At 50.7% G+C, this 235493-nt stretch overlaps 1 protein-coding gene and 1 pseudogene across 2 annotated transcripts; both read right to left on the reverse strand.

Moving 5' to 3' along the window:
* Nucleotides 1-3694: 3694 nt before the first annotated feature.
* LOC308618796 (phosphoethanolamine/phosphocholine phosphatase-like) lies at nt 3695-4721 on the reverse strand (annotated as a pseudogene). Its single transcript has 2 exons — nt 4475-4721; nt 3695-4429 (listed from the first exon to the last, which is right to left on the reverse strand). The product of its transcript is annotated as a phosphoethanolamine/phosphocholine phosphatase-like (transcript).
* A 13760-nt stretch (nt 4722-18481) lies between these two features.
* Nucleotides 18482-215636, reverse strand: CACNA1B (calcium voltage-gated channel subunit alpha1 B). Its single transcript, XM_081237354.1, has 46 exons — nt 215198-215636; nt 214134-214255; nt 210513-210652; nt 167480-167571; nt 165880-166032; nt 163379-163569; nt 149561-149664; nt 146537-146652; nt 146155-146211; nt 144996-145085; nt 135424-135633; nt 131207-131319; nt 125994-126106; nt 123762-123893; nt 123507-123579; nt 113201-113318; nt 111144-111211; nt 108153-108259; nt 100259-101077; nt 99083-99300; nt 74069-74195; nt 71226-71355; nt 70922-70981; nt 69671-69777; nt 65182-65278; nt 63807-63967; nt 62350-62487; nt 61417-61618; nt 61047-61211; nt 60620-60730; nt 60175-60258; nt 49887-50003; nt 49427-49492; nt 47778-47869; nt 45530-45674; nt 40026-40153; nt 34004-34100; nt 31048-31156; nt 26539-26646; nt 25935-26047; nt 25030-25157; nt 22451-22586; nt 22185-22301; nt 20753-20954; nt 20292-20536; nt 18482-19904 (listed from the first exon to the last, which is right to left on the reverse strand). The coding sequence occupies exons 1-46, from the start codon at nt 215481-215483 to the stop codon at nt 19368-19370; spliced, it is 7044 nt and encodes a 2347-aa protein (XP_081093480.1). The 5' UTR covers nt 215484-215636; the 3' UTR covers nt 18482-19367.
* Nucleotides 215637-235493: the final 19857 nt, after the last annotated feature.

The raw sequence follows: 235493 nt of genomic DNA on the forward strand, positions 1-235493 counted from the left end.
CTCCCCTTTCGACGCCCCCATTCAGCATGAAGTAGTCAGAGATCAGAACGCCGCCCCATTACACCAAAGATGTCGGGATGTAAGGCCAACTGGCCCGAGGCAGGGGAACGCAATCAGATTCACAGGTTGCATCAGACCAAAACTCTCCGGACCACCCACTTCCAGAAACTGACCTGGAGACATTCCGGACCACCCAGTTCCAGGAACTGACCTGGGGGCTTTCCACCCGTCCCAGCCTTCCCGCCTTTCGAGGGGCGGGACTAGCGGTCCCAAGACTGATGTAACGGGCACCAGATAGTGCCACGACACCCGAAGAGACCACCAGATAAGGAATACCCTGCGCCCTCCCAGATTCACCACACCCCTTTCACTTCTTCCCCTATAAAATCTTGCCCAGCCCTCGCCCGGGTGCGACTTCTCTGGCCCCTTTCTCTCGGACCAGTGAACCTCGCCCGGGAGCGCCCCCTAATAAAGCTCACTTGAAGCTTTCCTCTGTTTCGCGATGCCGTTTGTTAAGATCCGACCTTACACTTACACATCAAGGATGGCTCTGAGCTGAATTTCTGCAAAACAAGACTATCCCGTGCAAAGAACAACCCAGTAGAGCTTTGTATCCCATCAGCTACAGGAAGAGAATGGCTGCCGGCTACTGAAAGCCAGCAGCATTTACAACTTAACTCCCATGGCCTCTGCAGTGGTACGTCTGAGTTTTCTGTTTCTGCGACTGTACCAAACACCTCTGGTGTAATTCGTCGTTCCTTCCTCCACCCACCCCCACCAACCCCTGTCCCCTTACCTGCGGTCCGCAGCCCTCCGCTCCGCGCTCGGATGCCGCTGGGGTGCCAGGGACCCACGGGACGGGTCGTTCCCAGCCGCCGGGCGCTGGCTCCCTAGACTCCCCGCCGGCTCGCGTGGCGCCGACGGCTAGGAGCCCCGAGGATGCCCCGCGCCATGTGCGCTCTGGTCGGGACGCCCACTTCCGGGACACTCTCTTCCGGGAGAGGCGCGCAGACCGCCGCCGCGCTCAGGTAAGCCGCAGCCAATGCCGAGCAAGACCCGCCCCGGCGGCGCCGCGTCCGCGCGGCACAGCACGATCTCGGCGCTCCAGGCACGGGCGCCGGGGGGCTGGGCGTCTCCTCTCCTGAGAGGCCGCTAGCGATGCCCCGGGGCGTGGGCCCCTGCGGCGCGGAGACCGCTCCAGGCTGGACTCACCGACACCAACGCCGCCAGGAGGAGCGCTTGGCGGGACTCGGCAAACAACCCAATGTTTTAAATGGAAAAAGGACCTGAAAAGACCCTTCTCCAGATAAGACATACAAATGGTCAGCAAGCACATGAAGAGATGTTAATCGTCATCAGTCGTGATGAAATGCAAGTTAACACCACAACGCCGACCCCCTCCACACACTAGAAGGCCTACAATCAAGAAAGCTAAAAATAACAAATGTTGGCAAAAACTTAGAGAAACTGATACAGAATTTCCCATAGGGAAAATGAATAAGTTCCAGAGGTGCATGCTGAGAATATTTGTACAACAACGTGAATGTAGTTAATGCCATAGAACGGTATCCTCAAAATGATTTAAATGGTAAATGTTATATTATGTGGGGGTTTTTAACATAATTTAGCCCCTGCTCTATACCAGACCCCAGAGTCAAAGCTTCTCATCCATTTTCTCACTTTTACTTCACCTCCTAGGATCTTCACACTCCCATTTAACAGACGAAGCTGAGCCTGAGAGGTTAAACTAAGTGACTTGCCCAAGGCTCACTCGGCAAAGTCTACACTGTTCAATGTTGCTGTATTTACTGAGCACCTACTACAGCACCTACTGAGCAATACCTCCAGCACCTGCCAGAGACATTGTGGGAAGACCAGGATGAACGGGGCCTGAAAGCAGATTACAAAACATGGGTAGATCCTGGGGCCCTGCTCTCAAACACTGAAGTTTCTTGGAGTGGAGGGGATGGCCTGTGTCACCCTTGTGGAGCCTTTTATTCCACCCCACCGCACCCCCACAGAGGAGGGAAGCAGCTGGCCTGATACTGAATATTAGCTCAGCTGGGGAGGAGTCCTGGGGCTTTGAAGAAGGCATCTCCTGCCCCACTCCCCACATTGCCCCCTAGAGTCCAGTATGTGGGCACAAGCATCCCTGTGGCAGGGCAGGAGGTACATCTCATAGCACCCCTCTCCTCCCGCCCTGCAGTAATGACACTGTACCCATACACCCGCCAGAAGGACAACAAACTCTCCTTCTCTGAGGGCACCATTATCTGCATCACCCACCACTACTCCGATGGCTGCTGTGAGGGCATCGGCTCAGAGGGGTCTGGATTCTTCCCCGGGAACTATGTGCAGCCCAGCTGCTGACAGCCTGGGATCTCTGGGATGCTGACCCAAGCACCGCCTTGAGTGACCCTCTTGAGTCCCACACCAAAGCCTGCTTCAGTCAAGACTGGACCAGTCCGGCATGCCTCCTGGGCTGTGAGCTGTGTCTGTTCCTTCCCGCCATTTCAGTGGGAAGGGGTCCTGGTAAAGACAGAGGAGGTACCCAGATGCCTGCTGGAGACAGGAAAGAACTGGAAGCCAAGGAGTTTGGTGACCTTATCCACAGGGGACCCTTACGCCATGCAAGACAGGGTCTCCAGCTGCAAGTGCCAACTTTGAATAAAATTCTGATGACCTCCTGATGATTGCCCTGCAGGGCTAGCGGGCCGAGGGACTGAAAGGCAACCCACCTGTAAGGCTCCCGCTCATTGAGCCTCCTCTGCCTGCCCTAAGCAGCAGTATCTCCCATCTCCTCGGTGCTCACTGAGCCCTCCACACTAGACCCCTGTGCCCCTCTGCGAAGGTGGGCCGCACCCTGCTCTTCTGCCTGTTGCCTGCTTTGTTATGTATTCAGTCTTGGTTCCCCAGGCTGGGCACTCCTCCCAGAGTGGGGACCAGCTCCCTCACTTAGGTGGGGCTCTCTGAGAGCAGAGCTCACTTCGCCCTCATCCCCCAGACGGCAGCGTGAGACATCTCGCTCACCTCCGCCCCTTCACCTCCTTTACAGCTCTGAAACTCCAGAAGAGGGAGGTGGGCCTTGGGTTTCCACTGGCTCTGCTTTACAGCATCATGGCTTTCTGTTCCATACGGGAGGAGGGGGGCTCAAAAGGCCCAGTCAGTGGGGCGACTTTGGTTAAGTCCCTGGTTTCTTGCTGCATAGACGAGGCTGGGGTGCAAGGAGACATCTTCGGGCTCTGTGAGGTCCCTGGCTGGCCAGACCCGAGCCCCGGAACAGTGTGCTACCTCTTTCCACCAACAGGAGGTGACTGTTCCCTCTAGCTTTTTATCCTGTGGGGATGCTGAGAGGGGTGGGGGTGGGGGCAAGGAGTGTAGAGTCACAGTAGGTAAAGCAAGATCTAGGCCTGGGACCGTCGGCAGGGAGCACCACCTCTCTCCGTGGGGAGTCCGGTGCGGGGGAGGTTGGGGGGGGACATTTCAGGGCCTCGGTCCCCTGGACAGAACACTGGAGGAGGGAGGCCACGCAGCCCAAGGCAACAGTTAACCGCAACGTGGCGGGACATGTTCCTTCTCTACCGTGACAGGGAACCCCGTCCTCCCAACTGAGAGGACAAGGTTTGTGGAAACACTGCTGCCTGCTGAGATATGTGTGCCACGCTGCTGCGGCCAGACTCCAGAATTCGCTTGCAGTGGAACTGGGGGAGGCAGCTGAGCTGGGTTAACTGCACAGATGGGGACAGCTCCCAACTCCCTCCTCCAGTCCCCAAATGGACCAACCTGGGATTCCGGGAAATCCTGGAGGGATATACCAAAACGAAAGGGAAAGGGAGTAATAAAACTAGCTTTCTCTTTCCCGACCCCCACCGCCCCACCCCCTCCCCGCCCGGGTGCCCCCTGCAGGCCACGTCCTCAGCACCTGATGCAGGTGTAGGCGCACTTCGGTGGAGGTTTCCCAGGGCACCACCCTGGCGCGGAAGGAGCTGGGCTCGGCCTTCTGCGCCTCCTGCATAAGGCGGTGCATGGGGTAGCGGCGGCGCAGGAAGGCCACGTCGCCGCCTGCCAGCAGCCCCATGGGGCAGAAGTCGTTGTTGCCATCGCTCACGTAGAAAAGGCGCTCGAAGGGCACGCCGTCGTGGGCCCGCTCGCGCAGGTAGTCGCTGAGCACCTTGTGCTGGCACATGTTGGCGGGGCAGCGAGCGCAGCTGTGCGCGTGGAAGGGCCGCAGCGCCAGCAGCCCCCAAGGGTCGGGCCCCGACGGGTTGCTGAAGATGCGGCAGAACAGGCCGTGGTGGCCGGCGGCGCACAGCGCACTCTCCACGCCAAAGGTGTTGGCATCTGAGATGAGAATAACCTCAAAGCAGGCGCCCTGCTTGGCCACAAACTGCAGCAGCTCGCCCGTGCCCGGCTGCCGCCACCAAGAAGCCTGTGTGCGAGCACAGGCCACTGTCCACACCTCCCCTCCCAGGAGCCTGTGCAGCGACAGGCCTCGTAGATGGCGTGCAGGTCCCGCGGCTGCACGCCCTGCTCGCCCAGGTACTGGAAGACGCGCTGCATGTACTCGTCGTAGAAGCCCTCGCGCTAGGTGGCACGCAGGCTCTCAGGCAGCCACTGGCCCGCCGCGGCGCGCGCACGATGGAGTCTTCGCTGTTTTCGTCCACGATAGTCTCGTCAAAGTCGAAGGTCAGGAGGAAGCGCGGCCCGCCGGGCGCAGCCATCCCGCTGTCCCCTACCAGCTTTGTCCTGAGCGATCAAATCCTTTTGTGGTCACCAAAAAGAGTCCCTCAGAGGAAAGGGAGACAGTACCTCTGAGCTTCTCCTGCAGGGTGGGGAGCGGCAGCTGCGGAGGTCTGTCCCGGCTGAGTCTGGAGTGTAAAGAGTGGGGAGAGGGCCTAGCTGAGGTATTTGGGCACAGGATGGAACAAGGGGTGCTCACGGGAATTGGAGGGGATGCTGCATCTTATCCATCCCCGGATTTCTGGGCTCCGGCTCTCACGAGTCCCTCCAGTCCAGAGGGTCCGTGAATGGTGTGCATCTGGGCCGTTCCCTCCACTTGCCCCCCATCCCCATGTTATGTATTTTTAACCACAATAAAAAAAAATGAATGAAGCACTGATAATACATGTTACAACATGGATAAACATTGAAAACATTCTAAGTCAAAGAAGTCATACTGAAAAGCCCACTCATATCACAACCATCTTGTGTGCTTTAAATCCATAGCAGTTTTGAAAATGAGGGGATGGGACTTCCCTGGTGGTCCAGTGGTTAAGATTCTGCGCTCCCAATGTAGGGGGCACAGGTTCGATCCTTGGTCGGGGAACTAAAATCCCACGTGCACAGCACGGCCAAAAAATTAAATAAAATAAGCGTCATTGGCCTGGTTTGGGGTCATAGCATCGTCCTTGAACCCGTCAGAGCACCCATAGGATGGAACATGGGATTGGCTAAATGTGGATCATATGCCCATCTTCAAGGTGGGTGGAACGTAGCATCAGCCCTCTGGAATTGTTTGGACTGGAAACAGGTAAGAAGTTCCCAAAGGAAAGCTGAGGTTCTGGACTTTGGCATGAGAACAGATGCTGGCTTGGGGAAAGCGGCAGATTCCACATCACTCACGGCCCACTGCACAGCTGTGGGATCTGAAGGCCAAGGAAGGAAGGGGCTGAGTTAGGGTCAGGGGCTGCAGCCACCCATCCAGTGCTCTTGCTGTCCGCCCACAACAGCAAGAACCTCTTCCTCTTGCAAAAGGCACAGCCCTCCTTGATGTCTCTGGTGGTGGGAGCCCAGGAGTCACACCTGCCCCCTGGCCACATGACTCACCCATCCCTCAGGAACAATATTGCTCATTTATCCAGTCTCCTCGCTCCTTTACAAAGAGCAGAGACTAAATGCTATGGTGGTTAGGAAATTCTTGCTCAATGAAGCAGTGGGAGGCTCAAGGATTATGCCGTATCATGGAATCCATCATTGGCAGCTTTCAGAGACCACATGGGTGCACGCAGCTCTCCAAGACCATGCAGCCTCAGTGTGAAACTGTCCATTGGGTGGCCCGGTTGCCCCTGTATCTTTCACTCTTAATGAGTATGAATATCAAAAGTTTGGGACGAGGGGAAGATGGCGGAAGAGTAAGACGCGGAGATCACCTTCCTCCCCACAGATACACCAGAAATACATCTACACGTGGAACAACTCCTACAGAACACCCACTGAATGCTGGCAGAAGACCTCAGACCTCCCAAAAGGCAAGAAACTCCCCACGTACCTGGGTAGGGCAAAAGAAAAAAGAATAAACAGAGACAAAAGAATAGGGACGGGACCTGCACCAGTGGGAGGGAGCCGTGTAGGAGGAAAGGTTTCCACACACTAGGAAGCCCCTTCGCGGGCAGAGACTGCGGGTGGCGGAGGGAGGGAGCTTTGGAGCCGCGGAGGAGAGCGCAGCAACAGGGCTGCGGAGGGCAAAGCAGAGAGATTCCCGCACAGAGGATCGGGGCCGACCGCCACTCACCAGCCCGAGAGGCTTGTCTCCTCACCCGCCGGGGCGGGCGGGGCTGGGAGCTGAGGCTCGGGCTTCAGTCAGGGCGCGCTGGCGGCGTGAACACAGCCTGAAGGGGGTTAGTGCGCCAAGGCCGGCCGGGAGGCAGTCCGGCAAAAAGTCTGGACCTGCCGAAGAGGCAAGAGACTTTTTCTTACCTCTTTGTTTCCTGTTGGGCGAGGAGAGGGGATTCAGAGCGCTGCTTAAAGGAGCTCCAGAGACGGGCGCGAGCCAACGCAGACCCCAGAGACGGGCGTGGGACGCTGGGGCTGCTGCTGCCGCCACCAAGAAGCCCGTGTGCGAGCGCAGGTCACTCTCCACACCTCCCCTCCCGGGAGCCTGTGCTGCCCGCCACTGCCACGGTCCCGGGCTCCACAGACAACATCCCCGGGAGAACGCACGGGCGCGCCTCGTGCTGACGCAACGTCACGCCGGCCTCCGCCGACTCACGCTCGCCCCGCCTCCATGCCCCTCCCTCCCCCGCGGCCTGAGGGAGCCAGAGCCCCCGAATCAGCGGCTCCTTTAACCCCGTCCTTTCTGAGCGAAGAACAGATGCCCTCCGGCGACCTACATGCAGAGGCGAGGCCAAATCCAAAGCTGAGCCCCGGGAGCTGTGCGAACGAAGAGAAAGGGGAATCTCTCCCAGCAGCCTCAGAAGCAGCAAATTAAAGCTCCACAATCAACTTGATGTACCCTGCATCTGTAGAATACATGAATAGACAACAAATCATCCCAAATTGAGGAGGTGGGCTTTGAGAGCAAGATTTATTATTTTTTCCCCTTTTCCTCTTTTTGTGTGTGTATGTGTATGCTTCTGTGTGAGATTTTGTCTGTATAGCTTTGCTTCCACCATTTGTCCTAGGGTTCTCTCCGTCTGTTTTTGGTTTTTTGTTTTTGTTTTTCTTTTAAAAAAATTTCTTGGGCCTCCCTGGTGGCGCAGTGGTTGAGAGTCCGCCTGCCGATGCAGGGGATACGGGTTCGTGCCCCGGTCTGGGAGGATCCCATATGCCGCGGAGCGGCTGGGCCCGTGAGCCATGGCCGCTGGGCCTGCGCGTCCGGAGCCTGTGCTCCGCAACGGGAGAGGCCACAACAGTGAGAGGCCCGCATACCACAAAAAAAAAAAAAGAAAAAAAAAAATTTCTTTCTTAATAATTATTTTTTATTTTAATAACTTTATTTTCTCTTACTTTATTTATTTTATTCTATCTTCTTTCTTTCTTTCCTTCCTTCCCTCCTTCCTTCCTCCCTCCCTCCCTCCTTTCTTACTTACTTTCTTTCTTTCTTTCTACCTTTTCTCCCTTTTATTCTGAGCCGTGTGGATGAAAGTCTCTTGGTGCTGCAGCCAGGAGTCAGTGCTGTGCCTCTGAGGTGGGAGAGCCAACTTCAGGACACTGGTCTACAAGAGACCTACCAACCTCACATAATATCAAACGGCGAAAATCTCACAGAAATCTCCATCTCAACACCAGCACCCAGCTTCACTCAACGACCAGCAAGCTACAGTGCTGGACATCCTATGGCAAACAACTAACAAGACAGGAACACAACCCCACCCATTAGCAGAGAGGCGGCCTAAAATCATAATAAGTCCACAGACACCCCAAAACACACCACCAGACATGGACCTGCCCACCAGAAAGACAAGATCCAGCCTCATCCACCAGAACACAAGCACTAGTCCCCTCCACCAGGAAGCCTACACAACCCACTGAACCAACCTTAGCCACTGGGAACAGACACCAAAAACAATGGGAAATACGAACCTGCCGCCTGCAAAAAGGAGACCCCAAACACAGTAAGATAAGCAAAATGAGAAGACAGAAAAACACAGAGCAGATGAAAGAGCAAGATAAAAACCCACCAGACCTAACAAATGAAGAGGAAATAGGCAGTCTACCTGAAAAAGAATTCAGAGTAATGATAGTAAAGATGATCCAAAATCTTGGAAATACAATAGACAAAATGCAAGAACCATTTAACAAGGACCTAGAAGAACTAAAAATGAAACAAGCAACGATGAACAACACAATAAATGAAATTAAAAACACTCTAGATGGGATCAATAGCAGAATAACTGAGGCAGAAGAACGGGTAAGTGACCTGGAAGATAAAATAGTGGAAATAACTACTGCAGAGCAGAATAGAGAAAAAAGAATGAAAAGAACTGAGGACAGTCTCAGAGACCTCTGGGACAACATTAAACGCACCAACATTCGAATTATAGGGGTTCCAGAAGAAGAAGAGAAAAAGAAAGGGACTGAGAAAATATTTGAAGAGATTATAGTTGAACACTTCCCTAATATGGGAAAGGAAATAGTTAATCAAGTCCAGGAAGCACAGAGAGTACCATACAGGATAAAGCCAAGGAGAAACATGCCAAGACACATATTAATCAAACTGTCAAAAATTAAATACAAAGAAAACATATTAAAAGCAGCAAAGGAAAAACAACAAATAACACACAAGGGAATCCCCATAAGGTTAACAGTTGATCTCTCAGCAGAAACTCTACAAACCAGAAGGGAGTGGCAGGACATATTAAAAGTGATGAAGGAGAACAACCTACAGCCAAGATTACTCTACCCAGCAAGGATCTCATTCAGATTGGATGGAGAAATTAAAACGTTTACAGACAAGCAAAATCTAAGAGAGTTCAGCACCACCAAACCAGCTTTACAACAAATGCTAAAGGAACTTCTCTAGGCAAGAAACACAAGAGAAGGAAAACACCTACAATAACGAACCCAAAACAATTAAGAAAATGGGAATAGGGGCTTCCCTGGTGGCGCAGTGGTTGAGAGTCTGCCTGCCAATGCAGGGGACACGGGTTCAAGCCCTGGTCTGGGAGAATCCCACGTGCCGTGGAGCGACTGGGCCTGTGAGCCACAGCTGCTGAGCCTGCGCTTCTGGAGCCTGTGCTCCGACAATAGAGGCCGCGATAGTGAGAGGCCCGCACACCACGATGAAGAGCGGCCCCAACTTGCTGCAGCTGGAGAAAGCCCTTGCACAGAAATGAAGCCCCAACACAGCCAAAAAGAAAATAATTTAAAAAAAAAAGAAAAAAAAGAAAATGGGAATAGGAACATACATATCGATAATTACCTTAAATATAAATGGATTAAATGCTCCCACCAAAAGACACAGATTGGCTGAATGGATACAAAAACAAGACCCATATATATGCTGTCTACAAGAGACCCACTTCAGACCTAGAGACACATACAGACTGAAAGTAAGGGGATGGAAAAGGATGTTCCATGCAAATGGAAACCAAAAGAAAGCTGGAGTAGCAATTCTCATATCAGACAAAACAGACTTTAAAATAAAGACTATTAGAAGAGACAAAGAAGGACACTACATAATGATCAAGGGATCGATCCAAGAAGAAGATATAACAATTGTAAACATTTATGCACTCAACATAGGAGCACCTCAATACATAAGGCAAATACTAACAGCCATAAAAGGGGAAATCAACAGTAACACATTCATAGTAGGGGACTTTAACACCCCACTTTCACCAATGGACAGATCATCCAAAATGAAAATAAATAAGGAAACACAAGCTTTAAATGATACATTAAACAAGATGGACTTAATTGATATTTATAGGACATTCCATCCAAAAACAACAGAATACACATTTTTCTCAAGTGCTCATGGAACATTCTCCAGGATAGATCATATCTTGGGTCACAAATCAAGCCTTGGTAAATTTAAGAAAATTGAAATTGTATCAAGTGTCTTTTCTGACCACAACGCTATGAGACTAGATATTAATTACAGGAAAAGATCTGTAAAAAATACAAACACATGGAGGCTAAACAATACACTACTTAATAACGAAGTGATCACTGAAGAAATCAAAGAGGAAATCAAAAAATACTTAGAAACAAATGACAATGGAGACACAACGACCCAAAACCTATGGGATGCAGCAAAAGCAGTTCTAAGAGGGAAGTTTATAGCAATACAATCCTACCTTAAGAAACAGGAAACATCTCGAATAAACAACCTAACCTTGCACCTAAAGCAATTAGAGAAAGAAGAACAAAAACACCCCAAAGTTAGCAGAAGGAAAGAAATCATAAAAATCAGATCAGAAATAAATGAAAAAGAAATGAAGGAAACAATAGCAAAGATCAATAAAACTAAAAGCTGGTTCTTTGAGAAGATAAACAAAATTGATAAACCATTAGCCAGACTCATCAAGAAAAAAAGGGAGAGGACTCAAATCAATAGAATTAGAAATGAAAAAGGAGAAGTAACAACTGGCACTGCAGAAATACAAAAGATCATGAGAGATTACTACAAGCAGCTCTATGCCAATAAAATGGACAACCTGGAAGAAATGGACAAATTCTTAGAAATGCACAACCTGCCAAGACTGAATCAGGAAGAAATAGAAAATATGAAAAGACCAATCACAAGCACTGAAATTGAAACTGTGATTAAAAATCTTCCAACAAACAAAAGCCCAGGACCAGATGGCTTCACAGGCGAATTCTATCAAACATTTAGAGAAGAGCTAACACCTATCCTTCTCAAACTCTTCCAAAATATAGCAGAGGGAGGAACACTCCCAAACTCATTCCTCGAGGCCACCATCACCTTGATACCAAAACCAGACAAGGATATCACAAAGAAAGAAAACTACAGGCCAATATCACTGATGAACATAGATGCAAAAATCCTCAACAAAATACTAGCAAACAGAATCCAACAGCACATTAAAAGGATCACACACCATGATCAAGTGAAGTTTATTCCAGGAATGCAAAGATTCTTCAATATATGCAAATCAATCAACGTGATACACCATATTAACAAATTGAAGGAGAAAAACCATATGATCATCTCAATAGATGGAGAGAAAGCTTTTGACAAAATTCAACACCCATTTATGATAAAAACCCTGCAGGAAGTAGGCATAGAGGGAACTTTCCTCAACATAATAAAGGCCATATATGACAAACCCACAGCCAACATCGTCCTCAATGGTGAAAAACTGAAACCATTTCCACTAAGATCAGGAACAAGACAAGGTTGCCCACTCTCACCACTCTTATTCAAAATAGTTTTGGAAGTTTTAGCCACAGCAATCAGAGAAGAAAAGGAAATAAAAGGAATCCAAATCGGAAAAGAAGAAGTAAAGCTGTCACTGTTTGCAGATGACATGATACTATACATAGAGAATCCTAAAGATGCTACCAGAAAACTACTAGAGCTAATCAATGAATTTGGTAAAGTAGCAGGATACAAAATTAATGCACAGAAATCTCTGGCATTCCTACACACTAATGATGAAAAATCTGAAAGTGAAATCAAGAAAACACTCCCATTTACCATTGCAACAAAAAGAATAAAATATCTAGGAATAAACCTACCTAAGGAGACAAAAGACCTGTAAGCAGAAAATTATAAGACACTAATGAGAGAAATTAAAGATGATACAAATAGATGGAGAGATATACCATGTTCTTGGATTGGAAGAATCAACATTGTGAAAATGACTCTACTACCCAAAGCAATCTACAGATTCAATGTAATCCCTATCAAACTACCACTGGCATTTTTCACAGAACTAGAACAAAAAAATTAACAATTTGTATGGAAACAGAAAAGACCCCGAATGGCCAAAGCAATCTTGAGAACGAAAAACGGAGCTGGAGGAATCAGGCTCCCTGACTTCAGACTATACTACAAAGGTACAGTAATCAAGACAGTATGGAGCTTCCCTGGTGGCTCAGTGGTTGAGAATCCGCCTGCCGATGCAGGGGATACGGGTTCGTGCCCCGTTCCGGGAGGATCCCACATGCCGCGGAGAGGCTGGGCCCATGAGCCATGGCCACTGGGCCTGCGCATCCAGAGCCTGTGCTCCACAATGGGAGAGGCCACAGCAGTGAGAGGCCCGCATACCTCAAAAAAAAAAAAAAAAAAAGACTGTATGGTACTGGCACAAAAACAGAAAGATAGATCAATGGAACAGGATAGAAAGCCCAGAGATAAACCCACGCACATATGGTCACCTTCTCTTTGATAAAGGAGGCAGGAAGGTACAGTGGAGAAAGGACAGCCTCTTCAATAAGTGGTGCTGGGAAAACTGGACAGGTACATGTAAAAGTATGAGATTAGATCACTCCCTAACACCATACACAAAATAAGCACAAAATGGATTAAAGACCTAAATGTAAGGCCAGACACTATCAAACTCTTAGAGGAAAACATAGGCAGAACACTCTATGACATAAATCACAGCAAGATCCTTTTTGACCCCCCTCCTAGAGAAATGGAAATAAAGACAAAAATAAACACATGGGACCTAATGAAACTTCAAAGCTTTTGCACAGCAAAGGAAACCATAAACAAGACCAAAAGAAAACCCTCAGAATGGGAGAAAATATTTGCCAATGAAGCAACTGACAAAAGATTAATCTCCAAAATTTATAAGCAGCTCATGCAGCTCAATAACAAAAAAACAAACAACCCAATACAAAAATGGGCAGAAGACCTAAATAGACATTTCTCCAAAGAAGATATACAGACTGCCAACAAACACATGAAAGGATGCTCAACATCACTAATCATTAGAGAAATGCAAATCAAAACTACAATGAGATATCATCTCACACCAGGCAGAATGGCCATTATCAAAAAATCTAGAAACAATAAATGCTGCAGAGGGTGTGGAAAAAAGGGAACACTCTTGCACTGCTGGTGGGAATGTGAATTGGTACAGCCACTATGGAGAACAGTATGGAGGTTCCTTAAAAAACTACAAATAGAACTACCATATGACCCAGCAATCCAACTACTGGGCATATACCCTGAGAAAACCATAATTCAAAAGGAGTCATGTACCAAAATGTTCATTGCAGCCCTATTTACAATAGCCTGGAGATGGAAACAACCTAAGTGTCCATCATCGGATGAATGGATAAAGAAGATGTGTCACATATATACAATGGAATACTACTCAGCCATAAAAAGAAACGAAATTGAGTTATTTGTAGTGAGGTGGATGGACCTAGAGTCTGTCATACAGAGTGAAGTAAGTCAGAAAGAGAAAGACAAATACCATATGCTAACACATATATATGGAATTTAAGGGGAAAAAATGTCATGAAGAACCTAGGGGTAGGGCTTCCCTGGTGGCGCAGTGGTTGAGAGTCCGCCTGTCGATGCAGGGGACACGGGTTCGTGCCCCGGTCCGGGAAGATCCCGGAAGATCCCACATGCCACAGAGCGGCTGGGCCCGTGAGCCATGGCCGCTGAGCCTGCATGTCCGGAGCCTGTGCTCTGCAACGGGAGAGGCCACAACAGTGAGAGGCCCGCGTACCGCAAAAACAGAAACAAAAAACAAAAAGAAAACCCCAAAAGAACCTGGGGGTAAGACAGGACTAAAGACACAGACCTACTAGAGAATGGACTTGAGGATATGGGGAGGGGGAAGGGTAAGCTGTGACAAAGTGAGAGAGGGGCATGGACATATATACACTACCAAACGTAAAATAGATAGCTAGTGGGGAACAGCCGCATAGCACAGGGAGATCAGCTCGGTGCTTTGTGACCACCTGGAGGGGTGGGATAGGGAGGGTGGGAGGGAGGGAGATGCAAGAGGGAAGAGATATGGGAACATATGTATATGTATAACTGATTCACTTTGTTGTAGGGCAGAAACTGACACACCATTGTGAAGCAATTATACTCCAATAAAGATGTTAGGGCTTCCCTGGTGGTGCAGTGGTTGAGAGTCCGCCTGCCGATGCAGGGGATACGGGTTCGTGCCCCGGTCTGGGAGGATCCCACATGCCGCGGAGCGGCTGGGCCCGTGAGCCATGGCCGCTGAGCCTGCGCGTCCGGAGCCTGTGCTCCGCAACGGGAGGGGCCACAACAGTGGGAGGCCCGGGTACCATAAAAAAAAAAAAAAAAAAAAAAAAAAAAAGATGTTAAAAAAAAAAAAGGTAAACTCTATGAACCCCAAGGAATAATAACACAAGTGTTGAACAACAAATAGGACTTGTGCAAAGATATCAATTTCCCCCAGATATGTTTAACCTATGTTTTTTCTTTAATATCAAATCTTAAGAAAAGGAATTTCATAAATTAATTACTTAATACTCAAAAATATATATATATCAAAAGTTTGTTACAGCTGGAAGCCCAAAGGATTGCAAGGCCATGGTCTGCTGTATGTTTGTTGTGTCAGGGACACACTCAGATGTTTAGACGGTTATTACCTTGCTTGGCAGGCTATGAGCCTGTGAGGGGGAGGCCCTTTTCTCAACCACAAGGATGTTAGTAACTGAAACATCCCAAAGGGCTGTCTGTGCTGCCCAGGTAGCTGTTCAATTGCCCAGCAGCAAGGTCAGCTCAGTAATTGGCCACAGAGGCTTGACAGGGGCCAGACTGGCCTGAGCTGGAGGACCACAGATGACTGCCTGGATGGTCAGAGATCAAGGGCTGTCCTGAGACTTGATGTCTATTGATGCCCACTCAGATGGGACAAAGGATGCCTGCAGTCCCAGGAGGGCCCCAGCAGCCCTCAGGAGGCAGCACCTGGGGGCTGGTAGGTCGCTGCACCAAGTTCTGTGTAAATTCATAACATGACCATGGAGTGAGCTCAGTCAGGCCTCTGCTGGACCCGGGCTGTCCAGGCCAAGTGAGGCCAGCACTACTCTTTCCAGTTCAGATGGTAGGAGGAAACCCTGTGGGCTTCTGAGGCCCTAACAGCCGTTGACTGAGGTTGAGGTGGATTTGAAACAGTCAGTGACCAGAGCAGACGTTTCGTTCTTCTGCTCTCAGGTTCCAGGATGGGGGTAGATAACCAGCGGCCCAGGTGAACCCCCACTCGTGAGTGACCCCGGGCAAGTCCTGTCCATCCTACAGGACTCAGAGGTGTGGGGTTACGGGGGCCGTGGGCCAGTTGTGCTTAACACTAACCCACTAACCCTAACGCCCAAATCTCTACTGTTCACTCCCTAACCCTAACCTCCTAATCTCTAATCCTAAACCCTAAGGCTCCTAACCCCTAGCCCCTAGATACTCGACCTTGACCTGTAAACTCCTAACCCTTACCCTGACCCTGACTCAGACCATCTAACCTGACCCTCTAACCCTGACCCTCTAGCCTGCATCCTTTAACTCTAGTCCCTCAAAACCTCATCCTCTTTTTTTTGTTGTTGTTGGCTGCACCTGGTCTTCGTTGCAGCAGGCAGGCTCCTAAGTTGTGGCTCCAGGGCTCCTAAGTCGTGGCTCATGGGCTCCTTAGTTGCAACTTGCCAACTCCTCAGTTGTGGCATGCGGGCTCCCTAGTTGTGGCATGCGAACTCTTAGTTGCAGCACGAATGTGGGATCCAGGGCCCTGACCAGGGGTCGGACCCAGGCCCCCTGCATTGGAAGCACGGAGTCCTATCCACTGCGCCACCAGGGAAGCCCCTCATCCTCTTAATGTAGCCTCTAATTCTGTCCCTGAGCCTCTAACCCTGACCCTGACCCTGACCCTACGTTCTAACCCTGAGCGCTGAGCCTGAATTTCCATCCTCACTCCTGACCCTCGAGCTCTGAACCTTACTCTGCTCCCTGACCCTAACCTCTGAGCCTGACCATGATCCTACACCACCCTTAACCCTAATCCGAATATAGGCCCAGATCAGAACAGACGAAAAACTTGAACCCTACTCCAATCCCTTTTCCCAGTGTAATCAGAACCACAGTTTTCATTTTTGTCTGAAACCTAAGCCTGCCTGTTCAATTATGCCTTTTCTAAATGAGCTCTAATGTACAGTAGACTGAACAAAACCTTAATTCTTATACCCACATAACCCTACACTGTTAGTGGTTATATAGACAAACCCTTTGCCTATAACCTAACCCTAACCTCTAATTCCTAACCCCAACTCTAACTTACACCCCAACCTCAACCCCAAACCTAACTCTAACCTCTAACCACTAACCCACCCAACACAGCCACCCCAAACCTCAGCCAATGCCTGCTCAACTCCCAAACTGTATTCCTAACCCTAAAACACAACCACATCCCCCGTGAGTCATCCTGGCTCCTCCAGCCACAAGCCTACCCTGATCCTCACCGTGAAGCTGGGCGTAATCCACCCTTGCATCCTATCAGGCCCAGAGCAAGTTGAAGAGGTTCTCACCTTCTTCTGAGCCCTGTGCACTCCGCCCCCGAGCCCCGTACCCACGGAGATGGCTCATCCACCTGGCTCCGCACCCCTTGCATATATCACCCAGCAGCATGGTGGGGTTTTGTTTTTGATTTTTTGCTAAGTTTTATTTTAATCCAAGGACTTTGCTTCATACAAAATGTCATTGTAGAAACAATAGCAGAATCCAAAGTTTGGCTGATAAATATTACTCAGGCAGCAAACTAGTCAATCACAGAATTTTTTTTAAAGCAAGTCCCAGTTGTGTTGCATGGTTGGGACTTCTCTTTTTGTTTTTGTTTTTTTTAAACACTGTTCTTAAATATAAAGTTTTGCAACAAACCCTTGATTTATATCAAATATAATTAAAAATTAACAAATGAATACATTTTATCAAAAAGTATGAAGATATACATGTCATGCACATACTTGAATATATGTATATATGTATATATTTTACATGCACACATAACTTATTCAAACTACAGCCACTGCTTGACTGGTTCCAGATGCAGACAACTGGTTGATGCACTTCAAATTTGGCAACTCACTATGAGATTTTGGGGGAAACGTGACAGCTGAGAAGAGACAGTACAGAAACAAAACGCAGAGTCAAGAAAACAAGACAGTGTATCCCCCCCTCTCTGTAATTTTCACCAATTCCAGTGTCTAGAAGAATCCAGACAAGCCAGCATGGCTGTGTGGGTCTGGAAAAGTGGATTCTCTGCCCAACATGGCCTGGGGAAGCAGCTGTGGTTCTGCACAGAAGAATACACTCAAAATAATATGGGCTGGGGGACCAGAGACAAAACATCAGTCCCAAAATACTCATCCTTCTGCTTTGCAACAGGAGCCAGTGAGGACATGCACAGTCCGAGATTCCGATTTTAATTATATCCTATTCGAGTAAAATACTCTGTTATTTTAAAGTTTCAGAGTGTTGTGCCTTCAAGTAAGGAAACTCTATAAAATGGTTTGGTCACAATCATGCTCAAACCGTAGAACAGGTGGCGGTCTTGTGTGTTTTATTTCTAATATTAAACGTGTATCTTTTGTTGCATAGCCCTATGGGTTAACGGCATCCACTCACGGGGACACACAGACACGCACACACACACATCACACTCCAAGTTTCTTTAGGAGAATCATGGGGTAAAAGCCAATGGGAACACTCAAATGATCCAGCAAAGAGATCATCTCACATTTCAAAGTATGGAGGACACACCAGAATCTACTCATCTAAATGCTCCTTTTGTTCACAAAACAAAGGGTCTCCCAGTGTTTTATGCACCACGTCCTAACAGTGGTCTTTCTCCTTTGAATGTGGCCCTGAAGCGGGACTTCGTTTGGCTGCCTGCTTTCCCACCTCTTGTGCCAGAAAGAGTGTGGGCTCAGATGCCCAGCTCAGCAGCTGCAGCTGAGCTGCTCCTTCCTCCGAGCTCCGGCCTCATTTCCGTTTGGTTCCCAGCTGCCCTCATCTGCTCAGACGCGGGCGCTCTGCCTGTCCCCACCTCATCCCCAATCTCCCCCGCTTCCCACCAGCCTCTCCCCGATGAGCCTTCTGTGAAAAGAAATTTGCACAACTACAGAGATTGCGCCCTGCCTGTCAGGCACCCCGTCCCTGAGAATCGCGTGTAGAAAGACTGAGCGGCCCACGCGGGCCGTGCTACACGTGCCCTGCAGCCTCTACTGCTTCGAGGAAAAAGGGCAAACGGCCGCTTCATTCCAACTACGACGGACCTACTGGATGTTTGCTGCACGTTCTCCATTACATCCGCTTTCTACTCAGTTGCTGTTTGGAGTAGTTTCCACAACGCCCACTCGCAGTTCACACAGGCCTCCCGTCCCGGCCCCGGGAGCCTGCGCGAGGGGCTAGGAGGTCAGGCACTTGGTCGAGAGCCGCGGGAGCCGGGGTGGTCTGGTTGGCCGCCTGGACTGGACACAGAGCATGTCCTCGAGCAAGCCGAGAACACACTTCTTGAGAGGCTGAGATCCTCCTATAGATTTGATGTTTCACAGTCATGTTAACATTCCCTTCCCCGTTATTCTGGTTTTTTATTTTTATTTTCTGATCAAGTATATAGAGTCAATAAACGAGTGAAGGGTGTCGTGACTAAAAATCAAAACCAACAGCAAGAACGTGGTCCAGATTTGGTCCCCGTCAGGGCTGACCGTGTCTGGGAGGACAGAGCATCTGCGTGTTTCTAGCGCCTATTTGCCATTCTAGGTGCGAAGGGCGCCACCGGACTGCCGGTGCGCGGGGGCTGACGAGACCTGCTCGGTTTACCACCGACTCTGGCCTGAGGTCTCGCCCGCTCCTCTGCACCGCACGTTTGGATGAAGGATGATCCGCACAAGATCCAGCCCTCCTGCAAAACGTCCCCAGCACACACCTCGGATGCTGGGCCCTTCACCCAGTGCGGCTCAGCACACACAGCCGCGTCCTGGGTAGGCTCTGAGCTCTGAGACCCAGGGAGGCAGCGCGGGAGGGGTAGAGAGGGAGCCACAGCCCTCTACAGACCGCTCCGCCCAGCGCGAGGGAGGAGACACAGGGGCGAGGCTCTCCTCCCAGGGCTGCTGCCCCCGCCTCAGCGCCCGAGCGCCCCGGAGCCCAGCGCGGATGATAAAACTCATCACCTGGGACGCGCCCGCCGGTCGCGGTGCGGCTAGCACCAGTGGTCTTGGTCGGGGTGGTGGTAGCTGTGCCTCCCGCGGCCGCCCCCGCCGGAGCTGAGCCCCAGAGTGCAGTGGTAGCCGTTGGGCACCCGGCGGAGGGGGTGCGACTGGGAGGTCAGGGAGGACACGTAGGAAGTCCGAGACGAGCGGCCCGAGTTGGTGGCCACGGCCTCCTCGAAGGTGAGCGTGTCCTCAGGCTGCGTGCGGGCAGCAGCCTCGCTGTCCAGACGCTGCCCCAGGTACGGGTCGGAGCCGATCCGAGAGCTAGGGGCCAGGGGCTGGCTGAGGGGGTCTCTCTGGAGCAGGGCGTTGTGTTCTGAAAGGCCACGGCTAAGCCGGCCGGGGGAGAAGGCAGGGAGGCTGGTCTGAGCCCCAGCAAAGTGGACGGGCGAGGAGTTGGCCGTCTTATAGGTGATGCTGGGACGGGGGGTCAGCGGGGTCTGGGGCAGCTGCCTCCGCCCGCCGCGGCCAGGGGTGCTAGCACCAGATGTTGGCAGCAGGGGGCTCCCGTTCGCTGAAGCACTGCCCTGCAGGAAACGGGAACACAGCAAATCCCAGTCAAAGGACACGGCGAACAGGGCACGGCACAGGGGAGAGCCACGGCGGGGGGCGGGGGCGGGCAGCTGCGATGGACCCGGGGCGGCCCCAGGAGGGTGGGATGGCAGTCTGGGGATGGTGGTGACAGCAAGGGATAGGCACAGGGTCAGGGACCAGGAGACCACAGCCCAGCCCACCTCTGTCAGAAGGAAAGCAAAGAAGGGACCGGACAGCGGGAGGGCCAGGGCTCCGCCCGGCGGGACGGACGGGCCCGAGAAGCAAGGAGCGCAGGCTGGGTCCTAGGAACCAGGAAAGGAAGGGGCTCCCTCCCGGACCCCAGGGAGCGCGGGCGAGGCGGGGTCCTCAGGCCCTCGTACCTGTCTCGGGGGTCCTGGCTCCTGCCCAGCGGTTGGCGACGCGGGGTGACTGCTGAGGGGGGGCTGGGGCTGTGGCGGCTCACGGCCCCCAAAGCGGTCGCAGGAGTAGAAGCGCTGCTTCTCGGAGGAGGAGGAGGAGGGCTGCCTTCGCTCCTGGGACCGGCCCCGCTCCTGCCTGCGCTCCCGCCGGCAGCCTGCTGGCCCGTCCCCCGGGGGCGGCCCTGGCCCCGCGGCGCTGTTGGGTGCTGGCGGGGGGAGAGGAGAAGTCAGCACAGCCAAGCCGGCGGCGAGACAGACCCCACCCCGGCCTGACCCCCCAGGGCCAGCAGAGGGTCCAGGGCAGAGCTGGGGGCTGCTCCTGCCTGGTCTCAGGCTCAGGGCTGGCTGTGCGGTTGTGAGGTGCTCCTGAACCCCCAACTCGAGCCCCCGCCCCTCGAGAGACCCCTCGCACACTCCGCCACCTGTGTCTGCGGACAGGCTGGGCCCCTTCTCCAGGGACCTCGGCTTCCTGTCCCTGCGGCGATGGCAGCGGTGGTGATGGTGGGGGGCGGCCTGGCTGGCTGGAGCGCGGTCCAGGGCGGCGTTGCAGAGACGAGCCACGGGGGGGCGCTGGGGCGCCAGAGTGGAGACGGAGCGCTTCATGGGGCTGGCGTCTGGGGCCGGCTGCGGGCGGGGACACGGGTGGGCGCACGGCCTGAGAGTGGGGTCCAGGGAGGCCCAGGGCGGGGGGAAGCCGCCATGACACGGGGGCTGGGCGGACCACAGGACACGTCCCATCGGGAGGAATGGGCCTGGGACCCTATCCCTGAAGTTGGGGCATATCCCCAGACAAGGGAGGCTGTGCCGCAGGGGGCTGGGGGGGGGAGGGGGGAGCATGGCGCCACGGAGGACCTGGCCTGTGGTCTGGCAGGGTCCCTGGGGAGGCCCACTGAGGGGCTGGGGCTCAGGGACCACCAAGCCCCTTCCTCTCCCTGGACTGCTCTTGCCCACCCGAGACCCACCGCTTCTTCAGAAGCACTCTGCACAAAATGCTGTTTGTGTGCCTGTTTCTCCCAGGCCGGGCGGGGCCCAGGAGGCCTCTTGGCCTCAGCGTCCCTACAGGACAGGGAGGGTGCCAGGAAGAGGGAGGCCATTGGCCTGGCTGGAAGGATCCCCGGTGGGGCCCAGAGCTGCCTCGGCGGCCACGGTGAGACCACTGTGCCATCCGAGACCACTGTGCCATTCCGTCCATCCAGCACCGTGAGGCTGCTCCCCCAGGGCTGAAAGCACAACCCACGGAAATGGGCTCACCCAGAGCCACTGCTCGGGCTCAAGCATCAAGGAGGGAGAAGAGGCACCAGCATGGCACCGAAGGGAGGTGGCCAGGCCAGGAGGGCACCAGGCGCAGTGGGCAGAGACGGGGGAGTGAGGGGTTGGAAGAGGAATGCTCAACCCAAGGGCTCAGCCCGGGAAACAGTGCTGCAGCCCCCAGGCCAGGGGCTTCCTGCCAGGTGGTCAAGCGAGTCCCAGAGAAAGAACCTCCAGTGTCCAGAGAGAGAGCAGGGTCACCCCCAGGGCCTCCGAGAGGACATGAGGGAAAAGGGTGGCTTGAGGAGGCCCTGTGTGTGATTTCTGGGGGAGTGAAGAGCTGGAGCGGGAGAGGCGTGTCCCAGAGACAGGGAAGGGCTGGGTCAGTGACACGGGGCAGTGGGGACTCTTGCTGGCCTGGCCACACCTCTCGAGGCCAGCATCGTGTTCTGAGGGCTCCAAACAGGGCCGGTGGTGTCCCAGGCTACAGTGCATTTGGGGAGGCTCCACCCCAGCAAAGCCCGCGTGTGGGACACAAGCTCCTCCATGCCAAGTCTCCTCACCCCCACCCCCCTCCCATGACCGCAACCCTCCCAGACCACCCACCTGAGTCTCCGCTGCCAGGCGGGGCATGGAGGCCGCTCGGCCCTGGCTCTCCAGCCCGGGTTGGGGCTCCCTGTCAGGGCCTCTCAGGGCCATGCTCTGCATCTGGACAGCCACAGCCTGGGGGGACAGCAGGTCCCCAGTCACACCCACCCCCATCCCACTCTCACCTTCTTCCCCATGCCAGCCTCCCCCCATCCTGCTCTCGCCCTCACCCTCCCACTCTCACCCCACCCCCAACGCGGACCCCCAGCCCTGGGAGCCCTCACCGGTTTTCCTGTCTGCACCACTGGGATCTCCGTGGAGTGGCCACGCTCCAGGGGCGTCGCCACCTCGCAGGGCACCTCCTGGGTCCTCTGAGTGCCCCAGGAGACCGACTCCTTGATGCCACCCTCTTGGGTATGTCTGTGGAGGAGAGAGGATTGTCCTGTGGGCCTGGAGGTCCATGGGCCACAGAACGTGGCTCCCACCCACCAGAAACCTCCACCCCGACCCAGTTCTGGGCTAGAAGGAGCCCAAAGGAAGGAGGCCCCTTGAGTGTGGCCACTCTCCAGTGGAGGTACAGCAATGGTCGTGCCCGCTCAGAGTTGATGGGCAGAGAGGGGACCCTAGTCTGGGGACATCTGGCCTAGACAGGGGCTCACATGTGTGGTGGGACAAGGCCACACACATGCTCACGGGTGAGGCATCCAGCCTGCGCAGCTGCTCCGTCAGCCCTGATGGTCCACGGCTACTCACGACTCCCCTGACCCCAGCCACGGAGGCCTTCCTGCCCTGAGGTCTAGGCACAAGTGTCACCTTTGGTGAGACCACTTTTGGAGGCCTTCCTTCCCCACCACAGGCAACCTAACCACCTGCCCTCTCCTTGTCAGTGTCTGTCTTTCTTATCGTGTCTCCCAAGTGGCACCAAAACAGCCCAGCATTTGTCTGGGTTTCTGCTCATTCTCGTGTGCAATGAGGCGTCACATACATTCTCCGTCACCCAGGCTGAGCGGCAACAGTCACGCTCTGAGCTCAGAGGTGAAGCCTGACGGCCTGCGCTGGCCACGCAGATGACCAGACCCACCATCACTGGGGTTTCTGAGAACATCCTTCATCTTCTCAAGTTGCAAGCATCTCCCCTGCACTGTGCTGTCTGGAGCTGCTCTAGCCTCAGGAAAGGCTGACCCTGAGAGGAAGCACGGCCAGGAGGACGGACGCTGGCCCCAAGGCCTGGTCACCTCTGAGGTCACACCATGTTGAGGCCGTGTGGGCACTTACACCAGCCATCAGAAGGCTCAGTAAATGCCCCCACTGCCTGGCCCCGGTAGATTGGGCCCTCTCTCACATGCAACAGAAAGGGGTGGTAACTGATTTGTGTAGAAATTATAACCCTGGAAATAAGCGATGTTCATTTTCCTGAACCGAAAGCCCGGCTCAGATCAGTCCACAAAGACACCTCCCCGCCCCATCCCCTCTGACACACACATGGACACTCAGAATCCACTGTTTAACTTTAAATGCACAAAAGGGATCATAATCAGCATGGAGAAAGGAGAGTGTGGGAGCACGGGGGCTCCCGGGGGCCGGGAGGCCACCCTCAGGGCCTGCACGCCCTCAAGAGTGCGGTTTTCACACACGAGCGTTACCAGCTGTGCTTAGGTTCTCCCAGTGTCCTGTGGCCTCTCCACCTCTGGACTTGTGCCGCCGCAGTGTCAACCCCTGTCCCGTGAGCTCGGGCTAGGGAGGTGACTTGCTTTGGCTAATGGGCCACAAGGAGAGGCCTGAACACCTGCACCCTAACCCTTCCCCTCGGGCTGTTCTCCGGCCTCCCCACACCGATGAGCCCAGACACAGGAGGTGAGAATATGCTGTCCTGGGCCCACCGGCCCCACAGGAGCTGGCCCGGGCCCAGGCCCAAAGCACTGCCAAAGAACTTAGGGCCGGCTCCCTAAGTATGGCAGTTTGTTACTCAGCAAAAGCTACCTGATCCACAGTCCATGACCCCAAATCAGGCTTCAAAAAGGGTGTCCCAAACATGCACAGGAGAGGAAGAAACCGGGAGCCCTAGCCATGCTTGCTGCCTGGCCTCGTGGTTCTCCAGGACGGCAAGTGGGTGTGCGGCCCACCCTCAGCCCCTGCCGGTGAGACAGAGTGCACGTTCCTGCTTTGGGCTCAACCAATGAGTGGCTTTGGCCAACGGGATGTTAGCAGATGTGGGACACCCCCTCTGACTGGGGACGGTGGCTGAGAGGGTCCTGCCCTCCGGTGCGGCCCAGCCTGGCACCCCTCAGAGTGCCACAGGGATGGCTATTCTGGATCACTTGGTTCTTGGGTCGTTACCAAGAGTTACGTGATAGGGAAGGACCTTGCCCATTTGTCTACAAAACAGACATCCATATCAAAATGGAGATCTGGGAGGGAAAGTGTCTTAAAGGAAGATGGGAACACTAACAGGCCATTAACAAAAAGCGGTGAGAAGCTGAGGTGGAAACAGATACCTTCTTAATGGTCTGCAGGCACCGAAGGCCAGCGAGGAAGCAGAGGGGAGCCCTCACCTGAGAGAGGAACAGGCTCCCACAGTGGGAGGCGTGGGCTGGAATAACAGACTGTCTGAAGCAGGTGGCCCCGGTGCCGTCAGAGCACCTGTCTACTGTTACAGGAATTAGCCTCAGATGCACCACAGAACCGGCTCCGCCGGCAGACTGGACCAGCTGGACCCACCGCGAAGCATCTGGGTGGAGGTGGGTGTGGCTGGGTGGCGGTGAGACCCGAAGGCTCCCTGCCCTGGGGCACTGCCCACGGGAGCCCCGGGGGGACCCCTGCCCTCCTCCCGCCAAGGCCCCACACCCTGCCCGGTGGTACTCACACTGCCCCGCCATTGCTGAGGGAGGCCGAGCTCTTCTGCCGAAGGAAAACCCGGGCTCCGCGGAGCACGGCTGGCTGCGTCTGCTCCAGCGTGGCCTTCAGAGGGTGGAACAGGGACACGGGGCCCATCTGCAGAAGGGGCGCCAGGAGGAGGGTCTCTGAGACCGGGGACGCCCCATGGACCCCGGGCCCCGAGGTGCTCAGCCACCTGTCCGGACCCCCCAGGGCAGGATGGGGATCCCTGGGCCTGCCCCTTGCCCATCAGAAGCCCATTCCCAGTCTGGCCTGTAAGTGACTTCAGGACAGTCATTTCCTTTCTTGGAGCCTCAGTTTCCCTTCCTACACAATTTGGGGACTGGATCTGATTACAAATGGCAGAAAGATTTCATCTCATCATCAACTTGGATGGACTGGTAGAGGCTGCCAGAGTCCCAGGTTGAGCAGAATTCGGAGCAGATTTCAGGGCTGGGGCGTGGGCACCAGACACTTCGCACCCTGGGGGTGAGTGTCCTGAGTGCTGGACACAGGACAACTTTATAGATGAGAGTCTACACACGGACACCAAAGGTTTTGGCTGTGTGGTGAAGTCGTCATCTTTGAAGGATGACCTCTGGAAGAAAGTCCTCCAAACTATCCCAGCCAGAGGCATGAGTGGGACACATCATGACCCTGGGCAGTCGGTTTGAACCTCTTTGGGCCCCGCCTGTGTGCACCTCCCACTAACGGAAGCACAGGCTATATGGGGTTTCTGACTCTGTGGGCCAGAGAGGCGGCCGCAAGAACCTCTCATCTTCGTTTTTTTCCCGCTGCACTTTCTTCCAGAAGGGGCCGGGTCCCCTCTGCTGCCAAACAGTGGAAGGTGGCAGAGGCTCGGGGTTACTTCCTGGAACTCCTGGAACCGGGTACCTGGGACAGGCCTCCGGGAGCTTGGTGAATCTGGTCTCTGGTGGTTTTGTTCTGTTTGTAGAAGTCGAATATCATCAGAGCTGCGTACACTTTCCCCACTGTCATCTCATCGGCTGGAGAGCACGGCAGGCAAGGGAGGGAATACAAGAGGAAGGGGACATGTGGGGTGGGCTGCGGTGAGGAGCCAGCGCCCACCACGAGGACTCCTGGACCCGTGGGCGGGACCGTGGGACCACCTGGAGCTGCACTGACTCTTCCCCAGGCCCCGCTGGGCTCCACCCAACACAGCACAGCTCAGTTTAACCCCAGACACCTCATCCTTCTACCAGCTCCAACTGTAGGCGTCCCCCTACCTTTTCTCTGGATTTTCTGAAGGGAATTCCCCACACTAGGAGTGTGGGTGACTCTGCCCAACGGAATACGGCCCAGGCATCTCCTCCCACAGCCCCTGGCTCCCACCTTGGGGACGAGTGCTCTGGGCTACCAAGGACGTAAGCCCTCCTCTCCAAGGTGACCCAACAATTGCCCTCACCCAGGACTCCCTGCTCTGCCTCTGGGTGCGACAGAAGAGGGGTGGGCAGGGGGAGTTTCTCACCCTACTCACGTTTATGGGGTGGCACCAGTAAATCCAGGGTCTTCTGGGGCAGATTGGCCCACACAGAGGAAATCTCCTTCCTCAACTCTGCGTCACACTGATGCTGCTTTGTGCCAGCTGGGGCAGGATAAGGGTGGGAAGGGAGGAGAGATGTTAGGAGCCATCCCGCAGCCCCCTTGGGGGAACAGGCAGAGCTGGGGTGGGCTGGGAGAGACCCCATGCTGGAGGAAAGGTGCAGGGGGGAGAAACACTGCCTCGGAGGCTGGTCAGAGAGCTCCCCGCCAGAACCTGTCTGAAGAGGTGTGGGAGCTGAGCCACCCAGTGGCGAGGGTGCAAGGGCGTGTAGGCGTGGGTGGCGATGGGATTGGGAAGGGGCACCGCAGTGTTCCAGCCATTCATCAATCATTCCATAAAAGTTACTGAGCGCCCACCGAACACCAGGTGTTGTTCTAGGTGATGGAACAAAATCAAAGGAAACTGCTCTTGTGGAGTTACATGATTTTAATCTACCATAAAGGAGCAGTAAGTTAAAAATCCAGTATGTTGGATACAGGAAAAACCAAGAGGGGAGGGACAGGAACTTTCAGGAGGGCTGCAGTTTGGACAGAACGGTCAGGAAAGGGCTCACGGGACCCTGAAGGGGGCCAGGGAGCCAGGAGGGCGAGGCTGGAGCAGAGGGAGAGGACGTGCAGGTGGGGGCCGCTGAGACAGGAAGCAGCAGAGGGTCCAAGCAGAGGAATGAAGCACTCTGATCCATCTTTTTTTAAACATCGTGTTTATTAAAGTGTGAGTTACGTACATAAACATTCACCTTGTTAGTTCTCCCACTCTGTGAACTTTGGTAACTGCATATGACCGTGGATCCACCATCACAATCCAGGCAGGAGCTCGGCACCCCTGCCAAGCTCCCTCCGTACCCTTTGTGGTCCACCCCTCCGCCCTCTCCCAGGGCCCTGGCATCAACGATGTGTTTTCTGTCTCAACTGTTTCAACTTCTCAGAATGTCATACAAGTGGCTTCATACAACATGCTGTCGAGTCTGACTTTTCACCCAGCACGATGCATCTGAGCCCCACCCACGCCAAGCACATCGGCAGCCTGTTTCTCTGTTGCTGAGTGAGAACCGTCTCATCGCACAGACACACCACAGTTTGATTATCCGTCACGCGATCATGAATAAAGCCACAAACTTTAGCGTCTAGGTTTTTGTGTGCGTGTATACTTTCATGTCATCTCCCTTAGGAGTGGGATGCCTGGGCCACTCGATAAAGAACGGTGAAACTGTTTTCCAAAGCGGCGGTACCACTGTACCCACACTAGGAACATGAGAATTTGAGTTTCCTGCATTCTCATCAGTACTTAATATTGTCAGTCTTTAAATGGCTAAAATACTTTATTCTTTTTGCAAAATTGTTTTTGTTACTCAAGTTTGTGTGCTTTTCTGTGTATATTTTAGAATCAGTTTATAAATTTCAACCCAGAAAGCCTGTTGGGATTTTGATTGGCATAACACTGAGTCTATTGATCAATATGAGGAGAACTAACAATACTGAGTCTTCCAAGGCATGAACGTGATATAGTGCTTGGTTGATTTATTAAAGAAGATTCCTTTGGTCAATATTCTGAAATTTGCAGCATACACTCTAGCATATATATTTTTAGAGTTAGCCAGTTATTTGATGTTTTTGGTGCAATTTTAATGGAACTTTTTCAATTTCAGTTGTTAATTGCTCATCTATAGAAATACATTTGCTTTTCATATACTGACCCTGCTATACTTAGGTGTTAGTTTTAGTAACTTCTTCTTACAGCTTTAAACAACAGAAATATATTGCCTCAGTTGTGGAGGCCAGAAGCTCACGATCAAGGTATCGACAATGCTGTGATCCCTTGAAAGGCTCTAATGAAGAACGTTTCTTGCCTCTTCCTAGCTTCTGGTGGTTCCCAGCAATCCTTGGTATTCCTAGGCTTGTAGATGCTTTGGTTTTATTAACTTTTTATTTGATTCTTTAAGATTCTCTGTATAGATAATCATGTCAATCATGAATAGAGACAATTTTATTTCTTTCTTTCCAATTGGTACACCTCTTATTTCTTTTTCTTGACTTGTTACAATGGCTAGAACCTCAAGTATGATATTGAACAAAAATGGTGACAGGAGACATCCTTGCCTTGTTACTGATCTTAGGGGGAAAGGAGCCAGGCTTCCTTTGTTAAGCATGTCATTAGCTGTAGGTTTATCATAGATATCCTTGATCAGATTGAGAAAGTTTGCTTTAATTTCTAGTTTATATAGAATTTATGTATCACAAATGGATGTTGAATTTTGTCAAAGCTTTTTCTGCATCTATTGAGATAATCATATAGTTTTTCCCCCTTGATATATTAAGTTATATTGATTGATTTTTAAACTTGAACCCACCTTGCATTTTGCATTCCTGGGATAAACCCTACTTTAATCACCATGTTCAGTTTGCTAAAGTTGTGTTGAAAATTTTATTGTTTGTATTCATGAGGAATGTTGGTCTGTAATTTTTTTGCTTGTAATGTCTCATCAGAGTAATGCTGGCCTCGTAAAATAAGTTGGGAAATACTTTCCCTTTTTCTACTGTCTAGAGGACTTTGTATAGAATTATTTCCTCCTTAAACGTTTGGTTGACTTCATCAATGAAACAAATTGGGCCCATGATTTTCTTTGTTGGAAGATTTTTAACTATGAATTTAATTTATTTAATATATACAGCATTACTAAGGTTATCTATTTCCTTTTTTTTTCAGGTTATCTATTTTTGAATGAGCCTCATAGTTTGTGTCAAGGAATTTTTCCATTTCATTTAAGTTACTGAAGTTATCGACATAAAGTTGTTTACAAAATTTCCTTGTTATCCATTTAATGTCAGCAGGATCTACAGTGATATTCCCTCTTTCGTTCCTTATACTGGTTATTTTTATCTATTTTTCGTGACCCGGCTAGCTAGAGGTTTAATAATTTTACTGGTTTGATTTTTAACATGATCATTCTGGCTGTTGTGTTGAAGGTAGACTGAAAGAGGCAAGGGCAGAAGCAGCCCAGTTAGAAGGTTACTGCAACAATCCAGGCACGAAGAACAAGAGTGACTTGGTCCAGGAGCTGGCAGTAGGAAAGGTTAGACAAGTGATCATATTCTGAGTGTAGTTTGAAGGTGGAGTCAGAAGATATTATAAGGGTTCAGATATGGATCAGAAGTAGGGTAAGAAAAAAAAGTAGGACATAAAAATGACTGCAAAAGTTTTGGCCTGAGCAACTCTAACAGCAGTTTCCACTGATGGAGACAGGGAGGAATCTGGGGAGTATCTGGAACTCAAGGGTCAGAACGTGAACTCTGGATGCTCACTGGGCCTCCAAGTACAGACGGTGAATAATTTGTGGGGTATATAAGCCTCGGGTGTAGGAGCAGGCCTGGACCAAAAATACAAAATTGGAATTCGCAACATTGAAAGCCATGGGAAAAGGTGAGAATGTATGCCTGAGGCACACAGTGACCTTCAGAAGTTGGGAGAAGCCAGAAAAAGAGGCACAAAGGGGTTTCACACAGAAGGGAGTGACACCTGCGGAAAGGCTGTGGACAGGTCCTTAAGGCAAGGGCTGAGAAGGGGAGGTCCCTGCGGAGCTTGACAAGAGCAGTTCCAGCAAAACTTTGCACTGTGAAAGATGGACTGCAGACTAGGAAAGGAGAAATCAGAGACAGTGCAGACCTGTGTCTCCTGTTGCTAAGAAGGAAAGAAGAAAAAGAGAGAAGTCGATGGAGGGGGAAGAGAAAAACCTTTTAAAAATAGGAAAAATAACAGCACATTTACATATTGATAGAAATAATGCAGCAGAGAGAGAAAGTTGACAAGGCAAGAAATAGAATACACAATTTCTGTCATGACATCCTTGGGTAGATGATGAAAACAGGGCAGAGTGTGCAAGCGGGAGGACTGGCCTCTGCTCATCCGTTACACAAGAGAGGGCGGAGCTCAAGGGCCCGGATGCAGGGAGGAAGGCCATGTGGGGGGAGGGCCTCTCTGGTGACTTATTTATTTTCTCTGCGAAGGGGAAGCTGTCATCACATGCGGTGGGGAGGGGAGGTTCATTTCCTCCTTGGTTTGGCTCAGGCTGTGTCGTTCTATCAGTAACTCCGGAGAGGGCCTGATGGGGGAACTGGGCTCACTACGGGCAAGGGGCAGACCATTCACCCCACAAGGGGTACTGGCTCCTGTGACGCTGGCTCCAACACTGCAGAACTCTGGGAAATCTGGAGTCATTCAATTTCACTCCAGCTCAGCTTCCTCACGTGACAATGGGATCACTGCAGCACTAGTGTGCAGCATGGGTTCGGGGGACAAGGTCCGTCTGACAGAGGCACCAGGGGCAGTCGTTCTCCATCCAGTCCAGACAGGCCCCTCCTCCCGCCCCTGCACAGCTGCCTTGGGGGGCTCTCGGGGGCGGTCATACAGCCCTGGCTTTGTGCCCTCCCTCAAGGCTGGCTTGCTCACCTGGAGCCAGCTTGATCTCCAGTGCGGTCCGGATGAGGGCCATCAGCGTGGACGTGAAGTGGACCGTCATGTCCTCATTGGAGATGGGCATGTTCATACGAACCAGGCGCTGGGGACAAGGGGGGTAGGTCAGGGCCAGGCCTCTCAGGGTCCCCCCGCCACAGGGCTACACGGTGCTCGAGGGCCCTGGAGCCTGGTCTTGGCCTCCCAGAGGTGGCCCCTGTAGGTGCCCAGGACCAAGAGAGGTTGGATGCATGGGCGTTTTGCCAGCATTCACACTACCCCTGGACCCCCACCCTCATCTGAGATGAGGGTTCCCTTGGCTGCAGAAAAGTAGAAGTCCAGGTACATCTTGTACAACGGGGCCAGGCCATAAGCCTGGATCCCTCTGAAAAAACAGGCATGTCTCAGACAGAGGGGCCCTTGCCCACTGCCCATGACAGAACAAGGGTGTGGCCTAGGCTGAAGAGGGGTCTGGGCTGGCTGCAGGACCCCTGAGGCAGCCCACAGACAGGAGCATTGGACGAGGGCTGGGGCAGCCAAGACCACAGCCTCAGAGGTCAGTTCCCAGTGAGGAGACCCGCAGCCCCGGGAAGGCCTCTGCCTCTCACCACCCAGCTAGGGGGCCAGGAACAGATGCTTGATGCCACCAGCCCAAGGCAGCAAGGGAAGCTTTAGAGACCAGCTCCTCCTTCCAGGGGGAGGGACCCAAACAGATGTGGCTGCACAGGGCCTCGGGCTCAGCCACTGCCTGGGGACCCAGGGCCACATCCCACAGGAACACAAGTGCTCGGACCAGACTGGGGGCCCTGCAAGCTTGCTCCCTGTTTCCCCATCAGGTGAACAGCCCCCTTTCCTCTCTTCCATTTTCCAGGACAGAACAGCTGGAGACAGGTGTGTCCCTGAGGCTCTGAGAACTTATGCGATCTCCAGGAGGAAAAGGGTCTCAGGTGTGTCTGGAACGGCCTGAGCATCAGAGGGCCACCTCGCCTGCCAAGTAGAGCCCTCAGGGCACCGTGAGCCCCCTGTCCTCTCCCATCCAGGATGGGAGCTAGAGGTGGGGGTACAGGGCCCCTCCCTGGGGTCTGCCTGCCCTCTGCCAAGCCTGCATCCTGTGACAGGGCAGCCTCTCTGTCCCTTCTCTGGGTAGGGACACTCTGCCCCCAGGCCTGCCCCCAGTATCCTGGCACCAAATCCAGTCTTCAGCCTGATGGAGGGCAGGTGGCTAGAGACACGAGCCCAGACTCCGTCCCCTAATGCTGGCAAAACCCCACTTGGCACCTCCAATCATGGTCCTAGGACCTTGCTGGTCACCTGTGTGACACACACGGCTTCCCAGAGCACCGTGTCCCTGCAGACCAGCACCGATGGCGGTGGGAGAGGCAGAGGGGTTCCACGCCAGGGGAGAGTCAGGGAGTCAGGAGCCAGCGGGAAGGAGGGGCAAGCAGGTGTTTTGCAAGAGAGGAGAGCTCCGTCCGGGGCACCTTTACCAGAGCCCCTTCTGCCTGCCCAGGCCCTGGAGCGCCAGGAATCTCAGGGAGCAGCAGAGGGGCAAGACCAGGGCAAACAGACAGGAGTCTCTGCCTGGGCCTAGACCCTCTTGGACATGGCACTCTGTGCATCTCCTGGACCCTCCCCAGCTCACCAAGCCCATCCACTTCCACCCACCATGAGGCCTCACCTGGTCTCTTCACTGCCAGAACCTTGGAGTTTGCCAGCACACAAAGGCTACCCCGTCACGGCCCTGGCTGCCCACCCTGGCCCCAGGTGTCAGTGTGGACACAGCTCTCCTTCTTGGGGACAAAGCTACAGCCTTTCATGCAGGGCCTCCAGGCAGGCTCGACTCACATGCCAGGCAGGGGAGGACCAAGGAAGACACTAGAGGAGTCTGCATATGGCCTGGAGGAGCCACTTAGCTCCCAGAGGCTGTGCTGAGCCAGGGGATAGATGCAAGCCCAGAATCGGAGCACAGAGACAGACAGCGTGGACCGAATCAGAAAGATGAAAGCTCTGGTGGGAAGCCTGCTCAGAGAGGGAGACCGCCGTTGGGCCCCAGACACATGCTGGCTGAGTCTCGGGAGCACTGAGGGCTGCAGGAGGGCTATTGAGAGGGTGGAGTGCTGAGGGATGGAAGGTGCTTACGCACCAAGGGGGTGACGGAGGGCGCAGGGGCAGGTGGGAGCAGGCTCGGGGATGGGGCCATGTGGCCTGCTCGCCCACCCGGGAGGGAGGCCTGGCGGTGTCCTCAGTTTACCCCCCTCCTTGCAGCTCAGCCCGCTGGGCCCTCAGCAGCAGGGTGGGAGGGACATGGGACCACCCAGGCCCCAGAGGCTGTTCTCACCCCGCAGGGCCCTCTGGAGCCCCAGGAAGGAAGGCAGGATGCCTCTCTCCAGCACCCTTCCTTCTTAAGGCTCCATGAACCCAGGAAGCCCCAGAGACAACACTCCCTCCCCATCCCGGGAAGCTCCGCACATGCGGGGCTGGGGGCGGGCTCCTCAGGTGCACCCTGCAGAGGCCTTGCAGGCCGCTGCTCCCCCAGGGTCAGACCCTCATGGCTAGACAACTCCACCCACATCAGGGGCTTCGGGGACAGAGGAGCAGAGTGTGGTCCGAGCTCAGAACAAACACAGGCTCTGTCCCAACAGCTGGGCCGCCCCCTCCTGTCTAGGGAAGAGAAGGGCAGGAGGAGAGGAGATGGCGGGCTCCAGCTGCATCTTCCCGAGCCTCCCCGGGGGCTCGCAGAGGGGCAGCCCTGCGGGACAAGGGGCCAGTGCAGAGACACCTCGTGGTGTCTGCTTCCCTCTGTTTGGGAAGGAAGCAGAGATGGTTGGGGCAGAGAAAAGAAAGAAACAGTGAGACAGCACAGCAGCAAGCAAACAGGTGCACAAGCCCCAGGAGAGACACGGGAGCCCGGCCCCAGCACAGACAGCCCGCGGGGTGTGGGCGTGGGGTCTACCTTGTACGCAACTCGAGCAGGGCATTTCTTCCCCAGCCCCAGGGGCGGGGACATGTGTTTCAGCATCTCAAACATATCATTGTAACTGATGCGCCCACTGGAGGCCCGGCCCACAGGACAGAGGCAGAGTGGGGTCCACGGGAGGGGCGCGGCAGGAGGGAAGGGAGAGGAAGCAGACAAACAAACAGAGCCAGTTAACCAGCGTCGGATTAAACGGCAAAAGTCAAAACAGGTAAAATGAGGGATTTCTCTGCTGGGCTCGATCCCCTCCTTGCCCCCAGCCTCACCTCCGCACTCTGGTCCCACGCAGGGAGCGGGAAGGGGGGCATCTGAGCTCATGAGCATGGAGGGAATGACAGGCTGCATCGGGGCGGCTTTGGGTTGTCAACTCTGATTTTACACTTTCAGAAGCCACGGATCATGCCAAATTGGAAAAGAGCTGTTTCACCACGCCAGGGCAGCTGGTAGAGTTAAGTGACCAACAAGGCTGGCTGGAGATCCACAGCAGAAACATCAGCTTGCCTGATGAGCAAATTCATGCTCAATTTGCTTCCAAGTTAGCCGAAAGGCTTAAAAAGTGGAGAAAAGTCTAAAGCAGGCCAGAAAACTAGAGCGAGAGCTACGCTGTTCTGCAGGGAGCCCCGAGGTTCTAGAGACGAAGTCCACGGGGGCAAGGCAAGCTCCAGGCCCAGAGACACCCGAGGCCGGCCCGGGGCAGGGCTGCTGCTGGGTCAGGGCTGGGTGGGAAACGGGAGACTGCAGAGGGGGTGGGCGGGGGGGCAGCTGGGGTGAGTGGCTTGGTGCCACTCTTGTACCCTCCTGACAGCACGCCAGGAAAGGCTGGGACCAACATAAGGGATAAGGCTCCAGACTCAGGGAGGTGTCCAGGGGTTGCTGACTGTGTCTCCTCCGAGGCAGACGGGCCACCAGTCCTGAAGCCTCACCTCCACCCCTGGGATGGCTGCCTACGGGACCTGCTTGGGCCCCAGAGACACAGGCGGGTTCAGGCCACCGAAGAGAGAAGGGGGACAGCCTTCTGGCAGGTGGATCCACCCCAGGGTCTGGCCCTCCTCCCAGGTCTCCTGGGCTCAGCTGAGTGGCTCCATCCAGAGGTGAAGCAAGACCTGTCTTTGGGCCCCCACTGCCTCTGCCCTCTCCTCCCCGCAGGAACCAGAAAGCCCTGGGTTGTTGGACTCTCCTGACCAGAGGGGCAGCTGCTCCTGGTCTACCTGCGCCCACACCCCCCTCCTCTGGGGCCCTTGGCCTCTGGACTGTCTGACCTTCAGTCCACCTTCAAGAGCCCAGAGGCAAATCCGGATGAGATGCCTGCTTCCTTGGCACAGGTGGGACCTGGTCCGCATCCTCACGGCCCGGCCAGAAAGCTTTGTGCGCACTGTCTCATGAGGCTGCCTGTCCCCAGCCAGCTGGAGGGGTCAGGAGTCAGATGTGGAACCGAAGTGCCCTTGAGGTTGGAGTGTGGGCAGGACAGGGCAGGAGGGGCGAGAGGTGAGGTGTCATCATTCCCAAACCAGGCAGGGAGTGTGTGCTGTGTTTGCATTTCGGGCAGGGAAAAGTATGTCAGATGGAGGCTCTTAAGTAGCACACCTTGCAGGCCAACCTACTAGGGCAGTTCTTCCCTAAGCCAACGGGTGGCGCAAGACAACGCAACAAACTGTACATGTATCCTTATAATGAATCTGGCAACTGGAAAGGAAACGTCACAGGTCATGGCAACCCAGGCAAGAGGAGCCCGTCCCGCCCGCCCAGCCTTGCGCAGTCTGGAGGTGGAGCCGGGGTAGGCTGGACAGGCAGTTCCCGGCTGGGGCCTGGGCCGGAGAGCCCCAGGAGGCGTGGCAACCCACAGACAATTTCTAGCCGGGAGATGTTCCCTACAGAACAGCCTCAGGCCCTGTGTGTCCACCCTGCACACAGCACGGCCATTGGTCCATCGACCCCTGGGCCTCATTCACGGCTGTCTGGCCACCCCTCCCCTCACTCCCTGAGTGCCTGAGCCCCCAGGGCCCCCTTGGCCGAGCCTTCTCTGCACACCTGGCTCTCCTGACTATCCCTGCCTCTCTGAGCACACTGTGTCCTTCCCTGGGGTCTGCGGGTCTGGCTAAGGGTCCCCCCTTGACCCCGGGTAGGCACCCCAGCCAACGCTGACGCTTGCCTTTCCTGAAAGATGACCCCCTCAGTCTCACCAACTCCAAACTGTGTTGCGGTTACTTCTGGGAAAGAGGGAATGAAGAGGAAGCCCCATTCCGGCCTCACACAAGGTGTGTGCTAACCTTGTGGACCCAAGGGACCACCACAAAGAGGCTGGAAGCCTGGCAGAGGCACAGCCCCTACCGTCACCCCTGTTCCTCGGCCCAGCTTCTCTCTTCTACCATCAAACCCCTCAGCCGCCACCAGAGGAAAAATGTGGGCCTGATCCTGTCACTCTGGTTCCAAAACTGTTCTCTCTGTCTATAAAACGAAGTCAAAGCTAGCTGTCTGGCCACCCTTGCAGCCCCTCTGCGATGCGTCCTCCCCGCGAGCCAGGCACCCAGCCCCTTCCCCTGCCCCCACCCTCCTCTAGAGCGAGCTCCGTCCATCCCGCTCCTTCAGTTCAGCTCAGCTGCCACCTCCGCTGACCCACCAGCCAGAGATAACCTCTCCCTCCACAGACACACCTGGCCTGCAGCTTCTGTGTCCCGCGCCCGGCTGGGCTGAGCAAAGCTGAGAGCACGCGCCTGCTTCACTGTGGACCCCAGGCCCCAGCACATGGCACAGGCTCAGGGATGTTTACTGGACAGATGGATGACCGTGAGGATGAGCAGGCAGATCACTCACGGTAGCGGGTAGTGGTCCTCCTTTTGAGTCTCTACACTTCACCACAAAGTGCTGAGGCCACAGCAAAAGGGAGGGTGGGGGAAGGCGGCACCAGAAAGCTACAACTCCGTGCCTTCCTCATCCCCCCACAGCACGCATGTGTACACACACATGTGCACGTACATGCCCAAGCATACCGGCATTCACACACATGTACACACACACATGAAAAGATGGACTGCAGTCACACACAGGCACACAATCACACGTGCTGCGCATGCAAAAACACGTGCATACACACATGTGCCTGCCTGCACATAAACACTCACATGCACTCGGATGTACACAGACCTGTGCACAGACAGCACACACATGCACATGCTTGTGCACACTCACGTAATACACACACATACACACAAAAGCTCAGGAAATTTCACAAAGTTTGTTTTTGTTACAGCCTCCCCAAGAACGAGGAGACACCAGATGGTCCCTGGGAAATAAAGATGGTCACAGCCCTGTACCTGTCACAGAGGCTAGTTGAAGGCTCAAGCACGCTCTGCCCGCCCAGTCGTGGGGTCCAGACCCAGCCTGCTCAGCTGCCTCAGCCGAGCCTTCCGCTGCCCCAGCCGCTCGTGGGAGAAGCAAGTCTCAGTGTCAGTTGCAGGTCATGTCTGTGCTACTTCCTGACAGGAGGTCTTGTGTTATCTTGCATGGTATCTTGCTCTGGGCTGAGGCTTACATTTTGCTAACTACTCTTCCATAAGCACTTCACCATATTCCTGAATGCCTATGCCCTCCAGAGGCCCCAGTTCTAGAACCCTGGAGTTGGGAAATAGTCAGCCGTCTCTGTGCACAATCACAAAGCTGCAGTCTGACCCAAGTCCACTTCTTCTATGTCTTAATGCTGCTCCACCTGGGGCTGATTGGGGAGGTGCTGGGTCTACAGTCCATGAAGATCTGGGAGACATGATCCCCCTCTCGCAGTCCTGAACGGACCTGCCTTTTCCTGTTAGTCCAAATCATGCTCTATACAACATCTCTGCTTTTCTCCTCTAGAAAAATATATGCTCAGAAGCAGCAGCATCTCTTTAGACCACAGTCAGGATGACCCTCCTGGAATGAGTCTCAATCCTGCCTCAACTGGACTCTCTCCCGCCCTCTGCCTGACAAGGACCAGGCCTTGGGTGTGGTCAGTCTCCCCTCCAGTCTGACTGGGCCTTCCTGACCAGAGAACCCAGGAATACCCCCTGAACCTGTGGACTCAAGCACGTGCTGTGGGCAAATGTGCTGATGCATCAAAAAAATGACAAGAATCTCCAAGACCATGAAAAATCACATACAACACAAACCGTAAATAACAGCCAGGCTTGTTCTACACTGCGTGAAAACTGTCAATTTTTCACTACATTGGGACACACTCAGAGACGCTCTGGGCCTGGAAGAGCCCCAGGGCCCTGGTGCTGCCCAGACTGGAAAGGGCCTCACATAGCACCTTCTGGATCCTCACTGTGATGGGATAGGGGATCCAGGGAGACTGCATAAGAAGTGGGTACAGGAGCCCAGCCAAGCTCCCAGGCTTTTGGGGCCTGGAGGGTCAGAAAGCTCCAGAGTATTCCCCTTTCTGAACTTGGATTCAGAGTTCCAGGTGCTCTGTGGGCAGCAGGATCCTCCCATGAGGACACTGACCATCTCCTCCAGGCCTCTACCACACAAAGGGTGACCAAACACAGAGCTGCGCCACAGGGACGCAGGCAGGCCAGGGAGCCTGAGGGAGAGGAGGCGGGAAGCAGCGGCACCCCAGTTCCATGGTCTTCTCGTCCCCCTGGAGCCCCTGCCCTGGTGCACAGTTCACTCCCGGGCTCACCGTGAGTGACGCGCTGAGCAGGCCTGGGTCTTACCGACGGCCAGCTCTCTCGGGCCCTCTGCGTCCTGTGTTTTGCTGCAGACAGTACACCCTTAGTAACTGCTCAAGTCACGGATGGAGAGGGTCAATGAGTGAATGAGCAAGGGAATGAGTGAGTGATGAAGGAACAGAGAGAAATGGGCAGATGGTGGATCCGTGCTGCCGTGCTGACCCCGAGAACGAAATGTCACAGGTGTGCAAGACTCTCCCACGAAACACAGTCTCCACCGCTTCCTGATCCCAAGCCACTCCCTTCAGGACACCCCTGCTCCGTCTGGAAGCGAATCGCCCCTCACTTACGCAACAGCAGCGCAGTAACCCTCTTTTACCAAGACCAAAGGGCCTCAATCACACTAGACCCTTCCTGGCAGCTCATCTGATTTCAATAAAACTTTACCAAGAACCCTCTATTCGCAGCTTGGGCTGGTGACACAGAGGTGCATTTGGCTCTTGACGTCAAGGAGATGGCAGGGAGGGAGAGCCCTGAGTCCACAGAGGAGAATGTCCTAAGGCCCCACATTATTTCTGCCCACAGAGGCCTCAGAGCTTCACAAGAACGGTGAGGCCCTGAGAGAAGGTCCTTCTCCTTTTCCACACGCTCTCCACGACCCCAGACGTGAGAAGACAGTGAGTCCCTGGTTCAGTAGGAGCCCTGAGTCTCACAACCCCCTGAAAACCTTCCATGACCCCCATGTAACCTCCGACGGGCTGGACTGAGGGTCTGAGAAGAGGATTTCTCAGCCCAGGGAGCTGTATACTAGAACACCGAGAGTGAGAATGAGCGCGCCCCCTGGGAGGGGGGAGCAGGATGGAACCCTAACCCCAACCAAAACCCAAAGGGGGAACGCTCACTTGAAACATGTCTGCAGCCACCAGCCCTGTGCTGAGATCCACGGGTGGCAGGGACCACCCCTGAGGACCACGCAGCGTGGGGCTCACTCACCACGCAGCCCCGTGCTGAGGTCCGTGGGTGGCAGGGACCACCCGAGGACCACGCAGCGTGGGGCTCACTCACCACGCAGCCCCGTGCTGAGATCCGTGGGTGGCAGGGACCACCCCTGAGGACCACGCAGCATGGGGCTCACTCACCACGCAGCCCCATGCTGAGGCCCGTGGGCGGCAGGGACCACCCCGAGGACCACGCAGCATGGGGCTCACTCACCACACAGCCCCGTGCTGAGGCCCGTGGGTGGCAGGGACCACCCCGAGGACCACACAGCATGGGGCTCACTCACCACACAGCCCTGTGCTGAGATCTGCGGGTGGCAGGGACCACCCCGAGGACCACGCAGCGTGGGGCTCACTCACCACGCAGCCGGGTCGTACTCAGCCCAGACCCGGATGAACTCGTCCAGGTGGTGAGGCCCCAGGATGGAAGAGTCCCGCGTAAGGTACTCAAAATTGTCCATGATCACCGCCACGAAGAGGTTCAACATCTGCAGGACAGGAAGGAAGAGAGGTGACATCCGGAGACCTCAGCCCGCCCCCTCCCCCACCTCTCCACCTGCAGCCAAAGTCTCCGTGTGAGGCGGATGGGGCAGCAGACGTCACTGACTCAGGCAGAGCCCGCCCGACCTGCGCTCTCCACAGCCTTGCAGAGGGCTTCCCAGGCCCCTGTACACTGCCACCAGCAGCAGCAGCAGCCTTCCCCAGGTTCTAGGTCCCACAGGCTAACCCCAACCCAGTATTTGTCCTCTGAAGGCTTCTGTTCTCTACTTCTCCCACCCCATCCTCATTCAGGCCCAGCATCTCCTGTCCATGATGTGTCCTGCCGTCTAGGTTAATCTTCTCCACTGTGCGGTCCCCACCCTCTCCCCTTCTCAGGTAAACCTTCAAGGAAAGTAGCAACTTTGGACTTAATAGTTTGGGCTCTAAAGAACTACAGCTCAGGTATTTGGTTTTGTTTTTTTTAACTGAGTTGAAGTTCACTTAACAGACAATTAAGTCTACGATTCAGTGGCATTTAGTGTACGCACAATACTGTGCGACCACCACTTCCCTGGTTTCAGAATGTTTTCATCACTCCTAAAGAATACCGTGCACTCCTGAGTAATCACTCCCTATTCCTCCATCCTCCCATTCCCTAGAAACCACCAATCTCCTTTCTGTACCTGTAGATTTGCCTATTTTGGATATTTCGAATAAAAAGATCCATACAATGTATGACCTTTTGTGTCTGGCTTCCTTCACTTAGTGTGATGTTTTCAAAGTTCATCCATGTTGAAGTGTTTGTCAGAACTTCCTTCCTGTTTATGGCTGAATAATATTCCTTTGTAGGTATGTACTACAATTTGTTTATCCCGTCATCCACTGATGGACATTTGGGTTGTTTCCACCTTTGGCTGTTAATAGTTAATGCTGCTATAAATATTCATGGACAAATTTCTGTGTAGACATATAATTTCATTTCTCTTGTGTACATACCTAGGAATGGGATTTCTGGGTCATATGGTAATTTTATGATTAATTTTTTGAGGAACTTCCAAACTGTTTTCCACAGAAGCTATTGTTTTTTACATTTCCGTCAGCAATGTACAAAAGTTCCTATTTCTCCATGTCCTCACCAACACCTAGTATCTTCTGTTTAAAAGAAAAAAAAATTATTCTAGCCATCCTCGTGAGTGCGAAATGGTATCTCATTGTGGTTTTTATTTGCATTTCCTTAATGACCAAGGATGTTGAATGTCTTTATGTGCTTGTTGGCTGGCCAGTTGAATATCTTCTTTGGAAAAATGACTATTCTGATTCTTTGTCCATTTTTATATGGTTGTTTCTCTTTTTCTTGTTGAGTTGTAGGAGTTCTTTATATATTTTGCATATTAACCCCTTATAAAATATTTTCTCCCATTCCTTCTATTGTATTTTCATATTTTTATAATATCCTTTAATGCACAAAAGTATTAAATTCTGAATAATTCAATTTATCTATTCTTTTTTCTTTTCTTGCTTGTGACTATGATGTCGAATCTAAGAATCCTTTGCCAAATCTGAAGTCAGGAAGATTGGTTCCCTATGTTTTCTTCTAAAAGTTTTACAGTTTTAGATCTCACACTTAGGCCTCCGATCAATTCTGAGTTAATATTTTCACATGAAGTGACGTAAGGGTCCAACTTCATTTGTTTGCATGTGGATAACCTGTTAACTCCTCCCCATTTGTTAGAGAAACTGTTCTTTCCCTATGGAATGGTCTTGGCACCCTTGTCAAAAATCAGCTGGCCATAGATGTTTGGGTTTACTTCTAGACTCTCAATCCTATTCCATTGCTCTCTCTAGTTATCCTTATGCCAGCACCACATTGTCCCCCACCCCCCGGCTTTATTAAGGTGGAATTAGCAAAACTGTAAGAGGCTTCAAGTGTACACTGTGGTGATTTGATACACACACACACACACACACATTGTGAAAGGGTTCCCGCCATCTAGTAACTAACACATCTATCATCTCACGTGTTTATCGTTCAGCGACAGAACATTTACGGTCTACTTTCTTAGCAAAGTTCCATTATAGAATACAGTCTTAAAAACTATACTCATCATGTTTTACGTCAGATACTCAGACTTTGTTAATACAGCTGAAAGTTTGTACCCTTTTATCAACCTCTCCTTATTTCCCCAATCCCCAGGCCCTGGCAACAACTTTTCTACTCTGTTTCTATGATTTTGCCTTCTTTAAAGAAAGATGCCACATATAAGTGATACTACGCACTACTTGTCTTTCTCTGTATGGCTGATTTCATTTAGCATAATGCCCTCAAGGTCCATCCATGTTGTCACAAATTGCAGGATTTCCTTCTCATGGCTGAATACTACTATTCAATTGTGTGTGTGTGTGTGTGTGTGTGTGTGTGTGTGTGTGTGTATCACATCCTCTATATACATTCATCTGTTGATGGTCACTTAGGTTGTTTCCTATCTTTGCTATTGAGAATAATGCTGCAATGAATATGGGAGTGTAGATACTGCTTCAATATCCTGTTTTCATTTCTTTTGGATATATACTCAGAAGTGGAGTTGCTGGATGAATGGAATCAACAGAATAATGTCATGCCTCGGCTCACCCTTGACATGTCCAGGGAGTGTTGGTCCTGTGGATGGTGTGGCATCATGAATGTGGCTTTCTATGGAACCGTATTTCTGCAGCCAGAGCACAGTGAAGCCAACCTGGTAGGCTCAACCTTGCACCCATGGATTGGCTGGCTCTTGCAGCACCAGATGTCTTTGAACTTCATAGAGACCAGTGTCCCCACTACCTACAAGACGGGTGACTCTCCAGAAAGCTTTCCTTCCCCACTGCCCACAGTGGGTCTTCTGAGGTATCAGGGAATGACCTCAACATGCAAATCCTCTCCTTGGTTTCTGGCAACTAGAGAAACACTAGTTTCATAGATTTTTCTGTATTTTTCTATCAATATGCAAGCTCATCTGTCTCAAATGCACACCTTTTCCAACTACCCCGACCTTCTACTGTACCTTCCAAAACTCACAGTTCACCATCAACAGAAATTCTTTTATCTTCATCTTACCTGAACATTCTTCATTTCCCATTGCTCTAGGTGAAACACTGATAGCCCCCTCCATCCTCTTAAGAAAAAAGCCTGCCGTTTAAGGCTCGTGGTGTACCAACCTCCCCCTGCTTCCTGGGAAATGTGCACCTGACTTGCTTTATTTGTCCCCACATCTACTCTTAACTCTCTCTTTTTTTTTTTTTTCCTTTTTCTTTTTGCGGGACGTGGGCCTCTCACTGCTGTGGCCTCTCCCGTCGCAGAGCACAGGCTCCGGACGCGCAGGCCCAGCGGCCACGGCTCACGGGCCCAGCCGCTCCGCAGCATGTGGGATCCTCCCTGACCGGGGCACGAACCCACGTCCCCTGCATCGGCAGGCGGACTCCCAACCACTGCGCCACCAGGGAAGCCCTACTCTTAACTCTTGTTGCTGTTAATATCCACAGAGATGGGTCAACTATTGCCTGGCCTCTCTGATCCTTGACCTCCCCCCAGCCTCCCGCCATCATCTCAGCCCCTTACTCGTATGACTGTGCAAAACAACTCATTACCAGTGACCACCAATGAACATTACCATTACCACCTCCAAAGTCTTAACCACAGATGTCTCACTCTCTGCCCACAGTTCCTATCCTTCTGGCTCACTTCATCTAATACTTGTGTCCCATGGGGACCTCTGATCCAGTGGTCCTGCCCCTCCCCTCCCTCCTGTCCCCAAGCCTGATCCCACATCCAGCACTAAAATGATACTTTTACACACATCGTTTTCTCCCTCCTTACACTTGTCTGGTAAATTCCAAATCTGAATAATGCACTTTGCTACCCATGGTGCCAAGTAGAGAATATGGCCCGAGAAAAGCACAAACTGTGCTGGCTGGCCCTGCATGAAAGTTATGACTGTAAATCTGAAGTGTCTGCTCAGCACGGCCCACTGTGGAAAGGAGCTGTCCACTCTTGTTATGCTCGTTGCTTCTTATTATCTCTTGAACCTGCTGCAGTAAGGCTTTGATCCTAACACTCCAAAGAAATTGTTCCTGTGAAGGGCGCCCATGGCCTCTACCTTTCCACACCACAGTCATCATTTTACTTTACCTCCCAACAATATTTCACATGGTTGATGATTCCCTCCCACTAGGGACACTTTCTTCCCTTGGTTTTTAGGGGACTGCCCTCTCCTGGCTCTCACCTGCCTCACTGTTCCGAATCAACTTCTGGACCCCATGCTCCTTTCTGTCTCCTAAATGCCCCCAGGGCTGAGTCTTCAGCCCTCTTCTCAAACCACACTCTCCATAGGTCAGTGCTCCTCGAATTTAGCACACACAGAATCACCCGGGGAGCTTGTTAAAACTGATTCCTGGGTCCCTCTCCCAGAGATCCTGATACAGCAAGTCTTGGAAGGGACCCAGGAACCTGCATTTCTACCCAGTGCTCAGGCAATGTTTAAGCCGTGGGTCTGTGGACCACACAGGGACCTAGAGGGTATCATCAAGCCTGATGGATACACCAAATACTAACGACGACGAATTGACATCTCCAGCCCAGAGGCCCCCACGTGTCTCTAACCCCTCCCTCCTTACCCCCATGCCCACGGCTCCCCGACCTTTCCATCTCGGGGGAAGAACCACTCACTCCATCACCCCAGCAAACCCCAGAAGGCAGCATTTTTCCCTCTTTTACTCTCATGCCCATGTTCAATCATCAGTCGTGTCAGCTCTACCTTGACAAGGCAGCCCAAGTCCACACAACTTCTTGCACACCCACCCTCTCCGACTGTCTCCTCCGATTATCTCCTGCTCACTTACAGCCTCTCCTGACCAGGAGCCAGAAGCCAGAAGAGTGAGGTTTTAAGATGTCAAGCAGATGATGCCACTGCTCACAGTGTCCCAGAGCCTTCTGCTGACTTGTAATAAAATCCACACCCTGGGACCCAGCCCGCTGACACCTCCAACCTGACCCCGTGAGCTTCCGTAGCTCATGGGCCACAGGCAGGCTGGCTGGAATTCTGCTGCTTCGTATCTTATCACCACGGTGCAAGTCCTTCTAGAAGCTGAGAACTGAGGGACAATTGCCCTACAGAAACTTAAAACCCCTTCCACAGAAGTAAAGGCAGGCCCACAGGAGCTCATTACCCAGTGGGTCCTGTCAGGATTAATGAGGTCCTCATCTCTGGGGAAACGAGGACCATCGACATAGAATCAGCTTTCATGTGACATGGATCAACATCAGGGACCAGCAAGAGACTAGGGGGGCCCAAGGTGGTCTGAGACCGGCAGACGCAGGCGACGGGATGGGTACAGCGTCCGGGACTCACCAGAAAGGAGCAGAGGAAGATGAAGGAGACGAAGTAGAAGTACGCGAAGTCGCTCCCACACTCGGCAGCATTGGCGAGCGCGTCGCAGGCCCGGCTGCCGAGGCAGGACAGCATGATCTCGTGCCAGGCCTCCCCGGTGGCGCTCCTGAGAAGAGGGCAGAGCATGAGGCCCAGGAAGGAAGGCCCAGGACCGGCCCTGGGAGGGAGCCTGGGAATTCAGGAGAGCTGGGTTCCTTCCCACAGGGATCCTGCACATGTGTGAGGTCTGGGTATCAGATGTTGCTTCTTAAAAAGAAACCTCAGGCATTAGCTTTTCAAGCTGATCATAACTGGGGAAGCACTAGTTACGGGAAAGATCCACCGCACCAGAAGTCAGCACCATGGCGACCTCCCCTCTGTGGATTCTGATCTCCTTCCCAGCACGCCACCGCCCAGTCTTCCTGGATTCGGGACACAGTGACTCCACCCTTCCCTCCGCGCAGGCCAAACACGCGGGCGTCACCCTCGCCTCCTCTCCCACCGTGTCCTGATCATCAGCTCATAGGCCTTCACACCAGCCAGACACGTACTACCCCCCACTCCCTGGGCTGCTGCAGCAGCTTCTTAACTGGATGCTCGCTCCCCTGCCAGCAGCCCAGGGATAAGATCAATGAACCCTCAATGACCCCCTCACTCCCTGCAAAAGTTAAAATCCACATGACTGCCCACAGCCTGCCCTTTCCCTGACCTCACCCCCTGCCGCGGTCCCCACTCACCCCACACCAGCCACCCCAGCTTCTACTGCTTCTCGAACACATCAAGAACACCCCCACCCTGAGCAGCTACTACAGAGGCCCCTCCTGCGTGGACTTCTGCTTCTGCACCAGGGGCCAGATGTGCACCAGACCTGCAGGTGGGCCAGAGGCCTGGGCCCCCCCTGTGCCCCTATGTGGTCAGCCCTGGGCAGAAGCTGGGCCCACTCCCTACGGACAATGGCTGGGTCAGCCCGTGCCAGGCCTGAATGACGAGGGTGCCCACATGTGACACCAAGATGAGGAAGGAAGAGAGATCTTTGAGATCAAAGGCTTAAGACCAAGGCTTACTTCATGTCTTTTGTGGCACAAGGCACGCTATTAATAAACAAAGAGATAAAGTTAATGTAATAGCTAAAGTCCAGAGAAACGACACTATTTGGGGAAAGTGTAAAAAGCCTAAGGATGCTTGTTCATCTGCTGCAAAGAACAAGTCAAAAACTCTCTCCAGGCTGCTCAGTGAAGCAGGCCTGATCTGAGCTCACCCTCCATATAAAGAAAAACTCCCACGGTGCCCAGAACGCATCTGCATAGGGCGAGATGTGCTGGGGGTCCCCAAGGGTGGGCCTGGCAGCAGCCCGCCCGATGCATTTACGTAAGTGAACACAGATGGTGAAATCTCAGGAAAGGGCCCAAGGCAGGGTGTGCTGTCAGGACCCCTCCACCATAAGTCACAATAAAGAGCTCTTTTCTCCCCTCCTAGGGTCAAGGGGAATGAGGGAGACACGTTCCACTCTCTGGCCTCCGCCCACAAGTACATTCTCAAGCCATGGGGGTGGACAGCCCCAGCCCACGGGTGTCCACGCCTGACACCCATGGCTGGGGAGCCGTCCCACACACATCCGCGCAGGGAGGCCTCTGAGCTGACACCAGCCTATGCTCCTCCAGGCCCCGCCCTGGTGTTCCCCTTGGCTGCACCCCCTGGCTGCACCCCCGAGCCTCAGGAACAGCTGAGGCTGTTGGGCAGCCTGTTGGGAGCCTCAGCCTCCCATCAGAACGGCACTTCTGGCCGGTTGGGTTCCCTGGGCCACTGAGTGGGTACAGGCTGCTGACAGCAGCTCTCCACTGCCCTGCTTCTCCTGATGGCACAGGTCCCCGGAATCACTCAGGGGAGCAGACGGGAAGCTTGGGGCCGGCACACCAAGAAAAGTCCTTCGGACATCTTCTGTCCTCCCAGACCTCTCGGGCTGCAGCCCCACTGGAGGCCTTGCAGCTGCCGCCGGGGAGCAGAGACAAGGTGGAGGAGGCGAACCCGGCGCAGTGCTCTCAGGCTGACCTCCTCAGGGCCTCCCCTTCAGGCTGTCTTGAGGCCCAGGAGCCCTTAGGAAAGAACAAGCAGGAAAAGAGGAGAAACTGGAAAGGTCCACTGCGGAGAAGCCAGTGTGACCAGGGCTGGGGGGTGGTCCCATCCTGAGTGAAGAAGCCACTGAGCCTGGACCCACCTCCCCACAACGCACCTGAACAGCAGCATCAAGGCTTGTAGAAACGTCCGAAAATTGTTGTGCCGGTTGATGCTGGTGTCGTCGTCCAGGGCGATGTTTCCAAATACCTGAAGTGGAGAAGAAGGCTGCAGACCACTGCTGCTGGGTCTTCAGGAGCTGCAGCCGGGCAGGAGATGGTGTGCGTGCACGTGTGCACCCACATGGGACAGGACACTGCCCTTAGCCAGAGAACCCCAGCAGCAGCCGCCACCACTGCTGCTGGGGCTGGTGGCTTCCAGCTCCAGCAGCATCTGTGCATTTCCAGGGTAGAGAAAACCTCTGGAGAGGCAACCGTATCCCTGTCCCATGGCCCAGCGTGCTCTGGCTCTGGCTCCGAGCCTGTCCAGGGATCTGCCAGCGTGACTGGTAAGAGGAGGACCCAGAGCTGGGCTCTGCCCGACGGAAGAAGGGCAGCGTGGTAAAAGTCACCGCCTCATCAGTGACTCCAAACCAGTGACTATGCTGGTAGTACGAGACGTCACTGGAACCTTTCTCTTTACACTGCTGTGCAAACATCACAATGGGCTTTCTATGCATTTCAATTTCTTTCTTTCAAGGTTAGAAATGCAAATGAGTCCCTAACTCCAAGTAGCTTAAAATCTGGAATCCAGATGAAAATTTATGAATCATCATATATCCATCAAAAATAAAGACCAGGGGCTTCCCTGGTGGCGCAGTGGTTGGGGGTCCGCCTGCCGATGCAGGGGGCGCGGGTTCGTGCCCCGGTCCGGGAGGGTCCCGCGTGCCGTGAGGCGGCTGGGCCCGTGAGCCATGGCCGCTGGGCCTGCACGTCCGGGGCCTGTGCTCCGCAGGGGGAGAGGCCGCGGTGGTGAGGGGCCCGTGTATTGCAAAACAAAAATAAAAAAATAAAAAGAAAGATCAGTGACACATGTCTTTGTATGCCCACAGACCAAAGCAAGAAAAAATATATATTTGTTTTAAACAGCATCAGATCTCAGAAAATTTTAAGCAAGACAACTTTTCAACCCCTGGAAATAAAGTTGAAAAATCACTTTTCAGCTAACCTTTAGACACTGTCTCTTTCCACTACAAACTAACATTTGAGTCCATCTCCCATCCCTACTATTGGAAAGTGGCCAGATTACCAAAGGTATCAACTGGGACACTGCTTTGTGTATTTTAAACATTTCCCCAAATAGCTGACAAAGCATTCTTTGACAAAATAAAGATAAAATACGCAAGCTAATTTTGACCAGGACAGTGACCTGGTATGATCCTCTTGACTTTTTCCTTCAACAGTATCATCTCCTGTACAGGATCAGGACGCTTGTCCTTCAGAAGTGCTGCTGGGCCAAAAGAATGACCAGCTGCTGCGCTGCAGGCCGCTCGGCGTCCTGCATACGTGCTCAAACACTCCACCACCGTGGGGGCCCAGCACCCAAGCAATGGTGCCCACCGGCGCCCTGGCACAGCCCAGCAGGATTCCACTAGAAAGCAGGGCCGGGCATCTGCCCACAAAGGGTGGCACTGCCTGGCCTCAGCCACAGAAGAGTCTCTCTGAGGATTAAGTTCATACAGCACTTAGGACAGCACCTGGCTCATAGAAACGATGCCAAAGTGCGAACCTGCCGTCGTTATTGTGCGACGGCCCTGTGCACACCCACCTGCATGCCGATGATGGCATAGATGAAGAACAGCATGGCGATGAGCAGGCACACGTAGGGCAGGGCCTGTAGAGACAAAGGGAGGACAGGTCAGCTCCAGGACAGAGGCCTGCCCCCTTGCCTGAGCCTCATCTGGAGAGCGGATGGTGGCCGGGTCTCTGGGGCCACACTGGCCTCAGCTGACTGCAGACCCACCCCACTGACCACCAAGCTACCGTCAACTTCTTCATCTAAAAATCAAGTCATAAAAGCCACCTCCGCCCTTTGTGAGCATAAACAAGATACTCTCCGTAAAACTGAAAGTGTCCTTACAAACCATCACGGGACCACGGGGACCACGGGAGGTGTGGGCACCTGCCCCGGCCTTCCCGAGGAGGGCGCTCGGGCGGTGGCGGCAGAAGCCCCCCAGCCTGCACGACAAGGGAGGGGTCAGGCCGCGCCTGGCCATGCCCAGCCTCACCTTGAAGGACTGGACGAAGGTCCAGAGCAGGATGCGGATGGTGTAGCCTTGGCGGAGCAGCTTGATGAGTCGGGCAGCGCGGAAGAGGCGGAGGAAGCTGAGGTTGATGAAGTTGTTCTGCAGGGAAGAGAGGTTATGCTCTGACCTTCGGAGACCAGCCTCCCGCGGGCGCAGGGCGGCCACTCCCCTCCCCACCCCACCTCCCCAAGTCACTGTGCCCCAAAGAAAAGCGGGTGAAGAGAGAGAACGGAACAAAAAGTCACCGCTTCACAGTCTAAGCAGCAATCAGCCACCAGGAAACCTTCCAAGAGTGAAGCTTGTCTTTGCAAACCGCTTCTCATGCAGCAAATCAGAGAAACGCCCTCCACAGGGAGGGGTAGAGAAAAGTCCCATGAAGCAGCCCCCGCTGCCAGGTGGAAGGGGAGGGTGCCTGAGGCCAGGCCTCCAACACTGACGGCCTCTCACAGGGCACGGCCCAGCCGCCCAGGGGCAGGGCTACCACACAGCCAGCAAGGCCCCGGCCTGCCTGGGGCCCAGCCAAGAGGCAGGCCCTTCCTCCGGGCCTGGGCAGGTGCCCGCAGGCAGGTCACCACAGGAGGCGTAGGTGGTGTCGGTCCTGCTGCCCACGCCAGGGAAGACACCTCCGTAGCCCACTACCCGGTGTCTGCCCTAGAGAGCCCGAGCCATCTCGCACGGCCCCCTCATCCAAAGGGTCGAAGTCAGGCACAAACGGACCCAACCGTCTCTGGACTGCACGGATGACCTGGGAGCGAGGCTTCCACCCTGGCCCAGGGGCACCTGAATTCCTGGCCATCCCTTTTGGAGGCACGGCCCTGCTCGGCGTCCGTGAGTAGGCAGGGGTGCTCGCGGGCCCAGGCGGCTTCCTGCCCTGTCTGCTTGGAGACCAGGTGCCCACGCGCAGCCTGAGGGCAGCTTCCCCACAACTGGCTGCTTTGAAATATGCAAGCAGCTCAGGCTAGACGCATTGTGCTGCCAGATGCAGTGGTCGAATACAGAGAAAAGAGAGCGCAGGTGCAGCGGCAGAGCTCACGCAGGAGGCGGCGGGGCCTGGGCAGCGCCGCGTCCTCTCTCCAGGGCTGCCCATCTGGCCTTGGCTGGGACGAGGCGACGGTGGAGAGACAGGCCTCACTCCGCCCCTCCACTGCCTGTCTCAGGGGCTGGCTTCTTTGCTTCCCACCAAGGACTCTGGACTGTCTCTGCTGGCGACTGTCTACAGCTACCCTGGGGGACGGCTCCCGGGTTCTGGACAGTGCCACAGGGAGAGGGGGCAGTCGGCAGGCACGAGGAGGGACGGCTGAGGTCCAGGTCAGCAAGCAGGCAGACGTGAACCTCGGGCTGTGACCCTGGAGGGTGTACTCGTTTCCCTGCAGCTCCCTCACTGGCTCGTGCTGGGGCAAGAGAACCTCAGGGGCAGACAGGACGGATGAGACACATCCACACTCTCTATCTGAGCCCCGCGGGCCTGAGGACTCTCAGGTGAGCCAGTCGCCTCAGGAGGACGGGCACAGGGACGCAAGGGGGGACTGCCTACGGTGCCAGGGGACCCTTTGTACAAGACGGTAAAGCACAGCAAGGGGGTAGCTGCCACCTCAGGGGTGTCTGCTTTCAAACCACCTGCGCAGGTGGGTCTGGAGGGGCCCAGACCAAAGCAATTTGCTCAGACGGTTGGGACAGACAAGATTTCCTGAAAATACTGGGGGGAAATATAAGCGTCTGGGTAAGAAGGAAGAGACGGAGGCCACAGATGGCAGCGGAAGGCGCTGTTCGTTCCAGTTACTGGATGCGTGAACGCAGCCCCTTCCTACTTTCTGTTGAGACCCAGGTCCCACCCCTCCTCCCCGGCTTCTCTCTCGGGGCTCCACGGGCAAGTAGGAGAGGGTGCAGGTGCCAACAGACAGACAGCCCTAGAGAGCCGTGAGGGCGGAGGTGACAGCGGCCACAGATGCCGCAAGCACAGTGTGACAGGCTGAGCGCACCATGGCTGCCCCCGGGCACGAGCCGCCAGACACCACCACGCAGACTGCATGCGGGACGGCAGGGGCAGCAAGCACACAGCGGCCTCCCCCTGGCTGAGCACCGTCACCCCTGGCCTCAGCCAGCCCCCTGGAGGTGGATGCAACCTGCCCCGACCCCCCAGAGTCCACGGTTTCCGCTGCACCCACGAGCAACCCCATCTACTTCCAAACCAGGCCCCTCCTTAGGGCCCCTGCCGCTGAGCCAGGAAAGGTCAGCATCACAGCCCTCAACACGGAGCTGATTTACGCTGAGGGGACACTGGGCCCCAGCTCCACTGAGTGCCAGCTTCCACCTCCACACGATGCAGGTGTTAGGACATCATGCCCGGGGGCGAGGAACCCCCGAGAAAAGGAACTTACGGTGGACTGAGCACTGAAACGCCGCCACAGAGGCAAACGGAGCCCAGGCCGAGGCCCACGTCTCCTGCATCCAAGCGCATCACTGCCTCTGGCCAGAGTCACAGCACAGTGAGGTGCCCCCCCTCACACCGTGCACGTGTCGGGGGACCACACACGTGCCAGGGATGAGGTGCTCTCCTACTCAGCTTCGTTCTCAAGGGGACCAATGATGGGGGAGAGACAGAGAGAAGGAGAGAGAGCCCACACACGCACAGTATCCTGGACACTGGCGTGAAGGCAGAGGAGGGCACAGAGCAGGCGGACGGGAAGGGCCGAGCAGAGACCTGGTGCCATGAGCAGAGCCTGTGCGAAAGACGTGGCCTGGTATTTCGGCAGCATCAAACAGCTTTTTCTCAAAACTCAAGCTTTTTTGCTCTGATTGTGAAACCCTTTATCACAAGCATTCACTTTCTGTAGCAGCAATCTCAGAATCTGCTACTTTGCACGAACTTGCAGTCATGGCCTCAGCTCACTCTGCTCCCAGCATCTTCTCTCTCCCCTCACCCGGAAGGAGGCTCCGTCCACACCACCTGCACGGGCTCCACACAGGCTCGCTGACCAGGGCACACAAGAACCAGCACCGCTGGATGAAGGCCCAGACCTCTGCTCCCTCCTGGGGCAGAGCCCCTCTTTCTACTCAGGCCAACCCCCCCGCCTGGTGCCCCCCCCAGCCAGGCCCCCACGGAAGATACGTCCAGCAAGGACCCTACAGGAGACCTGGTCAGAGGCCACTGTGCAGAGCCAAGTCTACTTAGCATGCCAGTGGAGACAGCAGAAGGGAGATGACTGTGCAGCAGAAACCATGGACTTTTCGGGGACCAGGTCCAAACTCACATCCTACAAAACCTCCCCAATTCTGAGCCAGCCTCATCACTTACCTGCCTCTCACTCAGAAGCCCCTACCTCCTCTCTCAGCCCAAGGCCCGTTCCTGTGATCAGGTGGTCCCTGGGGGGCCCTCAGAAGCCCCGGCTAGACCCCAGGAGCCAGGACAGTGCGTGAGAGGCCAGAGGGGCAGGTGCAGCTGGGCTCTGAGCACAGGAGGTGACAGGAAGCAGGAGAGCGGAGGACCAGAGCAAGCAAAGCGAGGAGTTTTAAGAACTGTTTAAAGTCATGAAACCAACCGTTTCCTATATGTGATGTTTTCATGGATGGATATTTGCGTATTATTTACAAATTGGGATGTTTGAGCAGCAGGCGCACAACATACAGACGGAGACATGGTTTTCGCATTGTATGTTGGTTGGGTGACGTGAGTCAGCAGGTAGGTGTGGGTAAATCAAGAACAGAAACAGAAAACAAAAGAGAAAATGAGTCACCGACACAAGCAAAACTCAAACTCTGAATACTTCACTGGAAATTTTTAGGATTTTGGTAAACTTTGCATATTTTGCTTAAAATGTACCAAATCAAAACACATTTTTGAAATCTGTAGGTTATGCAGACAGGGGCATCATTTGCATTTCGTTTGTAATGCAAATCCAAAGATGACTCGCAAACACTGATTTTTTTATTTCCAGGCAAAGAAATCAATGTCAGTTTTATGCTTGCTTAGAGTGCGTTCTCTACGCGAACCTGGTTAAGACTGTTGCTCTATGGTGATTTTTAAGTCGGGGGTGGGAACTGACACTCATATTTTTGCCTAAGGAAAAAAAAGTGCATCCACAAAGTAACATATGAAGTGACTACAATGGAGAAAGAAAAAAAGACACCGAAATCCACAAGACGGCTTCCTTTCACCTTTCCTCCTCCAGGCAGGACAGGGTGAAGACTGCCCTCTGAAATCACTAGTGGCCGGGGCAGCTGAGCTTTCAGACCAAGCAGCTTCTCAGCCCTCCCGCCAGCCCTGCTGGGCGTCCAGGATTGGTGGTGGCTACCCTGGAGGTCTTGCTGGGATTAAGTTCTCGAACATCTGCAAGCCGCCCTCCCTCGAGTTTCCAGCAGCTGAGGGGCCTCTCTGCGGGGAGGTGCCCCTGGGAGACAGTGCCTCTGCGACATGAGCCGGGCACCCCTGCCTGCCCCTCCTGTGGGTGCCCTCCCAGCCGTCACCCCTCTGCTGAGGGGGCACACATACGCCCAAACCCCCAGGGCTGTGTCCTTGCAGTTGGGAGCCCAGTGTCTGGATGCCTTTATCTGGGGCATAAAGACTCCTGTGCCCAAGGAGGCGGAGAGCCTAGGCAGAAACCACGCTGGGGAACTACTTCTGGGTGAGAAGAGGTGCACAACGAAGGGGCGGCGCCCGGGCAGTGCTGCAAGGCCAGCAGCCGGGGGAACAAATAACCGTGTTTTGTTGTTAAGATGGCAGCTTTCAGCTTTTTGCCTGGATCATTCAGATTACTGACTTTTCAAAACCATGAAACATCTCACGTAAACAAAAGAATACGTGCAAGTATATGTACACGCATGTATTTTAAATAAAGGTAATAAAATATCCATGTATTCATCACCCAGCTTAAAAAACGGAATGTCACCATTACTTTGGAAGCCCTTCCTGTCTCTCTCTTCCCCAGATGTAGTAACTATCCTTCATTCTTGTTAATAATCGCTTTTCTTCACTGTTTTACCTCAAACTCTTAAAACACGTTTATACCTGCCTGTTCTTAACTCTGCGACGGGATTAGACTGTACGTGGCCCTCTTGGGCTCAGGCACACCTGTGCTCTGACTCTGAGCAAACACCGCTTTGGGAAAGTATCCTCTTGATAAGGGGGCCATTCACCGTGTCAATAAACCACTTCTGCCGCCGCTACTGCGAACAACGCTGCCATGAACATCAAACGTCTCCAGGTTCCTTTGCCAGGCACCCTGGGCAGGCACACACGCCCACCCCTCCAGAGAGACGGAGCCGACCGACACCCAGCAGCAGTGTCCACATCCTCGCCTACAGCCGGCAACCTCAGGGTTTCTGTTTGACAAATGCTGGGTGTGGAATGGCATCTCAGTGCCGTTTCACTGTGCATTTCTTTGATTACAAGTAAGGTTGAGTATCTCTCTGTGGCCATTTGTGTTTTCTGTCTTGTAAGACGCCCCACCGTACCTCCTGCTCCCAGAAGAGCCTTGCACCTTCTGGACACTAACCTCCACTGCGAGCCTGGAAGGCCTCCGCCCTCCAGCCTTGCTCACTACATGTTGGCCTCACACTCTTCTCCCCCATGGATCTCAGCCCATCGCATCTTACAGGCTCACGATCCCTAGCCTTACGTCACTGGCCTGAGTCCCCTCCGGCTGCCCGCTGGACGACTCCTGGGAGGACAGCAGGACTGAACTCTAACATGGACCAAGTGCAGCCGGGCCGCCCTCAGCAAACCTGTTCCTCACAATTCCCTCTCTTTTCAGTGAATGACAATCCACTTCTCCAGGCACTCAGATGACAAAGTATGAGGCCATCCTTGCCTCATCTTTCACACCCACGTCTGCAGCTCTAACTGGAAATTACACCCAGAACTTGACAATGTCTGACCGCATCCCAGCTCCCAGATCCTCTCCTGGCTCACAGCAGTAACGCTCGGCCGCACACACATCCTCCAAGGCCCACTACCCAGTTGTCAGCACTTACATCTTTGTTTCTGAGAGCTTTCCCAGGCCAGGACACAATACCCAGGCCCTAACATTAATGAAGGGTGAACTGCTGAAAAGATCATTCTCTGGCCCCCTCCCCTCAGCAGCCTTCAACCCGCGGCGGACAGCGGCGGCTGGGAGAGCCCCGGGGTGGTGACGGGAGCTGACTTGACAGTGCCTTGCCCGGGCTGCCTGCCTCTCTGCTGGCTTCCAGATGAACGACTTGCACCACATTCTTGCCTCAGGGCCTGTCTCTGGGGGAACCCGGCTACGACAGCCCTGACTGGGCTCGCTGGCTCTGCCTGTGCCCTGCACAATATTCTCAATAAAGCTGCCAGGGCTGTGGTCTTACACGCCAGATCGTGTCACTCCTCTTCACAAAACCCTCCAAATCCTCCCATCTCACTCAAAAGAAAAGCCAAGGTTTACCGACTGCAAGGTCTTCGCTGTGCAGCCACAGCGCCCACCCTTCCTTCACCCCTGGGGCGGGGGTCTCTGCACTCGCTGCCCCCCAGCTGTCACCTGCTCGGGTTCCTTGCGAGCCCAGACTTCCTGACCCGGGGTCGCCATCTCAGTGGCACACAATCACGGCTCCCCAGTGTCTCACACCCTCTCTGCTTTGTCTTCTCCCTGGTCCCTGTCTGACACCACGTGTCTCTCCCATTAGAACGAGTGGGGAGTTTCATCTTTTGTCACAGCACTTAGAATGGTGCTTGGCACATGATAGGCGCTGCATAAATATTTTAACATGTATACGTGAAGGAATGTGATGCAAATATCCTTCCCCTGTTCATGGATTGACCTTCCTCCTTTTGATACACAGAAACTGTATATTAGCCATTTTTTTCCAGTTATGGCTGGTGCTTTATATATATTTTGCTTAACAAATCAGTCCTTATCTCAAGGTCTTAAAAATAATCTCTTGTATTTTCTTCTAAGAGTTTTAACGTTTTTGTCTCTTATATTTAAGTCTTTTCATCCATTTGCAGTATTTCTGTGAATGGTGCAAACTAAGATCCAGTTCCTCTTTTTCCCTGTACTGATCATCAGTTACGCCCACAGACGGTCACACACCAGAGTTTCCACACGCGAGTGGGTTTGATTCCAGGCTCTTGGGCTACTCCACACGGTCTAAACTGCTACAGCTTTGCAGGAAGTCGCCTCCCTGGCACGGCACCCCAGGAGCACCTTCTTTCTATTAAGTATCTTGGCTATTGGGGAGCCTTTGCCCTTCCTTATAAATTTTAGAAGCAGCTTGTCAAATTCCAAAACAAACAGACAAACAAACAAAAAGAAAAACAAAATCATTGGTGCTTTTATTGAAATTGCATCGAATCTACAGATCAATTGGGAGAAACTGTCTTCTCTATGACACTGACACTACTTATTAATTAACATAATGTATAACTCCATCTATTCAAGTCTTGTTTAGCATCTTCCAATAAAGTTTAGTAATTTTCCACAAAGAGGTCCTGCACACGTACCTTGTTAGGTCCATTGTCAGGACCGCTGGCGCCGTAATGAAACGCAGCAAACTTACTTGAGCCATCTCACATTTAATCCGTTTTAGATTATTCTGGATTTCATCCACAGACAGCTCGTCTTCATGGGCCATGTGCCACCAGCCCAGCAACAACCCAGTGCACCGTGGAAGTGCTACATCCGGGGTCACACCTGGGCAAGCCTAGAGGGCACCGTCACACGACGGCTGGCCTGGCCCCCACACCGCTCACCTCTGTGGCACCACTGTCTCTCCCTCAGCTCACCCCTCCCCAGCGCATCATGGGATGATCACTAAAGGTCGAGGAAACACTCCAACCTGGTTATGGAGGGACTGGCTTAATACATTGGTGCAGGCCTCACCAGAGCCCCAGGCAGCGTCGGCCTGAAAGACAGTGGTGAGGCCGAGCTCTGGTGATGTGCCCGACCCGCCAGAGTACGTGTGTGTGCGCGTGTGTGTGTGCGTGAAGTTGCTGGTGGTAAGGACCACAGGGTCCTAGGCAAAGGCTACAGCTTGGTCAGGCCTCTGGAGGGAACAAAGTTTGTGGCAGAGGCCACCTCTGGATGTGGGAATGGGCACCATGTGCAGGTCTAGGCATCATATGTTAACGTCCACCCCGGACACCTACAGCCGTAGGGACACGAAAACCCCATGCGCCTTAGGCTGTGTGGACAACAGATGTCAGCAAGCCTCTGTCCTCCCAGCCCCCGCTCACACGGCAGACCCACAAAGGCAGTGACTGTGATGGCTGGGATGAAGGCTGTGCCTGGCAAGGCTGACCCAGCCATGGCCACTACTGAACACCAGCTCGCTGTGAGCAGAGACCACCTTTAGGCCTCTACAGGGAACCACGCCTGGAGCTGTCACTCAGCCACTTGGTGGTAAGTTGCCTACCTGAGAACCTTTCACCCGGAAGCAACAGTGATTTGTCTCAACAAGGATCACTCATATCCTGGGTGCGGGCCTGCCTCTGCTGATGCACTAGCGTCAGAGATTTACCAACAGGGGATGCCACATGCCATCAACTCAGAGCAAGCGGAGGCGGGGCAAAGGAGCAGGAGACCCAGGACACACCGGCATGTCACACTCCACATCACTCAGGAGGTGTCACTCTGATAAAATGCTGAGATGGCCTCTTACAGGCACAGAAAAGAGCTGGCCTGGTGGGGCACCTCAGGGGGTTTGGGGTGCTGCACTTCAAGATGAACTAACGGCCAACAGACATACTGGGTGCCTGACCCGTAAACCGCATGGATCCAGGAAGCAAGGGGCCGAAGTGGAGGTGGCCCCTGTCACCATGACTCCAGCAGCCCATTGGGACTTTGTGTCACCATCCCCACAAACTCAGGCTAGGCGCATCTTGGGGTCCTGACTCAAATGGGCTGGAGACCACTTCCACTGTGGTACCCAGGAAGGCCGTGGCGGCTCCTGTCGCTCTGGGTTCCCCAGAGTTTCCATGCTGGCCCTGCACAGGGGCAGGGAGAAGTCCGTCTGGAAATCAGGGGCTCCCAGGGCCTTTCTAGAGGTTCCTGGGACCAGTCTGAACTGTGTCTGGACCATCACAGCAGCCAGAGCCACACAGGGTATGGCAAGCAGGGCCCAGGCCGCACAGCACAGAGGGCTGGGTCACCTGGCAAGACCAGCAACCAGAGCAGCAGAGGGCTGGCCACAGGTGAGGGGACCCCAGCGATGACGCAAACCCCCAGTCCGGCAGCAGGCGCCCTGCTATCAACCCCGTCCTCCCAGAAGTCGTGACTAGCACCACCCTGAAGACAGCAACGCGACCCGACGTGAGGTGTGGGCAGAGCCAGGGTGAGCCAGGGCTGTGAGCAGATGCCCCCACCCTGCACGTGGCCCTTCACCCGCAGCAGTGTAGGCGGCCAGAGCTTGCTTCGCCTGCCCTCGGGGCGCTCGGGTGTCTGGGAAGCGACATTCCGGGCACAGCCTTTAGCCGAGGACTGGTGGGCACAGAGGTAAGAACTCTGCAGCTCTGAGGTGTGACCCACGCCGTCTCCAGGGCCCCTGGGGGACCCGATTCACCGGCACCTCTGGTCCTTCTCTCCCCATCCACCTCCCCAAACCTCTCTCCACGGGTTCTGCCTCGGAACACATCCTAAGACATAACTTTTACAAGAACCCTCACCTTGGTGTCTGTTCCTAGAGAATTCAACCTAAGAAAAATAAATGTGGTTTTTGCCATTTAATTCTAACTTAACGTGTTGTGCTTAAAGAATACTGCTTTATGACTCAGATTCTTTCAAATCTGTTGAGACAAGTTCATGTTCTAGCCCTCAGTCAGTTTTTAGATAAAATTCATGTATTTTAGTAAGAATAAGAATCTCCAGCATGTGCACACACACACACACACACACACCACGTATATGTAAAACAAACCTAATACTTTAAAATATTCTAAATTCTTACTGGTTTTAGTTTGTATCTTTTTGGCACCAGTTGTTAGATGTGTATGTATTAGATACACACAAATTTAGGAGATCCTTATCTTCCTGGTCACTTGTTACCATGGAGCTCCCAGGTGATTCTCAGGCCACCGGCCCAGAAGACCTCCTGGGAACCAATTTCTTATCCAAGAAAAAGCATTTGCCGAGAGGACCCCCCCCCCCCCCCGCCAAACTCATCCCCACACTTGCCTCTGGAGAGGAGCTTCCATCTCCAGAGCTCATGGGGATCTGCTCTGGGGGAGGCGCTAATGCCATCAGGGCCTGGAGGCTCAGTGAGGGAACACCTCTGGAAGGAAACCACTTGGGGCCCTGCGGGGCCAGGAGATGCTACTTACCGCAATTTCTGTTACTAAAATATCAGTAATACTTCCCAACACAGTGACAAAGTCAAAGACGTTCCAGGCGTCTCTGAAATAGTTCTGGAGAGAAAGAAGGGCAGTTAGTGCTGGGGCCGGTGAGGCTCTGCCAGACAAGGAGCTGCGGGAGGTGGCCTCTAGTCAAGAAGGCGGTGAGTGCACAGATGCACCGCCGCCGCAGGTGAGAGAGCACAAGGCCACGCATCCAGAGGCAAGGAGCCCGGCCCCACCGCTTCCAGGAGCAGGGCGGGGGCAGAGGTGCGGGCAGACCCCGGCAGCCCCCTCCCTGGGGCCCCTCCAGGGTCACGTGTGTTCTGGGGGTTCTGGGAATCCCCAGCTCCAAACGGTGGGCCCCCGAAGGTCCCCTGAAGAGGGGGAGCCAGAATGCAGAAACCTAAAGGCCAGGAGGGGCCAAGGCACGTACCAGCACCCCGAAGGCGATGATCTTGAGCACGCACTCCATGGAGAACATGGACGTGAACACGATGTTCAGACACTTCAACATCAGCTCGTACTCGTAGGGTGCGTCATAGAACTGCCCGGGGAATGGCTACCGTTGGCCCCAGGCCTGGCTGCCCTGAGACACCCCACGGGGCCCACGATGACATCCCCTCACACTTGCCTGCTGCACGGGGACCCCCTCCCGGTCCCCCTTGTCTCCCAGAACCTTCTCACGATCTCAGCCCACAGACGACTGGGGGCCCAGGGCTGTGCAGGCACCCTGAGCTGACCAGCACCCGGGGCGACGCCCACTCCCGCGCATACCCCACAGGAGGAGGCCAGCCCTCCACCAGGCTGGAGTCGGGTTCCCACCCACGGGCGCCGGGGTCCACCACGCAGGCCCCACGCACCTTCATCATCAGCACCACAGTGTTCAGGGCTATCAGAGCCATGATGAAATACTCGAAGGGCGGCGAGACCACGAACGTCCACGTCTTGTACTGGAACGACTGCTTGTTCTGGGGCATGTAGCGCGTCAGGGGTCTGGCGCTGATGGCGAAGTCGATGCAAGCCCTCTGCACAGGAAGGGAGGGGCGGGGGAGCTGGGACCCTGCGGAGCCCCTGCACACCCCCCGCCCTCATCCAGAAGGCCTCCTCTGGGCAGCCCTCCCTGCCCTGTGCTGGCCAGTGGTTCCCACACAGAAGGGGCGCCCAGGGGCCCTGCCTACACTGCCCACTGGAGGGCCCGCGAGGAGATGGAGTGGGAGGGGAGCCGCCTACCTCGTTCTTCTCCAGGCTGCATTCAGACATGACCTTGTCCCCCTGCTCCTGGAAGGTGATGATGATCAAGGCCACAAAGATGTTGACGAAGAAGAAGGGGAAGACCACGAAGTAGACCACGTAGAAGATGGACAGCTCCATGCGGTACCCAGGGCTCGGGCCCTGCTCCTCGTAGGTGGCGTCCACCGAGTGTTTCAGCACCCTGGGCCAAGAACCAGCGCCAAGCGTCAGGGGAGCCCAGGAGGGCACGGCCCCGGGAAAGACGAGACCGTGTCACAGGTGAGGCTTCTGCGGCTGAGCCCCGAGACGGTGCCACGTGCGGGCCAGGCCTGCTCCTCAGGAGGGCCATGGCTCCGGGCGGGGGCCTGTCTCGCCAGTAGGGCTGATACTCAGGGCTACTGGGGGACCTCCTAGAGGATGTCTCAGTGTGCCTGAGGTCCCACCCCCTGGAGGAGAGGTGGGAGAGGTCCAGCAGTCCTGCGCTGCCCGGCTCTCTCTCACCTCACACCTGGTAACCTGCCCACACCCAGCTTCACCTGTCGCCAGAAAGCCTTGGGCTAAGCGGGGTCTCCTGGCAGAGCATCGATCCTGCCTTCTGAAGGGTGGTCTCCTCAGCCCCAAAGGAAGCCCCCGGAACCCACGCATCCCTTGGGCTCCCCTTAACTGCGGCCACAGGCTAGCACAGGGAGACGCCAAGGGGCCCATCTTCCCTCCGGCCCCCAGCCACTAAACAAGGGTTTTCAGGAGGTCACGGTGCTGTGCTCTTGGCTAATCTCCTGCTCCCCAGGCTGCCCACCCTCGAAGGGCAGGCCCATGTCTCAGCCGGTAAGTACAAGAGCCCGGGGGGTATTTGCTTAGTGACGGACACAGAGTCTGAGCTCCCCGCTCTGGCTGCCCCTCTGCTCTAGCCTGACCAACCAGGGGGGCACTCACATGGGCCACCCTTCCCCCGTGGACACCGTGAACAGAGTCAGCAGGGCCCAGAGCACGTTGTCGTAGTGGAAGTCGTATTTCTTCCACTGCCGCGGCTGAGCTTCCACCTCCTCCTTCTCATAATCCAAATACTGGCCCCTGGGAGTGGGAACACAGAGGAAGTCAGAGGTTAAAGACAAAGGATCCAAATAAACCCGTGTCTGCGGTCATCTGAATTTTGAAAAGGGTCATCCATTCAGTGGAGAAAGAATGGTCTTTTCAACAGATGGTGCTGAAACCACTGGGTATCTACAGGTAAGAAAATAAATGTGGACCCCACCTCACTCCATGTATACAAATTAGCTCAAAATGGATCAAAGACCTAAATGTAAGAGCTAACACTATAAGACTCTTAGAAGAAAACACAGGGGGCCTCAGAAAAGAACAAATAAATTGGACTACATCAAAACTGAAAGCTTTTTTTGTGCTTCAAAGGACATCATCCACACACAGAATGGAACAAAATACTGAAAATCATCTATCTGATAAGGGACTTGTATCAGGGCTATATTAAGAACAATAACAATCGGTTATAAAAAGGACGAACAACCTAATTTAAAAAATGGGTAAAAGATCTGAATAGACATTTTTGCAAAGAAGACCTACAAATGGTCAATATGCACATGAAAAGAGGCTCCACATCGTGAATCATCTGGGAAATGCAAATCAAAGCACAATGAGACACCACTTTATACCCACTAGCACGGCTATAATTACATTTTTAAAAAGGAAAATAACAAGTATTGGCAAGGATGTGGAGAAATCGCAGACATGCTGGTGGGAACTCAAAATGGTCCAGCCACTTTGGAAAACTGTCTGGCAGTTCCTGAAACTGATAAAGAGAATCACCACGTGACCCTGCAATCTCACTTCTACGTTCATACTCGAGAGAAATGAAAACACCTATCCACAGAAAAAGTTGTACACATGTTCAAAGCAGCAGTAATCACAACGGCCAACATGTCCACCAACAGATAACTGGATCAGTACAATGAGGTGTAACTGAAGAAGGAATAAACATCTGGCCGTTAAAGGGGACGAAGTACTGCACAGGCCACAGCAGGAGGCACCTCCACAGCACTAGTGGTAGAAGCTGGACACACAGGACCCCAGATCACAGGATTCCGTTTATGTGAAGTGTCCAGGACGGCATCCACACGGTGCCACCCTCCCCCTCACTCCTCCTCCTGAGGGCGCCTCTCCTGTCTGCTCTGCTGGGGCCCAAGGCCCCAGGGGGACGGGGAAGTGGCTCCAACCCCGGGGCGGCCCTCTGACCTTAGGGCCCAGCCTGGATCTCGAGGGCCGACGGGACGCCCGGCAGTGGCCACGCGGAGCTCCCTGAGGTGTGCGGGCAGGAAGGGCCCGTCCTGCCAGGGAGGCGCGGCGCTAGGGACAGAGGAGCCGCCCTGCCCGGTTACCTGCAGTCCCGCTCCAGCTCCTTGGACTCGTCGGTGCAGTAGAAAAACTTCCCCTTGAAGAGCTGCACCGCGATGACGGCAAATATGAACATGAAGAGCATGTAGACAATCAGGATGTTGAGGACGTTCTTCAGGGAGTTCACCACACAGTCAAACACAGCCTGCGGGGGGTGGAGCCATGAGGGGCGGGGCCAGGCCCGTGACCCCCGCAAGGGTTTGCACCGGGACCGGCTGCCTTGTGTGGGAAGCTGCCTGCGCTGTCCTCCTCTAGAAGGGTGATCCTGGACTGGATGGGGTGGGCAGGAGGTGCTAGAAAAGGTGCTGCAGGCAGGGGGGCCAGATGCCGAGGGGAAGCTGGTGCTGGGGCCGGGGTCAGGCCACTCTGCCAGGCCACGGGCTGACGCGGAGGGAAGGGGCCAGGCCGGGCCAAGGACCGTGCCTGGCCCCTGCCCATTGGTGGGAAGCGGGATGGGGAAGCGGTGATGCGGAGGCCAGCTCAGGACAGGGACCTGGGGCACGTCCATGAACCAGAGGAGACTCCCGTCTGTTACCACCGCCCGGGCCTCCTGTCAGGGGCTATCACTGTTCTCCAGTGAGCCTTTCCCTGCTGCCCTGGCCCTGGTTCCGGCTGGCCGTGCACAAAGGCAGATCCACGACCATCTCCCGAGACCCCACCTGGCACAATCCAGACACAAGCAGCTGTCTTGGCAGCGCAGACCCTGCCCACCCACCCCTGGAGCCTCCATCACCCCTGGAGCCGCCCCTTCACTCGCGGCTCTAAGCAAACTGCCTGCCGTAACCCCACATCGCTTAGGGTCTCCATGGCCCACGTGTCCAAGCTGCTCCGAACGCTACTGCACACAGTCTTGGAGGATTAAGTGAGTTTAAGTACAAGCTCAGCAACTGTTAGATTGCAGCACAATTCTAAAGCCACACCACGCTTCAGGGAACCCCTGCCCTCCCCGCATCTCCCTGTGAGCCCACCTCCGTCTCTCCACAGCCCTTCCCCCTGCACTACAGCTACTGATGAAACCCGCTGTCCCATCGGGCGCCCCTGGGTTGAGGAAGAGGAGCCTTACAGGACACTGCGGAGAATGAGCCCCCTCGGGGAGGGTCACAGAGCTGAGAGTCCGCCCCACGCATGCGACACAGGGCCTCCCTAGTGCGGGGCCTCCCCTCAGCCCTGCTCATCCTCACCCCATGCGGGAAGCTGCAGGGGACCAGGCCAGTTACACATGTGCACCCCACAATGCACACCTACATGTACGCGTATGCACACGCATGCACACACACGCACAATCTACATGTACATGTGTGCCCACACGTACACATGAGCGTGCACACACACACCCACGGCCCCACTCCAGACTCGCACCTTGAGCTTGGGCAGCCGCTTGATGGTCTTGAGCGGCCGCAGCACACGCAGGACCCTCAGGGACTTGATGGTGTTGATGTCTTTCCCTTTGGAGCCTCTAGAAGGGAGAAGCCACCCATGTAGACAGGCAGGGTGCACACCTGTGCCCAGAGGACCTGGGGACAGGGCAGCCTTGGCCCTACAGGCACCACAGGCCAGTGCCCCTCCCACTACGGGCTGCCTGCCAAGGCGTCCGCAGAGTGGACAAGGGCCGGGGCCAGGTCAGCAGCTGGTGTCCAGGGAGAGCTGAGCTTCTGGATGGGAAGAGCCCCTCCCCGCCGGGCCATGTCATTCGGCACTCCCACCCACAGTGGGGACACCGGCTTCCTCCAGACACCATGCTGAGACCCCCAGTGGGAATGAAGCAGGGAGGCCGCGCCAGGACTGCAGCTCCAGCCGGGGCTGGGCTGTGACTGAAAAGGTATTGCAGGTCAAATCTGATGGCCATGTCCTTGGTTTGGTTTCCTGGCTTTGAAGGCTTTTGAGAGTTCAGTCTGAGACTCCTTATGAAAATTTGTAACAAAGCAGCCCTAAAAAGGACTTAAATGATCAGTCACTCTTCTTGCTGCACTTATACAAATAATCAGGCCAAGTTTAATACAAATTAGTTTTACTGTGATTATCCTTGGTAAAAAAGTGGGGGTATTGTAAAGAGAAAAAAATATGTTTGTCCCTTTAGAGATAGTAGATTCTAATCCTAATAATTATCTTTAAGGTTTTGTTATGTACCTGTAAACTGGGCTGGGTCCTGAATTCCTCCAGTTTCCTCAAATATCTGGCTATGACTTACCAAGCTAACGTTTCCGATTTTCTCCCACCTCTCTGATTTGAAATCAGTCAGAACAAAGACTGCCCTGAAATCCCCTTGGAAGGGACTGCGCCAGGTCCCCCTCACTACCCAGATGGCAGTAGACTTCAGGGACTGGAACTTTGGATAAACATTTCACAGCTGAAGAAGCCCCAGCATTCCCTTCTCTGGTCTGATCCCCTACACTGGTCTCTCAAGCCCTAGAGCAGAGAGGGGCAGCGGGCCACAGAGGGCCCCTGGCAGAGCCTCCTGCGGGCCAAGCCCCTGCTGGTTCCAGCAGGCTCCATGCTGGACAGCTCCCAGGTCCCCAGCACGGTGAAGCTGGGGCTGCCTCAGTCCTGCTGCCCTGCCCCAGGCTCTGCACGCCAGGCTGGCTGAGGTGAGGACCAGCTCCCTCCGTGCTGCCCCCCACCACTCACCTCACCTCACCTGCCACCCACATGTCACAGAGAAAATCAATTTCCAAGCCTCCCTCAGGGATGAGGCCACCTCCCCGCCTGCCTTTCCCCTCCCCCTCCCTCTGTGGGAACCCAGAGCCTCAGCCATCCTTCAAAACAAAACCAAAACACCCCATCTCATCCTGTACAAATGCTGGAGACCTCCGAATCGAACTGAGAGGAAGAGAAGCAGCTGACGTGGACACAGACGCTTCGGCCCAAGATGACAGGTCATGACTTCACACTTCCCTGTCCGTTCCTCCCGTGCTGGCACGGAAACATCACACCCTCGTCTTTATCTCCCAGACCAGCACCAATGGGGTCAGCCTTTCAGACTGCTGGATTTGGCACCAAAGACTCGCACCTATCCCGACTATGTAGATCAGATCAGTCTCCACTCACGAGGAGACCCCACCAGCAGCACCCATCTTTGCAAGGCATTTAGGAAGGCTCCTTATTTCAGGGGAGGAGATTCTAGTCCCACATACACTAAAAACCTGACTGACCCCTGGCTTAAATGGGTAAACGTAGCAAACGCTGCGAATAAATCCATCACTTGGTTTCAAGTAAATATGCACAAGGAGTTAGGTTAGGAGTAAACATACACAAGGTGTGATCAGAAACCTCTCCGTAACTCTTGAAGACACTGCAGATTCCCCTGCAAATACCCTTAGACTCTCTGGCCAAAGTTGGTCCTAATAATAGGATAGCCCTTGGTTATCTTTAACTGAGCAAGAAGCTGTCTATGCTGTGGCCAACACTACCGACAGTACCTGGACTGGCACTTCCAGGGAAGTTGAAAATCAGTTACATAAGATCATGGAGCCAGCTACTTGGCTCAAATGTGTGACTTCTTCATGGGGTTTTTCTTTGATTGGTTTGGGTCTTGGGGACCATGGCTCCAAAGTACACTTCAAACATTAGGAATTATCCTGCTTATAATGCCCTTGATGTGTTTGTGTTTGTCGTATTCTCTCAAAAACTTTAAATACACGTTTGTAGCTGATAACCACTAAGTAAATGGTCTCCATTCTGACTGGAATGTCAGAAAAGCAGCAAAGGAAATGACCACCATAAGGATTATGACCTGGAACTATGGTCTGTGAATGTCACAGGGATTAAGCAAACACATCATGATCTATGGATACCACATCAAAGATCAAAACTGCAAAAAACTACACAGTAGGAGCTAAGAGTGGTGCTAATGCCCGTGAATAAAAAATATTGCCTGCCATAGCAGTAAACAAAGGATGTTGCAGCCATCAAGCCACCACATTACAGCCACTGGATGGCGAGCCCTGAGGGAGCTCAGGATGGAGGCAGAAAGCCCCCCTATCTAGAGGTCAGCCACCCCCTCCCCACAGGGCACCTCGGGAGACTCAGGATGAGAAGCCCAGGATACTGGCCCAGATAGCTCAGGTACATATCAAAGGAATGATTCAATGAGCCCAGACTCTTGCATTTCCCATATAAAGAAAAGCACTAAATCCCTTAACTTGAGATGCCTGGTTTTCTTTAGTTAACAGTGATCTTCTGACATTACGACTACCTGGGCTGTGTTGCAAAAGCTCCTGTGGATCCCGGCTCCCCACCTGCCTCTTTGGAGCCAACCCTCAGAGTTGTCTGAGACGCTGTGTCCCAGGCTTAAGTCCTCAGTTTTGTCCGCCAAATAAAACGTAACTCTCAACTTCTAGGTTGTGTATGTTTTTTTTAGCCGACACACCGAAAATTTTGATCACATCTCTCAGTTGGGCTGACAGTTTGATCAGAAGGCGAGAATTGTTTAAAAAAAAAAAAAAAAAAAGAGGAGGGGGAGAGGGAGGGAGAGGAGAAAGAGGAAAAGGAAGAAAAAGGAGAAGGAAAAATAAAAAGAAACAACAGGCCCAAAGTGGAGCCACTTGCCCCCAGGACAGCGAACCAGGAATGAACTGCAGTTTCAGCCTTTCCCAGGAATGGAATTTCTGGACTTTCCTGGTCAGCACCGGTGAGGTAACCTTGCCTGAAACAATTCTTTCTTTTCTTTTGTTAATAACCTTGTCTGGCTCCCTTTCTATAAAGGCCTTCAATTTTGTACAGCCTCCATCCCGTACAGCCTTTCTACTTACTAGACGGGATACTGCCTGTTTCTTGAATCACTGAATAAACCCAATTAGACCTTCAGATTCACTCAGTTGAATTTTGTTTTATAACAATAGAGGGTCAGAGATGCTGGGCGTTTCAGGGAGGCGCTGTGGAAAAAGGAAAGAGCAAGAAAGCCCTGTCTCCAGGGGAGACACGTGGGAAAGTGTCTCAGGATCGCCAAGATCCTGGCAGCCAAGGTCACACAGCTCCCACCCAGAGCACGCACTGCCCTCCGGGCCCAGGCGCCCAGCCTCCAGCACTCGGTCAGGATTCCCTGCTCGCCAAAGGGGGGGCCACGCCCAGCTCCAGCCCCCAACCCGGCCCCCAGAGGTGAGGCGGGGACGTGTGGCCCTGGGGACATGGCTCCGGGCAGCATGCAGCCCAGACGGTGGCGGGAAGTGAGCGGAGGTGCGGCATGGTGATGAAACGGCCCACGAGGGGGGGCTGCAGCGTGCTGTGACGTGCGACAGTGAGGCGACAGGGGGGAGGCATTACCCCATGAAGCTCCTGCCGAGAGTCCAGCAGCAGGAGACAAAGAGAAGAGAGTCAGTGAGGAGGCCTCCCCGGGGGCTCAGGGATGAGCCCGTCCCTCCGTATCTGCGTCCATCTCTCTGGATCCCCCCCCACCTCCGCCAAGTCTCCCCACCCCGCCCCCCGCTCCACCCGAGCACCCAGCGCCCGCCTCACGCCCGCCACTGTGTAGGGTCTGAGGGAGCCCGGCCACAACAGGGCTGAGTGTCGCTCACTAGGGAGCCACAGAACATGGCGGAGACCCCCGGCTGCACCCACCCACACTGGGTGACCGAGCAGGGCAGCCGCGTCCGGGCACGGGAAGTTTTCTGAAGGACCCAAGAGGCAGACACCATAAGCAGAGGCCTGCCTATCCAATTTCAGAGCCACGCGGTGGGTCAGGGACAAACGAGCCTTGAGGTCCTCCCAGCCCCACAGCCCAGCCCCAGGCATAGGGGGACTGACTAGAGACAGCCATGGAGGCCAATGGACCCCTCCCTCCTTCACCCCCCACACTCATCACGGCTCTGGGGACTGCAGTCCAGCAAGAGTCAGAGCAGACCTGGGTACTTACGAGAAGGCAAACGCCACCAGGGCCCCACTGACCACAATGAAGTCCAGAATATTCCAGAGGTCCCGGAAGTACGCGCCAGGGTGCAGCAGCAGTCCCAAATCGATCATCTTTAGGGCAACAACACACTTCAATGAACAGAGTATTTCAGAAGAGGAAGGCAGAGCCAGAGCCCAGCGACGTGGGTAGGGGGAGGGTGCCGCTTCATGTCACATCCCATCAGGGGAGGGGACACAGCCCTGATCATGCCTATCATGAAAGGGGACACGGCTCAGGTCACGCCTGTCAGGAAAAGGGGTCACGCCTGTCAGGAAAAGGGGTCACGCCTGTCAGGGGAGCGGACACAGCTCAGGTAATGGCCTCTTAGAGCCTCAGTGGGTGTTTGGATCTCCATGCCTTTGACCCAATGACCCTGCATGGTCATGACTGGCTGAGATCCTTCCCGGGCCCCCTGCTCCTGTGGAGCCTGAGTGAGTCTCTCCTCCATCGCTGGGCTGCAGGCACACGCTGCCCGGAGCACGCTGCCCGCCAGACCCAGGAGTGCCAGCCCCGTGTGGCAAGAGGAAGAGCTGCCGGATTCTGCCCCTCCTGCAGCGGCACCTTAACGCCTCTGGGCCTCCGTGTCCTCGTTTGTAAAATGAACCGATAACGCCTCCCCCAGGAATTTGGGAGAGAACTGAAGCGCGTGCTCGCGTACACAGAAGCCGCCCTGAGTCAGCCCGTAGGCACCCAGCGCACCCGTGTGGAAAGCACAGGCCACTTGGCAACACCTAAAGGAGGGACGAAGTCGCAACAGCGACACGGTCACCCTCCATCTAGGATCAAACACTGGCGAGTCCTCAACACCCACCTGCCGTGATCTCTGGGCCTTGAGGCCACCGCCCTGTCCCTGCTCGCCTTCCTCCGGCCGAGGTCCCGGCCTCCCCCTCTGCTGAGACAACCCTGCACGGGCTGCGCTCACGCCGCACCGTAAGGAAAGCCTGTCCCCCTCCGCGAGAAGGGTCTCCATTAGCAGGTAGCGGAGACCAGGGCCAGCGCTTGCGAGCTCTCCTAAGGCTGACGTGATGCTGTGGCGAATCCTTAAGAAATGTGGCCTTGTGTCTCCACAAGACACAACCTCTACCTGAGGGCTCAGGTGCCCTCATGTCATCACACATGTGTGCATGCCCAGGGCACACTTGCCACGTGCCTCCATCTTAGTCACGAGGGGGATGAGCAGAGTCCCGGGGTCACCAGGGCAACCACACATCTCACCTTTATCACCATCTCAAAGGTGAAGACACCTGTGAAGATGTAGTCCATGTACTTCAGCACCTGGAACCAAAAGGAAAGGCTTTTCTCAAAGGCGAGGCCAGAAGCTCGAGCAGGGGCCGGAGCCTGAACGACAACCCATCAGCCTGGGGCCTGCGGCCAAGGGTCTGGGAGGGGAGGAGGGGAGGGGAGGCCAGCGTCCCTGTGGGAGCGCACCCCTGAAGCGGCAGCCCGCCCTCCCTCCCATCCCGGGCACGCCCCGCTCTCTGTGTCCCCAGACCCCCCGCGGCCCGACGGCAGCGCTCACGTTGTTCCTGGGTGAGTCTGTCTGCACAGGGTCCTCGGCAGCCAGGGCGATGCTGCTCAGGGCGATGACCACGAGGATGCCCATCTCAAAGTACCGCATGGTCACGATGTAATGGCAGAAGCGGCGGAGCCTGGAAGGCAAAGCACGGGTCACCTAAGGCCCATGGAGGGCTGGGCTGGCCCCTCCCCGTAGGAAGAGCTGAGCTCTGGGACGTGTCCCTGTGGTCGGGAGATAGCGGCCAGGTGACTGATGGGGACCAGATTCCTGGGAAGGTAGGTGGCGGGAAGGCTGCAGAAACCCTGGGCAGGGCCAGCCCACCACAGCTTGCAGGCCAAGTCGGTCTGGCGCGTTCACTACATGAAGTTCCACTGGGGCCCAGCCAGGCCTGCTCGTCTACCTGCTGTGGGGCTGCCGTGCCCTGGACGGGCTTCCAGCTCTGCTGCGGGTGGGGGAAGAGGCCGAGTACCAACAGTCCCGTGGAGAGCAGGTGCCTCTCGAGCCCCAGTGCTGGGCGTGGTGCCCCCGTCGGAGCCGCCAGAGCTGCATGTGTGCACCTGCCCGCCTCCACCCACCACTATTCTGCTCTGTTCAGGCACATTCTGGGCTGGGACACAGTGGTGAACAAGACACCGGTAAACATAAAGCAACAGGAGATGCTCAGGTGTTGACACACACCACGACTCAGCAGGAGACAGTGCCCAGGAGGCCGGCAAAGGCCTCGCAGGGGACAGTGAAGCCGATCCCGGAGGACGTGCTCACGGGGGCCGCCCTCCTGCCTCTGCTGGCTCCACCACTGCCCACCAGCCCGTCCAACCTGCTCCTCTCGCCAACGCGGAGCGTTCCCAAGGACACCCACGTCTCTCTGTCCCTGGAAGGGACTGGACTTTATGCCTGTGTCCTCCTCACCCTGACCACCGTGTCCAGCTCCAGCCCACACGCTCCCCGAGCTGCCCTTCCCAGGCCCCCGAGTGACCTGCCGGCACTTCTCCCTCCTAATGGAGACCCTTTTCCTTCCACTTCCACGACGCTCCATCTCGGGCCCTCTTCCATCCCAGCCCCCTTCCTTCTAATCAACAGCTGCCGGTCCATCTTGTGGCTGAGTTTCCACCCTCGCTCAGACCCCCAAGTCCCCCGGCTGTGTGCCACCTGCCAGCTTCCCCGGGCTCCACAGGGTCTGTGCTCACCACCCCCAGCCTGGCCGGGCCCCCAGCTGTCAAGCAGAAACCCTGGCTGCCATCCCTCACATCTCCACCCCCTTCCACATCTAATTTGCCATCAAATCCTGCAGATTCTGCCTCCAAAATTTCTCCCCAAGCATTTCGCTCCCAAACCCCTCCACTCTGGCTACCCTCACCAAATCACCACCATCTCTTCCTGAAAACCACGGCCACCTACTACACGGTCTCCCTGTCTCGTCTCCAGTCTTCCCACCAAAGGGCTCTGCTGAAGTGCAGTCTAACCAAGTGACCACTCACCCCCAACTGTTTACAGCCTCTCAAGCTTCTGAGGGCTCTCGGTGTCACCTCTACTTCTCCACAGAACACACAACAGCGCTGTCTACCTCTGTGCTTTTCCATGCAACTGTCGCTAGCTGTTCTGAGCCTGATGTCTTTCACTTCTGGACCACTCTAAGTTCTCTCCGCCCTCCAAGAATACTGGTTCCTCCCTCTTCATCTTAACTCTTCACCCTTCAGGTTTCACCTGAGATCTCTCACCTCCTCCAGGAAGACTCCCCTGACTCGCCCCACCTGCTCCAAGACACCAGACCTCCCTGCTTTACCGTCCGCATTGTACTCATTTGACGGACACCACCCGGTCGGTGCTGGAGGCCGAGGCCTTACCTGTCTCTACCGCCATCTTACTCCAAGCCCCTAGCAGAGCAAGCTACCCACAGACGTATGCTGAAAGGAGGAACGTGGGGGGATGGACGACGGGGGCTGGTGGAAAGACTGCTGGATGCCCGGGGCAGGAGGGCTGGCTGGACACATGGGTAAAGCACGGAGCACGAGTTCCTCAGACCCTGCTGCGCTGCCCGCCCTGGGTGGTGTGGTTCCGCCTTTGCTCTGCCTGCGTCTCTGCCTGGTGGGCTCTCACGACCCCCCGCCACGTCTCTGTTCCAATCCACTTCGTATCAGCAGCCCCCACCGTCTGCATCTCCAGTCCCCGCTTTGCGCTTCCTCTTAGCCCTTCCCTCCATGAACCATCTCACACCCCCTCCCTAACGTCCTGTCTGCTGTCTGCCTCTCCACTCGCTTGTAAGCTTAAGAACGGACGGGGCCCTTGTCCGCTCTGCTCATGACCACGTATTCCCAGCACCTAGAACGCTGTCTGGCACGTGAATATTGGTTGAGCTAATGAAGGCAGGTGGACTGATGAGTGGATGAGACTCATGGTGGTGTAAACAGAGGGGAGAAAATGTGCACAGACACATGACTGACTGTGACGCACACCTGCTGGCTCTGATGGAAGGTGGGCGGAGGGCAGCACATATGCACGACGGATGTAAACTGGGCGTGTGTGTGCAGAGGTAAACTAAGGCTGCAGTGGGGGTTAAGAACAAGGCCCTGGGACCAACCGTCTGGGTTCAAATCCCAGCTCCACCACTGAGATGGACGGGCTGTGTGTCTGGACGCCGGCCTTCCCTGTGGCTTCGTGTCCTCACCTGCAGAGTGAGGTGTTATAGTACTGTGTGCTTTGTGGGATGCTGTGGTGATCAACCACGATATTGATGCACGGAAAGGAGCAGGTCACAGCTAGCACTCGCTGGTAGCGTGTACACATGGATCGTGGGCCATGGACAAGAGGACGGCACAGGCAGGACACGGGCTGGTGACAAGACTCACAGGTTGGTGGGGCTGAAGCAGAACATGGAGCTGTAAGGGACGATGGGTCGGGGGCCGCTCCTCATCACATCGTCAGCTTCCACCTCCTTCTTCCCTTCTGCTTGGCTTTCCAGGTCCACGTTACCCCCTGCAAGGACACGAAGCCACCAAGTTAGGGGTGTGGCTCATAAACCCACATCACGCAGGTCTCGCCCCGGGGCGACAGACACTCTCCCAGCTCCAACCCCACAGGTCTTCGTGGACCCACCCAGGGAAGGGCGTGCGGCTAAGAACACAGCTTCACATGAGGCCCCTGCGATCCCAGCCAGGCCGCCACTGAGGCAGACGACGGCAGGGGCCGTGCCAGCGCCGAGGACCTGGGCCATCTGCCGCAGAGACCCAGAGGCCCTGCCTCACCTCTCCCTTCACCAGGGTCACTAGGGGAGCAGCACCAAGCCCAGCGGGCGTCCCTGGCTGTGGACTTCTCTGCTTCCCTAGGGGTCATAAATCTAGATGTTCTAAGAACATCAAAGCCGCCTTCAGCCCCAGAGACCAGGGCCAGTAGGTTCCCCCATCCCAGTTCAGGGCTCACCCCTCGAGAGAAGGCATCCCGGGCTGCCTGGTGAGAGCTCCTGCTGTCGCTGCAGGGGTTTGGGGCGGGGCCAACAGGGCAGCGAGGAGAGGGGCCGGCCTGGCCTGAGGCCGCTCTCCTGAACCTGCCGGTCAGGCCTGACCCGCCGCACAGGGCCCGCAGAGGACACTGACTCAGGGAGGACACGGGCACTGCCGTCGCCCACACACCCACTTGGCCCTTCCTCCTCGCTCTTCATCCCCCCTCTTCCCTAAGGCCCATCCTCTGCGCTATCAGCACCCCCTCCTCCACTTGGCACCCACAAATCAAAGTCCCCAGGGCTAAAATGGCTGTGACCACTGTTTTTAAGTAGATTTTGCTGTTCTGCATAGTATGTTTCTCACAACACTGTTTCATTTTTAACTATCCTAATGTATGTTTCCATTCTTGCCGGTAACAGTTCCTGAGACCCCAGGGACGCCAGGGAGGACAGCGCAGTGACTTGGAGCCAATGCCCACTGTCCACCTCACTTTTACTTCTTGGAAGAAGCACAAAGGCAGAAATGAGGGAGGTTCCCTCCAGCATGTGTGAAGACGAAGGCTCTAAGCTTCTCCCCTGGCTGCTGGCCACTCTGAAGTCCTGCAGAGAACGGCCGGGCCAGAGAAAACAGTCTTGACCCGAACGTGAAACCAGCTTCAGCTACAGCAGCTACGATGCTTCCTAGAATGTCAGCTGTCACCACCCAGCACCATTCAATTCCTGGCTGAAGGCATAAATTATAGCATCTTCTAAGAAAGCAACTGGGCAATACTTATTTAAAGTAAAAAATTCTGTCTATTGATTTAATTTGTACAAAATTATCTCCTAAGGAAATCAAGCATGCACACAAACATCTGTATTCACAAAGGTGCTTGTTATAAGTTCTTTTACAATAACAAAAACTATGAAAAGTATAACCATAGGAGATCAACTAAGTGTGCAATACTTACAGGAAGCATCATACTATGAATATTAAAAATGCATACAAATAGTTTAAATGACTTATCATAAACTTTAAAGAAGAAGCTTATGATAAGGTAAGTTAAAAAAAAAAAAAAAAAAGACAGGCTACACACTTGTATATCCCAGATGGGCTCAACTATGAAAAATAACATATACAGGGAGAGGAAATAACACCAAAATAACAGTAACTGTGGTGATCTCCGCAAGGCTTTCTGATAACAATCTCAATTCTCTTCACTATACTTTTAACACTAAAATTTTTTTTCTGTGATTAGCATGTGTAACTTTTAAATTAAGAAACATTTATTATTTTAAAACCACAGCTTTTCAGACTCTTCCACAATAACAATTAAGCAAACCCAAGGACAAGTAAACTGGGAAAAAGGAACCAATATACACTGAATGAAGAATTTTTCTGCTCAAAAAAAGTGGAACAAAGATGCCAGAGCCTGGATGAAAATATTTCCCCTGAAATAGATTTACTACTACAACAACAGCAGAAATCATCAATTAAGTCAAAACAGACCAGGAATAAAGGGAGAGGATCAAAAGGAGAACTACAACAGACTAAGGAAATATCCTGTTGGAAGCTGTTAAAAAAAAAAAAAAAAAAGACTAAGTCACAAAAATTAATTCATTGAAACAGAAGACAATCAAGCCAGATGGCCAGATATGGGGGAGGGGGGTGGATAAAGAAAGGAACAGAATGTTCACTGAAAACAACATGTGCCGGGCTGGTCCAGGTGCTTTATTCTCACAACGGCACTTACTGGCACATATTATTACCTCCAGTTTGCAGATTAAGAAACTGAGGCTGAACGGAGGAATTACATTGTGGGGACACGATCGACCAAAGCTGGGGTGAGGCACCACATTAAACCACCCCCTCCAGAGGACTGAAGGGAGACCAGGCGGGTGGTGCGCTGGGCTTCCAGGAAAGCACAGGTAAGTCCTCTCTGACAAGAACATCCTCACCTGGCCCACAGAATCCCCACCGACCAAGGCAATCATTTCCAACTTGAAGAGAACTTAAGCCTAATGTCCCCAGGCATCCAACATGTCCAAAGAATTTCTCTCCTATAGCTATGTACCATCCCTGGGAGAACTGAAAAAGCAACCAAACAGTTCTTTTTCTGTAGGGCTTGATTATCAAACAAAGCCCACTTCAGAAAGGGTGGATTGAGGTCAGTCATATATGAACCCGAAACAAAAAACATCAGCAAACATACAAGGACCAGAAAACAAACATCACCCCCATACAAGGTGGGCGAAAGACAACAGAAACAAGTAATATATATATAACCCCCAATGGACTTCAGATATAAGTACCTTTAAATGAGGACTATAAAAGAACTAAACATAAATATGTAAAGAAATTTTAAAAAATGAGTCTTTAAAAAGTGAACAAGCAAGAGAAGTCTATAAAATTGACCCAGCATTTCCATGGCCTATGACAGAGAGGCTTAAAAAGGACTCATCCTCCTACTAAAAACAACTATAAAAGCTGAAAAAAATACGTAACTGTTTAAAGGCACAGGAACCAGCTGACACGGACAGAACCTGGGAGAAAAGGAGGCACGAGGCGAGCCCTGTGCACGTGGGGCCGTTTCCCCATTGTCAGAAGCAGAAAGCAACATGCCTACTGGGAGGAGGAGTAAAAGACCGGGGTTTGAGGGCGACAAAGTGTCTGGGAATGAGGGGCAAAATCCCAGAGAGGAGAGCAGGGCAGAGAAGGGAGCCCCTCTGTCGGTCCCGATTCATTCCCCTCCAGTCACTGCTGCACAGAGCAAGACAAGGCTGGTCTCTGCCAGAAGCAAAGGGCCCTGAGGAGGATGCAGGGCTGAAGACTTGATACTGGGTGCATATGCAAACAGAGATTTAACTTCGCTATCATTTTGCACTCGGATTGTTCTTGTTTATGTTAGTGTTCTGTTTAAAGAGTTGCATATCTTGAATAATTTGCTCTTAACCTTACTTTTTCTACAAGGCCTAATATTTTCAATGCATGGCATTTTCAGAAATGCATGCATAATGTTAGAGGAGGAAGGTCTGTACTTCAGAAAGACAGAAAATGATATTAAAGGAAGGTCTGCAATGTAAGAAATTGGTAAATCTATCAATAAATAAACACAATCTCTATAAAGTTGTTGGGAAGGAAGAAAATTTTCCTCTACATTCCTACGTTCTTCTGACTGGTCTAAGAATTAAACTGACGTGAGATTAACAGGAGAAAATCAAATTTAACTTCGTACATACGGGAACCACACATACGTGAGAGGGTCAGACAGAAGGGTAAATGAAGTATATACACCACCTTAAGCTAAGGAATGGGACAGGAGCCTGGGGCTTCCAAGGACAGGAGGGTCATTCATAGGTCAATATAAAAAAGGGCAGGGTTTTGGTAATTAGATGCTTGCCCTGCCATACAGATGGGGCCACTCAGATAACATTTATCTCTGGTAATAACTCTTTCCTGGGAAAAATCCCCAATTTAAATTCTTCTAGGTAGTTAAGGGAGGGGCAGTTGCTTCTCTTGAACCCACAGGGACTCGACTGCCCTTAGCTCAAAATAACCCTCCTGCAAAAGTGACACGTTCTGGGGAGGGTTCATCCTGAATGCCTACGAAGTCAGAACAATAACAATATCTATTTTGTGGGGGAGAAAAGGACCAAAACGCTGGATGCTAACAAGGAAGCTGGGGGAAATGTGATTGCAGCTGCTGCTCTAAGGTCTTAGAACTTAATAAAATAACTATAGATTTTGTTATGCATGCATGATAGAATTATAAGATAACCACTTAAAAAATAATTCATAGTTTATAAGCTAATATATAGAGAAAAATGTGACATGAAAGCAAATAAACAACCAATTATTCAATACTAAAAAGCAAGGAAAGGAGGAAAAAACATAGGAAAAATGGAACAAATGTCACAAGTCCAAGTAAACTAATAATCACAATACATACAAGCAGACGGAACCTGGTTACTGACTGACACAGATCATCCAGATGGAATTTTAAAAAATACAGTTATATGTAGTTTCCAAGAGACAAGCCTAAAATCGAGGCCACATAAAGGCTGGAAGTCATAAGATGGGAAAACGTACACTTGGCAAACGTTCATTAAAAAAACAAAATAAAACAAAACTCAGGTATATATTCACATCAGAAAAATACAATATAAGAAAAAATCATTATTAGAGTTAAAGTGGGTCAGCAGAAGATGACAAAAAGTTCAGCTCCAGTAAGACACAGCAATTTTAAATATACATAAAGTGGCTTAAAATATAGAAAGCAAACACATATATTTTAACATAAGCTTTTTTTTGAAAAAAAGAATAAATAAAAGAAAAAGCCTAACAAAAGAGATTCAGAAACACATAGTTACTATTTTAGAAACATACACAACAGTACTTGGTCATCTGTTAGCATGTTTCCTATACTGAACTGTGTGTTTCAAACTATTCAAAATAACTGCATTAAATATAGAAACTTAAAAAAATACACACACACACACACACACACACAAAGCAAGAGCTATCTACAGAAAGAGATTTCGATGCACCTCTCTTAATTATCGAGGGGTCAGTGTGGCAAAATATTAGTGAATATATAGAATATTTAGCAACACAACTAACAAACTTGATCTAGCAGACAAATAGAAGAAGCCAAGTGTTCCCCAAATTAAGAGAAAACATATTCCTCTTAAGCATACATAAAACATTTACAAAAGTCGACCATATGCTAAGCCATAAAGCGGTCGTAAATCTCTCGTCTCAAAGAAGACCATCATGCCGGTCATGTCCTCTAATCACAGTACAATTAAGTTGCAATTTAAGGCAATAATCAGAAACCAAAAGGTTAATTAAGATTCAAATTTTACAACTGGAAATTGAAAAATAGATGTTAAATAGTTCATGGCTCAAAAATTATATATCATAGGCAGTATAAGTGTGTCTACATAGAAAACAGCAGAAAAATTATTTAGAATAAGAGAGTCTGTTTGGCAACTCTGGCTGGACACAAAACTGAAGGACAAAAATTGCTTGCATTTCTACATGGTAGGGACAAAAAATTTTTAAATACAATTTTTTTAAACAATACTATTTAAAAAAACAGAATAAGTAAAAGGACAAAAGAAGGAATTTGGGGCAGTGAAACTACTCTGTATGATACTACAATGACACAGGTCATTATACATTTGCCCAAACCTTTAAAAGGTACAGCACCAAGAGTGAGCCCTACTGTAAACCTTGGACTTTGGGTGACAACGGTGCTTCATGGAGGCTCACTGACCGTAACAAATGTACCACTGGGTGGGGGAGGCTGACGGGGCAGGGGCAGGGAGTGTACAGCAAGTCTCTGTGCTTTCCATTTAATTTTACTTGGAAACTAAAACTGCTCTAAAAAAAAAGAGACAAAAATACAAATTTTTCAGGGTAACAGAAAAGAGATACAAATATAAAATCTAAGTAGTTAGGTAAAAATCCTATAATCTTACATTTGAATTACAAATGCCAAAAGAATACATGGTATATTCTTCTTTTTAAAAAAGAAAAAAAAAAGTCCTAAAAAGCCTGAAAGCAGTAAATATCTAGTAGCAATGACCACATTGGTAAATAATACCATTTCTCACCAAAGGAACCACAGCATCTCAGATCAGGTTCTACAGAAGCAGACCATGAGATGAGGGTCCACGTGCAAGGGACTGACTAAGGACGGACTCCCAGAAGGAACTGGAAGGGAGCAAGAAGGCAGACCAGGGCGGAGAAGGAGGCCAGAAGAGGGGCAGAGCTCCAGATAAAGTCCTGCAACAGCGTCAGCTGCTCCTTCGGGGGACCCTGGGGTCTGAACTAAGCCTCATAGTTGTCAGACCTGAAGCCAGAGGGCTGGGCTTTCACCTGCCGCATTCCTTTGCCTGGTGAGGGCCACCTGGGGGAGTCAACCCTCAGGGACTTCCATCTTCCATCCCCCACGTGTTGGGAAGCACCTCTAGTGGTCAAGGGCAGCCCTCCAAAGAGGAGCTGAAGGTGAGGCCACTGGAGGCAAAAGGACCCTGAAGGACGGAAAGGGAGATCTGGAAAAACAGCAGGTGTCCAGGACACAGGTCTCCTTGGAGAAATGGCCTATTCCAGGTCTGGGCAGGAAAGGTACACAATGATCCTGGAATGTTTTGTCACAGATGAAAGCAGAAAGCTGTCAAAGACAACAGGCTGTGAGAAGGTAAAAAAGCCAACTTTAAGGGGCTCCCACTACCCAGAGACAGGACAATTTGAGCATCAGAACAGTGAGTCCAAAGGACTGAAACACACCAAACACGTTAAAATCCAAAGATTCAGAACAATAATTTTGTTAAAGCTCTCGATGACTGTATTTGGAGTTCCTAGTGTACCAACTCGCTACTTTGAAAACTCATATGTAAAGGGACGGAATTAAGCATGTGTCTTGCTAATACAAATACAAACTGCATTTCAGGGTAACCAAAGAGTTGATGAGGGAAGTTCTTCCTTATAGAAAATGTCAGAATAATTAATGCAGAGGGAATGATAGAATTATAAATTCACAACTGAAAATGCCAAATAAAATCACAGATCTGGGTGACAATCATCAGTGCCCACTAGATCATTAGGGGAAAGGTTGGTGGAGAACCTTACAGTGGATGGATCGGGCTCTGCCCAAAGGAAAACACTAGATGGTATGTGGCTCCGGATGGCACGTGAGATGAAGCACGCAGCCAGCCACCTATGAAGCTTCCCCAAAGAGTTTAACCTGATCACAGTCAAGATCTGCGGTTCACAAACAAGGGTGATTTTGCCTCCTAGGGATACCTGGCAATGTCTGGAGACTTTTTTTTTTGGTTGTCATAACTACAGGGTACTTACTGGCATCTAGAGGGGAAAGGTCAGGGAAGCTGCTAAACATCTTAAAACGCACAAGACAGCCACCACCAACAAAATTTCAATAGTGCCAAGGTTCAGACGGCCTGTTTTAGGATCTAAATATCAGTTAACAGGAGATACGGAGGACAGAGAAATGTGCTAAATGACACCAGGATGCAGTCAACCCAATCCAGGATGGTTTACAGTTTCTTCAGCAAATAAATGGCAAGCAGAAAACAGTCACAGAGTAAAACAGACGCAAACAGATTAAGCTAAGTCAAATGAGCAAAGCTTGTTTGGATCCTGATTCAAACAGATCAATAATAAAAAGTTATTTTTCTAAAAATAGAACTACCATATGACCCAGCAATCCCACTACTAGGCATATACCCTGAGAAAACCATAATTCAAAAAGAGACATGTACCAAAATGTTCATTGCAGCTCTATTCACAATAGCCCGGAGCTGGAAACAACCTAAGTGTCCATCATCGGATGAATGGATAAAGAAGACGTGGCACATATATACAATGGAATATTACTCAGCCATAAAAAGAAACGAAACTGAGCTATTTGTAATGAGGTGGATAGACCTAGAGTCTGTCATACAGAGTGAAGTTAGTCAGAAAGAGAAAGACAAATACCGTATGCTAACACATATATACGGAATTAAAAAAAAAAAAATGTCATGAAGAACCTAGGGGCAAAACGGGAATAAAGACACAGACCTACTTGAGAATGGACTTGAGGATATGGGGAGGGGGAAGGGTAAGCTGTGACAAAGCGAAAGAGAGGCATGGACATATATACACTACCAAACGTAAGGTAGATAGATAGTGGGAAACAGCCGCAGAGCACAGGGAGATCAGCTCGGTGCTTTGTGACCGCCTGGAGGGGTGGGATGGGGAGGGTGGGAGGGAGGGAGATGCATGAGGGAAGGGATGGGGGAAACAGATGTATATGTATGACTGATTCACTGTGTTATAAAGCAGAAACTAATAATAAAAAAAAAAGTTATTTTTGAGATAATTGGTAAAATTTGAACTTGGGATAGGTATTAGATAACACTAAGAAATTATTATAAACTTTGCTAGGTGTAATAATGCTATTGTAGTTGTTAAATCCTTAACTGTTAGAGATGCTTACATACGCAGTTATACCTAAAGTGATTAAAAGGGAGAAAAAAAGTGAAACATGATTGGCAAAATGTGGATAATTGCTTTGAGGGTGAGTGGCAGCAAATAGGGGTTCATTATATTTGTGTCTCTACTTAACACTGTTTCGATTTTCCATAATAAAAAGGTTTTTATGTAAGCAGCCATAGAGAGAAGAGAGAGCCACACAATGGAAGCATTTGGACTAATGATTAGCTTCTCTACAGAAACAGCAGGAGGCAGAAGATAGTGGAATAGTCTCAAAACACAGAGAGGAAATAACTAACCAACTAGAATTCCATACAAATTGAAACTGCTTTCAAAAACAATGGCAAAAAGATTTTTCAGGCAGATTGAGAGAATTTACCACCATCAAACCTCACTAAAAGAAATTAGAAAAGATGTTCTTCATGCAGAAGGGACAAAAAGCCAAATGGATGATCTGAAATACAAGGGGTGATAAAATACAAGAAAAAAAAATGGAATCAACAGGAAAAATATTTTTAAACCAATAAAGAAATCTTTGCCAGTTGGAAATTCAAAATTGTACTTATGAATAACTAATGGATCAAATTAGAAATCATAATGAAACCTGGAAAAAGATTTAGAACTATAAAATATGACATTTCATAACTTGTAATATAAAACTAAAATAATTCTTAGAGTCAAAGTTAAAGCCTTAAACACCCTAGCAAAGTAGAAAGGCTTGTGTCAGAGCTGAGTATTCAACTAATAAATGGGGAAAGAGATTACAATAAGAAAGCAGAAGAAAAGAAACAATAAATAAGAACATAAGGACTTCCCTGGTGGCACAGTGGTTAAGAATCTGCCTGCCAACGCAGGGGACATGGGTTTGATCCCTGGTCTGGGAAGACCCCATATGCCATGGAGCAACTAAGCCTGTGCGCCACAACTACTGAGCCTGCACTCTAGAGCCCTTGAGCCACAACTACTGCGCCTGCGTGCCACAACTACTGAAGCCCACCCGCCCTAGAGCCCACGTGCCACAACTACTGAACCCACGTGCTGCAACTACTGAGCCAGTGTGCTGCAACTACTGAAGCCCGTGCACCCAGAGCCCATGCTCCGCAACAAGAGAAGCCACTGCAATGGGAAGCCCACGCACCGCAACAAAGAGTAGCCCGCACTTGCCGCAACTAGAGAAAGCCCATCTGCAGTATCGAAGACCCAACGCAGCCAAAGAAAAAAAGAACTAATGAAACAGAAAAAGATATGATAGAGAAGCTCAAGAAGGCCAAAGTTGAGACTTTAGTAGCCTATTAAAATGGACAGAACTTTAGGGGGAAAAAAAGGGTTTATCAAGGGAAGGAAGAAGGGAGGGAGGGAGGGAGGGAAGGACGGAAAGAAGAAAAGAAGGAAAGAAGGAAATTAAAAATGCAATGTGGGCACAACTACAAATCCAGCAGAAACTAAAAAGATAAGAGGCTGGCTCCCATAGACAACAGCAGTCACCCATACTTAGATTTCTCCCTACGTGCTCCATAACCCATGTGGTCGATAAGGAGAGGTGACAAAATCATCCACAGTCCATGCCTACAGCATATGGGAAATAAGAAAACTACAAACTTGAATTTACATGTAAGTGGGAAAACAAACCTCACACCTGCAGAATCAGGCAGGGATTGTACGTAGAAGGGAGAGTGAGGAGGGTCCTAGTAATGCTGGAACACAGACAACATCAACTCATTCATCCACAGGAGAGAAGCCCCCCCCCCCGCCACCCCCCGCCAAGCAGGGAAATACTGAGAACAGGTTTGAGACCTGCTAGGTCAGGGTGTTGCTTCTGGGGACTTGAAAGGAGAGGCCTGGAAAGTACAAGGCACTGGAGATGGTAACCTGGAGAAGCCAGTGAGAGACGCGACTTCAGGGGCTCAGTGATGTAGGGAAAGAAGAAACAAGTGTCTGAGGTTCAGGGTCCTCCAGAGATAGGATTTTATCACAGAATTAGAACTAGACAAACACTCCCCACTAGGCACCACTGAAAAAGAAACTGGGTTTCACTGTACTAAATAAGAAGGTGTTCTTGAACTAGAAATCAAGTAAGCTGCCCAAACCCCTCCCCTACTCTTCACAAAATCACATGTAATTTTTGGTCCAGGAGACTGTAACATATTTCCTCATTATCAGAAAAATGAACCCAACAACCATACAAAGCTTCTACATAAGAACATAGAAAGTAAGGATGAAAACCTTTCAGGTAATAAAAATACTCCACAAAAAAACAACTGCAAAGCAGAGGAAAACTGTTACACAACTTTCCAACATGAATTAAATATAATTAAACAAACAGTTGTTGATAAGGACAAAACACCACAAATCAGATTCAAAAGTTCAAAATAAAAATGTATGGATAACTAGGCAATGTGAGATGAGAGCTGACCAAACTTAGGAGAGAAATTGAAGAAAAAGACAAACATATCTGAGAAATAAAGTTAAGTAGAAAAAATTGTCTTGGAAATCACAAGGAGACAACAGATAAGTCCAAGGGAAAATAGATATGACAGAAATTATAGCAAGGGAAAAAGAATTTAGGAGTGAAATGAAGAATGAGTTTTCAGAAGGGTAAGAGAGAAATCCATACAGAAGATAGGCAAAGGAGATTTAACACCTGTATAACTGGAATGTCTGAAAAACAAAAATAAAACAATGTAATAGAACTAACATTTAAAACTGTAATCCCAGAAATTTTTCCTGAAATGAAATAACACCTATCAATTGATTTTTGACAAAAGTACCAAAGTAATTCCATGGAAAAAGACAGCGTTTTCAACAAACAGTAATGGAACAAATGGACATCAATGGTAGTGGGGGAGTGGATAATGAGAACCTCAACCCTTACCTCATGCCATATATAAAAATTAACTCAAGACTTCAGCTTCTGAAAAGATGGAATAGAGGTACTTTCTTCCATTCATCCTTCTAAGCACAACTAAAAACCCTGGACACCATATGTAAGGCCAACCTAGGAGGATTCTGAAAGGTGGAGAAAAGAAGGCAGATTTGCTGGTATCTTGGAAACTGAGGAACAACACAACAACAGGTTTTGTTTCTGGGTTTTTTTTTTTTTTTTTTATGCCTCATATATCCTTGGTGCTGGAGAAGCCAGCAACCCAGAATGCCAACAGGAAAGATTTTTAAAGGCCAGCTCTCCCTAGTGACAGGACCAGGAAAGGTAGAGCCTAACCAGGTGGGAAATTTATAGCCAGTAACCACTCTACTAACACCACAGAAAAAAACCGCAGCCCTACTTCCACTCATATGAGCAGAGGCCAGGTGGGGAGCCTAGACCTCCACCCTCACCAGTCTGTAATGAGGTACCCAAAGTCCCTACTGAGGTGGTATCAGAGAGAGCCAAGTGAGTACAAGAACTTTCATACCCACACTGTGGTAATAGTAAGACTCCCAACCCACACAATATCAGAAAAGATTACATGGGTAGCCTGGACTTCGATTCTTACCCAGAGGTAAGGAGGCATCCCCTTCCCTTTATCTGCTAGAGTGAGTCTTAGTGGCAAGTCGGGACTTTTACCACCACCCAGAGGTAATGAGGTCAACCCTTACTGTGTCAATGCAGGCCACGTAGGGAACAGTAACAAGGCTTCCTCTCTCTCCCAGACAAGACGGTGTCAGTGGAGGCCCAGTGGGGAGCTAGAATTCCCAGCTCAGACCAGCTGGGACAAGGAACCCACTACCACTGGGTGTCAATGGAGGGCAAGTGAGGAACCTGTATTTCACCCCAATTTGTCAATAATGAGGCAGCTCCCCAACCCTCCCACTGTTGGTGTGTTGTCACAGCAGACCAGCAAAAACAGAAGACTTAAATAAGACTCAGAGGCTCATAACATAATATCAAAATGTTTAGGTTTCAATCAAAAATCACTTGTCATACCAAGAACCAGGAAAAACTCAATTTAAATGAAAAAGACACCAAGATAATACAGATGTTAGAATTATCTGACAATGATTTTAAAGCACCCATCATAAAAATGCTTCAACAGATGATTAAAAACACGTTTGAAACAAATGAGAAAAAAAATCTCAGCAAAGAAAAAGAAGATATAAAGAACCAAACATAAATTTTAGAAGTGAAAAATACAATAACTGAAATTAAAAACTTAATACATGGGCTCAACAGCAGAATGGAGGGCACAGAGGAAAGAATTAGTGAACTGGAAGACAGAACAATAGAAATTACTCGATCTGAACAACAGAGAGAAAATAGACTGAAAAAAGTAAACAGAGCCTCAGGGACCTTCGGGACTAAAACAAAAGATCTACCATTCATGTCAACAGAGTCCTGGAAAGAAAAGAGAAAGAGGGGAGAGCTGAAGACGCAGTCAAAGACATAATGGATGAAAATTTTCCAAAATTGGCAAAAAGACATAAACCTACAAATTCAAGAAGCTGAGTGAACCCCAAACAGGATAAACCTAAAGAAACTCATGCCAAAATACATCATAATCAAACTTCTGAAATATAAAGACAAAGAAAAAATCTTGAAAGCAGCGAGAGAGAAACAACATCTTACCTATAGGAAGAAAACAATTCGAATGACAGTGGATTTCTCATCAGAAACCATGGAGGTCAGAAGGATGAGGCACACGTTTTTTTCAAGTGCTGAAAAAAAAAGAACTGTCAACCCAGAATTCTATACCCAGTGAAAATATCCTTCAGGAATGAAAGGAAAATCAAGACATTCTCAGATGAAGGAAAACTAAGAGAATTTGTCACCTTCAGACCTACCCTAAAAGAATGGCTAAGGAAGGTCCTCCAAACAGAAAGTTATGAAAGAAGAAATATTAGAATATCAGGAAAGAAGAAACAAAGAACAATAGAAAGAGTAAAAATACAACACACTTTCCTTCTCCTCTTGAGTTTTCTGAATTATGTTTTACAGTTGAAGCAAAAATTATAACACACAATGATGTGCTTCTAAATACATGTAGAGGAAACATTTAATTATTTCATACATGCGGAGGAAAAAGAGAGGTAAAGTTTCTATACTTTACTCCAACTGGTAAAATGACAACCCTAGTAGACTGAGACAAGTTATATATATGTAACACCTAGAGGAGCCATTAAAAAACCAATACAAAGAGATACACTCAAAAATACTATAGATAGGGCTTCCCTGGTGGCGCAGTAGTTGAGAGTCTGCCTGCAGATGCAGGGGACACGGGTTCGTGCCTCGGTCCGGGAAGATCCCACATGCTGTGGAGTGGCTGGGCCTGTGAGCCATGGCCGCTGAGCCTGTGCGTCCGGAGCCTGTGCTCCGCAACGGGAGAGGCCACAACAGTGAGAGGCCCGCATACCGCAAAAAACAACAACAAAAAAAATACTATAGATAAATCAAAGTGGAATTCTAAAATATAAACAAGTAACCCACAGGAATGCAGGAAAAAGAAACCAGAAAAATAAAAAATAGAAAGAATAGGGGGACTTCCCTGGCAGTCCAGTGGTTAAGACTCCACGCTTCCAACACAGGGGGCGTGGGTCTGATCCCTGGCTGGGAACTAAGATCCCATATGCTGTGCGGTGCAGCCAAAAAATAAAAAATAAAAAATAGAAAAAATAAACAATAGGAAAAATAGAACAGCAGATGTAAGCCATAATATATAATTAAACATAAATTATCTAAATATGCAAAAAAAAGAAAAAAAAAAGAACTGACAGAGTGGATGGAAAACACGACCCAACGATATGCTGTCTGCAAGAAACTAACTTAAAATACACCTATATAGCTAGTTTAAAAGTAAAAAGGTGAAAAAAGATATACATCTTATAGGCAAATATTAATTTAAAAAAACAAGGGTGGGTATATTTATATCTGATAAAGTAAACATCAAAGCAAAGAAATTTATCAGATATAAGGGACACATTACACAATGATAAAAGGGTCAATCTTTCAAGAAGACAGAATTCTAAATGTGTATGTACTCAGCAACAGAGCTGAAAAATATGTAAAGCAAAAACAGATAAGACTGAAAGGAATAGACATTTGATCTGGATAGGGGTTTAAGAAGCACAGTTATAGTTGGATACTGGAACATCTCTTTCTCGACAATTGACAGATCTAGACAGAAAATCAGCATGCACACAGAACTCCACAGGATCCAACAGGATCTAACTTATACTTACAGAATACTCCACCCAGCAACAGCAGTATACATATTCCTTTCAAGCACACCCAGAACACATACCAAGAAATGCCATCTCCTGGGCTAGTAAACAAACCTTAACAAATTTGAAAGAACTGAAATCATACAGAGTGTGTTCACTGACCACAAAATAATCAAACTAGACACCAAACAGAAAGATAACAGGAAAATCTCCAAACACTTGGAAACTAAATAACACATTTCTAAATAACCATGAGTCAAAGAGCAAGTCTCCAGGGAAATTTTTAAAACAAAACTGAATGAAAATGAAAAGACAACATATCAAAATCTGTGGAACACAGCTAAAGCAGTACTAAGAAGAAAATTTATAGCACTAAATGTTTACATTAGAAAAGAGGAAAAGACTTAATCTAAGCTCCCATCTCAGGACACCAAAAAAGAGCAAAATAAACCCGAAGCAAACAGAGAGAAGAAAATAATAAAGAGCAGAAATCAAACGCAATTGGAAACAGAAAAACAATAGAGAAAATCAATGAAACAAGAATGCGTTTCTTTGAAAAGATCAATGAGAGTAACAAATTTCTAGTAAGACTGACAAAAAAGAGACAAGACACAAAGCACCAATATCAAGAACGAGACAGGGGCAGTCACTACAGATCATGAAGACATCAAAAGGTCATAAGGGAATACTACAAACAACTATACACACATAAATTTGACAACTTAAAGGAAATGGGCCAATTCCTTCAAAAGCACAAACTAATGCAACTCACCCAGTTTACGATTACATAACATAGCCCTATTAAGGATAATTTTTAAATTCCAAAAAAGAAATGTTTCATTGGCAAATTCTATCCAACATTTAAAGAATTAACACCAATTCTACACAGTCTCCTCCAAAAAACATAATAAGAAACACTATCCAATTCATTTTATGAATTTAGTATTATTCTGATACCAAAACCAGACAATGAGTACAAAAAAGAAAACTGTAGCGCAATATCCCTCATGAATACAGAGGCAAAATTCTCTAACAAAATATTATCAAACAGAGTTCAGCAATATATAAAGATAATTATACACAATGACCAGCAGAGTTTATCCCAGGGATGCAAGGCAGGTCAATATTTGAAAATCAATCAATGTGTAAACTACCATGTTACAGAAGAAAATCCACATGATCGTATCAATTGAGGCAGAAAATCTGATAAAATTCAACACTCATTTAATATAAAAACTTAGAAAAAAAAGCGACAGAGGGGAATTTCCTCAACTTGATAAAGAGCATCTTAAAAAAAAACAAACAAACCCCAAAACAACAGCTAACATCATACTTAATGGTGAAAGACTGATTGCTCCCTCCTCCCACAAGACGGGGACAAGGGAAGAATGTCAGTTCTCACCACTGCTATCCGACACTGTACTGGAAGTCACGGCGCCAAAAGGGAAGAAGGGAAATAGAAGGCATACATATCAGAAAGTAAAAAATAAAACTGTTCACTTGCAGAGTACTTGATTCTCTATATACTAAATCCCAAGGAATGTACAAACACTGAGGGAAAATACAAACCGAAATTGCATAATTCCTCTAAAATCTGGTAAAAATGAAAACACCAATTATCAGAATCTATACGCTACAATTAAATTAGTAATCAGAGGAAAATTCAGAGCCTTAAATAATCATGTAATAAAAACTAAAGACTAAAATAAACTTAAGTCTCCAGCTAAAGAAGCTAGAAAAGGAATGACAAAGTAAAACAAAAAAAGGCAGAAGGAGGGAAATGAAAATAAAATTGGAAAAAAAATGATTTTTAAAGAAAACCACAGTAGAACTAACAAAGATGCTGGTTCTTTTTATAAAAATCCACAAAATGTATAAACTTCTAACTAATTTAATCAAGAACATAAGGGGGAAACACAAAATATACGGGATAAAAAATAAGAAGGGGGAAAAAAACAGTGAGCCAGAGCAAATTGTTTTAAAAACTTAAGCCACCTCTTTGCATAGCTCTTATGTACATAAATTGAAAAACCTAGATCAAATGGATCATTACAGTTTACCAAACTGATCTTAGGAGATAAGGAAGTTTAAACAGACCAATATCCATACAGAAACAGATAAATTATCAAAGAATTATCCTAACAACAACAACAAAACCCAAACCCAGATGATTTCACAAAGGAACTGTACCAAATCTTTAAAGACCAAGTAATCCTAATGCTACTTAAACTACCCCAGAAAAGGAAAAGAAGCAAACGTTCTAATTCTTTTTATGGATCAATAATAGGTACATCCTACAGAACATCTCCTCAGGTGAGATTTCTCAACAGAGCACCTCTTAGTTTTAGAATACTCACACTTCAGGAGAAAATATGTATCTCTCATTACAACGTTGTTGAGGCTTTCTTGACTGTTGTTTATGCAGGAAAAATGTATACATCCCCAAAACTCAAAACACTGAAAACTGTCAGGCAAGATTCCAAAGTCAGTTGGTTAGCTATCAGAATCATGTGTCGATGTTTTTGAAAAGTGCAAGTTTCACTGAAGGAGGTGTCCAAAGCAACTGCTTGTTAACAGCTATTTTAACCGTGGTGATCAGGAAACAATGTATTATTGAGTGTTTTCTGTGCCTAACTGTGCTTTAGTTCTGTTTTAAGAAATTGGTTGGGGATTTTGAGCACAACTAATTATAATGCATTATAATTTGTATAGTACATTACAATTTTTCCCATCTAAAATAATGGGAAATGGGACTCCCACTACAACACGTGATTTTCAGAAATGGATTAATGAAGTTAAGCAAGAGATAACTATATACCATTAATACCTAAACCTTATGACACTTGAACATAATATAGGAAAGCTACAGAACACATCTCAATATCCTAAAATCATCTCAATCCAAAAATCCTCCATAAAGTATCAATATTATCAAACAGAATCCAGCATTACATTAAAAAATAAATATGGTAACCTAGTGGGGTTTATTCTAAGATTGCAAAGAGAGTTCAAGATCTGAAAACTTATTAGTATAAATCCCCATATTAAAGGGGAAAATATATGATCTCTATGGATGCCGAAAAGACCTTCAACAAAATCCAACATCTATTCCAGATAAAAAAATACTTACTGAAAAAGAAATTAATGAACACTATAACATGATCTTATACACACACAGACACACAGATGTAGACACACCCAGACACACACCTCTCAAGCCCAAAACCAGAATCTTACTTAGTGTAGGCAGAAGCAAGGTAAGGGTACCTAGTAACTCCAATGTTAGTATATTAGCTGGTGAAATCAGGCAAAAGAAAGAAAGAAAGGAAGAAAGGAGGAAAGAAGGAAGGAAGGAGGGAGGGAAGGTAGGAAGGAGAGAGAGAGGAAGGAAGGAGGGAAGGAAGACCTAATATTTGGAAAGGAATAGTTACAACTATATTTGCAAAATTTTGCATAATGTGCTTGGGAGAAAACAAAGAGAATCAATGCTAAAACTAATGAACAATTTGAAGATACAGAAAAGTAGTAGGATACAAAATTAACATATAAAAGTCAAGAGCCTAGATTTCTGCTCCTAGCAGAAGTCATACCAGGGACCAAATTAACCCTCCCACCAGTAACAATCAAAAACACCAGACATTAAGAAAATGAAAAGACAAGCCATCAACTGGGAGAAAATATTTGCAAATCACATATCTGATAAAAGTCTTTATCAAAATTATACAAAGGACTCTAAAAATTCAACAATTAGAAAACAACCACCCAATTTAAAAGTGGGCAAAATGTCTGTTTTCAGACCACAATGAAATAAACTAGAAATCAATAACAGAAAGATAAATCTCAAAATATGTAAAGATCAAACCACACACTTCTAGATAACATACGGGTCAAAGAAGAAATTTCAAGAGAAATTTTAAAATATTTTTAACGAAATGAAAATGAAAACACAATTTATCAAAGTTTGTTGGATGCAGCAAAAGCAACGCTTAGAAGGAAATTTAAAGCACTGAATGCATAAATTAGAAAAGAAGAAAGACCCAAAATCAATAATCTAAGCTTCCACCTTAGGAAGAGAAAAAAGAGCAACTTAAATCCAAAGTAAGTCTCACACCAGTCAGAATGGCCATCATCAAAAAATCTAGAAACAATAAATGCCGGAGAGGGTGTGGAAAAAAGGGAACACTCTTGCACTGCTGGTGGGAATGTGAATTGGTACAGCCACTATGGAGAACAGTATGGAGGTTCCTTAAAAAACTACAAATAGAACTACCATATGACCCAGCAATCCCACTACTAGGCATATACCCTGAGAAAACCATAATTCAAAAAGAGATATGTACCAAAATGTTCATTGCAGCTCTATTTACAACAGCCCGGAGATGGAAACAACCTAAGTGTCCATCATCGGATGAATGGATAAAGAAGATGTGGCACATATATACAATGGAATATTACTCAGCCATAAAAAGAAACGAAACTGAGCTATTTGTAATGAGGTGGATAGACCTGGAGTCTGTCATACAGAGTGAAGTAAGTCAGAAAGAGAAAGACAAATACCGTATGCTAACACATATATATGGAATTTAAGAAAAAAAAAAAAAAGTCATGAAGAACCTAGGGGTAAAACAGGAATAAAGACACAGACCTACTTGAGAATGGACTTGAGGATAAGGGGAGGGGGAAGGGTAAGCTGTGACAAAGCGAGAGAGAGGCATGGACATATATACACTACCAAACGTAAGGTAGATAGCTAGTGGGGAGCAGCCGCATAGCACAGGGAGATCAGCTCGGTGCTTTGTGACCGCCTGGAGGGGTGGGATAGAGAGGGTGGGAGGGAGGGAGACGCAAGAGGAAAGGGATATGGGAACAGATGTATAGGTATAACTGATTCACTTTGTTATAAAGCAGAAACTAATAATAAATAAATAAATAAATAAAAATTAAAAAAAAAAAAAACCCAAAGCAAGCAGAAGAAAAGAAATCGTGAAAATTAAAGCAGAAATCAATGAAACTGAAAACAGCAAATCAACAGAGAAGATCAATGAAACCAAAAGTTGGTTCCTTGAAAAGATTAGTAAAATTGATAAGCCTCTAGCCAGGCTAACTAAGACAAATGAGGGGAAACAGAGATTCCTAATATCAGAAATAAAAAAGGAGACATCACTACTGATCCCATGGACATTAAAAGGATAATAAATTAATACTATGAACAACTCTATGCCCACAAATTTGATAAACTACTTGAAATGGACCAATTCCTTGGAAGGACACAATCTGCCAATATTCAAGAAGAAACAGATAATCTAAATAGGTTTATATCTATTTCTTCTAAATAGGTTTATATCTATTAAAGAGATTGAATCAATAATCAAGTACCTTCTAAAACAGAAAACACCAGGCCCAGATGGGTTCACTGCTGAATGCTACCATATATTTAAGAAAGAAATCATACCCATTCTCTACAATCTCTTTCAGAAGACAGAAGCAAAGGTAATACTTCAAACTAATTCTAGGAGGCCAGCGTTACCCTGATACTAAAACCAAACAAGCCATCACAAGAAAACTATAGACCAATATCTCCCATGAATATAGATACAAAAATTCTCAACAAAACATTAGCAAATCGAACCCAAAAAAGTATAAAAAGAATTATATACCACAACCAAGTGGGATTAATCCCCAGACATGTGAGGCTGGTCCAACATTCAAAAATCAATTAATGCAGGACTTCCCTGGTGGTGCAGTGGTTAAGAATCCGTCTGCCAATGCAGGGGACATGGGTTCGATCCCTGGTCGAGGAAGATCCCACATGCCATGGAGCAACTAAGCCTGTGTGCCACAACTACTAAGCCTGTGCTCTAGAGCCCGTGCGCCACGACTACGGAGCCCACATGCCACAACTACTGAAGCCCATCCGCCTAGAGCCCGTGCTCTGCAACAAGAGAAGCCACCACAATAAGCAGCCTGCGCACCGCCACAAAGAGTAGCCCCCCGCTCACTGCAACTAGAGAAAGCCCGTGCGCAGCAATGAAGACCCAACACAGACAAATAAATAAATTAAATTAAAAATAAATAAATAAAATTATTTTTAAAAATCAATTAATGTAATCCATAATAACATCAACAAACTAAAAAAGAAAAATCATATGATCATATCAACAGGTGCAGAAAAAGCATCTGACAAATCCAACACCCATTCACCATAAAAACTCTCAGTAAATTGGAATAGAGGGAATATTTCCTCAACTTTATAAAGAATATGTACCAAAAAAAACCCCTACAGCTAACATCATACTTAATGGTGAGAAACTCAAAGCTTTCCTACTAAGATCACTTACAAGGAAAAGATGCCCCTCTCACCACTACTTTTCAACACCATAGTGGAAGTCCTTGCTAATGCAGTAAGGCAAGCAACAACAACAACAAAAACTACACAGATTGGGAAGTAAGACTAAAAAATTGTATTTGTTTGCAGATGACTTGATCACCTATACAGAAAATCTGAAAGAATCAACAAAAAATACTCCTGGAACTAATAACTGATTTTAGCAAGGTTGCAGGATACAGGGTTAACACACAAAAAGTCAACTGTTTTCCTATATAACAACAATGAACAAGTGAAATTTAAAATTAAAACACAACACTCTTTACATTAGCACCCCACCAAAATGAAATACTTAAGCATAAATCTAACAAAATATGTACAAGATCCCTATGAGGAAAACTACAGACTCTGATGAATGAAATAAAGGAACTAAATAAATGGAGAGATGTTCCATGTTCATGGATGGGAGGACTCAACACTGTCAAGTTGTCAGTTCTTCCCAACTTGATCTATAGATTCAGTGCAGTCTCAATCAAAATCCCAGCAATTTATTTTATGGATATCAGCAAAATGATTCTAAAGTTTACATGGAGATGTAAAAGACTCACAATAGCCAAAACTTCAATATTAAAGAAGACCGAAGTTAGAGGATTGGCACTACCCAACTTCAATACTGACTATATAGCTACGGTAATCAAGACAGTGTGGTATTGGGGAAAGAATGAACAAACAGATCAACAGGACAGAATAGAGAGTCCAGGAACAGACGCCCACAGATAACAGTCAACTGATCTTTGACACGAGAGCAAAGGCAATACAGTGGAACAAAGATAGTCTTTTTGACAAATGGTGTTGGAACAACTGGACACCCACATGACAAAAAAATTAATCTGGAGAGACTTTACACCCTTCACAAAAATTAACCCAAAATGGCTCATAGGCCTAAATGTGAAATGTGCAACTATAACACTCCTAGGAGATAATGAACAACTTTTGCTCTGTGAAAGACATCAAGAGAATGAGAACACAAGCAACAAACTGGGAGAAAATGTTTGCAAAAGACACATCTGATAAAAGACTGTTATCCAAAATATACAAAGAACTCTTAAAACTCAAAAATAAAAACAACAACCTGATTAAAAAATGGGCAAAAGACCTTAACAGACACCTCACCAAAGAAGATACACAGAGGGTAAATAAGCATATGAAGATGTTTCACAGCAAATGTCATCAGGGAAATGCAAACTGAAACAATCTGATACCACGACACACCTATTAGAATGGCCAAAATCTGGAACAGTGACAACACCAAATGCTGGCAAAGATGTGCAGCAACAGCAATTCTCATTTATTGCTGGTGGGAACATAAAACGGTACAGCCAGCTTGGCGGCTTCTCACAAAACTAAACATATTCTTGCCATATGATCCAACCATCACTCTCTTTAGGATTTAGCCAAAGGAGTTGAAAACTTATGTCCACACAAAAACGTGCACACAAATGTTTATAGCAGCTTTATTCATAATTGCCAAAATTTGGAGGCAACCAAGATGTTCTCCAGTAGTTGAATGCATAAATAAACTAAGGTACACCCAGACAATGGAATATTATTCAGCACTAAAAAGAAATGAGCTAGTAAGCCATGAAAAAACATGGAGGAACCTTAAATGCATATTGGTGAGTGAAAGAAGCCAATTTGAAGAGGCTACACACTGTATGATTCCAACTATATGACATTCTGGAAAAGGCAAAAGAACAAAGACAATGAAAAGATCAGTGGTTGCCAGACGTTGACGGGAAGTGAGGCGGGACGAACAGGGAGAGCACAGAGACTTTTTAGGGCAATAAAATAGTGTGTGTCCTGTTACGATGATGGATACACGTCATTATACATCTGTCCAAACCTACAGAACGTACAATATCAAGAGCGAACTCTAATGTACCCTGTGAACTTCGGATGATTATGATGTGTCAATGTAGTTTTATCCTTGGTTTAAAAAGAAAAAAAAAAAAGCACCATTCTAAGGAGAGATGCTGATAATAGGGAAGGCTATGCATGTGTGCGGGCAGAGAGTATATGGAAATCTCTCTACCTTCTCTCAATTTTGTTTTGAACCTTAAACTGCTCTTTAAAAATTTGTCTCTAAAATTTTTTTCAAATAATAATAATAAAAAAATTTAAAAGTGGGCAAAAGATATGAACAGGCACCTCACCAAAGAAGATACACAGATGTCAAATCAGCAGATGAAAAGAAGCCCAAGATCATATATCATTAAGGAATTGCATATTAAAACAATGAGCTATCAATACACACTTATGAGAATGGCGAAAATCCAAAACACTGACAACACCAAATGTTGGAGAGGACGTGAAGCAACAGGAATTCTCATTTATTGCTGGTGGGAATATAAAAATGATATAGCCAGTTTGTTAGACCAGTTTCTTACAAAGCTAAATGTAGTTTTACCACACAATCCAAAAACCATGCTCTTAGGTATTTACCCAAATGAGTTGGAAATGTATGTCTACACAAAAACCTGAACCTGAATGCTTCTAATAGCTTTATTCATAACTGACAAAATTCGTAAGTAACAAACGTGTCCTTCAATAGGTGGATGGATAAATAAAGCGTGGTCCATCCAGACAACGGAATATTATTCAGCACTAAAAAGAAATGAGCTACCAAACCATGAAAAGACACGAAGGAACCTTAAATGCACATGGGTAAGTGAAAGAAGACAATCTAAGGAGGCTACGTACTAGGTGATTCCAACTATAAGATGTTCTGGAAAAGGCAAACTACAGAGACAGTAAAAAGATCAGTGGTTGCCAGAGTTGGGGAGGAGGGGCCACACCTCGACTCCCGTGGACAAAAACCAGGTGGGGACCCTCAAGCTAATCCAGAAAGAATCAGACCCGGGGGCTGATTTCGGGAAGACAGACACACTACTGCCATGGGAGGTGAAACGACAGAATGGACCAGGGAAAGCCTTCTTCCAAGGAAGCAACGAGGAAGGGGAGGCTCAGCAGGCAGGGCCAGCCACCCCCACTGTTACACCTGGCGCTGTGCACTGTCCATCGGCCCCAGGTGAGAGCACCTGAGTAAGAGGGAATGGGCGCGTGCACGTGTCTGTGTGTGGACACACCTGCCTGCAGACAGGCAAGCGTGTGGCGGCACCTAGGCCTAAGCCTGAATCTTCATCTGGAATTCCAAGTCACCTCTGCCCCTGGGAATGTTTTTTTCTATCCTTCGTGTTCACAAAACGCCCGTGCACCTGCGCATAATGTGAGGGGCCTGTCTTTGTCACCTGCAGGTTGGCATTTTATTTACACTGTGTCCTCAGTGCCCGCACACAGGTCAGTTGTGGAGTGGCTGCTCCGTCATGACCTCACACACGGTATGAGGCCGGGAGGGGAAGAAAAAGGGAAGCTCAGGCAAGGGCCTGGGAGGAGCTGCAGAGCCAGGACCATAAGTAAGTGGGCGGAAGACCACCACCCTGAGCCCCGCCTCCTCTCACCGGCTAGCTCCCGACCTCAGTCAGGTCTGTGGCCACAGTCCTTAGCAGCCGTTTGTGCGACTGTGAAGAGCTGTGACCATGTTGTGGTCTGTCTTCCCGACGAGACTTGGAGCCCCGCGAGGGCAGCCCAGTCCCACTCCCTCCTGCTGTGCCCCCTGCACTCTAACACCATGCCTGGCACTTACCTGGTAACTTGTAAATATCGTTGGAAGGAAGCAGACTAGAGCTTAAGTGACATGTAATAGCAATAGTGCTCCTCCGGGGCACTGGAAAGCAAAGGGATATCAAGGCACAGATGCTGACAGCAAAGACTTTCCGGTTGGGGAACAATTCACAGAGGCAAGCTCTGTCCCCAGGTGGCTGCCGTGGTAGCCGGAGGGAAGGGGGGAGAGCAAAGCGAGCCTGCACAAAGTGGGCCCTGCCCTGATGTTATGGGGAGATACTCACTGGAAACAACCGTGGTCTCCCCAGGAAGGCCAGTCAGCATCACTGGGACATGCACAGTGGTGCTCAGATCCGAGGGTTGACTGCCCATTCGAGTAACGTTCCGCTGATTATCTGCATCCTCGGGCTGTTCTTCCACCTTCTCTAGACAGGTGCTGGGCAGGGTATGCACAGGGCCCACACCCATTACCCCACTGGCCTCCAGGTCACAGTGCGACTCCCTGCAACCAAGAATGCACATCAGAGTCTGATGAAGAGCCAAACTCCTATTCAGTCTGCAAAACCCAGCTTCTTAAACCCCTATCCAGATCAAATAAATCCCTGATCACTTCCTCTGTCATGGTTTTTATCACCCTATACATTTCTGTTTTTAGGTCTGAAAGGTAGGGACAGGGCTGACTCGCCTGTTTGTCCCTGGCACAAGGCCAGGCATGGCTGATATCACATTATGTGTATGTAACAGAACTGTTTGCAGAATGAAGAAGCCTGGAAGAGGATGTTACCCTAAGCCACCCCACCTGGGGCCCCACCAGGGCAAAGGCTCAGCACAGAGCTCTGCACACAAAAACCGTGCCCAGGTCGGGCTGATCCTGAGCTGTGGCCTCTGGCTGCACGAGTTCTGGCTGGTCTGTGATTCACTGGCAAGCATGGAGACTGCTGGCCTCAGCCTACCGGCTCCTGTTGCCCCTGGGTTCTCACACAGTCACTGTCAGATCCTGTCCCAGCCAGGGACCAGGCTGGGCTGGCCTGGGATGGGGGTCCTTTCCGTCATGGCCGCATAGCCCAGCCCCCTCCCATTCCACCATTTAGTCCTGTGGCCTCCTCAGGCTTCCCTCAGGCTCTCCTGACTCGCCTTGCTTCACGGGGTTACACATTTTTCTCTTCTCCCTGGGGCACCTTTTCCAAGTCTGTGTGTCCCAAGCCAATCCCAACACTTTCACCCGTAGCCTCCCTTCCTCCCGGGCGCCTTAGAGCAACGCTCCCCACCACGCTGGCCCAGCAAGGCAGGACTGTCACCACTCCAGAAAGGGGTTGAGACGAAGGGCTGGGCCGCCCGTCCAGGTCCGCACCCCTGACCTGCGTAACCGCCCAGCCTGCCCCTCACGGGCTGGTTCGCACGTCCGGCCCGGCCACCGCTCCCCGCCCGCGCCCCCCGCCCCCACCCCCGCGCGGACTCACCTAGGCTGGTGGTTGCGGAGCTCCTTGTCCTCGTCCCTGTCCCCCACCTCGCCCTCCTTCTCCGCGGCGGCCTCCTTCTCCGCCTCCTCGTGCGTGGACGGCGCCTTGTGCCGCGCGCGGTGCCTCCGCGCCGGCTCCTCTCCGCTCTCCGCCTCCCGGGGGCCGGCCCGGGGGCCGCCGCGGTGCCGCGCTCGCCGCTCGCCCTTAGCCCCGGGCGCCGCGCCCTCCCTGCCCGGCTCCGGCACGTGCCGGTGCGCGCGGTGGCGCCGAGGCTCCCGCTCTGCCGCCTCCTCCGGGGAGCCGCGCCGGTGGTGGCGCCGGCCGCCGTCGGGTCCCGGGCCGCGGCCACGCTCGCTCCGGGCCTCCCGGGGGCCCGCGGCCTCCTTGCTGCGGCTGCGGCGCGGCCGCGCCCGCTCCTCCCGGGCCCCCGGCTCCCCGCCCTCCGCCTTCGGGCCGTCCGCCGTGTCCTGCTCCCCCGCCGGCGCCGGGGCCGGGGCCGCGGCCTTGTCCCTGTCTCTGTCGCGGTGCCTGTGATGCCTGCGCGGCGGGTCCGCGCCCTCGGCAGCCTCCGCGCCCTCGGGCCGGGCCTTGCCCCCCGCGGGCCCCCGCGGGCCGTCCCGGCCCGGCTCCACCACGAGCGGCCGGTCCAGGTGCGTCTTCATGTCGGGCCGCAGGTGGCGGGAGGTGGCGAAGCGCAGCCGCTCCTCGGCGTCCATCTCGCTGTAGAGCGCCTCGCAGCTGGCCCGCAGGTTCTGCAGCCGCAGTTGGCTGGCCCGCTGCTCCCACACCGAGCGCGCCTTGGCCGAGTTCTGTTGCCTGCTGTGGGGAGACCCGCGTTAAGCCGCGCCCCGAAGCCGCCCCCCACCTCTCTGCCTCGCAGGGGAAGCCACGGATGGACACACAGCGATGGAGAGATGGCAGAGGGCGCAGTGGCGGGGCGGGGGGGCGGCAGGAGCCCTGGCAACCCCAGCAGAGTCGAGGGGCAGAGTTGCCGGCCGATACCCAGGGAAACAGACCTCATCCCTGCCCCCCCCGGGGGGGGCGCCCGCAGATGGTGAGAGCCTCACCTGGGGGTGGGGGCTCAAGGCCGGGGGGCCAGGGGTGCAGAGCAGTGGGAATGACAGGCACCAGCATGAGGTGGCAAACAGGCTTCCAGGGCAGGTGGGCTGCCCGCCAGGAAGGCCAGAATGGGGCGAGGAGGGGGGCAACGTCCAAATGGAGCAGGACTGAGGAGGTAGGAAGCCCCGAGGAGGGGCTTCTCCATCTCCACCTCCAGGAGGGGAGCCACTGGCCAGAAGAAGACGGGGTGTCTGAGAGGGAACCCGAGAAGAGGCGGGTCGTCAGGAGCGGAGAGGACAGTTACCCAGGGAGCGAGGGGCCCCGGGGGCGGCTGGCCCTCGCAGGAGTCAGGCGGGGACTCTCCCTGCGGTGGTCGGCCCCCTCTGGGCAGCTGCCACTCAGCTCAGTGACCATTTGCTGAATGCCCAAGAGCCCGGCAGGCAGGTCTGCGGCTGGACACTACGTCCTGTGCTCAGCAGTGCCCTCCTCTCTCCTGGCTCCACGGGGGCTGAGAGCTCTCCGGCGCCAGGAGTGGCCCGTGGTCCAGGCTCAGCCCTCACTAGACAGGCTTCTAAAGCCCTTGACCGCCCCCCCAAGCTCACCCACACGGTCACAGGTGGATTCCACAGCCCAGGGTGTGTGGAAGCCCTTTGCATTCTGGGATATTTGCTGAACAAGACCCCAAAGTTGGCGAGCCGGCACCACCTCGGCCAAGTGGGACCCTCCTCAGAGGCCAGTCTCGTCCTGCAGCCGCTGGAGGTCTCGGGACCACTGTGGGGGGCAGCAGTGGCAGCACGAGAACAAGGGTGGCTATGACATCTGGGTCAGCGGCCACCTCCTCCAGCCCTCACAACCACCTCAGAGATTGGGTGCTGCTCTTGTCCCCATGTCACACTGAGCATAGAGGACGTGACTCACAGAGGGTCCACAGCAAATCACTGACGGAGCCAGGATCGGACGCGTGCAAGGGCAAGAGGAAAAAAGTGTCTCAAGGAGACGCGAGGCCTCCGCCAGACTCCAGCTGTGCTGACCGCACAGCCTAGAGCCACAACCTGAGGGCCTTGGGGGCCCAGGCTGGACAGGTCTCCACCCCCCGGCTCTGAGCCCCAGCCACTGAGCACCACGCTGAGTCCTGTCCCCAGGGTGGGGAGCCATTTCCAGGGAAGCACCTTGAAAGTATGAGAGCAGAAGAGCCTGATGCCTATAGCTGGGGGCCCAGACGGGGGGCAGGCAGGGCAACGTGTGGGGGACAGCTGTCGGCCTCTCTGACCATCTGCTGACCCACACTTTCGGCTGCCACCCCAGGCCCTGACCTGCTGCCCCGTTCCCAAGGTCACCTGGCAACAGACCCACCTTCTCTTTCCTTGGCTTCAACCCAGAGCCACGGGGGACCTACCCATCCCCAGATGACACCAAAACAAAGGGCCCAACTCTGAACTATGCCGAACCCTGTGAAGTGGACAGCAGCCGCCAGGGGCGTTCCCCAGTGGTGCAGGAACCCATGAGGGCTGACGGCCGGCCACTGGTCAGGCTTCCCCATCAGCCCAGCAGGCCGAGATGGGCCTGGACTCGGAGCCATTGGGCGGCAGGCGGTGGCCTCCTCAGACACAGCCATGAGCCCTGGGGACCCGCCTGTCAGAACAGAAACAGGCAGGCAGTCAAGACGATGGGGACGTAGTAGGTGGTAGCTCAGGAGGAATGGGCTCTGCCCTCAGCCTTGCCCTCAGACGCAGCTCTGTCGCACCCAGGAACCAGCTCAAGTCCATGGAGAGGCGGGGTGCCTGCTGGACTTGAGGCTGCGTGGGGCTTGCAGGCTCCCCTCATAACCTCCCAGGGGCAGCTCGACCAGCCCCGCTCCTGCTGGGTGGCTGCCTCTCTGGGCCTCACGCCACCCGAGACTGTCTGCGCCTGCCCAGCACGCAGCGGTGCTGCTGGCTGCCTCTCTGGACGTGTCTCTGCCTCCGTGCCTTGCTGGGGGGCGGCAGCCTGCCCCCACCTGCTTGCTGCTCCGTCCCTGCTCTGCCTGGCATGTGGCGCAGCGTGGCCAGCGCTTGCCTCTCACTCTCTGTGTCTCCACCGAGCTCAGCTCAAGAATGGGCGGGGGCAGGCCACGCTCTGACCTACAGTGCAGCGTGGCAGAGGACTCCAACCCAGGAGGGGGCCTCGTCTAAAAGCACTCCCGAAGGGGGCACGGGGAAGGGCCCCACCACCACCACGTCCAGCCCGGCTTGCAGGCAGAGCCCGGCTCAGCTGCCCTGACCCAGACGTGCCGACGGGACTCAGAAGGAGCCTCTGAGGCGTGGCCCTGCTTTGAGGTCTCCGTGCTGAGAAAGCCAGTCATCCCTCTGTCACCCCCAGCTGCGACAATGGGAAGCAGCCCAGGTACAACAGCGCTGGTACCTACGCCCGCATCTTATGACACCCTGGGAATCAGTCGTTCAGGATGCAGCCTTCTTACCCCACGGACATCGGAGGCCCAACAGCCAGCAGGTCCGCGTGCTCGTGAGAGCACCGAGCCCAGCTCTGTGCTGGCCAGGTAACAGGAGGCAGGGGTTCAGGGACGGCTGGAGCGCCCGTCACCTGCAGGACACGGAGAGGGCACCTGGCCATCTCCAGGGACTTCTCACCTGCAGGAAGAAGCCCCTGGGACAGTCAGACTGGTGTCACCCCCAGCAGGGCCACCCTGGGGTTTCTGTGGCTCTACCTCAGGCTTTGGCTGGTCTCCGGAAGCCTCACGAGCAGGCGGAAGCTCTGCTCTCGCGAGAACAAGACTTCCTAAGGGTCCCAGAGACACCCCCTCCCAGCAAGGCAGGGTGGGGCAGGAGGACCCCACGAATGTCCTGAGCCCCTGAGCAATCCTCTACCTCATGGGAGCCACAAGGAGACAGCCCCAGTGGCACCCAGTGGTGGTCACCTCAGGAGAAGCAGATCTGCTCAAGACACCAGAGTGACAGCACAGGGACAGACAGGCAGGAGGACAGAGACCAGGAGGGAGAGGAGGAGGGGCTGAGCCCAGAGAGCCTGATCCCACGAGCAGGACGTGAGGGCGTCAGGAAGTGTGCCCGCCGCCCCCGGCCAGGCTGCGGGATGTGGGCCTGGAGCTGCCCCCTGAAGCGAATGACTCGAAGTGGGAAGCAGAGTTAGGGGCGGACAGAAGGCGCTGGCGTGTAGTTATCGCGAAGCCACAGATGGAAATTGCAGCAGAGAGACTCACGGTGAGGTTACGCTGGAGACAGATGAGCTGCGAGATACAGTACCTCGAGTTTGCTTTACAAAACTGCACATGCAAAAAACAAAACAGAACAAAAGTGAGAACACCAGAGAGTTCTAAGAGACGCTAGAACAGTGTGAGCCGCATCGGGTCAGGGCACAGGCTGCAGTGCGCATCCAGGCAGGAGGCCAGGGATGCTTCTATCAGAATGAGGCCAGCCGAGACCTCGGGGGAAAAGAGAAGTTGAAAGAGAAAGAGCACCCACAGAGCAGTGACCCCCACGGCTGGAGGGCAAGAGCGTCACCTTGGGCCGTCCAGCGCAGCTCTGCGCACACTGCCCCCGGAAGGGCAGTGGGGTTGGAAAGGGCGGCACCACTAGTCCGCCATTCTGCTCAGCCCCCTCGCCCCCGCCGGACCTGGCGCCCCACTCCCCGGGCGCCAGGGAGGGCTCACCCCTGTGGTCCCCTGGCCTTCGAGGCGGAGCAGAGCCGGCTGACACAGGGGCCCTACCTGCCTCCGGCCTCAGCTGGGCCCTGCTTCCTGAACACCCTGCTCAGCCCCCAAGCCACCCCGGCCCCTCAGCTCCCCAGGCTCTAAGGCAGTGCCACCAGGTCACCACCAGCCTCCCCAGGAGCAAACAGCTTCTACCACCAGCCCATCTTCCCTTGAGTGTCCTTCTGGAAGTGTCTTTCTGGAAGCTTTTCTAAAAATCAATAGAGAGAAACCATAGATCTCTTTACAGTCCTTTCCCGCCCAGGGGAGGACCAGGCGGGTCCCCAGCGCTGCCTTGTCAAGGCTGAGTCGACACGCATTTGTGAGGAGCTCACAGCAGCTCAGCCGCCCCGCGTGCAAACAGGCACGTGTGTGCAAGAGAGCGAGCAAAGCGGTGTGCACGGCTGAGTGTGTGAGCTTGTGAGTGAGCATGTGAGCTGGTGTGAGTGTGACTGAGACTGTGAACATTAAGAGAACAAGGGTCAGGGCTTCCCTGGTGGCGCAGTGGTTGGGAGTCCGCCTGCCGATGCAGGGGACACGGGTTCGTGCCCCGGTCCGGGAAGATCCCACGTGCCGCGGAGCGGCTGGGCCTGTGAGCCGTGGCCGCTGAGCCTGCGTGTCCGGAGCCTGTGCTCCGCAACGGGAGAGGTCACAGCAGTGAGAGGCCCGCGTACCGCAAAAAAAAAATTAAAAAAAGAGAACAAGGGTCAGAGCAAGCGTGTGTGAGTGTGAACCTGCGTGCGCGAGGGGCCGTGGGCACCGGCACTCGTGAGTCCCAGTGACGTCGAGGCCGACACAGCCGAGAGCCAGAAGGGCTGCATCAGCCTGAGTGTCCCTCCCTTCCAGGAGGCTGAAGGGACTGTCCCCTGAGGCCAAGGACACTGGAGCCCCAGCGGCTCTAGGGGACGCGGGTGCCCGTCTGAGGAGGGTCCGTCACAGAGCCTCCGTCCGCTCGGGCATGGCCCATGGAGCCGCTCAAACACCACGGACACGAAAGGCGCCGTGAGCATCAGAGGCTCACAGCGCACGTCTCGGCCAGGCCCCCGTCTCACAGACCACACAGCGCCGCTGTGGAAGCAGGTCAGGGCGGGGTCCCACAGAGCCTCTCCCACCACCTCAGAGGCTCGGGCAAAGAAGTGAACACAGAGAGGCTGCTGCTGCCAGCAGAGCAGGGAACCGTTGGGGCAGACAGGACAGACAGGCGCTGGAGCATGGCTCCTGCCCGCAGGTGTCTCAGCTCAACGGAGGAAAGCAAACAGCCACGCACGGTGGTCCTCACACCCACCACCCTCCACACCTGGGAGTGGCATCTCCAGGAGTCACATCAGACCCACTGTGCGTGCAACAGAGATGGGCTGAGGACGAGGCCCAAAGCCGCGTCCCGGGGGAGGCCGCGGGACCCACAGCTGGCCCAAGAGGGGGACGCAAGGGCCAATGCCCAGACATACCCCAGGTTGGCCGTGACAGGGATGGGCCAGCACCGAGCTCAGGGCCTGCTGTGAGGGAGAGCACCAAGTGTCCCCCAGGCCCCGGGGATGCAGGTCTACAGCCTGCTTCCTGCACAGCCCCATCCAAAACAGGGACGGGGACGGAGGGAGAGGAAGGACATCCAGACTTCCCTCTCTGGTGTCCTGACAAGCTCCCCGTGGCTGTGCTGAGGGCCCCTCCCCGCTAAGGTCTCAGCCCAGGTGGGAATGGACACCCTGCCGCACATCCCCAAAGAATGGGCAGCCCTGGGAAGCAGCAGGGGACACAGGACACCACGTTCCCCTCCGGAACAGCAGGAAGGCAAAAGTTACACAGAAACTCCACAGGGCCCATGTGAATAAATGGGTCAGTCACCAGCCACGTCCTCTACGCAGACCGCCAGCAGCTTACACAGCTCAGGAAGTAACCGGGTCACAGCAAGCCCAGGACCAAGCAGACCGAGCAGGTGCACTGGCCAGACAACAAAACTCCAGAATAACTGGGCACTGAGCCCCCAGCAGCTGTTGGAATGATGGCGGCTGTGTCCTGCCTGGCTCCTTGCAGGCCCCCTGCACCCCTGCCTGGACTCCCGGGGCCTGGGACCTCCCTTTGCTTCTTCTCCCCAAAAGGCCAGCACTTTCTGCTCACTTTAGAGACAGGTCCTCTGCAGATATCCCCCTAGAAAACAGGCCATGGCCCTGTGACTTCCAGGAGAGAATGGGGCTGCTAAGATGCACCCTCACCTGTGTGTGTACACACTCCCACTCCCACTCCCACAAATGCATCCACGTGCCAGCGCAATCTCAGCACCAGTGCCTGTGTCACCACAGACGGGCCTGAGGTGCTCTGACCACGCAGCACAGTGTGCACGGGAGAGGGAAGCAGCTGCAGAGTGGGGGCCCGTGGAGCAGCGTGGGGAGAGGGCGCCATGGCGGGGGCTGGCGAGCGGGGCAGAAGACAGGGGCAGCAGCTTCAGGGTGGGCTCAGCCTGGCCCCGAGCCCCTCTGTGTTCTCCCACGGCCACCCAGTGACTGGGATTGGGCCAGACTTTCCTGCCTCCTTCCCCGGGGGCCAACGCCCCCCAGCCCACCGTGGCTTTTAGCCCTGCGCTGGGCGTTCTGTCCCAACTCGGAAATCCATAACGCCCCCAGCAGCGCTCTCAGCTGGCTCTGGGTGACCAGAGTCCCCGACGGAAGTCTCGGCCCCGCCTGCACCTCTGCTCGTCAGAGAGGCCTCCTCTCGACCCCTGTCCCAACACCAGAACTCGATACTATTGGAAACTGCGTTAAGTCTCTTGGGCTGCTGAAGTAACCCCTTGAATCTTCCGGCTCACAAAACACAGTTCTGAAAAGCGGTGTGTAAGTCAGACACGCCAAGTCCCTGGCGCCGCCCACGACTGTCCAGGGGGCCGCCTTCCGCGGTCACTCCCACCCACGGCGTTGCCACGCCGCGCTCTCACCCCGGCGGGGAGAAGCGGGGAGGCTTTACCTGGTGGTCTCTTTGCTCAAAGGCCCTGCAGGGGAGGAGCGCCATTCCCCCGCGTCTCAGCTCCTAGGGAGGGGCTGTGTCCTAACAGCTCCAGCCAAGGCGAGGGCCCCTGAGGAGGCCCCGGGGGAGCTGGACTCTGCTCCCACCACCGCCCGCAACCCTCTCCGAGAGCCTTACGCGGCGATGGAGATGTTGGCGGCAGACATGGGGCTGACTTCAGCCACTTCTTTGGCCTTTTGCAGAGCAAGCTTCTGGTTGGCTGCTTCTTCCATCTCCTCTTCGTCCTGTTTGCACAGACAGAAATGTGGAGCTGGCCTGAGAGTGATGTGTCCACTCCGATGCCACCAGCTCTTCCGCCTGGAGCCTCCGAGTCCTTCCTGCCTCCTGAGCCAGCGGAGCCAGGAAGCCAGCTCCTGCCTTAGCACGACCCACCCATGCTCCAGACCCCACTGCTATGCCCACCTCTGCAGGCAACAGTCCCCAGGGTTTCTGTGTCAGCACCCCTTCCCAGGGCACTCACAGCTGACAGCCCCACTCCAGAGCTCCAGCCCCAGGGACCCATTTCTGCATGTTAGTCTTATTCCATCAAAATGCAAACCCACCCCTCCTCTATTCCCACCTGCTCCCCCGCCACCCAGAGCACTTGTCACACTGGAACGAAGTCAGTCTCTGCCCCAGAGTGCTGAGCCAGGGCGAGGGGCAGGCTCCCCACCCTGAGCCTGGGTCCCCACCCTGCACCACCCACAGAAACCGTCACCAGGAATGTGCCTAGCAGGGCCACCTTGCAGCCTTTGAGCTTTTCCACCTGGACTCATCGGGTCACATCTGTCTACCTGTGACCACGCCTGGCCCTGTGTCCCCTTCCCCACTGAGCCCCACGGCTCTCTGCCACCCGGGACAGCATGTGCTCATGTGTGCGCACCTGCGCAGACACCCCGCCCTGCCTCTGCCTCTCCATGGGAAGGGAGTGGACATCCAGACAGACCCTCCAGCCCTGACCCCATGGCACTAGGCAAAACCAACATGATCTGCTCCTCAGATCTAGATAAAAAGCTCTAGGTTGAGTCTACGGGCCCTGGCAGGCAAACTAGTCTCTGTGCCATCCAGCTAGATCACTGGGACCACCCTTATATCCCCCATTACCCCAATCCCAGGCCCACCTGGCTCCCCTGGGAGCTGGCATTCCCAACATGTCCCAAAATGTCCTTGAATCTGCTTTTAGAGGCACAGTAATGGCAACTCAGCTCCCTATGAGCTGTCTGCAGATTTCCCACCATAGAGAAGAGACAGTTAAACGTCAGGCCTCAGAGGGGGGGCAGAGCTGGACCCACCACGGAGCTCCCTAGAGACGCTGTTCCTCCAGCTACGGGCTCCAGCCTGGTGTACAGTCCTCAAATCACTCCAGGTGGTGTTCGACAAACAAACCCGATGTGCGTTTATTTCCACTTCAAAATAAACGATGCTACCATATATTTGTGGGACTGTAAAGGAGGGAGTGTCTGCCCTTTGGTCTCTTGGCCAGCCCAGGAATGCCCCATAGCCTGACACAGACAGGCGTCCACCCGCCCCAACTCCCAAAGCAAGGAAATTCCTGAATTAGGGCAGCTTGCCCAAAGGGGCCACCACCTGTGGTCTGTGCGTGGATACAGGACCCCAAGGACATGGCCTGTCAGTATGTCCTCAGCCACTGACAACCTAGAAGGGGCAGTGAGAGCTTTGAACTCAAGCTCACCCAGCCCAGGACAGCTGGTGCCAGACCAACGATGCTGCTGGGCACCCCTAGCTCACGTGGTCCTGTAAATCCTGACCCCAAGAAGTGCTCCATGGTTGCAGGGGTCCCCCCAGCCAGGGGCTTGGGCCATTCTCCAGCCCCTCCTGAACGGCAAGGTTCAGGCTAGGAACTGGCTGACGACAGAAGTGGGCACGCCAGTGGGATTCCCAATCCTCAGAAGCCAGCAACGAGAAGAAGGGAGGAGTCCAGACCCACAGGCACTGTCCCAGCCCAGCTAGGGGGTGGGGGGAGGCACACCGCACGGGCCGCCCCCCTGGAGCACTCCTCCCAGGGAGCCGGGTGGGGCAGCACGGCACGTGTACAGTGCGCGCTGTCAGGACCACCGTGGCACGCCTGCCCTCCTCAGGGGAGGCCCGAGTCAAGCCCCAGAATGGGGACAGGGTGAAGAGTCTCAGGATGTGCTTGACTGGAGCGGGTGCAACCCGTCAGGCATGGCGGGCGCGAGCGCACGGACACCCCCACACACAGGCGCGCGCACAGGCGCAGGCCCGGTGTACACAGCAAGTGCGTGCGTGCCTGCAAGGAGCAGCGCCTGCTCAGAGCCCCTGACCAGCAGGAGCGCCCTCTGCACCGGGAGCCGGGCTTGTCAAAGCGCCAGCCTGAGGCTGAAACAGCGGGCTGCCTGCACTGTCCAGGGCAGAGAGGGTGACAGTAAGCAGGCGGGGGGGGGGTGTCATCTGGAGGGAAACCACAGGGGAGACATGTCTAATCACATCCCCCACCAGGCCCAAGGATGAGAGATGACTATTAGACGACTCCCACTGGGTACAGCCTGGAAAGAAAGCTGTCCTGCTGGGGCATGGGCTTGCTGAGAACAGGACCGACTGCTCCCCCAGCACCAGCCTGGCCCAACTCTGAGGACAGCGCTGCCCAGTGACAGCCTGAGCTCAGCCATCCACACCGGGGATGACCACAGGGGTCCCTCACTGCCCTTTGAGGTCTTCAGACTGCATGGCCCCTAGGCCCACCTCCTGATGCGTCTTGCTCCTGAGAGGACACAGCCCCCTCCACACAGAGACCAGGGCGGCCTGGTCCCCATCTTCCAGGCCCCTCTCTGGTCTGCGCCCTGTCCTCCACCACCTGCTCCCACACCTTCTCCTGCCTTTCTGGTCATCCTTCCCAGGTCTTGGCTTCCCGGTAGCCGCCCTCGTGGTCATCTGCCTTCCTGCCGTGCTCTTTCTCCCTACCTCCTCAGTGCCGCTCCCCCACAGCCCTGTCTGTCCAGGGCCTGGAGGAAACACCCCTGGACAGCAGTCACATGGCCCTTAACCCAGGTCCTGGCCCTCCTCATGGCTCTGCAGCCGCATCCAGAGCCACACGGGTTGACCCCCCACCCCACCCACACCTAGGCTGCAGGTGGGTCCCTACCTACACACCTTGGTCAGTTCCTGCGCGTTGGCAAGGTTGTCCACGGCGATGGCCAGAAAGACGTTCAGCAGGGTGTCTGGTCGGCTCCAGCTAAGGAAGGGAAGCCCCCTGACCCACAGCCTCTCCCAGGGTCGGACCACGGCTCCCTCTGACAACACGGGGCCCGTCTCCCAAGGGCCTGAGCAGCCTTGGCCTCCTCCCTTGGTATCCGCATGCCCCCACCCCCGGCCCTCCAGCCCTGTCAGCCTGGCAGCCCCAGACACAGCCCAGCCCAGCCGCTGGGCCCTGCGGCCCCCCGGCCTCCACCGGCCTCCTTCATGCAATCTCACATCGCCCGGCCTCCTCGAAAGCCCACACCACCCCTTCCCCCCGCCACCTCTTCAGGGCCGACGCTCCAGGCCGAAAGCTTGCGCCGTGTTGGGTTAATCTGCCTTTGCCTCCTAGGAGGGCACAAGGGCTGCCCACTCTGCCCCCACCTCTCCCAACAAGCACCCAGGCTGCATGTGGGCCCCGGCACCTTTGGGTCCTGTGAGCAGAGACCACCGACGGACCAGCGTCCCAGCAAGGCTCACGGACACGTGCCTGGCTTCATTCCCACCTTCCTTTACCAAAGCCGAGTCCCGGGACCCCTCCCTCGAGGTGCCCCTCCTCCAGAGCAGCAGGGGCAACATGCGGATGGCAGATGCCACGGGAGTGCCCGGCAGGAGGCCGCCACCTCCAAAGCCTCCTCCCACTGTGCCCCCTGGGAGCCGCGACAAGGTGCTCCTATGGCCCCCAGTCAGAAATGAGGAAACAAAGGCCACAGAGGGTAGGTAACTCCCCAGGGTCCCAGGGACAGGGGGCCCAACGGCCCTGCCCCACCCATCTGAACTCTGCAGGCTCAGGTCCTCGCACTGCCGCTGACCTGAATTCCTTCCGGTTTCCCGTCGCTGGAGCCACCTCTCCCCATCTCAGCGCCAGGCAGCACTGTCCTCCCTGCGCTGCCCCCTCCCCCCGCCACGTCCCCAGCCCTCGGTGCCTCACCCCTGTACTGTCCCCGCAGACCCAAGCCTACCCTTGGCCCCCGCAGGCGGGTGTCCTCCCGGTCACCTAGTGCCCTGCACACTGACAATGGGCAGGGAGTCCTTTGCCATGCGGTGTCCGCTGCCCACTCAATGCCAGCAGCCCCTTCCCCTGAGCTGTGACAGCCGAACCGTCTCAGACCCTGCTGGTCCTGGGGCAGATGCCCAGGGACAGCCCTGGGCCCCATGTTATCCCAGGGGCTCTGGGCCAGTGTCAGGCTCAAGCAGCCGTTGGCTCTGGGTGACCCCTGTGGGTCAGGCCCCCTGTCTGGCAAGGAGGTGCCCTGGGACTCAGGGGGGACCCACATCCCAGGGCAGTGCCTCATAGACAGGCCTGCTCAGGGCCCCAGTGGGGCCCACGGGACAGGACGCCAAGGTCGGCTGCTGCCTCCTGGCACTGACCACAGCTGTGGGCACCCTCAGAGGCCTCGCTACGCCAAGAGCAGGATGAAGGCCATGCCCCTTGGGGCCCAGCCACAGGGACACACTCCAATTGGGTAGCACGGTCAGGGGGGCCCGAGGCAGAGCCCCCCTGGCTGGACTTGCCCTGACTCCGCAGAGTCCCGCACCCCAGACCCTGAAACCCAAGCCTGACGAGCATCCTCTGCACAAGAACTTCCTTTGCGCTTCTCTGCAGGCAGGACATTTCCATGGGTGAAGGTTTTTTTAAAAGCCCAGTGCCACAACTTAATTACTGAATTAAATTAAAGTGAAAACAAAATAGATGGCTGCCCTCAGGCTCAAAGCCCACGTCTTCCCTCCGCTGACCTCGCTGCTTGCCTCGGGACACCCCACGTGCTGCTCACGCTTTCCTGGGCCTGCGGCCCGACCTCAGGCTGCATCTGTAACTCAAGCTGCTCCTGGGCAGGGGTGCGTCACGGCCCACCCTCCATGGGAAAGCCGCCCACACATTTGTGCCGACCACCGGCTCCGTCCTCCTGGGGAGGGAGGGGAGAGCAGGCCCAGGAAGCACCGACCCCCTCGGCCAGACGGCAGAAGGATACAGTTTCCGAACAGCGTCAGGACAATGAAGTAAACCGACGAGAACATGCCTTTGCTGACTCCACCTTGGGATTCGATCCCATGATACATCACCGCGTTCCAGTCCTCCCCAGTCAGGATCTGCAGAGGCAGGCAGAGCACCCGGGGCATGTCCCCACAGCCACCCGCGTGCACACGCACGCCCGCACCCGCGAGCCCACGGGCACACGAGTGCGCACACACAGGTCCGTGGATGATGGTCAAGGCGGCCCAGGAGCCTCTGGAGAAACTTCCAGAAGGACATGGCTGCTGGCCTGGGTCAGGCCTTATAAGGTGAATATGCTCTGGGTTTCTGCCAAGAATGGAAAGGGAGCTCCCAGCAGGACAGAAAGGTGAGCAAAGGCAAGACCGTGGCACAGCTTCCCACGTCCCACAGCTGCCTGGTCACTGCCGCACCAGTGAGGAAACTGAGGCTCAGAGAGGGGCGCAAGCTGCTCACAGCCAGACAACAGCTGCAGGGCCTCTGACCCTCCAGGTTCCTGCCTCCCCTGGCCCAGGGGGTCCAGGCCACGAGGGCAGCTAAATGCCGTCCTTGCCCCATCGGGAAACACGTGCCTCTTTTTCACTTGTATTTTGGGGAAAGTACAAGGGGATAAGGCGACAGACATTTGTGTGTCTGCCACTCAGAATGGAAATTGCTAACATTTTCTCATATTCGCATCAGGTCCCACTGCCCACGATCACCCTCGACAGGCAACCCCAACCGTGAACCTGGGGGGCCTCCCGTCTTTGTGGTCCTATACCACACAACACACACACACACACCTTTAAACGAAATACACCACGCGTGTTTTAAACACTCACGGGCAGGTGTCAGACTACATCAGCATTCCGTTCACTCACTCTTTTATCTGTGAAGTTTACCCGAGTGGACACACACAAACCCACTGTTCGTGGAAGGTGCTGCATAGATTCCTTCCATGTACTCACCCATCTTCTCCAACAGGCACTTCCGAGGTTTTTGCCGGTGTGTCCCATTGTGAACATGAAGTTTGTCTAGAACTGGTTCTGCTGGATCGGAGGCTCTGCACACCTTTGACTTCACTAGACATTTCCTAAGTGCTTATCCCAAATCACAGTCCCACCAGCAACACAGGCTGTGTCTTCCTCACACCCTCGTCCCACACTGAGCACAGTCACACCCTTTGATAGGTCCAGGCCAGCGGGGTGAACGGAAGAGCCAGTCAGGCGGGACATCTTCTCTTGTATCCAGTGGCTGCTCAGATCTCCTTTCTGTGGCCTTTCAACGCTTTGGCTTGTATTTCTGAGAACTCACCTTTTCTTACTGACTTCCTTATGTATTCTTGTATATACTAGTCCTCTATCTGCAATGTCTACTGGAAAAATCTTCTGCTGGTCTCCTTTTTGCTTTTAACTAATTTTTTTGTATTATAAAGACGTTTAATGAAGTCAAATGTATCAGTCTTTTCCTTTATCGTTTCTGCTTTTTGCCCCTTAAGAAATCTCTCTCCATCCCAAGGTCATAAAGAATTTTCCTATATTTCTTCAAATCATTTTAAAGTTTGCCTTTTAGGTCTCTAATCCAACTAGAGCTTGTGGTTACTGCTCTGTGCACACGTGAGGATGAAGACCTACTTTTCTCCCACACAGAAGGCTCGTTTTTTGACCACCCCATCCCCCTCCCATTGATTTAAAATGCCATCTTTTTCATATGACCAACTTCCTACATAGGCTTGGGCATGTTTCTGGGCTTTCTAGTCTGTTCTTTGATACTTTGTCTTTATACCTCACTATCTTCATTACTGTAGCTTTATAATAAGTCTTGATATATGGAGGGGCACATCACTCCTTCTTGAACTGTCCTGGCTATTCTTGGCCATTTCCTCTCCCAGGAATCAATATGATGAATTCCAAGAGCAGTTCTGTTGGGATTTGGATCACAAATTAAATTAGGGAGAACTGATCCCTTTATCACAGTAAGGTGTCCCATTTATAAACATAGGTATTCAGTTCTTTTGGTCTTTTAATAACAATTTATAATTTCACCTGTAAAAGTCTTGCATACGTTTTGTGGATTTATTTCTGGATAACATAGCTTCTGTTACTACTGTAAATGAAATCTTTCATTTTAATTGAATATTCTAATTGAATGATACTGTTATATAGAAAAGCTTTATTTTTCCTAGGTTGATCTTGTGTTCAGCAACAATGAATTCTCTTACTATTTCTAATTGATTCTCTTGAGTTTTCTATGTAAATAATCACACCATTTGTAAATAATCACTATTTTGTCTATTCCTTTCCAGTCCTTCTACCTCTTTCTTTTTCTTATTACATTGACTTCAACTGCCTGAATACTAGATATCCTTGGTTATGCTTTCAATCTGTATTAGTCTGGGTTCTCCAGAGAAACAGAACCAAGGGGAGATGTCTGGGTATATCTTGTGGTCATGGAGAATAAGTCCCAAGACCCACAGCTGACAAGGAGAGACAATGGTTTAAGTTTCAGCCCAACTCTGAGTCCAAAGGCAAGAGAAGATGGATGTCCCAGCTCAAAGATGGTCGGGCAGCGAGAGTGGACTCTCCCTTAACTCAGCCCTTTTATTCTACTCAGGCCTTCAGTGGACTAGGTGAGGTTTCCACATCTGCTTTCTCAGTCCACCAATTCAAATGCTCATCTCATCCAGAACCACCTTCATAGACACACCCAGAAACAATGCTTAATCTAGGCACCCCATGGTCCAGTCAAGCTGACATAAAATTAACCACCAACAATCTTTTATCTGTGATGTTTGCTATGGTCTTTGTAAAATAATAGCTTTATTGAGATATAATTAACATACCATATAATTCAGTCATTTAAAGTGTATAATTCAATGGTTTTTAGTATATTCACAAATATGTGCAACCATTACCACAGTCAATTTTAGAACTGAATTCTAAATTCAGAATTTAGAATTCTGAATTTAGAATTTTATTTCCATCTCTTCAAAAAAGAAACCCATCCATATTAGCTATCACCCAACTAGCTGTGGGTTTGTTTTGGGTTTTTTTTTTTTTTTTTTTTGAGTCCTCAGTATTTTAAGTTCTTTGTATGTTTTTCATCATAATATCAATATTTTATCTTTCTAAATCTATTGACATGCTTATTTTTCTCTTTTAAACTGTAGAGATCAGGAAATTACATTGACAAATCATTGTATTACTGAGATAAGCACAGTTTAGCCATGAGGTTCTATTTTATACATATTGGATTTGATTTTTGAATATTCTATTTCAGACTATTTGCATCTACCTTCACTGAGCGAACACTTAGAGTGCCTGCCTGCTGTGTGTCAGGCAACCTTCAGGCACTTGAGATCCTCAGTAGACAAAACAAAGCCCCTGCCTCACAGATCTGTGGAAGGAGAGAGCTCTCTGAAATGGAGCCAGGAGGCCTGTAAGGAATCTGACCTTTTGACCACTTTATGTCCTAATGCAGGCCTCCAGAACATCTGTCAGAAACTCAAGACACTTATCAGACACCTACCCTAAAACGCCTGGTGACAGCCATCCTTGAAGGACACACATTTCCCTTCTTGTGTCAGAGCACAGCCTCATGGCTTTTGTCTTACAAGCCCCCAACTCTTTCTCTTCCCCAAGACACTCTTTTTATTTTAGCCAAATCTGTGTCTCTTGAATTGCAATTCTTAAGACCCCAGAACACTTATTTGCAGCCTCCTGAAGTTTTTTTGGTTGACAGAGCTCACACTCTTTCTGCATTTTGCTTTCCTTACATTGTCTTTGCCGGGCTGTGGGGTCAAGGTTGTCCTAGCCCCATGAAATGGTTTCTTCCCTTCTCTAGAAGTGTCTGAGTCCATTATCATTTGTTCCTTAAAGGCGTGGCAAAACTCACCTTATAACTCCCCGAGCCCTGGGCAGGAGGCAGGAAGGCAGGAAGAGAGCTTTGACTAGGGATTCCATTTCTTTAATGGTTATAAAATTATCCAGTTCTTTTTTCTTCTTGAGCTAATTTAAGTAACTAATGTTTTCCTATAGAAGTGCACATTTCATCTAAGTTTTCAAACCTATTGGCATAAAGTTGCCATAATATTCTTTTGGGATTTTAAAAATACCTCCCTTTTCTGTAGTTATACCTCCCTTCTGGGCTATACTTTTTTAAAAAATATTTTTTTATTGAAGTATAGTTGATGTACAATATTAGGTAAGTTACAGGTGTACAATACAGTGATTCACAATTTTTAAAGGTTATATGCCATTTATAGTTATTATAAAATATGGCTATATTCCCTATATTGTACAATATATCCTTGTAGCTTAATAGTTTGTACCTCTTACCCCTATATTGCCCCTCCCCTCTCCCCTTTCCCCACTGGTAACCACTCTTTTATTCTCTTTATCTGTGAGTCTGCTTCTTTTTCATTAGATTCACTAGTTTGTTGCATTGGGCTATACTTTTTGTGTTTTTTTCTTTATCAGTCTTGCTATAAAGTTATCTACTTTATTAGCCTTATTGAGAACGAGCTTTTTAGGATTTTGTTATCTTGGTATTTTAGTTTTATGTTTCATTAATGTCTGCTCTTAGCATCATTTTTTCCTGCTTTCAATTTCTCTTTGGTTTACTCTATTATTCTTTTTTCTAGATTTTTAAGATGAGTACTTAACTTATTTATTTTTAGTCATTCTCTTATTTTGATAATTGCTTTTAAGACTCTAAGTTTTCCTCTAAGTATTGCTTCAGACTCATCCTATGAGCTTTGCTAATTATTGTTCAGTTCTAAATATTCTGTACTGTCCACTGTGCTGTCTTCTTCAACTCAAACCCTCAGCTTTCAAATATGGGGAAGATCTTAAGTGACTGTTTACTAGTGCTTTCTATTTATTTAAGTAATATCAAGAATGTGCTGGACTTCCCTGGTGGTGCAGTGGTTAGGAATCTGCCTGCCAGTGCAGGGGACACGCATTTGATCCCTGGTCCCAGAAGATCCCACATGCCGCGGAGCAACTAAGCCCGTGTGCCACAATTACTGAGCCTGCGCTCTAGAGCCTGCAAGCCACAACTACTGAAGCCCACGTGCCTAGAGCCTGTGCTCCACAACTACAGCCTGTGCTCCACAACTACTGAAGCCCACGTGCCTAGAGCCTGTGCTCCACAACAAGAAGCCTGCGCACCTCAACGAAGAGCAGCCCCTGCTCGCTGCAACTAGAGAAAGCCCGTGCACAGCAACAAAGACCCAACGCAGCCAAAGAAAAATAAACAATATAAATAAATTAAAAAAAGAATGTGCACTGTAGGAGTGTGATTCTTTAATGCTTGTAGAAATTTCCAGAGTGACTTAACAAGTGATCAATTTCTGTAAATGTTCCTTGTACCCCAAATAATGACTATTTTATTCACTATCAATTGGCAAGTTCTGTATGCATCAGCCGATTTGTGACTGTTGTGCGCATGAGTTCTTTTACATCCTGTCTAATCCCTTATCAGCTTCATCCTTCAGTCTGATAGAAATAAAATCTCTTAAAAGAGAGTGAACTGTTGATTTCTCCTTGTAATTCTGTCGGTTTTTGCTTAGTATGTTTTTTGAGCCGCGCTGTTAGGCTGCATCTTCCTTTTATTGTTATGTAATGTACTTCCTTTTTTTTTTTTTTTTTTTGTGGTACGCGGGCCTCTCACTGTTGTGGCCTCTCCCGCTGCGGAGCACAGGCTCCGGACGCGCAGGCTCAGCGGCCATGGCTCACGGGCCCAGCTGCTCCGCGGCATGTGGGATCTTCCCGGACTGGGGCACGAACCCGTGTCGCCTGCATCGGCAGGCAGACTCTCAACCACTGCGCCACCAGGGAAGCCCTGTACTTCCTTATTTTTACTACAGCTTTTTTTTCACCTTCTTTCTCACTTCTATTTTGGCTGATGTTAACATTACACCAGCTTTCTTTTGGTTAAGGTCTACTTAGTTTTTGTACCCATTTAATTTTAAATTATGTACGATTTCAAACATTCAGAAAGGTACAATGAATAATATTTAAAGCTGTGTGTACCCATTACCCAGTTTAAGAAATAAAACTTTAAAATGTAGCTGAAGTTCCCTCAATAGAAATCTCCAGTCTCATTCCTCCTCTCCCCAAGCCCACCTCACCCTGAATTTGGTGTTAAACATTCCCATGCAAGCTTTTACACCTTTACTTCCATATATACCATAAACAATATTGTTATGCAATATGTTTTGAAACAAGATGTTTCCATCCTTACTAAATATTTAGTATCATATGCTAAACCATAATGGAAAAGAATGGAAAAAAGAATGTATATATATACGTATAACTGAATCACTTTGTTGTACAGCAGAAATTAACACAACATTGTAAATCAACTATACTTCAACTTAAAAAATTAGTTAAATAATATCATATGCTTTGTATTATTCCAAATCTTGCTTTTTTTTTTTTTTTAGCTTAACATTGCTTGTGATCCACGTCAATATAGTTAATTCTAGGTCATTCACGGTCCTGCTGCACAGACGGAACACACTCTCCTTATCCACTCTCCTGATGATGCACAATCAAGAGGCTTCCAGCGTTTTGCTATCATACACGATGCTGCTGCGATGGTCTCGCAGGTCTCTCTCTGTGCATCAGGCCAGGGACCTTCCAGAGCACGTACCCACAACCCCAACTGCTGTTGTGTGAGTTCTGGTGGGTTAGATACTGTGACATTACTTTCCAAGGTGGTTCTACCAACCCACCAACAGCATAAAGGAATCCTCATTTCTCCACATCTTCTCTAAAACTTGAGACTGTTAGATTTCTTAATTTCAACTAAACTGACAGGTGGGTTTACTTTGCATTTCCTGACTACGGGTAAACAGATGATGGTTTTTACAGGGCTACTCATCAGCCCAATTTCCTGTCCCGAGCTCCTTGCTTATACACTTTGCCCTTTCCTGCTGCATTATTTGTCTTTCCTTTTTTTTTTTTTTTTTTTTTTTTTTCTTTTTGCGGTACGCGGGCCTCTCACTGTTGTGGCCTCTCCCGTTGCGGAGCACAGGCTCCGGATGCGCAGGCCCAGCGGCCATGGCTCACGGGCCCAGCCGCTCCGCGGCATATGGGATCCTCCCAGACCGGGGCACGAACCCGTATCCCCTGCATCGGCAGGCGGACTCTCAACCACTGCGCCACCAGGGAGGCCCTTGTCTTTCCTTTTTGATTTGTGGAAGTCTTCGATTTATTCTGGTTATTGGTTATTTATTCTGGCTGTTGGTTATTAGCTAATGCTGTGGAAACATCTACTCCCAGCCTATGACTTGTTTGTTTGACCTTCTTATGGTGTCTTTTGATGCACAGAAATTTGTATTTCAATAGCCAAATTTGTCAAAGCTTTCCTTATGATCTGTGCTTCTTCACATCTTCCTTAAGAAGGCTTCCCCTGCCTTCAGTCAGTAGCATTACTCTCCTGTATGTTCTAAAATTTCAGAGCTGCTCTTCACATTTACGTCTTAATTCATCTGAACTGATATTCAAATCTGCTACAGGGTAGAAATCCAACTCCATGTTTTCGTCTAAGGATAACCAAACTGTCCCACTCCATCTGCAGTGACAACATGAGTGTTCTGTGTATATAACTATTTCATCTGTAAATAATGACATTTTTCTTTCTTCCTTGGCAATCCTGAGAAATTTTATTTCATTTTTCTTCTTATTCTACTGCACTAAGACCACTGATACTAGCATAATCTGCTAAGGGTTTTTATTTGCAAGGAGTGTTGGGTTTTATCATGGGATTTTCTTTTAGAAAAAAAAATTCACGATGGACAGTTTCAGACATACAAAGTGGAGAGTGTAATGTATCCCTACGCACTCATCACCCAGCTTCAACAATCAACACGATTTGCCAGTCTTGTTTCATCTGCCTCTCTCTCTGGTGCTTGCCTGTGCTTTTGCTAGAGATCAAATGTTTTTTCTGATCATACATGGTTTTTTTCCTTCTTTCATCTGTTAAGATGATGAATTACATTAATAGACCTTCTAATGTTAAATCATCTTGCATTTCTAGGATAAATTCAAGTTGACCATAAAGATGATCTAATCCAGATTGGATTAGTTCTTATTTCCCTCAGGATGTTTTATCTATGTGTGATAGTAATCTACATTTTCCTTCTCTTATGGTGTCCTTGTCCAGTGTTTTCATATCAAGGATATTCCAGTCTCATAAAAGGGTGGGTGTTTCCTGTTTAACTTCTCTGGAGTCGTCTGTGTAAAATTGGAGTAACCTTTCTTAAATATTCAGCAGAATTCACTTGTAAAACTGTCAGCGTGGTCTCCAAGGCAGGTAGATGTTTCAATTATTCAATTATCATTCAGAAATTATTCAATTTCTGAAATAGCCCAGGTTTTCTGCTTCTCCTTGGGTTAATGTACCTTTTCCCCCCATTTATCCACTTTCCTAAACGTATCCATATCCGTGTCTGCAGTGCTCTCAGCAGTTGGGTGTGACTCTCAGAATCTGTGTCTGGATGTGTCTTCCTTCCACCTCAAATTGCGGCTCTCTGAGTGGGAATTCCAGGCCAACAGGGACCGTCCTCCAATATTTTAAAGTTGCTTTTCCCAGACCTTCTGGCATCATTGCCACGAGAGGCCTGCCATCAGACTGGCATTCTTTTGCAGGAAATCTTTGTAGAACAGATTTTAAGATTTTCTCTGTATCAGGCTGTGTCCAGGTCTCAGCTCTTTCTGGAACATCGCTGGCACCCTCTCTCACCGCCTCTGAGCCGCAGCTGGCTCAGGTCCTCCACGTTCTGAGAGGATCACGTCAGTGTACGGGTCCGCCTCCACTTTTTATTTAAACAGCTCGGTTCAGCCTCCACTTTTTATTTAAACAGCTGTGTCTTTTACTGCTAGGAATGTTACGTATTTATCTTTCGCATTAACCAGAGATCCTCAGTTCCGAGGTGGCTTTCTTCCGTAATTTTGTGCTGAGTTCTTCCTTCAGCCCTCTAGGGGTTAAAGGCACCTGCATTAGTATGCTGCTTCCGTTTCTTAGGAGCGGCTCACCCTCCACCTGTGGGCATGGTCGGGCAGCTTCACCAGGAGCAGAGTTCAAGCTGTTCTCCCCCTGGTCACATGCCTCCCTGTGCCCTCTCCAACCCCATTCAGAAGCAGGGGCTCCGGCCTGGGTCTCAGGCCCTCGACCCCGTGTCATTCTGTGGGCGTTACAGGCCCGGCTGGGCCAATGGTCAGTCCTGGCGATCTTCTCAGCCTCCTCCAGCCTCAACCACTCTCTCAGCCTCCTTAAAGGGCTGGACACTTCCCCAGCTCTGAGTCAGTGAAGCCACTGGCGATGCTTCTGATGGAGACGGTGCGAAGGCTAGTACGCTGACGGGCAACCCAATCCTTAAAGCTCAGAGGAGGGCGAAGCCACAGGACTCGACAGCGGGGTCGGACAGGAGAGCGATGGCAGCCTGGGGTCGCCGGGAGCAGACGCGCCTCTGGGAGACGAGCCACTCTGCTCCACCCAGGTCGGGAGGGGGGCTTGCGGGTGGGGTCACCAGACTGAGTCACGCTGTCAGCCAGCCTCCAGCGCGGTGCGGATGGTCGGCTGGAAAGACGCCTTCCTTCGAGAGAGGAGCCCCAAAGGTCCCCTCTCCATACACTCACTGTGGCTCCAGCGCTGGCTGGGGGGCAGCGCCGGCGGCCCCAGAGGCCAGGAGCAGGCAGGGCCCTGGCCAGAGCGCCTGCAGCCTGTGGGCCTCCCTAAGTGCCATCGTGGGCACCCCCGCCCCGCCTGTCCTGCTTGGCCTCAAGACGTGGCAGAGGATGTTCGTGGGACAGAGGGCTTTATCACATTGGTGAGGCCAGTGGGGGGCACCCAGGGGCCACAGCTCTGTGAGGGGGACAGCGCTGAACCGGGAGAGTCCTCAAGAGGGAACCAAGGCTCAGCGTCCCCAGGGGCTGCGGGCAGCGTGTTTCCAGATAGAAAGGGAAACTGAGGGGCCGCTGGGGCCACTGGAGGGAGAAGCCTGGGGAGTGCTTTCCTCTCGACACTCAATGGACAACGACAGCTGTGATCGGTTCCAGGTCTCGGGGGCAGAGAGGTAAGTGGCAACCTGAAGCCAGGGCCTCCCAAGGGGTCCACCTGCTCCTCGGGCAGCTCCCTCCCAACCCCGTCCCAGTGCGGGGGGTACACGTCAGAGGCCTGCTGTGCCTGCCCCTCACGGGCGCTGGGGAAGGGCTGACGGGGAAGGAAGGCTGCGTACCCTGCACACCCGGCAGGGGGGCCCCACACACCAGAAGTGAGCCAGGAGCCAGGAGCCTTACCTGGAAGACAGTGAGGATGGCAGCGGGGAAGGTGTCAAAGTTGGTCGTCGGAGTCTCGTCCTGAAAGTTGAACCTGAGAGGAAAAAGGGTCTTGGACAGAGGCAGCTCCATCGGGACCAGGAGGACCGGCACCTGGACGGGCTGCGTCTGGTGTCAGCGGCAACCCCTCGGGACCCTCGGCGGGGAGCGGAGGACGAGCCCGGGGCGGCATCGTCCCCTCTGAGCCCTGCGTCCCGGGGACCCGGCCTCACTTACTGTCCCCCGAAGAGCTGCATGCCCAGCAGAGCGAAGACCACGATGAAGAGGAAGAGCAGGAAAAGCAGGCTGATGATGGACTTCATGGAGTTGAGCAGGGACACCACCAGGTTCCGCAGGGAGCTCCAGTACCTGCGGGGAGCGGCCTGGTCCGAGTGCGCCTGGACGCCCGGACACGGACGGCACGTGCCTGTGGCTTCCGGCACCTGCTGACCTGAGCGCCCCACACTCGGTGTATGGAGAGTGCTTTCTCCAGGGGTCCAGACCACCTGTCTGGACCACGCCCGCCCCCCCCCCACAGGGACAGCAGACGCCGAGGGTCCAGCGCTGAGCTCACGATCGCCTCCTACACCTGCTCCCCAGTCTCCCCCTGCCCACGACCACGGAACTCGCAGGAAGCAAGGGCCACGGCCACGCAAGAGAAGGGGCTGCACTGGAGCATCCATCAGCATCGCCATCCTTAGCACGTGGGTCCCCACGCAAAGAGCCTCCGCTGAGCAGGCTGGGCAAGGGGTGCAGATGCTGACCCCAGCGGCCCCTCCCAGAGGGCCAGGGCCACACAGCACGGAGCAGCCCTCCAGCCTCGACTCCCTTCCACCCCACCCCTCCAACGCTCCTGGGGCTCCGAGACTCTGTCCCTCTCATTCAGCTGGACGCCCCTGGCTCACAGGCCCCCTGAGGTCTGCCCACGGTCTAGCTGCCGCTGGCTCACTGGGTGGTGAGACCCCTCCAGCTGCGACCCCAGCAGAGCCCAGGCGGACGTACCACGTGCCTCTGTGCCTTTGCACTTGCTGTCCTCTGCCCTGGCCTAGGGCATCTGCCTGGGGCATCCCTGAGCCCTTGTCCCCAGTGCTGTGTCACAGAGGCCCACCATCCTCCTCAGGCCCTCTGACTAGGTAGGTGAGAGTTAACGGGAGATGGGCTGGAAGACTCCAAACAGCCTTCTCGTGGGATGGGCAGGGTGTAGGTCAGCCCACGTCAGGACTGGGGCCACCCGCTTTCCAGGAGGAAATGGAGCTGCTAAGACGCCAGGCCCACGACCGAGGTAAGGGAAGCGCCGGCCATCACCTCCTGAAGCCCCTTCTCCCGCAGAAGCAGCAGAGGACGGAGGGCAGGCAGCGCAGGGCACCCAGCAGCCTTTGTGGGCCAAGCCGACCGAACTCCTGTCCAAAGCTCCTCCACGGTTAAACTGTCCTGACCTCAAATGGCCTCAGGTTTGGATTTAAAACAGAACAGAAAAGACCAGGAGGCTCTGTCGGTCACTGCAGCGGGGGCCTGGAGCCCATGCCACCTGTGCAGGCTTGGTCTGGACCGTCCCACAGCTGTCGTGACCTGGGCCACCAGGGACACTGCGCGGAGGCTCGTGCCAGGCACGTGCGGGCCACACGCTCCAGCCGCTCACAGGGTGGGATCCTCAGAGCCTCGGGGTGGCTTGGTACCACTGAGGAGTCCTACGGCCGTGGCCATTGGGGTGAGGGCAGCTCTGCTGCTGCCGAGACAGCTGTGGACGAGGGCGGCCCCCCTTCCCAGCATGGCTGCTGTGGCAGAGAGGGGGGCGGTTTGGCCTGCGTCGCATTCTGGCCTGGGCCTCAGCCTCCTTGTGGGCGAAAGGGAGAGACCTGCTTCCAGGGCTGTGAAGAGCTAAGTGGGATGAAACTGAACACACGGTCAGGGCCTCGTCCTGTCACCAAGGACAGGACAGGCAGTGTCGGCCCCGAGTGGAAAAGACAGGCCTGGGAGTTCAGGTCAGAAGGTCAGAGCCCCATTGGGGCCAGGACGGGAGCAGGGCTGCAGGGCAGGTGAGCAGACTTAGGGGCGGGACGATGGGAAAACATCCATCTGATAACCTGTTTTCTCCGTTAACTATGGAGCAGAGTCATCCTTTGAGGTTGGAAGGGGGGCTTGCTGATTTCAAGAGAGGAGACAGGGTGAAGCTGTGGGGAACGAGCTAACGAAAGAACCACAAGTGCTGGGGCAGTGCTGAGGCTGGAAATGGCGCTGCAGGTGGACGGGCTCCCAGGGCCGACACGAAGTCCTGCTGGGCTGTGGCCCTCGCTCGCATGGGCTGCTTTGGGACTGTCTTCTGTTTTTAACCAGTTAAAACCCACAGAAAGAGATTCCAGGCAGCTGAGGGCAAGACCCATGCCGCACATCCCCAGGAGTGGCACCTGTGTTGGCCTGGCTCCCACGCTGCCTGCGCCCCCGCCCCCCCAAAGCGCACAGATGACATACTTCGTGACTTTGAAGATTCTCAGCAGCCGGAGTGCCCGCAGCACACTGATCCCAAAGGAGGTTCCTGGCTTGATGGCCGCCCAGACCACTTCGAAGATGCTCCCCACGATGACCTGCAACGGAGATGGGGTCAGCCTGGGGTGCGTGTGCGGCTGCTTCTCTCCATAAGTATCTGCCTCACCCACCCCGTCCGCAGCTCAAGCCACAGAAGGCAACATGAGGCGCAGGCCTCACACTGAGCCCCTGCAGCCTCCGGGAGCTGCAGACGGTGTCCGTCCTTCCCCCACCCAGACACACCAGGAGGACACAGAACATGAGCGAGTTTGGCCGCAGCTTTCCTGGCAGATCTTAAAGCCTCCTCGTCTGATGCCTCCCCTGTGCTTCATCACAGCCCGGTGACCCCTCTGGGGCCGGCAAGCCGCCCCCGACAGCTTTGACCGTTAGGCTGCTCTCACACAGACCCACAGACTCTGCTTCCTTGTAACATCCCCTTTCTGGTCCTGCCACCTCTGAGATGTTCCAGTTCATAACTGCATCTTGTCTTCTTCCAAATAGCGGGAGCCAGCAAGTACCACCAAGGACAGATGGGGGCAGGCCTGCCCCTTGTTTCACCAACAGTCATCCTGGGCGCCGTCCACGTTGCTGGACCGGGACTTGCGGGCAAGAGGCCTGCCCCTCCTACCAGCCACTCCTCAGCATCCGTGTCTCATGTGAGGGACTCAGAAAGGACAGAGCAGCAGGACTGAAGCACAGCAGACCCCTCACCCAACGGCACCCGAACAGAATTCCCTCCCCGGCCACTGCACCTCGCAGGGCACAGCCGGGCTTGCGGCCAGCGTGAGCGCCCGTGTGCTCTTCGTGCGTGCGGCTAATTCTCACTCCTTCTAAGCTGGCTTCTGCAGCCGGCGTGGAGAACTCCACCGCCGAGCGTCAATCTCTTAAACTCCCTTTTGCTTCACTTGGCTCACACATCACCTGAGGTTTCAGTCACTTCCACCCATTTCATACCAACTGTAAACACGATCAGCTCTACATCAACATCCTCACCAAGCCTGACAAACAGTGACGGTGCCAGGGCAGCGGCCCCTGCAGGTTAGCACTGGTCCACGACCCTGCCTGTCTGGTCTGCTGGCTGCACCAGCTCCGCGTTGCCCCAAATGCACAGCCTTCCTTCCACTGCACGTTTCCCCACCGGGACGCAAGCGCGTCATTCAGAGGAGTTCAGACCTGCCCACAGCTGCTGCACCCACTACGACCCTAGCAAGGTAGCAAATGGGACGAGCTTGTCGCGTCTGTCCTTGGTCCCCCGAAAATCACCACCGATTTGTCTCAGCATCACACAGCACCCAGATCGTGCCCAGGACTGAAGACTATTGTTTTCTTTCTTTCTTTTTTTTTTTTTCCGTATGCGGGCCTCTCACTGTTGTGGCCTCTCCCGTTGCGGAGCACAGGCTCCGGACGCGCAGGCTCAGCGGCCATGGCCCACGGGCCCAGCCGCTCCACGGCATGTGGGATCTTCCCGGACCGGGGCACGAACCCGTGTCCCCTGCATCGGCGGGCAGACTCTCAAAAACTGCGCCACCAGGGAAGCCCAAGACTATTGTTTTCTAAATCTACTTTCTTCTCACTGTCACTCTTCCAACATGTCTCCTGTTTTCCATGAATCCTCAAAATTTGCTCGCATTGGTTCACAATGTAGGTGGCCCCTCAAGACGGCCCCCATGATCGCCACAGCTTCGGGTTCACCCCCTTGTACAACCCTGTCCCCTGGAGGGTGGGATGGACCTAGTGACCCACTTCTAGCAAACAGAACACAACAAACATGATGGGCTGGCACCTCTGAGAACAGTTACAAGAAGACTGAGGCTTTGGCCTTTGTGCTCTCGGCCCTCTCTTGGGCCACGGCTGCCGTGCTGTGAGGATGCTGGGGCAGCCTGTGCAGAGGCCCATGTATGTGACCAGGCCCGAGCCTGCCAGCAGCCACCGGAGTGAGGCCGGAGGATGACTCCCTGAGGTCTGTTGACAGCCACGAGCACCAGCTTGGAAGGGAGCTCTCCAGCCCAGCGGAGCCTGCGAGGACTGAACCTCGGGAGGGACCCAGTGAGTCACAGCCTGGCTGCCCCCCCACCGGAATGAGAGGACGAACATTTGCTGCTTTAAGCCACTAAGCCCTGGAGTAACTTGTTACCCAGAAGGAAAGACCAATAGCGACTTGGGAAGCAGGAGTGCCATGCTGCTGAACTAAGAGCCCCAGGCGCGGGGCGGCTCTGGAGGCAGGGAGCGGCCCCAAGCAGCACATCGGCGACGGCCTGAGGCGCCCTGAACACACTCTTCCGAGGGTTCTGGGCTCTGAAGGTGCCGCCCGTGAGGCCTGCAGGAGAACGAGGGGGCACAGGAAACTAAGGATGGGAGCGGGCAGAGAGCCACGCTGCAGCCGCAGGGGCAGCGGGAGACGTGCCTCCTGCGCTGGGGTGCTGGCGGAGGCGCCGTCCAAGCAGAGTGCGTGCGGCGCTGCTGCCTGGCGTCTCCTGCTGCTCAAGGCCAAAGGCAGGAGGAGGGCGGGAACTGAGGAAGCGCTGCTAAGTGAAGAGAAGCCACAACTCGCTAGTTTGGGAGATGCTCAGCCTCTCCAGAGACCAAATGAGGCCAATGTTAAGAAATGGCAGTGGTCAAAAAAAAAAAAAAAAAAAAAAAAAGAAATGGCATGGTCTAAAAATGAAGCCAAGGGCACGACTGGGGGCTGGTATGGAAGATCCCAAAAGATCAAAGGCGGGGCCTCAGAGCATATTCAGCCGCTTTCCGGCCCTTCAAGGGATGTAGGGTGAGCCTCGCAAATGGGCCTCATGAAGCAGTAAGTCCTCCAGGACGTGGAAGGGTGTTGACCTTGGTCATCTCAGCAGCAGCTCAGTCCGAGAAGGGCTCACCTCCAAGACAGCTGTGGGCACGGCTTCCGTCCACTGGTGTGAACTCTGGGAAGACTCACAACACACCCACAATGCTCTTAAAAGGCTTACATGCACAAAAATATCACCAGCTTGGGTTGAAATGCCAAAACCAAAATGAGGCCTTTGGATTCCCAAAATTCTACTAAGTAGGAAGCAGGCCGAGAAAACCTCAGCTGAAGACGTTTACTACCTTTCACGAAAAGGAAAGGGGACTCAGGGTAAAACCAAGAGCCCAAGGGCCCCCAGGCCCCAGAACGAATCAGGGCTTTCCCAACACTTGCCGGCTGGAGTCCAGCCAGCCCTCCTGTGCATCTCACTGGCCCCGTTTTGAACGGGAAGGTCTAAAGCAGCTACCCCTGCCCATCCCACCGCCATATGCTGGGTGTCGGGGTGGACAGCTTGTCTCTCTCAGTTCACGGCTCTAAGATTGAAAGAAACTGTAGGAGCCTCAACCAGACCTGGGTCCCATTTGGATGGCGAGATTCGGGGCACTGAGCTGATGCCGCGATGGGATGCGTCTGGGGAACTGGGAGTGGAGGTGAGTGTACCTTACACTGGGAGGAACCTGGATCAGGGGACTGGGGTGGTCACAGCCTCCGGGACGGCCCGAAGGACCCTGCCTCCTGGTGTCCGCATTCTCCCCATGAAAAGTGGGCGGGCCCGGTGACTCCTTCCTGACAAAGGTTAATACAATAGCGAGGCTGACGGCTGTCTCTCCTGAGACTGGTTTCTGTAGCCTCTGTCAGGTACTCGCATCACGAGCTGCCACACAGTGAGGACACGCAAGCAGCCTGTGGAGAGGCCACGGGACCGGGAAACGAGGCCAGTCACCAGCCACGAGCGAGTCCTATCAACAGCCTGTGATGAGCCTGAACGCCACCCTCCAGTCCTAATCAAGCCTTGGGATGACTGCGTCCCCAGCCTCAGCTGGGCTGTAAACGCGTGAGAGATCCCGGGCCACAGGTTCCCTGTAAAGCCACGCCTGGATTCCTGACCCTTAGAAACTGTGAGATAATAGATGCTTGTTTTAAGCTGCTAAGTTTTGGAAAACTTTGTTGGCTTGTGTGCAAATTATTCCCCTGCCCTGGGGCCTAGCTGGTTCCCAGACACCGTCAATCTGAAGTCTCCTCTCCTCTTTGGGTCCCCTCTGCCTACGTGCACCACAGCTTTCTCTGTAACCAAGAAGGCAAAGGAGCGGAAGAGTTGGCTTCCCCCCAACCATCTATGAAAATCGCAGGTGCCCACAGGTCCCGGAGAGCACCTGGGCAGCCCCCGCCTTCCCCCGCCCAGAGCTCAGGCAGCATGGCGGGTGCACGACGCCCACCCCAGGCTCCAGCGCTGACTCCCCCGCACACTAGCTGGGCAGTCCTGGGCCCATCACACAACGTCTCCAGTTATTCATGTATGAAGTGAGTCGTTGTGAAGATCTGACAAAGTCGTAGCCACTGTCTGTCAGCTGCACTGCAGTGCAGAGAGGAAAAGGTAAAGTTAAACTGCATCCCAAGTCGAAGCTTTCCTTCGACCTAGGTCCGGCCTCCTCCCTGGCTACTGAGAAGTCTGCAGAGGTGCAAGGCCTCCTTGGGCTGTGGCACGGCTGCTTCTCACTCAGAGCCTCCACCAGGTCAGAACTCAGCCTCTGGGCAGGTGTAAACAGCGCCCCATCCCCAGGCTCTGGGCTCAACACAGGGAGGCATCCTGCATGACCTGCGGGGCCCAGGGAAGGGGACTCTTCCCCGCCCCAGCCCTGTGCTCGTCCACGGTGAGCCTCAGAAACACCTGCCTTCCAGGCCTCCCCCACCTGCAGAGGCTGATGAAGGGACCCAGGCCCACTGCTCCCCTCCGGCCTCCCCAGAAAGCGCTGCTGCATGTGCCCAGGACCAGACCCACAGGAATGATGGGGGTGAGGACCACAGCCCTCTTGAGCCTCCACGGGACAGCAGACATTTAGAAGATCGCATACCAGGTGCGGAAGAGGCCACAGAGCCTTAAGCTTATCTTCAGACTCTACAGACAGGGCCAGGGAGGGAAGGAGGCTGCCCATGGCCAGCACCCGCACCAGTCGGGGCCTGACCAGGAAAGGCCTCCCCTGCCTGCCAGCAGCCTTGCTGACCCACAGGGGCTCACAGTCCCCCAGCCCCCGGGCTCTGCTCCACAGGCCCCAGCTCACACTGGGCGGCATCGCGGGAGGGGTGCGCGCGCTCTCCGGCCAGGACACCGCGGACCCGTCTGGACCCCCAGCAGGCGTCCCTGACGCGGTGGCTCACTCACCCCAAAATCGAAGCAGTTGAAGGAGGACCGGAAGTAGCTCCTGGGCCCCAGGCCATACATCTTCAGGGACATCTCTGTGAGGAAGAGACCCAGGAAAACAAACTCTGCAAAGTCTAGGAGAAGCCGGAGAAGAGGGGGATTAGCTCGCGTCCTCCTCCCACCTGGCTCCAACCCAGACAGGAGGACACCAGACCTCTGGGCCGACCCAGGGTGGGGCTTCCAGGCCTGGCCGGTGGCCCCTGAGCTCCAACCTCAGCCCAGGACAGAACAGCCCACGAACAGACAGGGAGTGTCACAGAGAGGCGCTCCTTCCAGCTTGAAAGCTGAGTGCCCAGTGCCTTGGGACACAGAGGCAGCCTCCCAGGACTGGGCTCAAGAATGAGTTCTGGGTCAAGGGCCCAAATCTCCCAGAGGAGGACCTAGGCATCAGGCAGAGGGAGCCCAACCCCCGTGGAAAAGCTGGACGGCCTTGAGCCTGTCCTTCTGCCTTCAGTCTCATTCCGCGCTCCGTGCGCTGACGGCAGTTGGAATCCCTCAGCCAACCGGCCAGAACCCCCGTCCCTCTGCGAGGACCTCCTGACCCCCTTGGACTCACAGCAGCACCGTGTTGGGTTTTAACCATGTTTGTAGGCTCGCCCCACTAAAGGCGGATGTCCCTACCACCCGACACCCCCAGGCCCCTGCAGTACGAGTCTCCCAGGAGGCACCCATGCTTGCTGGGGATCTTGGGGAGTCATACAGAGACCCCACCCCTGTGGGTGGGGTGCTTAACTTCCCGCAGGCTGGGCCGGGCAGGCAGCAGTGGTGAGCAGGGCCTGCCTCAGCCCAGGGATGCCGCCACAGCAGTGCTGACCCGGCTGGCAGGACTGAAGGGAGGCTGCACTGGACCTGCTGCAAATTCAGCGCACACAGACACTACCCCTAACCCAGCCTGAGCAGAAGGCGGGGTCAGAGCAAGAAGAAACAGTCCAAAAGCTGTACGAGGCCACAGACCGCAGGAGACGCAGCTGAGCTCAGCCGCTGACGGGCGGCCGAACCAGGAATTCCAGACAAGGTCACTGCCTTTGATCCTCCTCCCAAAGCTGGAATCCACCTATCATTTCAGACAGTGAGCCAAAGGCACCGTGGCCTCTGACCCCAGGGCACAGGAGCCAGGGAAGCAGCTCAGCACCAAGGGCAGAGCCCACCACGCAGGGCCAGGGCCCGAGGGGTCCAGTCACCAGGCAGTTGCCCACCCAGCCTCCCCAGGGCCTCTGGCATCCAGGCTGGTTGGGAGACTGGCCTCAAGCAGCTCATGCTAAAACAGGTGGTAGAAGAGGGGGCCACACACTTCCTGCCCTCTCTGTGCACCCCGAAATCTACTCTCCCCCACGGCTCTCCACCAAGAGCTGCACAGACGCAGCGGCCTCATTGGGCAGGTCTGCGGCAGCCGAGACCCTGAATGAGCAGAGACATCAGTTCCACAGCCCACTGGGCACCGTGCCTCACAGACACACACGTGATGGTCCATACGGCCCTGGAAGGTCTCGGGGAGGGGAGCGGAGTACGTGGACAACCAGCTCCTGCCTGGCCTCTGAAACCAGTCAAAAACACCACCAGGGCACCCGAGCCAAGCACGGGATGAGTAATGAGACGGCAAAGCAGCCCTCCTGGAGAAAGCACAGGAAAGCTGTGCCTGAGTCCAGTCGGAACACGAGCCCCGTGGCCCCTGCCTCTCAGGACCCCCCGAGAGGAGCTCAGGTCCTGGGAGGAGAGAGCACGGAGATGGGCACCGCGGCCACACACACGGCAGACCTTGGAGCTGACACTGCCTGGGTGTCCATCTTGCTCCCCAGGAGACCAAAGCGGGAGCCCTTTGCATGAACGAGCACAGGAACTGCCGAAGGGGAAGCTTTCACAGAAAGGGGACACCTGGAGCAGGGCCCCCAGCACCCTGCCTGCTCCTTCTCTCTCCCAAGGAGGAGGTCCTCGGCCTCACGTGCTCAGCCTCCCCTCAGAGGCCGAGAAAGGGTGTTCACGCATTCATTCCTAAAGCATTCATTCAACTAGCAGGCACTGGCGCTACTCTGAGCTGGCCCGGGAGACAGCTGACCCCCCTCTCCAGATCACAGGCTAGGGGAGCACAGCAGGTAAGTTAAACAGTGTTTGCATTATAACAAGAGGACGGCATGCTGTGGGAACAGAGGGACAGAGGGGAGGGCGGTCAGGTCTGTCCCGTGAGGCCTGGGGGGTCACGGGAGGACAGCACCCACTCCCATCCCTCCTTCACCATCCAAGCCTCAGTCTCGGGGTCCCTGGTGCACTGGGAGCGGTGTGCTTGGTGGGCAGACAGTGAGGTGCACTGTACCCGCTCTCTGCAGGGTGGCCAGCCTCAGGCCAGAGTCCCATGGCGAGCTCTGATGAAGCTGGTCCAGAAGGGGAGTCCCCACCTCTGCGTCTGCCTCCTGCAAGGCCTGCCCTCCCTTGCTGGGTCAGCCTGTCTCCGCTCCAGCCCAGCTGTCAAGGGCACTGAGCAGAGGTGTCCAGAGGCAGCATAGACCCACCCCTCCCTCCAGCCATTTTCCCTGGGGAATGCTGATGAACTCAGGAGTCTCCAGGAAACCACAGAGAAGGCAAGGCAGTGAGGGGCAGATTCCCCGCCAGGGATTCCTACCGCCTGGCCCAGCGCCTGGACACTTCTAGCCTCGCGCTCCTGCACGTCCGACAAGCGACCAGGCCATGTGGCTCACCCCCAGCCCACTCAGCTGGTAAATCCCCAGGACAAGGAGTAACCACAAGACTGACTGGGCACCACCGGCTTCTTCCGAGGGAAGAAAAGGCCTGGTTAGGAGGCCCCAGGGAGCAGCCGCACCACTCGCCGAGTTAGGAGGAAGCCCTGTCTCCCCGGGCCCTACCCAGCCCCCAAGGGCGGGGAGACTGCAGCCTGAGGACTCAAGGCAGACACTGAATTTGGTCCCAAACCACATCCCAAGCCACCAAACCACGGGCCCAGGACACATGATTCAGGGGCCAGGGCACCAGTTCAACGTGCACCCTCTGTTCCGTAACCCGCCCTCTCCCAGGGAGCCAGCCTGTCTGCTAGAAGCTCCCTGGGCCCCTCTTGCTTCTCCTTTCTCTTTGCCCTTTCCCATTATACCAGCAAAGATTTCAATCAAAGTTTGGGAAACAGTAGCCTGGAGTCCCACCCCCAACACAGGCCTCCCCACCCACAATTTCAAGTGGCCCGTGGAGCCGTCTGTCCACTGCCCACAAGAACCCTTAAACAGCTTCCCAGGCTCCAAGTTGGAGCTACCCAGGCTCAGTGTGGCTGGCCCGTCAGGGGCCAGAACTGGGAGCCAGGAGGGTTCTCCTCTGGAGAACGGCTCTCTTGGCCACCTAGGTGACTGCAGGCGCACAGGTTTCCGAGCAGAGAGGGAGGCGCTTGTGGGGACCCAGAACAGGCTGTTTCCAGACCAGCCACAGACACGAGCAGGGTGAAAGCGGCTGACCCTGGGGAAGGGGAAGGAGGGAGCATTGACCGCAGGGCAGAAGTCATTCGTGCAGTGTCTTTGGAGCTCTTGTGAGGCAAGACAACAAAACAAGACCTTCAGTTGCATGTGCCCTGCAGGGCCCTTGGGTGTGAAGGGTCAGCCTGGTCCCTGGGGAGGGACCTCAGCTCTTTGCCTCCTTGGAACTGTAGCCAAGGAAGGACAGGTCATGACCCAGAGCCCCTGGCCCGGCCTGAGGCTCATGGACACAGCCTTGCAAGGCATCCCTGGTCATGGACATACCCAGATTCAACCAACCAAGAAGAAAAACAGAAACAACCAGAAGAGCCCTGGGAGATCCCTGGGAGCCAGGACTCTTTTCTCCTCAGGAATCCAGGGCAGATGGGTCCCTCATTCCCTGGGTCTAAAGCCCTTACGGTGGAGGACACATGACCCTGGTGCCCCAGACTCCCCACTCATTTCCCACTACCCTGATGGATGGGGGTCTAACCAGATCAGCCGGGCTCCCTGGAAGCAGGGCCCAGGTTGTTGGGGAGCCCTGGGATGTGGAGTCCAGGCCTGGGGCACAGCCAGGCCCCCAGCAGAGGCCCCTGGAGCACTTTAGTCAGCACAGGGGTCCTGCCCAGGGCATCCCAAAGCAACAGGTTGTGGACCGGAAGCGGTTCAGAAGAGGTTGGCGGAGGGGGGGCGGGGGCGGGGGCAGGGGCGGGTCCGGGCCCGGCTACGTACACAGCGCCGTGGTGAGCCGCTGGGGCTGGTTGTAGTGCACCATGGCCACGCACAGCGTGTTCAGGGCCACCACGCACAGCACCACCCAGTAGAAGCTCTGCGCTTTCACCAGACGCCGGATGAAGAACCGGAACATCTTCTCCTTCCTGCGGAAGTACGACGAGCTCTCCGTCTTCCCGCTCTTGAGGCTGGCTCGGGCAAAGGGGGACCCTGCGGGAACAGGGGCTCACTGAGGACGTGGGGGACCCACTCGCCCTCTGCCGCTGGGAGCCCCGCGGATGTGTCCTCGAGGACGTGCATCCCCCACCCCACAAGGACGCTTGCCCCCAGCCCTGGCCCAGCTCGAGGCCCCAGTTTCCATCACAGGCACCAAGTGTGTCAGACCCATTACCGACATTGTGCTAATGACCCGTGTCCCCTGCAGTGGGTCCTGACCCCACCCCCGCTTCACAAATGAGGGAACCCAGAGCCTCGGCGGTCTCCATGGCTGCTGGGCTCTGGGTGCGAGACCTGGATTGGAACCAGCCTCGGGTCCCCAGCGCCCGCGGCCACGGTCCAGGAGGGCAGCCCCGATGCTCCCAGGCTGTTCCCACTCCTCCGTGTGGCCTGGGGAGTCCTGCTGCTTCTGGCCCTCCCTCCCTCTGTAGCTCAGGGGTCAGCAGCCACTGACCACCTGCTTTTCAAGGAGTTTTACTGGAACACAGCCAAGCTCCTTTGCATCTGGCCCAGCTGCAGAGCTAAGTGTGGTCCACAGAGCCCCCAAAATTCAGTCTCCAGAAAGTTTGCCAAGGAAGCTGCTCCCCTGCCCCGACTCACCCGCCAAACCCACCGCCCTCCCTCACTTCCATGCCTGCGGCACCTGTGCTCTGCCCCCACCGAGGAGCGCTTCCCTCACTGGCTCCTTCTCAGCTCCACAACCCGGCGTCAATACCGCCCTTCTTCAGGCTCCAGCTAACAGGTCTCCAGCCCCCCAACAATCGCACCCTTATACAGCTGCACCATGTCGGCTCGTCGGCCTGTTTTGTGTCCAACCCCCAGGCCACACTGAGCTCTGGAGGGACAAGGCCACCCTCTGCACCACCCAACCCCTCGTGCCACTTGACAAATGAGCGAGCAGACTTTGTGGGTGCTTGGAAGGCCTGAGTGCCTCCGGGTGTTCAAACCCAGCTGGCTCTGAACACCTGGCCTGGCCGCCAGTCCCTGGGGAAGAAGCGTGTGAGTGTGTGTTCCGTGATGGTGGGCACGTTTGCACAGGTTTGTGTGCGTGTCCACACCCAGACCCTCACCAGCACAACAAGAGCATTATCAGGCTGGTGTTTTCTTGGATTCACTAAATGAAGACGGGCCGAGGCCTCTGGAGAGACCCGTCTACAAGCTGAGCAGCTGCATCGGGCAGGGGGACGCTGTGCCCCAGACACGGGAGGAGTGGTCCCGAGGAGCGTCCGTCAGTCAGCCCTTGTGGTGGGGGCACATGCAGGGCCCTAATGGGGAATTCCTGGTGCTCTAGATGCCACACCCCACCCACACCCACACCCACGAAAGACACTGCTCCTTCACAGCCTCTGGCTACGCCGGGACACAGCCTCCCAATCCACGGCCAGACACCAGCCAATGCCGATTATTCGGGGCTGGCTCATTCAACGAAACCTCTTGGCCAACCTTGCCAAGGGTTTCAAAATGCCAAGGCCACAGCCAGACACACCTGCTCCCTCCTCAAAGGCAGCCCTGGGGCACAGAAGAAAGACAGGCACCCAGTACAGACAAGACGAAGAGAAACCTCCACACAAGCAGAGCCATCATGGACCCACCCTGTGAACCCACATGCTCAGAAACCCCAGACACAGCCATCTAGAAACCGAGTCACACACATGTGCTACACAGCATACCCAGACGCTGACCACACCCCCCAAAGACACACTCAGATTCACACAGGCACACACCTGTGAACACACACAGGCCCACTCTGGGAAGGGAGGTCAAGAGAACACTTGACTCAAGCAAACCACTTTGTGCAAACCCACGGCCAGTGAGACAAGGAGCACATTCCCCACAGAGACTCCCGCTGGACAAGCCCCATGAGGCCAGCCGAGCCCGGCCGCGAGAAGGGCCTCAGGGCTGCTGCCCTCGCATGGCCACCTGGCCGCATCCGCCAGGGCCTTGGGGCCCAGCACGCAGCTCCTGTGCGCCCTCGTCAGCTCTCTTTTACTGTGCTCAAGCCAGTTCACAGTAAAAGTGAAAAGACGTCACATCCAGGATCATGGCTTTGGGTGGGGAAAACATGAGACACTGGGACTTCTTTCTGGCTTTGTGCAGTTTTCAGGTTTAACTTAATCGGCATATATTCTTTATGATGAAAAGGCTTATTTCAAGAAAAATACGTATCTTCAAGGTAGGGGGCAATCGAGAATGAAATGGACTATGAATGACAACAGAACTGAGCACTGGTTAGGACAAGGCGGGTGCCCACAAACACTCGGGTGTCTTCGCGCTGTGCCCAGACGGGGACTCGTTAGCCAATATAACGCCTACGCCAGTCCTGCTTCATGCCCATCCTTCAAGAACCGCCCTGAGCGGGGCACAGAAACGCAGGGTGGCCACGGTCGGGCCACCTGCCAGGTCACAGGTCAGAAATCACAGGTGACAGGCAGGAAGTGCAAGTCCCCTTCCGGGTTAGTGGCTGCCTCTGTGGGCCTGGGGTGGGGGGGGTGGAAGTGACGTGGGCTGAACACCAGGCGTGTGGACGTGAGCCCCGTCTGCCCACCAGGCATGTGGCTGGTACACCCTCGCGGCTAGAGAGTCCCTACTGGAGACAGGTCCAGGGTCACACGCGCCTCACAGGGTCTCGGGGTTAAAGGAAGCCGTGCAGGCCAGCCCACTGGGCCCCGACCCGCAGCCAGCAGGGGGTGGGTGGGGGCACCCCGGAGGTGCCAGGCCCCACGTCCAAACCCGTGGGAACCAGCAGCTGCCAAGCCTGAGGGCCCCCGAGTGCAAGGAGGCCCCTGGGCTCTGCCGGGGCCACGGGGGAAGTCTACAGGGTCCCAGGATCTGGCACAGCACCAAACCAACGAAAATAAAACTGAGAGAGAAAATAAAATTCCCTTCCAAAATCATTCAGCAGCTGAAAGGAAAGAAGTTCACTCTTAAAACCCCCAAGCTAGTAGCCTCAAAAATGCAGCAAAGCATGGGCTTCCCTGGTGGTGCAGTGGTTGAGCGTCCGCCTGCCGAAGCAGGGGACACGGGTTCGTGCCCCGGTCCAGGAAGATCCCACATGCCGCAGAGCGGCTGGGCCCGTGAGCCATGGCCACTGGGCCTGCGCGTCCGGAGCCTGTGCTTCACAACGGGAGAGGCCACAACAGTGAGAGGCCTGAGTACCACAAAAAAACAAACAACAACAACAAAAATGCAGCAAAGCAATCTTAAATAAACACAGGAAATGTAAGGAGAAAGAAATCATGAGGAAAAGGAAGAGAGACACAAAGGAGCAAAGTAAGATACACATGAAGCAACAGGGACTCCAGGACTAAAAGGAACAAAGAAAGGAGACTGAGTAACTGAACAACGGGAGAAAACATCCCTCATGTAGGAAGACCTGAGCCTGCAGGCTGAGGCCCGCTGGGTTCCTGACCCCAGGCAGAGGGAGTTACAGGCGAGACCTTGTCGTGCCAGGAAATGAGAGGACAGGGCAGTGACACCCACAGAGCAAGAGACAGTGACCACAGCAGCAAAAGCTCCCTCGTCCTGAGAACCACGGAGCACACCTGAGGATGACCGGAAGCCAGTCCCCCACCTACACACCCGTCTAAGGGGGCAACAAGGCAAGACAGAGCAGAGCTGGGACAGAGCAAACCGCTGTGTGGCGGCGACTGCAGGCGAGAACCTCTGCGTGCCCGTGCGCGTGATGGAAAGGCCCAGTCGGGATTCCTGCGCCCAGGGAGAACCTCTGCGTGCCCGTGCGCATGATGGAAAGGCTCAGTCGGGATTCCTGCGCCCAGGGAGAACGTCTGCGTGCCCGTGCGCGTGATGGAAAGGCTCAGTCGGGATTCCTGCGCCCAGGGAGAACCTCTGCGTGCCCGGGCGCATGATGGAAAGGCTCAGTCGGGATTCCTGCGCCCAGGGAGAACCTCTGCGTGCCCGTGCGCGTGATGGAAAGGCTCAGTCGGGATTTCTGCGCCCAGGGAGAACCTCTGAGTGCCCGTGTGCGTGATGGACAGGCTCAGTTGGGATTTCTGCGCCCAGGGAGAACCTCTGCGTGCCCGTGCGTGTGATGGAAAGGCTCAGTCGGGATTCCTGTGCCCAGGGAGAACCTCTGCGTGCCCGTGTGTGTGATGGAAAGGCCCAGTCAGGATTCCTGCGCCCAGGGCAAACACAGACACTGACGACAGCCAAGAATGAGATCCCCCGAACAACTCAAACCAGGAGTGGGAGCGAGGAGGGCAAGTACTGCAAAGGTCACACCGTACTGGGTTGGGGGTAAGGGCAGAGAGATGGGAAATGGGGCGATTTGGTTATGGAAATAATGCATCTTGGTGGGAAAGAGGGTAGAGGAATACACTAAAATAGTAAAGAAAAAGTTTCTAATTCTGGGAGCAGGGAAGGGAAGGTAACCATTTGTGGAACAGAAGCGGGAGGGATCAGAAATGAGCAAAGGAGGAGAGGGTGGTAAACAGCCACCTGATCAAAGCAGCAAAGCTGGGGAAAACAGAGACCACAGTATGAAATATCGATACCGAATGTGCAGGAAGGAGGAAGGAAACAGTCATGGATGTCAACCCAGCCTCACGCTGAACAGAGACAGACTGGATTCCTCCTTTAGGGACAGAGACCGTAAGACTGGGTTTAAAAAAAAAAAGCAAAACCCAGCTAAATACTGCATGTAAGAAGAACACTTAAAATGCTTAAAATGATAAAGAGGAGTTGAAAATGAAAGGGAAAGCAAAGATACCAAGCACTGCGAGCTAAAAACCAAAACCAATGGTAGTAACAGAAAGTGTGACATTTGCTGTCAGACGAGGATTGTCCAGTGGAGGAACGAAACGGATGAAGGAGGTCTTGTGTGATGATGAAAAGCATAATTTACAAAGAAGATGTAACAGCCATAAACTCCACATCTACCAAAGCATATAGTGGCTAAATACATAAACAAAAGCCATGAGAAATACAGGAGGAAGCATCAAGGAAATGCAAATCAAAACCACAATGATTTATCACCTCACACTTGTCAGGATGGCGATTTCCAAAAAAGACAAAAGACAAGTGTTGGCGAGGATGTGGAGAAATTGGAACCCTTGTGCACTGTTGGTGGGAATGCAAACTGGTGTAGCCGCTGTGGAGAACAGTATGGAGGGTCCTCAAAAAAAGTTAAAAATAAAACTACCTGATGATCCAGCAATCCTACTACTGGAAAGAGAGAGAGAGAGAGATGGGGGGGGGGCGGGGAGAGAGAGAGAGAGAGAGGGAGGAGGGGGGGGGAGAGAGAGAGAGGGAGATCTCCAAAATAACTGAAATCAGAATCTTGACGAGATCTGAGTTCTCCATGTTTGCTGCAGCACTATTCACAATAGATAAGATGTGGAAACAACCAAAGTGTCCACTGACAGATGAATGGATAGAGAAAATGTGGTCTATACATACCACAGAATACTACTCAGCCTTAAAAAAGAAGGAAATTCTGCAACATGCACCAGCACGGATGGACCTTGAGGATATCATGCTAAGTGAAACAAGCTACCTTCAGAAAGACAAATACTTCATGACTGATTACACACACAGGAGGTATCTAAAATAATGAAATTCATAAAACCAAAGACCGGGACGGTGGTGAGCAGGGGCTGCTGGGCGGGGATGGCGAGCTGTGATGAACAGGAACAGAGTTTCAGTGAAGCAGGATGAACAAGCCCTGAAGACCTGCTGCCCAGCAGCACAGCACGGGCCATCAACAGTGATCCACTGCACATTTGGAATTGGAGAGGATGGATCTTGTGATGTGCTCCTACCCCCCCACCCCACACACACATAATTTTAAGGAAAAAAAATACAAGAGAAACTTATTAATAAAAAAATAAAATGAAGTGGGAATGTTCAAAACATTCAGTCTTTCAGAACTGAACAGACCTAGTGATAAAACACAAAGACCTAAAGAACTGGAGAACACAATCAATAAACTTGATTTTAAGAGATACCCATACAACCTGACAACTCTCCAAAACAGAGCATACACTTTCCGTCAGTGAAACTTCTTAAAATCAGTCATGAACTTAAGAAAATTTCTAAACTTAGAGATTTACTGGCCACATTTCCCAATCATTATCTGATAAAATTAGATATAATAAAAACATGATGAAAATATCTTGCTACTTATAAATTAAGAAGCACACTCGCAGATAACCTTTGCCTCAAGAGGAAAGTAAAGAAATTGTTATCTGGAAACCAGTACGGGGGGGACTTCACAGCAAAGCTTTGTGCAGAGGAAAATATGCAGCCTTAACTGCTCTTGCTGTTAAAGAAGAAAAAGAACACGTTACACATTTTCAGAAGTTAGAAAAATAATAATAAAATAAATCAAAATAATGTAAAAAGATAAACCTAATAAAGGTTAAAAATAACAATAATAAAATTGAAAACAAAAAATAGAAGAAAGGAAATCTACAATCTGGTTATTCTAAATGATCATTAATACAGACTAACCTCATATGATCCTAATTCAGAAAATAGAAAGCAAAGGTAAACATACTAACAACTGGAAAAAAGCAAAACCAAACTCAACACACTCTAGTCAGTCTCAGAGCTTTAAATAGCTTCTGCAGCCTGAATGCCAGAGTCCAACACATAAAGCGCCCACCTGACACCCCACTGCATCTCCAACAGGCGTCTCAAACTCAGCACCTCTGAACCAAATTCCGGATATCGTCCCCCAGAACGCACGTGTCCCAGGTCCCATCCTCCCAGGGAGGGCTACTCTGTGGACACTTCCTGCAGAGCTGTCCTTGATGTGTCTCTCTTTCTCTCACACCCACGTCCAACTGGTCAGCAAATCCTGTGGGCTTGTCCTCAAAATAGATCTAGAATCCAACCACTTACCACCCCTGTGGCTGCCACCAGCCGTGGGGTCTTCACAGTGGCCTCCGACCTGGTCCTGCTCCTGCCCTCTCTGCACGGCAGTCTGTCCTCAGCGCCCCGCAGGAGCCAGATGCTGCCTCCCCTCTGAAGACCACCCTGGCACCCAGAGTCCCCTGACCCGGTCATTTCCTCTCCTGCTGCCCTCCCCCCGCCCAGCCCCCTCCACTTGGCCCCAGACACACCGGCCTCCTGGACTCTCCTGCCTCAGGGTCCTCTCACCTGTCGTGGGGATGCTCTGTCTCCAGATGAGCTGACTTGCTCACTTCCTTCAGCTTTTTACTCAAAGGCGACCTTTCCCAAGGTCATCTGCGGCCACTCTATTTAAAATTCCAACACCCCCCAGACCCTTCAAGCCCCCTCCTTCTCTACTTTTTTTTCTTTTTCACACCTAGCACTGGAATGGAAACTCCAAAAAATGAAAGGCTTCTGCATCTTGCTTAGTGCCATAGCCCAGTGCCTCAGGCACTTCCCAGCACATCTGGGCACTTAGTAAATATCTGTTGAGTGAATGGACCAGCAAATGACTGAATACAGAAGAGATGAAAAGAATATAAGAGAACTCTACATGCAGCTCTATAGAAACAAGTTACAAAAGGCAACAAAATGGAAGATTTCCTAACAAAATATAATTTATAAAACTGGGTCCAAGTTCTTTTCGTTTTTTAACTAGATGGGTTCACATTTTTATCTCACCTTTAAAGAACAGAAAATTTAGGTGTTATTTAAATGATTCCAAGCTATAGAAAAAGATTTTTTTTAACTCTCCAATTCATTTTACAAAATCAGAATAAAAACTCTAGGTAAAACAGGAACAGAGGGAACTATTTAAATATAACACTCACATGATAAACTTGAAAAAAAATTTAACAAAATTCAGATCCACAACATACATTGGTCTCTTATGAAGAAACACAAACAACCCAATAGAAGAATGTAGAGAGTATACAAAGAGTCACCAACACCTAAATTTTAATGGGAAACAAACATTGAAAAAGAGGTTCAAAAAAAAAATTTTTTTTAATTAAAAATAAATAAATAAATAAAAAGAGGTTCAAAATCACTAGTAGTGAGTGAAATGAGAATTAAAGTCCCCATGAAATATCACTTTATAATCATTCAATTGCCCTCAAACTGCGAACAGTCAAAAGTAGCTGCAACATCCAAGCAGGACAAGGGCAGATGTCTTCCTGCCCTGTTGATGGACGTGAATTCACAGCCCTTCTGGAGAGCAGTGTGGTGGCAGCCCTGAAGGTGCCAACACACCCCTCACCTCAGCAGCCCTGCTCCTGGGAACCCATCCCACGTGGGACATAAAGCACTGGTGAGGAAGGACAGATGTTTATAGGATTTGGGGGGCAGCTGATTACCTGACAGTGAATCCACACCACGGACCACCACACAGCTACTTACAAGAGCGAACTCAAATCAGACCAACTGATGGGGAGGGGTTTCCAAGAGGCACTGATGAAAAAAATTTGTATGAAACTATTTCTGTAACATAAAAAGACCCCAAAACTCTACAACATGTATATGTGCGTGTGTGTGCGTGTGCGTGTGTGAGTGTTATTGAGAAACAAGGAAGGGTAAACCCCAAGCTATTAACATGGGTTTACTGGGGACAAAGGGGAGAGTGTAAACAAACAGATAAACAAATACACAAATGACTTATTAGAGAGGTCTGTATATAAACATAACAATATAATGGGAAGCAGCTCTTCCAACTCGAGTGCACTCAGGATCACTGGAGAGCAAGGAGGTCTGGCTTGAATGTGACTTGGTACCTTGTCATGAAAAGCCATCATTGCCAAGCACTGGCCCCCCTCCCACGCTGCCGAAGGTGGAGACCTAGGGCTGAGCCCCCCTTTGCCGCAGAATGCACAATGACAGGGCATTTAGCGCAAAAAGGCCTGGGCACTTCTGGTGCCAGACTTCTGGTACCAAGCTGAGAGGAGGTACTAAAACGATAAAAGATAAAAGAGCCACGTTCCCCTTTTACTGTTTGAGAAGCAGGGGATGAAGGCAAGGCCCCAGAGGCAGCAGACCCAAGGAACATGGGAGGTACACGGGGCTTAGAAGAGAGGTGGCAAGAAACTTTCCGTCCCTACAGAGTCAGTGACACATGCAGCCTCCGGCCTTAGGATATGCCCAAGGGCTCCACGTCCACACAGGACGGCAGAGCCAAGAACAGCCAGCAGCCAGCAGTGTACTGAAATGAATGAGTGAGAGGCCTGAGCAAAAAGGAACTTCCAGGAGCTGTGCATGCAGCCCACCCCAAGGGCTGGCCCCAGGCAGAAACCCCAGTACCAGGATGCTGCTGTACTTCCTACTGTCGGGTGGACACACACGGGACTGGCTTACTTGGGGAGTGTGGGCGGTAGGGAAGGAGGGAAGCCGAGGTGACAGGGAGGGAGCGGGGTGCACGTTCCGCATGCAGTCACAGGCCCAGAGAGGCTCACCCACAGCACAGAGGTCTGCAAAACGGTCCTCCCCCTCCTCCGCGTGGATCAGGTCATTTCGGCTCTTCTTGGCGGCTGCTCTCTTCAACACTGCTTTAAACAAAGGGTGGGAGGGGGCGGCATGAGTCCGGGCCTCCAGATGACCTGCCTCAGGGCTGGGCAGTGCCCTTGTGGACTGTGCCAGGAACTGGCAGCCTTTCCAGATATCTCCTGAAGCTGAGGCTGAGGGAAGGCAGGACGATGCCTGGCCCCCACGGGCCCCTCTCGGTCTTCAGAGCAAAAGGGACAAGGGATTTTGAGGTTGGGTCCTGCCTGTGCTTCTCTCCACGATGATGCCCATGGGGAAGGCCTGGCTACCATGGAGACCAGGAAACCTCCATGTGGGACAGGGCCAGGGCTGCAGCCGGCTGCCCCAACGGCCCACACTCCGAGGCCAGGTGAGACCAGAGAGATCAGGTCAAGGCCGCAGACGGGCCAGCACAGACTGCTCAAGGCCCCAGATGTGGGCCCAGGTGAGACCGCAACATGGGTGACCATGCTGTCTGGCCCTGTCCTGAGCAGCAGGTGTGAAGAGAGAGCAGCCCTCCTGCCACCGGGGCTGTGCTGGCCCCCGGCCCTGCCCCCGTGGCCCCAGGCTGTGCTAGGGGTCTTTCTACAGCAATCTGGGGGCACCTCCCTGAGCCCTGGGGACAGATACAGTTTGGATTAAACCAGCAGTTTTCAAGCTTCTAGAAGCAGCGCTGTCCAACAGAACTTTCTTTGATGACTTGAAATGTGCCGAGACTGAGGATCTGGATTTTCACTTTTGTTTCACTGTAACATACGCACCTGCAAGCTCACACAGTCACGTGTCAGCTGTCAGCTGCCATGTTGGAAAACCCAGCTCTCAGCACAGGCTCCTGTGACCCCCAGGCTGAGCCCACTGCCGGCTGTGCCCACTCTGGTCCATGGCACACAGCTCCCCAGGAGCGTGCAGCTGACCCCCCCAGGGCCTGCCTCCAGAAAGGCCCCGCCCAGGACCACCTTAAGTGACCAACGTGCAGGCACCTGGCTGAGCAGAGGGCATCATGCCTCACATGCAAGCGTGCACACGTGTCACTGCCCACCCAGCCACCAAAGCCCTGTGGCCAGGCAAGGAGCACTGACAGCGGCCACCTACCATCCAGAGGGGACTTCTCCTCTGCGTTCTTGTCCTCCTCGGCCAGCATCACTTCCTCTGTGAGTGAGACACAGCCTCAGGCCAGAGTCCTCCTGTCCCCACCCCTGACCAGGGCTCGTCCCCCAGGAACACAGCAGGAAGTGGATGACACCCTGCCTTCTTGGCCCTCACGCTTCCAGAAGCCGGCAGGGCCCGTGGCCAAGCTTGTCCCACCGAGACACACCCCTTGACGGGTCCCACAGACAGCGCCCTGTGAAGAGGGCCTGGCTTGCTCCCCCTCCCGAGAGCAGCCCCCGCCCCAGGTGAGCTCGGCCCTGGGAGGGTCTGGGGAGAAGGAGCCGGCAAAGGCCAGGCCAGGAGCACCGCACAGCCCTGTCCTCACCGGCCTTGAAGATCCACTCCAGGTACCCGTTGAGCTCCCGCTCGATCTGCTGCTGCCGGCGGAGCTTCAGGAAGGCCCTGCGGTTCTCCACCCGCTCGCGCTCCTTGGCGAACTCTCTGTGATGGGCGAGGCCGGAGCAGGAAGCAGAGCAGGTGGGTGTGAGCACAGCCCCAGGCCCCCCGTGTGCGGCCAGAGGCACTGGGACTCAGGAGGAGGCCAGGACAGGGGAAGCAGGCCACGGGCCAGCCCTCCGGGCGCCTCCCGTCACCGGCCTCTCCCCCACCACCAGCACTTAACAGGCCCAGATGAGCCCTCCCTCCTCAGGCTCCTGCAGCTCGTAGGGACAGCGCCTCAGCGCCCACAGAGGGGCTCCAGGGGGCAGGGACAATTCCACCTCCCGCTGGCCTAGAGCAGGCCTGGGCACGCACCCTCCAAGTGCCAGGCCCTGTCATCTGGACAGAGACGCTACAGAGAGCTTCTGGACAACAATCCCCCAGAGCAGAGCTTCCGCTTTGTTTCTTCTGCTGGTTCAGACCCAGAGCCACTGCTAGAAGAGGAGGGACGGGCAGGCACTGGATTGGCTCAGGGCGGCCAGAGATGACAGGGAGACATTCTAGAATCACCCAGCTCCTCAGCCAAACCACTGAGGCTCTTCTGCCCTCCTGGGCCCTCAGCACCACAGCCCCAGTCTCCCAGCCAAGCTTAGAAGCCAAGAGGCTCAAAAGGCCAGAAGGAAGCCATTCACGCACACAGGAACAAGAGCGCGTGCACGCACACAGACGCAGACACACACACACACACACACACGTGCACACACCCTAGCTCAGGTCCCCAGAGGGCAGGCAGGCACACCCTCAGGGCAAAACAGCAATGTCTGTTCTCTGCCGAGCGAGCGAGCGAGCGAGCGGCTGTCTCTCCCCCAGGAGAAGCAGCTTCTGGGCTTGGCAGAGGGGCAGGCCCGGCAGGCCTGGCTCCTGTCACGCAGCCATGGTGAGAGGGAGAGCTTGGCTCCGACCAGGATGGACCTCAAGCCTGAGACTGGTGTCCACCAGGGCCTGAGCTGCTGCAACCCTGGCAACGAGAGGAGACGGCTCCCACCTGGACCTCTCACCAAGTCCGGAATCTGCAGGAACGCAGGGCCCCTCGCGGTCTCCCCACCAGGCCAACGCCATCAACCACACCGGAGGGCAAGAGGGCCTGGGGGTGGCAGTGGGGCGTGACCATACTGCCCAGTTGGCCGAGAGCCGCCAGCAGAAACTCGCTGCAGTGACCAAGGCCTGGCCACCGGGCAGCCACTGCTCAGGAGGCGGCTGGCTGTGGCCTACCCTCCCCAGGCTTTGGCCCCACTGGGAGGAAGGGTTGCGAGAGGAACCACCGATTCTGCTTCTCTGGGCACTGGGAGGGTGAGAGCCTGGGGCGTGGCGGGGAGCAAGGCTGAACCAGCTCCAGGCTGGCCCGTCAGGCAGCCCTCCTCCAGATGTGGCAGAGCCACACGTTGTGTGCTGACCACTGGCCTGAGGGGCCGTGCAGTCTCCAGCCTCCCTGGGGCTGGCAGAGAACCCTGGGGCCCCGCTGCTGGAGCTGGGGGGGTGGGGGGGGCAGAGGGAGGGCTTAGCTGAGACTCATTAGGCAAATCAGCCTGTATCGGCTGGTCCCCAGAGGCAAGGATGCCCACAGCTGGGGGCAGGGCTGGGATACACAAAGTTCGGGGCCCCTCACCCAGTCTCCGCTGCTACCCCTGCTTCTTTCTCACGTTCTCCAGAGTAAGCTTGAGCAGGACCCACTCGTGTCCCGCCAGCCTCCCCTCCACACGGCCCAGCACGGGGCCCGCCCTCCTCACGAGTCTGGCCCCTGGCACAGACTGGCAGCCCCGGCTCTGAGCATCGCACACACCACACCCTCTGTGCTTCCGCCCCAACAATTCTCTGCCTGGGAGACGCTCCCCTCTCCTTTGCCAAGCTCATTCCTGGTCCCCTCTGGGCCTCAGATGAGCTGCCCCTTCCCCAGGAGGCTTCTCTGAGCCCCGGGCCTCCCTTGGCTTCCCCATCCCAGCTCGGACCACAGCTCCCCCCCTGACTGGGAGTTCTCATCGGTCCCCTGTGCTGTGGGCCTGCCTGCTCCTGGCAGAGGTGCTTAGAAAGACACACTACTAACAGTCAGATTCTTACAGGAGGGGGCCAAGGCAGGAACACATGCCAGAGCCAGAGCACAGAGCCCTTGGGCCCAGCCACTGTCCTCTCTGTGGCTGTTCCTTTCCAGACCAATATGATAGCTGCGCCCTGGGTCACGACCTCAGGAGCCGTGGGCCTGAGCAGGAATCTTCAAGGCGGGTGGAATGGAAACCTTCCCCTCCAGCCTTACAAGGAATCTGATGCTCAGGTGGGGGCAGGGAGGCAGGCCAGCCCAATGCCCTCTCCCTCTGTCTGCACAGCTTCCTCGGCCCCGGACAAGGGCAGGAGCCCCAAACACCAGCCCTGGTTGTTCCCTGAAGCCAACAGCACTTCCTTGGTCCTCGGCCCCATGCAGGACAGGAGGGCACTATGGGCCACAGGTGTGCTACACCTTGCTACCAACGAAGGTAAGAAGCACCCTTTCTCCAGGAGGGACCCCAGCCCTGCATCCTCCCTTCTCTTCTCCTGGAGGTCAGCAGGGACAGGTGACCAGAGAGGCGAGGCAAGCCAGGGGTCAGGGCTGGGGTGGAGACCCAAGGCCGCTCCATTCCTTCTCCAGTGTCACACAGAAGGGCTCTCTTGTCCCCAGGGCTGCTCAGAAACCGCACCACAAACCCAGATAAGAGGCAGCAGCAGCCCCTCCCCTGGCTCAGAGGCCGGGGTGACGGCCACGAGCTACGGGTGAGGAGGCCAGGGCCAGGGACCACCAAGGGAGAGCTCAGGACGCTGGGAGTGACCGTCCCGGGGCCAGGCCGCGCCTCGCCTCCCCCACCACACAGGCCGTGTCCAGCCCCATCAGCCCCCTCCCCGGCCTGCAAACACAGAGGTAGCACACAACCGCATGGCCTCTTACCCCGAGAGCACGCCCAGCACCAGGTTGAGCATGAAGAAGGAGCCGATGATGATGAGGGGCAGGAAGTAGAGCCAGTTCCAGGTGTTGCCGGCCGCATCGTTGGTCTGGAAGCAAGAGGAGATGTGCAGGACGGTGGGCAGGACAGAGCCCTGGCCATGGAAGCTCCCCGGCCCTTCTCACACACCGGCAGAGTCCAAGTGCAGGCGGGTCCAGACAGGTAATCCAGGCAGGACCCACTGTCACACCTGCCTGCCCCTGCCCCACAGAGCCCCCCTCTGGGGATGAGGCCCCCAAAGGACCAAGGAGCTTCATGCTCCTGGCCACTGCCAGCAACACTGAAAAGCCCAGGAGTAGTCCCAGGAGGCCAAGGGCTGCCCCAGGTACCCCTCCTGGACACCTCCTCTCTGCTTCCCAGGCTGCTGGACACACCAGGCAGCTCCAAAGACACTCCTCCTTTGTGAAGCCCACGGACCCCAAGGCCCAAGTCTGATCTTCTTTTTGTCTCCTGCAGTTTCCACAGCTCAGAGCAGTAAGCCCTGTGCCGCATTCCCCCGTCAACGGCAAGCCCACAGGTCCTCAGGGAACAGCTGGGCCTAAGACAGAACCGGCACCAGGGCCTGGTCTAAATAACCAAATGCAAAAGGTCTTCCCAGACCTTTTGATTTTTAGAGCACAGCCCACAGAAGTGTGAGGCCCTCTGAGTCCAATTCATTTCCACTGTTGTTTTGTTTTCAGGGGCCCCCCGTAGACCCAGCTGAGAGGAGTGGAGAGCCTCTTTCTCCCCACGAGTCTGGTACTAGAAGTGAATCAAGAGGGGTGGGTGTTGTGGGCAGGTGACCGCCTGGCCCCTCTGTTCCTCTCTTCAGAGGCGGCTCACAAGCCAAGGGCCAGGGCCCTGAGCAGGACAGAGGCAGGAAGACGGCCTGGCACTGCCCTGAGGCTGGGGCTGATCTCCAGGTGCTGCTGCCGGAATTCCTGCCCTCCAGTGTCTGCTGGCCTACTCAGATCTGCGGACTCTACCCCTGCAAGTCCTGAGTCCCCTGGACTGCCTGCCACTTGTGGCTTCTGATTCCCGGACACTGATTCCAGGCTGGCCGCTGAGACCCCCGGGCCTTGACCAGAATAGACACTCAGACCCCCAGCTCTATGAGCTGCTAGTGTTCCCGGACCACACCTCTGCCAGCCTCACATGCAACTCTGACCTGTGGGCTAAGATGACCACCAAAGCCGCCAATCTCTCCAAAGGGCACCCTCAAAACCTGCCTCCTTCTGGGGAAAAGGAGAGATGTGCTGCCGTGGCCCCAGCTCCTCTCACCTACTCGAGGACTTGGCTCCTGCAGTCTCCCTCTGATGGACCGTTCCCATCAGTAGCCAAAGCACCCTATTGTCTTCTTAGAAAACAAGACAAAACAAACAAGGACTTGCACTTCTGGGAAGATGGACATACTCTTCCCTATTTCTCCCACTGAGTACAATTAGCACCCTGGACATTACACCTAGAGCAAATATGTATTTCACAGAAGACTCTGAAAAGTGTAGAAAAGAAAGCAGATCAGCTGGGACCTCTGGACCCATGGTAAGTTCCCTGTGTTTTTGTTTTGTTTTTGCCTCATATATCCCAGACCTCGGGCTTTTAAAGCCTACAACCTGGAAATGCCAAGAGACACAGACAAAAAATACACCAACAAAAGCCAGCACTCTCTCTCGCTAACCAAAGGGCCAGGAAGGGGGGCAAGGCAGACAATAGATGCACTACTCCAGCCAAACGGCAGAAAAAACTGTGGTGAAACTTCCATTCCTGCCAGCAAAGACCCAGGAGGAAGCCTAGGCGACCACCCTCCCCAGACTGTAATGAGGTAACCAACCTCCCCACACTCCCAAACCACAGACATGTCAGAGAACGACAAGCAGGAAGGTGGGACGTCCTCCTTGGCAGATGGTTGACGAGGCCCCCATCCCACCCACCTCTGTGGTATCAGTGGAGACACACGGGGAGCCGGGACTTCCACCCCCACATGACAGTAATGAGACACACCACCCCCTCCCCACTGAGGTGCTGCCAGAAAGTCAGACTTTTACCACCACCCAGTAACGAGGCCACACACACCCGCCACCCACATAGTGGGCAGAGACCACGTGGAGAGCAGAAACGAGGCACACAAAACCTTCCCAACCAGGTAAGTATCCGAGAGGCAAGTGGGGAGCCAGAACTACCATCCCACCCAGCAGTATGGAAAAGACCCCCACAATGTGTCAACAGAGGCCAGGTGGGGGAACTTTCCAGGCTTCTACTCCCACCTTGCAGTAGCAAGGAAGCAACCCCTGCTTCCAGTGACAGAATGGTCAGAGGAAGCCAGCTAAAACAGAGGGCTTAAACAAGATCCAGGGTCCCAGGACACATTGCCAAAAATGTCGTTTTCAACTGACATTCATTTGCCATACCAAGAACCAGGAGGAGCACAAACTGAACAAAAAAAGACAATTGATAGATGCTGTGATGGTTAATTTTATGTGTCAACTTGACTGGGCCATGGGGTGCCCAGATATTTAGCCAAACATTATTCGGGGTGGTTCTGCAAGTGTGTTTTTGGATGAAATTAACATTTTAATTGATAAAGTGAAGCAGATTGTCCTCCATAATGTGGTGGACCACGTACAATCAGTTGAATGCCTGAAGAGAACAACAAACTGACCCTCTTCCAAGTAAAAGAAAATTCTCTATAAGAGAATTCAGACTTCATCTGTACCATTGGCACTACTGGGTCTCCAACTACTGGCTTTCAGACTGAAACTGCACCATAGCATCTCCTGGGTCTTGAGCCTGCCAGCCCAAACTTACTGCAGATTTGCACTTGCCAGCCTCCATAATCACATGAGTCAATTCCTAATAATAAATCCCTTTTTTTAAATCTCTTTGTCTCTCTCTCTCTCACACACACACACACACACACACATCCTATTGGTTTTATTTCTCTGGAGAACCCTGCCTGATATAGATTGCCAACACTAAGATGACAGAGATGATAGAAGTATCTGACAAAGATTTTAAAGCAGCCACCATAAAAATGTTTCAGACGGTAATTGTATACACACTTGAAACACATGAAAAAATAGAAAGTCTCAACAAAGAAATAGTATCATCAAATAAATAAAAGATACAAAGAAGAACAAAATGAAAATTTAGAACTGAAAAATACAATAATCAAAATTAAAATCTCAATGGAAGGGCACAACAATAGAATAAAGACAACAAAGGAAAGAATCAGTAAGTGGTAAGAGAGAATAATAGAAATTCTCCAATCTAAAAAAGAGAAAGAAAATAGACTTAAAAAACAAAAATCAAACAAGTAAGAAAAAACAGAGCAGAGCCTCAAGAACCTAGGGAACTATGAGAGAATATTTGACATTTATGTTTCAGAGTAGCAGAGTACAGGAGAAAGAAGAGAAGGCTGAACAGTATTCAAAGAAATGATAGCTGAAAAACTCCCAAATTTGGCAAGAGACATAAACCTACAGATTCAAGAAGCTGAGTGAATACCATACAGAATAAACTCAAAGAAATCTACAAGACATTTCATTGTCAAACCACGGGAAACTAAAGATAAATTTAAAATCTTGAAAGTGGCAAGAGAAAAAGGGCACCTTACTTACAAAGGGAAACAATTCAAAAGATTTCTCATCATAAAGTATGGAGGCCAGAATGAAGTGGCACAATACTTTTCAGGTGCTGAGAGAAAAAAAAAACTGTCAACAGACACCTACACCCATCAAAAATATCCTTCAGGGATGAAGGGAACATCAAGACATTCTCATAATAAAAACCAGGGAAACTGGGAGAATTTGTCACCAGCAGATCTACCCTAAGAGAATGACTAATGGAAGTCTCTAAGCAGAAAGGAAATGATTTAAAAAGGAATTGTTAACCATTAGTAAGGAAGAAAGAACAATGAAAAGAGTAAAAATAGGGCCTCCCCGGTGGCGCAGTGGTTGAGAGTCTGCCTGCCGATGCAGGGGATATGGGTTCGTGCCCCGGTCCGGGAGGATCCCACATGCCGCGGAGCGGCTGGGCCTGTGAGCCATGGCCGCTGAGCCTGCGTGTCCAGAGCCTGTGCTCCGCAACGGGAGAGGCCACAGCAGTGAGCGGCCCGCGTACCTCAAAAAATTAAAAAAAAAAAAAAAATAGGGGTAAATAGATTTTATTTGTCCTTTTGAGTTTCCTAAATTATGTTTGACAGTGGAAGCAAAAATTATAACATGCTATGATGTGGTTATAAACATATGTAGAGGAAATGTTTAAGATAATTGTATTATACATGGGGGAGGGTAAAGAGATATAAAGAAGGTAAGGTGTATATACTTCACTTGAGCTGGTACAATTATGACACCAGTAGACTGGAATAAGATATAGAGCAACCACTAAAAGACCAAACAGAGATATACTCAAAAACAACTAGATAAATCAAAATGGAATTTTTTCAAAAGTTCAAGTAATACACAAGAAGGTAGGAAAAAGAAAACAAAGAAACAAAAAACCAGAACAAATAGTAAACAAAAAATAAACAAATAAAATGGCAGATGTGAGCTCTAACATATCAATAATTACATTACATGTAAATGGTCTGAATACACCAATTAAAAGACAAAGATTGGCTAGTGACTTTAAAAATATGATCCACCTATGTTTTATCTATAAGAAATTCACTTCAAATATAACAATTTAGGTAGGTTGAAAGTGAAATATGGAAAAAGAAGTATCATATAAACATTAATCAAATGAAAACTGTAGTGGCTATATTAATATCAGAAAATAAATATCAGACAAAGTAGACATCATAACAAAAAAAATTTCACTAACATATACAGGTTTCCCCCACTATCTGAAAGCAGTGCATTCCTATGAAATCTTTCCTAAGCCACAAAGGCATAAAGCAAAGAAAAAATCACCATAGGACACATCAGCCAACACATACAGAAAGTAAGATAAAACACAGATGCTCACAGATACAATAGAGCTATGGCGATATGATGCTGAGATACTGAGTGTAGTTCCCAGGGAAGGAGCTTGGCAGCGCCACTCTTGCTGCTTGGGGTGCACACTGCTTTTATAATGGCTCACTGTAAAGCAAATGTTGAACACTATTTTCTCTTTTCACCTTTTTTCATAAAAGCATAAATCTTCCATGGATTTCTTCTGGTTAGTGGAAACGGGTATTAATGTAGGTCTTTCATAAAAGTGAAGTGGCATTAAGAGAACTTTTGAAAAGTGGGGGATACATTATAATGATAAAAGGGTAAATTCATCAAGAAAACATAGCAATTCTAAATGTGTATATGCCTAACAAATGAGCTATAACATATGTGAAACAAAAACTGACAGAACTGAAAGGAGAAACAGACAAATGCACAGTTATAGCTGGAAACTTAAACACTTCTCTCTCAAAAATTGATAAGACAACTAGACAGAAAATCAGCAAGGATATAAAAGAGCTCACCATCAACCAACAGGATGTATAATTGACATTTATACACATACTACACAACAACACATTATATACACATTCTTTTCAAGTGTCCACAAGACATATATGAAAATAGACCATATCCTGAGCCATAAAACAAGTCTCAATAAATTTAAAAGAACTGAATTTTTTTCAAATTTAGTGTATTCTCTAACCATAATGGAATCAAACCAGAGACAAATAACAGAAATATAATAGAAAACTCTCCAAACACAAAGTAAACAAACAATTCTAAATAATCCATGGATCAAAGAGGAAGTCTCAAGGGAAATTTAAAAATACATTGAACTGAATGGATATGAAAATACAAGATATCAAATTTGAAAGACACAGCTAAAGCAGTTCTAAGAAGGAAATTTATAGCACTAAATACATACATTACAAAAGAGGGAAAGCCTCAAATCAATAATCTAAACTTCCACCGCAAGCAAAGGAAGAGCAAAACAAACCCAAATCAATTAGAAGAAAGTAAACAGTAAAGATAAAAGCAGAAATCAACAAAGTTGAAAATGCAAACAAAAGAGAAAATCAATTTTTGAAAAAGTTTGTTCTTTGAAAAAAGCTAAATTGACATACCTCTGGCAATACTGACTAAGAAAAAAAGAGAGAAGACACAACTTATCAATATCAATAATGAAACAGGGGATTTCACTACAGAACCAACAAACATCAAAAGGATAATGAAGGAATACTGCAAACAACTCTCTATACATTTGACAACATGGATGAAATGGATCAATTTCTCCAAAAACACAAACTACTACAACTCACCCAATACAAAATAGATAAATAGTCCAATAACTATTAAGGAAAGTGATATTGTGATTTTAAAACTTCCCCTACAAAAGGATAGACACATTGATCAATGAAATAGAATACATAATCTACAAATACACCCTTACATTTATGATGAGTTGATTTTTTTAACAAGGGTACCAAGCCAATTCAATGGGGAAAGGATAGTCTTTTCAACAAGTGGTGCTGGGACAAGTGGATATCCACAGGCCAAAGAATGAAACTGGATCCCTACCTCACACCATATACAAAAATTAAATCAAAATGGATCATAGACCTAAATATTACCAGCCAAAATGAGAAAACATAGTAGTAAATTTTCATGACTTTGATTAGGTAATGGACTCTTAGATACTACACCAAAAGCACAAAGTGAAAACAAAAACAGAAAAAAATGGACTTCATCAAAATAAAAATCTTTTTTACTTCAAATGATACCATCAGGAAAGTGAAATGATAACACACAGAATGTGAGAAAATATTTGCAAATCATCTGAAATATCTGGTAAGGGTCTAGTGTCCACAATATATAAAGAAATCTTATAGGTCAACAATAAAATGACAAATAACCCAATTTTTAAATGGGCAAAGGATATGAATACATATTTCTCCAAAGAAGATATATAAATGGTATAATAAGCATATAAAAGATGCTCTACATCATAAGTCATTAAGGAAATGCAAATCAAAGATAAAATTAAATACCACTTCACTCCATGGTTGGTTGGTTAAAATTAAAATTAAATTGTAATTTTACTAGGATATTAAAATTAAAAAGATAGACAACAAGTGTTGGTGAGGATGTGGACAATTTGGAACACTTGTGCATTCCTAGTGGGGATGTAAAATGTTGCAACCACTTTGGAAACCAGTTTGGCAGTTCTTCAAAAGGTTAAATATGGAGTTACCATGTGACCCAGAAATTCCACTCCTAGGTGTACACCTAAGAGAAATGAAAACATAGTCCACACAAAAATTGGTACACAAATGTCTATAGCAGGATTATTCATAATGTAAAAACATGGAAACAACCCAAATGTCCATCAACCAATGAAATACAAACAAGAGTGTACATCCACACAGTGGAATCATATTTGATAATAAAAGCAATGAAATACTGATATTTGCTACAACATGGATGGACCTTAAAAACACAAAATCCCATATATTGTATGAGTCCATTTGTATGAAATGTCTGGAATAGACGAATATAAAGAGACAGAAATATATTAGTGGTTGCCAGAGGCTGGGGATGGAGGAATGGGAAGTGACTACTAATGGGTACAGGGTTTCTTTTTTGGTTGATGAAAATCTTCAAAAATGAGTGATAGTAATGGTTGCACAGTCCTGTGCACATACAAAAAGCACTGAGCTATTCGCCACTTTGTGAATTTCATGGTAGATGAATAAAAATAAAAGTGTTATATGAAAAAATAAAAGAAATCTCAGGGCCCAGATTATAGAATTCTACCAAACATTTAATAAATAATTAACACCACTTATGCACAATCTCTTCTAGAAAAACAGAAGAGGAGTAATTACTTCTCAATTCATTTTATAAAGCTTGTGTTACCCTGAAAACAAAACCAGGCAAGGATAGTAAAAAGAAAGAAAGAAAAGAAAAGAAAGAAAGAAAGAAAGAAAGAAAGAAAAAGAAGGAAAGAAAGAAAGGAGAGGGAGGGAGGGAGGGAGGGAGGGAGGAAGGGAGGAACGGGCGAGGGGAAGGGGAGGGAGGGAGGGGGAGAGAGAGCACATGCACCTCAACCTAAACCTCACACTTTATACAAAAATTAACTCAAGATGGATCACAGACTTACATATAAAATAATAAAACTTTTAGAAAAAAATATAGAAGAAAATATTTAAGATTTAGGACTAGGCAAAGGGTTCTTAGATTTGATGCCAAAAGCCCAATCCACAAAAGGAAAAACTGATAAACTGGACTTTATTAACATTAAAAACGCTGGTTCTTTCACAGACCAGGTGAGGAGTATGAAAAGACGAGCTACTGACGAGAAAACATTTGCAAACCACACACCTGACAAAGAACTAGAATATACCTAGAATATATAAAAACTCTACAGTGAAAGAACAATCCAGACCATGAGCAAAAGATAGGAAGAGATATTTCACTGAAGAAGATACACAAATGGCAAATACGTATGAAAAGATACTTAATGTCATCAGCCATTAGGAAGTGCACTGAGATCCATCTCCACACACTGTCAGAATGGCTGACGTTAAAAGCACCAAATACCAGTGAGGATGCAGAAAAACTAGATTATTCATACACCGCTGGTGGGGATGCAAAAGAACACAGGCCTCTGGAAAAGCGTTAATTTCTTAAAGAACTAAACACGCATACAACCCAGAAACTGCACTCTTGAGCATTTAACCCAGAGAAATGAAAACTGACATTTGCACAAAAACCTGCCCACAAATGTGCAGAGCAACTTTATTCCTGATAACCCTGAACAGAGACAACACAGATGTCCTTTAACAGGTGAGAATTAAACACTGTAGTCCACCCACACCTGGAGCACCACTCAACAATTAAAAGAAAGAAACTGCTGACACAAAGAATAATCTGGATGCATCTCCAGAGTATTACGCTGAGTGAAAAATAGCCAATCCCCAAAAGTCACATAGGGTACGGTTTCATCTGTATAACATTCTTGAAATGGCAAAAATATCAATGCGGCAAAAAGATTAGTGGCTACCAGGGGTGAAGGCAGGAGAGAAGTGGGCGTGGCTATAAAAGAGCAGCACAACATCCCTTGTGATGCAACGTCCTGTGCCTTGACTGTAGCAGTGTCACTGCCCTGGTTCCGGCAGCTACTAGCTTTGCAGGTTGTTACCGTTACAGGAAAAGTGCAAAGCACACAAGGGCTCTCTCTGCATTATTTCTTACAACTGCATTTGAACCTACAATTACCTCAAAAGAAAGTTTCATTTTAAAAAAACGCCAGGGGCTTCCCTGGTGGCACAGTGGTTGAGAATCTGCCTGCTAAGGCAGGGGACACGGGTTCGAGCCCTGGTCTGGGAAGATCCCACATGCCGCGGAGCAACTACGCCCGTGAGCCACAACTACTGAGCCTGCGCGTCTGGAGCCTGTGCTCCGCAACAAGAGAGGCCGCGATAGTGAGAGGCCGGCGCACCGTGATGAAGAGTGGCCCCCGCTCGCCACAACTAGAGAAAGCCCTCGCACAGAAACAAAGACCCAACACAGAAATAATTAATTAATTAATTAATAAACTCCTACCCCCAACATCTTCTTAAAAAAAAAAAAAAGCCAATTCCCACATCTCCCTGCACTCACCTCCTCTTGCCCTGCTCCACTTCACAGGGAAACCCCCTGAACGAGCCGACTATACTTGCCATCCTCACTTCCATACCTCCTCCCTTTAACCTACACATTCCGAGGTTTCATCCCCACAGCCGAAACGCTCTTGTCAAGTTTACCAACAGCTCCTGGGACCTCTCAGCAACAGCTGACCTGGTCGATCACTTTCTGGAAACTCTGCTCTGCCCCCAGATGCAGCACACTTGCAGTGCTGCTCCTACTCCCCGCAAGTCCCCGCCTTGCTCTCTTTTGCTGGCTCCTTCTTTCCTACTTGGCTTCTGAATGCTGGAATCCTCCTGACAGCCAAAGGTTCAGACAAGGCTCCGTCTGTAGCCTTCTTTGCTTCTCGATCCACACACCCACACCCAAGTGATCTCATCCTCTCCCATAATTTTAAGCATCATCCATGACTTCAAACTTGCACCCTCAGCCCTGCTGTCCCCCCTGAACCCCCTCTCATACACCCAACTGTACACTCAGCATCTCCACTTGGATGAAACAGTTGTCTAAGCCTTTCCAGGGCCAAAGCAGAGTTCTCAGTTTCCAGCATGACGCTCCGCTAAAACAAAACTCCGCAGCTACCTTGCTCCCCATTCTCCCCTTCTCAATAAAAGGCACCACGTTTCCCAACGGCTCCAGTCACACTATCTTTGATTCTTCTTTCTTTCACATTAAACATCACATCCAACCAATGAGCAGGTCGTGTCTGCACTAACTTCAAAATGGAGCCTTTGCACCTACATATCTGAATGCGCCTTCCTCAGATCTTTACGAAACTAGTGCAATGAACAGATGCAGAACCACATGTAACCATAAGCCCACATTATTTACCTCCTACGGTTCCTCTTGTCAACTACAAATTGGCACTCGCCATTGTCACCTGCCAGCTACCTCTACAAGGATTAAATCCTGTGCTGCTGCAGCTGCTGACTTTCAACACCCCCTGAAAGGAGTTCAGGTGCAGAGCTGAACTGAGGCACTCTGGGCTCTGGGTAAAACTGGCAGAGCAGGTCTTCCGATAGATGGATCTTTTCAGGAGACAATTTTGTGAGCCCAATCCTGTATCTCCTCGTATCTAGACAAGCACTAAAACCCTTCACGGCGACGTCTGCTCCTCGTGACTGGCAGTGACACACACGAGACGAGCAGAACCTTCTACAAAAGCTGTGTGCTCGGTTGCACACACTCCGCCTTCACCCCAATCACATCTATGCTGACCTTCCCCCCTGCCTCTGTGGAGCAGCTTCTCAGAGCGATCCGGGATGCTGTCTCCCGGGCTGCAGTCCTCATTTTGCCCCAAAGAAAACTTAACTCGCAACTCTCACGTTGTGCATGTTTGTAAGTCGACACTCTGAACGTAGACATAGCCCGGGATGAAAATGTGGGTCAGTCCTGTGACTGTTCTGATAACTCTGGGTAACAGAGAATTCTACAACCACCTCAAGTATAAAACACAATTAAGGGCTTCCCTGGTGGCGCAGTGGTTGAGAGTCCACCTGCCAATGCAGGGGACACAGGTTCGTGCCCCGGTCCGGGAAGATCCCACGTGCCGCAGAGCGGCTGGGCCCGTGAGCCATGGCCGCTGAGCCTGCACGTCCGGAGCCTGTGCTCCGCAACGGGAGAGGCCACAGCGGTGAGAGGCCTGTGTACCATAAAAAAATTAAATTAAATTAAATTAAAGAAAAAACACAATTAAGTGTCCCGACCCCGCTGACGTGCTTCACACTGAGAAAATCCTCTCTGCTCAGCTGGCCCACAAGGCTGACTGTTCTCTCAGGGAGAGTACGGCATGGCCCCTCTCCATTCCCGACGCCACACACTCTTCATCCTTCCTGGGTCACTGACCCCAACACTATCGAAGCCAGGGGCAGGGGGAGCAAGCCCTTCTTCACATGGGGCTCACTGTCCTGAGATAACCCACCCCTCAGACCTGGCGGCACTGCTGTGTGCTCTTCCAGGACCCCACCTGACCACACTTTTCAAAACCCAGACAGACCATTTCTCCTCCAGACTGAGGACCCACCCGCCCACCACCGCCAGTGTTTTAGCAGTCGGGCTCTGGGTCTTTCTCGAGACTCCCCTCATTCCCTCCATCCAGGATTTAAAAGGGCCCTGGCTTCTCCCCAGACTGCAGAGGTGCTCACCCGCCCCATCAGTCCTGCTGCGGCAGGCCTATGGCTCCAGCCCTTGAAGGCACGTCGCTCGGGCTCCATCAAGGAGCATATGTCTGAGGTGACCACGAACGTCCCTCTCACTGGGCGGGGGGAGTGGCAGGCTCGCCCTCCGAAGAATCCTCTTCCAAAGTCCTGTCTGATCTCCTGCAACCGACCCTGTTATCCCTCAGTGTGGAGAATGGATCCAACAGTTCTTGGCCAGCGGCTCTGGGTACCAGCCTCACGACCCACGCCCGTCACTGCGTTGCCCGTCACTGCATACCGGTGCCCCGCTGCCAGACTCCGCGGCACATCAATGTGTCCCATTTCATCTGCCCGTCTGGCTTCCAGACCCCACCAGGCCTTGCTTCCCCAGTGCCCCCTGACCTGTCGCCCCTGCCCCATATCCTCCTTTGTTTTCTTCACAGCAGCTTGCCATTACCAGGCCCTTATTTATTGAAGGCCTCCTGCCACCACTGTGCCTACAGCATCTGCACCCAGTGGGTCCCCTGGAAATACGTGTCAGGTGAGCCTCTGTGGCCCTTCCTGACCAGCACCTCCTGCCCCGAGGTCTGGCTCCTGCCCACCCCTCTCCTGGGGGCACAGGCCTATGAGGCTGAGTCACCTGGCCAAGCCCCATGGCACAAAGGGCTGTGGAGACCTGCTCACGCGGTGCCCTGCTCGGGTGGCACTGGCAGTGACGTGGCCAGCTTCAGCTATTTTTAGGGTTCGTCTTTGTGGAAATTGTTCCTGGATCGGCTGTGGGGAGAGAACAGCCAAGCTCCTCATCACCACCCTTGTCTCCATTCCTCTTTTCCTCGATCAAACCGAGACTGTCACCAGACGCAACTCCCACTCCAAAGAGGGCTCTGGCTCAGGGGACTTCAGGCTGGCTTTTCCTTAACTCGCCCTCTGCCATCTGCCTGCTCAGCCAGCACGTACCGAGCGCCTGCTGGATTTCTGGCCCTGAGACCCACAGGGGCGGAGAGCAAAGGGCGCCAGGCTGTCCCTTTCCTCCTGCCCACCTTCATGCCAGAAGCATGTGGCTGCTCCAGGGGCTGGTGGCCCAAGACCCACCCTCAGTACACAAGTGACAGGTTCAAAGTGAAGTACCTCACACTCTAGGACACCCCCTCCACAGCCCCCAAGCACAACACACCCTCCAGCTACCAAAACACAGCAATCCACCAGCCAGACCTTCCAAAATTCCTGTTTCAAGTGCACCTTCTTTCTCTACTTCCACTAACTTAATTGTTTTCATGCCCACAGCTCACAGGACTCTAGGGGGTAGAAGGTAGCTCTGTAGGGGTGAGGGCGTCATCCCATAAAAAAAAGAGAGAGAGGTCTGTCCAGGAGTCGATGGCAGGTCCCCCGAGAAGAGCCGCAGGTGGAGGGGAGGCGGGAGTGAGATGGGTCACCAGGAAGCCCCCGAGGGCCTTAAACCCAACTTCTGTCTCAGGCACCAACCCCCAGACTGCCCTACACTGCTGGCACGGGCTGGCATCCTAACGACAGGGAACACCGGAGGAAAGAGAACCAGGTAGACTTAGTGGGAAGGAAACAAAGGTACACGACGCCCGTTCCCACCACCAGGACCCCGGCGCAATCAGGGAAGCTTCCCTGCGCTCAGCCCTGCTCCTGCCCTGTTCACCAGGCAGCCACCTGCTGCCTCGGCCCGAGGGCCAGCTGACTAGCTTCTCCGAGCCTCTCTCCCATCGTCTACGAGCTCACAGGGACAGAGCTCTTCACGCAGTGGGCCGTCGTCAGCAGCGGCGGCAGGAGCACCTTCTCTGGAACTTTCTTTTTTGACCTCCACCACCTGGCCCTCAGCTTTACTCTCATAAGAAAAGCCATCCCGGAGACTCCAGGACCCAGGTCAGGGGCCCTGAGGCGGAGCTGCCTGAAGGAGACTGTGTTCCATCCTGTGGGGCGAGGAGGGAGCCTGGGGCTGAACAGAGGCTCCGCATCAGCGGGGCCCCAGCAGCTCTAGGGCCAAGACAGAACTCACGCTGTAGAGGATGTCGGTCCAGCCCTCCATAGTGATGCACTGGAACACCGTCAGGACGGCGAACAGGATGTTGTCGAAGTTGGTGATGCCGAAGTTGGGTCCCGGCCAGTACTCCCGGCACTCGGTGTCACCCTCGCACAGCCGGGCTGGGGCCTCCTTGCCACAGGGGAAGTCACCCACCGGCTCTGCGTCTGCGAGGAGGAGAAGGGAGCAAGGCTGAGCTCAGAGACGCCAAGTTCTCCAACCCCTGCAGGGACTGTGGGCCCCAGAGACCTCATCACAGTGGGGCAGGAATCAGGCACCGAGGGAAACTCTGCTCCCTGCCGCTCCTGCACCTGCGCCGGCTGTGTCCCCGTGCCTCCGGTCTGCCCCCGCCCCCCCCCCAGACCCCCCCCTCTCAGGAGCTGCTGGTCGACCTCTCCTTCACCACTAGAACCTGCCCGTCACTATGTAAACATGCTGAGGACTCACTCATCTTAAAATCAAAAACAACAGACTCCTAACCTCCGACTCTTCCTACCACCAACACCCTGATTCTCCCTCACAGCCAAACCTCCGCCCAAACTCCCCCGACGTGCAGATCTGTCTGTCACACTGGAGCCAGAACCAAGCAGGACTCAGCACTGCAGTCCTGGTGCTCATCAGGCGGGTCGACCCAACATGGGCCCAGAGCATGGCCGGGCTTCAGGGCCCAGTCCTCACGGCACTGGCCCCAACAAAGGGGACATGCTCCTGCTGGCCTGCAGTCTAGCCGGCAGCCAGGGACCACACAGAGACATGTTAAAGAAATTGCAGAAAACCAGGGCTTATCTCTGGAATAAGGGGGCAAGCAGCACATGTTAATCCCCTCCACTCCCAAAATCCTAACGAAAGGATAGAAAAAACTATTTAAAAAAACAAATGTATAACAACACATGGAAAATCGCTCCTATCAACATGGGAGAAATTTTGAGGAATTGCCAGGATGGAAAGCAAATGCTCCCAGGCTTAGAAGGCAAAACTGATGATCACACACATTTATTCCTTTCCCTCCAAGTATCTTAACAAACGCTCATAAAGAAGACTAGGAAGTCACTGTTTGTCTATTTGTAAATAATCATATTCTCTGTAAATAATGACAGTTTTATTTCCTCCTTTCACATTCTTGATAGAGTTCTTTTTCTTGCCTCACGTTACTGGCCACGACCACCAAGGCTACGTGGACCAGAAGTGACCATGTGTGTCTTTATCTTGTTCTTGACCTTAAAGGGAAAGCTCACAAAACTTATGACAAAGTATGATGTTTGCAGGGAATTTTAGGGAGTTTAAGAAAATTCCCCTTTATTTCCACTTTGATAAGAGGTTTTTTTAATTATGAATCATTTAAACTTTAATAAAAACTTTTTCTGCATTTACTGAGATGATCATACAGGTTTCCTCCTTTACCGCGTTTGTAGCTCAAGACACAAAGCTTGGACTCCCCTGGTGGCGCAGTGGTGAAGAATCTGTCTGCCAATTCAGGGGACATGGGTTCGAGCCCTGGTCCGGAAAGATCCCACATGCCGTGGAGCAACTAAGCCCGTGCGCCACAGCTACTGAGCCTGCGCTCTAGAGCCTGTGAGCCACAACTACGGAGCCTGCATGCTGCAAACTAATGAAGCCCGCACGCCTAGAGCCCGTGCTCCACAACAAGAGAAGCCACTTCAATGAGAAGCCCGCGCACCACAACGAAGAGTAGCCCCTGCTCGCTGCAACTAGAGAAAGCCCGCATGCAGCAACAAAGACCGAACGCGGCCAAAAAAAAAAAAAAAAAAAAGACACAAACCTTAGTGTCATCCTTAACTCTTCCCTTTCTCTTACTCCACGTACAATTGCCCAGAAAACCCAGTTGGCTCAGCAGGCCTCAATGCAAAATAGACCCAGAACCTCACCCGTTCTGACTGCCAAACAGCCTGGCCCCAGCCACCATCTCTCCTGGACTCAGAGTCCTAGCACGGCCTGAACCCACAGGCCAAACAGCCTGGCCCCAGCCACCATCTCTCCTGGACTCAGAGTCTTAGCACGGCCTGAACCCACAGGCCAAACAGCCTGGCCCCAGCCACCATCTCTCCTGGACTCAGAGTCCTAGCACGGCCTGAACCCACAGGACCCCCTCTGCACCCACTGCTTCTCACTCCAGCCTTTCACTCTTACTGTTCCTCGTAACTGGAGCTTCTGGCAGGTAACCACACAGGCCCCCTCTCACGGCACTCAGATCGCTGTCCAGTTGTCACCTTGGCAGAGAGGCCTCCCCAGGCCACTCTCTGTGAAGCAGACCCCCAAATTACTCTATTGCAAATACCTTTCTTGTTGCCCTCCTAGAAGTTACTATAATCTGTAATTATTTTATCTGTTTATCTTGTCTGGGTCCACCTCCTTTGTCTGGCATCTAGAGGGCAACCCCCCGCCCCAACACTGTATCTCTCCAGGATGAATGAGTCTGTGGTCCTCATCTGGGTCTGAGGAACGCTGCTAGGCCTCACCTGTACTGTTGGGGAAACAGGCCTTGTGGAATTTGCCCATGTAGAACTCGAGGCCAATGATGGCAAACATGAGGATGGCGAAGAAGAGAAGCAGCCCAATCTGTAGCAGCGGAACCATGGCCTTCATGATGGACTTGAGCACCACCTGCAGACCTGGGGCCAGAGCAGGCAAAGCGGGCAGGTCAGAGAGCACAGTGGGCAGAGTGGGCAGTGGGCTGGGGGCGTGGACAGAACAGCAAGAGCCTGGGCGGGCGGGGCTGAGAGTCCTCGGGGAGGGGGACAAAGCACAGGGTCTCGGGGCAGGGGGCAGTGGACTGAGCACTGTCCCAGTTCCAGGGAGGAGCAGCGTGTGGGGGTGTCAGTATGAAGTTCTGGTGAGATCTCTGAGTCTATGGAGGGCTCAGGGTGGAGCAAGAGCAGAGAGTCCTGAGAGGAAAGATGAGGGAATCCTCCGAGCTGAGAGCAGGGGATCATGGGAGGGAAAAGCAGGGGATCCTGGGAACTAAGAGCAGGGGATGCTGGGAGGGAAGAGCAGGGGATCCTGACAGAGAAAAGCAAGGGATTCTGGGAGAGAAAAGCAAGAGATCCTGGGAACTAAGCAGGGGATGCTGGGAGGGAAGAACAGGGGATCCTGGGAGGGAGAAGAAGGAGTTCCTGGGAACTAAGTGCTGGGGATCCTGGGAGGGAAAAGCAGGGGATCCTGGGAACTAAAAGCAGGGGATACTGGGAGGGAAGAGCAGGGGATCCTGGGAGGGACAAGCAAGGGATCCTGGGAACTAAGAGCAGGGGTTCCTGACAGACCCACCCCTCAGGGAAAGTAAAGCAGGGGGCCTACTCCTAGGGAGTGTTTTACCACTGACCGCAGGGCATGAGTATGTCCAGACCAGAGGAACTGGGTAGAAGAGGCTGAACCCCACTATCCCCACTTCCAGCTTCACCCCAGCTCCTGGGTACAGGCCTGAGCCTTTGCCTGGCAGGGTCTTAGGGCAGAACACGGAGCCAACCAGCAGTCTTCCCTGCAGTGGGCTCAGGCGACACAGCCTCAGGGCCCTGCCACCCAGGCCCTGAGGGAAACCCAAACTTCCACTGGCTTGGAGGGACACGGGCACAGGCAGTCACCGGCTCTCAAGGTAGCCTGGCCACCCCCTGCCCTCACGTGGCCTCTTGAGCAGCCCAGTCCCAGAGCACGTCTTAACCAGGTCACAGGTCCCAACAGCCCTGCCCAGCCTGAGCCAAGACAGGTGGTCCTTTGCAGTCTCTGAATATGTTCTCAGGCATCCTGCCCCACCACCTTGGCCGATCTCTCACCTGCCCTTTAACCACAGAAAAAGAAGCAAAGAGCTGGAAATACAGCAGAGGGTGTGAGGAGGATCAAAGCTTCCCCGTAGGGACGGCAAGTTACCCTCTGGGTTTTCACAGAGTTGGGAGAGACCGGAGGAGGGCCGCTCCTCCCTTCTTCGTGCCTGGTTCCCCGGGGTCAATGGCAGCAAGCTCAGAGTCACCAAAGGGCCCACTGTTAGGGCCTAACTGGCCATGACAGGGGTTGGGAGAGAGGTCAGTGTCCAGGTAGGCTGGGCCTGATTGCTTTTGCCAGACTCACTTGGAATCCCAGACACCAGCTTCAGGGGCCTCAGCACACGCACAGCCCGCAGGGTTCTCAGGTCAAAGTCAGTGCCAGCTGTGGCGAGGATCCTGGCAGGAACAAAGACAAGGGGGAAGTAAGGGCTTCCGCATGGAGTTGAGAAGAGGGCACGCCCCTCCCACCACCCATGTCCTGTCTTCCAAGAGCAGTAACACCTTCGTGCCTGTGTCCCCCGCTGTCCAAGTGGGGCGGGGGGGGGGGGCGCATACTAGGCAGGGGAGGCCAGGAACTGAATTCAGACGTCCTCGCCAGCAATGTTAGGAATGGCTTTTACCAGCATAACCATCCCTCCAGTCGTCACCCCGAGAGGACACTTGGTCTCTGGTCCCTGGCCAGGCCTTGAATCTGTCCTTGAATTGAGTCCAAGCCTGAACTATGTCCCCAAGCAACCCCAACTGCACTCCAAGCTGCCTCATGAGAGGTGGTGATAGCAGGAGCGGGAGTAGAATGGAACTTGAGGGACTTCTGAACAGATGCCACAGGGCCTATTCCTCACTTTACCACAGGAGAACACGGGAACAAACAGTGGGGAAAGTGAATAGAGGGCTCAGAGGACTCCCTTAGCATAAGAACATACCCCAATGTCTCCCATCTTAAAACAAAACAGAAAATTCCATATCTGCCTCCAACCCCAGCACATTTCTCTGCTCCCTTCGCTCCAAAGCTCATTGAAAGTGTCAATCCTTGGTCTCCCCACTGCCTTACCTTTCCACCTCTCTTTAGCTTTTTCCAACTATGTTCTCACCCGCACCATTCCACTGAAATGTTTTGTCAAGTCTTCTTGCCAATTGCAATGGTTAAGTCTCCTTCTATAAATGGTTTCTTCTCTTGCCCATTGGTCAATTCTCTCATCTTCCTCTTAACATCCTGGGAGTCCCTTTTAGGTCTTCTTTGCGAGCTTTGCCTCCTCTACCAGACTGAAAAATTAGATGCCTCAAGGCTCACACCATATAGGATCTGCCCAATAGCTTTGAATACCACAGTATGCTTATTACTCCCAATTTATATCTTTAACTCAAGTCTGGAACTTTGGGCTCATATATCCATCCAACTGCCTTTTTTAACATTTCCACTGGGATAGCAAAAAAAAGCATAACAAACATTAATAAAACTAAAGAATTCTTTTTAAAACTTTAATGTAAATATTAAAACATGTACTTTTTTTAAGTTCAGAGTTGTTACACGATGGTGACTGAAGAACTTTTTATTCTTTCTCCCAATCTTGCTCCTTCCTCAGTATTCCCCCCTCTCTGTGAATAGCACTAGTCAAGTGTTTCATAAGCCAAAACCAAGACTTCATACCTGACTCCTCTCTCTCTTACACTCCACATCCAATTCACTAACAATCCTGTTGGCTCTACCTTTAAAATGCACCCTGGATGCTTGGTGAAAAAGGATTGTTGTCCCCCTACTCTAAATACATAGCAGCAAGGAATAAAATTTGAGATGCAGCTGGGGTAAAAAATAAGATAAAATGGTCAGGGGAGAAGAAAAGAAGGCAACAAGAAAATCTATACAAACCAAAATTCCATAGCACGTGAGAAAATCCAATACTAAGAGTGATATTCAACTACTAAAATCAACTATTAGAAGATTAATTTTGTTCAGATGAAATCAACAAATTATGAAACAAAAATAGGCAGAAACAGGTAGATATTCTAAAAACTAGCTAGAAGTTTTGGAAATAAACAAATATTATTAAAATAATATCAATAATAATAATCATACTCTAGGCCAAAGACATAGTTGGAGTGTATTAATGGTTTAGGAAATAGTACTAAGGAATCAGACATTGGAAAGACAAAGAAATAAATGAAAGACAAATTAAATGATATGGAGGTTAGATCATATATCTAACACACATCAAATGTAGGTTCCAGAAAAAGAGAATAGAGGGAACATGGTGAAGAAGCAACATTTGAAAAGATAACAGATGAGAAATTTCCAGAATTAAAGACTTGCTTTCTCAAATTTAAAGTGCATTACAAGGTATCAATCACATAAATAAAATACATACAACTAGAAATGGTGTGAGGAACTACAGAATATCAAGCATAAAAAGAAAGTATTAAAGGCTACCAAAAAGAAAAGGTGAAATATCTAGGGGAAAAAAAGGATAATTAAAAGGAGAGAAAACTTCACCTCAGCAAAAAAAAAAATATGCTAGAAGACAATTAAGTAATACCGCCAAAAAGCAGCAGGAAAATAATTGACATCTTAGAACTTTATATCCAGCTAAACTGTCAATGAAGAGTGAGGGCAAAATAAACATATTTTCAGAGATAAAATAAGTCATCACCCCAGATCTTCAGTAAAACATGGGAACTGAACCTAAAGGGAAAGCACAGTATACAAGAGCAATGGTAGGCACAGAAATTTTTTAAATAGTTAAATTTAATTAATCGTTGATTTTTTAAATTATGATGTCCAATTTTTCATTATTTTCTACATGCAAAACTAACAACCTAGGCAATAATAAAAATATTTACAGAAGGGGTTGTTCCATGTGTAGTTGCATCAAATTATGTTATAGAGGCTAAATCACTCTTCATTGTATTAGGCCAGAGGATGGCAAACATTTTCTGAAAAGGGACATTAGTAAATATTTAGGCTTTGTGAGTCATAGAATCTCTGTCACAACCACTCAACTCTATCATTGTAGCATAAAAGCAGACAATATGTAAATGAATGGACAAGGCTGTGTTCTAATAAAACTTTATTTATAAGCACAGGTTGACAGACAGATGGGCTATAATTTTCTGTCCTCTGTGTTAGACAAATGTATAGTTATGAATATATGTTTAAAATGTTAAGGATATCCAGTAAATGGATAGAAGTACAGTCTATTTCAAAACCATCAGAGGTGAAAAAGGTATGTAGGGAACAGGTAATATAGAATATTTTGTCACACTACAAAAGTCAGGAAAAGACTCCCCCAAAACAAAGAAAGAATATAAAGAGAAAAAACAAAATAAGATATTAGGTGTAAGTACAAACACACAAGTAATAATAAGAAATATAAATGAATTTTAATTTCCTATTAAATGCTTCTGAAAGTCCAACTTTCAAAAAGTTGCTACCTACAAAAGCCATACCTGAAAAAAAATAAAGAAATGTTGAAAATAAACAGATTTTTTTAAAAGAATATACTAAGTAAATGCTACAGAAAAGGAAGTTGGTATATAATACTAAAGACAAAATATAATTTAAAGCAAAAAACAATCCTAAGGCTAAAGAGGATATAATGCATAATATTGAAAGCAAAATTACACCAAGGAATATGATCATCATTAATTTTTATGCACCCAACCTCATAAATTCAAAACAGATAAAGAAAAGGAATGAGAACTCCTCCAACATAGTGGAAGATCCTAACAAAGCTCTCATCAGAACCTGAAAGACTAAACACCAAAATTTAGTAAGGCTGAACAAGATTAAAACAGAATTAGCACCCTTGATCCATTTTATTGTTCTAATCTTCTACATCTTTCATATATTACCTTTATCTACCTACCTATCTAGCATCTATCTATCATCTATAATCTATTTATTTTTCTAACAAAATGTGTTCCTAACAAATAGAAAATATATATTTTTAGGAGTACATGGGAATAGCTTTGAAAATATCCTACATCACAAAAGAAGCCTCAGCAAATTTCAAAAACTTAGTAACATATATTATCGTACTTCTCCAATTAAATAAGAATACTACTATAAAAACACATTTTAAAAAACTTGCATTATAGAAACCTTCAAAATGCACAACTAAATAACTCATTAATTAAAGACATTACCAAATATTTAGAACTCATCAACAACAAAAATACTACATATTATATGTGTGAAGTTCAGTCAAAGTGATGCCTTAGGGGAAATTTATAAACTTAACTGATTTTATTTTTTTAAAGATTAAAAATAAATAAACCAAGTATTGCTATGCCTCAAGGATCTTAAAAAAGAATAGCAGGGTAAATTTAGAGAAAGTAGAAAAATGGAAATAATAAAGAGTAGACATGGTGAAAATAGAAAATAGAGAAATAATAGAAAGCTGAATCTTTGAAAGTTTAATCAAATGAACAAGCTTCTGGCAAAAATAATCAAGAAAAAGAGAGGGTACACATGCATACAAAAGATACAAATACACATAGTATATGCATGCATGCACACATGTACACTTATACATTTGTGTGTGCATACTGTGTACACACATGCACAGGAATGTATAAAAATACAGGGAAGGGCCTCCCTGGTGGCGCAGTGGTTGAGAGTCCGCCTGCCGATGCAGGGGATACGGGTTCGTGCCCCGGTCTGGGAGGATCCCATATGCCGCGGAGCGGCTGGGCCCGTGAGCCATGGCCGCTGGGCCTGCGCGTCCGGAGCCCGTGCTCCGCAACGGGAGAGGCCACAACAGTGAGAGGCCCGCATACCACAAAAAGAAAAAAAAAAAAAAAAATACAGGGAACACAACTACAGACAGGAGAGGTTTTTAGAATCACTAGAGAATATTATTAACAATTTTATGCCAATAGATGCTAAAACTTTCGAGGAAATGGATATATCCTCTTGAAAAGCAAGTTACCAAAAGTGACAGAAGAAGTAGAAAACCTGAATAAACCATGAACAATTGTATTAGTTTTCTATTCTGCAAAAACTTACCACAAATTCAGCGACTTGAAATAGCACCCATTTATTAGCTCACAGTTCTGTGGGCCAGAAGTCAGGGCACATCGTGGCTAAATTCTCTGCTGCAGGTCTCACAAGGCTGAAATCAAGGGAACAGCCAGCTGCATCCTCGTCTGGAAGCTAAACTAGGGAAAGTGATGCTTTCCAGCCCCTTCAGAGTGTCTGCATAGTTCACTTCCTTGCAGTAGGAATGGAGTCCCCTTGCCTTGCCGTCAGCCGGGGACTTCTCTTAGCCACTGGAGGCCACTCTCAGATCCTTGCCACCTGGCCCCTCAACAGTCCCTCTCACACTTCTAAACTCTCTGACTATAGGAAGAACCCAGTCCCTTTAAAGGGATCACCTGATGAGGTCAGTCCCACCCAAATAATCTCCCTTTTGGTTAACTCAGAGTCAGCTGATTCATAAACTAACCACAGGAGTGATATCTCATCATACCCACAGGATCTGCCTGCACTCAAGGGGATATGGCTGTGCAGATGGGCAGGCAGGGGACCAGAATACTGGACCATTTACAAGAATTAATTTGGACTCAGTTTTCCTCTGCCAGAATATCAGATCCAGACAATTTTACAAGTGTGTTCTTACAAACATTCGGAGAACAGAAAATTCTCTGTTATACAAACTGTTTCAGAGAATAAAAATACAAGAAAAGCTCACAACTCATTTTATGATGCTGGTATAATGATATCAAGACCGGAACCATCCAATAAAGATGTTAAAAAAAAAAAAAAGACTGGAACCATAATTCAAAAAGATACATGCACCCCAGTGTTCATAGCAGCATTATTTACAATAGCCAAGACATGAAGGCAACCATGGACAGATGAGTGGATAAAGAAGATGTGGTATATTTATACAATGGAATATTACTCAGCTATAAAAAAGAATGAAATAATTCCATTTGCAGCAACATGGATGGATCTAGAGATAATCATACTAAGTGAAGTAAACCAGACAGAAAAATACAAATATCATATGATATTGCTTATATGTGGAACCTAAAAAAATGATACAAATGAACTTATATACAAGACAGAAATAGACCCAGACATAGAAAACAAACCTATGGTTACCAAAGGGGAAAGGTGGGGGAAGGATAAATTAGAAGTGTGGGATTAACATATATGCACTACTATATATAAAACAGATAGCCAACAAAGACCTACGGTTTAGCACAGGGAACTATACTCAACATTTTGCAATAACCTATAAGGGAAAAGATTCTGATAAAAATAGATATATATGTATGTATAACTGAATCACTTTGCTGTACACCTGAAACTAACACAACATTGTAAATCAACTATACTTCAATTTAAAAAATAATAAAAAATTTTTTAAAGACTGGAAAAGGGCAAGAAAAATTTATACACATCTCAATTATGAACACACATTTTAAATAAAATATTAGAGTAAATCGAATTCAAAGGTACATATGTTAAGAGTTTATAATGGCCAACTGAGTTGACATAGGAACATAAGAATAATTCAATAGTAGAATAACTATTAATGTAATCCACCACATGAAAAATCAATATGAAAACCATATAATCATGTTAAAATTTTCAGAAAAATTATTTGATAAAATTTCAGTATCATTCATGATAAAGAGAATTAGGAACAGGAAATTCCTTAAAATGACAATAGGTGTCTACTAAAAACCATTAGGAGCATTTCTCTTTAAATTCAGGGATAACACAAATATACCATTTATATCATATGGAGGCCCTAGCCAAGGCGAAAAGACAAGAAAAAGAAAAAAAAAAGTTTAGAAAGGGGGAAACAAACTGTCTTATTCACAGATAATGTGATTTCTACATAGAAAATCCAAAAGCATATACAGTACAGAAAAACTATTAGAACTAATTAGAAAGTTCAGCAAGGTTATGAAATACCAAATACATATACAAAAATAAACTGTTTTCATTTACTATTAGAAAATGCAAATTTTAAAAGCTCTTATTCTAATGGGTATGGGACTCCTTCCTGGGGTAATGAAAACATTCTAAAATTAGTGGTGATGGTTGTATAACTCTATGACTATACTGAAAAATCACTGAATTGTATACTTTAAAAGTATGAATTTTATAGTATGTGAATTACATCTAGATAAAGCTGGCAAAAAATAGTTTATAATAGCAACAAAATCTATAAAGTATCTAGGAATAAGCTCAATAAAATAAGTGCAATATCTTGATAATAAAAGTCATAAAACATTCATGAGCAAAGAGATAATAGAGATGAACCACATTAATAGATGAGACAATTCAACATTTTTAGATGTCCGTTTCCCCAAATTAATCCACAAATTCAATGAAATTCCAATAAAAATCTCAACAGATCTTATATGTAGAAAATCCTAAATTTGTAGAAAATCCACCAAAAATTACCAGAACTAATGAATTCAGCCAAGTTTCAGGATATAAAGTCAACACAAAAAAATAGGTTGTATTCTATATACTTACAATGAACAACCAACAAAGGATATTTTTTAAAAATCCATTTATAATAGCACCAAAAAGAATAAAATACTTAAGAATAAAATTAGGGAGGTGAAAGACTTGTACCCTGAAAACTACAAAACACTGGTGAAGGAAATTAAAGAACACTAAACAAACAGAAAGACATCCCATGTTCATGGACTGGAAAGCAATATTGTTAAGATGTCAATACCCAAAGCAATCTACAGATTCAATGCAATACCGACCAAAATTCCAAAGACATTTTTTGCAGAAATAGCAAAACTCATCCTAGAATTCATACGGACTCTCAAGGGACTCTGGATAGTCAAAACGATAGAATAATAGCCTAGAAACGAATCCTTACATACACGTCAATTGATTTTCAACAAGAATGCCAAGACCATTGAAAGAGGAAAAGACAGTCTTTTCAGCAAATTGTGCTGGAAAAACTAGATGTCCACTTGCAAAAATATTAAGCTGGACCAGTATCTTATGCAATATACAAAAAGCAACTCAAAATGGATCAAAGTTCTAAATGTAAGACCTTAAACTATAATACTCAAAAGAAAATACAAGAGAAAATCTTCATGACATTGAATTTGGCAATGATTTCTTGGAAATGACACCAAAAGCCTGAGCAATGAAAGAAAAAATACAAAAATTGGACTTCATCAAAATTTTACAAAACTTTTGTACATCAAAGGACACTATCAAGAGAGTGAAAAGACAAGCTACAGAATGGGATAAAGTGTTCACAAGTCATATATCTAATAAGGGATTAATATCCAGAATATATTAAGAACTCCTACAACTCAACAACAAAAAAAACCCAATTTAGGGGCTTCCCTGGTGGCGCAGTGGTTGCGAGTCCACCTGCCAATGCAGGACACACGGGTTCGAGCCCTGGTCTGGGAAGATCCCACATGCCACGGAGCAGCTGGCCCCGTGAGCCACAATTACTGAGCCTGCGCGTCTGGAGACTGTGCTCCGCAACAAGAGAGGCCGCGATAGTGAAAGGCCCACGCACCGCGATGAGGAGTGGCCCCCACTTGCCACAACTAGAGAAAGCCCTCGCACAGAAGTGAAGACCCAACACAGCCATAAATAAATAAATAAATAAATAAATAAATAAATCTAAAAAAAAACCAAAACCCAATTTAAAAATAAGCAAAGGACTTGAATGGATATTTCTTCAAAAAAGATATACAAATAGCCATTAAGCACATGAAAAGGTGCTCAACATCACTAATTATTAGGGAAATGCAAATCAAAACTATAATAAGATACCAATCACACCCATTAGGATGACTACTATTATTAAAAAAAAAAGGAAAATAACAGTGTTGGCAAGGATGTTAAGAAACAAGAACCCTTGTGCATTGTTGATGGGAATGTAAAATGGTGCAGCCGCTGTGGAAAACAGTACAGTGATTCCTCAAAAAGTTGAACATAAAATTACCATATGATCCAGTAATTCCACTCTTGGGTATATATCCAAAAGAAATGAAACAAGGTCTCAAAGAGATTTATTTGTTACACCCAGGATCATAACAGCAGTATTCACAACAGCTAAAATATAGAAGGAACACAAGTGTCCATCAGTGGATGAACAGAGAAGCAAATTACGGTATATACAAACACTGGAATACTACTCAGCCTTAAAAAGGAAGGAAATTCTAATACATAATGCAACTTAGATGAACCCTGAAGACAGTATGCTAAATGAAATAAGCCAGTCACAAAAAAAGACAAGTATTGTAGGATTCCACTTTTATGAGATACTTAGAGAAGTCAAAATCATAGAGACAGAAAGCAGAACAGTGGTTCTCCAGGTCTGAGGGGAGGGAGAGATGGGGGTTGTTGTTTAATGAGGACAGAGTTTCGTATCTGAAAGATGAAAAGAGCTGCAGAGATGACGGAGGTGGGAGCCACCCAACACTATGAATGTATTTAATACCGCCGAACTGCACCCGTAAAAGTGATTAAGATGGTCAATTTTATGTTCTGTGTATTTTGCCACAATTTTTAAAGTTGGAAAATAAAAGTAGGCCTAAGTGCAGAAAGCAAACTTTAAAACTTTGGAAAAACAAAACAAAACAAAAAGACACGAGAACAGTTCTATGACTACGAGTTAAGGAAGGATTTCTGAAGAACACATAAAAATAGCAAACCATAAAGTGATACACTGAGAAATCTGACTACAATAAAATTTAAACTATACTACAAAAGCTATAGAGAAAGTGAAAAGAAAATACTTGTAATGCAAAAAACTGACAGAACTGGTTTCCGGAATACATAAAGAACTATACATTCATATGAAAAATACAAATAACCTATAAGAAAAATAAGCAAATTACAAAAGAGAAAAGTTGTTCAAAACCACTGGGAAATTCAAATTAAACTAACAAAGAGATACCATTTCATATCCTCAGTTTAGCAAACAGTGTTAAAGCTGGTGACGCCGAACAGCAGCTCTGCGGGTGGAAGAGAAAACTGTAGAATCATTCTGGAGAGCATTTGGCCACTTTTAGAAAATTTTTAAATGAACATATGGACTAGACTTGCCTCACAAACGTTTGCAGAAATGTACACAGGCATGTTAGTTGCGGCACTGTGTCTTTAATAGTGAAAAACAGGAATCACCTACTGCTCATCGCACAGAGACAGAAAACATTAATGTGGTCCATGCATACAATGGAACATTAATTACTGTAGTAAAATATGATGAGCACGTAAAATTAAATAAACTATACATATTAACATGGAAATGCTTAAAGCAATGTGAAGGGGTAAAAAGGCAAGTTGTGAAACAATTACGTATCTATGTTTAAATGCAGATACACACTCAAACAATTAAAACCATGCAAACAAGACTGCATATTATTTATCAATAGGGACACATTTAGTACAAGTTGGAAGCCCTCCCCCCAACACACATGCACTGGATAATGAACACAAATCAGGATAGTCGCCACCAAAAGGTGAAAGAGAAGGACAGATAAAGAAAAGAGAATTTGGTTGAGGGATTGTAATCAGAAGACTTCAACTTATCTAATATTTTATTTCTCTAAGAGAAATCTCCAAAGCTAAGAGCCCATTTACAGGGAGGTGTGAGGGAGGGGAACACACATTTTAAAACAACACACGGGCATGCTGCCCGCAAAAGACAGAAACAATCCGGACGGTGAAGGGCACTGGAGAAGCTCCATGGCCGCTCCCAGGAGGACACAAATCACACAGAAAGAAAAGCCATCCCTCCCTCCGCCTATGGCTTCCTGTCTCCCAGGCATCATGACATTCACAGGGTTGTCACAACCCTGACATGTCAGTAAAACGACCTGAGAGGTCACGCCATTGGCAGACACGTGCGATACAGAAACTTGTTTTGCCACGGCATTGTTGTCACGGGCCTGTGGGACAGGAAAACAACTTTTTGTTTTTTAATGAAGAATACAAAGGTTTTCAGACCCAGGCAGGAATGTCTACAGTCTTAAGAACCATAAAAACACAAAATTTACCCAAATGATGTAAGCAGCCCCATGAAGTAAATCCCAACCTAACTACAGCCACTGGGGCTTGAGACCCTGTGTGTGAGAGGTCCTGCCACGACATCAGTGTTCAGGGAAGGGTCTGTCCTCATTCTGCCCGGGAAAGCTCTCCGAGGAGGCCACCAAGGAGCCACCAGGGAAGGAAATTCAGTTTCATTTGTTCTGAGATGACAGTTTCCTTAGTGGGTCAGCAATATTAAACTCCTAGGAAGAATCAGAATTAAATACAGAAATGTTTATGAAAATCAAACCTTCTGTGTTAATAGTACGGTGTTAGGATTAAAAGAATTTATCAGAACACATTAACATGCTAAACAGGGCTGCATTTAGCATCACATTAGCCCTGTGATTCTAATTTTTAAATGTAATGGAAAACTTGATTTAGACGTGATTTTTTTTTTTTTTCGGTACGTGGGCCTCTCACTGTTGTGGCCTCTCCCGTTGCGGAGCACAGGCTCCGGACGCACAGGCTCAGCGGCCATGGCTCACGGGCCTAGCTGCTCCGCGGCATGTGGGATCTTCCCAGACCGGGGCACGAACCCGTGTCCCCTGCATTGGCAGGTGGACTCTCAACCACTGCGCCACCAGGGAAGCCCTAGATGTGTGATTTTAAGTTGAAAACTTCATATGTTTGTAAAAAGTATTGGAACATTTAAGCAAATGTATGAATCACCATATTTACACTCTAATTAGCTGGATATACAGAACTTAAGTACTTAGGAAAGTCCAGTTACAATCAATTTATAAATGAAATATTAAATGTTTTACATTAAGCTTATGAAATGGAATAAAAACCCTACTTAGAGTCTCCTTGAAAGTGATTGTTAAAAATTGCAAAATGTATAAATATAATTTTTCATAAGCTGAATCTAAAAAGTTAATATTTTTTCCAGTTTTACTGAGAAATAACTGACATACGTTACTATAAATGTTTACGGCATACAGCATGGTGGTTTGATTTACATATATTGTGAAATTATTACCGCAATAGGCTTAGTTAACATCCATTATCTCATGTAGATACAATGAAACAAAAGAAAAAAAATTTCCTCCTTGTGATGAGAACTCTTCGGATCTACTGTCTCCGCAGTTTTCTTGTAGATCATATCCAGTGTGAGCCACGGTCACCACGCCGCACGTCACATCCCCAGGGCTCATGTATCTTCTAGTTGTACGTTTGTACCTTCTGACCATTTTCCTGCAGTTCCCCCTCCCCCACCCTCTATCCCCACTCCGGGAACCACAAATCTGACCTCCTTTCCTATGAGTTTGGTGGGTTGTGTTTCTTTTAGATTCCACATATAAGTACAGTATTTGTCTATCTCTGTCTGACTCATTTCACTTAGCATAATTCCTTCAAGATCCATCCATGTCGTCACAAACTGAATCTAAAATTTCTTTAAAGGAATGATACATTTGGATTTGTCACGTTAATAAACTGAATGATGATTTTTAGAAATTAAAATTTTTCTATGCACAAAATCCACTCTCAAGAGTACCAACAAACTCACATGTATTATGAAGGATTTACTTTTAAATCAGATAATAAAATAAGAATTACTACCATAAATCTCATTTAATCTTATTTCAAGAGTTCTGGCTAACATAACAGAATATGAATAAGACATAAGGGAAGGGACTTCCGGGGAAGATGGCGGAAGAGTAAGACGCGGAGATCACCTTCCTCCCCACAGATACATCAGAAATACATCTACACGTGGAACAACTCCTACAGAACACCCACTGAATGCTGGCAGAAGACCTCAGACCTCCCAAAAGGCAAGAAACTCCCCACGTACCTGGGTTGGGCAAAAGAAAAACGAAAAAACAGAGACAAAGAATAGGGACGGGACCTGCACCAGTGGGAGGGGGCCGTGAAGGAGAAAAGGTTTCCACACACTAGGAAGGCCATTCGTGGGCGGAGACTGCGGGTGGCGGAGAGGGGAAGCTTCGGAGTCGCGGAGGAGAGCGCAGCCACAGGGGTGCGGAGGGCAAAGCGGAGAGATTTCCGCACAGAGGATCGGGGCCGACCGGCACTCACCAGTCCGAGAGGCTTGTCTGCTCACCCGCCGGGGCGGGCGGGGCTGGGAGCTGAGGCTCCGGCTTCGGTCGGAGCGCAGGAAGAGGACTGGGGTTGGCGGCGTGAACACAGCCTGAAGGGGCTAGTGCGCCACGGCTGGCCGGGAGGAAGTCCAGGAAAAACTCTGGACCTGCCGAAGAGGCAAGAGACTTTTTCTTCCCTCTTTGTTTCCTGGTGCGCGAGGAGAGAGGATTCAGAGCGCTGCTTAAAGGAGCTCCAGAGACGGGCGCGACCCACGGCTGAAAGCGCGGACCCCAGAGACGGGCGTGGGACGCTGGGGCTGCTGCTGCCGCCACCAAGAAGCCTGTGTGCGAGCGCAGGTCACTCTCCACACCTCCCCTCCCGGGAGCCTGTGCTGCCCGCCACTGCCACGGTCCCGGGCTCCACAGACAACATCCCCGGGAGAACGCACGGGCGCGCCTCGTGCTGACGCAATGTCACGCCGGCCTCCGCCCGACGCACGCTCGCCCCGCCTCCGTGCCCCTCCCTCCCCCCCGGCCTAAGTGAGCCAGAGCCCCTAAAGCGGCTGCTCCTTTAACCCCGTCCTATCTGAGCGAAGAACAGACGCCCTCCGGCAACCTACACGCAGAGGCGGGGCCAAATCCAGAGCTGAGACGCGGGAGCTGTGAGAACAAAGAAGAGAAAGGGAAATCTCTTCCAGCAGCCGCAGAAGCAGCGGATTAAAGCTCCACAATTAACTTGATGTACCCTGCATCTGTGGAATACATGAATAGACAACGAATCATCCCAAATTGAGGAGCCGTGTGGATGAAAGGTTCTTGGTGCTGCAGCCAGGAGTCAGTGCTGTGCCTCTGAGGTGGGAGAGCCAACTTCAGGACACTGGTCCACAAGAGACCTCCCAGCTCCACATAATATCAAACGGCGAAAATCTTTCAGAGATCTCCATCTCAACACCAGCACCCAGCTTCACTCAACGACCAGCAAGCTACAGTGCTGGACTCCCTATGCCAAACAACCAGCAAGACAGGAACACAATGCCACCCATTAGCAGAGAGGCTGCCTAAAATCATAAAAAGTCCACAGACACCCCAAAACACACCACCAGACGTGGACCTGCCCACCAGAAAGACAAGATCCAGCCTCATCCACCTGAACACAGGCACTCGTCCCCTCCACCAGGAAGCCTACATAACCCACTGAACCAACCTTAGCCACTGGGGACAGACACCAAAAACAATGCGAACTACGAACCTGCAGCCTGCAAAAAGGAGACCCCAAACACAGTAAGATAAGCAAAATGAGAAGGCAGAGAAACACACAGCAGGTGAAGGAGCAAGATAAAAACCCACCAGACCTAACAAATGAAGAGGAAATAGGCAGTCTACCTGAAAAAGAATTCAGAATAATGATAGTAAAATTATCCAAAATCTTGGAAATACAATAGACAAAATGCAAGAAACAGTTAAAAAGGACCTAGAAGAACTAAAGATGAAACAAGTAATGATGAACAACACAATAAATGAAATTAAAAATACTCTAGATGGGATCAATAGCAGAATAACTGAGGCAGAAGAATGGATAAGTGACGTGGAAGATAAAATAGTGGAAATTACTGCAGAGCAGAAGAAAGGAAAAAGAATGAAAAGAACTGAGGACAGTCTCAGAGACCTCTGGGACAACATTAAATGCACCAACATTCGAATTATAGGGGTTCCAGAAGAAGAAGAGAAAAAGAAAGGGACTGAGAAAATATTTGAAGAGATTATAGTTGAACACTTCCCTAATATGGGAAAGGAAATAGTTAATCAAGTCCAGGAGGCACAGAGAGTCCCATACAGGATAAATCCAAGGAGAAATACGCCAAGACACATATTAATCAAACTGTCAAAAATTAAATACAAAGAAAACATATTAAAAGCAGCAAGGGAAAAACAACAAATAACACACAAGGGAATCCCCATAAAGTTAACAGCTGATTTTTCAGCAGAAACTCTGCAAGCCAGAAGGGACTGGCAGGACATATTTAAAGTGATGAAGGAGAAAAACCTGCAACCAAGATTACACTACCCAGCAAGGATCTCATTCAGATTTGATGGAGAAATTAAAACGTTTACAGACAAGCAAAAGCTGAGAGAGTTCAGCACCACCAAACCAGCTTTACAACAAATGCTAAAGGAACTTCCCTAGGCAAGAAACACAACAGAAGGAAAAGACCTACAGTAAGGAACCCAAAACAATCAAGAAAATGGGAATAGGAACGTACATATCGATAATTACCTTAAATGTAAATGGATTAAATGCTCCCACCCAAAGACACAGATTGGCTGAATGGATACAAAAACAAGACCCATATATATGCTGTCTACAAGAGACCCACTTCAGACCTAGAGACACATACAGACTGAAAGTAAGGGGATGGAAAAAGATATTCCATGCAAATGGAAACCAAAAGAAAGCTGGAGTAGCAATTCTCATATCAGACAAAATAGACTTTAAAATAAAGACTACTAGAAGAGACAAAGAAAGACACTACATAATGATCAAGGGATCGATCCAAGAAGATATAACAATTGTAAATATTTATGCACCCAATATAGGAGCACCTCAATACATAAGGCAAATACTAACAGCCATAAAAGGGGAAATCGACAGTAACACATTCATAGTAGGGGACTTTAACACCCCACTTTCACCAATGGACAGATCATCCAAAATGAAAATAAATAAGGAAACACAAGCTTTAAATGATACATTAAACAAGATGGACTTAATTGATAATTATAGGACATTCCATCCAAAAACAACAGAATACACATTTTTCTCAAGTGCTCATGGAACATTCTCCAGGATAGATCATATCTTGGGTCACAAATCAAGCCTTGGTAAATTTAAGAAAATTGAAATTGTATCAAGTATCTTTTCCGACCACAACACTATGAGAATAGATACCAATTACAGGAAAAGATCTGTAAAAAATACAAACACATGGAGGCTAAACAATACACTACTTAATAATGAAGTGATCACTGAAAAAATCAAAGAGGAAATAAAAAAATATCTAGAAACAAATGACAATGGAGACACGACGACCCAAAACCTATGGGATGCAGCAAAAGCAGTTCTAAGAGGGAAGTTTATAGCAATACAATCCTACCTTAAGAAACAGGAAACATCTCGAGTAAACAACCTAACCTTGCACCTAAAGCAATTAGAGAAAGAAGAACAAAAACACCCCAAAGTTAGCAGAAGGAAAGAAATCATAAAAATCAGATCAGAAATAAATGAAAAAGAAATGAAGGAAACAATAGCAAAGATCAATAAAACTAAAAGCTGGTTCTTTGAGAAGATAAACAAAATTGATAAACCATTAGCCAGACTCACCAAGAAAAAAAGGGAGAAGACTCAGATCAATAGAATTAGAAATGAAAAAGGAGAAGTAACAACTGGCACTGCAGAAATACAAAAGATCATGAGAGATTACTACAAGCAACTCTATGCTAATAAAATGGACAACCTGGAAGAAATGGACACATTCTTAGAAATGCACAACCTGCCAAGACTGAATCAGGAAGAAATAGAAAATATGAAAAGACCAATCACAAGCACTGAAATTGAAACTGTGATTAAAAATCTTCCAACAAACAAAAGCCCAGGACCAGATGGCTTCACAGGCGAATTCTATCAAACATTTAGAGAAGAGTTAACACCTATCCTTCTCAAACTCTTCCAAAATATAGCAGAGGGAGGAACACTCCCAAACTCATTCTACGAGGCCACCATCACTTTGATACCAAAACCAGACAAGGATATCACAAAGAAAGAAAACTACAGGCCAATATCACTGATGAACATAGATGCAAAAATCCTCAACAAAATACTAGCAAACAGAATCCAACAGCACATTAAAAGGATCACACACCATGATCAAGTGAAGTTTATTCCAGGAATGCAAAGATTCTTCAATATATGCAAATCAATCAACGTGATACACCATATTAACAAATTGAAGGAGAAAAACCATATGATCATCTCAATAGATGCAGAGAAAGCTTTTGACAAAATTCAACACCCATTTATGATAAAAACCCTGCAGAAAGTAGGCATAGAGGGAACTTTCCTCAACATAATAAAGGCCATATATGACAAACCCACAGCCAACATCGTCCTCAATGGTGAAAAACTGAAACCATTTCCACTAAGATCAGGAACAAGACAAGGTTGCCCACTCTCACCACTCTTATTCAAAATAGTTTTGGAAGTTTTAGCCACAGCAATCAGAGAAGAAAAGGAAATAAAAAGAATCCAAATCGGAAAAGAAGAAGTAAAGCTGTCACTGTTTGCAGATGACATGATTACTATACATAGAGAATCCTAAAAATGCTACCAGAAAACTACTAGAGCTAATCAATGAATTTGGTAAAGTAGCAGGATACAAAATTCATGCACAGAAATCTCTGGCATTCCTATATACTAATGATGAAAAATCTGAAAGTGAAATCAAGAAAACACTCCCATTTACCATTGCAACAAAAAGAATAAAATATCTAGGAATAAACCTACCTAAGGAGACAAAAGACCTGTATACAGAAGATTATAAGACACTGATGAAAGAAATTAAAGATGATACAAATAGATGGAGAGATATACCATGTTCTTGGATTGGAAGAATCAACATTGTGAAAATGACTCTACTACCCAAAGCAATCTACAGATTCAATGCAATCCCTATCAAACTACCACTGGCATTTTTCACAGAACTAGAACAAAAAATTTCACAATTTGTATGGAAACACAAAAGACCCCAAATAGCCAAAGCAATCTTGAGACCGAAAAATGGAGCTGGAGGAATCAGGCTCCCTGACTTCAGACTATACTACAAAGCTACAGTAATCAAGACAGTATGGTACTGGCACAAAAACAGAAAGATAAATCAATGGAACAGGATAGAAAGCCCAGGGATAAACCCATGCACATATGGTCACCTTATCTTTGATAAAGGAGGCAGGAATGTACAGTGGAGAAAGGACAGCCTTTTCAATAAGTGGTGCTGGGAAAACTGGACAGGGACATGTAAAAACATGAGATTAGATCACTCCCTAACACCATACAGAAAAATAAGCTCAAAATGGATTAAAGACCTAAATGTAAGGCCAGAAAGTATCAAACTCTTAGAGGAAAACATAGGCAGAACACTCTATGACATAAATCACAGCAAGATCCTTTTTGACCCACCTCCTGGAGAAATGGAAATAAAGACAAAAATAAACACATGGGACCTAATGAAACTTCAAAGCTTTTGCACAGCAAAGGAAACCATAAACAAGACCAAAAGAAAACCCTCAGAATGGGAGAAAATATTTGCCAATGAAGCAACTGACAAAAGATTAATCTCCAAAATTTATAAGCAGCTCATGCAGCTCAATAACAAAAAAACAAACAACCCAATCCAAAAATGGGCAGAAGACCTAAATAGACATTTCTTCACAGAAGATATACAGACTGCCAACAAACACATGAAAGAATGCTCAACATCTTTAATCATTAGAGAAATGCAAATCAAAACTACAATGAGATATCATCTCACACCAGTCAGAATGGCCATCATCAAAAAATCTAGAAACAATAAATGCTGGAGAGGGTGTGGAAAAAAGGGAACACTCTTGCACTGCTGGTGGGAATGTGAATTGGTACAGCCACTATGGGGAACAGTATGGAGGTTCCTTAAAAAACTACAAACAGAACTACCATATGACCCAGCAATCCCACTACTGAGCATATACCCTGAGAAAACCATAATTCAAAAAGAGTCATGTACCAAAATGTTCATTGCAGCTCTATTCACAATAGCCCGGAGCTGGAAACAACCTAAGTGTCCATCATCGGATGAATGGATAAAGAAGATGTGGCACATGTATACAATGGAATATTACTCAGCCATAAAAAGAAACGAAACTGAGCTATTTGTAATGAGGTGGATAGACCTAGAGTCTGTCATACAGAGTGAAGTTAGTCAGAAAGAGAAAGACAAATACCGTATGCTAACACATATATACGGAATTAAAAAAAAAAAATGTCATGAAGAACCTAGGGGCAAAACGGGAATAAAGACACAGACCTACTTGAGAATGGACTTGAGGATATGGGGAGGGGGAAGGGTAAGCTGTGACAAAGCGAAAGAGAGGCATGGACATATATACACTACCAAACGTAAGGTAGATAGATAGTGGGAAGCAGCCGCAGAGCACAGGGAGATCAGCTCGGTGCTTTGTGACCGCCTGGAGGGGTGGGATGGGGAGGGTGGGAGGGAGGGAGATGCATGAGGGAAGGGATGTGGGAACAGATGTATATGTATGACTGATTCACTTTGTTATAAAGCAGAAACTAATTAAAAAAAAAAAAAAAAGAAAAAAAAAACAAAAAGAGTCATGTACCAAAATGTTCATTGCAGCCCTATTTACAATAGCCCGGAGATGGAAACAATCTAATTGTCCATCATCGGATGAATGGATAAAGAAGATGTGGCACATATATACAATGGAATATTACTCAGCCATAAAAAGAAACGAAATTGAGCTATTTGTAATGAGGTGGATAGACCCAGAGTCTGTCATACAGAGTGAAGTAAGTCAGAAAGAGAAAGACAAATACCGTATGCTAACACATATATATGGAACTTAAGAAGAAAAAAAAATGTCATGAAGAACCTAGGGGTAAGACAGGAATAAAGACACAGACCTACTTGAGAATGGACTTGAGGATATGGGGAGGGGGAAGGGTAAGCTGTGACAAAGCGAGAGAGAGGCATGGACATATATACACTACCAAACGTAAGGTAGATAGCTAGTGGGGAGCAGCCGCATAGCACAGGGAGATCAGCTCGGTGCTTTGTGACCGCCTGGAGGGGTGGGATAGGCAGGGTGGGAGAGAGACGCAAGAGGGAGGGGATATGGGAACATATGTATATGTATAACTGATTCACTTTGTTATAAAGCAGAAACTAACACACCATTGTTAAGCAATTATACTCCCATAAAGCTGTAAAAAAAATAGGACATAAGGGAAGGAATAGATAAAATAAGTATTTCTGGAAGACAATGATAAAACTCCCAGGAACTTGGTCGCGAGCAGAGTTTCTCAAAGCACCATCCCAGGACCAGCAGCAGGTGTGAACTCTGGGCCCCGCCCACCGGCCCTCGGAGGGTGGGCCCAGCACCAGGATTGAGGGAAGCCCTGCAGGTGATTCTGACACCCCCTCAAGTTGTGCAGGCCGCTGATCAGGAACATCACCTTGAACCCCTTCCTGCAGGTTTGCAAGTCTCACCCTCCCCCTGCCCCGACTTCCACAGAGGACAGAAAGTAGAACAAAGCCTTAGGAGAAAAGTACAAACGAGCAGTTATAGAAGACCAACAACAGGCACGGAACGGCAACCTTTAGATATTGTCATCACAGCGCTGAGAAATCTGGGCTTGAAAAAAAACGAAACTTGGCTGCAAGCTCACCATCAATCAGAAAACAGAAACCAGCGCAAGTCCCCTCAGAGTGGCCTGCAGGGGCCAAGCCCGGGAGCACGACGAGAGCACAAATTCCCCAAAGCCGAAGTGGGACCAAACGTGGCCAATCGGAAATCTAATGAAACAAAACTGCCCAACCACAATGGCCTCACACACAAACCACTGAGGAGTTACTTTAAAATGTGAGTGACCGGAACTTCCCTGGTGGTGCAGTGGTTAAGAATCCACCTGCCAATGCAGGGGACACGGGTTCGAGCCCTGGTCCAGGAAGATCCCACATGCCGCAGAGCAACTAAGCCCATGTGCCACAACTACTGAGCCTGTACTCTAGAGCCCGCGAGCCACAACTACTGAGCCTGCATTCCGCAACTACTGAAGCCTGCACGCCTAGAGCCCGTGCTCTGCAACAAGAGAAGCCACCGCAATGAGAAGCCGAGTAGCCCCTGCCCAAAGCCTGCACACTGCAACGAAGACTAGGCTCCCGCTCCCCGCAACTAGAGAAACCCCACAAGCAGCACAAAGACCAACGCAGCCAATAAATAAATAAATAATTAATTAACTATTTTTTTTTAAAAAAATGTGAGACCTACACCAAGAAAACCACAAGACTTTATTTACCGAGAGGGGAGCATCGAACACATGTTAAGAATCCATGCTACTCCTGGATGGGCAGAAAAACATGGATTTTTAAAACCTGATTCTCCACAAATTGACTTAAGAGATTCTCAATAATTGAAACAATCTCCCAAAAGGAATTCTTTGGACTACAGCAACATGATTTCAGAGTTATCTGGAAAACTAAATAGGCAAAACGAAGAAATATTCAGAAAAGAAGAGCAAAGAGAGAAGGTTTTGTTTCATGAGATACTGAAATGCTACTTTGAGCTCAACAGCCAGACCACAGGCCAGATGGGTTCAAATCAAAGCAGAAGCAGCACCTGTCACATACAAAAGCACTTAAATATGTGATAAAGGAAGCATAACCAAATGACGGGAGAGTGAAGAATTTTTTAATATGATTTATTGTCATCCAACTTCTAGGCCTTTCTCCCAAGGAAATAATCAGAGGTGTGGCACAGATGTATGTATGTTTTTTGGTCTCTTCTATAAAAGCAAAATTGGAAATAACTTAAATGCTCAACAATAAGCGGATGACTGGGGTTAGTCCACACAGCAGAAGACCCGTGTCTTCAGCGCATGCTCAGTTGTGGAGGATGCTCAGACACCAGGCCCCTGTGTGCAGAGGGCCCCCTGGGGACCCCTCGCATGGCATCTTGGGCAACCCTGCCCAGCTGAAGAGGCAGCCTGCCCCTACGCCCCTGGAGTATGATACCAACTGTGTATTTTAAAAACTTACACATAGAAAAGGCTCGGAAGGAAATAGCTCAGAATATTAATAGTGGTTATCTCAGGAGGGTGGGATTGTGGGTCATTGTTTTAACTCTTTCCAATATGAGCATTTTAAAGTGAGAAAATCAATATTTTTTATTTATACAGAAAAGGAAAACGTGTACCCTCCATTGACATTTTTAAAAATAATAAAATAACTTGGAGGTACTTTAGTTAAAGATGTTATATTAACAACAATAACAAAAGGGTAATTATAGCATACATCCTACTATTTCCTAGAGCCTAAGACTTTGGTGACTACTATTCCCAAAGTCTTAGGCTCTAGGAAATCCTGGAAAGCAAGGCAGGAGGTCAGCCTTGCAGGGAGGGCAGGGCTGGCTTAGGGCTGGGGGCCTTCCTTCTCAGCCCACACCCAGCAAGGCTCCTGGTAGGAGGTACATGCTCAGTAAATGTTAGTGAAGAAGCCCTGACGTTTCCAAAGCTAAACAGCAAAGAATCCACACACATAACTCATAAAAGTAAACACAATTCAGTAACGTGCAAACACATCCAAACCATCAGTCACGGAAACGAAAGATAAAACAGCAACAAGGAGTGGCCTTACACCCGGTACATTATCAAGAGCTTTAGAAATGTAACCCCCAGTGGTGGTGAAGTTGATATTGAACTAATGATTTAAATAGAACTAGTGGGAATGTAAACTAATGCATCCCACTTGTAAAACAACTTGGCAAAATAAAATGCCATAAAACGTTTAAACACTTTCAATTAGTCTGCTCTAGGAATCTGTCCCATCAAAATAATGAAACATTCAGAAACCAAAGTTACAAAGATAGACATCACACTATTGAGATTAAAACCCCATGTAGAGGGACTTCCCTGGTGGCGCAGTGGTTAAGAATCCGCCTGCCAATGCAGGGGACATGGGTTCGAGCCCTGGTCCAGGAGGGTCCCACATGCCGCGGAGCAACTAAGCCTGCGTGCCATAGCTATTGAGCCTGTGCTCTAGAGCCTGCAAGCCACAACTACTGAAGCCCGCGCGCCTACAGCCCGTGCTCTGCAACAAGAGAAGCCACCACAATGAGAAGCCCGCGCACTGCAACGGAGTAGCCCCCGCTCGCGGCAACTGGAGAAAGCCTGTGCGCAGCAACGAAGACCCAACACAGCCAAAAATAAATAAATGAATGATAAATATATTAAAAAATAATAAAAAACCTCACGCGGAACCACGTCCGTGTGCAACGGCAGCGGAACCCTGCGTGCTCGATGCAAATAATAACACATCGCGTCGGACCTAATGTGCTTGTGAAATAACATTATAAGAAACAGATGAACTGATTCATGGATGAACCTTAGAAACACTGTACTAAGTGAAAGGTGCCAGACACAAAGGGCCACACATCGCATGATGGCATCACAGTGTCCAGACAGACACGTTTACAGGGACAAACAGGCGGTAAGTGATTACTGGGACCAGCAGGGAGGGGCGTCGGGGCATGACTACGAACGGGAAGGCATTTCTTTCTCGGGGAGATGCAAATGCTCTAAACTTAGGTTGTCGTGACGGTTGCACAACTCTGAGAACATGCGAAAATTCACTGAATTGTACGCTATAAAAGGATGAATATTATGGTACGTGAAGTTTACCTCAATACGCTGTTATATGAAAAAAGGGTAAAATGCAAATTTTATGCAAATTATGATAACAACTACATAAAATATGCAGGGACTCAGGCCCCAGAGCACACACTCACCCAGCTAGTGAGTACTGTAGCCCAACCCCCAGGCCCAGGTCACCCTGGCACACGGAGCAACAGGGCGTAAAGACGCGGCTGGGGACACACAGGCGTGTGGCACATGCTCACACACACAGCCCCATGAGTACCCAAGCGCCCAGTGTGGACAGCAGGAGCCACGGACACACTGCCTGGACCACAGATACCAGGCCCACACGGCACAGACACATCAGCCAGTCCCTGTGTGGAGTCCCACCCGCACGGGCACCTGAGTTTGGGGGTGCTCCCGGCCACGTGGGGTGGGGAGAGGTGGCAACACCCGCTGCAGTGCTGGCCTGGGGCCCTGACCCTGACCCGGGCACCCCCCACCCACCCAGAGTCTAGGGTCTTGGCTGGGTCTTTGTAGCTACATATGGAACATACTAGCTAGAAGGTCACCCTGCCTTTCAACATCTGTTTTACGTTGGGGGGGGTCGTCCTCTGCCCTTCCCCCGGCCAAGCTGGGAGCTCCCCCTGAGGCTCCCAATCCATCAAGTCAGCAAAGGAAGCAGAGACACCCAGGACAGCCTTAGCCTGGACTGCTGACCCCGCACAATTGCTACTGGTGTCCCTCTGACTCTCAAAAACACCTCAGTTTGGGCAACAAATCAGCAAGAAGGACCTGGGGTGCAGGGGCCACCCGACCCCTTGAGATGCTGTGACCCCAGCAGTGGTGGCTCTGGCTCCAAGTCGGCTGAGCTGAGCAGGGCCCCAACCCTGCTGGGGCCCCAGGAGGGACGCATTTCAGTGGTGCCGCTCAGCCTCTTTCAGGGAGCTCAGGCCCTGCCGAGCAGGGGGCTGGGGTGCCATGTCCTCTCCACTCAGACATGAGCACCCCGGGCTCTGCAGGGCTTGCCTGGGAGGACCTCAGCCCTGGGACACCAGACCCAGGACCCTGGAGCAGGTGGCCGGGGTGTAAGTCCAAGCCTGGGTCTTCCTGGTCACAGGGAAGGCACGGCCTGTCCGGTCCCTCACCTGAGACGTGGAGGTGACAGCGTGAGGGTCCCGTGGCTATGGTGACGCTGCTACGAGATGACACTCAGAAGATGTGCTGTGGCAGCAACAGGACCCACCAGCGCTCAGTGGCAGGGGCAGCAGCACCAGCGTCCTTGGGACTGTTACTATCGCCATCGGGGGTGGGGGGCGGGCTCCATGGGAAGCCAGGAGCACCTGCTCGCCCAGTTCTGGTTCCCGCTGGGCAGGTGCCGAGTCTCCCGGTCAGGCCCAGGGGGCGGGTGCCCACAGCACCCGCCCACGGCCCAGGGAGACACGGGAGCTGAGGGCAGATGCATGGCAGGGGAAGCACCATCTCCAGGAACTGCTTTGTCACTGACTTTCCAGGTGCTGGCTCTTGCCCAGGAGGCTGCTGGCTGTTGCCATGGAGATAGCCTGTGGGTCTCAGCCAAAGATGCCTCAGCCTCCTCCATTCTCCCCACCCCACCCCCCACCCTGGGCTGAGCATGAAGCGCAGGACCCCTGCACTAGAGGCCCTGAGCCTGCTCCAAACCCCAGAGACACCAGGCAGGGTTGAAGACGGGCCAGGCGTGGCACGTGCAGGCCGCCATGCCAGAGAACATGACATTCACATCTCATTCAAATAACAACATCATGGGCTGTCTACCATGTGCCAGGGACTCTCGGAGGTCAGCACCATTAGCCCCCTCATACAGAGGAAGAAACTGAGGTTCAGAGAGTACATCCAGGGGTCCAGGCTCACAACCCAAGAAGAGGTGGAGCTGGGACATGGCCCAGTGCCTCGTGCCCCACGTGGTTACACACAGTGACACACACTGACTCACGCTGAGGTCAGCCTCACACGCAACAGACGTTGTCACAGTCACTGCCCAGAGCACAGGCAAGTCCAGCTACATGTGATCACCCTCCCCAGCCTAAATAGGGCTACAAGACAGGTGGGGACCACACAGAGTGGACAGAAAGGGTTCCAGGCCACCAGCTTCTTTGGGGCACAGTGGGTGACCATCGTACGGATGCTCTACAGCCCCTCCCTGACCATCACCGCCCCCAATCTGTGCTGGGAAAAAATGGCCCCCAGGTGGACACTGTGCCCTTAGACTGCCTGAAGTGCTCTGTCCAGCTTAAAAGAGGCCTACTACTTTGGTCAAGTGCAGCAAAGCTCCGACCAGTGAGGTCACTGTGACCCAGGACACTCACTCACCGCAGCCATGGAAACCCCAGGAGGAGATGCCTCCAGGTCACTGCCATCAGACCCCTCTTTTTAGGGTCAATTTTACTCCTCCTGCATATCCTGAGGGTCAGGGTAGCTACTGGTTAGGAGCTTGGACTTTTGGCTCAGTCTAGCTGGAATCCTTACTGGTTCCTGCAGAACAAATTTCTGAGCTTCCTCAGTCTCCAGTCTGTAAGGTGGCAGTGTTACCCCCTCCCTGCAGTAATGAGGGATCCTGCCAATGGAGGTGGAGTAGGGAACTGGGACTTCCACCCCATGTAGAAGTCACAAGGCAGAAGACCCCTGCCTCTTCTGGGTCAGGATCAGAGACTCAGCTAACACAGGGTTAAATAAGATCCAGAGTCTCAGAAAAACATGTGGAAATGTCCAGGTTTCAATCAAAACTCATGTATCAAAAAGCCAGGAAGATCTCAAACTGAATGAAAAAAGACAATCAGTAGATTCCAACACTAAGATAACAGAGATATTAAAATTATCTGACAAAGATTTTGCAGCAGTGATGATAAAATTGCTTCCACAAACAACTGCAAACATGTTTGAAACAAACCAAAAAAATAGAAAGTATCATGAACGATATAAAGAAGAATCAAATGAAAATTTTATAACTGAAAACTACAATAACCAATATAAAAAGCTAAGAGGATGGGCTTGACAGCAGAAGAGAGGGAACAGAGGAAAGAGTCAATGAACTGAACAGTACAGTATGAACGTGAACAACAGAGAGAAATTAGGCTGAAAGATGGCGGAGGAGCAGTGCAGGGAGGGGAAGTAGAAGAAGAGAAGTGGGGGAGGAGGGAGGCTCAAGGACCTATTGAGTGACTCCCAAACAAAATAAACTCAAAGATATCCACAAAACACATCATCGTCAAACTTCTGAAAACTAAAAACAAAGAAAAAATCTTGATTGTGACAATTAGAAATTTTAAAATGGAATAAATTAGGTGATAATGGAATTATTTTCTTAGGTATGATAATGTTATTATAGCTACATAGGCCAGTACCCTTATTCTTAGACACTAGGGATGATACTTCATAATACCTACAACTTTTAAATGGCACAGCAAAATATATAACACAGGAAGGAAAAAGATTGCAAAATTAATATTTATTGAATTTAGGTGGAGCATATACGTTGTTCATTGTACTACCCAACTATCCTCTGAAAACTTTCATAATAGAAGTGGATATATATATGAATATATATATGAACTATATATGAATATATATATATTCAGAAGAGCCAGAGAAACACATCCCTATAAGGGAAAATAATTCAAAGGACAGTGAATTTCTCATCATAAATCATGGAGATCAGAAGGAAGTAGCACAATATTTTCAAATGCTGAAAGAAAAGAAGTGTGAACCTAGACACCAGTACCCAGCAAAAATATCTTTCGGGAATGAAGGAGAAATCAGGATATTCTCAGATGAAGAAATACTAAGAGAATTTGTCACCAGCAAACCTATTTTCAAAGAGTGACTTTAAAAAGTTCTCTAAATAAAAAGAATATGATGAAAAAAAGGAATCATTGACCATAAGGAAGGAAGAATGGGAAGAATAAAAATAAGGGTAAATATCAATACAATACAGTTTCCTAAATTATGTTTTCTAAGCTATGCTTGTGGTTGAAACAAAAATTATAGCACACTCTGATGCAGTTCTAAATACATGTAGAGGGGCTCCCCTGGTGGCGCAGTGGTTAAGAATCCACCTGCCAATGCAGGGGACACGGGTTCAAGCCCTGGTCTGGGAAGATCCCACATGCCGCAGAGCAACTAAGCCCGTGCGCCACAACTACTGAGCCTGAGCTCTAGAGCCTGCGAGCCACAACTACTGAGCCTGCGTACCACAACTACTGAAGCCCGTGTGCCTAGAGCCCATGCTCCGCAACAAGAGAAGCCACCACAATGAGAAGCCCACACACCGCAACAAAGAGTAGCCCCTGCTTGCCGCAACTAGAGAAAGCCTGCGCGCAGCAATGAAAACCCAACGCAGCCAAAAATATAAAATAAATAAATTTTAAAAATAAATAAATACATGTAGAGGAAATACTTAAGATAATCACACTATAAATTGGAGAGGATAATGGGACATAAGTTGCATAAGATTTCTATACTTCACTCAAACTGGTAAAACTATACCAACAAACTGGGATAAATTATGTATATATAATTCAATACCCAGAGCAACCACTAAAAATCCTCTACAAGGATACACTTATAAATACTATAGATAAATCAAAATGGAGTTCTAAAGTACATTCAAATAACCCACAGGAAGGCAGGAAAAAGAAATCAAAGAAATAAGAAACAGAGAGCTCAAACAGAAACAAAAAATAAAATAGTGGACTTAAGCCCTAACAGAGCAATAACTATATTACACGGAAATGGTCTAAATAAACCAAATAAAAGACAGAACTGGCATAATGGATTAACAAACATGACCTAACTATATGCTGTCTGTAAGAAACTCACTTCTAATATGATGATGCAGGCAAGTTGAAAGTAAAAAGACAAAAAAAAAGATACATCACGCACATATTAATCAAACAAAAGTTGGAGTGACTACAATAACATTGATAAAGTAGACTTCATAGCAAATAAGACTACTAGAGACACAGAGGAACATATAATAATAAAGTCTACCCAGAACACACAGCAACACACTAAACATGCACAGGCACACCTGGGATATATTTTGGGTTTCGTTCCAGACCCCCACAACAAAATAAGTATCACAATAAAGGAAGTCGCATGAATATTCTGGTTTCCCAGTGCATACAAAAGTTATGTTTACACTATACTGTAGTCTACTAATTGTGCTATAATAGCATTATGTCTAAAAAATGTACATACATTAGTTTTAAAATATTTTACTGCTAAAACATGCTAACCATCATCTGAGCCTTCAACAAGTCATAATCTTTTAGGAGTGTTTGAAATATTCCAAGAAATAACGAAATGTGTCACAGAGACAAAAAGTGAGCCAATGCTTTTGGAAAAAATGGCGCCAATAGACTTGCTCTATGCAGGGTTGCCACAAGCCTTCAATTTGTGAAAAAACGCATTATCTACAATAAAGTGAAGCTCAATAAATGAGGTGTGCCTGTATGTACTCAACAACAGAGCCACAAAATATGTGAAGCAAAAACCAATAGAGCTGTAAGGAAAAACAGACAAATGCACAACTATAAATGGAGACCTCAGCACCCACCTTGACAACTGACAGAACAACCAGACAGAAAATCAGCAAGGATTCAGAAGACTTATTAACACCTTCAACAGACAGGATCTAATCCACATTTATAGAACATGCCACACAAAACAGCAGTGTACATATTCTTGCCAAGTGCCCATGAAACATAAACAAAGACCATATCTTGAGCCTAAAATAAACCTTACCAAATTTAAAATAATCAAAATCATACAGTGTGTTCTCTGACCACATGGAATCAAGCTAGAAATTAATAACAGAAAGATACTGGAACATCTCCAAACACTTGGAAACTAAACAGCACATTTCTAAACAATCTACAGATCAAAGAAAAGTCTAGAGGAAAATTTAAGAACACATGGAACTGAATTAAACTGAAAATACAACATATTAAAATGTGTGAGACACAGCTAAAGTGTGCTGAGAGGCAAATTTAATATGCCATGCACATACACTAGAAAAGAAGAAACGTCTCAAATCACACATCTAAGCTCTCACCACAAGAACTGAGGAAAAAAAGAGTAAAATACACCCAAAGCAAACAGAATGCAGAAAATAATAAAAATAAGGGCAGAAATAAGTAAAACTGAAAAAAAAATCATTGAAACTAAGAGCTGGTTCTTTGAAAAGATCAATAAAATTGACAAACTTCTAGCAAGACTAACCTAAACCTCTCAAAAGAGAGAGATCAAGAGAGAAGATACAAATTACCAATATAAGAAATAAGACAAGGGCTATCACTACAGACCCTGCAGACATCAAAAGGATAATGAGCGACTACTGTGAACAACTCTACACACATAAATTTGACAATTTAGACTAAATGGACTATGTCCTCAAAAAACACATACTACCACAACTCACTCAACAGGAAATAGATAATTTGAAGATCCCTATAACTATTAAGGAAATTGAATCCATAAGTTTAAAACTCCCTAAAAAGAAATCTCCTGGCCCAGCTGGATTCACTGCAGAATTCTACCAAATATTTAAAGAAGAATTCACAGCATTTTTACACAATGGCTTCCAGAAAATAGAACAGAGAAGGGAACACTTCCAAATCCATTTTTGGAAGCTTATATTATCCTGATATCAAAACCATACAAAGACAGTACCAAAAAAACAAAAACAAAACAAAACAAAGCAAATAAATGACAGACCAATAGCCCTCATGAATACAGATGCAAAAATCCTTAACAAAATATTAGCAAATACAATTCAGCAATATATAAAAAGGAATTATATACCATGACCATGTTTGTTCCAGGAAGTAAGTCTGGTTCAATACTCAAAAATCAATCATTGTAATCCACCATATTAAAAGGCAAAGGAAGAAAAAGTCACATGATCATACCAATGCAGAAAGAGCATTGGATGAAATTTGACACTGACAAGAAGAAATCTGATTCATGACAAAAAAAACTCAGAAAAAAAAGGAATAGAGGGGAACTGCCTCAATTTAATAAAAAGCATCTACAAAAACCTACAGTAGGGCTTCCCTGGTGGCGCAGTGGTTGAGAGTCCGCCTGCCGATGCAGGGGACGTGGGTTCGTGCCCCAGTCCGGGAAGATCCCACATGCCGCGGAGCGGCTGGGCCCGTGAGCCAGGGCTGCTGAGCCTGCGCGTCCGGAGCCTGTGCCCCGCAACGGGAGAGGCCACAGCAGTGAGAGGTCCACGTACTGCAAAAAAAAAAACAAAAAAAAAACCTACAGTAAACATTATACTTAATGGGGAGAGTCTGAATGTTTTCCTCCTAAAACTGGGAACAAGGCAAAGGTGTCCACTCTCATTCAATTTAGTACTAGAAGTCCTGGTCAGTGTAATAAGACAAGAAAAGGAATGAGAAGGGAGACAGATTGGAAAGAAAGTGATAAAACCATCCCTATTTGCAAATGACATACTTGTCAACATAGACAATTCTAAAGAATCTTAAAAAAAACAAGAAAAATCTCCTGGAACTAATAAGTGCATTCAGCAAGGTTGCAGGATTAGAGATAAATATACAAAAATGTACTGTTTTTCTATATACTAGCAGTGGACATGTGGACACTGAAATTTTAAATATAATACCATTTGTACTCATGCAAAAAGAAAAGAAAAACTTAGATGTAAATCTAACAAAACATGCACAGCTCTTGAATCCTGAAAACTACAAAATACTGATGAAAGAAATCAAATAAGATACTGTAAAACTCTTAGAGGAAAACATAGGAAGGACACTCTTTGACATAAATCACAGCAAGATCTTTTTTGACCCACCTCCCAGAGTAATGGAAAGAAAACCAAACATAAACAAATGGGACCTAATGAAACTTAAAAGCTTTTGCACAGAGAAGGAAACTATAAACAAGACGAAAAGACAACCCTCAGAATGGGAGAAAATATTTGTAAACAAATCAATGGACAAAGGATTAATCTCCAAATATATAAACAGCTCATGCAGCTCAATATTAAAAAAACAAACAACCCAATCAAAAAATGGGCAGAAGATGTAAATAGACATTTCTCCAAAGAAGACATACAGATGGCCAAGAGGCATATGAAAAGATGCTCAACATCACTAATGATTAGAGAAATGCAAATCAAAACTACAATGAGGGGCTTCCCTGGTGGTGCAGTGGTTGAGAGTCCGCCTGCCAATGCAGGGGACACGGGTTCGTGCCCCGGTCCAGGAAGATCCCACATGCTGCGGAGCGGCTGGGCCCGTGAGCCATGGCCGCTGAGCCTGCGTGTCCAGAGCCTGTGCTCCGCAACGGGAGAGGCCACAACAGTGAGAGGCCTGCGTACCGCAAAAAAAAAAAAAAAAACTACAATGAGGTATCACCTCACACCGGTTATAATGGGCATGGAGAAAAGGGAACCCTCTTGCACTGTTGGTGGGAATGTAAATTGATACAGCCACTATGGAGAACAGTATGGAGGTTCCTTAAAAAACTAAAAATAGAATTACCGTATGACCCAGCAATCCCACTACTGGGCATATACCCAGAGAAAACCATAATTCAAAAAGACACATGCACCCCAACGTTCATTACAGCACTATTTACAATAGCCAGGACATGGAAGCAACCTAAATGCCCATCGACAGACGAATGGATAAAGAAGATGTGGCACATATATACAATGGAATATTACCTCAGCCATAAAAAGGAATGAAATTGGGTCATATGTAGAAGCGTGGATGGATCTAGAGACTGTCATACAGAGTGAAGTAAGTTAGAAAGAGAAAAACAAATATCGTATATTAACGCATAGATGTGGAACCTAGAAAAATGGTACAGATGAACTGGTTGCAAGACAGAAATAGAGACACAGATGTAGAGAACAAACGTATGGACACCAAGGGGGGAAAGGAGGGGGGTGGGACGAGTTGGGCGATTGGGATTAACATATATACACTAATATGTACAAAATGGGTGACTAATAAGAACCTGCTGTATAAAAAATAAATAAATAAAATTCAAGAAAAAAAAGAAATCAAATAAGGTCTACATAAATGGAGAGACATATCATGTCCACAGATTGGAAGACTCAACATAGTAAAGATAACAATTCTCTGCAAATTAACACACAGGTTTTATACAATTCCTGTGAAGATTTTGCATATACATTGACAAGATTATTCCCAAATTTATACGGAAGCAAAGAAATTAGAATAGCTAAAAGGTTTTTTTTAATTTACTCTTAAACACTTTTTTTTAAAAAGAAGAATAAAGTGGGAGGAATGAGTCTGCCCAATTTTGAGACTTAAATAGTTACAGTAATCAATACAGTGTGAAACTGGTAGAGGGATGGACACACGGATCTATGGAACAGCAGCAGACCCACACAAACATGCTCAGCTGACTTCTGACAGAGATACAAAACACTTTAGTGGAGGAAATACACTGTATAGCCTTTCCAACAAGTGCTGGAACAACTGGATAGCCACACACAGGAAGAAAACAAACAAAAAAGAATCTCAACTTAAGCCTCACTCCTGATACAAAACTAACTCAAAATGGATCCCAGACTTACACATAAAATATAGAATGATAAAACTTTCAGAAAAAAAAAATAGGAGAAAATCATCATGACCTAGGGCTGAAAAGAGTTCATAGACCCAAAACCACAAGCCCTATCCATAAAAGGAAAAACTGATAAATTGGACTTCATTAAGATTCAAAACTTTTGCTCTGCAAAAGTCCCTGTTACGAGGATGAAAAAATAAGCTACAGATTGGGAGAAAACTGAATAGTATCTAACAATCCAATTAGAACCTGAGCAGAATACATGAACTGACACTTCCCCAAAATGGAGATACAGATGGCAAATAAGTCCATGAAAAGATGTCCAACATCATTGGCCATTAAGGGAATTCAAATCAAAACCACCATGATGTATCACTGCATACCTATCAAAATAGCTAAAATAAAAAATAGTGACAACACCAAACTCTTGTGAGGATATGGAGAAACTAGATCACTCATACATTCCTGGTGGGAATTTTAAAAAATGTAAAATGGTACTGCCAGTCTGGATAGCAGTTTGGTAATTTGTTAAAAAACTAAATATGCAACTGCAATTCGGCCCCATAATTGCACTCCTGGGCATTCATCCCAGAGGAATGGAAACTTATGTTCACACAAAACCTGTGCATGGATGTGCAGAGAGCAGCCTTGTGGGTGATATTTCAAAACTGGAAACAACCCACATGTCCTTCAACAGGTGAATAGTTAAAGAGACAATGGGCAGTAAAGAGAAACAAAGTATAGACACATGCAACAGTGTGATTCAATCATCCTCAGAGAATCATCCTGAGTGAACAAAGCCAATCCCAAAAGGCACGATTCCATTTACATAATATTCTTAAAATGACAAAATGATGGACATGGAGACTGGCTTGTGGTTGTCAGGGACTGAGCAGCAGTGAGATCAGAGTAAAGTGGGAGCAGAAACACAAGGGCAACAGGAGAGGGCCCGGTGGGGATGGGGTTTCTGTGTCTTGACTGCGCCATTGTCGACATCTTAGCTGTGACACTGTGCCGCAGCTTCACAGGACATTAACCTCAGAGCCCTCTCTGCATATTGTGAATCTACAATTAGCTCAAAATAAGATACTTAGTTTTTTAAAAGGGGATGTTAATAACAGCATCTAGCCCAGGATGGTTGTAGGATGATTACATTAGCAGACCAGCCAGCACGCAGGAAACTTCACGGAAGAGTCAGCTTCTCTCTTTCATTCTCCCTCCATGTCTCAGGAGCTCACGCTGCCCACCTCCCTCTGCCCACCTGCTCTGGTGCTTTCACCAGAGGGCTCTGCACCCCCACTGCCCACCTCCCAGGCTGGGGACCCAGAGAAGCACAAGTAAGTGCACCACCCCAGGGGTCTTACCCCCTGGAAAGAGCCCCTCATGGAGACCAAGTCCAGGCCATGCAGGCAGGGACAGGGCTGGAGCGGTCTCGCACGTGCCTCTGCTGCGTCCTTGCATCGGTGTGTGTTGCAGGGCTGGCCGGCCTTAGACTGTACCCCAGTGGAAACACTGGGTCCCGGAATTGATCAGGTGATGGGAAGAAGGAAGCTCTTACTCATGCCCGTCCCCTCCCCATCACTGCACCCTCAGAACCCAGGCCCGAGGGAGCACGTGCAGGGCCCACAGGCAGAGGGGGTGGCAGTGCTGGCGGCACCCTAGGGATTCCCACCCTCAGACCGGAGGCTTCACCATGCCCAGGACACCCCCGGGCCTCCCACGGGCTCGCAGTGCCCCCCGACCCCTGCCGCAGTCCAGGCTGGAGAGGGTCCCAGGGTGGGCGGCAGCCCCGCCTCCAGCCCGTCCTCTGTGCCTGGTGCTGCTGTGTGTTGTCAGGCCCGGGAGGCTGACAACAGACCTGGAAGAGTGAGAAAGGGCCCACGGTCAGCGGAAGGTGAGGCGGGGAGGAAGACACTGGCCCTGCAGACATCTCACCCGGGCCCACAACACAGCAGCCACAGCAGAGCCGGGCCTGGAGCCACACGACCGACCGGGGTCAGTCACGTGGCACCCTGTGCCCATGGGGGCCGGGGCAGGCTCCCTGCTCTCCCAGCTGGATTCCAATCCCACAGTATTTGCTGCACACTGGGAACCGGGGCACCGAGGCAATGGGGCCAACAGACGCTCATCAGAGGAGCCTGGGGTCTGAGCACAGCCTATTACGGACTATACTGTGCCCCCCCCCGCCCCGGCAAATTCCAGTGTGAAGCTCTAACCTCCAGAGGGACTGTATTTGGAGACGGGGCTCTTAGGAGGTAAATGCTTAAACAAGGTCATAAGGATGGGCTTTATAGGATGAATCTAACAGAACACGAAGAGAACCCAGAGACCTCTGCACACACAGAGAAGCAGTCCCGTGAAGACACAGTGGGAAGGCCGCCGCCTGCAGGTAGGAAGAGGGCCTCGCCTAAAGCAACCCTGGGGGCACCTTGATCTCGGGCGTCCAGCCTCCAGACGGTGAGACGGTGAACATCTGCTGTCTCAGCCCCTGACCCCCGTCTGTGGCCCCTGTTACAGCGCCTGAACTAACACAGTTCTCAGGGCGAACGTCCATCAGCAGGGATGGGTTGTCACGGAGCCAGGCAGTAGGGAAGCCCCTTGGGGTGAGAAGAGGGCAGAGAGGCCCGCCAGGTGGGGAAGCGGGGGTGAGATGAGAGAAGACAGACACACAGCCCATCCCACAGGAAGCAGGGGGCCCAGCCGCGCACACGGGCTCTTTCTCTCCGGGAGGGGCTGTAATGCTGGGGGCTCTGAGAGTGGCCCCCCCGGGGGGAGGCTGAGACCCAGAGAAAGAGGGGCACAGTGGGGCAGCAGCGAGGCGGCTGGCTGCATGAGCGACAGGACACCCAGGGGCCTGTGACAGGTGACCTGCGGGACCTACGCGCTCCAGGTCAGTGTGAGTGCAGGTGGGCTGCAGGCGGTGGGGAGGCCCCAGGTGGACATGAGGCCTGGCCTGCCCATCCCGAGAAGGACCTGCTCTCCCGTCCGCTTCCCCAGGCCAGGAACTGGCTTTGGCTCCAGGCCTAGTAACCCAAGGAGACATTAGCAACCATTCTCATCTCCAGGTGAATCTGCAGCTCTGGGCTCAGCGGTGTGAAGTGGGGGTGAGGGGAGCCGCCTGGAGCTGAGCAGGAAGACAGCGCCCAGACAGCTGCAGGTGTACCCACCACCCAGGGGCGAACGCTCCTGCCCTCCACAGGCATGAACTTGACCTCCTGTGACCTCTGCAGGTGCACCAGGCACAGGATACACGGATAGGTGAGCAGTTGCCCCGGGCCACCTCTCAGAGGCACTCGGGGCTTGGCATCCTGTGGGCACCAGGCGGCGGCAGCCCCAGGGGGCCCAGCACCCGGGACCAGAGCCAGCAGCGTGGCACAGCTCAGCTGAGCTCCGGGTCTGAGGCTGGGCAGCCTGCACTCCCTGTCCTGCCAGGATTCCCAGGCCCTTGGAGCTGGGCGGAGGGGCCTCTCCCTCAGCACATGGTGGGGGGTCTGCAGGCAGCGGCCAGGAGGGGCCTGGCTCCGGCTCCCCACACTCCCACCCCAGAGAGTGACAAGAGCCCTAAACCAGAGGAAGATGGGGGAGGAGGAACAGGAGGGCAGAGGCACAAGCAGGGGAGTAAGCTGCTCCTCCAGAAACACCCAGCGGCAAGCGTGAGGACGGAGGCTGGGATCCCACCCGACCCGCCCGCCTCAGGGGTCACACAGCCCAGCACGGGGCCGCGGGCCTGTCCCCAGGGACTACAGGCCCCGTGGGCGGCCAGTGTCAGGAGGCAGGCACCTGGGGGCCGGGCACAGGGTGCCTCCACCCAACTCCGACCCGGCCACACAGCACAGGAGGCCTGCAGAGCCCTGGGGCCAGGCCTGCTCTGAATAATCAGTGATGCCTCGGGGATGCTGCCTGGAGCATAATAAGGGGGACCAGACCGCTTCCTTCTGCTGCTCCAGGGGCCACTTGTCGGAACTCAGGCCCCTCCTGTGTCCCAACCGTTTCCAGCCTCAGGTGGGGATGGAAGAGAAAGTCTAGCAAACCCCCAACCTGACCAGGCATCACAGACCCCGCCTGCAGGACCACAGTCACCGGACGCAGGAGGGGCCCACGTGCAGCAGCTCCAGCCCTGAACGTGAGCTCTAGTGCCCACGCTCGGCCATGCACTGGGGTCAGCCCACGTCCAGACCCACTGCCGCCGGTCACTCAGACACGGTGTCCCTAGTCACCTCAAACCTGGACACAGCGTCACCCACGGCAAGGCACGGCGTCCCTGGCTGCCACACGTGCACACAGGGTCACTGCGCACCTTGGCCCGTACCTGCTGCCCCTCCTCACGCAGGGCAGTGTCCTCCGCGGCCTGGCCTCCCCAGAGCGCTCTCCCGCGCCCTCTGACCAACTTCGCGTCCACACCCTGTGCAAACGCCTCTCCCTAGGCGGCGCCAGCCCGCTGGCCTTCCGCCTTCCGCTTCCCAAAGGACGCCCAGGCCAGGGAGGGAGGACCCTGAGCTCTAATTACATGTCCTGGAAAGAAATCCCGGTTTAATTTGGAGTGAAATGAGAGGCTGTGGTTGAAAATGTCCCCATGGGGGTCACCTGTCTGAGCTGGGACACGTTTCTCTGCTGTCCCCGAGGAAAGCTCCAGGCTGGGGCTGGGGCTGTGACGGGGGCAGGGACACCCATGGCCTCGGGATTCTGGGGCCCTCTGCCAGCGCAGAGAGGTCCCCGGGGTCTGAGGGGACCCTGTTGCTGCCCCTACTTCCAGCTGCAATCAACCTCTCAGGACCGTAGCGTGGGCTGGGGGCTGCTGACGGGATGGCGAGGGCAGAGGTGGTGACGTGGGGACACACCAGCTACAGACAGGCTGGGGACGTGGGTGCCACACTCGGGGGTGCCAGCGGGTTTCCTGAGGGCAATCAACCAGACCAGTGCTTCCTGCAGGTCCACCCCAGTCCGAGCCCCATCGCCTCCCTGGGGCACTGCTCCCCCACCAGGACCGGCCCCTGCACCCGGAGCCCCCCAGCAGGCCCCGCAGCCTCCCCACATCCTCACCCTCTGCAACCCCCCCACCAGGCTCAGGACACCTCTGCTCAAGGTCCTCCTTAGGGACCTTCCCTGACCCCCGTGAAGGGGAACTTCACCCCCACCCCGCCCCGGCCTCCTGCTTCACCGCCCTGCGTGGCAGGAGCTGTGCGTTGCCTGTGTCCCCAGGAGATGCAAGCTCCACATCCACCGCCGTGTCCCCAGCAACCAGAGCATTTGACAAATACCTTCCACACGAACGAACGAGTGGATGGACAGCCAGCCAGATGGTCAATGGGCGGAGGAGGGAAGGCGACTAGAGACGGGGCCGAGGAGAAGGTGAGAGGCCGAGGCAGGTGAAGGTGCTCCGCGCTCCCTCTCTCTCCCCGTCGCCCCATCTCACTCCACCTGCTTCCCACTCCACGCCTCAGCTGACAGCCGGCTTCCGGGTTCAGTGGAAACGCAGACGTTAGGGGACGGCTCCTGCCCCAGCCCTTCTTGCTCATCCGACAACCCAGCGCGCACACTCAGCTCACCCTCCGGTTTCCTGCTGTTACAGAGAGATGAGCGTGGACTCCAGGATGCTGGACCCTAGCTAGCTTCCCTCATCCACCCAGGACATCACTCCAGCGCCCTGGCTGCATCGCCGCTAGCCCCTGCCTCCCGGCCCTGGCCCGTCTGCACACAGGCTCCGGCCCCCACCTAATAAAACCCTCTGCCCCGCCCCTCCCTCCTGCCACTGCCCAGTCCTCTGCCGGCTTTGCTGTAAAACTCCCTCAAAGGTGGAAGAGCTGCCCCAGGTGCTCACCACGGACCCTGCCCATTCCCGTGGGGCCTTCCCCTGCAAGCCCTCGGGAGAACCCCTCACCTGCACGGCGCCCACCGCTGCACTCAGCCGTCCATGCTCCCCTCGCTCCTGCCCGAGGAGAGCACACTTCTCCTTCCTCAACACCGTCCCCACCCACCTCACTGGCCAGTCCCAAAGCATCAACTGTGGGGTCCCGGGGCTCAGTCATGGGCAGCTTCTCCTCCAAACTCCCCATCCCCTGGGGATCCTGTCTGGTCTCAGGCTCTGAAGGCCATGGATACACCTGTGTCCTGGTATTGACACCACCAGCCAAGACGTCTCCCCAAATATCTAGATGGCTCATCCCCTCACATCCTTCAAAATTCACCTCACTACGGAGTCTTCTCTGACCACCCGACACTGAGCAACAGCCTCCCAGTCCACACCCTGTTCTCCTTAACCCCCGTCCTACATGGGAAGATGAATGAAGCACGGTGGTGTCACAGAACGAGTGGTCTCCACGGCACACCTGCCCCCAGGCACCGTGATGTGGCCGTGACCTGCCCTTGCCGACCCTCTGTGCACCGAGAGGACACAGAGCGGGGCAGGGAGACCGGGTCCCCCAGAAACACAGCCCACAGGGCAGGGGCCTGGGGGTCCTGTTCACTGCTGTGTCCTCAGCACCGGGCAAAGGCTCACTGAATCTGAATAAATGAGTGATCAAGGGATGCTGAGTGGGCGGGGCAGTGCCAGGCGAGGGCAGCTCAAGGAGCTGGAGACGCGTGGACAGGACGGAGGACAGAGGGCGGCAGGCAGGAGCCCCTCAGCTGCTCCGTGGCCAGGACTAGACGCTGTGCCCCTGCAACGTCAAGAGCGCACCCAGGCGCAGTCTACAGGTGAGTATGTGAGTTGAAGAGGCTTCCCTGATGCAGGGAGGGGCCCTCGTTCCATCAGGGCCCTCCCACAACCTGCGTGCCAGCCTCAGAAGTAGAAGGGAGCCCAGTTGGCCTCTGGGGACAAGTCAGCACCAGGGCCTCCCCGGCCAGAGCCCTTCCCCTCCCCACCACGGGCCTCCGGCCCTCTGAGCACCAATTAAGTCAACCCTAATTAAAAACAACAAAGTAGGGAACTTCCCTGGTGGCACAGTGGCTAAGAATCCGCCTGCCGGGCTTCCCTGGTGGCGCAGTGGTTGAGAGTCCGCCTGCCAATGCAGGGGACACGGGTTCGTGCCCCAGTACGGAAGGATCCCACATGTCATGGAGCAGCTGGGCCCATGAGCCATGGCCACTGAGCCTGCACGTCCGGAGCCTGTGCTCCGCAATGGGAGAGGCCACAGCAGTGACAGGCCCGCGTACCGGGAAAAAAAAAAAAAAAAAAATTCGCCTGCCAATGCAGAGGACCCTGGTTCGAGCCCTGGTCCGGGAAGATCCCACGTGCCGCGGAGCAACTGAGCCCGTGCGCCACAACTACTGAAGCCCTCGTGCCTAGAGCCCGTGCTCCGCAACAAGAGAAGCCACTGCAATGAGAAGCCCGCGCACTGCAAAGAAGAGTAGCCCCCGCTCGCCGCAACTAGAGAAAGCCCGTGTGCAGCAACGAAGACCCAACGCAGCCAAAAATAAACAAATTAATTAATTAATTTTTTAAAAAGGGACCGAGAAATAACGTCCCGCCCCTGCCATGGCTACCCACAGGGACCTCAGCTCAGGAGGGCTTAGAGTTAGGCGTTCTTCCCCAGGTTCCCTGGGGCAAGCACTCACCCCAAAATGGACCAGGGCCTCCCTCCATCACACACCACACACACATACACATGCACATACATACAGGTGCACACACATACAGGTGCACACATGCACAGACGCACATGCGCACGCATACATGAGTACACACACAGGTCACGAGTCCCTGGGTGCTGCAAGCAGGAGCAACAGAGCAGCTCCCGCACGTGACTCTGGGACATAGATCACCCCCACCATCTGGGGGCTCCCCTCCCAACCCAGCGCCACCCCTGGGGACAAGGTGCAGAGAGAGGGAGCCTGGAAACCACTGGTGCCAACTCCCAGCGAGAGGAGAGACTCCAGGACCCGGATGAGAGACACAGAACAGGCAGAAAGAGACAGAGACAGAGGAAGAATGAGAGAGAAAAAGCAAAAAGACACGGAGATACAGAGATGTCGAGAGGCAAAGAAATACCGAGAAGGCAAAGAAGAGATAAAGGGTCAGTGAGGCAGAGAAGGTTAGAAACGGGGAGACAAAGACCAAGAGAGTAAGACAAGGAGACAGGGAGGGAGGGAAAGGAGACAGAAACAAGGCTGGCGGGCTAGGAGAGAGGCCCACGGGAAGAAAAGACAGAGGCGAGGAGAGGTAGGAAAGACGAGGTGGAGAAACAGACGGACTGAGGTCAGGATCTCCAAGTCTGGGCTGGGGGCAGAGTTAAGGTCTCGGGACCCTTGGGATCCCCCTGCTGGGGCTCCCAGGAAAGTGAGCCCATCCTATTCTCTCTTGTGCCCCAGACAGTGTGGTCAATGGCAAGAGAGCACAGCCACCTTGGAGGTCCCTCCTGGCCCTCACAGGGGGACGTGGCTCCCTGGACCTGGAACCAGGACATGCTTGCTGGAAGACCCAGGGGTCCTGCCCAGGCCTCGGTGCAGGCTCCTGCCTCCCCACCCTGCTCCCAGCAGTCCAAACCCTCAGCTCCATGGACAGCATCCCCAGAGGCAGGGTCCCACCACCCCGCCCAGCTCCCCGCTGGCCCAAACACAGAGCACCCCAGCTTCAATAGCCCATTAATTCAGCAGATGCTCCCTGACCCTCCTGGGGGCCCTACCAGAGCTAGGCTCTGGGGACACCCTGAAAAATAAGATGCCATTCTTATCCTCAGGGACTCACATCTAGAGGGAAAAAGAGATGTGAACAGCCAGCGACTCTCCTCGACAGCCCGCGCGGTGCCCACTGGACTGTGGGAGCACCCTGCCCTCCGAGGGGCCGTGTCCACCACCAGATCCCCACCAGCAACATCGGTTGGACCTCAGAGGGCTTTCTGTAAAAGCCCCCGCTGCCACCGCCACCGAGGGCAGCAGGCGGGTGTGGACGGCGCACACCGTACCACAGAACCGCGCGGCTCCCAGAGGAAGGCTCCCCACTCCCTTCCCTTCTCGGTCATTAGGAAAAATGAAAGGAAAACAGCAAGTTGCCCAGAAAGCCTATTATATCCGATTTCAGTGGCACCCATCCCACCAGAGCCGGTGACAGGCTGGTGCCACAGGTGCAAAGACAGAAAGGGAAGCTGAGGCACAAGGCCCACCAGCCCCTCCGTCACCTCCAGGGAGAGACCCCCTGAAGGCGAGGCCGCCTCGGCTCTGGCCCATGCCGGGCATGCTGCAGGCGCCTCTGGGGCCAAGCCACCAGCAGTTCGAGCAGACAGAGGGGCAGGCCCCCACGATGGGGAGGGTAAGGGGGGCCTCATGCGGGAGCCCAGAGGCCATGTAGCCAAGTCTGTTCGTCCGCACATGCAGCACAGGACAGAGACCTGGCCACAGCCTCCTGTCCCTTGGAAGGAGCGTTCTGGGCCACACTGGGGCTCCGAGCCTCCCTGGGACCACAAGGTCCCAGAAAGCGCGGCTGCAGTCTGCCGGGGCGGGGTCTCTGGGACCTGGGCTGTGCAAACAGGTCCTGTGGAGCGAACACCCAGGAGCTCAGCCCCAACCCCAGCCGAGAGCCAGAGCAACAGCAGCTCAGCCCCAGCCTCAGCCTACTGGCCAGAGGAACAGGGCAGAGGCCCTGAATACCCATCAGGCAGATGGAAACACTATGGCCCCGAAGGCTGGGGCCTCCATGATGAAGAGCAGGGCATTCTACCCACTCTCCAACGCAGCCCAGCCCAAGTCGACTTTCTGGATCTCCTGGGTTGTTCGGAAACCACAAACTGGCAATCGTTAGGGTCCGTCTGAGAAGGAAAGTGGGTGGCAGACACACTGATTAAGCACCTTCCTGGAACCAGAAACTGTGACAACACACCGGCGCAGCCTCATCCAAGCACAGCTCCAGGAAGCAGTGTCCGAGAACGCTTCAGCAGGAGACTCAAACGCACAAACGTGCCCCCCAGATCACGGGGCGACAGAGGCAAGGTTGGAGCCCAGGATTTACAGAATAAGGCTCAGAGCCCTCCCCTGCCCTGGTAACCTGCCCACGGCACCAGCAGCTCTGTAAGCAAGCTTCACCCGAGGACGGAGCACCGTCGACGGCCCCTCAGCCAAGATCACAGCCCAGGCACCTCCTGGGGAGAAACAATGCCCGTCCCACCAGCACCCACCCCGTGAGGACCACCCCAAAGCCGGGGCCTCCAGCGTGCCCGCCCCCGCCCCTCACAGAGGGCACCCCGGGCCCAGCACCCACCCCGTGAGGACCACCACGAAGTCCATGACGTTCCAGCCATTCCGCAGGTAGGAGCCCTTGTGCAGGACGAAGCCCAGCGCAACGATCTTGATCCCGGCCTCGAAACAGAAGATGCCAATGAAGTACGGCTCCGTGTCGTCCTGAGGAGAAGCGCAGAGCAAGGTCACCACCGCCTGGGGCGTGGCAGGCGAGGAAACACCCCACCACCCACAGACTCGGCTCTTGCATCACGGGCCTGTTTGACCTCTGTCGAGGTCCCCTAACAGGGCAGGTGGCCCTGTCCCCGCGGCCAGCGACACCCAATCACAATAGGAAGGGGGGGCTCCCACCCCGGAAGCCCTGCAGCAGGGGAAGCTATAACAACAATAACAATACTGGGGGGTTTCCCACCATCACTGAGACAATCCTCGTTATAACACCCCACATTCATGAAGCACTATTATCATCCCCATCCTAGAGGAAACTGAGGCACAGAGAGGTCAGGAACTGGGCCGGAGACGCACAGCTTGCTAGAGGCAGAGACAAATCCTAACCCAGAGGTGACTTGGGTCTGATCCTGAGCTCGAACCGCTACGGGGACAACGGTCCAACTCCCTAGAGGACAGCCCAGGACCCACGCATTCCTTCAACACACACCTTCTGCATAATCAAAACATGCACATCTTGGTGGGAGCAAGCATGGCCGTGCCTCAGGGAGCCTCTGGAGGGCGAGGCATCCAGCTGGGCGAAAAGGAAAGGAATTCCAGGTGGAGGGAACAGTGTGAGCAAAAGGATGGGGACGGGACAGGGCAGGGCCGACACGGGCCGGGCCCCCTGGTGGCGAGCACGGTGGGGACGAGCTGCGTGGACTCAGGGAGAAGACACACACAGACGGTGTGGAGAGTGACCAGGGGCATCACACACTTGGGAAGGGTGGCAGACAGAGCCTCTGTGCAGGTGACCCCGCAAGCTGGATGGACCAAGGGGACACGGGGAGGGTCAGCATGGGAAACAGCCTGAGTGCAGACCACGGACACAGAAGTGGACAAAGGGGCAGCGGGAAGGTCCTGCCCTCAGGACTATGGGAGCCACAGGAGGACTTGTCCTCCGAAGGCTGCTCTGCCAGGAAGGGGTCGAGCCTCAGGGGCCAGGAACCAGCCTCCCCGGGCTGCAGGGGAGGGGAGGGCCAGACTGGTTCCCTGTGGGTGTTGCCAGTTCCCACTCAGGACCAGCGGCCTGAGCCCTCCTCTCCGGAGAAGCCTGGCCCTCCAGGGCTCTCCCTCTGACCTGGCGAACCCTCAGCCTGGCGTCCATGGTGGCCCAGTTCTCCTACTGCCCTGATGCTGACTCACGAAGGACCATTCCCCGGAGGCTTCTGGTCTGGTTTAGTCGGAGGGTCCCCTCTCCCCGAGAGAAGAGGCTGCTGACCACCTGCCCTGGGTTAACAGCTGGGCCCCAGCAAACAGATGTTCACAGAAGCCTCTGGATACACAGAAGGAGAGCAAGCCAGCGCCAGGAGACGGGGCAGGGCCCCTCCCCAGACCTTCCCTCACGGCTCTTCCCCCAGCCCCACCCTTGATCACACTTGGCTGAGGGCTGGCTCAGGGCCGGGGTGAGACTGCAAGCCCAGGGCTCCAGCTGAAGGCCACTCAGGAAGTTGATGGGTGTATGGGAAGCGGAGCCCCCAGAGACAGGGAGCTGTGGAGGCCCCACCCCAGGCCAGGCTGCCCCTGCGCCACACGGCCCCCTCCCAGCCTCTGGCAGCAGCACCAGCCTCCAGACCTGAGCCCTGGGGCCACAGGGTGTCTGCTCTCCAGGCCCGCCGTGTCCGGCCTCCCATCCATCTCAGGGGCCTCCAGGCCGCCAGGGGGGCACATTCTGCTTATTCTCCCAACAGCTCAGCCCCCAACTCCTTCAAGTGTACCCATCACCACAAAGCAAACCCTCCCTCACCTGTGAGGCAGGAGCTCAGATGTGGCTGGACACACGGCTGGCCTACTCAAGCCTGCTGCTGGAGCCTGGCTGCTTGCACACTGGCCTCCCTGCCCCCCGCACCCCTCCCCAGGGCCTGTTTCCCTCTGGCCCCACCCGTGCTGGACTTCCTTAGGGATGTGACCACGCCCTGTGGCCTGGCGTTCAAGGCTCCCTGCCGGAAACCCCAGTTCCCTCTCACTTTCACCCTCTTCTCCGGCCTCCAGAGTGGACGCCCACCACCAAGCATGTGGCAGGCAAGGGGCCCACAACACCAGCAGGAACCTGGGGCCCAAAGAAGGCGAGGGACCCTGTTGGGCTTCACACCTGGGCAAGAGTCGCGCAGAGGGACCCCAGCCCACTCTGCCCGGCTGTGCTGCGCTTCGCACTCCTCCTCCCGCGAGCCCCACGACAGAAAGCCCTCCTGGCCGTCCTTGCGCCTGGAGAAACAACTGCCCCGTGATCCCCCGTCTCCTGGCTGACCACCAGGCTGTCACTCCCGTGCCTTCTGGTGGTGACCCCCAACTGAGAGCACCCCCAGGGCAGCCTTACTCTGTCTCCCCTTCCCCACCCCTTGCCTGGAGTCCAAGGCCTACGCAGAGCACTGAACAGGCCCTGTTTCATCAACGCTTTTCTCCACTGAAGTCAGGGAAGGAGCTTGGACAGAACCAGTCACTTGCCAGGGTGTGGAGGAGAGGGATCAGCCTCTGGCGGCCCGGTGCCCCCAGAAGTGTCTCCTCCTCGGGGACCTCAGGACCTCCAGCAGCTCTCCAACCAGGCCCCAGGCTCCCTCTCCAATCCCCGCGGCTGCTCTTCCTTCTCTCTGCTCTGAAGCTCAGTCTCTCAGGCCCCTGGGAGCCCACACCAAGCCCAGGCAAAGGGGCCAGGGCAGCAGGGGTGGCTGGGGCTAGGGGACATAACCTCACCCTTGAAATGGGGCTCACCTCCTCAAGCAGCACCCTTCCCCCTGCCGCAGCACCTCCAGACACCCTGACCTGGCATCCTGGCTCCCGTGGGTTCTGTACTCCAACAGGGGAAACCACAGGGGTCTGGGGAGCTCCGGGCAAGAGTGGGTGGAAGCGATATTCGGGGCATTTGGGAAGAAAGGCTGGGAAGGAGTGCTTCCCACAGGAAGTGGCGGGCCACAGGTAAGGGATTCCAAGCAGAGCCAGGGGAGACAGCTCTGGAGGAGAGGCTGACGGTCCCGAGACCAAGGGCTGCACCCGGGGGCCGAAGACTATTACAGCCCTGCAGGGAAGGGTGGGCAGCTAGCCCCCCCGCACTCCCGGAGCCTGACCCTCCTCAACCTGGGCCATTATGAATGCCCTTCCCACACCCCAGCTTTAGCTCTTAGTTTCTTAGTCCGTGTGGACTGGACAGGTGTAGGGGTGGCGAGTGGCACACTGGGCAGAGCAGCTGCTGGCTAAAATGGCCCCTCTCGAGCCATCCTTCCCCAGCAGGGGCTGAGCTGGCTATCCCACTCTCCTGGCCCTTCAGGGAAGTGCCAGCTGCCCGGGTTCTATCCTTTTCCTCCACTGAAGGTGGGGGAACTGCCCAGACTACACTGCCCGAGGAAGCTGCGCCCAATCGCGGATCCTTAAAGGGTCGTGGAATCAGACAAGCTGCCGCCACCCCACGCCCCGCCCTCAGGCCGGCCGCCACCGCACTCACCAGCCGCTCAGACATGGGCGTCTTGTCTCCGTCGGGGAGGTGCTGCTCCAGTGCCAGCACGATACAGTTGGCGATGATGGTGGCCAGAATCATGTACTCAAACGGAGTGCGTGGGTTAAGGACTGGCCGGGAGGCGCCAAAGAGGAGAGGCGAGGAGGCCAAGGCCGACAGCGCGCAGTGCAGCAGCCGGGGCCAGGCCGCCTCCGGAAGGGCTGAGAATGACCGGGTCCGGAGTCCACCCCGCCCTTCCCGCCCTCATCCTCGGGGCCGCCGCGAGGGACGCCTCCGCAGTCGCGGCCACCAGCCCCTCAGCACGTCCCCGCGGCCGTCAGCACCGCGGACAGCGCCTCCGCCGCGGCTCCGCCCGGCTCCCGCGCCCCGAGGGAGGGGGCTGCGGGCCCCCAGCGCGCGGCTGGAGGAAGGACCCCGCGCAGGCGCACACTCCCCCCTAAAGACACACGCAGCCACATGTACCTACACAGGCACGTGAGCATACATGTACCGAGAGTCCCGAACGCACGCACGCGCAGCACCGGGTTCATGCTATGCCCGCACACACGCAGGCACCTGCAGCCAGGCGCGCACACGGGCTCGCGTCCCTCGGGTGCTCACACCTACACAGACACCGATTCGCCCTCGGGTGCCCTCCAGGCTGGCCGCGAGCTCTGCGCCCGGACCGTGGAAGCGAAGGGACGAGCCCAGGGGCAGGGGGCTCCGCCCAGCGTCCACCCCGCTCCCGCGGCCGCTGCCACCACGACCACACACACACACACACATAAACACACAAACACGCACGCACACGCTGCGCGCGGAGGGGGCCCGGAATCCGCCCCGCCCCCTCCTCGCCGAGCCGACCCGATGCACCTCTCCCCAGGGCGCACCCTCCTCCAGCCCCGGAAAAGATGGCCACTGGGCGCCGCACGCGACCGGCCCCCGCCCCGGCCCCCAGCCCAGGCCGCCCCTCCCAGACCCGGCGAGGCGCGGACGCCCGACGCCGCACCCGTGGCCGTCCCTGCGACCCCGGGCGGCCCCCGGTCCCCGCCCGGCCCGGCCCCCGGCAGGATATGGCCACTCGGTGATGCGCTTGGCGTATTTGCGGACGACGTTGTCCTCGCTGAAAACGAAGAGCGAGCGGTTGACGGTGAAGCAGTTCTGCTTGACCGGGATGGGGTTGTACAGCGCCATGGTCCGCGCGCGCTGGGCGATCGACTGCTTGTAGAGGACCCGCTGGCCCGGCTGCAGACCCCCAGGGCCCGGGCCGCCCACCCCGCCGGCCCCGCCGCCCCGGGTCCGCTCCCCGCTGCCGGCGCCCCCATAGCGGCCGCCCAGCTCGTCCCCGAAACGGACCATGGCTCCCAGGCGCTGCGCGCATCCCCCGGCCCGGCGGCCCCGCGGAGATGGGAGGGCGCGGGGCGCGCCTGGCGCTCGTAGCGGAGCAGCCGCGGAGCCGCCGGACCCACACGGGACCTCGCCCGGCCGACCGCCGCCGCACCCGACAGTGCCGCCCGCACCACGCCCTATAAGGGGCCGGTCACGTGGCAGTGCCCGACCAATCCGCGCCCGCCCCGCCCCCAGCTGGCCGCCCCCGCCCCGTCCCCCTGCCGGGTCCGGCCGCCAGCCCTGGGGGCTGCGCCTCGGCCCTCAGGTCCTCCTGGGCTGCGCCCGGGCTGGGCGGCAGCGGTGCGCGTGCGCCCTCCGCGCGTCCCGCCTCGCGCCCGGCCGGCCGCTGGCCAGATGCTGAACTGGGAGGCTCAGGCCAGGAGCTGGGCGGGGCTGGGAGTCCTCGACGGCTTGCTGAGCGGCACAAACGAACCCCTCCTTCCCCCCAGGAGGCATCACCAGCTGCGAGACGCTGTAGCCCAAAGCGGGGAGGGTGAGGCCCCTAGTTCCCCACGTTTCTTTCCACACCTCACTCCTCCCAGCGGCCACATCGCCCACTCCCCTCCCCCTCGCTGCGGACGCCGGCCTCTTCCAAGAAGATGTTGGCTCCTGGCCCTCTCCTGCCATCCTTTCGGGGTCTTCGACATCAGTATAGAGGATGCTTTCAACTCCCTGGTCTTGGGTTTTCAGGACGCACAGCTCTGTCCTGGGGCCCCTCCGCCCTCAATCGTATCCTGGACTTCCCCATCACCACACACTGAATCAGCTCCAAAACCTCAATTCAGAGATTCCTGCGTTCCACCATCCCTTCAATAAAAATTTAAAGAGAGCCTGTTGTATGCTATTCATCCAGCCAGCCAACCAGCCTCTCCACTAAGCACCTATTAGATGCCAGGCGCTAGGCTCCCAGCTCTGCCTTCATGGAGCAGACATTCTCATACAAGGAATGGCAATGTTCACACTGGGCTTACTTTGTGCCAGGCACTGTTCTACTCGATTCACACATGATTTGCTCATCTGGTCCTCACAACGTTCAAATAAGAAGCCTTTCCGGAGTCAGTGGCAGAGGAGGTAAGCCGAGTGTCCCTTCCACCAGCACGCGGACAGCAAATCGATACTGCCGGCAGCACCAGATAGCAGCGCTGTGAAAACAGAACAAGGAGATAAGGATGCCAGGGCGGGGGGGGGGGGCAGGGGGGGGGCGGAGCGGCTTTTCTAGCACCCAGTCAGGGAAGACAACTTTCAGGAAATGATCCTTGAGTGGACCTGAATGTTGTACAGTGAGACAGGACACTGAGTGCAGAGACCCTGGGGTGGCCATGCAGGCCAAGATCTGGGCTCCAGCTTCTGTTTTCAGTGTGATGGGAAGTCAGAGCAGAGTTCTGAGCAGACAGGTGGTCATCTGACTCCTGTTCTAAAAGGATCCCTCTGGCTGCTGGGGAACAGACTGCAGGGGTACAGTGTGTTCATCACCTAGGATGTATTCAGAGGTAAGCAACCCAATTCCCAGGTGTCGGTGACTATACAAGTTTTAACCTCACTTACTAGGTCATAAAGTACGCCATTTCAGGAACACAGACTCTTCCTATCCCTCTTCCTCCCTATGGTCACCACCTGCACTTTTTGTCCTCAGGCTTGTCGCCTCATGGCCCAAGGTGGCTGCCATAGCATGAGACATCACGTCTTTACACCACCATCTCAGATAGGAAGGAACAGGCAGGTGTAAAAAGGACATCTATTTTTTAAATTTTATTTTATTGAAGTATAGTTGATTTACAATGTGGTACTAGTTTCTGCTATAGAGAAAAGTGGTTCATTTATACATATATATAATAGTTTGCATCTGCTAATCCCAAACTCCTAGTCCATCCCTCCCCCAACCCCTCCCCCTTGGCCACCACAAGTCTATTCTCTTTGTCTGTGAGTTTGTTTCTGTTTCATAGGTAAGTTCATCTGTGTCATATTTTAGATTCCACATATAAGTGATATTATATGATATCTTTCTCTGTCTGACTTACTTCACTTAGTATGATAATCTCTAGGTCCATCCATGTTGCTGCAAGCGGCACTATTTTATTCCTTTTTATGACAGAGTAGTATTCCATTGTATATATGTACCACATCTTCTCTATCCATTCATCTGTCGATGGACATCTAGGTTGTTTCCATGTCTTGGCTATTGTAAATAATGCTGCTATGAACATAGGGGTGCATGTCTCTTTTCTAATTATGGTTTTCTCTGGATATATGCCCAGGAGTGGGACTGCTGGCAGTCCCACTGCTGAATGGCAACTCTATTCTCAGTTTTTTGAGGAAGCTCCATACTATTTTCCATAGTGGCTGCACCGATTTGCATTCCCACCAACAGTGTAGAGGGTTCCCTTTTCTCCACACCCTCTCCAGCATTTGTTATTTACGGACTTTTTAATCATGGCCATTCTGACCGGTGTGAGGTGGTATCTCATTGTAGTTTTGATTTGTATTTCTCTAATAATTAGCAATGCTGAGCATCTCTTCATGTGCCTATTGGCCATCTGTAAGGACATCCATTAAAAAAATAAACATACAACATCATTTTATAACAAAGGAAAGGTTTCTCAGAGGCTCCCCGGCAAATTTCTCTTTAAACTCCATTGGGCAGACCTGGGCCATGTACCATTCCTGGCTTCAAGAGGATGGGGAAGTGAATGTATGGAAAAGAGGACCAGGACTGCCATCATCCACGGAGGTGGGCAAACAGTAGCTCCAAACAAAATCAGGGCTCACTTAGCTGGGAGTGGAAGGGAAGGCTGCAGGGGAAGCTGCCAATAGGCCTGTCACAGAGAGAAATGGGGAGGCCAGTTAGGAGATTTTAACAGAAGCCCAAGAGAGAGGTGGTGTGGCTTGGACCAGGGGCATGATGCACAGTGGCCCTATTGCAGAGCTGACTGAAGTGCTGATGTGTCCGTTGTGAGATGTGAAAGAGAAAATGGAGGCTCTTAGTTTTTTACCTAAGCAACTGTGGACTGATGCTCTTTACTGAGACAGGAGACGAGGGAAGAGCTTGCTGGTCACAGGATTCTGCATTTAACATAGAAGTGGAGATGTTGAGTAGGCAGTTGGATATCACAAGGGAAGCTCAGAGGAGAGGTCACAGCTGAAGACGTGAATCTGGAAGCTGTGTGAATAATTCCTGTCTGACCCTCCCACCCTCTCCACCCTTCCCACTTTGTGCCGTGTGCTGACCTGTTACCGAACCAAACTTGGGTCTGCCTGGCTGCACGCAGTAAAGTCAATCTATTGACACTGGCTTGTGGTAAAGGAAAGTGCAGCATTTATTCCAAGGCATCCAACATGGGGCCAAGCAAGGAGAATGGGCAGCTTATGCTCAAAAGACCCAAACTCCCCAAAGGCTTTCCGGGAAGGAGTTTTAAAGGCAAGGCAAAGGGAGAAGGTGGCGGGTGCGTGACCAGCTTGTCCTTCTGATTGGTTGGTGGTGAGGTAACCAGATGGTATTTTGAGAATTAGCATAATAAACCTTCTGGTTCCAGCGGATCTGGGGTCTTTGTGCTGGTGGGCAGCATGCCTTTAACCTCTCCCACCTGGTGGGGGTTTTAGTGGCTGCAAAATAGCCCAAGGGTACAGCTCAGGATGTTATCTATAGCCCTTGAGGAGAAACTAAGGTCCTTGACTTTGTTCTATGATTGAACTATTATTGTCTGTTTTCCTTTGTTTCTGCATTTTCTCACTTCTCTGATTAAATCTGCTCTTTGGATATGGGAGAAGGCCTAGGAGGCTAAAGCTTTTCTACAAACAAGAGGCGGGGGACACAGGGTGGTCTGTTGGAAAAGCCCGCAGGGTCCTGCCCAGTTACATGTAGACCACATAGCTCATTCCCTTGACCTCTGGCTCCCGCTTCTGCTGGGCCTACTGTGAGCACCTGGAGGGAGGAAAGACTGAAGTCAGGGTCTTTATATCCCAGCCCCTCCCACTGACCACCTGGGGTGAGCTGTAAGCCCTAAATGAAGGTCCCAGCTCCTGTCAGGTGCCCTCTCCACCCTCCTTTTTCTCCTTCCAGGCCCAGGGTTCTGTGCCCTCCCCTTGTTTCTGCAATGTCCTCTCCCTCGAGGTTTCACTGCACAACTCATGGTAGGTAGTCCCTTCAAACATGCCATACCCCTGCCTGAATCAGCAGTCATCATCACTGAGGGAGTAAGTGTAGACAGAGAGAAGAGGCCCCTGGGGTGCTCGGCAAGACCGAGTAGATGACAGGGAGACAGAGGAGCGGCCTGAGCCCTCAGAGGGGAGGACAGCAGAGTCCAGTGTTCCAGGGCCACGGGAGGGGCGTGTGTCCAGAGAGAAGTCAGTTATCTGCCAAATGCTGCGGAGAGATCCAGAGAGATGAGGACCGACATTCAATCACTGGCATGAAAGAGAGAGAGAGAGAGAGAGAGAGACACACACACACACACACACACACACACACACACACACACACACACACGTGCCTGTTCCCTTGAGAAAAGCAGTTTCCATAGAGGAGTGGGAAACAGCCTGAGGGGAGTGGATTAAAGAGAATGGCTCATGAGGAAGTACATACAGCAGGTGGACAGAGCCTGTTGGGTGAGTTTTCCTGCAAAGAAGCAGAGACGTGGAACAATAGCTGGAGACACAGGCCATGAAGGGAGTTTTGTGGGTTATTTAAGGAAGCGGATGTTACTGGACTTTGTGTGCCGGTTGGAACGACTCAATAGAAAGACAGGTTCCAGATGCAAGAGAAAGGATGTGCTGCCCGGTCTGGGTCAGAGGCCGTCGGACACGAGACAGCCTGTTCGCTGAGAGGAAGGGCAGTCGGAGGACGTGACCGCAGACACAGGCAGGCTGGTGGGTGAACGGGGGGAGGAGGACCGCCTCTGGATTGTGACTTTCTCACTGAAATCAGAGGCAAGATCAGAGCTGAGAGTGAGCAGGGGCGTTGAGGCTGGCAGAAGGCGGAGCAGGTGTGAAGGCTCATCCAGGGGAGCAAGGAGCTGCGGGGGCTGCAGGGCACAGACCCGGGCTGAGCTGGTTCCCCCAGTGACACTTCTCTTCCTCCCTGGCCTCCAGCGGGCTTGCTCCCCACCCATGACCTCAGCATCTCCTGCCCCCCACAACCCCTCCTGGCAGGGGGGTCCGTGGTCCCTCCCCCTCTGTCCTACTCACCTCGAACCCCCGGGGACGCCCCCACGAGGCTCCAGCCACTGCAGAAGTTCACGCGCCAGGCAGACGGGTATCACCCACTGTGCCCCAGAAGTCCTCAGGGGGCCTGAGTTGGTCCTGCTGCGTGCTGGCAATGGCATTGCCACTATCCTAGAAGCTCGGCCCCTGGCCCGTTCCCAGAGGTCGGGAGGCCCCTTGCCCACCTTCCCCTCCAGCACCTCTTCAGCTCCTCCCCCTTTTTCCCCAGCTTTACTGAGATGCCGTTGACACACAACACTGTGTGTGATGATCGGACACATGTACACATTGTGAAATGACGACTCAATAAGGTCATTTAACACACCCATCATCCATCACCTCTCATAGTTGACCTTCTGGGCTTTTTTGGGGGGGGAAGGCTTAAGATCTACTGTCTTAACTTTCAAGTACATGATACAGTATTATTAACTATAGTCACCCCACACAGTACATAAGATCCTCAGAACCTATAACTGCAAGTTAGTACCCTTTGACCAGCATCTGCCCATTTCCCCCACCCCCAGCCCCTGACAACGCCATTCTGCTGTTTCTGAGTTCAGCTTTCTTTTAGATTTGACGTATAGGTGAGATCACAGAGCTTTTGTCTTTCTCTGTCTTACTTCACTTAGCATGATGCCCCCAAGGTTCATCTGTTTTGTCATGAATGGCAGGATCGCCTTCTTTTTTTATGGCTGAACGTACTTCGCATATTTCAGTGTATACATATCTCACTTGTTCTTTGTCCATTTATCTGTCAGTGGACACTTAGGTTCTTTAATGATAGCTAGGATGATAGCTTTGATGATAGCTATTCTAGCAGATATTGCACGGTGGTTTTGATGTATATTTCTCTGATGATTAGTGACGCTAAGCATCTTTTGATGTACTTGTTGGCTATTTGTATATCATCTCTGGAAAACTGTCTGCCAGGTCCTTTGCCCATTTTTTGTTTGTTTGTTTTTGCAGTACGCGGGCCTCTCACTGCTGTGGCCTCTCCCGTTGCAGAGCACAGGCTCCGGACACACAGGCTCAGCGGCCATGGCTCACGGGCCCAGCCACTCCGTGGCATGTGGGATCCTCCCGGACCAGGGCACGAACCCGTGTCCCCTGCATCGGCAGGCGGACTCTCAACCGCTGCGCCACCAGGGAAGCCCCTCTTTGCCCATTTTTTAATTAGATTACTTGGGGGATTTTTTGTTTTTTGTTTTTGTTTTTTGCTACCAAGTTGTGAGTCCCTTATATATTTTAGATATTAACCCCTAATTAGATAATGTGGTTTGCAAATATTTTCTGCCACTCTATAGACTGTCTTTTCATTTTGTTGATGGTTTCCCTTGCTGTACAGAAGCTTTTTAGTTTGATGTAGTCCCACTTGTTGATTTTTGCCTTTGTTGCTTGTGCTTTTGGTGTCATGTCCAAAAAATCTTTGCCAAGACCAGTGTCAATGAACTTTTCCCCTGTGTTTTCTTCTAGGAGTTTAATGGTTTCAGCTCTTACATTTAAATCTTTAATTCATTTCAAGTTAATGTTTGTGAGTGGTATAAAATAGGGACCCACTTTCATTCTTTTGCATGTGAATATCCAGTTTTTCCAACACCATTTATTGAAGAGACTAACCTTTCCCCATTGAGTACTCAAGTATCCTTTCCCCTTGTCAAATATTAGCTGACCATATACACATGGGTTTATTTCTGGGTTCTTGATTTGGTTCCATTAGTCTTTGTGTCTGCTTGTTTGCCAGTGCCATACTGTTTTGATTATTGTAGCTTTGTAGTATAGCTTGAAATCAGGAAGGGTGATGCCTCCATCTTTATTCTTCCTCAAGTTTGTTTTAGCTATTTAAGGTCTTTTGTGGTTCCATATGAATTTTAGGACAGTTTTTTCCATTTCTACCAAAAAAGCCATTGGAATTTTTTATAGAGATTACATTGAATTTATAGATGGCTTTGGGTAGTTGACATTTTGACGATATTAACTCTTCCAGTCCATGAACAGGAGGTCAGTGGGGGGGGGGGTGCAGTGTCTTTCCATTTATTTACGTCTTCTTCAATTTCTTTCAATTTCTTTCTTTCTTTCATTAATGTCATAGTTTTCAGGGTACAGTTCTTTCACCTGGGTTGAATTTATTCCTAAGTGTTTTATTGTTTTTGATGCTATTGTAAATGGGATATACCTCCCTTTCTAAGTCCCACCTCTGCCACTAGGTGTTGGGTTCCCATATGGAGAGTTGGGCAGGGAAAACTTGGAGTAATTTTTCATTTTCATATAGAATTGACACTTAATTTTTAAAACAATAAGGGTAAGTAGTATATGAGGCCAGGAATGGCTCCATGAAGGAGAGGGATCCCTGTACTTCCAACTTATTGCATCCCCACAGCGTTCAAACACTGGGCAGCTCCCCCACTTCTGAATTAGGGCCCCATACATCTCTCCAGCCTGCCACCTGTTTCTGACACCCTACCTAATGGCCCCCACCTCCGTATTTACTTTTTAAAATCAAACAATAAGCACATGCATATTATAAAATATGTATAAGGCTTAAGGAATAACAATACCACAAACTCCTGTGCACCCACCAGCCAGCCCAGGAAACAGACCCAGGAGATCCTGCAAAGCCCCCGTGTGCCCCTCCCAGATCCCCACTTCCCACAGAGGCCTCCCCAGTCCTGAATCCTGTACTCACGATCCTCTCTCTATTGTACCCCTGCACAATATCTGTACAGTTTTACACACTTTTACCTTCACATACACAGAAAGAACTGAGTTGTAGATATCCTTCTGCAACTTGCTTTTCCTCAACAGTGTGCCCGTCATTGCACATATGTGAATCATTTGTTGTCACCACACATATTAGTCTTTGGTGTGACAATTTATTTGTCCATTCTTCTTTGATGGAAGTTTGTGCTGCTTTACATTTTCTGCTATTTCAAACAGTCCTGCAGTGAACATCCAATTTAGTTCTCCTGGTATCTGGGCCACAGGTGAGACTGATGCCACCCCATCAGTGCCAGTGGGCCGATCACACTCCCCAACAGCTCACAGGTCCCAGTGGCTTCACTCTCCCAACACTCTGGTGTGATTGATATTTTTGTCAACCTGGTGGATACTTAAAGCATCTCACTATGGCTTTTAATCTGCATTCCCCTGATCACTAAGGAAGCTGAGCAACTTCTCATATATTTATTACTTATCTAATCTTCCTCTTGGTCAAAGTGCCTGTTCAAATCTTATGTCCACTTTCCAACTGGATAACTTTTTTCTTATTCACTTGTACCAGTTCTTATATGTTCTGGTGTGAACCTTTGTCAGATATGTGTGTTGCAAAATCTCTGATATGCAGAAGTTCTTAATTATAATGTATCTAAATATATTCAAATTTTCCTTTATGTTTTGTGCTTTTTGAATCATAGAAAATTCTTCCTTCATTTATCATTGTGAAGATATCATTTTGTATATTCTGTTGGAATGTTGAGAATATAGTCTCCTGTCTTCTCTTCTAAAATTTGCATTTTTGGCTTTTTGCACTTTAAACCAGATGCAACTGATTTTTCTGTATGAAGTGAGGCAGGCAGGAGTCCACTTTGTTTTTTTATATAATTAAATTGTCAGAACATCATTTTTGAAAGGTATCCTTTCCCCAGTGCGAAGTCAGCCCTGTCACATATCAAAACTTTGTAAACGTATGGGTCTGTTTCTGGGCTCTCAATTCTGCTCAGGTGATCTATTTGTCTATCTCTGTGCCAATACTACACTGTTTTAATTACTAAAGCTTTACAATAAGGTAATATTCCTACCTGGTTTTCTTCTTGAGAATTTTTGCTATTCTTTACCTTTTATTTGTCTGTATAATTGTTATTTATTTATTTATTTGTTTGGCCCCGCTGTGCGGCTTGCCTGATCTTAGTTCCCTGACCAAGGGATCAAACCTGGGCCAAGGCAGTGAAAGTACCAAGTCCCAACCACTGGACTGCCAGGGAATCCCGTCTGCATAATTTTTAGAATCAACTTGTCGCATTATACAAACACATACAGCGGGCTTTTGACAAAACTTGCATGGAATCAATAGGTCAATTTGGGGCAAATTACACCTTTGTGATACTCAGACTTCCAGCCCATGAGCAAAATATATATCTGCATTTAGTTTATTTCAGTAAAGTTTTATAATCTTCTCCATAAAGGTCCTGCACATTTATATGAGATTTATTCCTAGGTGTTTCATGTTTTCACACTATAATGAAGGGATCCACCTAGTTACATTTTCTGTTGCTCGCATTCTGCGCAGTTCTCTGCACATAGCAATACTGCTAAATTCTTTGGTTAATAATTCACTGTTAGATGTCTTTGTTTTCTATGTAGATAACATTGAAAAATGTTTTATTTCTTCTTTTTCAATTCTTAGATGTTTTGTTTCTTTTTCTTATATTCCTGTGCTAACTGGTACAATGAAGTCCAGAAATGGGACAGTGGGCACCCTGTCCTGTTCCTCATCTTAAATAAAATACTTTCAACCTTTCACCATTATGAGGTTTGCTATGTTCTTTTAAAAAAATAGATACCCCCTAACCAGGTTAAGAAATGCTCCTCTAGCCTTAACGTCTAGGACCTTTTATCATGAATAGATGAAGAATTCTATGAAATCATTTTTCTGCACTGGAGATGATCATATTTTTCTCCTTTATGTTAGGGTAGTGGCTTATGCTAACTGATTTCCTAAAGTTAAATCAACCTCTCACTCCTGTGGTAAATCAAATGTGGTCATGACTGATTATTGTTGTTATACACTATTGAAATTTGATTTACAAATAATCTGTCGAGTTGTTGCAGGTAGGTCTCTGAATGACATTGCCCTGTGGTTTTCCTCTGTTGCATTATTTTTATCAGGTTTTGGCATCAAGGTTATGGTGGCCTTGGGGAGCATTTCTATAGAGAATCTGTATTTTGAAAGTTCAGCTGAACTCCCTAACTGGGCCTGATGTTTTCTTTGTGATTTTAATTGCTGACTACTTAAGAGTCATAGACTATTCAGGTTTTCTATTTCCTCTTGGGTCAGTGTTCGTTCCGTTATACTTTTCTAGAAATGTATTGGCCTAAAGTTGTTCATGCTATCTTTTTAATCTATGTTGTACTGTGGCTGTATGCCCTTTGTATTCTCCCTCTCTCTCTTCCCTCCCCCTCTCTCTCTCCCCCCTCCCTCCCTCTCTCCCCCCTCCCCCTCTCTCAATTTTGCCGAGGTTTGCCATTTTGTTAATCTTGTCAAAGAACCAATTTTTTGCTTCACTGATTGTCTCTATCATATGTTTGTTTTCTTTTTTTCTAAATAAATTTATTTATTTATTTTTGATTACATTGGGTCTTCATTGCTGCACGGGCTTTCTCTAGTTGTGGTGAGCGGGGGCTACTCTTCGTTGCGGTGCACAGGCTTCTCATTGCGGTGGCTTCTCTTGTTGTGGAGCACAGGCTCTAGGCGCGTGGGCTTCAGTTATGGCTCGTGGGCTCAGTAGTTGTGGCTCGCGGGCTCTAGAGCGCAGGCTCAGCAGTTGTGGTACATGGGCTTAGTTGCTCTGCGGCACATGGGATCTTCCTAGACAAGGGCTTGAACCCATGTCCCCTGCACTGGCAGGTGGATTCTTATCCACTGCACCACCAGGGAAGTCGCCATGTTTGTTTTCTATTCATTAATATCTGATCTTTATCTTCCCTCTCTTCTCCTTTGTTTTAGGTTTATCTGCTCTCTCAGTTGGATGATTAATTTTCAGTCTTTCTTTAAAAACACACACGCGCATGCGCACTACACTATTATTATTTTAGACAGTTGTGGTTGCCGTGAAAATGTGCCCCGCAGCACGATTGGCAAAGGGCCTGTTGCTGTGTGGAGCCCACTGCTGCTCCTGTGCTGAGGGTCCTGGACTCTGCAGTGGCTTTACCGAGTCAGAGTAGCTGCTCGGTGATCAGGATGTTCCCACCAGCCTTCTGTCCCTTTCTCGTCACTAGGAGTTAGAGCTGCATCATAGTCTGACAGCTCTGCCAGCCTTTCCTCACTCCTTCCCAATTTATTTCTAATAATAATGATGTATATTCATCACCATATAATAAAATCTAATAAAATCCTGGTACATTTAATCCCGTCTGTATCTTGGATGAACCGTGAAAACATCATGCTAAGTAAAAGAAGCCAGACGTAGAAGGCCACCTAATAAATGATTCTGCTTCATGAAATGTTTCCAGAATAGGGAAATCCAAAGACAAAAGGAGATTAGTGGTGCCAGTGGAGGAGGTGAGAATGGTGAGTGACTGGTAATAGGTACGGGGTTTCTTTTTAGGGTGAAGATTTTCTGAAATTAGATAGTGGTGATGGTTGAACAACACTGTGAGTGTATTAAAAGCCACTGAATTGTACATTTTTAAATGATTAAAATGGTAGATTTTATGTTATGTGAATTTTACCTCAATAAAAAAATTTAAAAAGTGTAAACAATTTTTAAAAAATAAAGATATTTGGGCCCCTCTAACTCTCCATCACCACGTTCACCTTACAAGTCATTCAGCCAGTGGTGGCGGCCACCTCGTGAACACAGGGCCTTGTCCCACTCCCATATCTGTCCTCCTTTGCAGGCTTGACCACATCACAGCCCGCCTGGGGCCCTTCACGGTTTTCTCACAGCTGCCGGCCCTGCCTGCCACTCTGGCCTCATTGCTCACTCAGCGCCAGCCCCGCTGGCCCACAGGTCCCTCAAAGGTGCCACCTGCTGTCCCTGTGCCCGGACAATTGGGCCCACCCCTCAGATGTCAGCCAGATGCCGCCTCACTGGTGACTCCCTGCCGGCCAGGATGCTCCCACTGCCCTGACCCCTCAGAGCAACCTTGCCCCTCCCCATTTCAATTATTTCTCCATCCCAGGGTTGGAGACAGGGCATTCCTCTTGGGGTGCTGCCCTGTGCACTGTGGGCTGTGCAGCATCCCTGCTGGACACCTCTGACTTCAATATCATCCTCAGCTGTGACACAAAATCTGTCCCCAGATCTTGCAAGTGTCCCCTGGGGGCAGAGTCATCCCCAGGTGAGGGCCCTGCTCTATACTGGTAGTTCCCAAATCTTTATCTCCAGTACAGATTTCTCTCCTGAGCTTCAGACCTGGGGATCCATCGGTTTCTAGACATTTTCCCCGGGAGAACTGGGATTTTTTAAAAGATGAGTGGAAGGAAATTGACAAATTTGTAACAAAAGCTAATCTGGAAGTACGAACAAATAAAACGATGAGGACAAATAGAGAAAAATAAAAGAACAGTCCCAACAACATAAAAATGGACAAAAATCAAATTGTGTAGTCTATACAACCCTGAAAAGAAATTCTAGACATATTGATGGGAATACAAAGTCAAATTACAGGACAGCAAAAAGGGTTTTTAATCTTAAAGTGTAGAGACACCAAGGCCGGAAGCTCCATGCGGTTGACAGTGAAGTCACCTGGGACGCCTTGCCGACAACACCGCACGGCCACAGGCTGAAAATGACCAGCTTAACAGAAAAGGTTGCCAAATTGGATTACAGAAGAATTTGAAATTCTAGAAAGGCAGAAGTAAAAAAGAACCCAGAAGCTGATATATATTTTTAAATAACCCATCATAAACAAAGTAAATAAACACATTTAGAAAATACTGTCAATGCATAAGGCAAGGGATGAATTTTCTTTATTTCCAAAGAGCCCTTTCTGATCAATAATAAAAAGATTAACAATTCCACTGAAACTAAGCAAAGGACATGTAAAGTTGCCTCACAGAGAAAGACACAGATAATCATGAATGAACTTGCAATAAGATAGGATTTTAGGTGGGCAAACAAAGGCTTAGAAGCTTTATGGACCCAATGGGAATATTTATGAGAATGAGGAAACAGCACTGGGGGGTACGGGCTCTGAATCGCGCTGCCTGGGGTCCCAACCATGGCTCTGCCACTTGGAGCTGTATGACCTTGGACAAGGTCCTTAGTGTCCTTTTTATCATCCATTAAGGTGGGGACAGCCCCCTCCATATAGAATTTTCATGAGAATTAAATGATCATGTACAAAAAGCACTTTAGAACAGTACCTGGACATGGTAAGCACTATGTTTGTTAAAAAACAGTAAGAGCTTTAAAAATATTATGTATTATTCTTTTATCGATGTATTTTTTTACATAAAATGTTTGTGAGAATATTCATGAAACAGTGATTAATCTAAGGAAGACACTGGAAGTGAGTGGAGTTTTAACTTTTTTCCTTTCTGTATTGTATTTACAATTGACTTTTTAAATTTAAAAACATAAAATCATAAGGAAATAGAATACATAGAGGAACAGAATAAAGCACTAGAATAGTATAACAGAATAAAACGGAGTGTGTGTGTGTATACCTAAATGTAGTGGACGAGATTTAAGATTTGTGGGAAAGGAAAGATTTGTCAATAAATGGTATTAGAATAATTGGCTTTCAAGTTGGAAGAAAATAAAGTTCTATTATTCTTTTGCTTCTGGCCACAATGAAGTAGCAGGTACTAGATAACCACCCTGTCATAAAAACTGTAAAAATGGGCAAATATATATATGAAACCATTTTCAGACATTAGACAACGGGAAGTGCAGGAAAAGGATTCCTGGAAAAAGAAAAACACAAAGCACACTCGTTCACACTCACCCTGGCCTGTCCGAAGGGGACAATGTTCCAATCGTAGCACAAAGGTGAGGACACCAAGCAGAGCAAAGTCCTCCTGTCGAGATTACAAGACAGAGGTCAGAGTTCGGGGAAGCAAAGGTGGTGGAATTTGAGGGGCAGACACCAGAGATGAAGGACTGAACAGAGAAAGAGCTCCAGAAATCCATACGGGAGTGCCCTGGAGTCTCTGGCTGAACAGAACCCATGCGTGTGCACAGTAAGAGCCCACAGAATGGGGGCGGGAGGGGTGCTGAGCAGCTGTGACCTGAACAAATGCCACACTCACACAGGACAAGGGGTCATCTGAGTCCTAACAAGTAGAGTAGAAAACCTTGATGAACACTCTGGCAATTTAGCAGAGGCCCAGAAAGGCCACATTATAAGATGTGTAGAGTCAAACTTGTCCTAGAATAAAGGCTACTTTAGACCTTCCCCCAAAAAAGCTTTAAAAGAAAAGACTTGAGATGATCAGCTTGATCCAAAAGTAAAGTAATTACTTGCCAGAACAAAACCCAGTACTCTCCAGAGAAAGAAAACAAAATCCAGACACTTAACGCAAGATTCATACTGTCCAGCATCCAATTAAAACTGATCAGACATGAAAAGAAGTGTAGAAAGGTGACATAACTAGGAGAAAGATCAGTCAACAGAAACAAAACCACCTATGACAGAATTAACATACAGAGATTGAAAACAGCCATTATAAGTATGTTCAAAGAGTTAAGGGAAAACATGAATATGATGATAACAGATAGTGAATCTCAAAAGAGATATTGAAGCCATAAAAGAACCAAATGGCATGTCTATAACGGAAAAACATGATATCTAAAATGAAAAATTCACTGGATGGGCTTAATAGAAGATGTGACACTGCAGAACAACCACCGATTTTTCATCAGAAAGAAAGCAGTCCAGAAGGCAATGGGATTGCATGTTGAAAGTGCTGAAACGAAGGTGAAAGGTGAAATGAAGATACTTTTGAACAAACAAAAGATGAGACAATTCTTTGCTAGAAAGATCTGTGCTAAAAATTTTTATGTACGTTCTTTCAGGCTAAAGAAAATGACAGTCGTTGGAAATTTCGATCTACAAACAGGAATGAAGAGCACCAGAAATTGTAAATGTATATAAATGTAAAATACCTGTTCTCTCATTCTTCAACTTCTTTAAAAGACAACTGAACTTCTTGATTTTACAGCATAAAAATGAATCTTAATGCACGCCGATGGAAAAAAAGAAGTCACTTATGAGGCCATAAGACCCCAGGAAGGGATGCTGACAGTGACAAGATAATCTATTACAATGTATGAGACAACCTCACTGAAGGGGTGGGGGAAGGGGCTAACCTAAGTAACCTTGGAAATGAGTGGGTCCATAAGAGTAAAGCCAATGTAGCTGCACATGAACAGTGTCTCTGGTCAATAAGGTTGTTTCCCATAGGGAACTGGTTAACGACTCTGATATAGCTTTGCATGTATCCTGGAACTGAACAACTAAGTAAACAGACGGTGGAGAGAGCTGGGTTTCTCACGGCTGGAGCAAGAGCTTACAGATAAGCAATGACAGGAGGCTATGATGATCCATGTTGTAAGGAATGACATTTGGAGACATCAGTGTGAATTTACATTTATCCTAATGTAGACACAGATAGGTACATACAGAAACATTTGTAGATTTGTGTATATGTACATACATATATTTCTTTCCCCTGTCAACTGAGAGGGCCTTTCAGAAAAGACACCCCAGTAGCAACAAGCACCCCAGCACCCAGATCTTGGTTTCTAACACCATCCCCCAATGAAAGGAATCAGGGCTCCATGGAGAAGTGGCTAAGTCTAGGACTCAGGCAGAAAATAAACAAGATGAGCCTGAAGCATCTCACAGTGCCAGAAAGTAAGGAAGTGCTCGGAGGCACACAAAAACACAACCCGCATTGATGAGGGTGTCAGTGGTAAACAGCAGCCACATGAAGAGCTCCTAATGGCCAAAGCTGCAACAGTTTGAGCAGATAATACATAAATAAACACCCAAAATATAAAATGAATACCCATGAGCCCGTATTGATAAAAATGACAGAAATAAATTAATAAATGAGCCAGAAGAGACAAATCTCAAGTGCAGAGGAATTCCAAATAATTTATGTAGATACTCTATCCCAAAAGGAGAGGGGACCTAACCCCAGACCTCAGGTGTGGCAGGGCCTAGAGCCCTCCTTCTAGGAAGCAGGATGGAAAGGGAGGAAAGAGTGGCAGAAATCTGACAAGCACACCTCAGGGAAGTGATCACGGCCCACATCAAGTCATAAATCATGTTGACAGGGTTATTTTTCTGTGACAGGACAAACATGGCACCTTATCTCTGTGCTCTTCCTCCCAATAGTGCATAACGTCAGTCCCATCATAAGAAAAACATTAGATGGATTCCAATAGTGGGACATCCTAACAAACACTTGACCGGTACTCCTCTAAGCTGTCAAGTTCATCAGGAACAAGTAAAACTGCCAGAACCAAGAGGAGCCGAAGGAGACCTGACAACTAAACACAGTGTGATAGCATGGAAGGAATCCTGGAAATAAAACAGACCTTAGGTAAAATTCAAGGAAATCTGAATAAACTATGGACGTTAGTCAATAACAATGTATCAATATTAAATAATTAATTAGTAATAACAAATATACCATATGCTAATAAGATGTTAAGAGTAGGGGATACTGGGTCAGGGTATTTGGAAATCTTCTGCACTATCTTCTCGATTTTTCTGTAAGTCTAAAAATATTCTTTAAAAAGTCTATTTTTTAGAAGATAATTGGCCAGATTAAACACAATCCCTGTTAGAATCACAGTTGGCTTCTTTGTAGAAACTGATACAAAAAACTGGTCCTAAAGTTCATATGGAAACTCAAAGGACCTAGAATAGCCAAAAAAAATCTTTCAAAAGAAGAAAAAAACTGGAGTACTCACACTTCTCCATTTCAAAGCTCACTACAAAACTACACTCATTAAACCAGTATGATATTGGCACAAGAACAGACATATAGATCAGTGGGATAGAATTTAGAGTCCCGGAATTAACCCAATATCTACGGCCAATTGATCCTTGACAAGGGTGCCAAGACCATTCCACGGGGGAAGAATAGTCTCTTTAACAAACGGTGCTGAGGGCTTCCCTGGTGGCGCAGTGGTTGAGAATCTGCCTGCCAATGCAGGGGACACAGGTTCGAGCCTGTGCTTCAAAAGACACCATCAAAAAAGTGAAAAGACAACCTAATGAATGGGAGAAAATACTTGTAAATCACATATCTGACAAGTGATCACTATCTGGGATATATTTTTTTTAAAAAAACTCTTACCACTCAATAATAAAAAGAGAACTCTACTTAAAACTGGGCAAAGGATATGAATACGTGTTTCTCCAAAGAAGACATACAAATGATCAATAATAAGAACGCTGAAAAATGCTTGACATCACTAGTCATCAGGGAAATGCAAACCAAAACCACAGTGGGGTACCACTTCACACCCACTGGGGCAGTTCAAATAAAAACTACAGATAACAAGTGTTGATGAGGATGTGGAAAAATCAAAACCTTCACACACTACTGGTGAGGACTGTAAAGTGGTTTTGGATAACAGCTTGGCAGTTCTTTTAAAGGTTAAACGAGAGTTTCCACATGACCCAGCATTTTCAATCCTAGGTATATATCCAAGAGACATCTACACAACAACAAATACATGAATGCGTACAGCTTTACTCATAAGAGCCAAAGAGTGGGAATGATCCACATCAACGGACAACCCATCCACATAACAGAATGTTTATCATTTGGCCAGAAAAAGGAAGGACCAGCACATGGTACAACACGGATGAACCTCAAAGACACGATGCTCAGTGGAAAAAGCCACAGAAGACCACAGTATTATATGAAATGTCCAGAATAGGCAAATCTACATAGACAGAAAGTAGATTAGCGGTTGTCTGGGGCTGGGGGGAGGGGGGACTAGGGGAGAAATGGCTGCTAATGGGCCCAGGGTTCTTCCTGGGGTCACAACAACGTTAAATTTGATTGTGATGATGGTTGTATGTAATTGTGAACATGCTAAAAAAACACCGAACGGTAAGCTGTAAAAGGATATGGGATTGTATGGTATGTGCTTATATTTCAATAAAGCTGTTACTGAATACAAAAAAAGAAACCAGTGAGAAAATGAGTAGACAAGGTACAAATTAAGAATAATAATAATAATTGGCTAAATAAAGCAAAAACAATCACAACGACTTGGGGTATAAACTATAGGGACTAAAATGTATGACCACTGGGGAAATGGGATTGTTCTGTTGTGAAGTTCTTACATCAGCTGTAACATGGTTAGCACCTCGGGAGAGCAGACTGGTCAGCTGAAGATGCAGAATGTAAATCCTATGGCAGTTACTAAAACACGAAAACAAAAAGGGCAGAGCTAATAAGCCAACGCAGTAGGAACGACGGGTTAGACAAACACACTCAACACAAGCGACGGCAGAGGACAGGGAAAAGGAGCAAAGAACAAACAAGATGGGCAGAAACTAGCAAAACGGTGGATTTAAATTTCAGAAAACCCAGCTGCTCCAGGACGGGGGCAGGCAGGGTACCGAGCCCGGGACGTCTTGTGCCATAAAGTAAGATGTGCTCGGTGAGCAAAAGAAGCAATCTCAAGAAGGTGCCACCAGTCCAACCTCTGACATTTTCAGCACCTGAATAATGAGAGTAACAGACTATAATAACCCGCTGGACGAAGTAGGAAGTCACGAGTCCGTGCTCCCCCAGGTAACCGGAAATGAAAAGGATGGGATCTGTTTCCTGCAACGAGAAAACAGAAGCTGGTGGGAAAGGTGGCCAAATCTCAATCAAATGGTTCAAGTTTGCATTATCAATAAATGGACCAAACCCAACTTGTGGGCCACCTGATAGGACGCAGGAGGACACAGCACCACTTCTGTGATGTTCCTGCCAAAGATGCAGCCCTGGACCTGATCCCGAGGAAACACAAATTGAGGACGTTCTACAAGAAAACCGACGGTCATCTTCACGTGCCGAGGCCATGAAAACCAGGCAGACAGGCCTGTTCCGGACAAAAACAACGAAAGACACGATAACCACACAGAACAGCAGGCTGAACCGGGCTCGCCTGCTCCAAGGGCAGGAGCTGCCTGGGACTTGAGGGTCAGTGCCAGGTCAGAGCAACGTCGCCCTGGAGCTGGTGGTGCATCCAGTCATGCAGGAGAACAGCCTTGTTTGCAGGGATGATGGAGTATCAAGGCGGCAATTTGTTCCCCAATGATTTAGAGAGAAAAGTTGCCTGTACTGTGCTTGCAGTTTTCTGTAAATTTGAGATTGTTTCAAAATTTAAAAAGTTTACGTTAAGCCAAAGAAGCCAGATACAATGGAGTATGCTGTGTGATTCCAACTATAGAAAATTCTAGAACAGGAGATGTTCATCTATAGTGTCAAGGGTAGATCAGTATCTCCCGGGGAAGGCAGGGTGGACCACAAAGGGGCACCAGGGGATTCTGGGGTAATGAAGACAGTCATTATGTCTTGATTGTGGCAGTGGCTACATGAGTATAGACATTTGCCAAAACACATGAAACAAAATGGGTGCATTTTATGATACGTAAATTTTATCTCGATAAAGATGATTTTTAAAGCTTAAAACCCCCCATCAGTCTTTCTTGTAGGAATTGATATGTCGATTTTAAAATTTATATAAAAATAGAAAGAGCCAAGGGCTTCCCTGGTGGCACAGTGGTTGAGAGTCCGCCTGCCGATGCAGGGGACACGGGTTCGTGCCCCAGTCCGGGAGGATCCCACATGCTGTGGAGCGGCTGGGCCCATGAGCCATGGCCGCTGAGCCTGCGCGTCCAGAGCCTGTGCTCCACAACGGGAGAGGCCACAACAGTGAGAGGCCTGCATATCGCAAAAAAAAAAAAAAGAAAGAGCCAAGAGAGTGAAATACAGTCAGCCCTCGTGCACGCGGGTTCCACATCGTAGATATGGAGGGCCATAAGGGACCTGAGTGTCTGTGGATTTTTGGTATCCACAGGGGGTCCTGCAACCAAGGT

The sequence above is a fragment of the Mesoplodon bidens genome (genome assembly GCF_964165515.1).
Source record: "Mesoplodon bidens genome assembly, chromosome: 6".
Classification (NCBI taxonomy): Eukaryota; Metazoa; Chordata; class Mammalia; order Artiodactyla; family Ziphiidae; genus Mesoplodon; species Mesoplodon bidens.

Coding starts and splice junctions, on each gene's coding strand:
- CACNA1B (XM_081237354.1), bottom strand. CDS start 215,483: ATGGTCCGTTTCGGGGACGAGCTGGGCGGCCGCTATGGGGGCGCCGGC. Junction 210,653..214,133: donor CGCCCATGTCTGAGCGGCTG/GTGAGTGCGGTG, acceptor GCTTCTCCTCAG/GACGACACGGAGCCGTACTT. Junction 26,647..31,047: donor GGAGATCAAGCTGGCTCCAG/GTGAGCAAGCCA, acceptor ATCCTGCCCCAG/CTGGCACAAAGCAGCATCAG.